Source organism: Neolamprologus brichardi, chromosome 14 (assembly GCF_056152115.1).
Source record: "Neolamprologus brichardi isolate AB-2024 chromosome 14, ASM5615211v1, whole genome shotgun sequence".
Lineage (NCBI taxonomy): Eukaryota > Metazoa > Chordata > Actinopteri > Cichliformes > Cichlidae > Neolamprologus > Neolamprologus brichardi.
The window spans coordinates 9,624,214-9,911,545 of record NC_142117.1 but is presented as its reverse complement, the minus strand read 5'-3'; the positions used below and the strand labels follow the sequence as shown (position 1 = coordinate 9,911,545).

The 287,332-nt window shown below is 40.9% G+C and overlaps 21 protein-coding genes and 1 long non-coding RNA gene across 22 annotated transcripts; 15 read left to right on the top strand and 7 right to left on the bottom strand.

The window, feature by feature from the left end:
- Positions 1 to 2,710: 2,710 nt before the first annotated feature.
- On the top strand, positions 2,711 to 5,393 carry dmac2 (distal membrane arm assembly component 2). The gene is made up of 6 exons (XM_006801138.3): positions 2,711 to 2,740; positions 3,113 to 3,303; positions 3,411 to 3,491; positions 4,139 to 4,278; positions 4,377 to 4,539; positions 4,641 to 5,393. The coding sequence occupies exons 1-6, from the start codon at positions 2,723 to 2,725 to the stop codon at positions 4,810 to 4,812; spliced, it is 765 nt and encodes a 254-aa protein (XP_006801201.2). The 5' UTR covers positions 2,711 to 2,722; the 3' UTR covers positions 4,813 to 5,393.
- Positions 5,394 to 7,802: 2,409 nt separating this feature from the next.
- Positions 7,803 to 14,785, top strand: sirt2 (sirtuin 2 (silent mating type information regulation 2, homolog) 2 (S. cerevisiae)). Its single transcript, XM_087850776.1, has 16 exons — positions 7,803 to 7,951; positions 8,107 to 8,153; positions 8,270 to 8,318; positions 8,657 to 8,767; positions 8,889 to 8,930; positions 9,062 to 9,168; positions 9,698 to 9,754; positions 9,866 to 9,934; positions 10,008 to 10,137; positions 10,228 to 10,287; positions 10,380 to 10,435; positions 10,555 to 10,631; positions 10,810 to 10,861; positions 10,939 to 11,006; positions 12,159 to 12,225; positions 13,798 to 14,785. The coding sequence occupies exons 1-16, from the start codon at positions 7,936 to 7,938 to the stop codon at positions 13,936 to 13,938; spliced, it is 1,149 nt and encodes a 382-aa protein (XP_087706902.1). The 5' UTR covers positions 7,803 to 7,935; the 3' UTR covers positions 13,939 to 14,785.
- Positions 14,786 to 20,480: 5,695 nt separating this feature from the next.
- On the top strand, positions 20,481 to 31,738 carry rinl (Ras and Rab interactor-like). Its single transcript, XM_087851483.1, has 11 exons — positions 20,481 to 20,903; positions 21,176 to 21,341; positions 25,290 to 25,401; positions 26,002 to 26,074; positions 26,221 to 26,309; positions 26,432 to 26,514; positions 26,806 to 27,025; positions 27,784 to 28,464; positions 28,615 to 28,932; positions 29,020 to 29,154; positions 30,256 to 31,738. Coding segments are annotated over exons 1-11 (2,331 nt in total). The 5' UTR covers positions 20,481 to 20,901; the 3' UTR covers positions 30,708 to 31,738.
- A 7,906-nt stretch (positions 31,739 to 39,644) lies between these two features.
- On the bottom strand, positions 39,645 to 51,202 carry meis3 (myeloid ecotropic viral integration site 3). Its single transcript, XM_006801198.3, has 13 exons — positions 50,803 to 51,202; positions 50,350 to 50,452; positions 46,946 to 47,085; positions 46,454 to 46,628; positions 46,306 to 46,356; positions 46,160 to 46,210; positions 45,783 to 45,932; positions 45,514 to 45,622; positions 44,352 to 44,497; positions 43,662 to 43,738; positions 42,109 to 42,167; positions 41,925 to 42,011; positions 39,645 to 40,976 (listed from the first exon to the last, which is right to left on the bottom strand). Exons 2-13 carry the CDS (start codon positions 50,359 to 50,361, stop codon positions 40,777 to 40,779), a joined length of 1,257 nt encoding a protein of 418 aa, XP_006801261.2. The 5' UTR covers positions 50,362 to 50,452; positions 50,803 to 51,202; the 3' UTR covers positions 39,645 to 40,776.
- A 7,683-nt stretch (positions 51,203 to 58,885) lies between these two features.
- On the bottom strand, positions 58,886 to 73,861 carry prss16 (serine protease 16). The gene is made up of 13 exons (XM_087851482.1): positions 73,801 to 73,861; positions 72,994 to 73,169; positions 71,215 to 71,314; positions 68,876 to 69,005; positions 68,370 to 68,493; positions 66,368 to 66,445; positions 64,406 to 64,453; positions 64,190 to 64,309; positions 61,770 to 61,934; positions 61,397 to 61,538; positions 60,576 to 60,755; positions 60,277 to 60,431; positions 58,886 to 59,406 (listed from the first exon to the last, which is right to left on the bottom strand). Exons 1-13 carry the CDS (start codon positions 73,859 to 73,861, stop codon positions 59,335 to 59,337), a joined length of 1,551 nt encoding a protein of 516 aa, XP_087707608.1. The 3' UTR covers positions 58,886 to 59,334.
- Positions 73,862 to 79,652: 5,791 nt separating this feature from the next.
- Positions 79,653 to 80,498, top strand: LOC102782857 (lysophosphatidic acid receptor 6-like). The gene has a single exon (XM_006801199.2). It carries the CDS (start codon positions 79,653 to 79,655, stop codon positions 80,496 to 80,498), a length of 846 nt encoding a protein of 281 aa, XP_006801262.2.
- Positions 80,499 to 81,352: 854 nt separating this feature from the next.
- On the top strand, positions 81,353 to 82,641 carry LOC148098804 (lysophosphatidic acid receptor 6-like). Its single transcript, XM_087851428.1, has 2 exons — positions 81,353 to 81,408; positions 82,040 to 82,641. Exon 2 carries the CDS (start codon positions 82,111 to 82,113, stop codon positions 82,639 to 82,641), a length of 531 nt encoding a protein of 176 aa, XP_087707554.1. The 5' UTR covers positions 81,353 to 81,408; positions 82,040 to 82,110.
- Positions 82,642 to 82,877: 236 nt separating this feature from the next.
- On the top strand, positions 82,878 to 85,762 carry LOC148098803 (lysophosphatidic acid receptor 6-like). The gene is made up of 2 exons (XM_087851427.1): positions 82,878 to 82,881; positions 84,918 to 85,762. The coding sequence occupies exons 1-2, from the start codon at positions 82,878 to 82,880 to the stop codon at positions 85,760 to 85,762; spliced, it is 849 nt and encodes a 282-aa protein (XP_087707553.1).
- A 1,615-nt stretch (positions 85,763 to 87,377) lies between these two features.
- Positions 87,378 to 88,230, top strand: LOC148098802 (lysophosphatidic acid receptor 6-like). The gene has a single exon (XM_087851480.1). It carries the CDS (start codon positions 87,378 to 87,380, stop codon positions 88,224 to 88,226), a length of 849 nt encoding a protein of 282 aa, XP_087707606.1. The 3' UTR covers positions 88,227 to 88,230.
- Positions 88,231 to 88,836: 606 nt separating this feature from the next.
- LOC102783149 (lysophosphatidic acid receptor 6-like) lies at positions 88,837 to 89,883 on the top strand. The gene has a single exon (XM_087851479.1). It carries the CDS (start codon positions 88,957 to 88,959, stop codon positions 89,881 to 89,883), a length of 927 nt encoding a protein of 308 aa, XP_087707605.1. The 5' UTR covers positions 88,837 to 88,956.
- Positions 89,884 to 95,916: 6,033 nt separating this feature from the next.
- Positions 95,917 to 96,569, top strand: LOC148098801 (uncharacterized). Its single transcript, XR_015720032.1, has 3 exons — positions 95,917 to 96,046; positions 96,132 to 96,249; positions 96,381 to 96,569. It is a non-coding gene; the product is annotated as an uncharacterized LOC148098801 (long non-coding RNA).
- Positions 96,570 to 109,559: 12,990 nt separating this feature from the next.
- LOC102791549 (lysophosphatidic acid receptor 6-like) lies at positions 109,560 to 116,531 on the top strand. The gene is made up of 2 exons (XM_006801140.3): positions 109,560 to 109,696; positions 115,536 to 116,531. The coding sequence occupies exon 2, from the start codon at positions 115,615 to 115,617 to the stop codon at positions 116,470 to 116,472; it is 858 nt and encodes a 285-aa protein (XP_006801203.2). The 5' UTR covers positions 109,560 to 109,696; positions 115,536 to 115,614; the 3' UTR covers positions 116,473 to 116,531.
- A 3,512-nt stretch (positions 116,532 to 120,043) lies between these two features.
- LOC148098800 (lysophosphatidic acid receptor 6-like) lies at positions 120,044 to 120,979 on the top strand. The gene has a single exon (XM_087851478.1). The coding sequence runs from the start codon at positions 120,050 to 120,052 to the stop codon at positions 120,890 to 120,892; it is 843 nt and encodes a 280-aa protein (XP_087707604.1). The 5' UTR covers positions 120,044 to 120,049; the 3' UTR covers positions 120,893 to 120,979.
- A 9,399-nt stretch (positions 120,980 to 130,378) lies between these two features.
- On the top strand, positions 130,379 to 132,839 carry LOC148098799 (lysophosphatidic acid receptor 6-like). Its single transcript, XM_087851477.1, has 2 exons — positions 130,379 to 130,516; positions 130,631 to 132,839. Exon 2 carries the CDS (start codon positions 130,935 to 130,937, stop codon positions 131,775 to 131,777), a length of 843 nt encoding a protein of 280 aa, XP_087707603.1. The 5' UTR covers positions 130,379 to 130,516; positions 130,631 to 130,934; the 3' UTR covers positions 131,778 to 132,839.
- Positions 132,840 to 136,605: 3,766 nt separating this feature from the next.
- LOC148098798 (lysophosphatidic acid receptor 6-like) lies at positions 136,606 to 137,557 on the top strand. Its single transcript, XM_087851476.1, has one exon. The coding sequence runs from the start codon at positions 136,715 to 136,717 to the stop codon at positions 137,555 to 137,557; it is 843 nt and encodes a 280-aa protein (XP_087707602.1). The 5' UTR covers positions 136,606 to 136,714.
- Positions 137,558 to 140,891: 3,334 nt separating this feature from the next.
- On the bottom strand, positions 140,892 to 146,404 carry itm2ca (integral membrane protein 2Ca). The gene is made up of 6 exons (XM_006801141.2): positions 146,131 to 146,404; positions 144,292 to 144,435; positions 143,888 to 144,076; positions 142,771 to 142,881; positions 142,124 to 142,274; positions 140,892 to 141,961 (listed from the first exon to the last, which is right to left on the bottom strand). The coding sequence occupies exons 1-6, from the start codon at positions 146,221 to 146,223 to the stop codon at positions 141,870 to 141,872; spliced, it is 780 nt and encodes a 259-aa protein (XP_006801204.1). The 5' UTR covers positions 146,224 to 146,404; the 3' UTR covers positions 140,892 to 141,869.
- A 1,735-nt stretch (positions 146,405 to 148,139) lies between these two features.
- On the bottom strand, positions 148,140 to 162,751 carry cab39 (calcium binding protein 39). Its single transcript, XM_087850774.1, has 9 exons — positions 162,565 to 162,751; positions 159,721 to 159,876; positions 159,407 to 159,571; positions 157,034 to 157,152; positions 154,465 to 154,633; positions 153,249 to 153,308; positions 152,750 to 152,815; positions 152,196 to 152,339; positions 148,140 to 150,359 (listed from the first exon to the last, which is right to left on the bottom strand). Exons 2-9 carry the CDS (start codon positions 159,832 to 159,834, stop codon positions 150,171 to 150,173), a joined length of 1,026 nt encoding a protein of 341 aa, XP_087706900.1. The 5' UTR covers positions 159,835 to 159,876; positions 162,565 to 162,751; the 3' UTR covers positions 148,140 to 150,170.
- Positions 162,752 to 165,974: 3,223 nt separating this feature from the next.
- Positions 165,975 to 167,632, top strand: her8.2 (hairy-related 8.2). Its single transcript, XM_006801142.3, has 4 exons — positions 165,975 to 166,135; positions 166,251 to 166,346; positions 166,426 to 166,504; positions 166,928 to 167,632. Exons 1-4 carry the CDS (start codon positions 166,073 to 166,075, stop codon positions 167,260 to 167,262), a joined length of 573 nt encoding a protein of 190 aa, XP_006801205.2. The 5' UTR covers positions 165,975 to 166,072; the 3' UTR covers positions 167,263 to 167,632.
- A 4,092-nt stretch (positions 167,633 to 171,724) lies between these two features.
- Positions 171,725 to 174,611, top strand: her13 (hairy-related 13). Its single transcript, XM_006801144.3, has 4 exons — positions 171,725 to 172,099; positions 172,370 to 172,456; positions 172,567 to 172,648; positions 173,236 to 174,611. Exons 1-4 carry the CDS (start codon positions 172,010 to 172,012, stop codon positions 173,688 to 173,690), a joined length of 714 nt encoding a protein of 237 aa, XP_006801207.2. The 5' UTR covers positions 171,725 to 172,009; the 3' UTR covers positions 173,691 to 174,611.
- Positions 174,612 to 177,932: 3,321 nt separating this feature from the next.
- On the bottom strand, positions 177,933 to 195,473 carry LOC102793001 (period circadian protein homolog 2-like). Its single transcript, XM_006801145.3, has 22 exons — positions 195,312 to 195,473; positions 190,950 to 191,500; positions 189,415 to 189,507; positions 189,053 to 189,207; positions 188,801 to 188,922; positions 188,223 to 188,424; positions 187,398 to 187,449; positions 186,656 to 186,798; positions 185,760 to 185,838; positions 185,552 to 185,658; positions 185,305 to 185,458; positions 185,102 to 185,210; positions 184,744 to 185,023; positions 184,453 to 184,591; positions 184,193 to 184,329; positions 183,906 to 184,112; positions 183,565 to 183,810; positions 182,188 to 183,257; positions 181,809 to 182,028; positions 181,490 to 181,721; positions 181,226 to 181,376; positions 177,933 to 180,874 (listed from the first exon to the last, which is right to left on the bottom strand). Exons 2-22 carry the CDS (start codon positions 191,390 to 191,392, stop codon positions 180,719 to 180,721), a joined length of 4,497 nt encoding a protein of 1,498 aa, XP_006801208.2. The 5' UTR covers positions 191,393 to 191,500; positions 195,312 to 195,473; the 3' UTR covers positions 177,933 to 180,718.
- Positions 195,474 to 203,147: 7,674 nt separating this feature from the next.
- pik3cb (phosphatidylinositol-4,5-bisphosphate 3-kinase, catalytic subunit beta) lies at positions 203,148 to 251,556 on the bottom strand. Its single transcript, XM_087850773.1, has 24 exons — positions 251,288 to 251,556; positions 240,144 to 240,220; positions 227,849 to 228,044; positions 225,817 to 226,045; positions 223,730 to 223,959; positions 221,072 to 221,251; positions 219,696 to 219,863; positions 217,194 to 217,283; positions 216,739 to 216,993; positions 216,561 to 216,657; positions 216,343 to 216,473; positions 215,956 to 216,003; positions 214,873 to 215,061; positions 213,658 to 213,779; positions 213,284 to 213,427; positions 213,006 to 213,105; positions 212,194 to 212,390; positions 211,994 to 212,103; positions 211,747 to 211,825; positions 209,901 to 210,068; positions 209,693 to 209,816; positions 209,425 to 209,570; positions 205,886 to 206,018; positions 203,148 to 205,339 (listed from the first exon to the last, which is right to left on the bottom strand). Exons 3-24 carry the CDS (start codon positions 228,005 to 228,007, stop codon positions 205,202 to 205,204), a joined length of 3,237 nt encoding a protein of 1,078 aa, XP_087706899.1. The 5' UTR covers positions 228,008 to 228,044; positions 240,144 to 240,220; positions 251,288 to 251,556; the 3' UTR covers positions 203,148 to 205,201.
- A 12,096-nt stretch (positions 251,557 to 263,652) lies between these two features.
- Positions 263,653 to 265,553, bottom strand: foxl2a (forkhead box L2a). Its single transcript, XM_006801147.3, has one exon. It carries the CDS (start codon positions 265,314 to 265,316, stop codon positions 264,405 to 264,407), a length of 912 nt encoding a protein of 303 aa, XP_006801210.1. The 5' UTR covers positions 265,317 to 265,553; the 3' UTR covers positions 263,653 to 264,404.
- Positions 265,554 to 287,332: the final 21,779 nt, after the last annotated feature.

The window sequence follows — 287,332 nt, the reverse complement described above, 5'->3', positions numbered from 1 at the left end:
TGACTAACCCAAGCTGGGAGAACTAGTGACCCCTGACACTCTGAGGTTTGCAGCATCAGTGGATTAGACGTGATTCTTCTCTGTACAAACACACAGCTCTTAAAAAGGTTGTGAAAGCGTTGCTTCAACATTTACCATAGCACTTCTGTACAGCTGAAATGGCAATGAGCTGAGATGTTTGTAAATGTCTTTGTTCTGGCATAATGGAAGCTTCGGGGGGCCTGTACTGAGAGCAAAGTGCAGCATTCCCAGGATACATTTTCCTTATCTGGCTTCATTTACACGTATTGTCAGAAATCAGGCTAAGCGGTCACGGCAAGCTGGTTATCAACTCCAAAAGTCAGGATTTCCCCATTCAGCTATGAGCATGTTTATAATGAAAAGGCAGTGCACATGTACACTGGCAGCTACTGCACCAGAATGGCATATTTTACAAACAAAGGTTAAGCTATAATAGAAAAATCCAAAAAGGTTAAACACATACTGTTGACTAAAAGCAACAATGCTGAAGCAACAAAGCAGCAGTCTGGGAATGTGTGTGAGGAAAACCTCATAGACCACATTATGTAGGATATTCCATAATATGGACTATAATTGCATGTACTGGGAGAGTACTACCAGCTAAGAAAAGCTTTCCATGTCAGCCTAGCTCTAACAAGCATTTTAAGAAAATGAAAAATAACTGAAAAATGATTTCTGACTACACAGGACGAATAACTTTATTGCTAAAACCTTAATCACAGGAGACTGCAATTAAAAGTTTTGGTTACCTGAAAATGAGCCAGTGATATCCTCTTTAGGTTCACTTCAAATCTAGTCAGATCCTATTCCATGAGAATCTAAATAAAATCCCTCAGACACCTGGGAGACAATCAGGGACTGAAGCGGTTTTTCCTTTGTCCCAACTGGCCTGGTACTATGAGGGATTTGTGTCCAAACAAGCAAATAAACTGTTGATTGACCTTGAAACGGATTTTTGTTTTTATGCTTTGCACCTCGGAGCCACCGAACCTACACGTCACAGCTGTTCTGACTCTGCCAGACAGAATCCCATTTGAAGGATGAATAACTGGTAACTGATTTTTACAATCAATTTAAAAATCGATGTTGGTATTCTCTTTGGATATCTAATTGTATAATTGAATTTGGACTATTTTTTGAGAGCCTTAGTCTGCAGTGATTTAAAGGTTGTGTTTAATGATACAGAAACACAATCAATTTGAATTGCAGCATCACATCAGCTGTGTTCTTGCATGAAAAGCAGAGTGAAGATGGAACAGGATTAACACTATCCCCGCTAATAATGCACATGTTATTCTTGAATATTTAGTGATTATTCACTGCACATATAAGCATCATACTCTTCTGCACTCTTTTGTGTTTGCCTGGTTATAAACGAAAGAGTGTAAAGTGTTTTGACGGCTCTTTCTGATGTCAGGATGGGGGGACAGTAACCTGCTTAATGTGCATATACAAATTCAATTATACGCTCCTGGTGTTTTAAAACGATTTTGAAGGAATCATTCTTAATAACAAGAAGATAAGACAGCAGTGCTTTAAAATTAGTTAGCACACTGGCAAAAACACTTCCAAATGTGACTTTTTAAGTTTCACACAGTTCCTCCCACAAATGTCTCTCTGTGCTTGTTAACCTGCCTATGTGTGCACTGTGCAGGAGGAGAGGCCGTGACTGTAATGCTAGCCCTTGCTGCACCTGGCACAGGGTGGACAATGACACTTTTGACCCCCTTTCATACCTACAGCAGTAAAATTAATAATAATAATAATAATAATAATAATAATAATAATAATAATAATAATAATAATAATACTTAATAATAATAATACTTAATAATGCTCCAATTACACTGAGTTGTTTTTTTTTTTTAACTGTAGATTAACATATCACCACAATGTAGTTTGCTCTCAGACTGCTAGTTTACTTCCCAGGATATTTAATAGTAGGAGGAGCTTTCAGGCCTCTCTTCTGTGGAACTTTATAAGGTTGAGCTTAAAATGTTCCTTTTTGATAAAGCAGATAGTTAGTTAGGGTTGGATCATGTGACCCTGAAGCCTAGGTTGCTGGGGATTTTCCATGATGCCCTGAGTGTTTCTTTTTCACTCACAACATGCTGAAACAGCAATCGTTTAATCATTAGTTATTATTAAGCTCTGGATCTCTTCCACTGCTTCTCTTTGTCCTGCTTCTCTCAACTCACCCCCAACCGGTCTCAGCAGATGGCCGCCCCTCCCTGAGCCTGGTTCTGTTGGTGGTTTCTTCCTGTTAAAAGAGAGTTTTTCCTTTCCACTGTTGCCAAGTGCTTGCTCATAGGGGGTCATCTAAACTGTTGGGGTTTTCTCTGTATTTTTGTGGGGCCTTGCAGTACAAAGGGCTTTAAGGCACTGTTGTTATTTAGCGCTATATAAATAAAACTGAAATTGTACTCTTTTCATAACAGTGTCATGTATATACATTTGGTAATCAAAGACACTGAATGCTTGTTAGACCATGTTTTTTTCTCACCGCCTCACGATTTGCCTAGTTGTAAGTCCGTCTGGACTTTACGAGGGAAGAACTCCGCTCAGGAGCTTCTAATCTGCACTAGACACGTGGATTGAGCGACACCTTGCGGTGGACACGAAAAACAACAACAAACTGACACCAGCAAGAAGCGGAAGCGTGCGGTTTGTCCTTTCCGACTTTCTGTAAAGCGGCGTTAACATGTCGGCCCCCTTGACAGTAAGTTACCCTTCAAATTTCGACTTAAACTGCATTAAGCTGACTAAATTACATGTTGTACGTAAGGCAGGCCCGGCAGGCAAAAGCGCATGGTGTTGTTAGGATTTTGCAAGGTAGCTGAACCATATAAATACGATAAGAGTAACGTTAGCTAATGTTAGAAAAGACCTGTGGTTGAATTTGTGTGAGACACGTTTTTACATAACCTAACTGTAACATTTATATGTAATTGTGGCAAAATCTCCGTGACTGAATGGAAGACAAAAACCACACTGTTAACAGACATGTGCTGTCATTGATTCTCTACTTAGGTTTAACCTGACAGTAGTCACTGTTCATATCCTCCATCCCATTTCCTGTCTCTGTGCACAGTATCTACACAGATGTTGCCAGCGGTCAGTTCTCCTCGTTGTTGCTAGGCGACAGTGGAGCACCAGCTCAGCATCTCCTCCTCCTCTGCACAGGAGACTCCTCTTGTTCCTCACCCAGCGTTTCTATGATGTAGAGATGCTCCTCAGGTGGAGGTCTCAGGCAAAAAGGAGCCAGCTTCAAAAGAAAAATGTGTAGGACTCATTTTGGGAGTTTGTAACATGATGATGCACCTGCTCCTGCTGCTCTCTGTTGTTTGGTGTAAATCACTGACTTTTTTGCTACTTTTACTTTCTTCCAGCTACTATAGCTACACAGAAAGTTTTTATGGGCCAGACATAGCATCAGCGTATTACATCTTGAGTCTGAAGGGAGGATTTAGGTAAGTGCCTTGTTCCCTTGTGCCTGCACTGTAGCTATAGAAGGATTGTTTACATATTTAATAACTGCCCACCAAACATTTTCAGGTTTAATAATGATCAGTTTTTTCTTGAAATCTAGTCGTACTTGAAAAATAGTTCCAGGATGAAATTTAAACCGTGTTGCAAACATTTCTTGCACAGAAACAGTTTATTGAAGGGAGAAAAAGAGAAAAGGTTCAGATATGCCAAATTACACAGCTGGCCTGAAAATCATTGGTAATGGCTCTTATGGAGTAATCAGTCCAAATTTGAAATTTGTGGTTCAAATTACTGAACACAAACATCTTCACTGTGAGATGGGGATCACAATGAGTGTCTACAGCCAACAGTAAAACATGGTGGAAGCTCTGTCATGGTTTGTGGCTGCATTCCCAGTGGTGTTGGGTCAAAGCTGATGGGCTGCATCAGATTTTGATCCAACATGCAATATCATGTTGAAAGTGTCTGATTGGCAACAGCTTCATTTTTCAGCATAAGAATTATCCCAAAATATATGTGTGTGTGTGTGTGTGTGTGTGTGTGTGTGTGTGTGTGTGTGTGTGTGTGTGTGTGTGAAGTGTTTGAGTTAAGCTCTTGTCTTTGTGCTGCTGTGATCCATGATTCTCAGGTATGTCGGCCAGTCTGAGTGGTTTCGTGCAAACCAGAGGGGCAAATTCAGCTGGGACTTCTTAAATCACAAAAACACGCCTATAGAAGAAGCAGACATGAGCTATACCATCATCAACTACACAGGACTGGAAAATCTGGGTACTGAGCTCAAACTTAACTTTTTCACTTGCTGATGATTAATTTCTTTAATATTCAGCAAGCAAGTCTAGTTTCTGATCTGATTTATGTCACCACAGAGAGGCAGCGATCTTTGCGGACTCTAAAATTAAAAGGCTGTCCTGAAGTGGACGACTGGTTCCTGGCCAGGCTCCATTTGTTCCAGGACTCTCTGGAGGAGCTTGACATCTCACATTGTCCACGCATCACCACAGGCGGCCTGGCTGCGCTCAGGAATCTCAAGTAAATGAGCCAAAATGCATCAAAATACTAGTTAATATCACCAATGACAGTTGTTATAATAAGTACTTCTTTGTTTCTTTTACTGTCTCTGCCTGCTGCAGGGGACTGAAGCATCTGAATGTCTCATCCCTACCTGGGATTTCAAATCCTGGCCTGGTCATCATCCTGCTGGAGGAAATGCTACCACAGTGCCAGATCACAGCTAATGGCTACGACCACAATCTGAGGAAGGTGGAAGAAGAAGAAGAGGAGCAAATGCAAAGACAGAGGTAGCATGTGGATTGGGATGGAAATCAGAGAGGAAACGGGCAATCTCTTCTGTCTGTTCATGTGCCATCTCACTTGATACAGCCTGTGAGACATCAGGGAAATGCAGCATGGAGAAGGGCAGCGGATACAACAGTGAGAAAAATTAGCAGAGCCAATATATCTGACTTATGCAGCAGTTCACCAATCCCAGAATACACATTTGTCCTTAGAAACAGGTGGTTGCCGGGGGTCACTGACTGGGATTTTGGAAATCATTTTTCTCAGTGTCTGCCATCAACCTCCAGCAACCGTTTGCAACTGGTCAGGGAATGCAATTTTTTCTCTCATAACTGGTTCCCAGATGGTTTCAGATCTGCTGTTCGGGCCAACTTTGTCACCATGGTTGTCACATTGACCTCAATATCAGATTTATAGTTTATGAAGTCCAATGTGATTAAACGATCACAAACCCAACAAACTGGGTTGCTTTAAACCAGAATCAGTTTATAGGTATGTACACATATGTGATGTAAATTTATATGCCACCTAAACCATTTCTGTCTCAATTGTTGCTGAATGTAAATGTAAGTGTAAATATAATAAAGACTGACAAAGAATAAAGAGTGTGACAATTATTGTTAGCTTTACTGCCAACTCTGAGTTGGCAGTTCGTCTTGTAATCGGAAGGTTGCCGGTTTGAGCACCGGCTCGGACAGTCTCGGTCGTTGTGTCCTTGGGCAAGACACTTCACCCGTTGCCTACTGGTGGTGCTCAGAGGGCCCGGTGGCGCCAGTGTCCGGCAGCCTCGCCTCTGTCAGTGCTCCCCAGGGCATCTGTGGCTACAATGCGCTTTACACCAGTAGTGTAAAGCGCTTTGGGGTCCTTAGGGACTAAGTAAAGCACTGTACAAATACAGGCCATTTGCCATTTACTCTTGTGACATGTTTTAAAGATAGCGCAAGCGTTGTAGTCACACATCACAGCGTGTCTGTGTATTTGTAATCTGCACTGCAGGAGCTTATGTGAGGAAACTAAAGCCCATAATCCAGTGTGAGCCTTGTTCTGCAGCAGTGTCAATGGACTGATGAAGACACCTATGAGAGAAGAGTGAATGTGGGTGAAGAAACTGCTGCTACTTTTGTATGTAAATATACCATCTCAAGTCATTTGGTAGCATTTATTTTGTTATGTTGGATAGTACTGGAAGCTATAGTACAAAATGTATAATAATTTCAAATGCTAAGTAACAGTTTACTGACTACATGCATTTTTGGTGATATTTAATATAATATCAAGTATTGGGATCAGCTGTAGTGATGGGCACAGCGAGGCTTTGTGAGAGACTGAAACGCTGGAAGGAGTTGTGCCAGAATTAAAATGAGGTTTTGAACCAATCTGACACCCGCAGCCTTCTACTGACACATACTGGCCACTTTTTCCTATTATCACATGTATTGAAAATGCTATTTTGTGAAGCAACACCAAAACAAATTAATTTATAAAATAAAACATATGGAGAAAAGGCTGCTGTGTTTATTGTAATATCCACACAGGTTGTGAGGATTTGAATGTCGTCCACTTTGTAGGTGAGCTCAGTGTAAACCAATGGATTTTGTGGAACATGATTCGTCTATGGTAGAATGAAGTGTGAATGAATGCAGCTAATTATTTCATGGGACATGAAAATAAATAAAAGAAAGTCAAAATGGTCCTCAATTAGTAATTTGTGGGTGGGAACATCCTTACCCTGAGGATCTGACGTTAAATTGTATGTTAGTAAATCAGATTCACTGATAAGGGATGTCTGTTCGTGTTTCCATGGGAGTGACCAGTCGAATAGTGACCATATATATATATATATATATATATATATATATATATATATATATATATATATATATATATATATATATATATATCAAACAAATTCTCCAGTGGAGATCACACTCACCGTGAATTAAGTAAAAAACCCAAAAAAAAAAAACCAAACAAAATCTGATATGAAAGAAAAAAGGAGCACGTGATCTGTCAGCCTGAGATCTGAGATGAGAAACTAGAAATTACACTGTAAATGATTACATCACCTAAGGAATGCGGGTAAATATCAAAGTAAATATCAAAATGTATTATTGTTATTATTTACCTGGAGGCAATTCTTGTATTCAAAAATATATCATAATTATATAATAATATAAATTAATTTTAAAGCTGTTTTAGGGTTAAAACCAAGAAGCAGCAGTTAAGAACTTTCCAAATATACCAATGCTGGTATTGGCATTGGATAAATGCTAGCATGACAGGATTGATGATACTTTGTTTCTGTCCTCGAAGTTCAGTATGTAGTCCACTGCATTTTTGGAAGTGAAGAAGAAGAAGAACATCAAAAATGCACTCTGAAAAATGTCTGAGCCTTTATGTTTGACTTTGGCATCTTATTTTTTTAATTATTAAAAAAACTAAACATTTTTATAGCTAATAGCACATTTAAACAACAGAAGTTGATCAATAGAACCTTAAAGACAGCCACATTTACATTAAAAGAAAAAAAAAGTTTCAAAATAAAAAGTTGAAAGGTGTGTTTTGTTGTGTTCATTAATTATTGTGGAAAGCAAAAATGACAGTGATTTATTGGTCATTAAAATGTGTTCAGAATTGCGAAATTGATTATGATTCATCTCACAAGTCATAACACACTGCTCCCGCTACATAAGCTGCCTTTATGGAGTAAAGGTCTCAGTATCGGTATTGGTATGGGCAATACTGACCGCGTCTTTACTTGGTGTTACATCAATACGTAACTTTGCAGCATTGTACAGCACTACCCACCTGTCGAAACTTGGGTGAAACACATCAAACTCTAAATTAGCATTGGCCACATGATGTGGGTGCTTTGGTTGGAACCACACCATCGAGCAGTGTTTCGGAGTATCTGGAGTCAAATAGTCTTATCGAAAGTCCCAAACTGAAGGTAGGAACAGACTTTTCTTGTGAAGCTGAACACAAGAGTAAGCACGGACCGCGTTTGTGACGGACAACAACAGAACAGCTAGCTGTGTGTTAGATACCTCTCATAACTTCTTAAAATTCGGCATTTAAATCGATTGTCATCAGAACCCTTGTAGTGTAAGATCCTCAGCAGACGGATAAATGTCTGATTCGTCAGGTAGGACGGATGTATGATAGTTAAATTTCGGTTAAACTTCGAGAATGTGTCGCTGTTTCTGCGTGCTATTGTAGCTAGCTTCAAAGCTAGGTGCATTAGTTTTACGTGAAACTGTGCGGTGAGTTTGACGTGCTGTTTTATTTTTACATTTGTAGAACTTCCTAAATCAGAAAAAGAGGAGGAGGTCACTCCCGAACCAGAGGTGAGTGTCTGAGTTTGTCAGTGTCTGAGAGAGGTGATAAAGCTGTCCAGCAATATTTCAGTGCAGTGTAGATAAATGTGATATACTTGTAAATTTTAGTATTGTTTCCTATGCAGGAACAATCCGACGACAGCAGTGAAGACGAGGCTGCAGGAGACGCAGACAGTACGTGAACACATAGACACGGGATTTATAACTTCTGTATTTTCATTTTCACTCTTACTTTACTGCTTACATCCAGTGATTGGACTGGTTCCCAGTTGTATATATTTCTGCTGTTAGTTTGACCATTGTGCCAACCCAGCAGTATAATGTACTTCTTAGTAGCTAAATCCCAAGATATACTTTACTACTTGTGACTAAACAGTGTCAGTGTCCTCTGCATTTTCCTGCTAATCCAGTGGCTGTGCTGAGACATGTTTTATCAGACTAGGAGCTGCCTCTTGACTTGGCTGAATGTATCGATTTCTGCCTTTATCTGATTTTCCCTGTCTTCCCATCAGTGGACTTCATGCGCAACCTCTTCTCCAGCGCGCTTGGCCTCAGTTCAGCTGAGAAAGTCCTGGATGAGCTGACTCTGGATGGAGTGGCACGATACATAAACAGCGGCAAATGTGAGTCTTTGCCCGCCTTCACTCTGCCCCCCACCGGAGTGGATCGATTTACCGCTTACGAGCCTGTTTCCACAATGCAGTTATTATTGATTGAGCTGCAAGCTTCTCTGCTTTCATGCAGGTAAAAACATCATCTGCATGGTTGGAGCAGGAATATCCACATGTGAGTATCTCTCTTTTATATCACAGAATAAGCACTTAAACTGCTTAAAGATCACCTCTTTTATTAATTATTATTATTATAATAATCATTATTATTCTTAATGAGTAACTGAACATCATTTCTCTCTACAGCTGCTGGAATCCCAGATTTTCGCTCTCCAGGAACTGGCCTGTATGCAAACCTGCAAAAATACAACTTGCCTTACCCAGAGGCTATTTTCCAGATAGATTACTTTAAGGTTTGTGAGAGATTGTTTTGGACATGCTTGAGGGGCGATAGTGGCTATAAAACTTTGCCCATTTATTACTCACTTAAACAACTTTGTATTTGCTAATATTGACACAAAAAACAACATATTAATTACTGTCAGCCTCGAATTCAACACATTAAACCATAACTCATATTTCAGTCAGAAAACTACAATTTTAACCTGTACTTTTTTAATGTTCATTTTCAGCTCAATTTGTTTTATTCTTGGACTCTCCTAGAGTAGGTTCCCATGATTCACAGTTCAAAATAAACCCCTCAGATCATCCCCTATTTGAAACATATCTCTTGTAGCTTTCTTTGCCCTCCCTTTAAACCATGTTTCTTGTTAATGGCTTGTTTAGTATGAACACGCACCATTGTAACAGGATAAAGTAAGTAAACACATAAAAGGTCAACTTCAAGGCTTTGGCTTTAACGCATCTAAATTTGTCTTGTAACTTTTTTGAAATTGTTATTTTAGAAAGAAAAATGATCTTTTTCTCCGTCTCGTATTTCAGAAACATCCAGAGCCATTCTTTGCCTTGGCAAGGGAGCTTTACCCGGGACAATTTAAGGTGCAACACGCACACTTGCGGATTATTTGTCACATGTGTTGTTATATAGAAAACTACAAACGGCCTCACACTGTGTTCATTCTCTCATGTTGGACCTTTGCGGGTGTTTAGCCAACAATCTGTCACTATTTCATGAAGATGTTGAAAGACAAGGGCATCCTGAGACGCTGCTACACACAGGTAGGAGGAACACTCGCTTTTCACAAATGAAGTCACTATTGCTACATTTACATTCCCGCCTGTGTTCATTCAGAATATCGACACGCTGGAGCGAGTAGCTGGGCTCGAAGGAGACGACCTAATCGAAGCTCACGGGACGTTCTACACGTCGCACTGTGTCAGCTTCTGCTGCCGCAAAGAGTACAGCCTGGAGTGGATGAAAGGTGTGGTGTTTTTGTTTTTTTGCTTTGGATTGTTGCTTTAGTCTGATTAAGAGACATTTGGAATCTTAACCTTCTTCTGCTGTCTTGTAGAGAAAATCTTTTCTGACGACATTCCCAAATGTGACAAGTGCAGCAGTTTGGTTAAACCAGGTCAGTAGATGTTCATTTGTTGAAATGTTAGTAATGTTGAGTTTCAACCATGACTTTTAGAAAGTCTCTCTCTTCTGCTTTTTCTTGCACAGATATTGTCTTCTTTGGAGAGAACCTACCTGCCCGATTCTTCACTTCAATGAAGATGGTGAGTGGACACCAGCGGCTTGTGAACATTCTGGCATATTTTGAGGAAATGTGATGCAGCTACTTAGTAACAGCAAACGTTGTTTTGGGTTTTTTTTTTTTTTTTGTTAAACCTTTCAGGATTTTCCTCGTTGCGACCTTCTCATCGTAATGGGGACATCCCTTCAGGTTCAACCATTTGCGAGTCTAGTCAGCAGGTACTGCAGCTCAACTTTCACATTCCTGTCTGAGCACAGAGACCACTACAGTAATCGTCTGGTAGTAGACCACAGACCTGCAGAAGAATTTGTTTGAGAGCGTTTGCACTCAACCACATTTTATAATTTCATGTAGATCTGGTGAAAACTTTATTTTGTGTGTTTCTTTTTCATTTAGGGTTTCAAAAAGTTGCCCCAGACTGCTCATTAACATGGAGAAATCAGGGCAGGTAAGCACTCACCACTTCCTTTTCTTTCTTTCTTGGATTCTTTGCGCAGGCTTGTGTTGATGTGCGTCTCTGTGCAGGTTAACCCCATGATGAGTTTGTTTGGTTTCGGAGAAGGGATGGACTTTGACTCAGACAAGGCTTACAGGTGATAATGAGACACAGCTACTCCTCTCCATAGCTTTACTCTGCATTTGCTGTTTACTACAAACGAATATAAACAAAAGATCTTAATGAGTGCAGTGTACTGTAGCTGTACCTTTACATTAAGCTGCAAAATATATGTGTCAAATACAGTTTAACAGATACTCAGGAAAAGTTTTTTTGTTTTATGATTTAGTTATTTTTATGTGAAATGTATGCTGTAAGTTCAGACTGATGCACAGAACACACATCACGCAGGCCACCATTTTACAACCAGAGGGCACCAAAGACTTATCTATCTGTCCCAAATGGAATTGGTAGATACTTTGAATATACTACATTTTTTTCATACTACTCACTACATTAATGATTGAACTAATTTATAACTACGTTGCTCAGTATCTGACTTGCTAAAAAGTTTCTATGAAACTGAAAAGTCATCGAAATCAGATTCCCTTTAAATCAGCGGTCCCCAACTTTTTTTGCGCCACAGACCGGTTTAATGTCAGACAATAATTTCACGGATCGGCCTCTACAGTTTTGCGGATAAATACACAAAATAAGATGACACGACCAAGACAAACTGTGATATTTTGTAAATATAATAATAAACGCGTATTCACTGTGTAATTGTGTAACTTTATTAGCAGCGTCCTCCTAAAATCCGCCAACAACATGAGATTAACAGCCTTCTCTCTGCCCCTTAATGCTTTCTGGTCGCTATGGTAACATGTTAATATTTCTTTCAAAATAAGACACACAACTACAACACGGGAAAAGACCTAGGGAAACCAGGTTAACAATAAAAACCCTAAAACCATAAATTTCACACCCGAGCCTCAAATCTTGCGGCCCGGTACCAAACGCCTCACAGGCTGGTACCGGCCCGGGGGTTGGGGACCGCTGCCTTAAATGACCAAGAAAGCTCTAGTGGAAGCAGTGAGTTTAATTTATTAGCATCTTGTGCCAAAAAAAACAAGAAGCAAATTAATTAAAATGATGGTTATTTTTAAACTGCTTTCTTCAGTAAGGTGTCCATTGCTGCCTTATTTGCAGCTCAGTTTATGGTGTAAAAGATAAGCGGCGCTGGTGTTGTCAGTGAAATAAAAAGTTGTTTTGCACTAACACGTTGCTATTTATTTGCCTCTCTCTCCAGAGATGTAGCTCACATTAGTACTTGTGATGATGGATGTTTGGCTCTAGCTGATCTTCTGGGATGGAAGGTAAGTTACATGTCCCCTTTCAAGGATGCTGTCCTATGTTATGTTTTTGCTATGTTTTTAGGCCTATCATGTGTAAGGTTAAAACAAGTAAACACTGCTCAGAAAGTGATGGGAACACTTGATCATCAAAATATAACATAAAGTCATTTTAACTTCAGGGTATCAGTCTGTCTGGTTGGGAAGCAGAAACCACTGTGAGTCCATTTCACCTGCTTTGGTGCAAATGAGAGTGACAACAGTTGTATTGTAGAGGTGACAACCACTAAAAAATATTTTTGCGTGTGGACCATTTCACCTTTTCTTTCCCCCCCTTCCTTTTCTTTTTTTGGCTGCTAACCTTTTTTAATCTAGTTCTGCATTTTGCTAGTGTCCTTGTCACGGCTGTTAGGACGACACAGTGCCTGCAGTCAGTGCAGATTGTACAGATAGTCCAGCTCATAGGCACAGCCATAAGTGCTGTCACACAGATGTTTGCTGTGCCTCGCAGCACAGGGCAGTAGAAGCCAGCCTAGCAGGAGGGTCAGTGTCTGCTTCTTTGTGGGAGGAGGAACAAGAGCGCGTACTCATACATATTTAACACAACTGTCAGAATCAGACTACATAAAGGTAGCACGAGGGCCTCATGTCCTTCAGTGGGACCTTTGCTGATAGTGCAGCACCATGCAGCTCGATTAACCTTTGCAAGAGAGGAAGTGGTGGGTCTGTCGCTCCAGACCTGCCAGTTGAGAACCTCTGGGATGTCTTATATTAGTGGTGACCCATTTTCCTTGCAGATGAGAGCAGGATCAGACGGATCACATGTGACAGGCATGAAAGAGTCTGGAGACGTTGTGGTGAATGATATGTGATATGACCAGCTTCGCAGAGGATCAATGATGTTCTGTGGAGGCATATCCATAGATGGTGTTAGCCAACAGTGCTTAGCACTGTTAGGTACTGAGATGAAAGTTTCATTATGCCAGCGAAGATCCTGTGTTCCTCCTGGTGTAGGACAGTAGCCGTGCTCATGTGGCCAGAGTGCATAGGCTGTTCCTAGATGATGCTGGCATTGATGGCATTAACTGGTCCTCACATGCCCCAAAACTGAATCCAACTGAGACATCCTATATCGGTGCATCTGAAGCAGCCAAACAGTAGCAGGAAGACCCTGTTGGATGTCATTCACCATCTCATGAGGCCTTTAGAATGTTGTGTACATGCATGTGGAGGCCATAAACATTACTGAGCTGATCGGATTTAAATTTTGAACTTTAGATTTTTTGTGTGATTATGCAGCCCACAACGTGTTGATTATTTTGGTTTTTTCCTAAACAAAATCGTCAATGTGTCTAAAGATTTTTAACTGCTCTTATTTATTTTGTTTGTTTTTGAGCAGCAAAAACATCCTAGTGTCAAGGTAGCCTATCGTAGATCGTTGTGAAGTTGTGGTTTTCCTGATGGAAGAGGTGTCGCAGTACAAAACAAAAAAAGCTTGAGCTGTTTGTCTTGTAGCTTTTCTTGTTGCCACCACTTTGGGCTCCATATCTCAGTGCCTCAGCTGCACTAAAGCTCTTGTTTGTTACGTCTCTCCAGGCAGAGCTGGAAGAGCTGGTGAAGAAGGAGCACGCCAAGATCGACAGTCAGGATGCAAAAGAGAAGGCCAGTGAAAACAAAGGAGCGACAGCCAAGGCGAGCTCTGCATCAGCGCCACCAGAACCCAAAGCTGAGGAGTAACCAATAAAAAGCTCCCTGATTAAATGAAGATACTGTGGTGATGTCACAGATTGAAGTCGACCCAAGAAGTGGCATCATGATACTACTCGGGGGGGTTACCTGGAAGCGAGGCTGTGGTGGACTTTCTGACATCTGTTTATATCAGTCATTTGCACTTTTTTTTCAGCTTTTCAGCTTTTTTATTTTTATTTTTTTAACTCAGTCTAAACTGTTTATCGCTTTCTCTGTGGATCGGCAGATTTTATGTTGCAACAGAACCTATTGTTCATTTATCTATATTGCAGCAGCACATAGCGTGCCCATGTGCGTTGTGGTTAATGTCTCTAAAACAGGCGCCATTGCACTTCACAGTGGCTCAGACGAATATGCAAACCAGCAATTGAACATGTGATATTTTGTTTAATCAAAAATGATCTTTTCTGTGAAGATAAGCGGGCTATTTTAGGTGCTGTGTTGTTTCCCTCAAGCCAAAACCTGCTGTGCTGATAACTTTCCTACTAACAAAATTAACTTCCTGATATGTGACCGCAGTTGGGCACATGGCTCTTCTAAAATGTCTCAATTTGTAATTTACCGTGTTTTTCATGTTCCTCTCATGTTTAATTACTTTTTAATGATGTTTAAAAAAAAAAAAAAAAAAAAGTAATGTAAAAAATGCAAAAGAAAGTCTAAACCCAAGTTAATTTTGGGGGCATGGGGGACATGAGAAGATCTGGTTTTATTGTAAACTTGTGTGATCATGAATTGATTTGTGGGTTTAAAAATGGATGCAATAACATTAACATCTGTACAATGTTACAGGAACCAGTGCAACCCCCTGCAATAAATTTTACCTTTTCAAAGCTGATCATTTTCACTTCTGTTAAGTCTTTCATAGAAGAGTTGGTTACACTGTGGTTATGTATGCTACATGGACAACACACCTACAGGAGCTGCTCAGAAACCACTGCCATGACGCTCCTGCTGACGTTAAAGCCATTGGGGTTCTGCAGATGTTGGGTGTTGGTGACTTTTACACACCATCACCTCAGCTCGGCAACACCGCTTTGTATACTTCATACCTGAGTTGCTGTGATTCCTAAATCGTTACTCTGGCACTCTTGAATTAAGTGAGATCTTTAGAACGACTCTTTCTGTCGCAAATGTTTGTGGCTTAACTTTGTACACCAGTACCAATAAGACTAGGGATGGGTACCGGGTTCTGACATAAACGGTAGTAACCAGACCGAAAAGCAGCGCACATTTCGGTGCTTTATTTCATGAGCTGTGATACACTTTAGATTCTAGCCAATCATTTTACCTTTCCGAGGATAGTAGGCGGGTCCAGGTGTTCTTTTAGAGCAGAGCTACAGATTAAAAATGCCCAAGGCAAAGCGGTCAAAAGTCTGGCTGTACTTCACAGCAAAATATGCAAACTCAGCAGCCTGCAACAAGCGCTTTAAGCTGATACTGTGATACTGTCAAAGGAGGTAACACCTCAAATCCGATGAAACACCTGGCGACGCATAGCGTTTTTTTTAAAAGCCGGGAAATGCGCCGTATTTGATAGCTTGCTGCGAGACCTCACACCGAGCACATCTACTGCGGGTGTGGTGCCTGTTATCAATCTGACCCGGAGTTAGCAACATCCCCCAAAAACCCGAAGAGGAGAGTCCTGGCCCCTAGCCCTGCCAGTGTAGCAGAAATGATGACGGATGATGATGCAGCAGCAGCAGCCGTTCTTCTCTGCGTGAGTAGCTTAATGTTCGTGTGTAATTTACATTGAGTAGGCTAACCACGTTATTACATTAATGCATGTAAGGTGAACTAGCAAACATCATCATAGCTACATGCGGCTGTCTTCTTGTTTGATGGCAGATACTCCCTTCACCCTGGCCAAAAAGGCTAAAATGACCAAAGAAAAAGTGGAAAACAGACATGTTTCAGACATGAAACATGAGAGGTTTTTAGACAAAATTTGTGTTTTTTCCATTGTTTAAGCACTGCTTCCAGCCAAGAGTGATGCCATAAATCCCCCATAGCTGCAGAAAAGGCTAACATTGTTATCTTTTTTACAAAAAAACAGCTGAACATGAGAGGTTTTTGGACCAATTTTGTTCTCCATTCGTTAAGCACCGGTTTGAGCACCGTTTAAGCACCGGCACCATTTCAAAAGTACCGGTTTGGCACCGGTATCGGATAAAACCTAAACGATACCCATCCCTAAATAAGACTAAAAACACCCGAATCTAAATATTAAGATTACAAATTCAATCGATGCTAATATTGTTTCTTTATTATGTGTTCTACTATAATAATGTATCACACCTCAGTGTAATGGATCTCCTAAACTTCATCCTGATGACAGCATCCTTCCAGGGCCTTGAGCTTTCTCTCTCCACTGCTGCCCTTGTCACACAGGAAAATACCGCTTTAGCCCTGCAGCCTCAGTCTATTCCAAACCCCATATGGTGTAGATTGTTTTTTTGGAGCATCTACCTGCATAAATCTGCATAAGAATGAATGCTGTTTTCCCCAAAAAGGCTGTTACTTTTCAACATTTTCCAACTTCTCCCAGGCTCTGCAGGCATTTCATTATAGCAAATGAATGAACTTAGATTAATTAGAAGGAAACAGATCTTACAGGAGAGCTCAGAAACACTATATTTACACCAAATACACCACACAGAGTAACCTAGGTAACGTGGTAAGATACAGTCTGCCTCATGTGCCTAATTTTGTCATGCTTCAAAATATAAAAAAATCTTGTTGAGAAACTTTAAAAAAGTGCACACATTATATAAACATATATATGGTCTTGCCCTGTTTCTGTCACTATTACAGTGATGGGTGTTTTCTAACAGTTTTTTCCTGGCTCTGTATGATGTCAGAGAGAGGAGCTTATTAGGGTCACATCAGGCACACAGCATTGGCTGTGAACATTGAAGGTCCACCTTCATATTGCTTAAGCCTCCTGTTTACACGAAGAAGTCAATGACAGGAAAGGTGGGTTTAAAGGAAGAGGAGGAGCCAAAGCAGATCATAGACCAGGGATGTCAAACTCATTTTACAGTATAGGCTACATTCAGTCTCGGTGTAAACAAGTGTAATGGTATATTTAATCCCTGGAATATCTTAATATATAATTGCCCAGACTGTCCTGTAATAATAAAACAAATTTCGATAGTAGTTAACTACATTGGTGTAGTGTGAATGGTCCTGGGGGACCTCTTCACTAAGAGGCAAAGATGTAAAACCTATGCAAAGTGTAAGTCTTATGTTTGAGCTTAGGGCGTAATATATGACACCCCTGCCATAGACAGTACACAAGGTGACTGTAGCTACCATGTTATGATCATAGATAATTCTACATTTTTAAATAATGTATGACAAAGACAACAAAACAAGCGACTGAGCCCATAAACTCACCAATAAAGTGTTCACAGAGGTCAAGTCAGAATGCTGTTTTACCACACACCTCTACAGGACTGAAAGTCTTTTTTGCAACCACAGCTGTTGCTATCGAGTGGCCTTCAGATGGGACGCAGGTTTAAGTCACTTCCACACCTTCATGTTTTTGAGCCGGAAGCTACCTCTATGCTTCATAATGCTGTATAAATGCACTTAACACATTTAACTCAAGCCTAAAAAATAGTCTCTTAATGCCCCCGCATTTTTGTCAAGTGTATGTTGTTGCCATGTACTGTCATACAGGTAAATCGCAAAGGCACGTAAATATGCAATATAATGAAAGTTAATTTATGAAGTCCTCATTTACTATATTGGTGCATATTAAAGTGAAAGAAATCATTCATACCAATTTGTCATTAAGTATATGAATTTGCCCAAAGCATGAACAGGTTAAATAATACTTAAACATTTGCATACGGTTGTAAGATTAATAAAGATTCATGGAAGCCTTCTTTAGAGTCTGAGAATAAAATACAGAACTGGAAATTATCATTATAGGTCCATTTTTAAGGTGGCCTCATGTCTGTGCACATTAAATTACCCCAATGTAGCGCCATAGTTTGTTATGATGTAAACTGAATGAAATTCTGCTACCGTGCTTTCAAGGCTTTACTTTGCACACTGGTATTTTCAGGTGAATACTAACACAAGCTAACGTGTGCAGTTTATTTTTAGCCTTGTAGAAGTGTTAACATGCAAGCATTCAGTAAGAACAAAATACTTTTGCATGACCCATTTCAGACCCGATGACAGCGGTAGATAAACATCAAGTCGCTTTTATTTATGATTGCATGCATTGATCTGAAAGTATCAGAATGTGCATAATCTCTGGTTCTGTAGTTTTTTTTCAAACTAAGCAACATCGACAATGGGGAGGAAGTTTTAACCTGGTTTTAAACTGATGGTTACAGTGTCATGGTGTTGGCAGGATATGATTTAAGCTGCAGGTGTGACAATGCTGCTTCTAAAACTAAAACTAGAAGTCTGCTTGCCACGGAAATGGTGACCAAACAGCAACACCTCAGTCTGTGGTTTCTTCGTAAGGCTGAGATGAGGTACCATGACAGAAAATAGCCTCAGACATGTTCAGCCCAGTCTTTACTTCCAATACTTCTATTTGTCTAAATAAAGTTGCAAGAAAAAGTGCAACTGATTTTGAATTACCAGTATTTATACACTGGTTATTTAAAATGCAATTAGCCGTAAGGTGCAAATATGGACAACGTGACTAAATTAACAAAACAAAAAAACCCAAGTGTTCCATTCAGACCTTGAATATGTTATATAATCACTCATGTAACAGGCTGGCAAAAGCGACTTGCACCTCCTTTAGCAGCAAAACCTCCATCGGATGTGTCTTGTAGATGCTTATGTGACCCACAAAGAGGTGAAGAGGAAATATTAACCACAAACGTATACTCAATCATCTAGATAAGGAAATCCCAAAAGGTTCTGTTGATCTGGACGTACCAAATGAACAAAATCAACATTTTGGAATTTACTTTTATTGATAATGGTTTATAAAATACTGTGGGGTTAGTGTGTGTGGCGAGTGAACTATTTTCAGTGTCTAAAGTAGGGCGCGCCAGACAAACTTTGAGAACCGCTGGGCTGAGGTCAGGTCTGTGCTGGAAATGCCAAAACGCTGTTTAGCGCTAGTTTTTTCTTTATCAGCCATCCTGTGGTTGGTCCACTTTTCATGCTTTGGGTTATTGTCACCAAACCTCTCCACAGCTTTATACTTTGTTCACATTCTTCTGAAGAATTCTTAATGCAATTAAAATTCATTGTTGCCTGGATGACTGCACGATTTCCATCAACCTGGGGCAGCCACAAACCATGATGCTCCCTCCACCGTGCTTCACAGCTAGAGTGAGGTTTTCATGTTGGTGTGCTGTGCTATCTTCCTCCGAACATAGCGTTCCTTATCACTCGTCTACCCACAGAACAGCGTCCCGTAGCTGCGGTGGAACATTCAGACACTTCGGTAATTTTTGTAGAGCATTTTATCCCTCACCTGATATTTGCAGGTGTATTGCTTTTACCATTGGATTGTTTTAGGGTAGCTTGTTGCGCTCTTGTTGTGATCACTGTGAAGAACTAGTGGAGAGGAGCTCTGCCAGAGAGGAGATACAGAGTTAACAGCAGTTCAGAAGAGGCATAGTATTGACAGAGAATTTGTAAAATGTAAATGTAGCTACAACACTTGTACTGTAGATGAATGGAGTCATGGAGGGCGTCTGTGGGTGGCAGGTGGCAAGCCAAAAGCTAGCAACAGGGAGAGGGTGGGCAGGCTGGTGATCAGGTGAGTCCTCCTTCTTCTTGACACGTTACAGAGAGTGGGTGATGAGCTGGAGGTTTCCACAGGCAGCTGACAAGTGTGTTTCCAAGGAGGCAAGATTTCCAAGAGAGCTGGGAGCAGGGAGAGAGACAGGATTATTACAGACAGATCATCATAAACAACAATAATAGTTACAAAAGTGACCTAAAGTTCACCATATTGGCAATGACGACCTGGCAAAGAATTGGTGCAGATATAATAATGATTAATAATCTTAAACAGGTAGGAAGGAGGAAACCAGGTAAAACTTCATCCAGGGGTGGATCCAGAGGGATCAGCCAGCCCAGGAACTCCAAGAAAATCAGGCTTTAAAGGATAACCAGCCGCACTCTGACAATAATTTCCTTCATTTGTGTACATTTTTCTTACTGTATATTTCTTATAATCTGGTCTTTAGAAAAAAAAACAAAAAACTTTTATATCACTAATCGATCTTTCAGACTTTTTCAATAATCTCACTGTGCATGCTTTTATTTATTTATCCATTTACTCATCCCACACTCAGCATTTCTCACCAGTTGTTGGAACTGAACGTCAATGACTTTGTCCATCCTCCGCTATGAGCGCGTTCTCACACATGAAAAGTAAAACCATCCGTGTGATCTTACTTTAATCAGACGATGTTTGTCTATAATTGTCACAGAGATGAAGACATGGTGAAGCATTCTCAGACCATTGTCTGTTCTTTGCTTTGATGGTTTTACAGTTCAGAATCGGATCAGAAGAAAGGTGCTGCAGAGAGAGTAAGAAAATAGGCACATAGCTCTTTAGAGAACATGCAGTGTTTTCTCTCTCTCCACGCTGTAGTCAGAGCTGGGTTAACCACAGGCAGACTTGGAGGGGGGGAGGGAAGGGTGAAGAAGGTGTCGTGAACATTCACATGAAAATTGAAACTACATTAAATGCCAGCGTGAGCAGGAGGCAGAAGCAGGCGAGCACGTACATCAAATACCTGAATTTGAGAAACTTAAGAAAATTTTGCCGCGAAACCTTTTGACGACGTGTTAGTGAGAAAGATGACAGCTTCCTATTTCAGCTATTCTGAACTCTTAAGCAACACTTTGCACTGCGCAGAAAGGAAGAGTTCAAGAGTAGGGAGATTGCAATATGTGTAGAAACGGCTAACAGTGTAAAGGAGGGAAAATACGTCAACTAACCAGCCAGCTCGACACATGTGAGTATCAGCTATTTCTATACCACTAATGTGCTTGTGTTTAATTCTCTGTCTAACATTGTCTTGAGTTTGATGTCTAGTTATTAAAAATTATTGTCCCAGAAGCCAAATCTTAGAGGAAACTTTCTTAGTTTTGTATACTTTTTTTGCTGAATTATGCACTGTTAACTACCCAGATTGTCTTTTTTACTTTGTCAGAATGGACCTTGTGTATTATCTACAGCTGATGTCCATAGATGTAGACAAAAATATGTCAATGTGTTTGTGTCCAGGGCTGTTCACAGTTCAGTTAATGGGACAACAGCCATCCCATGGAGGAGCAGCAGGAGGAAACTGTCACTGCTGGATCAGCTGAAAGGCTGCCAGGAGGCCTGGTGCCCCGGGGGAGCCTGGGACAGAGAGGGGGCTCACGCTGCTATCTGTGGGACACCTGCTGGGGTAGGAGCAGACATCACTGAATGACTCTCGCTGTTATTATGTGACATCAAGCGTCCAGTGTGTGTCAAATGAAGTCCAGATGATTGATCAAATCATTCAAGGATCTCCCTGTAAAGCTTCCCACTAACACTAAATAATGACTCTGTTTCCTAACAGGTCCTTGATCTTAGTCTTTGCCTGCTACTCAGTTTTTTTTCTTTCCCCCCGTCCTATTTGGCAGTGTGGCGATCAGAATCATTGTCCGACGGCCAAAAAATGCCCGACAGATTCACTTTCCCAATTGGACCATTACGGCATTTGCTATGACGGCCCACTTGATAGTCATATTTTATTAGAATTTGACCAGTTTAATCAACTGCTACTCAGTCGATTCAATTTTGACAACTCTTATGCAATAAAACAACTTTACATTTAATGACTTACTTTGCATTTACTTTTATACAATTTTTTTTAAAAAAAGAAATCTTAGTTCTTTATTTTTTTCTCAGTTTCCTGCCAGTGTCTCCCACTTCCCAGTGTGTCCTCTCTTCTGCTTCCTCTCCCAGTTTCGCTGCTTTCTGCGTTCCCAAGCTCGAAGTCGCGTGCATCATTTAAATTGTCTCTAGCAACCAAGCGTTTTTTGTGGGTCTAAATGTTGACATGCACACGTCACTTAAATGTAGTTCCTTCTTTTTTTTTCCTATTTGAGGTCTGATAACACAACGAACTGTTTTAAAATGCAGAAGTAGTGCTGAATAAAAGCGAGTTCATGTCAGGGAAATGACATTTCATGGTGGGTTTGGCTGCTGCACTCGCAGGGAATGTAAGTAACAAAGTAACAACGTATGTGCTTTATGTATTCATTGTTCTCGGTTATTATAAAGCGTGACATGGAGACAATTACACTGAAATGCAAAACTCTGACTGGCAGCAACAAGTCGTTGAACCGTGACAAATGTGTTATGGGGGAGGAGTGTGCTTTTTTTGTTTTGTATTTGGTGTTAAGAGACAAGTTTTCTGTGATAATGTGAAACGCAGAATGCTGTGGAGGTTGTAGTCGACTTTTGTTCAATCAGATGTTGGAAGGGAGGGTTGATTGACTCATTTCTTCTTGTTTTTATGAATGGCAAACAGTAAGATGGCTGTTATGAATCAGTGGAAGATATATTTTCCTAATTGCCGCTGTTTTTGCTGTCTTTCAGTGTGTTTCTGTGCTCAGAGTTTGGTGACTTCAAGTAAGCTTGTCAGTCTTTATTTTTGTACACACAGAGCCTGAAAACCACTTCCTCTGTACATGTTTGTAATGTGTGCTGGTCTAAAGAGCACCTTTGAATTTGGCTGTGGTGATGTAACGACTTGACAGAGCCGTTGCCTTGGATTACATGCGTTTTGCTTTACTCAAGTTAATTGTGTCTCAACTGGCCATTTTATTGTCTTTGCTTCCAAAAAAGGCGTCGTGATCGATGCGAGTCTCCGTGCAGACAAAGCAAAGCTGTGTGTATGAAAGGAGACATGAAGAAGTGAAAGGGCTTCTTGAGATATTCACACCAGAAACAGAAACACTTCACATTTTTTTCTAAAGTGGACAAATACCAGGAACAAGATTAGTCTTTTACCATCACTGACGAGGCTGGAGTCAGCAGTACAACGTTTTAGCCTCATTACTGACTGTAACTGATCCTGTTTCTTGTACATTTTTATGCCATCTAAGTTAAAATACACGAATCACGTTAGCCCGCTCGAGTTACAGCAGTGCCTGATTCAATGAGGCCTTTACAAAAGCTAGTCACAAGGCACGTTTAAAGACAGAATGAGTTTGATATGATCTGAGAGTAAGAACCTAAAAATAAATGCCCTAACTGCAAGACCCTATTCACAGTAATGCGAAAAAGAAAGTGCAGCCTCTTTCACTTCTAAGGTTTTGCATGTCAGCACATATAAAGATCATCTGCTCTTTAGAAGGTTTTCAAATTATTCAAATGCAACCTCACATGAACGACAACAAATGTCATACTGTCATTGTTTATCAGCTCTATAACATCAAGCAGAAAGTACATCCTATGATTCACTAGCTTGCAAACCCACCTTTAGCAGAAGTATTTCTTCAAACTGATGAAGTCACACAGAGATTGGGCAGTTTGACTGGGCCATTCCGATGCCTTCATTTTCTTCTTTTTCAGCCATTCTGTCGTAGATTCATTGCTGTGTTTGGGATCATTGTCCTGTTGCATGACCCACTCTGGGTCAAGCTTTAGTTGTCAGACAGATGGCCTCACATTTGACTCTAGAATACTTGCAGAGGAGTTCAGTAATGCAAAGTACCCAGTTCTCAAGCCCGAATCATCACCCTTCCTCCAGCGTGCCTGACAGCTGGTATGAGGTTTCTGTACTAAAAAGCTGTGTTTGGTTTTTGCCAAACGTGGCGATGTGCATTACAGCCAATCACCTTCACTTTGGTCTCATCTGTCCAGAGAACATTGTTCCAGAAGTCTTGTGGTTTGTTCACATCCAACTTTGCAAAATTAAGCTCTGGCTTCTCCTGGCAACTGTTCCATACAAGCCATTCAGTCCTTTTATAATCGTACTGTATCATTTAATGCTAACTGAGGTGTAGGTATTAAATGTAGCTCTTGGGTTTTCTGCAGTTTCTCTGAGCATTGCACGGTCTGACCTTCAGGTGAATTTAATAGGATGCCACACCGGAGAAGACGGGCAACTGTCATAAATGATCTCTACGTGTTAATAATCCCTATTACTGTATAATAACCCTGTACTTCTACAGTAATAAATTACCCTGAACTTACAGTCTATTTCTGCACGACATATTTCTTTGCTGCAGGTATCCCTGAGTGCCAGTTTAAGGAGTCAGCACATGGTTGAAAGCTGGGCAGGAAACTACACACATAAAACTCTTTTAGTTATCGTTATGATTATGGTTGTTCGGAAGATGGTGGCATTTTGTGTTAGCATTTGTGTTTATTTACTTTAGTCCACTCTTGTACTGCTTTATAGTTTTTCCGCCATGAGTTAAGACAGTTTAGTCGGCTCTGATGGCTAAAACAGAAGCTAGAAAAGAAACAACATCTTTGGGGTCGTGGTGTGTGCTGCTGTATCACACATGTGGTGTGAACTGTGAGTGAATAAAATGCACAGTAGAGAGCTCTCTCTTCTTGTCAGACTCAAGGGCTGCATGAAATATGAACGAGTCCTGCCACGGCCTGCGGGCCACTCTTTGAAACCCTCGGTTTTCAAGGTTTTCTTGTATAGGATTTGATTGGTTTTAATGAAGATGGATTTGCGCACTAACAGTGCTGTGGGGCTCAGTTTCAGGTTTTAGTTTTGATGCATGCGCAAAATAAAACATGAAGAATAGAATAGAACATGGTTAAAGAAAATCATGTGATGTGAGCGGTCTTAAGCCACACGGGCTCCTCACTCAGAGTTAACCGTCATCTACAGATTCATATCAGCATCTCTGAGTGGGCAAACAAACACTTATCAGCACTTAATGCATGAGCCCTTAGACATTTGCAGTGTGCATGACGCTCTGTCACGTCGAGATCAAATCAATTGACTCTTGTCACAGAAATTCTGACACATTTCTTTGTAAACCACACGCTAAAATAGTTTTTTTCTCTCTGTCTGTGTCCATCCATCACTCAGTTGTTCTCTTACTGCTGCCTGCTTACCATCTGGCCACGCCCTGTAGCCTGCCAGTGTGAACATTTAACCCTCTCGAGGCAGGCGTTGCCGATTTGCAACAGTTAAAAACTAACAACCTGATTACCCCACATACATATTTTATGATTTTCTTTTTTACTCAGAAGTACCACTGCAGGACCTGGTTGTGCATTAGCAACAAAAAGTTTAATTTGAGCCTGAGAGGATTAAAAGTAAACGTTCTCCTGCTTAACAGGTTTCTGTGACAGTTGAAATCTTTAAATGAGTCACACGTGTGTTTCCCTGCAGAGTTTCCTGGTTGTGCGGGACTCTGTGACGTCTCAGCCAAGCCTGCTGTGTGTGTCTGCCGGAGCGCAGAATGAGGAAGTCTTTGATTATAATATCAAATGCACAGGAGCAGGTAGGATCCCACCACATGCAAACATCTGTGTGTGTGTGTGTGTGTGTGTGTGTGTGTGTGTGTGTGTGTGTGTGTGCGCTCGGGCATGCATGCATGGGCTTGTGCTTGTGTGTGTGTGTCTGTGTGACCAAGCCACCAATTTCCCTGCGTCATTTTTAGTGGTTATTTTATGAGTCAGTACTTCTGGTAGTTGCACTTTCTCTTCTCAGGTTTGTGGACCTGCAGACATGGCAGTTATTGTAGATTGATGCAGATTAAAACATCAAACTCTGGTCCTATTTTATTTATTTACCAAACTTTTCCACTCACTGATCTACATGATGTATCTAAAAAAAAAAAATAAATCAAACACTAAAGGGTCATCTGACTCCTCTAGCCTGCAAACACCTTCGTCAGGCTTTATAAACCACACACTGCCAGGAAATAATCAAGCTGTAAAGCTACTGTGGAAATATGTGAAACCCTAACACTGGCTTATCTTAAGTTCCCTTTTAGTTTTTTACTGGTATAAACTTTGGTGAATTTCCAGGAAAGTATTTTTCACCAGAGCATTTCAGAATGAGACTAAAGCTGCCCACTCTTTCTGTTTCTCTCTGACAGTTTTCCAACTCTCTGAGTCTCATCTGTCTTTCTCTGACTTGACTCAGCTGGTGCTCTTCTACTCTCTGACCAGGTAAGAATCTCCTGTCTCAGCTACATAAAAAACTCCCCATGCGTGGTTATTGGTGGAACTGTGGACGTTGTGAAAGACTGTTCGAACCTGTGTTTAACCAAGTCGTGTCTGTTTATCTCTTGGATCTCTCTCCCTCTGTGTTTCAGGGATGTACTGGCTGTTTGTCTCCACATTCCTCGCTGGATCTACAGCGTAACAGACACAAACAAAGAGCGTCTTTCTCAGCTTGAACCTAGTGCGTCCGGGCCTTCCTGAGCTTTCGCCTTTCATAATCTTCAACAAAACAATACAAAACCGCAAATAAATACACTGTGTTGAGGAGCCTTGTCACTGATTTCACTGATTTCTCTGTTGCAGAAACTTGGCTTTCCACACCACCTGATCAACAGACTGATGAAATGTCCCAAAGGGAACCAAGCAGCATGATGTGCTCCATACAGGTATGTTGCTTATCTACGTGTATGTAGATTTTTGTGAGGGAGGGGGAGGGACTTAAGGGGAAATGGTGTCTTTACTTCCTTCAGTGGGTAAATCAATAGCCTGGTAATTGTCTCAGAAACAGAACATTCGTCATGCAACCAGAAGCACCACTCCAAAATAATGTTCATGTGCCCACAAGAACATTTAAATTAAGAATAATTTAACTTTCTAAAGTGGTTATATGTGTCTATTGTGTAACCAATGTTGCGTTCTATCCTGTTAACACTGTATGTATGTGTTTTTTTCACTAGCTGACGTCCACAAACGGGGCCCTGTGTATCATCAATCCCCTCTACCTCCATGAACACGGAGACGAGTGGCTGACCCACAGGCCAGCTGCCGCACAGCTGTCAAATTTCAGACGAGAGCGACGCCTCAGCACCACCCGGCAATGGGCAGGCGCAGGGTTACAAAGTAAACGAGCCATCTCTTTGGAGCAAGAAACCCCTGCTCCCAATACAGAGAGCTCAGGTCAGTGCACCAACTTCAGATGGCCATTTCACCCAATATAAAAAAAGCTTTCTCAGTTCTGAACATGTTAGACAGTGTAGTTTCATTTCCCCTCACAGTTTTGAAAAACAATGCTTCTATCTATCCAGATCAGGAGATGCGTTGAACTTAAAGTTTCTCTCCTTGCACTGTTTAAACCCCTAAAAACCTTTTCTTCCCCTCATAAAAAATAAGCCTACCAATAAACTTGTAACTGTGTTTTCCATACATTTTGTACACGGACAAAGACATGCAGTTCTGGTCAGTTCTGCTGAAGTGTGTGAGGGGCAAAAACACAGTTAGGAGTTTCTAAATCAGGAAGTCCTGGGCCACAGAGAGTATGCTGTTCCTGCGGGTCAGGGGGAGAAAAAAATCCACTGTGTCTGGTGCAAACAGGAAGTGGCTTTGTGCAAGCTTTTAAAACTAAATGAAAATATCACCACAAAAAGCATTCATGTGGGTTAGCACTTATTAAAATACTTTAATCATCGTCAGCTGTTCTGTCGTCTTGCTCCACACTTGCACAAATATTTGGCTTGACCACACTGTTACCTCTGACAAGTTAGCCCTGCGTAGCAAGTGGACAAAACTAATTCCTATGGTTGTTTTTGAGACTGTCAGAGGTACATCATATTTCAGAAATAGTTAAAATGCCAGTCCTGTCTCTCTGTTTACGTCACTTATGATATCAGTAAGTGGGATCAGTTAAATTCATTGCAAAAATCTGTGATGTTATTCAGGTTTAATCAGAGCCTGTTCCGCTGATTCAGCACCAACTGAGCAAACACCAGCAGGGGTGGTCCTCCGGCGGCCCAGTCGGGATTTAGTAATCGCCCAGCCTCAGAGAGTGAGCACGGGAAGCCTACCTTCATCCACTTCCTCCACCCCCAGAAATGGAACACCTGAGTTGCAGCGCCACAGCAGCCCCGTGCCTCAGTCTCCTCACAGGGTGTCCTGGATTGAGGATGGCGTCTGGCTGCCTCCACCCAGGCCTTCTTCCTCGCTCCAGCCTCCATCACTCGAGCTTGACTCGCTTTCAATCAGCAGCATAGAGGAAGAGATGGAGCCCCAGATGCTAAGCTCGTCACATCACCACGCTTCAGCACACCGTTTGGCTGATAAGGTCCTACATCGCCTCTCTGCCGTGGGCCAGGCGCTGGGTGGGCTGGTAAGCCAGAGAAAAAGACTGTCCAATCGTGTGCAAGAGCTGAGTGAGAAGAAAGGTGCTGCATTCGCAGAGGCTGTGAAGGGATTTGTGGAGATGACATCGAAGCGAGGGACTGATTCTAGCGGTGTCACAGGGTCGGAGTTCTTACAGGAAGTGAGATTATCACTCACATCACTGAGGGAGACACTGCTGGATTATGCAGACATCCAGATGTTACTGGAAAGCATAACTGACTTAAACGACTCAGAGATTGGTGAGTGGGCTGTGACATAACACAGAAATGATTTTAGGTTTTTGTTGTCAGCATAAATGACAGAATATATATTTTGCATTCTTAAAACCTTGTGGTTGAACGCTTAGTGCTCCAATAATTATCCCTCTGCTACCTTTTATCCTGGTGTAGACACCTTGGTGGAGCTCTCCATCCACAAAGTGGCTCTGAAGCCTGTCTCCAGCCACCTCTACTCCTGCATAGAAACCTCCCGAACCAATGATGGCACCTTCGAGCGTCTCCAGAGCAACCTGCGCTTGCTGGAAAAGAACGAGGTGACTGAACTAGGAGGTTCAGCAGGAGTCGGAGTTCCTGACTCCGTCACGCTAGATCGTATCCAGCAGAAATGGAATAATATGCACGATGTCTACTCCCCAAACAAGAAAGTGGAGATCATGCTCAAAGTCTGCAAGAGCATCTATCACAGCATGAGTGCCAATGCTAGCTCAGGTAGCCTGGCAGTGTTTCGTAAATACCACTCTTCTACTTTGAGTCACTTGGTTGTTATATCCACTTAAAGTCATGTTTTCCTCACAGCAGGTAAAGTGTATGGAGCAGATGATTTCCTGCCCTGCCTGACGTGGGTGCTGCTCCGTAGCAACCTGGTCACCTTGCAGGTAGACACAGATTACATGATGGAACTGCTGGATCCCACACAGCTACAAGGAGAGGGTAAGCCAGTTATAATTCAAGGACAATGTAGAGGAAGTGTGATGCTCCATTTCAGTAAATCATGTTTGAAACTAAATAGAAGTTTTTCTGACTTTACTCAGAAACTTAGTAAGTGACTTGCTAACACACTCTGACAGTAATGCCTATGTTTTGCCTGGTCAACAACTATCTGGAAATCATTAGTTGTGAGAGGAAAGTGCGTATTCCCCGACTGGTTGTGAGTGGATGCTGGAAGTTGCTAGGATGAATTGGTCGAAGGGACCTGAAATTTCCCTGGGATTGCTTTGGTGGCTAGCAGATTGCTGCAGTCACCAGTAGTTTACATGTGTGTTTACTCCTCGATAAATGTAAATAAACTGTGCAACGTAAGAAACTGGGCTAAAATGTGTGCAAATGTTTGCACACAAGTCAGCATTTTTCATGGAACTCTAACAATCTGCTAGTAAGCACCATAAACTTCCAGCGACTACTTGCAAGCTGGTCTTTGGCTTTGCACGTTTTTCCCTAATGATGGCTGCTCACTGGTCTCCAGGCCCACGTGACTAAGGGCTTATTCTTTTAAGTAAAGCCTATTTTATAGTCCTGCAAATGTGTTCATCTGCATACCGGTTTAAATTTTGATGGAGGAGTGGCTCTTGTGCAGTCCTCCAAGATCCTGACTGCACATGGCTGGATGTACATGAACTTAAAAAGTATGGCCTTTTAAAGTCTAAAGATGACACCATAGAGGGCCTTCTTCTTGCACTACTAATATGGCATTGCACACTTAAAATAATCCTTACGTTTTCTTAATTTTGTCCTTGGTGCAGCCCTTTAGTTTTTCAGCTGTCTGAAAAAAAACAGTTTTAGCTCCTGTTCCCCTTTGTTTAAGTGATCTTTCTTTTAATTGGCTGCCCCTCGCACACAGGAAACAGCAAGTGGGTGGTGTTTCTGTTCTCGCTCTTTAGTGTACTCCCAAGAGCTAAGCTTTGGGTTTAATCAGTCCCCCCTACACGTATGGAACTTTATGATGACACTTTGTAGTTGTAGTTTTGTAGTTTCCCCCCTGCTTATAGGTTGTCTCACTCAATGTCACCTTTTTCTATATCCCTATATCAACAGGTGGCTACTACCTTACAACTCTATATGCATCTCTCTACTACATCAGCAGTTTCCGCCCACGACTGGCTGCCCGTCAGCTCAGTGTGGAAGCCCAGCAGTCTCTCAATCAGTGGCATCGCAGACGCACACTGCACTGTAACCAGTCGCGTCGCAGCAAACACAGACGGACTATTCGGAGGCAGGTTTGTCGGGACGGGAGTAAAGATGAAAGCAAAAAGGAAAATGCATCTGTTAGTATGGAGGGGTCACAGGAACAGGAAGAACACAACACAGAGGCTCTGCAGACACTGAGCGAGGAGACAGGGAGGGAACAAGGAGCCAATGACCAATCACAGCCTACTAGTCCAACTTCAGACTCTCAACCTGTGACACAGGAAGAGGAAACAGCAAGCAAACAGGAAGATAGCCAGACTTCTGGTGAAGGAAAAGAGGAGGACCACAGAGCATTATAATGAGATGCACGTCGTCAGGAGAAGGTCAAAGACCCTCAAAATGTTCTTACTGGTCAAAGCTATTTTACACCTGTTGAAATTCTTGCAAAGAGGTAAATGAAGCTTTTAACATGTGTCACTAATACCATGGTGTCAGTTAAGGTGAACGTGTGCCTGACTCAGCCTGAGGATTGGGACTCCTCTTGGGTCTCATTATAAAGCTGGAGGGTCACAAGTTGAGAGGATGAATGAGATACTAAAGTGACATTTCTTAAATTCAAGCTGTTTTCTTCTAAAGTGTAACAAGGGGTGTCACACATGGATACCGCTCTCTTGTCACACTCCAAAAAGATTCAAAGCACTGGTCTAAATGACAACAAGTTTAATGTCACAAGTGAGCTGTAAAGACAACACTTGTTACTAGAGACTTGCTTAATGGGAGCTTATTTGGCCACCACGGTCAGTGTAAATGTGTGGCATAGATCAGTGTTCCCCCTCATACTCCGGGGGGTTAAATCTAGTAATTGATCACATTGATCAATTAACAGTATATATTAAACATAAGCGATGTATTTGATACAGTTGCTTTATCACATTTCCTAAACCCCCCTGACCAGGAAGTGGTTGCATTTTGTAAGATGTGCCCTGGGTTGGAATCCTTCATGCTGATTAATTTAAACTTGTATCATTCGACATTTCTAAATGTGGTCATATTAAAGCAGTAACTTGCCAAAAGAGTGAAGTCATTAAGGTCTAAAAAAGTCTGCTTAGGTTGTACAGTTTATTCTGCTCTTTTTAGCACCACCTACAACAGAGGGCTATTTTCAGGTAAATGCAGTCCCACTTTGTGTTGCTCATAGAGTATATTATTATTATTATTATTATTATTATTATTATTATTATTATTATTATTGCAGAAGCTTGCTCCAGGATGAAATGCTAAAATCTACTTGGACAGTGTTGCTAACTCTATTAATTTTGTTAATAGCGTTAAATGGTGTTAGCAGTAACATTTTGACAATGCCATGGGCATGTCTTTTCCTTTCGTCCTAAAGTGGCAATAAAATAAACTAATCAATAAGTAAAACTGAATCATTTGATCTTCTCAATTCTGTCTCAGGCTCTTTTCTAACAGCATTTTGCTGCAAAGGCATGTGCTATGTTGTTTCTGGTCTCCACAGTAATGCACAAACACTTTAAATCCACAGACTCCCCACAAAAAGCAATTACAGTAGCACCATTATCACTTATCTCTACACTACAGTAAAGTTCATCTGCAGTTTGGGTCACTAGAGGGCAGCATTCAACCTTCTCAGTTATGAACAGCTTTTAGCCCCTTGATTGGTGGGTGGCTTTGGAGCTTTCTTGAAGAGGAAGCTGAAACTAAACTAAGCTACATAAGTTAAAATCACTGTGCTACTATTACTAGTACTAGTGATAGTGTTCCTCTTTTGGCACAGTATAATATTTAGCAGAAGCAGAAGCTATAGCACCAAACAGGTAAGTAAGGAATAAATCATTGGTCATGAGACAAAGCTGAAAATGCAAACCAAATTTGCATATATGTAAGGGAGATGGCATGTCTGTAAAAGTTGCAGTTGAAGTGATAATGAAAAGATACTTGCAAGTCACATTTGAAGAGGTTCTTGAAAGGAGAGTTGAAAGGAGGTACGTTAGGCTAGTCATTGACATTAAATGTGTAAGTCAAGTTAAAGCACCTGTAAAAACAGAGTGACAGGTGGAGGTTCAGCACTGGGCACGGGGGGTTGGGGGTAAACTGTCAGCTAATGCTAACTTGGTTTGCAAGGGGCATCAATAGACAGGATTAATGCATTACACAGAAACCGCTCGTGAGTAAGAGGTATACACATAAGATACTAGAACCAAATTTACCAAATTTGCGTCATTGCTGTTAAAGCAGTGACACAAACTGAAGCCAATTCATTTGTTAAACTGTTGCACTGAAAAGTGCAAAGATTTTATTGACTTAAATAAGTTGAGGTGAACCCAGTCAGGAAGTGGCCACAGGCCTAATATCGCACAATTTTTAGTAAGTAAGTTAGAGCCTCTACAGTCTACTTCTAAAAAGCAGATTCTGAAACCCATACAGCTGAAAGCACGTTAAATCTGGTGTATTAAAGTTTGGCATTTCACATGGCAGTTTGTTCACTTTTGGAGCCACCCTCAAGTGGTCATTCAAAAATCTAGTTTTTGGTACATCAGCTATTTTTTAGTCTTCGGGGTTGTCAATTGGTTAAGACTTTAAGAAGTGGCTATTAATAAACTAAAAATTAAGGCTGAAGCATCTCACTTAAACTAGACTTAGTGGAAAAAATAGCACAGTTAAAAATTAAAATAAAAGGAGTCATAAATAGGCCTCGGCTCCTAGGAGTTTCCCATGATTTCTTCTTCGCTCATCTTCTTTTGCTTTCTATGTTTATACACCACTCTGTATTTAATCATTAGTTATTATTAAACTCTGGCTTTTTCTCCCATAGCTTACCTTTCATCCTGTCTTCCTCTGCTCTCTTCTTGTTCCCCTTACCACGAACTGGTTGCGGCTGATGGCTGCACCTCCCTGAGCCTGAGTCTCCCGCAAGTTTGTTCCTGTTAAAAGGAAGTTTTTCTTTCCCACTGTCGCTTGCTTATAGGGGGTCATGTGATGGTTGTGGTTTCTTTCAGTTATTCTAGGAACTTTACAATATAAAGTGCTTTGAATTGATGCTGTATAAATCAAACTTAATAAAAATGCTAAATCAAAAAAAAAGGTGGAAAGGACAGTTGAATTCTTGTAAGAACTGAAGTAGAATTTAAATTCATTATTGTAATTTAATCTACAGTCTGTAGTTATTGTTCTTGTACATTTTCCTATGATTCATAATACATTTATGCTATTACATTGCTATTTTTGTTGTTATAATATAATTAACAGCTTGTAAATCCAAATGTTACCACAATACTTAATAAATGCACATACATTGAGCGTGCACACATGTGAATAGTTATGCAGAGGGCCTCTCATGTAAATGTACACACACAGCTCCATGTACATGCACATATGGAACCGTCTCATCGCTGCATTCTAAATGACCGAGCCAATCAAATTTGCCTAATGAGACATCTGGCATTCTGCCTGCATGTGGATGGCAAGCCCAGAAACAGCTGGGCGTTCACACACACACACACACACACACACACACACACACACACACACACACACACACACACACACACACACACACACACACACAAGAAATGCTGCGATACACACTGAATCACATTTGTAGTGATTCTCTATATCACACACACGTGCATACATACACGTACACACATGGTGGGCAATATTTTAAGAAGTGGTGAAGATAGAGTTGTGGTCCAAACCATACATGGCCAGTACGTGTCATTCTCCCACACATAGTCCTTTCACATATGTGATATATTATGCATACATGAGTGTGTGTAACTCACTCACCACTGCCATAAATTAGATATATGGCAGTGGCAGAGGTGGTGGTGGTGGTGGTGGTGGTGTGTGTGTGTGTGTGTGTGAAATGAAGAGCGTAAGGCAGGGATGTGGGAGGGGGCACAGATGGCTGTGGCCTGAGGCGTTTGAGATACTGCAGCTAAACACGGAAACTGCAACACACACACACACACACACACACACACACTCACATGCTCACATATAAAGAAACAAGGATGGGAAAACAAAGTTTGATTTATTAATGTTCCCTCAAATATCTGCATTATATATTACTTAACACAACTACATAGTAACTCAGTTAATCAGTTAAATATTGTAGTTTTTCTTCACTATATTAACACGATAGTAGTACAGTAAGTTGATTTAATGTGATACATTACATAGACAGGGAGTGCAGACAGTAAATAAAAATCATTCACCGTCTTACCCCAGCTGGTCGCAGCAGATGGCCGCCCCTCCCTGAGTCTGGTTCTGCTGGAGGTTCTTTCTTGTCAAAAGGGGAGTTCTTCCTTCCCACTGTTGCCAAAGTGCTCGCTCATAGGGGGTCATATGATTGTTGGGATTTGCTCCGTCTACCTTGCAGTATAAAGCGCCTGGAGGTGACTGTTGCTGGGATTTGGTGCTGTATAAATAAAATTGAATTGAATTATTAATAAAGATATACTTCTTTCCCCCTCCTTTGCTTTTCAGAACTCCCACAGTGCACCTTGTAATGTGTCACTTTGAGCAAAGCGATCCCGTTGAACAGCAGAGCATCTTTACTGCCGTGCTCTTCCTTGTCCTCACATGTCACTTGTCCCTCTATGATGCGCGTGAGGGTCCTTTGTCTTTACTGCAGCCTCTGACTGACCATCACCGTACAACAGCTTTCCTCTGTCACAGCTCATTCACACGCCCACAATAAAACTTTCTCCTTTTCTCTTTTTAACCCTCGTGGAGATTTTACATTCCCTCCTTGTCATTCAGTCTCCCCCCCCCACCCCCTGCATTCCTCCATTCCTTTCTCTTTCTCTACCCCTCTCTCTCTGTCTCTCCCTCCCCCTCCCCATCTCTCCTACTTGTCTGAACTCTGACAGGTGTGTAATTGAATGATTAATGACCACCACAGTAACCCTCCTCCTCCTCTCTCTCTCTCTTTCTCTCTCCTGCTCAACCACATAGACTTTATATTAAAATGGAACTGTGCAATGTTTATGCACACACACACACACACACACACACACACACACACACACACACATTTATGCACACAGGTGTGCACATTTCCACACGTGTTCATTTTGCTTCAATAACCTGAATGGTAAAATTCAAGAAGATGAGTCTTGAAATGATGGAGATGTAAGGAGTGTAGTGATATGTATATGAAGGGCCAACACTGCACCAGTGCTGCAATAAAAATCGGAATAGCTTGATCTTATGTGAATTTAATAAATAAATAATAAATGTTTCCCACAAAGTGAGCTTTAATGCATTAAGAAAATAAAAGTAAAAATCTGATTTGTGACGCTGTATGGCTCAAATCCACTGTAATGCCAAACTACACACCTCTACGGGCTACAGCAGATTTTCTGTCAATAAGTCCCGTGCACTGACAGGTGTGATTATTTGTGGTTATTATTATTAATATTATTATCGGATGCTGAGGGGTAAAATTCATGATAATGTGTCTGGGTTTTTTTGTACAGATTATAAAAACATTTGAAAACCAATCAGCTGTTTCAAAGGTCAGAGGAGTGAATATCGATATTACAGACTTTTTCTTGTTTAAACACACATGTTTATACACTTAGGTTATATGGATTGAGAATGTAAAGGCCTCAGGCTTAAACTTCAGTGGTAAGGAGACATTTCTTTGCATTTCTTCATCTTTTCCCATGTTGATGCTGGAGGTTCTCAAATATTTAAAACCACGCCCTTCACTCTGTGATATTCTAAATGTCAGATACGGCACCATCAAGATGTTATTTTTCATAGACAAACCATATTCATTCATTCATTCATTCCCCTGGCTATCCACATCCCCTGGAGAGACTCTGTGCTTCACCAGGGAGAGACATTTTATATAAAATTATATAAAATGTCTCATTGAAAAACTTCCTGTTATCCCCTTTTGACTTTTGTGCCCTCCTTCTTTTGGTCTGACTAAACATTGACAGTGTGATGGACAGTGTGTTTGCTGTAGGCTTTAGTATCTACTTTGGTGCAGAGCTCAGTTTCAAAACCAGTATAAAAAATAATGGTACGTTTTCACAGATCATACTGACACAAAAGTTGCTGAACTATTTGCATGACAGTGTTGTGAAAAAAAGGGATTACCAGGCAAACAGGGCTGCATGGGGGGGTGGGAGGGATTAGAGAGTAAAAGTGAGGGGCCCGTCCTGACCAGCATGGCTGAGGAGCGAGTGCATGAAGGGACAAAGAGAAACGAAAAGTGGAGGAGTGCTGAGGTCAGGACCTGCGTGCTAAGGGAGAACGACCATTTCCTGTTGACCCCTGTCTGAACTCTGGCCTCTGACCTCCCCTGCAAGTCCCCATCCTCCTGCAGGCCAAATGGGGGTAGGGCGAGGATGGGGTATTACGTGTTTGTTGTGTCCTTTGGGTGCTGTGAGTGGATGTTAGGCCGCAAACGGTGTAATTATGTGTGGATGTTTGGGGCCTAAAGCAGAAGAGAGGTGAAGGTTATGAATAGGATTGGTGTCTACCAGGCTTTAAGGGGGGAAAGTGAGGCGAAAGGCTGCACGAGTTTTAAGTGTTTGTGCTTGTTGAGATATTTCTAAATATATGGCATAAACAGACAGGAAAGAAGAATGTGAGCTCTTGTCTGCGCTATAAAACATTTAAGAATTCCGACTCCTTTTTCCTCCCTGTGATAATCCAGCCTGCGTGACAGATCACTGCAGCTGCAGCCTCAGGCCTCCGTCAGATAAACAGATAGTCAGAGGACACCGACGTGACTTATGAGTGGAAAATAGAGAAAGATCGCACCATTTTTCAAAAAATGGTTCTTAGAAAAGTGAGCGGCTGCGATGTTTGTTATGAATGTTTGAATGTCTCAGGAGTTCCACATTTTCTAAGTGGAATGGATTGTTGTAAATCACACGAGCTGTTTTTATTTCTCGGTGCTGTTTTGCATTAGCTTTGCTGTCCCATTGCCATGTGTGTATATATCTACGAATAAGAGAAAAGGTTTATAGTTGAGGAAAATAGATGCATTTAAGGAACTCCAAACTTGTAAATGACTGTTTCTGCAAAACGAGCCGTGTGTTTACTCATAAGTGGCTGTTTTCATCAAAAAGCCTGCACTCTGAATGTATGGCTCTTTACAGCATACGATAGAAATGCAATGCAAAGCTGAGTTCATAATTTGACATTCGTCTGGGTTATCCTTTATGTACATCAGATGTATTATCACTCAGCTTTTGCACAAGCTTGTGTATGTGCCGAATAAAACCAGATGCACACATTTCTCCGTTTTTTATTCACATCACCTCAGTAGATGTGAAATGGAGCATTCATAAAGTATTAAAAGTTTGAGCTTCCAGCTTCAATTTAAGGAGTTTAAAAACACTATTTTATTTGCAGTTGAAGAATTTCATTTTAAGATCATTTGATTTAACCACTGTCTCATTTAAATCTAAAAAACACACGCAGTTTACGACACGTTTACGGTAGGTTTGAGTGCCAGATCATTTTTAAGGGGGTGACCAGGTTGAGAACACTCACAGACAATGAGATGAAAATCAGCTGACATCAGTATCATGTCATATCATCGATACCTTTCAATGTGTCCAGCTGGTAGCTCTTTAGGGTGCTTTCTGCTTCATTTACGGTACTGTGGTTGTGTCCATTTGCTTATGTATTTGCTTACAGAGAGGGATTCTCAACCAATGTAATGCAATGCTTTGCAATCCACTCCCCAATACCTGCTTCTCCTTTCATGCTGCATGACTTAATCAGTGTTAGGCCTGTTGTTATTGCTCAGCGATGTGTTGCTCTCCCCTTCTCAAGAGTGGAGAGATCCCAGAACAGATTCATGCCAGAATATGAATCACTGCAGATGGAAATAACCGTCTTCTTTTGACTACAGTGGCTTGACTGAACTGATGTCTTCTAATTTTTCTGGGAAACACATTGCTTCAGGACAAATATGAATTTTCTGATCATGATTCCTACAATTTGCTTATGCAGACATTACGACCATGTAGAAGTACACGATGAGCTTTTAGATAAAGGAACACTTGCAAAAGTTAATTTTAACCTGCTAATAAATACCATAAGCTTAGAAATATGGTATCTAACCAGATTCTTACTCTGGATGGCATTACCTTGGCCTCCAGTAACGCTGTGAGGAACCTTGGAGTCATTTTTGACCAGGATATGTCCTTCAACGCACATATTAAACAAATATGTAAGACTGCGTTCTTCCATTTGCGCAACATCTCTAAAATTAGAAATATCCTGTCTCAGAGTGACGCTGAAAAACTAGTTCATGCATTTATTACTTCCAGGCTGGACTACTGCAATTCATTATTATCAGGATGTCCAAAAAACTCACTGAAAAGCCTTCAGTTAATCCAAAATGCTGCAGCAAGAGTACTGACAGGGACTAGAAAGAGAGAGCAGATTTCTCCTGTTTTGGCTTCCCTTCATTGGCTTCCTGTTAAATCCAGAATTGAATTCAAAATCCTGCTCCTCACATACAAGGTCTTAAATAATCAGGCCCCATCTTATCTTAATGACCTTGTAGTACCATATTACCCTATTAGAGCACTTTGCTCCCGCTCTGCAGGCCTACTTGTTGTTCCTAGAGTATTTAAAAGTAGAATGGGAGGGAGAGCCTTCAGTTTTCAGGCCCCTCTTCTGTGGAACCAGCTTCCAGTTTGGATTCGGGAGACAGACACTATCTCTACTTTTAAGATTAGGCTTAAAACTTTCCTTTTTGCTAAAGCATATAGTTAGGGCTGGACCAGGTGACCCTGAATCCTCCCTTAGTTATGCTGCAATAGATGTAGGCTGCCGGGGGATTCCCATGATGCATTGAGTTTTTCCTTTCCAGTCACCTTTCTCACTCACTATGTATTAACAGACCTCTCTGTATTGAATCATATCTGTTATTAATCTCTGTCTCTCTTCCACAGCATGTCTTTTATCCTGTCTTCCTTCTCTCACCCCAACCGGTCGCAGCAGATGGCCGCCCCTCCCTGAGCCTGGTTCTGCCGGAGGTTTCTTCCTGTTAAAAGGGAGTTTTTCCTTCCCACTGTCGCCAAAGTGCTGCTCATAGGGGGTCATATGATTGTTGGGCTTTTCTCTGTATCTATGAAGCGCCTTGAGGCGACATTTGTTGTGATTTGGCGCTATATAAATAAAATTGAATTGAATTGAATTAATAAATGTCATGTGATAATATTACTGGTTTAAGACAAAAAAACCCTCAAGTTTTATAAAAAAGATTTTAATACTTTAACTGTATTCCCATCAACATCTTCATCATCATAATCATTCAGAAATACTTCAGCAGTCCAAGCAGAGTGGAGAGGGAGCCGAATGTTTAAAGAGTCCTTTGGCTGCAGCTCCCCTCACACACCGCTGTGACAGACAACACTGTAATAGAAATGCTTACAGAGGACTTTGTGTGTGCGTGCGTGTGTGTGCTGCAATGGCTTTCAATGTAGTGTTTACTGCAATGTGTTTGTATGTGCGTGTGTATAGGAAAGATCCTAAGGTAACGGACGCCTGCAGGCGTCTTAAGGAGGTCAGTGGTACGATAGCGAGGCAGACTGGAAGTCATTCATAGTGTTTAGCTTCATGCTGAGGAAGAGCACTAATATTTCAATAAAGTCACGTGAAGCTGCAGCCGCCCGGAGTGGCGTGCATAAATATAAAAATAGAATAAGAAAAAACTAACAAAAAAAAACAACAACACAAAAAACAAAAGAACAAAGCTTTAAATAAAGTTTATGTGTGAAGGGGAGTGTGTGTGTGTGTGTGTGTGTGTGTGTGTCTCAGTCTCTGACAGTCAAACATGTGTAGGAAGACAGGGAGGAGTGAAGAAGGCGTGCTCACAGGACCCGAGCCCCGTGCTGTGGCAAGAAGTCCGGGATGAGTATTCATCGGTGTGTCTGATCCAATCCCTGGGTCTTCCTGTGGTTCAGCAGGCATGATGGGAAGTGTAGTTTAAAGCATATGTCTCACCCACAGGACACAGTGGAGTCATTTAAAGAAGAGGAAGCACTTCTACTCTGAAAGAGGTATGGCTTAAACCTGTGGGTCCAGACTAACGCATGTGTGTAGGGGTCACATCCACTTGTGTGTGTGTGTGTGTTTGTGTGCATGTGTGTTAGGGTGGAACAGCTACATTGAGGTCAGTGTCTTTCAGTGGGGAATGTAAACTTTTGGAGAAATGTGTCTTTTTTTCTTTAAATAGTGTACCTTCATTACACATAATCAGCCACACGCACACACACACACACACACACGCATACATATCCCTCCAAACATATACACACATTCAAACGGCAATTACCCCCCTCTCTCTCTCTCTCTCACACACACACATACACACACACACACACATACACCACATATACACCCCAGCTCCCCCCACAACTAATGTGCGTGTATGTCCAGTCCTTGGGTGAGCAGCGGCTCTGCGGGGTGTGCATGAGGCGGCGGGTGGAGCAGCATGGCCGCGTGAGGGTGCGGGCCAGGATAAGAATGGAGGGACGGTCCTGGGTGGGGAGGATAGCCTGGTTGGGACAGGAGAGCGCCGGGGTAGTCACCCTGCAGGGAAGACATTCCCTGGAGACCTGGTGCGAGAAGAAAGTGGAATATTTACGAGGTTCCTCCAAGATGCAGAAGTACAGAAGACCCTTCCCTTCTGTCTTAAATCACATTATTAATGGATTATAGGTTTGCACTGGAAACTATGTGAACCTGACGCAGGTATTCAGTGCAGGTTCGCCTGTTTAGTTCCTCTTAAGCACCTGAATCCTTTGAAATTTGTAACAGCTTTTAATTAAAGCTACAAATAATTATTATAATTCATTGCAATATTCTATAAATCAGGAAACATCCCTGTCAGACTTGAAACAAACTTATGCAGGTTTTAAACACTGCCCTGCTCTACAGCATGTATTTCAGTCCCTTGAACACTGCTGCTGGCTTTTAAGAGGTTTTTTAACAACTTTATTTTAGGACACGGGGTTTGGTATTTCAGAGTGGTGTTTAGTGCTGGGCAAAGCTTTTTGTTAATATTGAAATCACAAACTTTTACTTCAACTAGAAATGAAAAAGAAACAGCCTTTAACATGACAAAGAACTGGTGGGTCGTTAATTAACTGTAGCCACGCAGATAGTTATACTTTATTTAATATTTATAAATATTTTACCTAATCCATGTTATTTATTTTCATTTATTTTAGTTTCATAATCAGTGTTGCTGGTAATTTTCTATAGATTCATACTAACTTCTACAGAAAACTGAAAAGACCAAAACTAACATTTCTTAATAATTTTAACTTCCCTCCTTAATTTAGTTTTAAGATATAATATATCATAATATAATAACATAATGATTTCCAGATTCAGCTTGGCGCTGCAGTTGTTGGGGGGTGTTTTCAGAGATGGATAACCCCACATTTGGTGTGCTAATGAGTATTTTCAGCAGCACAAACGGTGTGTGTCTGTCAAAATAAACTACAGTGTTTGTGCTCCTAGTGACGAATGGAGTTCAGCTATATTTAATTCTGCCGTACCTGCTGTTCGAAGCCCGAGGTGGGCCTGGCCGTCAAGCCCGTAGCCCCCGAGAGCCGCGCCCTCCGGGCTGTAGGGACCACCCTGACCTGTGAGACAACACACGCCTTCTTACACAAATACACAACAGACACACACTCATGAACACATTTAGGTTTACTGAATGACTAATGAATAAACACCGACCTGAGCGATTTGACTGATCAATCATTGGCTGGACTATTCTCCTCCTGGCATTGATGAACCTGTATGAAGCATTCACATAGATAGATAGTGAGAGAGAGAGAGAGAGAGAGAGAGAGAGAGAGAGAGAGAGAGAGAGAGAGAGAGAGAGAGAGAGAGAGAGAGACCCGTTAATGGAGAAAAAGGCTGACCGGGAGACTATTAACCTTTTCCGTTTTACAACCACTTAACCCTTTCAGAGGACAGAGTAAATCAGCGTTAGGGCAGAGGACGTATCGATCAGCCCTGTGATAATTGATTGATCTGCATTGATTGGATTTGTGTGTGTGTGTGTGTGTGTGTGTGTGTGTACCTGCGGCAGTGGAGGTTAAAATATGTACGCTATGAAAGAACAGAATCTATTCTCTTTAACACACGTTTCATGTTTGCATGTGTTTAAAAGTGGAGGAACAAAGCATGGAGAGAACTATTCATCAGCAATTAGGAAACGTGTTCATATGTGTGTGTGTGTGTGTGTGTGTGTGTGTGTGTGTGTGTGTGTGTGTGCTCAGAGAGTGAATAGGAAAGATGTGAGCACTAAATAATTTGATTATTTGATTATTGGTTTACTATTCTGCTTTATGAGCACAGAGCTTGTGAATTACATGGCACTGCAGCTTGGGAAAAATGCGTCCTGTTACACGGCACACGCCAGTAAAGTACATTAAAGGTCTATTTTCAAATCAATTTTTTCTTGTGCACTTTTTAACTGGATTAAAAAAAATATTTGGGACTTTGTAGAATAAAAACTTGCAAAAAAAGTTCACAAAGCAAAGTAACAGCAACATAATTTCAACACAACGTTAAAAACAGGGCATGCTGGCAGGGAGGATCTTAAATCTCCATCAATAGAGCACCAGAGAAACGAGTCCTGAAACCCAGAAGTGATATAGCAGTTCTGCACTTCTGGTTCCCTCGTTTGGATTCAGGTCTCTTTGGTTAGAAAGATGAAATAAGGTCTAGCTTTAAGCTTTAGTAATCTGGATGCATGCTCAATCATCCACACATTTGCATAATGACAAAAAATAGCACTACTGACTAACAATGAGCCAATTAACGTCATTACGCTGAACCCAAGTGATGATGGTTTTGTTTATACCATAATGCCTGCATTTTACTTTTTCCAATTGCACTTATGCTGCAAAGATCAGAAAAGAGATGTGCATTCACTGAGATTAATTCGCTGACATGCCATGAGCTTTTATTTTACACGATAATTAAAGAACAAGAATCTGCTTTGTGCAGAGAAAACAAAAGTGATGCTAACTTCTGGTTTAACCTACAGAAAAAGGAAAAAAAACCTTTCCCTGCCACACTTTAAAGGAACAATGAACGTCAGAGGGGCGGAGCCTAAAGGAGCGTAACTATTGGACAAACAAGTTTAAACCCTGGAACGCAGTTCTGTTCATATAGCACCAAATCACATGCACAATAACAATAAATCTTGGCATAAGAAACATAAAATGTAAAGGTTATGCTTCACATTTAAAAATGTAACTGATGTTGAGCACACTTACCAGTTGTTGACCTGTAAGATGGTCAGTCCTGTATCCTGTGACAACTGCTTCTTCTGCTCCTCAGATGGGTACGGATGCTGCGGGAGGACACACGAGGCTCAGGTTAGAGAAATCAAACAGTCCAGACTCTGCGCTGTGATCTTTTCTGCTTTTGTTGAGAATCATCTCGAGGCCTAAAAGCGACGTCTGTGAGCTCTCAGCTCGAACATCGATGACCTTCCGTCTGAGTGAACATCTGCGCTCACATTTTCACCCTCATCAGCCCCTCTCGCTTTCCATCTCAGTATCTCTCTCTAACTCACACACACGTTTTAATAATTGAAGTGAAGCAACATTTGACCTGCCTCATTTAGTAGCTAATTACCAATCCGAGCAGCTCACCAACAATTACTCACTCCATTTCTGTCGCTTCTACAATTATTCAACAGCAAGCATATTCACATAATCACTTAATCCCGGATTTTTCATTTAATTTAATTGACCTCCATTATACAGTGGCTTCACCCCTCTTTCTATTCCTGTCATAGACGTTTTGTTCCATGCTAAATCCTCTCTTTCACTAATTACAGCGCACAGACTTCCTTTGTTTGGTTACCAGTGTGGAAGGATGACTTAACTACAGTTTAAATTCAATATTTTCAAGGGTAATAATTCACTTTAATGTGGAAGGTAGATGAAAAGCCAACCCACCGACAGGTGCTGGAAGAGCCAAGCTCTCATGATGTTTGTGGCCACTTTAGGGAAGATCCCCCTCTTCTTGTTGTTCCTCCTGTCTCTGTCCGTCTCGTCCTCCTCACCTGTGCTGGGAGAGGCCACGCCTCCATCGAGACCATCGCCTGCAGGGAGACCATGGAATCATCATCATCCTAAATGACTGCCAGCATCTATCAGGTCCCAACTCACGCGAGCCCACTAAGCAAATGTGTTTGAGCCGAGACAGGCAAACTGCGTCAGCTTTAAAACCACACTCTGCTTTCACAAATCAAACTCACCATAACTATTATTTTACAGTTTAGTGTAACTGCTGTGCATGTCATTCATTTTACGGTTGAAAGATGGTTAATTTTCTACAGTTATTGCACTGAAACTATTTTTTCTATCCAGCTTAAAATATTTAATATTGTGAATGACAGAGAAACGCAGTAATTTGTCTTTAAGAAGCTGAAAGCGAAGAATGTTTCTCATTTTTGTTTAAAAACGCCTGAAGTGATTCATTGATTATCAATGCAGCTACCAGTAGTTATGATAATACTGGCTTGTTTTAACACAGTTATTTATATTACTATACACAGTGAATGTGTAACCTGCTTTCCCTGTGTCTGCTTCCTCACTGCAGTGTTTTCTGGTGCACACAGTAGCTCGGTTCATCATTAACTATTGATGTCATGTAAATAATACACATATGATCATGTCTCACGCACAAATTGTCCTTTGCTCTGCGCAGACTGATTCTTTTACTTTCCACTCTATCTGCCTGTCTTTTCTGTACTCTAACTCTTTAACCCTGTGGACACCTGCCAGGGAACACCCTTATTTCTCTTCTCTAAACTGAGAGGTTTCTGTCATGTTTCAGGCATGCTTCCAGCACGAAAGGACTGGCTGTGCATCAGAGGTTAGTGAGAATGACCTCTCCCTATACGGTTTATTAGGACTACCCTCAGAAAAACCTGAAGCCTGCTCTTATGGCCATCAAACTAAGTCTTTATAGATATATATTGAGAAACACATTGAGGGTACAGAGATTGGGGAAAGAGTTCAATTTAATTCCCTGATGCTTTTAGATATATCATAGCTGCGACTTCCTTTGGCTATTATAATTGTGCAGCTAAGATCTGTGCTAGTGTATGTGTACCTGCATCACTGCAGGTGTCTGCTGTGCTGTGTGAAGGTAGGCCACAGGTGCCTGGCGTTCCCAGAGGAGTAGTGGCACATTCATCTGGCTCTCGTAACCACGATGCATTCTGCAGGCACAGGAAAAGATGGAGGACAGAGGTGAGATGAGGAATTCCCAGTACAGGAGGAATAAAAGGGAATTGAGAAACACCAGGGGCACTACTCTGGATTCTCAGTGGACACAGATGGATGTGTGATAAGCATGCCGATCAACATCCAACGTCTCACCTGCTCCGACAGACTGGTACAGGACCCGGTGAAATCCTCCATGTCAGACTTGGACCCACCCTCTCGCTCATCCAGCACAAGGTCTGTGGGCATTTTGCCCTTCAGACAGGTGATGTAGCGATGGCAGAAATTATCACACAGGTCGTGCACCTTGGGAAAAAGATTTATTTATTTATTTTTACAGATTTTTACTTAATAATTAATACTAATGATACCTAATAATGAGCTTTAAGCTTTAAGCCTACCTACAGATTAAAGGACAGGTGCACATATTTCAAATTTAAAGAAATTATAGCTATAATAATAAGCCTTTTACAGACTTATTGCCTTTCTTGTTTAGTTTAATAAAAAGAAATATGATGCTAAACACCACCAACCTTCTCTAACTCCAGTAAATGAAAGCGAAGAACCTGTATGGCCTGGATCATCTGAGGAGGAAAGATGCACTTTAGTTCTGAAAACATATCCCACAATGCAATATGTGAAATCTGAGTTAAGTGTGAAGTTAGTTGGTGCATCATACCAAATTGTCCAGCTCGGGATTGGAAGAAAAAATGGGTTTCTCTGACCGAATCTGCAACAGAAAGTCGACCCAGTATTAAAAAAATCTGAAAACAAACAACATCAGCTGAGACCTGGTTCTCTGATTGGGCCTCACAGTCACCGCTCACCTGCTTTGCGAAGGCGGCGATGTCATCGTTGAAGGATTCGGAGGAGCAGACGTCGCTGTGATTGGTCATGCCAGGGAGGTGGGAGGTTGCTGACAGGGAGGTGGAGTCTCGAGGGGAGCAGGTGGCCAGCTCACACTTCTCAAACACTAAGGCCAGCAGTGGAAACAGTGGGTGACTGTACACACACACACACACACACACGCACACACACACACGCGCACACACACACACACACACACACACACACACACACACACACACACACACACACAGTTAACAAACTATACATAAACACAGTCACAGTTGACATTCATGTGTTAAGAGAAACTTTAAACCGCAGTATTTATGTTGCACACAGCTATAAACACTCCATGTGTATTTTCATATTCAGCACAAACATATACTTTATGTTAATCTGATGAGAGTGTGCAAGTACTTAAAATTTTTCTAGCCACTGGAAGGCTACTAAATCATTTTTTAACACATGCTTACCCGTAGATCTGGTCCTTGTGGTGTTTGAGGGAGTCGGGGATGGTGGGTCCGTACTGCGGGGGAGGAAGCCCCCGGACTTCGTCCCCATACCCCCCCACCGACATGCCCTCTGACCCTGAGTAGTGCACCAGCTCTTCATACTGAAACACAATTAGATGAAAAGACAGAAAACATGAGACACGTTGGACATCTGTGGCTGTCTGACATCAAATCACACTGGGATTTTATTATGTGGTCGGGCTGTCAGTGGAACGGTCTAATATACAGTTACAGTTACTAGACCTGATGTGGGTTTATATCTGCATGCTTCTGTTTGTGCTGTCATTTATATAAATGGAAAATGACCGCATATGGATATTGTAAGTTTGAGTATGTGTGTTAGTGCTATTACAACTAGTAATCCTAGCTAATCTGAAACTAACTGTCGAACCAGTGTCACTGCAGTTTGATGTAATTTATTTACACACATTCATGAGAAAAATGGCCTTGATCATCTGAGGAGGAAAGATGCACTTTAATTATGAAAAATTGCTTTTTTTTCACTTTGGCAGAAAGATGAGATACTTAAGGAAATTCTAGCAATGCCAGGATCCTAAAACACTCATGAAAGCCAAACAGAAGCAGCAGCAGCAGAGCTGCAAAGCAGTTATCCTCACTACTTGAAAAGTTTACTTTCTGTGAGCTAAGAAGAAGAGGAGGAGATAACAAAAGAAGGCGATGTCATCTTTGAAGAAAGACAGCAAGCATGTAGCTGCTAATACAGTATCCTGGTTGCATTACTCAGACAAGACAGTAGCTGTGCAGACATCTCTCATGATTTGCTGTGTGACAGCCTCACTGAGGCCCACTTGCAGAGGGAATCATACACAGACATATGTTGCAGACGCAATGACTCACACATGCACAGAGACAATCGTGCACTCAGCAGCCCTCAAAATACGTGTCATGAATACACATGTCTGACTCCCTGGTTCCCCCATCTCTCTCTGTCTCTGTGTGAGTTTTATTGAGTTATTGAAACTCAGTCTCTAAGGTGATGTTGCTCAGGTCAGAAGATCTTCTTCTGGGACTCCTGTTACACTCCCAAAGGGCCACTGGGATCAGACTGCACGGGACAAGTGACCCCAGCATGGACACCTTTAACTTCAGTGTTATTTTAACCCAGTCATTAATGTTATGATGCGCTTAGGCTGGTTTTTACTGCGCAGACTGTTTCCAAATAAAGGTTTCTGATTTACCACATTATTTTTATATTTATTTTACTCAGAAGTGTCCACTTCCAGATCATCAGTGATGTTTATTTGTAGAGTGCAAAAGCAGATAACCTGCAAGTGGTGAGACAGTGAAACCTGGTATAAAAGCAATTATTCTACCTCAATGTTAACCTCTGGGAATTACATAAAATAATGAAACAGAAATTAAATCATTCCTCTTTACACGCATGCACATGCCTTCCATGAAAACCCCTCTTTAGGACCCCTTTGGAGGTCCCCACTTTGGGAACCACTGTCCTAAACGCCTTATCAAATTGTTGCATTTCAGCCTCCCATATGGCCACCGGGATCACAGAAAGCACCTGCTCTGAGGCCCTGTCCCCGGACACCTTCTAGTTTTTATGGAGGCTGGCTATTAACACAATCACCGCTATCGGATTGCGCGTCTCTCTTTACGCACGGCCCCTATCGAGTTTCCGTGCGTCAAGGCGGATCAAAGCGAACAAGTCGAGATGACAAATTCCGCGAATGTTCCCTTTTTTTTTCAAAAAAGTCATGGAGCCGGTAAACAGGATTCAGATGGCAGAACAACATTTTCATTATATATATAAAAAAAAGTTATAGCTGGCCTAACAGGAGACTTTAAGCTGTCTGACTGTGGTCATATGCGCCACAGTAACGCAAAGTTTTCTAAAAGAGGAAACCTGGAGCAGATGCTGTGTTTCATAAATGTCAGACACTATGTGAAAGTAAAGCTGAGCAAAAGAAGCTAATGTTCTATCAGCGGAGAATAATTTAACTGTAAATATCAATTCTTTCAAACTGAAATTTAAAAACTGTGTTTTAAAACAAGAAACACGCAATTTAAATTATGGGTTTAAAAGTACAAGCCTGCTTTCATTTTACTGGAAAATAACCAAGTGTGGATATTTTTGATAATTTTGTGCTAAACTTCAGATTTTCCACGCTCTTCTAAAATCAATAAACCTTAAAAATCGCAAAGCGCCAGCAGCGGGCAATACCCTCCACAAGGAAAGAACATAGATTTAGCAACACTGTTTAAAAATTGTATTAATTATTAAATTTGCCTAAGATATGGAAATGATTATCTACAGCTTTCCAAAACGAAATCTACATATTTCTTCTGAGGGTAAAATACCCGTACCTGTTGCAGGTTATAGACTGGAGCGCCACAATATAGGCGTGTTTTCGCAGAGACACGTTAAAGCACTGATTTCCATTTGAAGTGATTGTTTAATTTTAATTTTTAACTTTTCTCTTTTAATCTGCGTTATTACTGCACGAACCAGAATAAAAACATTTAACGTTAAATGGAGCAGTGAAAAGCTTCTGTCTCTCAATATACAAATGAGCCATACAGCAAGTATCCATTCTATTTCTGCGATCTGAAAATCTTTCAGTTTCTTTATATGGGCTCTGTGTGCAAGCAGTTCCCGGTACACGTGGTTGTCCATGTTTGGCCCCTGCTGCTCTCGCTGTCTGCGCTGTTTTCACACGGCAGTGATTTTCTGTATACACACTGAATATCTACACTTGCTTTCCTCCATTCAGAGGTCTCTGTCCGCCTGCTGCCCGTCAGCCTATTTCTCCTCCACCACCACCACCACCAAGCCTCTGAATCACTGTAGCAAAAAAACTGACCTACTTACCGAGTTGCAGAGCTGCATCTCTTCTCCTCTGCCTCTTAATGACCTCCACTCTAAACCTATCTGACATTAGGCTATACGCAATAAAAAATGACATTCTTTTATGGTCCCCACACTGCAAGTTATGCATCGCATAAACTAAACTAAACCGATTTTTAACTCGTGAAATAGATTATGGTTGATTAAAAGTGGTGGGCCAAAAAGTTCTTTGAATCAATATCAAATTGATTATAAGTAAGCATTTAGCTGCTATATACAGAATATTTTATGAGGAGTTTTTATAGCATGAAATGATATTAATGTTCTCTAATTTCCCCTACTAAACATCCACTGCTCTCCTTTCACTGGGCCTTGATTTTTTCTTTTTTATATGTGCCCTGCAAGCAAAGAGGATTACCATGTGCTCCCTTTGTGACTGTTTTCTAATTACTTCTCTGTAGTGATAAAACGATGTTAGCCGAGACAGGCTCTTGTCTGCCTCACTCATTAAAAAAAAGAAAAAAGAAAAAAAGAGCAGCCCTACCCTCTTCTCCATGCGACCCGACAGCCAGTCCTACACCGGGGATGATGATGCGCTGCTCGGCTAGCGCAGCGTGCTTTGCTCCCTTCCTCTGCCTTCCGGAGTCCTGGAAATAAAAGTGCATTTGTTTTTATATTTATTGTGAATTAAGTTGTAATTGTAAGAACAGCCCATTGGATTCAACAACAGCGTGAGGTATTGGATATAAACACTTAGGACCTGCTCCTTGTGTGTGTGTGTGTGTGTGTGTTTACTCCGAGTCCATCGTGCTTTATATAACAACATAACGACGGGACTGGAGGTTTTATGGCCGGCTGATATTCTATGGAGGACCTAATGCTTTATAGTAAGATAATAGCTAATAAACGCTATAATAATCCCAGCAACCCATTAAACGCTATTGCCGGATGAGGAGGAGTAATGCGAGGCTCAAATAAATGGTGTAAAATGTCCCACCGAGAGGTAAACGCTCGCCGTATCCTGTCCTGCTCGGGCCGTGTCCGGTGTAGTCCACAATCCCCCGGTGTGAAAGGGAGCGGCGGCTTCCTGCAGCGCCTCGCCTCCGCCTGGTGCGCGTCTCGCTCCGGATCGCAGAGCGTCGGGATGCTCGGTGCTGTGGAAGACGGACTCACAGACAGCGTCCCTCCTTTCCCCCCAGTTTTTTTCTTCTTCTTCTTTCTTTCCTGGCTCCTCGCGTTTGGCTGTCCGCTCAGCATACGGCGACAGGCTGGAAAATGTCACGGCTGGGAATGAGCAATGGTGTTTTCAGCCTCCAGAGGGGAGAAGGAGGAGGAGGAGGAGGTGCAGAGAAGGAGGAGGTGGAGTGGTGGTGATGGTGATGGTGGCGGTGTGCGGGGAGGTTTCGGAGGGTCAAAACACGACGGGGTCTCTTGCCCCCCCCCCCCCCCACGCCCCCCCTCATCCCTCCTCCTCCTTCTCCCTTTCCTTCTTTTCCCCTCCTCCTTATCCTTATCACACACACAAACGCCAGAGAAGAAGAAGAAGACGCAGACCCCCTCGATCGCTTTTTTGTTTTTATCTCCGCGCTGATTTCACTCCTCCACCCCTCCATCCTCCCCCTGCAGCTGCGCGGTTATCATCTCGGGATAACTGGGGAGAAGAATAGCGATAGCTCACACTGTTTAAGAGAATCTATGAAAATCCAGACACTTTGAAGGTGTGTGATCACCTTCACACACACACAACAAAGACATTTCATTAAAAACGGTCTCCCTCTGAAATATGGGCACTTTGATCACATGTGCAACAATTAGGACTTGAATTAGAAAGAGAAAGCTGTAGAAAAATAACGCTGGTTTGCCTTCGGCGGAGTTCATCTCCACTAATTATAGGATTAAAGTTGGTCTCGGTGAAGCTGTCCCTCCTGTAGCCTCATAAATAAGTTGGGAGCGTGCTCATGACATTTACAGGCTCACAGTGTTTTGCTGTTTTTGTTGACGTCCATTCAAGGGCAGCCTTTTGACCCAAATCAAATGCACCCCTTTTGTCATCTTTCTTAATTGTTGTTGTTGATTGAAAGACGTCCGAAAATAAAACCATTACGCGTAACTTTCATTTTAACCAGAAAGAGAGAAACAGAGAGAGGGGGGAACCTTTCAGATGTTAGTGGCATAGCTAAACTCACCGTCTTGTGTTGTAAATGACATCTAAGTAACATGATAATTATCCAAAACGTTCTTTTCCCCCGGGCCCTGCTGTGAGGGGCCAACAGGCGGCTGCTTTTCAATCAGCAGCGGCTTGGCGGGGATCAGGAGGCCGGGGCAGGCGGCTCTGTGGGCGGCACGGTGTTTGGCCGTAGGGCCGCCTGCGAGGGCCCCGCGTCGTCCCTGCAGCCGGGGAGGGCTTTCAACTCCGCAGGGTGCTGCTTTCCTACGGGGGTGATCACAGAGCTCGAGCCCCCTCCTACACTGAGCCACGATGCCATGTCAATGGGCTGAAAAAGGCGATCCAAGGCTTGTTTTCTCTTTAACAGGTTAAATGAAAGGATTAACACAGAAGCGTGTAACATCTGATGGATTCATCTTCGCAGGGCTTTAGCTTTTCCTCGAACCCTTTCCACAACACAAATAGCCTACTGAATTAACATCAGTTAATTTTTTTTCAAGCGCTTAAGACTAGTGACCCGGATGGCTGACGACATACACGAACATCAAAAGTTATTGATTTCTTGATCAGATCTTGATCCGGATTTTTCTCAATCATTTGCCTGAATTGAACCATAAATCTTCGCACTCTATCCAACAGGCTGTTTATCTAAACACAGATAACAGCCATTTACATCACAAACACTTAAACGACCCATCACTTTTATCACAGCTGTAACACCTCCTTTCACTCACAGCATAACAACACGTTTTAGCACAACATATGTTATTAAGTTTGTGTTAACGGGTAACACGGCTGATCTGAATGTTCTCACGGAGGCACACAGAGATGCCCCAAAATAACTCACAGAGCAAACTGCAGGGTAGCATTTATATTCACCATCAGCTGGTGGCTTATCAACATTCATTAGTGGTTTATTAGCTCTTCATTAGTCATTATACAACACTTCCCTTGTTCTGCACAACCAGATTGTAAGTTAGTAAGACTTTTCTCCTTATAACGTTATTGCTTAATAAGTGAAAAACTAGTTATTGGAAGGAGGTCTCTTTAAATTTTCAGAAACAGACAGACTTAATTTAACACTACTAACTACAGAATATTAGATTAAATATTCTGACATCAATTAATAAATGGCACATTAAATGTTAGTTTAACCTCTCTCTAACAGGTATTTATTGTTTACAAACCGTGAAATAATAGTTGGTAGTACTTGGTGATTATTTAATAATTGAACATCATATAAATAGGTATTGTAAGTTCACAACTACTGCTTATCAAACTCTATAAATGATTCATAAAGACTGTGGAGTGAACATAATTTGTAAAGTAAACTTATATTAAAACTGCTTTTGTTAAAAAATGTGTAAGACAGCAGGTAGAGTGGAATCATAAGACTCCAAACATGACGTCTGTGGCTCATTGACCTCCTTCAATCATTGTTATTTTTTTTATTTCTGCTTTGCGTTTACGCTGCCATCTGTTTGGTTATGTTTAGACTTGATTAGGTTGAGAAAAAGATCGTGATTTAGGCTGAAATACAATGCAAGCAGCAGTATCTGACATCCTTTGACCAGTGAGGTCAGGCTCACTGCTCAGTAATGAAATAACGTTCAATCATCAACAAATACATAATATGGTATTTATAAATATTATATGTAGTGTAAGTGTAATTGAATGCTATCCTTACTGTCTATTATCAGCTATTCAATTAACTATCAGTTTAGACATAAACCCTAAATTGATGGCATTAACATAAATTACCCCCTTGCTACTCACAAGTATGCATTATTAATGATTACTTGTTTGCTTGTTAGCAGTAAAATTCATGTTTTCTACAGTGTAATGTCCCACTATTTATCAAGAGTTTTTAGCACTTGTATTTATAGTGTGTTATTGAGTTGATGAATATGTGTGTGTCCTGAAAAAGCCTTAGAAAGTGCATTGTAATTACTAACCATGAGCCAATATGCAGTTGATAATCATGTTGGAATAATTAATAATATTATTAATAATAAAAATAAATACTTATAGGTATTATAAAGTGGGTTTGTTAATATAAAGAGTTGAAAATGTGTGCGTTAAAACAACACATCGTGAAACAAGTTTACAACATTGAAACAGTAAATTAGCTCTTGTAGTTAGGATTCTATCTTTGCTATATTGTTGCTTTATCAGCTTGATAAAACAACAACAAAAGTTGCACCACCTCTACTATGTAGAATAGATTGTCCTGTGTCTCTCTCCTTACCGCAAACTGGTCGAAGCAGGTGGCCGCCCCTCCCTGAACCTGGTTCTGCTGGAGGTTTCTTCCTTTTAAAAGGGAGTTTTTCCTCCCCACTGTCACCAAGTTTGCATAAGGGATCATCTGATTGTCGGGGTTTTCTCTGTAACATTGTGGGGTCTTTCCCTTAAAATATAAAGCACCCTGAGGTGACTGTTGTGATTTGGTTCTATATAAATAAGATTTAATTGAATTTTTTTTTTACCTACTACATGTGCGATTCACTGGGTTGTTTACACAAAGTCTCTGTGGGTTTGTGCTTGATCATTTCTTAATGTAAAATAGATGACTTACTATTGCTACTTTGTTAGTTTTTCCATTCCTGACAATCATGACATGATTAAAGACTTTTCATAGATCTGATCAAAGCAATATTAATCTTTATGCAAAAGTTTTTCTATACATGCGTGTCAACAAAACAAAAGCCTTACTCGTAGGCCATAAACTAGAATTCCTTTTGCTGCCTTTAGAGGATCCCCACCTTGTTCTTCTTATAACATGCTGTTTGGATGAGTGTACTTTTTCAGCATAATTATTTAAAACCCAGTCTGAACATGAGGTCACATGCTATCACTTGTGCAGTAATTCAGTCCGTGTTTGGCAGACAGTGCGACTGCATGTGCGGTGGCTGATAAAAACGTAGTATTGGCTTCTTGTCTGACTCCCAGGTTAATTCAGCTTTACGTGTTGGCCTTGTGTTGTTGGGGACCTTGTGTAAAGAACGGGCTCGCTCTCTACACCAAAGAGCTGAAAATCAGTCAGGCAGGTTCACTGTGGGACCATTCGCCATGTCAGGGCTGCTGCAGTTATTTGTCATTCCCTGTCAAGGCTCAGGCGCTCTCTCTACTGCACAAGGCCTGTTGGGTGCACGTGCTTGCAGTAGACCCAGGAATGCATATACGTGTGTGTGTATGTAAATGTGTGTGCTCGCTTGCTTGTTTGCTTGCGTGCTGGAGGGTTACTGTCAAGGTGGTGCTCTTCTAATCTGGGCCTCACTGCAGGCGATGCCCAGGGCTAGAAAACAGGAAACAACAGGCAGAGTTGTGTGTGGAACTATTTGAATGTGAGAGCGCATGTGTCTTTATGTTCTTCTTGTGTGACACAGGAAAAATAGAAAGAGGGTTTGTCTGTAAACTCATCAAGTTCCAAGCAGAATTTCCTCCCATTTTCCTCTTCCTGTTCTCAGCTAAATGCAGCTGCTGCTGCAAAAACAAATGTGACATTGCCAGCTGTTGACACTTTTAAAATTCCAGTCCATCCTTTTCATCATCTGCAAGGTGAAAATCAGCCACCTCCAGCAACTGCTGCTGTTGCTGCTGCCCCATTTCGCAACAAAACTCTAGTTTTACTCGACTCGAGAAGGCCACCCAGCCTTGTTGACTTCAGTGACTCCACCATTAAGAAAATATGGCTGCCATGACCTCTGGCAACCACACTGAACCACCCAAAACATCAGACAACTGTAAGCCTTTGCCGCCTGCTTTGAGAATGAGGGGATGAGGAAAGGAACAAGAGAGAGGTAAAAGTGGGGTGCAGTTAGTGGGTGCAGAGTGCATTTTTATGAGGCCATGCCTATCTAGTTTCTTTTTTGTCTGGCTGTGTAGACATAAATTTTTACCCTCCCTCCCTCCTTGCCCGTGTTCCTCCATCTCTCTCCGGTTTTCTTCTGGCATGCTGGCCAAGCAAATCCGCCCTTATCGACCTGCTCCTGCAGCCTGTTTGCAAACTTTCCCCCCAGTTTCTCTCAGTCTCCTCAACCCGCATCATTCATCTTCCTTCACGTCCCCGCTGCCATCTTACCATATTTTCATTCCCTGGTTCCCTCTGCCTTCTGCTTTGCCATATTTTTTGTCTTTAAAGGCCAAAACCACCTTTATTCCCTTCAGTTATTTTCTTCTCTTCCATTCTTCCCCTCCTTCTCCTCCACCACCTCCACCCCCCACCCCTAGTCCCAACCCTACCCCCTTATAGATGGAGATTAACTGGGGAGAGCAGCGCCATCCGTCCTCGTGACTGTTTGTTGTTAAGGAGATGGATGGAAGCTCCCTCTGCCAGCCCCACGCAGCCGCAATTACACCAGCCGCCATGATGGATGGAGGGGAGGGAAAAGGGGGGTGGTGGAGAGGAGGGAGCCGCAGAGAGGGGGGCATCTATCACACCCCTTAATCTACCTGTCACTGCATGGCTTGCATGGGTAGAGGAGGGGCCGAAGGGAAGAAGAGAGTCGGCTTTACATCCACAGCTGGTCGAAGCTTCTTTTTTTTTTGTTAACACAAAATTTCTTTTCTTTTTTTTTTGCGGAACTTGGCCTGCAAGAAAGGGACATTAAATATCCCGATCAGTTTAATTGATTTCCCAGAGCCCACTCAATTCTGCTGAGCATACCACATGTGTGTGTTTGAAGTGTGTGTGCATGTTCGGCGGGCATCAACAGGTAATGAGATGCAGATTCTATTGCCCTTATGAAGAAACCCACACTTTGCATAAACCTCATAACATATACATATATATCCACACTAGAACTCAAGTGATAAACATGCAGAAAGGTGACCACAATACACACACACAGTACCAAACTAAGTTGTTTAGCATCCCCCCCAACACACACACTCACCCCTCCAACATTCTGAGCTCCTTCTCATACCTGTTGAAGACATCATGACCTATCACAGAGTAAATCTGCATACATCACCTGCAGCACTTCTTCATTTTCCCCCCCACAATGGTGCAGAAATGTTATGAAAAGTAATCTGAGGTCTCCTTCCCTCGACCCCTCCTCCTTCTCTCCCCATCTTCCTCCTCCACCTCCTCATCTGTCCAGAGAAGAGAGAGAGATGGGATGGAGGGATTAATACTCTTCCGCCCAAGCCAACCCTGAGAATGATAGATGGACAGATGCAGGAAGGGAGTGGAGGAGGAGAGAGATTAAAGGAGAGAAGTCTGAGGGTTCATAAATCCAAAAGGGTAGAGACCTGGTCCGCATCACACACTAATAAGATCTGCAAGAAATCTATGATGAGGAAGAGAGGTGGAGTGAAGAGGAGGGAGAGAGATGGGAGTGATGTAATAGCATTAGATGTAATCTAATCATGGCAATAAGATGTGAATGGATGAGTGTGAGCATGGTGATTATGCAGAAGAGGGATGGCAGTGCGTTGATGAAGCTTCGAGGCCTTGTTATTAAACAACAGATCAACAGACAGGCGTCACTGGGGAGCTTTCTGCTGCAAAGGCTCCATAAAAACGCTGTGTTTGTCGTACTTTTTGACAGATTTTATCACGCTGGCTGCCACCAGATGAAAACAAGAAGTGGTAACACAGTGGGTGCTGTATGGCTGCACAATGTCTCTGTCTGAAGTAAATGTAAATCAGGAAGAAAATGTGTGTTGATTGAAATGAATCATTCTGTGTGTCATGAAAGCTATGTGCTTCATCATGGTCGTGTAGGTGTGTGTGTGTGTGTGTGTGGCAGCCATCAGCATGTACAGAATCAACTGTAAGTGCATTAAGTGCAGTCGTGCAGCCTGATCTGACTTGGAACAGATAGAGTGCTCCTTCACCTCCCTTCTCTTCTCTGCGACCCCACTGCCACCAACCCCTCCCCCTCATCCCCAACTTCTCCAGCCTCCCCTCAGTCCACTGGGCCACATTTTTCATGGCCCAGCTGTCGTAGGGCTTTGATTGGTTGGCCCGGCGGACAGATAGCCGATAGGCTCTGATTAATAGTTGAGGCCCAAGAACTTCCTCATTGATCAACAGGACAGGCTGCAAGAGGGGGAGGAGGAGGAGATAGAAAAAGCATGCCCTGTCGCCCTGCAAGTGCTGGCTGATAATCCAGATAGTGGAATTTGTGGCAGTGTGCGTGCGTGTGTGTGTGTTTGTTTGTTTACTATAGTAAGTAGATTGTTAAAAACAGAATGAAACAGAAGCGCTGGGCTGAAAACTATATATTATATATATATATATATAAACACAGAAAACACAGACACATTTACCAACAGCAAACCTCTGGCGGTCCTTTATGGATACCACAGTGTGCCGTGTGGGTGTGTGGCTGAGAAGGAGGAGGGGGGACTGGAATGTAAAATAAATGCTTGATGTCTGATTCAATTACTTGTTTAGTCCATTTAAATGCACTTTCATTGTGCTATATGCCCAGCATTTGTTACAGTATCTAGGTATGCCTGTGTTTGTGTGTCTGTGTGTGTGCGCTTGTCCCCTCCTGCTGTTCTGTCCAGCCTCTAGCTGATTGATGATCTTCACTCCCACGGGGTCAGCAGGGTCACGACCTCCCACTTTTGACCCCCCTACTGAGATATTCTCTCTCTCTCTCTCTCTCTCTCTCTCTCTCTCTCTCTCTCTCACACACACACACACACACACACACTTACACACACACACACACAAACAAGGAAACAGATGGCCTTGGGACAATTTCCTCACCTTTCTGTCACAAACAGTCTCCATCTCATCAGATCCGCAGAAGTTCATTGATTTTAACAAATGTAAGCAAAAAGAAAGAAAAACATCAGAGCCAAATGCTTCAGATTCGCATGCTTACTGTATTCCATCAAAAACAACAGATAAGCCACTCAAGACTTTGATACGCAGCGCCTCAAGAAATGGGTTTCATCATGTAGCAATATCACACCCTAGTGACACTTAATGGTTATGACAACTGAGGAATACTTCAAAAACAAAACTCAGCTAAAAAACAAACAAACAAAAAAACGAAAAACATTTTATTTTACTAGCACCATTTAAAAATTAATCAGTGAGAAATGGCTGTTAAGAACACAAACCTCTAAAAACTCAATCAGCCTAAACATCGGAAATGTTCAGCACAAAGTCCAAAATAAAGACATAAGAGGAAAATCTCGAAAAGCACAACACATAAATACACAGATCGGCCTCTGTGCTGTGAGATTGTTATAGATGGACAGCAAAGGGGCAGAGAACAGGAGGGAGGAAATGGAAGATGATGAGCAGGAGAAGGAGGAGGCGGAGGACAGATTATTAACTATTTCTTATCAGCTTCAGACGAGGGTGATAAGGGCTGATCGGGTTATAACGTGATCTGATCAGGACGTTCCTTTCTCCAGCTTCTCCTGGGCAGCTGTCTTTAGCCAGTTAGCCACGTGTTTTTCAATCTCCTGAGAGGTGGAAAGATGAGAAAGAAAGGCAGACATACATTAAGGTTTATTATGTTTTTAATGCTACAACTGCTTGAGGATTGTTACCACACTATACCGCAAAGCAAAGGTGCTTCCTGTGTTAGTATGTGGTTTAAAAGGCTAGTTTTGATATGGGATGCCCGCAATGTGTGATTTGCAAGAGTGCAGTAAGCACTTGATTTGTGATTGTGCACCACCAAGCAGCACTTAAGTGGTTGTTTTGTGCACTATGATATATAAATCACAACTAACTTGAGATTTATAGATTATATATCTATATATATGCAGGACAAAATCCACAATACTGTGTAAAAATGCATTCCAGCATTTAACTGACACTTTCACAGTATAGTTTATTGTATCACGAGGCAATATTTTACAACTCTGACAGTTATTAAAGCTGGAATTACCTCATTTCTCTTTAAAAGAGACAAGGCACGCTCTGGAAATATATGGTGTAAATGCTGCAATGTAATTAACCAGCAATGTGCAGTTGCATGTATTTGACTAGAGAGTGCATCATCTTTGTTGTTAACTCATATCAAATGTTCTACTTCTGAGATTTGGAAGTTTAATTTAAGTTCAAAAATAGCTAAAACTTTAGGTAAAATGCACTAATTTGAATTTTACTTTAAAATGTGAGCATTGTGGATTTTGTCCTCTGTTTCTTAGGCTGAAATAATGTCAGGATAGGATCTGTTTACTCTTCAAGCGCACCTCTGTGCTGTTTTAAGACAGACATGGAAAGAGAGGAAAATATGCTTTAAAGGATTACAGCACTGACTGGTGTGTGAAGCTGCTCTGAAAAATGCTTTTCAGATTGAAAACTTCTCAGTGAGGCGTGGGTACCTGTCTGGCTTTCGTGAGCGAGCTGCGGTCTGTGACTCTTCTACTCGACATGTCAGCGCAGTGAGCAGTGTCCTTAATGAAAATTGTCTGGGCCTCCTCTCCTTCCTCAGTCCCGTCCTGCACCACCGACAGCGTCTTCCACGGGTCGATTCCTCCTGTGGCAGTGATAAAAAAAGTCTTCAACAGTCAAGAAAGTGCTGCTGGTTATCTAAATATGTAAGAAAAGGCGGTGTTCTCTGTCTCGCCTTGTATTTTCTCTGTAAATGTGCTGACTTTGTCTGTAGTAAACCCACTCTCACCATTAACATAAAGGATGCTGTGTGTGTGTGGGTTGTCTCCTCCGAAATAAGTGTTTGTGAAGGCGATGCGAGCAGGCAGGGAATGCTGGGAAATACCAAACAGCGTGGTACAGAGCTTAGTCTGATCCTGCAGGGTCAACATCCCAGAGAAAGGACAAGTGGCGTCCTCACAAGTCTGGTCTACAAACACGAAAAGAAAAAAATCACCGTATGATAAAGAAGTGTTAGTGTGTGTGTGTACATGTCTACATGACTTTGTGAGGACAGAAAATTGGCATGCCACTATACTCGTGGGGGACAACAGTCACTTATGGGGACAAGATGCCCATCTCCACAAGATTGAAGGCATTTTCCAGGTTCAAAATGCTGTTTTAGTGTCAGGATTACAATTAGGTTTAGGCTAAGGGTTAAATGGTAAATGGACTGGTTCTTATATAGCGCTTTTCTACTCATCTGAGTACTCAAAGCGCTTTACACAACTTGTGCATTCACCCATTCAGACCCATTCGCACAAGCACATCTTTCTAAGTGCTTTCTAAGTAACATTCACACACATTCATACTCCGATGGATGCATCGGAGAGCAATTTGGGGTTAGTATCTTGCCCAAGGATATTTGGCATGCAGACTAGGGGAAGCCAGGAATCGAACCACCAACCTTCCGATCAGTAGATGACCTGCTCTACCACCTGAGCTACAGCCACCCACATGTTAGGCATTCATTTTTTGATGGTTAGAGTACGCAGCTAGGGAAAGCATTATGTTAATTAGATGTCCTCGCTAATATATGAAAACAAGTGTCTGTGTGTGTTTGTTTTGTACAGAAGCCAAATTCAGTGCATGTCTGGTAGGTCCACTGTCTCTCTCCTCTTCTGCCGGCATGGACTGACGTGTCCATCAGATCCTTCATTGATTTCTCATAGGAGATGTCCAAACACGGCTCCTTACTGGTGAATCGGTAAATCTGTCAAGTGCAGAAACACATGCAAAGAGACAGAAAAGAAACAAAACTAGTAGACAGATGTTGTGGGAGTTGCATAAAGGTAAAGGCATAAGGGAATCACTAATGCTTGCACTGCTTGTTTTTAGCTCTGAGAGGGACAGCAGACATACAGGATAATGGCTCAGCTGTGACATCTGGTGGCCACATATCGACATGTAAAGGTGGAGAAGGAGCCCGCTCTGTTCTCCATACCTGTGAGAGTTTAACAAGGCGGTTGTAGGCTTCCATCTCATCCTGATATCCCTGGCTGCTGTTGGTCATTATGCCACAAAGCTCATTTATCGACATGAGTACCCCCTCTTCATTGTACTGCACTGCTCCCATGAAAATGTCGGCCAAGCTTTGCATCAGCTCAATCTAAAGTAAAGGAATATGTTATTGTCCACTTGCATAAAAACTGGAAAGAGATGGATACAAAGAAAGGAAAGAGATAAAGAGAAAGAAAACAGGATTAAATGAGGAAAAATATCGATTGCCAACTAGGAGACTACGTGGAAATAAGCTGAAAAGTACACTAATATTTGAAGCCCAGTGTTCAAATAAGAGAGCAAAATAGATTTAGTGAGCAAATTTAATGCTTAAACTAAACTAAACTAATGAACATACAGTAAATAACTTGTTAACTTTAGATGATAAATAGTAAAAAGTGAATGATATTAATGGAAAGTTAAAAGTACTGAATGGTAACAAGAGATTAGCATGAAAAGTTGAATCTGTGTACAGTGTTTGTTAACCAGCCTAAACACTTTGACAGCCCACACGCAGTCAATACAAGTAGGCGAATAATTAAGCCCACTTTATGTATACTACTACTTAAAAAACTCTTTCATTTGACCTGGACTGTGAAAGCAGGGCTAGGTCTAAAAAGAGAGCTTTCCCAGGGATCTGGAGAAGCCATGAACTGCTATGGCCGGCAGTTTAGTGGCCACATTATAATGAATGTGAAAAGTAAAGGCTTGCATCCTCTTTCAGTTCAGGTTTTACATATCAGGGTATTATCAGGACATTATTTGCTTCCTGAGAAAGCTTCTTTCTCTTTATCTGTGTGACAGATCAGATAACGTTTGGTTGAAAATGGGTTATGAAATATGAAAGTGATCCCAAGCACAGCAGCACATCTACAACAGAATAGTTGAAAAAGAAAATAATCAAAGTGCTGGAATGGACCGCTGGTCCAATTGAAATGCTACGGTGGGACCTTAAGAGGGCTGTGCATAAATAAATGCCTGCAAACTTCAAACAACTGAATCAACATTGCAAAGAAGAGTGGGCCACACTTCCACCAGAACAATGTGAGAGCTTGATAAAGACATACAGTAAACAGACACTTCAAGTTACTGCTGCTAAAAGTGGTTCTACAAGCTAATAAATCATGGCGTGTGCTCTACACACTGCTTCTGCTTTTTGGAGTTAGCTTTTGTTGTTGCTGTTGTTTTTCATTTCTGTTTTCTGGCCTCAGAAAGGATCATGCTAGTACATACAGAACACCTAATGGCTAACACGGCGGTCCACAAGAAGAACTGTTGACAATACACGGTTTAAGTTCCAGTTTTTGAACCTCATGTCATGACTCCCATTTTGAGCACCCTCTTCAGTAAAGTCTGGACTCAGTGACCCATAGCTCTTTATTAGTCAGGCAATGTCATGGTCCTGAGTCTGCCGACTCAGTGTTTTGTGTTTCTTTATGCTTTTGTTTATTCTGAGTATGTATTCTGTTATGATTTGTTAGGCTTCTGTTCTGTGCCTGCCCTGGTCCCACTGTCTGTTTGTGAATCTGTCTGTTTAGTTCAGTGTCGTGTCCGGTTCTCTGTGTCTGAGTTTCCTGTTTTATTCTGAAGGTCCCCGTCTCATGTGAGTGTGTTCAGGTTTCCCCTGTCCTGTCAGCTCCGATTTCTCTCAGGTGTGTTGCCCTCCTGTCTCTCATCCCCTGATTACCGGTGTGTGTATTTAAGCCCTGTGTGTTCTCCTGCCTGTTGCTGGTTCGTCTGTGTTCAGTTCCTCCGTCTGCGGCTCTCTGCCCCGCACTCTGTTTCTTATGCTCTCAGGTTTGTCATTTAGTTTTCCCAGTTTAGGTTTCTCCAGTCATTTGTCATTCCTCACTGCCTGTTCTGTCACTGCCACTTCTGTAAATAAACGTCACTCTCATCACCAGTCCACTGCCTGCATTTTGGATCCGTTTCCTCCTTCACCACACGGCTCGCCCCCACAGCCGTGACAGGCAAATGAATAATTTTGAATTAACCTCCATATTTGTTTAAATATATTTAGCAAGAGAGCAACACACTATACTGGACAAGCACCATATTATGTTTTGCAGTGAAGGTCTAGCAACTACAGCTTTGGCATTTTACCATCAAGTTGAACTTTGCAATAAAATGCAATAATATACCTGACAGTTGTCCTATGTTTATCACAGAAAGACTGTAGACAGGTTTAAAATAAAGCTGTGCTTTCTTTTTCACGTGATTGCAAAGGTTCAAACAGCTTATTACCAGCATACAGTGGGAAAAGAAAGTTATCACAAAAAAGTGTATATTTAATTTTTTTAAAAAGCAAAAAATGAACAGAACCGCATGAACAAGAGCTTGGTGTCCATCAAAGCATGTCATCACCTGATCATACGGATCCTTGGGGATTTGACAGCATCCAAAGTCAGAGGCTACCTGGTTGATATTTCCACTCATCAGTGCTTCTTTCACTGCAGCAAACGCTTCACGCACTTTAGACAGACACTGCAGGAAGTGGATGGTGTGAGGTTAACAGACAAAAGTAACAGACTAAAATCTAATCCCTGACACATGATGCACAGATGGTGGCAGACTTCTCACCTTCTCTGAGCCACCAACTGCCTCATTCAACAGGCTCAAGCCAACAACCTGAAATAGAGGAAAGGCAGATATGTGATTCAAAAGGAAATGAACTTCAGTAGACACCTTAGTCGTTTGGAGGGATGTAGGTACAACAGAGGAACCGAAGGTCAAGTCCTGGTTATGGAGGAACTTTTCAATTCAATTTTATTTATATAGCGCCAAATCACAACAAAAGTCGCCTCAAGGCGCTTCATAGATACAGAGAAAAACCCAACAATCATATGACCCCCTATGAGCAAGCACTTTGGCGACAGTGGGAAGGAAAAACTCCCTTTTAACAGGAAGAAACCTCCAGCAGAACCAGACTCAGGGAGGGGCGGGGCCATCTGCTGCGACCGGTTGGGGTGAGAGAAGGAAGACAGGATGAAAGACATGCTGTGGAGAGAGACAGAGATTAATAACAGATATGATTCAATACAGAGAGGTCTGTTAACACATAGTGAGTGAGAAAGGTGACTGGAAAGGAAAAACTCAATGCATCATGGGAATCCCCCGGCAGCCTACATCTATTGCAGCATAACTAAGGGAGGATTCAGGGTCACCTGGTCCAGCCCTAACTATATGCTTTAGCAAAAAGGAAAGTTTTAAGCCTAATCTTAAAAGTAGAGATAGTGTCTGTCTCCCGAATCCAAACTGGAAGCTGGTTCCACAGAAGAGGGGCCTGAAAACTGAAGGCTCTCCCTCCCATTCTACTTTTAAATACTCTAGGAACAACAAGTAGGCCTGCAGAGCGGGAGCGAAGTGCTCTAATAGGGTGATATGGTACTACAAGGTCATTAAGATAAGATGGGGCCTGATTATTTAAGACCTTGTATGTGAGGAGCAGGATTTTGAATTCAATTCTGGATTTAACAGGAAGCCAATGAAGGGAAGCCAAAACAGGAGAAATATGCTCTCTCTTTCTAGTCCCTGTCAGTACTCTTGCTGCAGCATTTTGGATTAACTGAAGGCTTTTCAGTGAGTTTTTTGGACATCCTGATAATAATGAATTGCAGTAGTCCAGCCTGGAAGTAATAAATGCATGAACTAGTTTTTCAGCGTCACTCTGAGACAGGATATTTCTAATTTTAGAGATGTTGCGCAAATGGAAGAACGCAGTCTTACATATTTGTTTAATATGTGCGTTGAAGGACATATCCTGGTCAAAAATGACTCCAAGGTTCCTCACAGTGTTACTGGAGGCCAAGGTAATGCCATCCAGAGTAAGAATCTGGTTAGATACCATATTTCTAAGCTTTTCAGCGCCGAGTACAATGACCTCAGTTTTATCTGAGTTAAGAAGCAGAAAGTTAGTGGCCATCCAAGTCTTTATGTCTTTAAGACATTCCTGCAGTTTAACTAATTGGTGTGTGTTATCTGGCTTCATGGACAGATAGAGCTGGGTGTCATCTGCATAGCAGTGAAAATGTATGCTATGTCTTCTAATGATGCTGCCTAGGGGAAGCATGTATAATGTAAACAGAATTGGCCCTAGCACTGAACCCTGTGGAACTCCATAATTAACCTCAGTGTGTGAAGAGGACTCTCCATTTACATGCACAAATTGGAGTCTATTAGATAGATATGATACAAACCACTGCAGTGCAATACCTGTAATACCTACAGCATGTTCTAATCGCTCTAATAGGATATTATGGTCAACAGTATCGAATGCTGCACTAAGGTCAAGAAGGACAAGCACAGAGATGAGTCCACTGTCAGAGGCCATAAGAAGATCATTTGTAACCTTCACTAAAGCTGTTTCTTTTGTGGTGTACTGACATCATCAGAAGGGAAAAACTGGACTTGATCACAGTTACTTCTTTGATGGTGAAAAACACATTCAGCCCATAAGAGTCAGCGATGAAAACACAAAGAAATCAATAATAATTAAATGAATGGTGATATTAAATCCTGTGACCATGGTTTGTGTCGTATTACGTTGTTATACTCAGAAAAGTCCAGCTTTGCCTTGACTGGAGCAGAGGAGGCCACAGCTCCATACACCAGATTGGGAAACTGCAGTACAGAGCGAGAGAAGACACACAAAAACAATTAATATATTTCTGTTGATTTTACATGATTTTTGTAAAACATAAAGATCAATGTTAACAACCCGATAATCTATACATGTCTTTATATCCAACGCTTAACATGTAACATTCCTCTCCACGTCACTGTCCAAAGACACACCGTTACACTACATGACTCCACTTAATATGGTGACTGAGCTTGATTTAGCTCCTTGCTTTTGCTATACAGGGACTAATGCAGCAGTCAAATCCATACTTGAAAGTGGCTTCATCCTCAGATGTTCTAAAAGTATTTCCTAAAATCTTCTTTACCAAACACCACTTAAACACTTCCTCTTTCTTTGGGAATGAATTCATGGAGAGCTGCATGCAGGCTATGAAGAGTGGAAGCAGCAATCGATGTACTTCTATATACAGCGCTGAATATATGCGCCTTCCTGATTTCAAATTCAAATTCAAATTTTATTTGTCACACACACACACAACCATACACATTATGACATGGGGTGAAATGCTTGTAGCTGTACAATGCCCGGCCATTAAATGACAGAAAAAAGTTTTGCAGTATTTACAATTTACAGGTTACTACAAAATTTACAAATTAACTTAGAAATTTACAGTAAAAAATGTGCAAATAGCAGAAAGAGGTTATAAAGATTATAAATTATAGGAAATGTGTGGTGGTGCGTGTGGTGATGTGTGTGAGAGTCCAGTCCTACACCTGGTAGGACTTTTCTTATTTCTTTTGCATATTTCTCACATTTGCAAGTGTCAGATCATCAAACAAATTCTAATATTAAACAAAGATAACCAGAGTAAATACAAAATTGCAGTTTTGAATATTTATTTATTGATTAAGTGCTTTTAAGAAGTAGGTTTTTTTGTGTGTATTAAAAGCTATCCAGACCTACATGATCCTCTTTTTAAAAAGTAATTGCCCACTAAAACTAATAACTGGTTGTGCCACCTTTGGCAGCAAGAACTGCAATCAAATGTTTTTGATAACTAATAATATGAGTCTTTCACATCACTTTGGAGGAACTGGAGGATTTTTGAGCATGAACGGCCTCTTTAAGGTCATGCCAAACATCTTGAGTCTGGACTTTGACTAGGCCACTCCAAACCCTGACAGCCAGACATTCTCCTTCAGGATTTTCTGGTAAAGTCCAGAATTCATGGTTTGGTGAGCTTTCCACCCCTTATTACCTGAAATCACTATTTTAAATACTGCATTTTGTATGTACTCTGCTTATATTTGGCTAATATTAAAATATGTTTGATTATCTAAAATATGCAATTCAACATGTGAAAGATATGTTAAAAAATCTGGAAGTGGGAAACACTTTTTCATAATGTAGTTGATTTTAGTCTTTTTATGGAATTTACTAACAAAACCATAGAGGTAGCATAGTAACGTCATGACCTCAGAAAGGGTACTGATTAACTCTTTGTCTAGAAAATCATTGCACAAGAGTAACCACAAATATTCACTTAAAGAATCATCTTCTTTTAGTTTGTGGACTTGCATTCGTATAGTAAGATGAGATTCAGTACTTTCTTATCTCCTCCTCAGGGTATAAACAGAAGAGCATCTATGAATTATTGCCTGTCTACAGTTCTTCGGAAACAAATGACTCACGCTGTGTCTTTCCCTAAACTAGATCTTTCCTGTCAGTATGAAATACAAATATGTTGCTCTGATCTGTTTTTGTAAACTGATATAGAACAAAAAATATCTCAGTTACAGTATCAGGAAGAAGAAGTGTTGTTCCAGAAGAACAGTCAATAAGCTCTAAAATCTTCCTCTGTCTTTTATAGGATTGATTTTTAAAGATTGTGAGGTGCTGTATTTTAAAGTTTGAAGCCTTATGCATCTTTGAATGCTTCCATATGTAAACCATGTCCTGTACCTTTCCTCTGAACCAGGCTGATAGAGCTCCAGAGTATGAGCCTCCGAAGCTGATCCATGTGTTTCTGTGCGTCAGATTGAAGTTTTGGCTGATGTACTGGTGGAATGCAGCCAGGTCAGCAAGTCTGAATGAAAAGAAACAAATTACAAAAAATAAAGTGCACATGCATCTAAACAGGTCTGCACAAAAGTCACGAAGACAAATGCAATCAGATAGATGAAACGACAGAGAGACACTTGGAATCAAATGTACAAAATTACATTAGATTTGCCTGACTTACAAATAAAATTACTGATAGTCTATGTCCTAATGAATCCTAAGATAGACAGGTGTGCATTCATATGCAGGAAAAATGCGATGGGAAAGATACACATTTGCATGATGAACACCCACACACACACACACACACACACACACACACACACACACACACACACACACACACACACACACACACACACACACACACACACACACACACACACAGGTAGAGAGTCAGCACTAACGCTTGCTGGCTGCTTAGGTCTGCCAGGTTCTCTGTTTTGAGGCCATCAGGGTTAATGCTGTCACCATAGAAACGATGCTCCAGAGCCAGAAGTAGAGCACCGTGCTCTTCAGCCATGTCACTATGGTGACCTGGGAAAACATGTTCAAAGCAGATAAGATTCATTGTGAAGCAAGCCCTAAATTTTTTTTAGAGATGCAGGTACGGTACACGAGAGGCTTAAAAGTGAGTGTAACTTTAAAAAGTTACAAAGTGTGATGTGTCCAGCTACACTGTTAAAGTCCTGCTACGGTCTGAGTAAAAATATGGAAACTATTCAGTGGTAACTAATGACTATTTGCACTATTGATCAATTTTATACAATCCAGATGATGCAGTTTAATAAATAAAAGTTTATAATATTCAATCACATAGAACCACGATGTACTGTAGATACAAAACTATGGTAAATATACACTAACTGGACACAAAATGTAGAAATCTAATAAAAGACATACAGAGAATTATGAAATTCTAATTAACTGAAATAGCTGCAGCTCTGTGCTTTTTTACGAACTTTGACCTTTACTGTGAAAGATTTAAGGTCTGTAATTAATTTGATTTCAGGTGGAAGTGTGCTTATAGATAACAGGCTTTTACGGAGAATGCTGATCTTCTCCATATTGCTGTGATATTTTACACTTCCTGTTCACTATTCTCCTAACGATTCTTCTTCTCTTTGGTCATTTCTTGAAAGAGGCTCTGGGGCTAGACTGTTTGACATTTGAAGACTAATTTCAGAAAACACAAATGAATGAACTCTCGATATATATATATATATATATATATATATATATAATATAAAATATGACAGTGGTGCCATCAGAAAGGCTTTTCATCTATAATCTTCTTGATATATGAATGGTGACAGTGATGATTGAGCCTGTACTGCCATAAAATGTGAAAAACAAGAAAATATCAAAATGATAGTGTTGAATTAGCTGTGAAAATAAGTATAATTTCTTGTCAACCATCATTTTGGCATTGTGCTTAGAAAAATCCTAAATTATCTAAACTATTATCAAAATAATGAACTAATGATTTATAAAAACCAACATCTACATGTAGCTAATAGCTATAGCCATTCAAATACAGCCTCCTCCCTGACCTTGCTGGACCTATTAATCACTTTCCTTATTTTCTGTCATAAATGCACTGTGACTGCTGTCTGTGCTCATATTAAACATGGCCGGTGTTTATAAAAATTAGGTCAGTGTATAAGTTGTAGTAATTGCTGTGAGGATAAAGCTCACAGGCTTCTGACTGATCTAAATCCTCAGTATTAGACATTTTTTCTGTGATTGGATCTGTATGATGTCATAGAGAAGGGATAACTGTAATAAAAAGTATGCATTTTATTTATATACACCTGTCAAGACACTCAATGATAAAAGCAATTAAATAACAAAATCACAGTATGGACAAACTGACAAACTGACTGAATTAAACATCAGTGCTTCATAAAATTAAAATTAAACAGAAAAAGCAAGTTTAAAAAAAGTCTGTTTTAAGGCTTGCTTTAAAGATAGGGTGAGAATCAGTGTCGCAAATGTGGAGAGAGTTACAAAGACAAGGGGCCAATTGGCTGAAAGCCCATGGTGGTGAGGCGAGCAGATCAGGAAGATGTTAGAGAACGTGAGGGAGTGGCAATGTGCAGAGTATTAGTGACATGGGATATCATTAATATGACGATCTCTGCCACACACTTTCTGGCTATATTAATAACAGAAACTCTGCTTACCAGCTTTTCAAGTATTCTGTTTATGTGGGGAAGCCAATCAGAAGAAAGGTTGCTTATAGGAAAAATGGCCGAAAAGGGGAAGGGAGGAGGAGTTCAAAGAGCTTGCAAAGTGACTCTATTGATATATAATAGGTCTTCTTTAAAGTTTTGTCCTTGTTAAACAACAATCTACGTAATATTAATGATTAGCGATCTACTGTATATTACAAAAATGTTCCACAGTATATTTTTAGCAGTAAAGTATGATAACAGGTGAATTTAGTATAAAAGCACTGTTCCTGTGTGTTTTAAAATTGTAACCCAGTACCAACATCTCCTTTTTCCTATGTCTCCTATAGACGCTTCTCTGGGGGATTACGGGTACTTACAAAACAAGTTTTAGGGTACAAAAAAGACAAAACACAGATATACTCGCAGATGAGCATCACTTTACCTCCAAAGTCTGATTCTTAATTCATTATGTTGCCAGTTCTTTGAGTGTTTTGAACACTGATTTCATATGCGTGTCTGATCTGTGAAAGGCACAAACAGGTGACGATATGTGCTGTATTTTACACTACCTGTCAGAACATCATACTCAACGAGGGGCCCTTCTCCCCCAATGTAGAGAAACACCGGGCCATCAGGATGCTGCCAGTATGCCTCATTCACAAAGAACCTCTGGAGGACATTGAGAAAAGTACAAGAAGAAAGACATGCTTTATTTATGCTCTCCCAAACCGGCAGCAGTGCACATTCAAGGACTTGCTCTGAGTAATCCTTTACTTGATGCTGGAGTGGGCACATTTGCACATTGGCAGCCTCAAATGGCTGCAAGAGCTAAATGAGGCCGAACATTTCAGTTCAAGCTGTCAGGAAACGCCACCCTGTCGCTCCCTGCTGAATCAGGAGTGATGAAAAAGGTTCATCTAGTCTACATTTCTCTGAATGGACCGCTCACTCTCTGCTTCTTAAGAACCACAGCAACTCAGTTTAGCTCTTGTCTCCACAACAAAGTGAAAGCAGCAGGATTCAGTGGGACGGGACACTTGCTCTGCTGCACGCAGCCTATTTTGCGATTTGAGCTGACGGGGCATCTGTTTTATCAGCGTCACTGCAATCCAAGCAGTCTTCAGAAATATCACACGATGGCATCTTCTCCAGTGCTTTAAATAAATTATGGCCTCACATGGTTCACAGGATCTGACTGATGGAAGAGTTCTCTTATCGTTAACATAGATTTTCAAAGACCTCTCAAACATCAAGCCTTTAATTATCAGCACCATGCACTCACACTGGAGAGGTCTGTGCCCAGAAGTGAAATGTAAATTTAGAGTCATATTTAAAAAGTAGAAAATGGATATCGTCCATATTTAGCCAAGCCAACATTTGATTCTCTTTGATGCAATGCCTACAGATAAGATAAGACGATATACTGAAATAACATCAAAAACTAACATTTTGTAATATTCTTCATTATCTTTTTTTAAAAAATCCCTAATAACATAACCACACCATTTCAAATCCAAAATATTAAAAAAGGGGACGAGATGCTCCTAAGGGAGTGCCAGGCAGACTCTATCTTTGATCAAACCTCTGGCATGCTGTATTATTTTGTCTCTTTAAATGTCATGCCACAGTTGGAAGAAGCTCTTTGAGGCCTTCAAAGACAAGCTCGAGCTTATTAGTCTAACAGAGAATAAAAAAAGATTTCTAAATTTCAAACAAAGCAAACAAAACTTGAAGTTGGTCTGGACTTGGACTGGCTGCTTCAGCAAATTCAGCCTGAGAAAAGACAACCTGAAATAGAAATTCTCAAGAACCACAAAATATTATCAGAGAACCTGTAAATAACTCTTGCAAATGGTGATACCTAAAGATGCAAATTTTACACATACAAAGCAGGCGTCTGAAGGGAAATGTGTTTGCTGCATACTAAAAATAGCATCTTGGGAGAAGAACCAAGTATGAAGCACTGTGGTAGAAATGTTCTTCTGCATCAAGTCAATGAGTGCTTGAAAATAATAAGATAGTTTATCTGAAGGTTTGAGATGAACCTTTTGTAATGATAAAGACTTTAAACACGCTGCCAAATTCAGTGAAAAACTCAGATGTAAATCCAAGTGGGAATCAAAGATGTCAAAAAAGTCATTACAAAACACCTGTAAGAAGTTATTTTTGCTAGAGCAATAGCAAAATTTCCTTTTCCCACATATGATTATTTAATATATTTTTCAGTTACATAAAAGTTTTGTTGTTTTTTTAAAAAAAATCTTTTTCTTTTAGCTGCCTTTAAGTGAATAACCTTTACGTGCAGGCAGGGGTGTGAAGCATTAAAGCATTGCTCAGTGTTCCTCTACCTGAGGGAAGGTGTTGCTATTTTGTTGGTTGAAATGGTCCAGGGGCTGGACAATCCAACCCTCCTTCACGTGGTGGAGAGGCTGATGAAGACTGACTGTGAGCTTCAGGAGAAGCTGCTTGTTTTTCTGAAGCTGGTTGTCACGTGCACGCCTCTTGATCATCCTCAGAATCTGTCCTGTTAGCAAAAAACAACAAACAAAAAAAACATAGGACAGAAAAAAAACTGTGAAACTGCTTAAATGAATGAATCTAAACTTGAATAGTTTGTAATCTAAATCATAAGCTAAACATAATTTATGCAAAATAATGGAGAACTTGGCACCGTCTTAGCTCTGTTGGCCAGATTAGTGATATGAACAGGTGAACCATATTTTGTTATATCTAAACAACTGATTGATCCTCATGTGACTGAAGATGATGAATGAATCTAAATTTGTCTGTCATGGACTGCCCAGCGTGGGACCATCTTGACAGAGAACAGAACAAAAGGCAGAAACATCCAAAAAAAGAGAGCTTTGAATGACATTCAAGAAGTCTGGAGAAATATTCCTGAAGACTACTTAAAGAAATTACAATAACGTTTGACCAAGAGGGTTCAAGCTGTGTTGAAGAATAAATTCAGAATTGGAAAAAACCCTGTTTTTGCCTTATATACTATATTGTATACATTTTAAACATTTTAATAAGCAGTTATTTCTTAATTCCCTAGGAAATTATGAAGCAATAAGGAATTGGTCAAGGCCTGTGCACAGTACTTTAAATTAAGATCTAAAGTATCACATTTAGTGGAATTTTCATTAACTCACCAGAATAAACAAAGTTTAAAAGTAGCAGAGGAAGGAGACAGCGCAATGTTAAGAAATTCATCTTAAATTCTATATCCACTCTGTAACACACAAGACGTCACTCTGTGGGTCCCATATATAGTCCCTGAAGGGCTCCTGTGTGTGTGACTGTGTGTGTGTGTGCGTGCACTAATAAAAACTGCTCAGCAGAAATGAGCATCAGCCTCGTCCTGTAATTAGACCTCTCTGCTTTGTAACAGCTTTTTTTTGAATGGTTGAGTTACAAAGGGCAGTTTTCAACTTTTTGCAGCTTCCTGAGTAGTGAGAGATACTATCCTATCTCCACACAGAGGCTCAGTTCATATCTATCTATCTCAAATATTATGGAATGACACCGTTACATTCAGGATGTGTACAACGTTGATATATCTGCCAATGCAAACTACTCACCAAGCGGTAGTGACACTCTTACCTGTGCGTAAGAGTCTCACTACCTAAAGAGTTTCTCCTTTCCTGCAATATACCTAAAGTATAATTCAAATTACTTACAGTATAATTATTTCTTCTTCGCACTAAAAACTTGTATCTATCAGTAAATATTTGTAGGTAAATACAAATTATACTTTAATTTTAGAACAAATACTATATTATATTATAGTTCTACCAGAATTTCAAATTAAGTCTAATAGATTTTGTATTACAATCTTTTCTGTTACAGTTTTTCTCAGTTGCTTTGGTGCATTTCTCACAACAGAATTAAACTTTGCACAATAGTTAGTTCAACCTCCACAACATGTAGTCGTTTTGGCACAACCTTGTGGCAAATGCCTTTGGACATGAAGCAGTTGAGTAAGTACAAATATCTAAAGAATGGTCACTTTTGACTTGCTATTCATCACTATCTCCTTGCTTTTATCATGAATGTCACAATTATTTATACTTGTACTGGCTGAATAGTCATTTTCCTTACAACTAATAGTCTTCATTTCATTGCTTGTGTCAGTGCACTCAAAATTGTTGAACATCTTGTCAAACAATTTGTACACCCATTTTGAAAACCCTATTTTTAAGGAGTTTCCTCGAAAATCTCCATAAATTACTTTTCTCAGGTGAACCTTATCTCACACTAATGAAAATTGGTGTGTGTTACTTACTTGCACTTGTACTCTTACTTGCAACCAATGAAAAGCCTCTTCTACCCAGTCACAGGTGAATCGCGTTACAGTATCCCCTACTCTACAAGTATATATATAATGTAAACCAACAGACAGGATTGGCATGAGGTGCATACTGAATCTACAAAACTGCAGAACATGGAACGTCAGCCTTGTGGAAGAGGGGTGAGGATCGGTGGAGGACGAGGACAAAACCGGGTAAGAAGAGGCCAACCACATAGACACGTTCCTGACGAAATCAGGGCAACACTTGTGGATCATGTGATAAACCATGGCCTCACAATGGCCGAGGTCGAAGGGTGCAGCCAAATGATGGGAGAACTACTGTAAGTTCTATTATTCACACATTTCATCGGGAAAACAGGTGAGCATACTGTAATGTAGTTATTCAGCACAAACTAATTTGCTCTGCACTTTCATAGTCATACAGGAGACTTGCATTGGGACATGACCTTATAGATCTTTACATATAGACGTACTGTAACTGAAGCGCAGACTTGGCCCAGGTGTGGCATAGTGTGCTGTGGTACAATACAGTAATGCTGTAAAGAAAGGAGTTTTGAATGATAGTCCTGTAACAGTTACTGTAAGCATGTTTGTGCTTATTTATGTTTGTGTTTTTTCATCTGCATCTCAAAAAGGACTGCCAGACAACCTAGAAGAGGTGGAAGAGGTCCACTTTTGACTCCGCAGCAAGAGGAAAGAATTTGTGCAATGGTGGCTGCAAACAACGCTTTGAGACTGAGAGAAATACAAAGAACTGTCGTAGAAGATGACACCATCTTCGAAATATTCAGTCAATATCAATTTCCACCATAGACGGAGTCCTCAGACGGAATGAAATGTCCATGAAGCAATTGTACAAAGTACCATTTGAACGGAACAGTGATCGAGTGAAGGAGCTCCGTCACCAGTATGTACAGGTAAAACATGTTTGCATATGTACCTCTGTTTACTGTAAAAGTTTAGGCCATGTACTGCACTTACATTTATGCATGTTACTGTAATCCTATTTACAATTCAAACTGTACAATCTGTTGTGCCAAATGCACCATTAGAGACTTTTTTATTCTCATCCTTTGTATAGCGTATCCTGGAATTGGAGGCCAGGGAGCCCCTGCACACGTTTGTATATCTTGACGAAGCGGGATTCAATCTCGCAAAAGGCAGACGGCGTGGACGAAATCACATTGGAGAAAGAGCCACCACTGATGTCCCAGGCCAACGAGGAGGAAATATTACAATGTGTGCAGCAATCTCAGAAAATGGCGTTCACACCCATATTCCTCGTATTGGTGCATACAATACACAACACCTGTTGGCTTTTCTGGACGCTCTTTGTAGGGACCTAATCCCACAAAATGGGATGATCCTGGTGACAATCAGACAATGTATGTAGTGGTTTGGGATAATGTTAGCTTCCATCACTCTGCTGTAGTCAGGCAGTGGTTTGCAGCACACGACAGGATGCTTATGGAGTTTCTTCCTCCTTACACTCCATTCCTAAATCCAATTGAGGAGTTTTTCTCTTCCTGGAGGTGGAAGGTATATGACAGGCATCCACATACCCAAATGACCCTGCTAGTAGCTATGGATGCAGCTTGTGATGACATCACAGCAGAGTCCTGCAGAGGGTGGATTTGACACTCCAGAAGATACTTTCCCCGATGCATCGATAGAGCTGACATTTGCTGTGATGTTGATGCAAATATGTGGGCAGACAGATGTCTAGATATCAATGATTGATATGCAGCAGTGTCTGTTTTTCAGTTGTTGTTTTTTTTGTTTCATAGCTACTGCAGTAAGGTTTACTGTCTAAGTGAGTTTATGTTTGCTGTAAAATGTTTGATTTACTGTACTGCAGAGCTGTCTCACTGACTTTTCAATTGCAGACAGCAGCAGCAGTGACAGCAATTGCAATGTTCAAGTCAGCCAGTGTGGCAGCAGACGTGATAAAATTATGAGCACAGAGCTGAATGCTAGTCATGTTAGCCAACTCTACTTTGGTTGCATGAACTTTAGCAGAGAGGTTCTGGTTCAAATATTATCTTCAGTATCACTTGCAGACATCTCTGTCTTGCAATTTGCTCTAAGTGAGCGCTGATGAAACCCACGTACATGGCAAGCAGTGGCATGTTTCACAGGTTCATAATGTCAGGCTGGTTTTATCACCGTGGTAGTTGTTGCTCTGGTTAAGGTTATCTTCCATTCAGATCAATGCAGAGGACACATTTGCATGGCTTGTTTTACATTATCAGCGTTCCAGAAGAGAGTAGAACACAATAGAGAGGCACATTTAAGGCTATAAAGTATATAAAAAGCCCCAGCTGCAAGTTTAGAAACAAGTTTACTGCATTAAAAGTGGACAATAAGCCAATATGTTTACAACTTATTTTTGCTGTGCCCAAGAGATGCTTAGGGATCTCAGAGCAAATATCACTGGGAAGCTGGTTTGGTAACTCCTTTACGAACAGGGACTCCGGTCAGAGAGTAGGGCACGGAGAGTTCAGTCTCACATAGATTTTAATAATGTGTACTGTAGTTTAATACCAGATCAGTTGCATGGTAAATAGTTTACAGTGCTTTCCAAAAGAATGAAGAAAAAATAAATATTATATTGGTGGTCAACAGAGCCTGTTTATTACTGAAAAACACAAGTGCGACACTGAAACCTGCTATGATTAGCAGAACAACAGTAAATCAAATTGAATGCCTATATTAAATTAATATGACACCCTTAAAACAAGAATACATAAAGGATGTAAGCAATATTAACAACAAATATAATATTTTCTCCTCATAATCTAAACTAGCAGACCTATTAATAAAAAATCTTGTACTTTCAGATCTTCCATCTTCATCCGCTTTATCCGGGGCCGGGTCGTGGGGGCAGCAGCCTAAGCAAAGAGGCCCAGACCTCCCTCTCCCCAGCCACCTCCTCCAGCTCGTCCGGGGGAACACCAAGGCGTTCCCAGGCCAGCCGAGAGATATAATCTCTCCAGTGTGTCCTGGGTCTGCCCCGGGGCCTCCTCCCGGTGGGACATGCCTGGAACACCTCACCCAGGAGGCGCCCAGGGGGCATCCTTGTCAGATGCCCAAACCACCTCAACTGGCTCCTTTCGATGTGGAGCAGCAGCAGCTCTACTTTCTACTACTTCTACTTTCAGATCTTGTATTATCAAATATTTGGAAATTTACTTTTAGCTAGCATGAAAACACAAGATTGGAATTTGCTATTCCTCATCATCCATAGAAAATATGCATAATAGCATCAGTCCTTGAAGTAAAACTGTACTATCATAAGAACACAAAACATCATTGAGTATTACGAACAAACAGGAAATTTTACTAGCCAATACAGAGCACTAAAATTACAATAATAACATTGAAAAGTTAAATACAGACTCTCTGACGAGTTGATATTGTATGTGGTCACTTTTGGATGGTAAACCCTCATATTTGCAGGGTCCTCTAGCAAATACATTATTTGCACATTAAACAGATTTGTGCCACTGATCCAAAAAACACTAATTTTATTTAAAAAAATATGAAAGTTGTATAAATGTTAGTTGACCACTAAATAACAGCTATAAGTATAACTCACAATGTGTAAATATTACACAGTTCATTCTGTGGTCACTCTTTTAAAGAACATGGGAGTCACATGTCACAACATGTCTATATTTTGCATAGATTCGGGATGTACCACAAACGAATTATTTATAATATTATTTTATTACAACCATGTCATAACTGTGTGAGTGGTTTTGTAAACTACATCAGATCTTATAAAAGCTGATGTGTAATAAGATAAAACTGCCTGATTAATTTGCGGCACAACTCTTGAAGTACCTCAGCAAACTTCCTGTTGTAGCTTTTACTTTCTACCCTCCATAGTCTTATCTTATTTCACCTACACAAACTGCACTAGAGAAAACTGTGAATGTTGTGCTTGGGTGCAATTTTTCATTAAACACACTCCTCATAGTAGCCATCCCTCAAGACTTCGATTTGAAGCAATGCATTATCAGGGATTGTAACATCGTGTCCATTTATTGAATTAGTTGCAACTGTACATATCTATTCATATAATATTGCATTGTGGATAAAGAGCATCTAGCAGCAGTTTAGTTTAAATGAAAAGCTTTTCTTGTTAAACAGTTCCCCTCAGTTATTGTTTCTTATTTGTAATCCATAGAATTTTAGGTTTCTTGATAAGGAAGTTTAATGTTGATAAGTGAACGTGTGTTTGGTTTTTCAAGCTTGGTTTATATCTGAATGTAATGACAGTTTTTCTCTGAACACTGATTAACGATTTCTGTTAGAGGAAGTGGGGTGGAAGGAATCACACAACTAGCAATGTTTACAGTTAGCCCTAGACAGGAGATGTAACATATATATTTAATTCATAATAACCATTAATGTGAGCTAGAGCTTAACTATCTGAGATAGTTAAGATATATTTATTTGAGGTATAACAACATTTGGATTTAATTATAGCATACACCACACAGAAAAACTCAATTTACGTCATCAACCACAACTCTTGAGATGAGTCTACAAATTTCCTGTGCCACTTCATAATTTACCCTTAAAGACTTTCCTCAACGCACCTCACACAGATAAACGGCACTGAGAGGAACTTTGAATGCTCAGCTATAATACTTCATAAAGAACAGAAAAATCTCTTCTGTGATCATGAACACGTCAGTCACTACAGAGGACAGGGTTTACGCTGGGGTCTTTGGCTGCATTATGGTGATAGGTCTGCCTCTCAACGTAGTCGCACTGTGGATTCTTCTTCGTCGTCACAGCCTCCAATCGCCCAACGCTGTCTTCATGGTCAACCTGGCAGTATCAGACCTGCTGGTCATCATCTCTTTGCCCATGAGGATCTACTTTCACGCCACCCGCAGCTGGCCTCTGAGCAATATGGCGTGCCAATTCATCACAATGTTCTTTCGCAACAACCTCCGCTCCAGCGCCTTCTTCATTACTTTCATCAGCGTGGACAGACTTCTGGCTGTGGTTTATCCTCTGAGGTCACGCCATCTTCGAACTTCATCCAATGCCTGGAAAGGAGCAGCAGTAGTCTGGCTAATTGTTCTCTTAATGAATGTCCCAATGTTTATGGGCTTAAAACATTTTAAAAACAGAAACAATACCGGTTGTTTTGGAACTGGTTCTATGAGTGCAACACGATCAGACGTTATTTATCTGTATACGGTGTTATTCGTCACAATGCTAGCAGTCAACATTATTTGCACCGTTATGGTGTCTTGGACTTTATGCAACCATCCCAGTGACACTGCAAAGATCAACAACAAGGTGAATGTAATGCTGATTTTTGCCATGAATTTGGTTTTATTCACGATCTGTTTCTTGCCTGTGCAAATAGGTTTAGCCACAAAAAGTTTTGCTCATTTAAACCCACTTGTATGTCTTGCTGCTGTGAACTGCTGTTTGGATCCTCTGCTGTATTACTTTTCTTTTGACTCCTTTTGGAAGAAAAAGGAAGATGCAATGAAGGGAGGAGAAATGTAGATGCTAGACATGATATTTTTGAGGTGAAATTTTCTTTTTGACATGAATTTTTTCTCTTTTTTTTGGTGAACTAACTTGTTATTGCACAAAATGCTCATTTAGTTCAAGCATATTTTCTGAATTCCTAAATTCTGAAACTGAGCTAATTGTACTATTGTGTGTCTTTTGACTTGCTTCTCTCTGCTTCCTTGTCTTTCCACTCACCCCAAAATGATTTGTGGCAGATGGCTGCCCTCCCTGACCCTGGGTTTGTAAGAGGTTTCTTCCTGTTAAAAAGGGACTTTTTTTCTACCCACTGTTACTACACGTTTGTTCAGAGGGGGTTCAGTCATGGAATTTTTTGGGTTTCATTCTAATATTGTGGGTTCCTTATTTTATAATATAAAGCACCTTTGGGTGACTGTTGTTGTGAATTGGTGCTATATAAATAAAATCGAACAACTTTTTCACCAGTAACTCAACAATAATTGTCAGTTAAATGTACTTGTGAAGCTTAGGCAGTGGGATACATAGAGAAAAGACTTGTTAGCCTCACAGTTTCATAAAACTATTCTTTAAATTTAAAGCTTGAGGACTGTAGCTGATTTATTGTACATTTTGTACACTTGACGACTGAGGAAACAATCTGTCTTTATCTGCTGGAGAGTTTCCATACCGCAGAACAAGATACTGTCAAGCACGTAAAACAAACCACAATTTAACTGAAACTTTTTAACTCTTCACACACTGTTCATCACAATGCTCTTTAACAACATCCTCTCAGTGGCAACTTCATCCCCGTAATCAGCTTGGAACATCTGATGGCTGTGGTTTTTCCTTTGACGCTATGCCATCTTAGCCCCTAATCCTGTACCTGAAAAGCATCTGCGCTCGTCTGGCTCATTTTGCTGGTGGAGAAACTACAGACAATGTGAGTTTTTGAAAGCGTTTGAACAATCTTGAATTTCTCAAGGCTCTAAGAGTCATAAAAAGGTTAATCTGCATCATCAAAGCTTTAAATAGCAAAAGAATCTAGGCTGTTTTATGAGAATTCATTCACTTTTTGCTAATTATTTCTAACATTTTATGAAATAAGCTTATTTGTGAAAAACAGGAAGTCTCAAGTTTACATGTCTCTATGCAAAATCCAAATCGAGAGCTCATAACACAACTACTGGGAACAAAAGGAAATAGCTGGCTCCGTAACTGTGGAAACACTTTTGTGCGTTGGTGTAGACCTGCAGCCTGTTCGGTTTGTCTTTTTCAAAAACTAGTTTATGGCTGTAAAATAGTAAAAAGAAAATGGTAAAAACTGGTTTTAATGCTACCTGTTTTTCATTGGGAGTTGGGAAAAATACAGCTTTTACAGTTAACCTAGGCCACGGATGTTAATAGTATTGGTTTTAAATGTTGTCAGATTGTATAAAAAAGTGTGTTTATCATTTGTTTCATTTAAAAATGTTATAACTATTAACGTCAGTGGCCACGATCAAATTGCACCACCAGATTTCCTGTTGCAATATTTCACACTCCCTAGTCTAATCTACCCTCACTTCACACAGATAATCATCAGAGAGTGGAAGGTTTGCTGCTCAGCTGCAATTCAGTTAATAAAGGAGGCAGAAACTTCATCATGAACGCATCAAATGTCACTACAGAGGACAGGGTTTACGCTGGGGTCTTTGGCTGCATTATGGTGATAGGTCTGCCTCTCAACGTAGTCGCACTGTGGATTCTTCTTCGCCACCACAGCCTCCAATCGCCCAACGCTGTCTTCATGGTCAACCTGGCAGTATCAGACCTGCTGGTCATCATCTCTTTGCCCATGAGGATCTACTTTCACGCCACCCGCAGCTGGCCTCTGAGCAATATGGCGTGCCAATTCATCACAATGCTTTTTCGCAACAACCTCCGCTCCAGCGCCTTCTTCATTACTTTCATCAGCGTGGACAGACTTCTGGCTGTGGTTTATCCTCTGAGGTCACGCCATCTTCGAACTTCATCCAATGCCTGGAAAGGAGCAGCAGTAGTCTGGCTATTTATGCTGGTATTGAATGTTCCAGAGACTTTGGACTTTCCAAAAAGTGCCAACGACAGTTGGTGTTTTGATTTCAGTCTTGAAAGGGACAAACAGGAAATTTTACTAGCCAATACAGAGCACTAAAATTACAATAATAACATTGAAAAGTTAAATACAGACTCTCTGACGAGTTGATATTGTATGTGGTCACTTTTGGATGGTAAACCCTCATATTTGCAGGGTCCTCTAGCAAATACATTATTTGCACATTAAACAGATTTGTGCCACTGATCCAAAAAACACTAATTTTATTTAAAAAAATATGAAAGTTGTATAAATGTTAGTTGACCACTAAATAACAGCTATAAGTATAACTCACAATGTGTAAATATTACACAGTTCATTCTGTGGTCACTCTTTGGACTTTTAAAAAACATGGGAGTCACATGTCACAACATGTCTATATTTTGCATAGATTCGGGATGTACCACAAACGAATTATTTATAATATTATTTTATTACAACCATGTCATAACTGTGTGAGTGGTTTTGTAAACTACGTCAGATCTTATAAAAGCTGATGTGTAATAAGATAAAACTGCCTGATTAATTTGCGGCACAACTCTTGAAGTACCTCAGCAAACTTCCTGTTGTAGCTTTTACTTTCTACCCTCCATAGTCTTATCTTATTTCACCTACACAAACTGCACTAGAGGAAACTGTGAATGTTGTGCTTGGGTGCAATTTTTCATTAAACACACTCCTCATAGTAGCCATCCCTCAAGACTTCGATTTGAAGCAATGCATTATCAGGGATTGTAACATCGTGTCCATTTATTGAATTAGTTGCAACTGTACATATCTATTCATATAATATTGCATTGTGGATAAAGAGCATCTAGCAGCAGTTTAGTTTAAATGAAAAGCTTTTCTTGTTAAACAGTTCCCCTCAGTTATATTTTTGTTTCTTATTTGTAATCCATAGAATTTTAGGTTTCTTGCTAAGGAAGTTTAATGTTGATAAGTGAACGTGTGTTTGGTTTTTCAAGCTTGGTTTATATCTGAATGTAATGACAGTTTTTCTCTGAACACTGATTAACGATTTCTGTTAGAGGAAGTGGGGTGGAAGGAATCACACAACTAGCAATGTTTACAGTTAGCCCTAGACAGGAGATGTAACATATATATTTAATTCATAATAACCATTAATGTGAGCTAGATCTTAACTATCTGAGATAGTTAAGATCTAACTATCTGAGATAGTTAAGATATATTTATTTGAGGTATAACAACATTTGGATTTAATTATAGCATACACCACACAGAAAAACTCAATTTACGTCATCAACCACAACTCTTGAGATGAGTCTACAAATTTCCTGTGCCACTTCATAATTTACCTTTAAAGACTTTCCTCAACGCACCTCACACAGATAAACGGCACTGAGAGGAACTTTGAATGCTCAGCTATAATACTTCATAAAGAACAGAAAAATCTCTTCTGTGATCATGAACACGTCAGTCATCGCCTGAGCCAAGGTGTGGAACTGGGTGTGGGTCCCAATCAGCCAGAGTTTCGGGTGAGTTCATTGTGAAATCTGGCCCCACCTTATCATGCGAATTCCTGAGGTCAGATGGCCCAGGGTGTGAGTGGGCCTTAAGGCGTCTGGGAAGGGATCTCAAAACTGGATTATAGATGGCAGAGAGTTGGTGTTGTAAACCACCGCCTCTGTTCAAAGATGGTCGCTCACAGTGGACATAGATGGCTTCTTTCACTCCTCTTTCAAACCATCTGTCCTCTCTGTCCAAAATGTGAACATTGGCATCCTCGAAAGAGTGTCCTTTATCCTTAAGATGCAGATGGACAGCTGAATCTTGTCCTGTGGAGGTGGCTCTTCTGTGTTGTGCCATGCGCTTGTGAAGTGGCTGTTTGGTCTCTCCAATGTAGAGGTCTGGGCATTCCTCGCTGCACTGTACGGCATACACCACATTGTTAAGTCTGTGTTTTGGCGTTTTGTCTTTCGGGTGAACCAGTTTTTGTCTGAGTGTGTTGCTGGGTCTGAAGTACACCGGGATGTCATGCTTGGAGAAAACCCTCCTGAGTTTCTCTGATACACCGGCTACATAGGGGATGACAATGTTGTTGCGCCTGTCCTTCTTATCCTCCCTCGCTGGTGTCTGATCTTCTTTTCTGTGCCTCTTTGCTGACTTTAAAAACGCCCATTTAGGTCCTTTTGTCCCTCTGTGGGGGGACACTCCCACTAGGGTTATACCTGGGACTCTCCACCATTTGACCTTAGAACTGAAGAAGCCTCTCGGATGAGAGGTGAAACGTCTTCAAGTAACTTAAAGAAGTCCAGACGCTTTTCTTTGCAAGCTCCTTTGACTACGATGACCTGGATGACTGAGAACCTTCACAGACAACACATCAGTCACTACAGAGGACAGGGTTTACGCTGGGGTCTTTGGCTGCATTATGGTGATAGGTCTGCCTCTCAACGTAGTCGCACTGTGGATTCTTCTTCGTCGTCACAGCCTCCAATCGCCCAACGCTGTCTTCATGGTCAACCTGGCAGTATCAGACCTGCTGGTCATCATCTCTTTGCCCATGAGGATCTACTTTCACGCCACCCGCAGCTGGCCTCTGAGCAATATGGCGTGCCAATTCATCACAATGCTCTTTCGCAACAACCTCCGCTCCAGCGCCTTCTTCATTACTTTCATCAGCGTGGACAGACTGCTGGCTGTGGTTTATCCTCTGAGGTCACGCCATCTTCGAACTTCATCCAATGCCTGGAAAGGAGCAGCAGTAGTCTGGCTAATTGTTCTCTTAATGAATGTCCCAAGGTTTATGGACTTAAAACATTTTAAAAACAGAAACAATACCGGTTGTTTTGGAACTGGTTCTATGAGTGCAACACGATCAGAAGTTATTTATCTGTATATGGTGTTAATCGTCACAATGCTAGCAGTCAACATTATTTGCACTGTTATGGTGTCTTGGACTTTATGCAACCGTCCCAGTGACACTGCAAAGATCAACAACAAGGTGAATGTAATGCTGATTTTTGCCATGAATTTGGTTTTATTCACGATCTGTTTCTTGCCTGTGCAAATAGGTTTAGCCACAAAAAGTTTTGCTCATTTAAACCCACTTGTATGTCTTGCTGCTGTGAACTGCTGTTTGGATCCTCTGCTGTATTACTTTTCTTTTGACTCCTTTTGGAAGAAAAAGGAAGATGCAATGAAGGGAGGAGAAATGTAGATGCTGGACATGATATTTTTGAGGTGAAATTTTCTTTTTGACATGAATTTTTTCTCTTTTTTTTGGTGAACTAACTTGTTATTGCACAAAATGCTCATTTAGTTCAAGCATATTTTCTGAATTCCTAAATTCTGAAACTGAGCTAATTGTACTATTGTGTGTCTTTTGACTTGCTTCTCTCTGCTTCCTTGTCTTTCCACTCACCCCAAAATGATTTGTGGCAGATGGCTGCCCTCCCTGACCCTGGGTTTGTAAGAGGTTTCTTCCTGTTAAAAAGGGACTTTTTTTCTACCCACTGTTACCACACGTTTGTTCAGAGGGGGTTCAGTCATGGAATTTTTTGGGTTTCATTCTAATATTGTGGGTTCCTTATTTTATAATATAAAGCACCTTTGGGTGACTGTTGTTGTGAATTGGTGCTATATAAATAAAATCGAACAACTTTTTCACCAGTAACTCAACAATAATTGTCAGTTAAATGTACTTGTGAAGCTTAGGCAGTGGGATACATAGAGAAAAGACTTGTTAGCCTCACAGTTTCATAAAACTATTCTTTAAATTTAAAGCTTGAGGACTGTAGCTGATTTATTGTACATTTTGTACGCTTGACGACTGAGGAAACAATCTGTCTTTATCTGCTGGAGAGTTTCCATACCGCAGAACAAGATACTGTCAAGCACGTAAAACAAACCACAATTTAACTGAAACTTTTTAACTCTTCACACACTGTTCATCACAATGCTCTTTAACAACATCCTCTCAGTGGCAACTTAATCCCGTAATCAGCTTGGAACATCTGATGGCTGTGGTTTTTCCTTTGACGCTATGCCATCTTAGCCCCTAATCCTGTACCTGAAAAGCATCTGCGCTCGTCTGGCTCATTTTGCTGGTGGAGAAACTACAGACAATGTGAGTTTTTGAAAGCGTTTGAACAATCTTGAATTTCTCAAGGCTCTAAGAGTCATAAAAAGGTTAATCTGCATCATCAAAGCTTTAAATAGCAAAAGAATCTAGGCTGTTTTATGAGAATTCATTCACTTTTTGCTAATTATTTCTAACATTTTATGAAATAAGCTTATTTGTGAAAAACAGGAAGTCTCAAGTTTACATGTCTCTATGCAAAATCCAAATCGAGAGCTCATAACACAACTACTGGGAAAAAAAGGAAATAGCTGGCTCCGTAACTGTGGAAACACTTTTGTGCGTTGGTGTAGACCTGCAGCCTGTTCGGTTTGTCTTTTTCAAAAACTAGTTTATGGCTGTAAAATAGTAAAAAGAAAATGGTAAAAACTGTTTTTAATGCTACCTGTTTTTCATTGGGAGTTGGGAAAAATACAGCTTTTACAGTTAACCTAGGCCACGGATGTTAATAGTATTGGTTCTAAATGTTGTCAGATTGTATAAAAAAGTGTGTTTATTATTTGTTTCATTTAAAAATGTTATAACTATTAACGTCAGTGGCCACGATTGAATTGCACCACCAGATTTCCTGTTGCAATATTTCACACTCCCTAGTCTAATCTACCCTCACTTCACACAGATAATCATCAGAGAGTGGAAGGTTTGCTGCTCAGCTGCTTCAGCTTCAGTTAATAAAGGAGGCAGAAACTTCATCATGAACGCATCAAATGTCACTACAGAGGACAGGGTTTACGCTGGGGTCTTTGGCTGCATTATGGTGATAGGTCTGCCTCTCAACGTAGTCGCACTGTGGATTCTTCTTTGCCACCACAGCCTCCAATCGCCCAACGCTGTCTTCATGGTCAACCTGGCAGTATCAGACCTGCTGGTCATCATCTCTTTGCCCATGAGGATCTACTTTCACGCCACCCGCAGCTGGCCTCTGAGCAATATGGCGTGCCAATTCATCACAATGCTTTTTCGCAACAACCTCCGCTCCAGCGCCTTCTTCATTACTTTCATCAGCGTGGACAGACTTCTGGCTGTGGTTTATCCTCTGAGGTCACGCCATCTTCGAACTTCATCCAATGCCTGGAAAGGAGCAGCAGTGGTCTGGCTATTTATGCTGGTATTGAATGTTCCAGAGACTTTGGACTTTCCAAAAAGTGCCAACGACAGTTGGTGTTTTGATTTCAGTCTTGAAAGGGGACCAGGTTTAACTAAAGGTATAGCATTTGTATATCTTGTGTTAATAGTCATAATGCTAGCAGTCAACATTGTTTGCACCGTTATGGTGTCTTGGGTACTGCGTAGACATCTCAGTGACTCTGCAAAGATCAAAAACAAGATGAACGTAATGCTGATATTTGTCATGAACGTGGTTTTGTTTACTATCTGTTTCCTACCTTTGTCAGTAGGTGTAGTTACAGTTAAACCTACTGAATTAAAGCCATTGATATGTCTCAGTGCTGTGAACTGTTGTCTAGATCCATTCTTATATTACTTTTCCTTTGATGGCTTCTGGAAGAAAAAAGAAGATGCGGATCCGACAAGAGAGCAGTGACCTTAGGACATGCTATTTCAACTTATAATTCAAGTCATATTATGGTTTTCCAATTTTCCAAAAAAAGTGATTGTATATATATATATATATATATATATATATATATATATATATATATATATATATATACCATAAATATAAAGCATCTTGCAGCAGTGAACAAAAATTGATAAGACCTACTTGTTAAACAGTTTATTATTGCGTTTATTACAAGTTCTACTATGAAATTTGATCCCTGGCTTTTTATTCCTTAATAACCATTCGTGTCAATTATTTCTAAACTTTGTTAGATCTTATAAAACTATGTTTGTTTTTTTGTATAAGAAGATATTAATTAAAAAAAATTCTAAACCATGTGAAAAACAAATTGTTTTATTCTTTTACGTAAGTGATACGACTGTTAGATTGTATCATTACATTTCCTGTTGCAATACTTGACTTTTTAACCTCTCCAGTCATCTCACTTGACACAGCTAAAAACCACAAAGATACATGTGTGAGTGTTGTGCTCAGCTGCAGTTTTATGCTGGGGCAATGTGATTATTTTAGACCTGCTGTTGGTCATTATCATCTCTTACTTTCATCTTGCCATAATTTATATCCTAATGAGAAGAGTTGTTAATCACAGCTGGTGTGTCATGTGTTGCATTTGAAAACAGCAAACTTCATTTACGTCAGCAACCACAACCAGAGTTTCCTGTTCCATACTAGCTCCCCTCACGTAGCACAGATGAACAGCACAGAAGGACATGTTCGCTGCTTGGCTGCAATACTTCATAAAGGACCAAAAAGAACGTCTTTTCTCATCATGAACACATCAAACAGCACCACAGAAGGTGAACAGGTTTACGCTGGGGTCTTTGGCTGCGTAATGGTGATAGGTCTGCCTCTCAATGCAGTAGCACTGTGGATTCTTCTTCGCCGCCACAGCCTCAAATCACCAAACGCTGTCTTCATGGTCAACCTGGCATTCTCAGACCTGCTACTCATCATCTCTTTGCCCATGAGGATCTACTTTCATGCCACAGGCACCTTGCATCTGGGCAATATGGCGTGCCTCATCATTACGATGCTTTTTCGTGACAACATCCGTTCCAGCGCTATGTTTATCACCTTCATCAGCGTGGACAGATTGCTGGCTGTGGTTTATCCTCTGAGGTCACGCCATTTAAGAACCTCGTCCAATGCCTGGAAAGGAGCAGCATTCGTCTGGAGTTTTATGCTGGTGGTGAATATCCCAGAGAGTTTGGACTTTCTAGAACATTTGCAGAACCACACTCAACGTACCTGTTTTAAATCTTATGACTCTTACAAGCTTTTATTGAGTAAAACTCGATTAGCAGTTATTTACCTTCAGATTGTGTTACTGGTCACAATGCTAACAGTCAACATTGTTTGCACCGTTATGGTGTCTTGGACTCTGCACAGACATCTCAGTGACTCTGCAAAGGTCAGCAACAAGATGAAAGTTATGCTGATCTTTGTCATGAACTTGGTTTTGTTTGCCATGTTCTTACCTGTGCCTATAGGAATGGCTGCACATGGCCAAGAAATCATGCCGCTGGTGTGTCTTACTGTTTCTAACTGCTGTCTGGATCCTCTGCTGTATTACTTTTCTTTTGACTCCTTCTGGAAGAAAAATGAGAACTGTAGATAAAAGACCTGCTATTGGTTTCACCAATAAACCAACATTAACATGTTTGTGAAGCTTTGCGTGTGAGACAGATGGTGAAAAGGCTAGTTGAAGTAGTGGTTTCGTGTTTTATTTAGACCTATGCTGCAGCATGACAGCGTCAACCACCAAAAGAATGGTTGCTGTACTAGAAACTGAAGCTTAAAAAAGACAGCTGCAAAGCTTTTTTTAGTTTACACATTCAAGAGGTTACTTGTTAAGAACTTCTTACGCAATGTCCTTTGTTAATTTTTTCACATTTAGTTTGACTATTTGGATCTATTCATGTGCAAAGTTTAGTGCGCTTCTGTTATTTTTCTCCTAAAGCCTTCTCCTGAATGATTTTTCTAAAAAAAAAAACAAAAACAAAAACAAAAACAAAAGTAACTGCTTGTCTTTCTCAAATAGTTGAAAAAGACAGTGTGAGAAAAGGGTTTTGATTGAGAGCCTATTTTACATTTTGCTCATTGTTCAGTTGAGGAAGCAGACTGTTTTCATCTGCTGGAGAGCTAAAGAAAAAAAACCTCATGGTTTGTCCTCCGGAAGTCACTGCTAGAGTACAAGATCCAGTAGAGCACAGGTTATAAACCACCTTTTAACAGAAATGTTTCAACTTTTCATTGCAAGGCTTGTTCAATACAACATCGTCTCCTATGCTGCCTTTAGCAGCTTGCAACATCTGCTCGCTGTGGTTTATTCTCTGAGGTCAACTTCAAACCTATTTCTGTGTCTGAAATGGAGCTGCACACGCCTGGCTGATCTTGCTGGTGGGGAAAATCACAGAGGGCGTGAGGTTTCGAAAGCAGTTAAGCAATTTTGAACTTTCTCAGGGCTCTAAGCATCATAAACAGATTATTGCTGCAACATCAAAGTGTCATAATTTGGCTGTGGAGTGGGCATGGAGTGGACCCACGTGCAGGACATATTGCTGATGCTAACCTAAACTGATACTAACTCAGGGAAGTAAGAAATCGGGAACTTAGAAACTAAGGAACTACGAGGAAAATGGGGAACACACAAGGCAAATGACGCACAGCATTAAGGGACAACATGACAAAGAATTGAGGAGAATTTAGAGTGTAAATACACACGAGGTCACAAAGCAGAGTGGATTCACTTGGGGAACACAGCTTGGCAGAATCTAACTAGTGTGACAAGGGGAAGTAAAACTAAACATGACACACATGAGACGGGGGACTGTCAAAACAGAACAGGAAACATAGTACTGAGACAGAGACAAAGACACAGACGAAAAGATAAACAGACACAGAGACACGACTTACTGGGGAGATAAGACTAACTTGACATAACTAAACAGTGAGACCAGAAAACAACAGAGAGAGATTATAGACAAAGAGACATAGGACACAACTGGGGAACAGACAGAGATCACAAACTAACAAAATTATAATAAACAAAAGCTAGAAAAGGCACAAAAACACTAAAGTTTGTGCCTGAGGCAAAAAAAAACAACCCTAACCCAAAACTAGACTAAAGACCTAAATATAGATCATTTCTTAAAAGCAAAACAAATCATTAACTCAAAAAAAACCCCCTCAAAACCGTGGATCCAGGACCTAAGGACCCTGACACAAAGTTTCAAACGCAAAAAAACAAACAATCCAGGCTGTTTTATTCAGTATTCATGCACTAATTAGTGCATTCACTAATAATTTAAAACATTTTAGGAAATAAGCTTACTTGAGACAAACATGATGTCTCAAGTTGAGACTTGAGGCGACTTTTGTTGTGATTTGGCGCTATATAAATAAAATTGAATTGAATTGAATTGAATCAAGTTCAACTTTTTATGGCAAATACAAATACAGAAGCATAAATATGGTACAAAAACTAGAATAGGAGAGACACCCATTTAGTATTAAATGTAAAAAAAAATATACAAACATTTTTCATATGCAATATGAACTTGACTGTTAATCAGCTTATATCACCATAAATAACCATAGTAAAATTTCCATAATTGATAACCTATTGCAATAAGCCAGCCACAGACTGACCCACACAGGTGTGCACACGGGCATACGCTGTTCATAGACACAAACTACACCTATCTTGGCTGCTACCTCAAAGCACATTGTGGTCCTGCGTGCTGCACAACAACATTCAATATTTAGTATTTACTGTTATTCCCATATGGAAAAGAAATAGAAAAAACTTATAAAAGACTTGCATAAGATGTGGCCTACTTTATATAGTGAATCATATAAGGCTTATATGATTTACTCATGAAAATGGCCACTTTCTCATTACTTTCATATATAGTTTTAGTAAGTATCCAAAACATACAAGTTTCATTTATATAATTGTTCAAGGGATCTTATATCTGTTTTCACTCTTGTATGCTTTTCATACAAGTTTCATGCAAGACAGATACAAACTTTATAAGATTTATATATATATTTTCCATATGGGTTTACACTTAGCTAGATTAATGCGATGGTGTTGCGTTTATTATATTGCTCTCTTTTTTGCTTGTTTCCTCTTTTTCTCCTTTTTTCCTCTCTTAACAGGTGATCCAGGAGATTTTTGTCTTTTTAAGTGCCCTTTCTCACTGTCCCTCTTCCCCTCTGTTTTTCTCTCCCCCCCCAAACAAACAAACAAACAAACAAAAAAACAAATGCTGAGTCTACAAGAGTTTCTCTGAACTGGTGTTCAGAAGTTAGTCTTCTACACAGTGCAAGATGTGACCTTTGTTGATGGGGTGTAAGAGGCTACTGGGATCCCTGGAGGCAGCCTGTTCATTAGTGATGTGTCGGACGCGAATGGAGCTGGTTCTTTGAAGTGAACGACGACAGCCGTGTTTTGTTTTTTTTTCTCTCACTCTCTCTCTCGCACTTTTTTTCCGCTTCACTTCGCAAGCAAGCCTTGTGTTTTGCTCTGGGAAGAGGGGGGAGGGGCGGTAGTTACACTCAGTAGCACAGGAACAGAGCGGGAGGGAGAGACAGAGAAAGAGAGCCAGGAACAACAACGTCACATTAGAAAGGTATGGTAATCATCCACAACTATTTTCAGTTGCAGATGATAAAGGATTCAGGAAGTTTATTCATGCAGGCCCATATGACAGAGAATATGCATCTTCTTTTTGTTTTCATATTTTAATTTATATTTAATTGTGTTGTGGTTTGCAGTGTTTTGTGTTGTTTCACTTTAAATTTGTTTAAAAGGAAAAAGCTGAAAATTTAAATAGTTAAAAGTTGAAATGTGAATAGTTGGTTTTTGTATTATATGATTTATTTATTACATTTTATGTGGAGTGAATAAATAAAAGTATATTTACGGTGGCCCCTAGAGACAAAGCACGTACAAACTCCAAAACACGTACAAAAGACAACAGAAGTGTGCCAGGATGCTAGGCGCAGTGTTGAGCTTTTGTTACCTAGTGGCTACACAAGCCAGGAAGTACCAACGGCCAGATTTGGTGTGTGGTAGTAACAGGTAAACATTTTTTTTTTTAATTATTTGAATATATATGAGTGCTTGTGTATAAATACACAACAATACACATATGCTTTCAATTGTGTAATTTAAGTGATCTAGTAGCTCTGCTTTGGAAGTTCAGTTCATGCTAGAAATGTGTTTTGGAGTTTGTACGTGTTTTGTCTCTAGGGGCCACCGCATATATTTATATATAAACATATATAAATAAAACTACTTTTTTTTACATTAGTAATTCCTTTTGTGCATAATTTTATATTATTGTTAATAATAAATTAATTAAAGCAACGAAACAACCTGAAGAGCCGGTTCGGAGCCGAAAGAGCCGGCTCTTTTTAGTGAGCCGAGCCGAAAGAGCCGGATCTCTAACAAGAGCCAGAAATCCCATCACTACTGTTCATGGTGAGGAAATCTTTTTTGCCTGAGGTTCTTTGTTAGCAGGCCATCAATGGCATCCTTCATAGGCTGCATCCACTGAGAATGCTCAAAAACATGTATTAGACATCCTGCCTGTAAACACACACGAGGGACAGGGGGATAGCTTGGGACTGCAGTTCTGACAGGCAGCATTTCCAGAGTGTCTGCATGTGACATAACACTAACTCCTTCGTCTGACCTATCACTGTCACTGCTTTAACTCTGTGTTAAGCAGGAGATCAAGAACTGTGGGAAGCTTTAATTCAGACTGCTTCCAGCAGTACACCCTAGTCGTGCCCTGCAACTAAGAAAGATCTGTGGAAACACGAGTGCTTCTGGTCCATTTTGCCTGGAAATGGAAGCCCTCCTGCTATCAAACATGTCAATACGCTGAGATTTGTTTTAAACCAGTCATTTTTACAGGCAATCCAAATACCAGTAAGTAGTCCACACTAAAAAATGCTGGGTTAAAAATGACCCAATTTGTAACCCAACGCTGGATCAAATATGGACCGAGCCAACGCTGGGTTGTTTCAACTTAACAGGGTTGGGTTACTGGTTTGACCCAGCACATTGGGTTAGGATAACTATCCAAAAATTGGATTAAATTGACCAATGTTTAAAGTTGAGGTTACCAAAAATTGAGTCGAAACTCAATATAATAATAATATAACCCATCACAAGGGTTATATTACCATTAACGTTTGGGTTAAGATTCCTACTTAGTATAAAATTCAGCATATTCAAAGATTCAAAACAATTTTCTCAAAAAATCTTTTTATTGCCATATGATACATAGAACATAGACAGCAAAATTCATCAAAAAAATATAATTGAAAGTAAAAAGCAAGTAACAAAAAAGTAATTAATTCATTATATTATATCCATTACTTCAAATCAGTCTTTGGTTACAGCACATACACATGTTAACACACATAAAGACATGCTTTGTGAAGTCGGCTCTGTTTTTAGAACAAATTACATTTAAAAACTCTTAAATTGATAAATCGATGCTTTTTTTCAGCCCCCAATATTTAGGTTTTGTAATTGTTGTTGTGTGTATCCATTGAAGTGTAGATACTTACATATCCGGTGCTACGGCAGTCCTTTAAACATGGACACTGATCTACTATTGATGATGCCAAAATTGCCTTTATTCCTGAAGTTGGGCTGCAAGCAAAAACAGTTGCATTTCATAAAATTGGATAAACAAAGACTTTACTTTTCTGTAGATTTCTTGTAAAATAAACAAATACCAAGAGCAGAAGCTTTGGGGGAAAAAAAAAAAAAAGAAATCCAACATTTAGACTGATCCTCTTTGTTTTCATCACACAGCACACACACTTTAGGAACTGCCACTGGAATCATTTTACTTGGGCCAGCACAGGGCAGTGTCCCTGACGTTCTGGCCAAGAAGCCTAAATGTAGCCACAGTGAAAATGCCACACAAACCACCACCACCACCACCAACAACAACAACAACAACAACAACAACAAAACCTATAACTGATTTAGTTTATGTACAAGAAATACTCACTTTTCTCCATAGTGCTCTATGAAGTGTAAAATAAGTATCCAGATCCTCCATCTTTCATGAATGGATATGTGCTGGTGTTCCTTAAGACTGGCAACTAAAGATATCCCCTCAGGTGCACCTTATGGATGTTCTAAAATTAAATAATTAAGGTTAAAAGATTTTTAATGTTAATTTTAGAATAATTTAATATACTTGTGATGGCTGCAGTTACAGCCACACAGTGGTAATATCTACTGCACATCAGTGTTACAATAGAGGCTTACACACTACCCTTACATTTTCCTTTCTTTAAATATAGGATTTAATTTACAGGGTAATAAAGAATTAATTTTGGTTTAGAATTAATTTACATATGCAATCACATAATACTGTACTCTAAAATAAGTGCACACATTGTAGTTTATGCTGTTATGTAGTGATGTGACGTTCTGTATCGAGGCTTCAAAGCTTGTGTCGAGTAATTGAGGGGGCGTTTCCGCGATGCGCGTATCGAGGCTTGCTTCATTTATGGGAGGAGCTGAAAATGATGACGTCCGAAGCCTCGCTGCCCGGCTGCCCGGTTCAAAATGTACGTGTTTGATGGAGAGTTGCGGTTAGTGAGAGTTTGGAGACAGTTTGGAGAGAGTTTGGAGGTTTATGAGAGTGAGGAGAGAAAGTCAGGAGAGAATGGAGCCAGCTAAGAAGAGGAGGATGTCCTCCCCTGTGTGGGAACATTTTGATTTTATTCCTCCCAACAAGGTATGTAAATTTCTACAGAAGATGTATTTTCATAATACTGATGGTGCAATACAATTTATGTTAAGCGGCTTTACTTTTGTACAAGGTGAAGTGTTTGCTATGTGCCAGGGAGCTGGGATATAACAACAACACCTCATCCATGCTTAGGCACTACAGAGCTTTGCATGAGAATAAGGGGAACACCGATTGTGGAGCAAGACCAGGTGAGCCATCAAATGCCATGATAATATAGCATGCAGTAATGTTACTAAATTATATAACAATATTATACAACTGTAATAAGTTACGTGTGTGATATTTATATTTGTGCTTTGTTTTTGTTGTCTTTCCTCAGGAGAACAATCTCAAATAGATGAAGACCTGGTTAGCATGGTGATTGAGGACTCCCAGCCATTTAGCATTGTGGAGGACAAAGGATTTAAAAGATTTGTTAAATCATTAAATCCTAGCTATGTTCTCCCCACTAAAAAGGTCATAAAAGCAGTGAAAATTTAGTTTTTACAGAATAAAATGTGGGCAGGACTGAGGCTCAAAGCCTCAGTGTGTAGATGTCCATACCTCAACGTTACAAAAGCACAACCACTGTCCACACCCCAACCACACCTCACGGTAAATGATCATTTCCATTTTAAGCATTTCCAAATAATCATTTTCCATACTGCCAGTATAAATATACACAGTATACTGCCATCACTACAATATACATGGTTTACACGCTCCTTTTGTTGTTGACATTTACAGGCTGTGTGCAAAAGGCCACACTCTTCAAATTCATGCCAACTAATATTTTTACGTCCAGTAGGTGTCCTACTAGAGCAAATGAAGCTTCAAGACGCTTTGCACTGGGGTGAACCAATTGGATGAAAGCTTCAGTGCTTCATGAAGCTTCATTTGCCCATCACTACTGTTATGTATGTCTGATTTAATCTTTCCTTGTTTTTGAGATACCTTAGTGGCAGCTGCCCCAGTCCCTTGGTTGATGAGCTAAAAGGTGGAAAAAAGGGCGGAGCAAGCCTATGTGGACACCTGCAAATTGGGTCATTCGTCTGTTGTTCCCGCTGGGGGTTCTGGAGAACCGCACCAGGCTTTGTGTGTCTCTGCTGGAGGGACCCAGGGATCTCCAGACCTGCTCCGTCACGGTCGCTGGCTTCGCGGTTGGCCTCCTGAACTGTTTTTTGGACTTTTGTGTTGTCGACCTCCGGGCCGGACCCCTGAACTGCCTGGTTCTGGACTCTTGGGCCATCAACCTCCCGGCTGGCCCCCTGAACTGCCCAGGTTTGGACTGTTGTGCCGTCAGCCTCCGGGCCGGTCCCCTGAACTTTTTTGGGACTGTTTTCCTGGCCGCCTGCGCCTGTCGTGAGCCTGTTTTTGTTTGTTTTTTTTTGTTTTCTAGGCTCCTCTGCTCTTGCCCTCCGGGGCTTCCATACTCTTAGGGTACCTGGCTCGTTGACCCAGTGGTTTCAGGTTTGTACCTTGTAACGTTGGACCCGATAAACAAATGCTGGAGCGAATATGATGACAGCAGAACTTTTTATTTGACACTGTGGTTTTTGTATTGTTCACTGGGACACAGACACTCCCGCTCTCTCTGCTGTCACGTCCGCTCCCCCTCCGACTGTCACTGCCAACATATAAAGAGACACAATCACTGTCAGATCCCAGCACACCTGTTCACCCCGCCCCTGCGCCGCCCCGGGAGCTCACTGCGTCACCCCTCCTCTGCAGCTGGCCAGAGACCACACCCACGCCACATACCTTTTTATTGGTATTCTTATCTTAGTTTATTTTTGTGAAGGTTTTGGTTTCTGTTTTGCATTTCTATTTTTTCCATAGTTCTTCTTGGTGTGTGATTATGTGGTTCTCAAGTTTTGGTTTCCTCACTCCCTCTATTCTGTGTCCAGTCAGTGTCCGTTTCTGCTCTGGTCCCAAGTCTCTGTTCCATCTGTTGCTGTGCCTGCCTGTGAGTCTGCGTCTCTGTGTTATGTTTCCTGTTTTACTTTGAAGGTCCGTGTCTTATGTTAATGTATCTGATTTTGCTTCCCCTATTTCGTTAAGCCTGATTTGCCCCAGCTGTGTTTCCCTCCTGTTACCCATTCCCTGATTGCTCCATCTGTGTATTTAAGCCCTGTGTTTCTCTGTGTCCCTGTTGTGATCTCCCTTATCTACCCTCATCTTGCTGTGTGTTCTGTCTCCCTGCCAGCCAGCCAGCCAGCCAGTTCAGGTTATTGTTATTTTCTGTTTAGTATTTGTATTCTCAGTTTTTCTAGTTCTCTGTTTGCCATCTAGCAATTAATCTGAGTTTGAGTTCACATTTTGCCTGCACTTTGGGTGCTTCATATCACCACTCCTGCCTGCACACAGCCTTCACATGACAGATTAGCCGAGTTTCCCTTTTGTCTCGTTTAGGTAGGTTAGTTTGTTTGAGTTAGTAGTATTGCTTGTTGCCAGCTTTTCTGGCAACAAAGAGTTCTGTTACTTTAACCTCTTTTATGGGCCCACGATTTTGAATTCTCTGTATAATTTAACCAAGTTTGTTTTATTTGACGCATAAATGATTAGATTCTGACGAATATCTAACCATGCAGTTTAAGGCACGGTTTACAAATTTAAGTACAACAATGACAACATTTAACAATTTCAACCTAACACCCTGCCAGGCATAGCTGGACTGGCCATCGGGCATCTGCCCAGTGGGCCAATGGTGGTTTTTTTTTTGTTTTTTTTTAATAGGCCAATGGATTTTTTTTGTTTTGTGTACTGTTGTTGTTGCTGTTTTTGTGACGGTATAAAGAATGAAAGGTGGTGAATTGGCCAGATGCTGGCAGATGTGTAAAAATAGCCACAGAGGCCAGCAGGTGGATGAGGGAAAGGGGAGGCAGGAGAAGGAGAGACCCAAGGCAGCCGCTGGTCCAAGTGTCAGGTGAACTGAACTTCAGGTATGAAGTTCTGAATTGCAGTCTATCTGGGTCCGATATAAACCAAGTTTAGGTGGAGTTTATTTTCATTTTTACAGTCAGCTACAATAACTCATACTGCGTACTAGCTAGCATGATGGAGTTTCTATACAGCTGGGTGGGTGCTATGATGTTACTGATAGTGAACTTTATTCTATTCATAAGGTTAATTAGTAGTAGAGTTGCCAACCGTCCCCTAAAAAATGTAATCGTCCCGTATTCAGAGAAAATTGCGTTTCGTATTGAGCTGAAAAGCAATGCAGTTTGTCCCGGACTTCAGCTACAATGGGGAAAAAAGACACAAAACTGAAGTTATTCTGGGTCTTTACGCTGTCAGCTGCCTCTTCTTCTCTCATTCTCCCCCCTCCCTCTCCTGTTGCTACTTCAATCATGATACTGATCAATAATCAGCTGATCGGCTTTTCTGTTGCAAGTCCCGTCTCTCTTGTTTGTTTATCGCCCAGTTTGTGCCAGAATAAACCAGCAGATGCTAAAAAAACAGCAGCACGTTTAAGCTTGATCAGCTGTTGTTATAATTTATTTAATATTACTTTCTAGTATCAACTGATGTTTGCTGGAGCCACAGCCGTAAAAGCTGCTGGTCATGATATCGGTTTGGATATCTGGTGAGAGGGAAACATGAAGATGAAACCAGGAGATGTCCTTACTGAATCATCAGAGCTGAACAGGTGATGGAGAAACAGATTTTAACTCTGTGGGGGCACAAAGAAATACTTTTCTTTCTTATTCTCATTTAAAATGTCTATCTTTTATTAAATAATTACCCGAATCTTACAACCAAAGCTTTCGTCTGATGTAAATTGTATAGAAATCCATTATTGTATATAGTAAAGTCTTCTCTGTCTTAATTTCAGGTTTCTACCATGTGTTGTAGATAGTTCAGGGGGTTAACTCGACCAAGCAGTCTTTTGCTTTCGGCTAAGTACTGTTTAGAATAACATAATAGGGAGGATAGTGTAGGTTTAAGTTGATTAGATTGATACATATATATGGCCTATATTTGTATAGCGCTTTTACTAGTCCTGCCTAAGGACCCCAAAGCGCTTTACACAAACAGTCATCCACCCATTCACACACACATTCACACACTGGTGGAGGCAGCTACAGTGTTAGCCACAGCTGCCCTGGGGCAGACTGACAGAACAAGACAGAACAAGACTATATACCAACAAGACTGTACATTGTGGGAATGTAGGGATAGGGAGAGCTCTAATCCCAACAACATCACTGTCACAGCAGTTTTTGTTTTCATTCAAAGGCTTTATGGCTTTTCCTATAATACCTGGTGGGCCGGTCTCTAGTCAAAATGCCCGGGCTGATTTTTTTGTCAAGATTTTGACAAGATCGTTCCAAGCATGTATGAGCAGGAAAAGTTTAAAGTTATGGCTGAACTGTCCCAGGCAACTTCTGTTGCCCTAACTACAAATGGGTGGACCTCCAAGACAACGGAAAGCCACGTGACCGTGACCGCTCATTATATCACAGTGGAGTGGTAGATGCAAAGCCCTGTACTGCCCTATAGATTACATTAGATTAGATGAAACTATTTATCCCTCGGGTGGGTTCCTCCGGGAAATTCAGTTTCCAGTAGCACAGCACCGACAGAAGTTGCAGAATGTGAGCAGAAATATACCATATATACACATATATAAATACAGAGTATACAAAAGGGATAAATAGAATAAATAGGAATAAGAATACAAGGGAACGGCACATTTCAAGTATTGTGAGTCTATTACACCGTTGGATATTAACAAAAACTATTGCACAGTGAAAAGGCACTACAGCTTACTTGTTCCCCCCTCCTTTATCCCCGTTTCCCCTCCCTCTCCCCTCCAGCGAGGAGTTAAACAGTTTAATGGCGTGTGGGACAAAGGAGTTTTTAAGTCTGCTGGTCCCTGACTTTGGGAGAAGCAACCTCTCACTGAACAGACTCCTCTGGTTGTTTATGGCCGTGTGCAGAGGATGCAGAGGATGCCCAGCATGGTCCATAATGTCCATGTTGCACCTTAATTTGTTTTTATATAAGTGCGTGGAATGAGTCTTCAGTTGAATGTTTTTAATAGGCAAAAAATACTTAAATAAGAGTTGAATTTTTGTCTTTTTTTTCTATTTTTGCTGATCCGAAAATTGATCTGATCCGTGACTCAAAACCGTGATCCGATCCGAACCGTGAGATTTTTGATCCGTTGCACCACTAGTAGCAAGCCAGCTAAGCACAGGGATGCGCGTGCCCTTTGCGCAGTCTAGTGGGTCAGAGGAGGTCGGAGTATTGGCGCAATCTATCTTTAAAAAATCTAAATTGGACAAAGGATCATTTCCTTTAAATTTTAAAATAAAAAGATGTTGTTATGGACATAGGGGTCATTTAGGTTAAATTAAATAATTGAATTAAGTTAAATAGTTTGTCAAACAGAGTAACCTCAGCCTCATTTCAAATAATAACTTTAAAAGATGATATCAAGCATTTTTAAGTAGAAATAACTTTCTTCATCACAAGCTAGCTGGTGTTATCTGTTAAAAGACCTTTAATGAGTAAGTAAAGATCTAGAATAAACCAATAAATTGCATTATCAACCCTGGGATTTTCAAACAAAAACAACAAATTCACTTTTTACTTACCATGTTTTAGTTCATAGTAGTGGAGAAGTCCAGTGATATCTGATCAGGTCAAAGTCTAGTTGAAAAAGGCAGTTTGTGAAGAATGATGTGGCTTCTTCTGAGGCTCATCTTCAACCCTAACAATTGGGTAAAATTTTGACACAATATTTTATCAAAGCTGCCCAACCTACATGGGCGTAACTTTGTGCTGAAAATTTGGGGGGTCAAGATCTCCATCTAAATAAATAAATACATCTGGGTAAATTCCCAGATGATTAAACATGCAACTATTTTGCTGGTAATAACTGAAATGAGTAAAGAAAATCAAAAGAGTTACATATATTAATATGACCTAATGCAGTGCTCTAAAAAAGCCCCTTTGCCCTTTCCTGATGTTTCTTTTTTCCAAATTCATCTCTATTACATGTTTCAGCTCATCAAACTCATTTTAATATTAGACAAAGATAACTCAAGTAAATATAAAATACAGTTTTTAAATTTTGATCTCATTTAATAAGGGGGAAAAACACTATCCAAACCTACCTGATCTTGTGTAGAAAGGTAATCCCAACTTCTTAAATCAGTTAATTAATTTAATTGTTAAGTAAGCCAAAAGTCCAAATCTGGTAAACCACACTGAGAGCATTTTTCCACAAATGGAGAATTTGGAACAATGATGGACCTTCCCTGGAAAAACCAGCCAAATTAATTAATCCAAGAGCATGAGTGTGTCAAGAATTTGCTCTGGCCATTTTCATTTGAAATATCTGTGGAAGTGGAAAGTTAGTGTAATAATTCAGATATTCTGAATCTGATGTTCTTGTTAGTTTGTAAATTTCTGATTGTTGACATCTCTGTGTATAATACAGAACTGTAAACATAGAACATGTAGTAGCAGTTTTTTTGAAATGATAAGCTTTGCTTGTTAAACAGTTTTGTTTTTCTTATTAAAATCGGTAGGAGAGTCAAATGCTTATTGTTTTTATTTCATTTTTTAGTTATAGAAGTTTTGTTTTGACTAGTGTTGCGAAATCAGTTTCACCCCTGTTCTTTTATTCGTCGAGGCATCCAGAGACTGCACCGGAACTCAGTAGTTATTTCACAAAACCTTTATTCATCTTTATTTAAGCATGCACTTCTAGAAGGGAAGACGAGGCCGATGTCCCTCTGCAAAATCTTCACCCCTTTGTTAGTTACAGCCAGCTTTATAGAGGCGTCCCCATCATAAAACCCCCCCACAGTGTGCTGCAAACTCTGTGTCTGTGTCTATGTGCACGAGCACGTGAATGCCTATGTGAGCGCACGTGAGTGACTGTATGTGCGTGTGGATGTGTGTGCGTGACAGTTAAAACACTGTGGGTGTAGGTGACTCCCTAGAGGTCATAAAAACCCATCTACCTTCCAGACCACAGTTATCCAGTTACAAATGTTGAGACCTTTCACAGTTCAACTGGGGGAGGGTCTCCTACAATCTACTCCTAAGTTCATGACACAGTCAGGCCTTTATTACATTGAGGACAGTGTCAGTGTCTCTACAATAATTCTGCATTCTATGTTAACACATTTCTAAACTCTAAATCAGCTAAACATTCCTACACTAGAAACTTAGCAATGGCATTTTCATGAAAGCAAACCCGGTTTATTGAGAGACAAGACGAGACAAGTTTTCACTTGATTTATTTACAATAAAGCATCTAGCCAAATTATTAAAATAACTTAACAGATGTTCAGACACCAAAACAAAGAAACAACAACAAAGAAAGAGAAAGCGAGAGAGTTCTGTTTCACTCTCATAAAGGCTCAGTTATTGTACAAACAGGTTTTTCCAGACGTGCAGCGACCTGCCCTTTTTTTTAAGAGTATGCAGAAAAAAGCTATTCTGGGCTGTGATAAAAACACTGTTCTGAATTAAAATGTCAGTATGAAAATGTTTTTCCTTATGAAAAGCAGATAGTCTGAGGGGAGGTTTGTTCCACTGGCTGTGGCCCATGCCACACTGTGCTCATGAAGGACAGTATATTGCCAAAAGTATTTGCTCTGCCTTCACACTCATATGAACTTGAGTGACACCTCATGCTGAATCCAAAGGGTTTAACATGATGCCGCTTCACCCATCCAGTTATAAGAGCTTAAAATCTTCTGGGACCCTTTCTACAAGGTCTAGGAATTTTTGAACAGAACCAGAGTTATCTTTATTATGCCAAGTTTGTGCACACAAGTAAAGAGTTTGACTCTGGTTTACTTTGCTCTCTTCATGCCAAAATAATCCATGTATGCCCTGCCTCCTGTTATGTTCTGGCTTGTCTCAGGAGAATCTATACACAGCCTGCACCTGGGGTCTTGCGTAGTATGGTAAACCCCAGCCTCTATTGATCTTGTGCTAAAAGCTTGTCCTTGTCTGCCATGATTAGTGCCTCTGTTCTGTCTTTTAGTCTTGCTTTGCCCAGCCATGGGTATGATGTTTGGATATCAGCCACTTCCTCTATCTGCCAGTGGTACATACTGTGCAGGGACCTGTCCTTACATAATGGTTCTTCTCTTTGTTCCTCTTTTATCATGGGTTTCTGTCTGAGGTATTCACCAAGCACATGGTCATTTGTGGCCATCTTAATGATGAACTCATGGATAGGGCAGGGCAATATGGCCAAAAATATTCTTTATATATATATATTGGAAAATTTGCAATAACGATATAACTGATGATATAGTTGATGCGAGACAAAATACTTTACAACTCCACAACTTTATTAGTGCAAAAAACCCCATCAATGTATTTTCACTTAAACAAGCAGCTGGGGTTTTTTTTTTTTTTGGAGATTATGTATCTGAATTTCAGGAGCGGGACCACGCCTCCAAACACGCTCCTTCCGGTTGCCACCTATATAGGTTCCCCCCAGTTCTGCAACTGTTCATTCTCGTTTACGTGCCCTACCCTCCGTCCCTCCTTGTTCTCAATTCTTTAACTTCTTCACTTCTATTTAGTACATGGGGATCTGCCAGGCCCGGGAGCCGTCGCCAGTCCCCTTCAAGGCCTTCCCCAAACCGCAGCTCAATTCATATCCAAGCATTCACCTTTACCTACTAAAACGCTGTCACTCCTAAAATGAGGACATGGGCCCAGCTAGTGAAATGTGCATTAAAGCTATATAAAAATTTAACAGTACAAAAGCAAATTCCTTGCTGACAGTTTAACCAAAAGGCATTTCCAGTGGAAATTGGCCGACATATCCTCAGCATAACCATGTATAATATCCACAAAATGTAAAAAGAGGTTATACGCACACAATACTGTAATATTATGTTGAATCACAGTACGTATCACTCCGCGAGGCTCCTGCCTACGATAGCCGTAATGACAATCCATCAAGCAGTCCGCCTTCATAGCTTACTAAACTTGTACTAAAACATTTTTTGACAAATTTTTGAGCGCTGTGTACCACATAAAATCAATTCGAGGTCAGTAAACACAACCAGAATTGATACATAAGGCACACGGGATTATAAGGGGCACTGTCGATTTTCAGAAAATCAAAGAATTGATTTTAAGTGTGCCGTATTTTCCAAAAAACACAGTAATACTGACGGCGCGCTTGCTCTACCAAAAATTGTGCGTTGGTGTGTATCTGACAGACAAAAGCCAAACCAGTTCCACACCACTGAGGTTGCAGCATTTTTACAAACCAACTCTGGTTCATCTGTTTCATTCAACGATCCGTTTTCGCCCTTCTCATTCTCTGTCACCTTTAAAACAAAGGAACTGCGCATGCGCGTTTTACCCATATTCTATCACAACATTTCATTTTCATTATACCAGTATTACCGTGACCGGTATGATGTGGCCCAGCCCTACTCATGGATGTTTGTTTTCTCATCCTGGACAGCGGTTCTGACACTCACCAGTCTTTGGCCTTCTTTATTTCACTTTCAGCATACAGTCCGGCTTTGTGATGTCCTTCATGTGGCTCAACTCCAGTCTTTCAAAAGACTTCATGACCACAAACATCATGGCAGCAGTCCTGTAGTTATTTAATTATGTAATGGTGGACTTCTTTGGGACAGAAATGATATTGGAGCATTTGAATCAGCAGAGGAACTTCAGAGACAACTTCAGAGACATTCAAGCACAAGGGGGACACACCATCAGGTCCTGGAAACATCCTGGTCTTCTGCCTCTGGACAAGCAGACACACATCCTCTTCACAGCTCTTTAAGCACTTTTCCATTAGTACCCACTCAGATCGACTTGCCACAGATTGCTGCGAATTGACTCGGATCAACAGGTTTTCCATTACAATCAAGTACCACCTAATGTGTGTGGTCATTGTCATAGCAACACTGCAGAACATCCCGTGACATGATTAGTATATGACATGAACGTTACAACAAAGGTGGACGTTGAGAAAAGAATATACCTGCTGCTCGGTCTGTGGCTTTCAGTCACAACAGACCACAGCGGTGTTTTTGTGTCCATTTCCCTCGTTGCCAGGTTTCAAAAATGGTCTTTCAATTTTTTGTGAAAGAGACACTCTGGTGAGCCATCAAATAACACCACTGTCCAGCCAATCAGTGGCATGCAGTCTGACAATATGCTATCACATTTTAGTACCTGTTAAGTCTATTGGTGTCACAGTCCTGGGTCTGCGACCCAGTGTTTTGTGTTTTTTGGTTTTGTTCTGGGAATTGTGGTTTTCTGTCTTGTATTTCCTGTTTTACTTTAGAGCAGGGGTAGGGAACTCCAGGCCTCGAGAGTTTCTAGTTTCTAGTTTCATGTTTAGCTGACCCCAGTTTGGGGTTTTGGTAATTCTTACAGCTGCAATAAAGGCTCATTCTCAGTTTGAAATGCTCTCTCCTGCATCATTGTCTCGCAAACCATGACGATTAGACTATTTTTTCTGGACAATTTGGATTGTACTGGGCTGTCAACAATTTGAAAGAGATTTAAAGAGTTATAGCTTTAAAATCATCAGATATCAATTGTAGAAAATAGCAGTTTAAGCCCCACAAATATTTTATTATGCATAAAACATCTTTATTTAAAGATCTTTATTTATTTAATTGTTTAATTTTATTTAATTTAACGTTCACATTCATTTCCATCACACCACAATTTTTTTTAGATCAATGTTATTAGCATTGTTATCCTCAATTGCTTATAAATATTCATTTTCATGATTTAAAAGATTGCATTTTTCAGTGGTTAAGCAGAATTCAATAAAAGGGCAAGATGTTACAATCCTTGATAATGCATTGCTTCAAGTGGAGAAAGCCCGGAAACTTTACCTGTGAGATACATCGTTGTTTGCCTCCACTTCACAGGGTGTTTCGGTCTTTTATCACAAGCTATTCTGCCATTTTTTTAGTTTCTTTTTACTTTCCTTGGTTAGGTTTAGGGATTCAAAATCTGATCTTGGTTATATTAAAATCATCAGTAGTGGACCTTGAATTTATTGGGTGTTTCAGCCATTATCACTAGATACCCTCATCAAAGAACGCCCTGTCAGGGTTGATCAGGCCCCGGAGTGTGTCACTGATTAATGTTAAATTGTTTTTTCTCTTCTACTTTCTTCTTTTTAATTTTCTACAATTTGATTTCTTCTATCAATTCACTGCAAAACGAAAAGTAATACTTAACTCTTGAATATTTAAAGAGCCTTACTTCTTGTGTCTCTCGGTTAGCTGACTGCCTTAGGACAGCCCTATTTAGCCATAGCCAGTGACTGGTCCTCTCAGCAGTGTTAGCTAATTCTCTTATAGCCTGCTGTTGCGCCCGTCCTCTGACTCCAGACTCTCTAAGCAGTTTTGCTGTTGTACTGGCAACAAAGCCCATGCACCCCACTTCCACCAGGTGCACCTTGATCTTCCAGCCTCTGTCCTCTGCCTCAGCTGCCAAATTGGCATACCGCAAACACTTCCTCAAGTGCATCCTCCCACGGTACCGTCAGCTCAATGACATACGCAAGTTTTTGGGAGTTAGACCACAGGTCGCAGAGCTGACTGCCTTAGGTGCCCAAGTGATGTCAGTTCACTTGCATCTGCCAATCCCCGGCAACCTTCAGGAGGCTCAGGTCCAGGGTTGAAGGGCTAGTCCTCGGCTTGTATACCTCCCAGACAAATGTTGATGGATACTAACGCTCCTCTTGGTTCATGAAAGGTTGGGCAATCGTGGCTCAAGATTTGACAGTTCGTCTTGTAAGGGTTGCCGGTTCGAGCCCCGGCTCCAACAGTCTTGGTTGTTGTGTCCTTGGGCAAGACACTTCACCCCTTGCCTACTGGTGGTGGTCAGAGGGCCAGGTGGCGCCAGTGTTCAGCAGCCTCACCTCTGTCAGTGCGCCCCAGGGCAGCTGTGGCTACAGTGTAGCTTACCATCACCAGTGTGTGAATGACTGAATGTAGTGTAAAGTGCTTTGGGGTCCTTAGGGACTAAGAAAAGTGCTACACAAACACAGGCCATTTGATGGATTTCCTCTTGCACTCAGCTTTCTCAGCTAGACACCTGAGGACCTGGTTGTGTCTCCATGTGTATCTGCCTTGAGTAAGGCTTGTCCTACAACCAACCAAGATGTGCTTGAGTGTTGCTGGGGGCAAGATGGGCCCTTTCCAAACCACAGCTGCAGATGTATCGGGGAAGGCAGCACATCATATGTGGCTGGAATGATGAAACTTAGTCTATGAGCCTCCATTCCACAGATTTCACTCCATGGGAGTTTCCTCTTTTCAGCACTCTCCCAATTCATCCAGCAACCCTGCTTGGCCAGCGCTACAGCTATGGCATGTCTGGCTGTTTCCTCCAATCGGCGCACCGCCTCCACCACAATTTTTCGACGCTTGGCTATAGATGCCTGTTGCCAGAGAGGTGTTAATGCACCAAGACCAAATCCTCCTCTCCCTGTTGGATGTGACCCACCACGTGACATTGGTAAAGAGCAGATTTGGCCTCTGTGGCTGGGGTCCACTTCCTCCCTGTTGCTAGGGTGGGAGCAGCGCCACAACAATAGCTTTCAACTGTCTCACTAAGGTTTTTTTAATCTGTTTCTTACATGGCTCAATTGTGAGTTTTCCAATTCAATAAATCAACTGTTATATTACTGCACAATATTGTGTTTTTCTTCATAAAGTTATTTGTTTTTCTTAAGCTTAAAATTACATCTAACACAATGAAACCGACATTTTATGTCAGGAATTAACTCTGGAATTAACGAGCAGAAAATAAAAATGAAATTAGAATAAAACAACACTTCTCAAAGTTTGACATAATTAAGTTCAAAATGAAATAAACAAAGTCTTGCCTCTAACCATTTAAAGCAAGTTTAAATGAAATATAATTTGTCTCTGGGCACCATCATTAGAATAGAATAGAATAGAATTCAACTTTATTGTCATTGCACATGTCACAGGTACAGGGCAACGAAATGCAGTTAAAGAGAAGATGGGGCATCACATTTAAGTATCCATTCTACTCTTGCAGTTCACCAACAGTGTTTTTAATTTTTATCCTCGCTACCACACTATAAGAATTAGTTGATTAGTTTACTTGTAGAACTATGTGAAATTAAAAAAACAAACAAAAACCAAACAGCAAAGCAGAAGTCGTCACGGTATTTTTTGTATTGTTTCTTCCACTCAGAACGTGTTATGCTTGCTGAGATCAAGCAAGCAAATCTAAGTGCGTTAAAGTCCTGACCATATTTTCGGTTTTGCCGTTTTGAATGGCACTGCAAGTATACAAATTCGCCCGGTTCTGTAAAGAAAAGAAGAAAAGCAGTACAAATCTGGGCATGTCTGATGTCAGATACAAAGAAAAATTATTAAAGAGTCCAGTGGGAGCAAAAGGAGCGCAATTTTCCTTATTATGCGGAGTTTGGCGGAAACGTCTCACAATTTAAATTCCAGCGGCGGTCTTACGCATGGAAATGCAACCTGTCAAACTGGAAAACTTTTTGGTGTTTATGTTGTCTAAAGGAATGTCCTAAAAGCCACGCCCCAAACACAACTGTTTCCCTGTAAGTCTAACACACCGACAGATGTGGGCGCTCCGTCGTTGGAAAGCGACAGCAGAAGAGTTGCGGACCCGCAGGTACGTAGTTGGTCCACTTTTACGTATGGGAGATCGGGAAAAAGGAAGGCTTCCTGAATAAAGATACGCAGAGTAGATTACAGAGTATATTTGAAGAGCTTATCTGAGCACAGTCCAAGCTGCAGTCAGGCACAGAAACTTTAGTTTAAACCCCTCTTGTAGCTTGTAATCCGTCTTCTCAAACTCCAGACGCTTCTGACTGGGCACAATTATGAAAAGCGAAAATTGGCGTTTTGGCGTTTAAAATGACGTTGTTTCATTAAGGCTACATTTAGACGATTTGAGTAAGTTTCCAAAACTAATAATAATAATAATAATAATAATAATAATAATAATAAAGAAGAAGAAAAATAACTATAGCTATTAGGTTAAAACGCAAACTGTCAGCACGCTGAGTACATACCTCAGGAGCAGATTATGTTCAGACTTGCGGTTTAAAATCGACCAGAAGCGCCAGTTTTACTGATTTATTTATTTACTATGTGTGGTAATAGCATGTTTTAAGCGCAGCACAGTAGCACATCCAGCGATAAAGTAATTAACTGGAATTAAAATATTTATTTTACCGGTCTGTAGGAGAAGTCCCAAGACTAACGGCAGCAGTAATCTCTTGTCTTGTTTCTATGAAGGGAAATACGTTGGGAGCTTGCAGAATCAAAAAAACAAAGAAAGAAATGCGAACTTTTATTTTGAAACTTTTACTTTTAAACATATTTTACATGCTTGTGTGTTTGTTTGTTTGTTTTTAATTTGCAGTTACTGAAAAAAAATATTCATAAATGTCTAGGTTGATACTTTCACAAATATACTGAGAGCTGCAAACTTGTGATTTGAATATTAATCATTTTTATTTCCCTTTTTACTACTTACAACCACCTCCCAAATCACAAATTCACACATTGACTTTTGACTTTGGCAACACTTCTTGCAAGGAAAGTTTTGCAAAACTCAAACTAATAGCAGCATTCATTAAGTTCTTTTAAATGTGTCTCAGAAATAGGCGATAAACAAAAAAAGCGTCACGTTTCATTAAAAGACCCATCAGACATCTGATGTCTGTGAAGGTTCTCAGTCCTCCAGGTCATTGTAGTCAAAGGAGCTTGCAAAGAAAAGCGTCTGGACTTCTTTAAGTTGCTTGAAGACGTTTCACCTCTCATCCGAGAAGCTTCTTCAGTTCTAAGGTCAAATGGTGGAGAGTCCCAGATTTAAACCTAGTGGGAGTCTCTCCCCCAAAGAGGGACAAAAGGACCCCCTGATGATCCTCTAATCGCCTGAGCCAAGGTGTGAAACTGGGTGTGGGTCCCAATCAGCCAGGGTTTCGGTGAGCTCTTTGTGAAACCTGGCCCCACCTTATCACTTGTCCCTCTTTGGGGGGGGGGGGGGGGGGGGGGGGGGGATACTGGGTGGTTCCCTATTTTTTTTACTGGGAGTTTGCAACCCTATTAGTTAGGTTGCTTAATATTTCTGCTAAGTACTCTTTAAAATACCAGAATAGGAAGGATTGAGTAGGTTTAAGTTTATTTGATTGATCAGTTTTGCTGAACTATGAAATATTTTGGGTGCAGTGTATTTTTTACATACAGGTATAACAGAATAGCTTTAGTGTTGTTGTTTATTTAAACTTGAGTATGAACTTATACAAAAAGCAGCAAGATATTAACAAAAACAGTTTTATTGATTAAAAAACACACTATATCGGATTCATATCGGTATCGGCAGATATCCAAATTTATAATATCGGTATCGGACATAAAAAAGTGGTATCGTGCCATCTCTAGTCACATGAGCATTAGCTGTTATTTTCTAGCTATTATTATAATGTTTTTACAGTCCGTTGGTTGCTCAGCCTCAGATACCTAACATACATAAGATTAAAAATTTCTCCTTCATTTCTGTCAAAAAATGCACTGTTAAGCAACTCAAGCAATTCAATTAAATTTTCAATTCAATTTTATACATAGCGCCGAATCAAAACAACAGTTGCCTCAAACACTTTATATTGTAAGGTAGACCCCTTCTATACGTTCTGTACGTTATCTGAAATGTTCAGCATTGGTGATATCATGCTGATATTGCTCACTAGCAGATGAGACTCCAAATATTAGCCTTTTGTATCGATAAACTGCGTTGTGCACTGCAAATGTAGTGATCTCTCTTGACTCCAGGGTAAGTTCTAGCTGATGGTAAACGGTAAATCAAAACAACAGTCACCTCAAGGCACTTTATATTGTAAGGTAGACCCTACGATAATACGTACAGAGAAAAAAATCCAACAATCATATGACCCCCTTTGATCAGCACTTTGGCGACAGTGGGAAGGAAAAACTTCCACTTCCACTCCCTTTTAACAGGAAGAAACCTCCGACAGAACCAGGCTCAGGGAGGGGTGGCCATCTGCTGCGACCAGTTGGGGTGAGAGAAGCAAGACAGGATGAAAGACATGCTGTGGAAGAGAGACAGAGATTAATAACAAGTGTGATTCAGAGGAGAAGTCTATTAACACATGTGGAGTGAGAAAGGTGACTGAAAAGGAAATATTCAATGCACCATGGGAATCCCCCAGCAGGCTAAACCTATTGCAGCATAACTAAGGGAGGATTCAGGGTCACCTGGTCCAGCCCTAACTATATGCTTTACCAAAAAAGGAAAGTTTTAAGCCTAATCTTAAAAGTAGAGATAGTGTCTGTCTCCCGAATCCAAACTGGAAGCTGGTTCCACAGAAGAGGGGCCTGAAAACTGAAGGCTCTCCCTCCCATTCTACTTTTAAATACTCTAGGAACAACAAGTAAGCCTGCAGAGTGGGAGCAAAGTGCTCTAATAGGGTGATATGGTACTACAAGGTCATTAAGATAAGATGGGGCCTGATTATTTAAGACCTTGTATGTGAGGAGCAGGATTTTGAATTCAATTCTGGATTTAACAGGAAGCCAATGAAGGGAAGCCAATACAGGAGAAATATGCTCTCTCTATCTAGTCCCTGTCAGTACTCTAACTGCAGCATTTTAGACTAATTGAAGGCTTTTCAGGGAGTCAGGACATCCTGATAATAATGAATTACAGTAGTCTGACTTAGAAGTAATAAATGCATGAACTAGTTTCACAGCGTCACTCTGAGACACTTAAAGTTCATGTTTTAAAAACATGTTTAGTGTTTTCTGTCAGTACAGAACATAATGTCATGTGGTTGGTTTTGGGCTATTAGACTTATATTAGTTATGTTAGCTAACTAGTGACAGAATAGATACCTCAGAGGAAAATAACAAAACTAAAACCAAAAATCAGCACGTCTGCAGGGAAAGTAGGTCAGGGTGTGGAAGGGGAAAATGTTTAATGCAATAGGTGCAGAAGTCAAAGCACACAAATTTGTCATTTTGTGACTTGAGGAGGCGCAGTAGAGCACTCATATTCACTGATTTTAGAACTTGTAGTCAGAGTTGTGGTTCTAAGTAGTAGTAGTTAAAAAATAAATAAATATGAGTATAATTTAAATAACAAGTTTGCTGCTCTCAGTATATTTGTGAAAATATCAATGAGAATATCAATATTTTGAGTTAAGTTTTAACTTAAAAAGTGAAAGTTTCAAAATATAAGTTCACATGTTTTCTACACATTCTCAATTCTCTGCAAGCTCTCACGCCAACATATTTAACTCTCAATTTGCAATGATGTTGCATTTTACTGATACATTTCTTATGTTCTTTTCACGTTTTTAATCGTGATTTTATCATCATCATCTGACAACATCTCGGTTTGGCATAGGCGTCACTCAAAGGGATCGTTTTGCATAGAAGAAGATTGATATGATCTACAAGTTGATAACAACCCTTGTTATACCTGTTATCTACAATTAAGGTTTTAAATGTTGTCAAGCTAGTTAATGCAAAGAAGGCCAAACCAAACCAAAACCAAAGGCAGGGCTGACGATACTCTGGAAACACAAAGTATGTTTCTGTCAGGTAAAAATGTATTTGTTATGTGCACCTCAATACCAGATGCAACCTATAATTTCCTTTGGGATTAATAAAGTATTTCTGATTCTGAATTCATTATTTCCATAAGGTTCGTTACACTTGCACTGCAACTTTAGTTACTCAACTCCAAGCGCTTTAATTTTATCTGCTGAAACAAATAGTTCTTATACTTACGAGCCTGCTGGAATTAATTACACCAGCCTGGTTCCTTAATAAAAATTTGACATGTTCCATCAGTCAGTCCTTTTTTTAAAAAAAAAATCAGATCTATCAATTTTAAGTTACTCCAGGGATAAAAACAAGCTTCCAGCTGACACCTAAATCAGCAGCAGGTGTTAAAACAGCTGACAGAGTGAACAAGATGAATGCAGGTGAACTCAACTCTATTGCGGTGGAGTCGTGAGGAAAACTGTAGCTTGTGCTTAGCTTTATGTCACAGAAACACATAGGTACAAGTCCAGTTAAAGGCCTGTTTTTATTTCAAAATTCAAAAATATTTCAAATTCATTGCAAATGCTTTCAATCAGTATAATTTACTTTGTTATCTGAAGACAATGTTGACATGTATATGCATTTGTATGATCTAGAGAGCAACATTTTTTTGTCAGTGAGGTCTTTTGTCAAGTATGACATACTAGCAGGTAGAAGCACCTACTTGTTTAAAATAAGAAATCTGCACATTTGTTATCTGAAGCAGCTAGAGTGGAGTGTGTGATATAACAAAAAAACTTAACCAGTGTAAAATGAAAACGAGCTAAACTGGAACACGGGTTATTTTCAGGAACAATAGAATCTCTCAGTTAACAAACACACAGATATGCACAGATGTAGAGAGACCTGCTGCCCTCTTGGAGATTTCAATAAAACTGCAAGAATCCTTTAGGATTATTAAGAACCTATTTTTAGTTTTTTCTCTTCTTTGTGGTCCACGGGGCCTTAAGTGAAATATTTATTTTCACTTTTATACTGTGATTTCTGATTCATTCTCAAAAAGAACTCCCTGTCTTTTCTCCCACTCTAACTGTAGAGTTACAGTGGTTAATCTATACTAACTAAAGTTAATTGTTTACACGTAAGGCGTTTACACAACTGGCACGTAATTAATTGTTAATTTTCGTGTCCCTTTTTCGCGTTCAGTGTGTAATAGCCTTTAGCCTTGAGTGGCTAGCTGTAAACAGCGACTCTGGGCTAACAGTAAACACAAGATGCGGGGTTTACGCTTAGCTTAACTGTGTTATAATGCAGTGTCACTTCTGTCAGTTACCACAAATGTTGAGTGAAGTCACAAAGTTTCCTGTGCCCTCGCAGACTAACCTCACCTCATTTACTTAGCCTGGCAGGGCGAAGGACACTGTCTCAGCTGAACTCTGGACACACACACATACACTGATATGCACACACTGATTCCCCCTCCCTTTCCAAATGCCTTCGATGCTTGTGCCCTACCGGGGAAGATGGCAGTCGACTGGACCAGCGCAGGCATGCTGCAGGACCGGATGCGCTGTCTACACCGGCTCTCTCTTACCCTTTACCCGCCCCTGTTGCTTGTCTTGTGTTTCTATGGTGTATTGATAGTCATGTGCTTTTTGTGCTGAGGTGTTTTTTTTGTTATCAAACTGTTCTCCCACTAGGAGCTCAGTCTGAGTGGAGATTTTTTTCTCCTCCTCTTACCTCATATTATGTATTTTCATTGTTTTTTTTGCTATCAGCCTACCTTTCTGACACGTCTCCCCAATGTGATGTTTGTGTAAAGTTGGTCAGAAGGTTTCTTTGTATGTGCACGTGCGCCATTAGCGTGCTGCCTGCTGTAACCCTAATTTCCTTCGGGATTAATAAAGTATTCTGATTCTGATTCTGATTCCACACAGATAACCAGCACAGAGAGGAACCTTTGCTGCTTGGCTACAATATTTTTGTAAAGGACGCCGAAGGATTTCTTTTCTCATCATGAACACATCAAACATCACTAACGTGACAACAGAAGACCGGGTTTATGCTGGGATCTTTAGCTTAATTATGGTGATAGGTCTGCCTCTCAATGCGATCTCACTGTGGATTCTTCTTCGCCGCCACAGCCTCAAATCACCCAACGCTGTTTTCATGGTTAACCTGGCACTCTCAGACCTGCTGCTGGTCTTCACTTTGCCCATGAGGATCCACTTTCACGCCACAGGGGAATGGACTCTGCCCAATGGGGTGTGCCTCATCATCACAATGTTCTTTCGCACCAACATCCGCTCCAGCTCCTCCTTCATCACCTTCATAAGCGTGGACCGACTGCTGGCTGTGGTTTATCCTCTGAGGTCTCGCAATCTTCGGACGTCGTGCAATGCCTGGAAGGCTTCTGTACTCGTCTGGGTGATTTTGCTGTTGATGAATATCCTAGAGAGTGTGGACTTTCTAAAGCAGTTGAATAACCACACTCACCCTACTTGCTTTGAGTCTTACGAATCTGAAAAATGTCCTTTGGAAGGAATCCGATTAAGAGTTATTCAGTTTATGATTGTAATATTGGTCACAATGCTGTTAGTCAACATTGTGTGCACCACTATGGTGTTTAGGACTCTACACAGACATCTCAGTGGTGACTCTCCAAAAATCAACAACAAGATGAATGTAATGCTGATTTTTGCCATAAACTTGATTTTATATGCTATATTCTTACCTGTGCCTATAACTATGGCTATGGATTGTGCCCATGTCAAGCCATTGATATGTCTTACTGTTTTAAACTGCTGTCTGGATCCTCTGTTGTATTACTTCTCTTTTGATGCTTTCTGGAAGAAAAAAGAAGATGTTGTGTAAATGTAAATAAATGGGGATACCGCAATCTGTGTCACACACTGCTCAGGCCTTTTACTTCAGCTGTGTGTGTGTTATTTTATAAATAAATGTAATATATTTTGTTTTTAAAATCAAGCTGTAAACTTGTTTTTTTTAAGCTCACTGCCAGTTGTTTATTGAGAGATGCACCTGCCACCACAAACATATGGTTTTATAGAATATGAGGCCAAAAATTAAACACCATATGAAGCAGTTCAAATGAGGTCAACCCTAAACATCAGCAGCAGCAGTAATACTGATCAATATAACAGCATTCATATGATCAATATGGGGAACAGCTTTTCTGTAGTAAAAGTACTGCTGATGACTTATGTAGAAATTAGTGTAAAACACTTTTATGTCTAGTCAGGTATTTTCATATTGAATTTTTAAAAAAATCCCCAACTACTTGCCATCGTAAGCTTAATGTAAATATCGACATTGTCATGATCCTGAGTCCGTGACTCAGTGATTTTGTGTTTGGTGTATTTATTGTTATTATTTTCATTATTATTTGTGGGCTGTTTTGGGATGGTTTGTGTTTTAGATACTGGGTTTCTGGGTTTGTGCTCCCTCTGTTGGTCCCTGGTGTTAGTGTTCCCCTGTCTCGTCAGGTTAATCAGGTCCAGCTGTGTATTTATAGTGTGTGTTTGCCTCTGTTCCTCGTCGCGTCGTCTGTGTTCATCCTCTGTGTCACCCTGCGTACTCTGCATTTCTCTGTGAATCCCCTGCGTGCTCTCCCTGCTGTCCTCCCTTCATGTTCAGGTTTGCTACTCTTTGGTTTAGTTTCTCCCAGTTTAGTTCATCCTTAGTTCTGTTTTGCCATCCCCACTTTATGTTCGGTATTCTTAATAAATGACCCTCACATCTGAATAAGTGCTGCATTTGAGTCCTCCTTCCACACATCACACAGCTGCTGCCCCAATTGTGACAGACATGGTAGCTACAGAAGTTTTTACAACTCTTCATTGTGTGTGTGTGTTCACATGTGTATATGTGGCCCTATAGTAGCTCCACTTGAGAAGCAAAACAAAAAAGTTAAGTGCTGTAGTGTTGGAGGGTTGGCAGCAGAGTTTCATAATTTCATTGCGTCTGTAATGTCATGGAAAGCAAACTTCACCAACCACAAAAGCTGAGTTTCCTCTTACATTTTAGACTAGCTGCTGCGTCACACACCAACCTTGCCTCACTTCACACAGATAAACAGAAAAAAGAAGAACTTTTTGCTGTAATACTTCATAAAGGATAGAGAAATATCTTATTTTCCATCATGCACACACCAAACATCACCACAGAAGACCGGATATATGGCTTCATTATGGTGATAGGTCTCGCCTCTCAAAGTGGCTCAAATTCACATTCAAAATTCAAATTTTATTTGTCACATACACAGTCATACACAGTACGATATGCAGTGAAATGCTTAGACAACTGCTCGTGACCTAAAGAAAAAAAAAAGGCTATGAATAAGATAGGAAATAAATATGAAAATTAAAAAGGGTAAATTTAACTAGTGAGGAATAAAATATAAAAATGTTAAAAGTTAAAAATGAGATAACTGTACAACACAAATTAGAATGAAGGGTAAATTTAACTGGGAAAGAATAAGATAAAATATATAAATTAAAGTTGAAAATAAAATAACTGTACAACAAAATACGCAATGCACAGTATAGAAATACAAGAATGTATGAAGAAATATAAATATATATATATATACACAATAACAGCAGCTGTACAAGTATTAACTGGAAATGAAGAATATAAATGAAGAATATCACCGTGGATTCGTCTTCGCTGTCACGTCTCAAATCACCCAATGTCGTCTTCATGGTCAACCTGGTCATCTCAGCCTGCTGCTCATCCTCACTTTGCACATGAGGGTCCCCTTTCACGCCACAGGCACTGTGTGTGTGTGGTCAAATGAATGACAGCAGCCTCATGGCCCTCTGCTCACTTCTATGGCTGCAAATAATGTGTCAGCATCATGTTTTGGGCATTGTCAGGAAAGATCTGTGTGAGCAGAGCAACTGGTGGAAAGTTAACGTTAGGTATTCATGTATTCTGACAGTCTTGTTAGTCTGTAAAACAATAATTGTACAGATCTACATAATACTGCTTTGTAAATATAGACCATATAGTATCCGCTTAGTACAAATAAGAGTCTCTTGTAGTGATATCAGGGGAATTTTCAACCACACATTGGGCACAAAGTGGTAAATGGGTGATTGCTGGCAGATAAAGAGCCCGCTTCTGGCAGTCGTCCAATACTGTGCTATGTGTTTCCCATGTGGCTGACTGATATCTTATTTGGAAAGTTAAATGGGCAACATTTAGTTACTGTAATAGCTTGTTTTTTTTCTGTATTGACACATTATCATTTGCTAATTCACTGATAAACTATAGCTTTTACTCTACGCATAAAAATAAGACATGGTTAACTGGTAGAGCCCTATGAAGTATGTTTACTATATCATACCAACCATGTATTTATTTAATTTAAAGCAAAGCGGTAACACTTTGTTCACAGGCAGAACATTCCATTTATAGTAGTGTTTTTTCTGTGTTTTAACAGTTGTGGTTAGACAGGTTTTTAGTCCTGTCCTCTTTTTCTCTGGTTTTGCACTTAAAAAAGTTTTGCATGAATTCTGATAAAACTTTGTAGGTGTGTAGAGTGGGATCATATTAACGCTTCATTAAAATTTGGCTTACATCCACCAAGGTCTTCAAGGTCAACTTTAATGATTTAGTGGGTGAAAAAAGCCTTATAACTTAAACTACGGTTCTTACAAGTATGGTGTGTATGGTCAGCAAATAGAAAGCATTGCATAAAGATTTAAAATATCATGTCACATCTGATCCCTGACGTCTCCTTCAAGGTCCAGAGACTGATCTGAAGTGATAGCAATGCTACTGTAAACTGTAGTATAATATTATAGAATCAGCTCAAGTCATTCATGTCCTGTTATACACGTTATAGGAGAGGCTATAGGAGAGGCTAAAATGGCTTTTTTTATGTTAAAGGTTGCCGTCCCCTACATTAGACATAGCCATATTGCATTAACAATTTGTTTAAAAATCCTACAATGTCACATCCAAAAAGTTGGGACACTGTCCCAAATGTCAATAAGACATGTAAAATATTTACAGTGAGAAAGTTGGAATCTGATTGGAGCAATATATCTTAGGAGACAGAGGAAACAAAAGCTAGAAAACAGAAATAGTGAGAGCAATATTTTGCAGCTTATTGGGTTAATAGGCAACAGATCAGTAACATGAGTTGGTGTTAAAGCAGCATCTTAGAGAGGCAATAGTTTCTGTGTAGTAAAGAGAGCCGCATGATGAAAGTGGCTCTGCGATCCAAGATCACCATACCGTCAAAGCACAAATGTAGAGGCAGAGCTTATGAGACGAGATGAGTTTGAGTTTCCTGTAGTGTGACTAGTTACAGTCACAAATTAGTCAACCCTCACTCACAAAGAAAAAGCACACAAAGAGGAACCTTTGCCGCTCTGCTTCCGTTCTTTAAAAAGGACATTCAGACATTTCTTTTCTCATCATGAACACATCAAACAGCACCACAGAAAAGGTTTATGCTGGGATCTTTGGCTGCATTATGGTGACAGGTCTGCCACTCAACGCAGTCTCACTGTGGATTCTTCTTCGCCGCCACAGCCTCAAATCACCCAACGCTGTCTTCATGGTGAACCTGGCACTCTCAGACCTGCTAGCCATCATCTCTTTGACCATGAGGATCTACTATCATGCAACAGGCACCCCGCTGGGAATTATCACATGCCTCTTCAGCGTAATATTCTTTCGCAAAAACCTCCGCTCCAGCGCCTCCTTCATCACCTTCATAAGCGTGGACCGACTGCTGGCTGTGGTTTATCCTCTGAGGTCTCGCCATCTTCGGACCTCGTCCAATGCCTGGAAAGGAGCAGCGCTCGTCTGGGGGTTTTTCCTGGTGGTAAATATCCCAGAGGGCATAGGATTTATTAAACACTTACAGAACCACACAGAACACATTTGTTGTCAATCTCATTATTATAAAAGTGTAACACGATCAGCAATTATTTACCTTCAGATTGTGTTACTGGTCACAATGCTAGCAGTCAACATTGTGTGCACCGTTATGGTTTCCTGGACTCTACACAAACATCTCAGTGACTCTGCAAAGGTCAGAAACAAGGTGAACGTAATGCTGATTTTTGCCATCAACTTGGTTATATTCTGCACATGTTTTCTGCCCATGCCACTACACGCAGTTACAAAAAGCAATACCAGTATAACTCCACTGGCATGTCTGACTGTTTTGAACTGCTGTCTGGATCCACTGATGTATTATTTTTCTTTTGACTCCTTCTGGAAGAAAAAAGAGGAAGTGGGAAGAGAACTATAGATTAGTGACCTGCTAGAGTTGTTATCAGATGTCGCATGATACATGCCTGTTTTTTGTTTTTGTTTTTTACAAAGTAGCCCGTTTGTGCACAAGATTCTTAAGTACTTCAACCACATGCACAGTTTTCAGCAGTTAACCATCAATATTCATTTCTTCAGTAACATTTGTGTAAACGCCAGAAAGTAAGAGAACAAAAGCCTTGGCTTGGCTTAGTGGTTTCATGTTTTATTTTTACTGCAACATGAAAACCTCAACCACAGGAAGACCAGTGGCTCATCTGCTTTACTAGAAACTGTGAAAAAAGGCAGTTTCAACACTTTGAGTTTATGCAACTAAGATGTTATTTTTGTCAAGTTCAGTTAATATCCCGATCAGTATCATGTAATTCATTTGTCAGAATTAACAATCTGACATGAGAAGATGTATTCAGACGCACTGAAGTGTTTTTCTTAAAGCCTTCTCCTGAAGTATTTCTCATGCAGTTGAGAAAAACAGTGAAGAAAAATCACATAATTCATTAAATCTACTTTATATTTGTTCAATTCACAACTGAGGAAGCAGCTTGTCTAAATCAGTTAGAGACTTTTTTTTAAAAAAAAAAGCTCCCGGAAGTCACCGCTTGTTGAACTAAATACTGTCAGGAAATGAAACAAACCACCTTTTAACAAACAGATAAGAAAAACAGAAGAAAAATTGTGTTTTTTAGTCTTTTTAGTCAGACTAGCTGCTTTGTTTTTGTGATAAGTTGTCTCCTTGTTGTACATTTTTCAGTTGCATGAAAGAGAGGTCAGTAATGTGGTATAAAAAGAGCATCTTAGAAAGGAAGAGTTTCATCAATCTATAAAAACTGCATCTCCAAATTGTGAAAAAAAATCAGAATAACATCCCTCAATGTAAAATTGTAAAGGCTTGAATATCTCATAATCTACAATACATAACATCATCAAAGCCCAAAATCAATATTGGAGTCCTGTGATTTTCAGGCCTTAATACAGCACTGCATTACAAAAAAGTATGCCTGTGTCATGGAAATCACCACATGGGAACACTTGCAGAAATTGCTGTATGTGAATCATAATCATAATTTACTGTTCCAACAACAAATCTAAGTTAAAGAAAACAAAGCCCTATGTAAACATGGTCCAGGAACACCACCATCTTGTCTGGGCAAAATGCATTTAAAATGCACAAATTGAAAAACGTTTCTATGGTCAGATCAATTCTCTGGACTAAAGAAGAGATGGGCCTTCAAAAGGTTACACTTCTGATAGTATGGGTGTGCATTACTGACCATGGAATTGGCAACTTGCACATCTGGAAAGGCACCATCAATGCTGAAAGTTATATACAGATTTTAGAGCAACATATGCTCCCATGTTGATGACATTTTTTCAGGGAATTTGTTACATAAGACAGCGATAAACGACATACTGGCTCTATTACAGCAGTGTGGCTTCATAGTAGAAGAGTCTTTTTTTATATCACTTGCTGCCATCAAATTTAAAATGGGCTAATATTTGTCTTTAAAAGGTACATTTTCTCAGTTTAAACACTTGGTATGTTTTCTATGTTTTTTTGTGAATTGTTTATGAGTTTATGAGCTTTTCATTTGGGGCTGTTTTTCATCTGCCTGAAACACTTTCTTCCACAAAAAGCCTCTCTAACCTTACGGCTGCTTTAGTCCAATGTACAATAATGTTTAATTCTGCTTGATATTAGGGTTGCTAAGGTTTCAGTTGAAACTTCTGTCAATACAAGTGATTGCTCAAAATGAATTTTAGTTGCAGCCCTGTGATGGACTAGCGACCTGTCCAAGGTATACCCCGCCTGTCACCCTATAGTAGCTAGAATAGGCTCCAGCACCCCTTCAACCCTGAATTGGATAAATAGAGCTGAATGGATGGAGATTTTAGTTGCCACTATATCAGCCCACCTTATGGCACAATATTTAGAGAGGGAGCTGCTGCTGCTTTGCTCTGTATGGCTCTTTCTAAAGTTAAGCCCATGTGTTTCATTGTGGTAATTTGTGCTGTCTAATTGTGATAGATATAGTGTCACATATAAAACTCTCCCACTGCCTGTTACAACTGTTGACAGCTAAATCAATCTTAGCATGTTAGTTATGCTGTGCTCGCCTTTCTTTTGAAAGAAATTTGTGAAGAATGAATTTCCCTTACTTGCTGCCTTTTCTCCCCCTTGTTTTGTTTTGATTCTTTGATTTTGCTTTGATTTGTTTTATCCATGTGCAGTGAAATTGATTTCATTTAGTTAGGTTAAATCTCCAGTAGATACGTTTCTATTGATATAGTTAAACAAATGTTAGCTTGTGTATGTCGCAGTAATGTTGGGCTAATATATGTCAAAGTGTATAAAGATTTTAAATAAAACAAATATTTGTTTATACAGATGCTTTTTTGTTTTGTTTGTTTTCTTTTGTGTAACAGCAAAATGTACATTACTTAACTGTCCTGTAGCTGATGTGGTGTTTCCTGGAGGAAAAGATTGTAAAAGGATGAAGAATTCTTTTTCTACAGTTAAAGCTGAAGATTCATGACAACTTCCAGAAATACCAGTAAAGTTCACCAATGTTTGACTGGTGTTTGCTATAGATTCTGCATTATGCAGTTTTCTGTGATGTCAGAGTTTATAAAAATGGTGGCATGGAACAATTTAGATTTATATTTTAATTTTGTGCTGAATACATTTGCTGTTTAACTTGGTTAACATGTGACCATGCACAGTGGTCAGTAGAAGAAGGTTTAACTCAGCTGACATAGCTGCAGATGAAGATGCAGATACATGGTACTGCACTGTGAGCACGGGGCCAACTAAAGGATGTTGGAAACTTGTGCCACCTTCACAAAGCCTTTTTCTGACAGTTTGATAACTAACATGCACAGGAATAGCCTGCTGGAGGTCATTCTGTGGGAGTCTGGCAGTGCTCGTCCTGCTCCTCCTAGTAGAAATGAGCAGACACTGATCTTGCCCTTTAGGGTGAGGCCTTTCTATGGCCCTGTCCAACTCTCTTTGTGTAACCTCCCATCTCCTGGTATCTCCTCCATATACTCAAGACTGAGCTCGGAGACACAGCAAACCTTCTTGCATGGATGTGCCATCCTGGAGGAGCTGGACTACCTGTGCAACCAGAATTGGCTGTAAGCATCTGGGCTACCAGCAGTGACAAGGACAGTAGCTAAAAACCAAACAAAAGAAAAATCAGTCAAGAGGGATAAGTAGAGAAATGGTCTGTGGGCACTGTGGCTCTCCAGTGCACCTGTTGCCACTTTTTTTTTTATCATTACCATATGTGATGATAGCGCACAAGCGCCACATATTTAAATGTTTTCCAGAAAAAGACTCCAAACGAGGCACATTCACTGTGTCCAGTCTAATCATTTATCATCACGCTGCCACATTTAAGAAATTGTTTCCTGTTCTTCTGTTTAGTTTTAGCACAGGTTATCTACTGTAATAACATGTCTTTCTCTGTTTATTCAAACGGATCATGTCTGTTCAAAACTTACAAACGTATTAAAGGTAACCAGTGTTGGGTAAGTTACTTTAAAATAGTAACTTAGTTACATTACTAGTTACTTCTATCAAAAGTAACTCAGTTACTTCAAGTTACTCGTTACTTTCAAAGTAACTAGTTACTAGGGAAAGTAACTTTGGTTTTACTCAGAATTCTCCTGTTAATGTGTTGCTTCCATAACTTTGCCAGTCTTCTAGCTTGCTTACTTGCCACAAGTGCACTGTGCCACCTACCAATAGAAAGGAAACGATAATGTGCATATTTCCACGAGAGAAATCCCACGCCTGGACCGTCATTGACTGCTGCCATGATTCTAGCCTACGTCACAGCGTCATGTGCGCCTTTTACATCCAACACAAAAACTGCAGTCGTGGTGCTTTGATTGTACTCAGAACTCGGAAATTCTGCCTTCTGAATAGGAAGATGTAGGCAACACCAGACTGCAGATGAGCTGCATACAGGGCTGGACGGGGACAAAAAATCGGCCCGGGCATTTTGACTAGAGACTGGCCCACCATTATAGGAAAAATCATAAAGCCTTTGAATGAAAACAAACGATGTTGTGACAGTGATGCTCACTGTTTTGATGGTATATATGTATCAATCTGTCAATCGTTTGTTGTAAGATTCAGATAATTATTTTTTAAAAGCTAGACATTTTAAATGAGAATAAGAAAGAAAAGTATTTCTTTGTGCCCACCTCTCCCTGTTAATGCCCTACATGGCCCCCCTGGCAAAACTTTGCTAGATCCGCACCTGCACAGTTACCAGCTGTCAGCTACTTAGAAAAGGATCCTGGGGTTATCTGTCTCTCAGAAACAGTTCATAACTTCCCTTCAACTCATTTATGTCACCAAAAAGGTAAACCTGTTTCTCCATCACCTGTTCAGCTCTGATGATTCAGTAAGGACATCTCCTGGTTTCATCTTCATGTTTCCCTCTCACCAGATAACCAAACCGATATCATGACCAGCAGCTTTTTTGCAGCTGTGGCTCCAGCAAACATCAGCTGATACTAGAAATTAATATTAAATAAATTCTAACAACAGCTGCTCAAGCTTAAACGTGCTGCTGTTGTTTAACGCGACTGGTTTCCTCTTTCTGGCACAAAGTGGGCGATAAACAAACAAGAGAGCCGATCAGCTGATCATTGATCAGTTTTCATGATTGAAGTAGAAACGGGAGAGGGAGGGGGGGGAATGAAAGAAGAGGCAGCTGTGCAGCAAACACAGAATAACTCCAGCTTTGTGTCTTTTTCATTGTAGCTGAAGTCCGGGACAAACTGTTCCTTTTCACCTCAATAAGAAACGCGTAATATTTTCTCTGAATACCAGACGGGACGGTTGGCAACTCTAATAACTTATGAACAAAATAAAGTTCAACATCATTAACTTCATAGCACCCACCCAGCTGTATAGAAACTCCGTCATGCTAGCTAGTACGCAGTACGGAAAAAGTCAGAATAACGAAAATAAACTCCACCTAAACTTGGTTTATATCTGACCCAGATAGACTGCAGGTCATAACTTCTTACCTGAAGTTCAGTTCACACTTGGACCGGCGGCCGCCTCGGGTCTCTTTTCCTTCTGCGTCCCCTTTCCCTCATCCACCTGCTGGCCTCCACCACTTGCTAATGTTACAGAATCTGTGGAAGCTCCGCGATAGCCACCACACGAAGTAACGAGTAACGAGCCTATCTAAATCCCAGTAACGACTAACGCGTTCCTGATTTTGGCATAATAACTAGTTACCGTGCTCGTTACCACAATAATAACGTAGTTACTGTAACGCGTTACTTAATAACGCCTTAGTCCCAACACTGAAGGTAACTGAAAACAAACCATCTTGCATCCATCATTGTAAATTCACATGAGCCTAGGCCCTGTAATGTTTCATACTTTTTATTTATTTCATGTAAAATTACGCTTTTTTTTTTCTAGACAGGCCATATCCTGCCTGCAGTGGAGTCACAGTGGTTACAATGGCCTAGATTAAAGACTCAAAAATAAAACTGTCATTTCCTCTATTTCTAAACCATCATGATCTGAGGCTGCAGATTGTGTGAGACCAATCAGTGAGGACCAGAATGAAGACGACACAGGAGAAATTGGTAAAAGAAAACAAGACGTTTATTTTGTATTTTGGCTGACACAAAAAACAAGACAAACCTAAATGCAACAGGGAACCTGAACTGGGAAAATATTTTATAGAAGCAGGGGTGACTTTAGCCCATTTTGGGGGGTGCTTGAATCAAAGCACCCCCAAAGATTTCTTACTTTTTTTGAAAATATTTGCTGTTTGTGTGACACACTACTAAAAATATAAAAAGGATACAGTACTTAATTGAGATGGAACATCTTAACAACAAAAGTATAGATAACCCCTCCGCCCTCCAAAAATGGTTTGTTCCAGCTCCCCTCTCTCCTGCTCTGGCTCTAGCGCTCTTGCTGCCAGAGAGACAGCGGCTGAGACGCAGCGGAGCGGAGGTGGAAGTGCCTGGCTTAAAACAGGACATATTAGCTGCATTTAACTTTCAGTTACTCTTTATATAGTTAGGTAGCAGTCAGACCATGTTTCTTTTTAGCTGAAAAACATTACACCAGGTAACCTGCTGTGTTGAAAACTCGTTTTCCGACTATGTTTGCTACCCTACAATCCGTCCTGCTCTGTAGTAAAATCAGCGATATTTGACCGCCCTGTTGATCTCATTGAAATGTATACAGCCTATTTAAAATCTAAAACTTAACATTGTCCGTAGCCTGCTGTTGTTACCACTGTCCTGTTTGAAATCTAATGAGAGAAACTGGTTATTTTGTTATATGTGCTTGTGCCGATATTGAACCCAAGGTGTTAACTAGCTAACTGACTGGATGCCCATTAACCTTATAACTCCTGTTGTGTGTGTGTGTACAGAGAGACAGCCAGGTTCATAATGGATATGAGGAAGTTTTTTCAAAAGAAGGAGCCACATTCAGGTAAAAGTGTAAGATCAAATGATCCATCAATAAAGGATAATGTTGGATCACTGTTTCAATATTTATATCCTTTATTAGATGTACATGTGGTTTGGTTATTTGCCTTTTGGTTGAAAGTACACCGAGAGATGACCTTTTTATTAGTTATCTTAATAGTATTTCTTAATCTAATTGAATACAATCTATTTGTGTATGAATGTCAGTCCAAAGAGGGAGAGAGGAAAGAGGGGAAAGTACAAGGTCGGGAAGAACCAGGTAAGAAAACAGACAGGGAATACTTGTTGCGGCTTCTCCAACCTATGGCCGCGGCAGGCTAAACATGAGGACACCGATGACGCGCAACAATGAACACATAAAATACACTTCTGTACCATTTGCTCCTTTTATTCCACATGCAACTGTCCAATATGCAAATCAGTGCCTGGGATTAACTATTAGACAAATGCACAGACTGCACAAACAAATAACTGCAACTCACCAGTAACTGCACTAACTACTATGCCAAATTACAACATTGGCCTATGGCATCAATTAGTGCACAAATACACAAAAACCATCAAGTTCCAGTTAAAATACATCAAAATAATTCAAGCTGCGGTCAACAGAAAGTTTTGCCTCATGCTCACCCTACCTTTCTGCTCATCAACATCAGGTGCCGTGAACAGGTGAGTGCAACCACATTTATCATCTACCACACCCATGAGACACGCCCCACACCCGTGCACCAGTACAGTGAGCCAATTTAAACCAACCCACTTAGTCAAAAAGGAACAACTCATATGGCTCCTACAATACTAACAGGCAAAACAGAAACTGTTAAACTGGCAAAGAAAAAAAAAAACAACAACTAATTTTACTCATACAATCTGGAAGTTGTGTTCTCCCTATATTAAAGCTGCTATACAGAATCTGCAAAACAAACTGGGTTGTCAGCCCTGGCACTGCATTACCATATTGAGTTTCAGTCAGAGGAAGTCACGGTTGCCAAAGACATTTTGAAGCTCAAGAGTGAGGCTGGTGCCATTCCAGATATGTTAACATTGTACAATCTTCTGGATAATCGGATCTTCCCCAGACTGAAAACTGTTATTCAGGTTGCCCTAACAAACCCAGTTAGCAGCTGTAGCTGTGAGAGGTCTTTTAGTGTCTTGAGTCAGCTCCATACCTGGCTGAGAAGGACCATGGGTCAAAGCAGACTCCAGCACCTGGCTGTGATGTCAGTTGAGAAAGAGATGCTTGAGAGACTTGACCACCAAAATGTTATGGGTTTGCCAACCTCAAGGTGAGGCGACATAGGTTAAAAGAAAAGAAAAAATCTGCAGAGCCATAGGAGTATCTACAGTAAAGATGTTTTCATACATTGTATACATTTTACCATAGGCCAAGGTGTCTCAGTTTTCTAATTTTTTAATAATATTTTGTACATTTCAAGGACTCTTCTATTTTTGGAGTGTATTTTTTTATGTATCCGTATTATATTATACATACACTTTAAAAGTGAATCTCTGTCCAGAAAATGCATTCAGTTTACTTTTTAATTTCAATTCAATTCAATTTTATTTATATAGCGCCAAATCACAACAAAAGTCGCCTCAAGGTGCTTCATAGATACAGAGAAAAACCCAACAATCATATGACCCCCTATGAGCAAGCACTTTGGCGACAGTGGGAAGGAAAAACTCCCTTTTAACAGGAAGAAACCTCCGGCAGAACCAGGCTCAGGGAGGGGCGGCCATCTGCTGCGACCGGTTGGGGTGAGAGAAGGAAGACAGGATAAAAGACATGCTGTGGAAGAGAGACAGAGGTTAATAACAGATATGATTCAACACAGAGAGGTCTGTTAATACATAGAGAGAGAGAAGGGTGACTGGAAAGGAAAAACTCAATGCATCATGGGAATCCCCCGGCAGCCTACATCTATTGCAGCATAACTAAGGGAGGATTCAGGGTCACCTGGTCCAGCCCTAACTATATGCTTTAGCAAAAAGGAAAGTTTTAAGCCTAATCTTAAAAGTAGAGATAGTGTCTGTCTCCCGAATCCAAACTGGAAGCTGGTTCCACAGAAGAGGGGCCTGAAAACTGAAGGCTCTCCCTCCCATTCTACTTTTAAATACTCTAGGAACAACAAGTAGGCCTGCAGAGTGGGAGCAAAGTGCTCTAATAGGGTGATATGGTACTACAAGGTCATTAAGATAAGATGGGGCCTGATTATTTAAGACCTTTTACTCACTATGAGCATCGTTTTCATCATCGGTTTTTGTTTTTTGTTTTAATTCCAATCCATTCTTCTTTAGCAGCATTTAAATAACCTTTATCAGATTTGATGGTTTTGTTACAGACTTGTCAAAAAAGTGTTTTGCTTTTCTTTCACAACTGTGGGGATTAAATTGTGTTAAAATGTACAAAACAGTGATGTCATGTTTTGTGACGAGGACCCAGGCACAGAGAGACTTGATGAATTTAAGAATCTTATGATTTAATAAAGAAATTTGCAGACTTGCACAGAGAGGGTAAAATTATGATGACTGATAATGGAGATGAAGACAACAGACGATGAGGACAGGGAGGAACAGGGGTTTAAATGCACCAAGGAGACAGTCAGAGGGAACTTGGGACAACTGGAGACATTTAGGGATGCAGGGACTGACAGAGACAGGGAAGAAGTCTTATCGTGATGAGTAAAGTTTACCTTGCCTGAATAGGCAGCTCTCTGGGTGCTCAGCACCCCCAAAGCTCTGATCCTAGAATCGCCCCTGTATAGAAGTAAAGTTTATATTACAAAAAAACCCTCCCCCATATAAATAAACTCAGAGACATTAAAAGAACTAAACTCAAGACTAAATGTAACGGTCTTTTGCATTTGATGTTTGTTAAGCTGTATGTCTGGATTTTGTTCTTTGCGCCCTCTGGTGGTGAATTGCGTAGGGTACAGCTTGGCCTCCTCCCAGTCTCCTTTTTTGCTAGCGCACATGGTGTCTGCATGCTGCAGCTCACAGTTAGCTCCACACATGGAGAAAATATCGTTCAAAGAGTAGAAATAATTGAGAAAAAAGATGGAGGATAAGGCGATAAGGCCATAAAGGACTATTTAGCACCTCCTGGATGTCAGCTCATGAGGTTTGTGTGTTTTAAATGTTTTGTTTTCTGTAATTAAGGACTTTTGATTGATTGGCACTAAGTACAAGAGCGCATTTTAATGTGATGTTTTGTTTATTGTTTGTCTGTGAGCAGTTCTCACGGGTTGCCAAGAACAGAATAAACCCTGTTCTATAACTACATCGTACGTACGTCAGTCCTTGAGGATGCTACACTAAACCACTGAAAAGGAAAGAATCAAGAATCTAAAAATACACTCAATGCACAAATATAGAGGCAGAGCTTATGAGGTGAGATGAGCTTGAGTTTCCTGTAGTGTGACTAGTTACAGTCACAAACTAGTCACGCCTCTCTCACAAAGAAAAAGAACACAAAGAGGAACCTTTGCTGCTCGGCTTCAGTTCTTTAAAAAGGACATTCAGACATTTCTTTTCTCATCATGAACACATCAAACAGCACCACAGAAAAGGTTTATGCTGGGATCTTTGGCTGCATTATGGTGATAGGTCTGCCACTCAACGCAGTCTCACTGTGGATTCTTCTTCGCCGCCACAGCCTCAAATCACCCAACGCTGTCTTCATGGTGAACCTTGCACTCTCAGACCTGCTCGCCATCATCTCTTTGCCCATGAGGATCTACTATCATGCAACAGGCACCCCGCTGGGAATTATCACATGCCTCTTCAGCGTAATAATCTTTCGCAAAAACCTCCGCTCCAGCGCCTCCTTCATCACCTTCATAAGCGTGGACCGACTGCTGGCTGTGGTTTATCCTCTGAGGTCTCGCCATCTTCGGACCTCATCCAATGCCTGGAAAGGAGCAGCGCTCGTCTGGGGGTTTTTGCTGGTGGTAAATATCCCAGAGGGCATAGGATTTTTTAAACACTTACAGAACCACACAGAACACATTTGTTTTCAATCTCATTATTATAAAAGTGTAACACGATCAGCAATTATTTACCTTCAGATTGTGTTACTGGTCACAATGCTAGCAGTCAACATTGTGTGCACCGTTATGGTTTCCTGGGCTCTACACAAACATCTCAGTGACTCTGCAAAGGTCAGAAACAAGGTGAACGTAATGCTGATTTTTGCCATCAACTTGGTTATATTCTGCACATGTTTTCTGCCCATGCCACTACACGCAGTTACAAAAAGCAATACCAGTATAACTCCACTGGCATGTCTGACTGTTTTGAACTGCTGTCTGGATCCACTGATGTATTATTTTTCTTTTGACTCCTTCTGGAAGAAAAAAGAGGACGTGAGAAGGGAACTATAGATTAGTGGCCTGCTAGAGTTGTTATCAGATGTCCCATGACACATGCCTGTTTTTTTGTTTTTGTTTTTGTTTTTTTACAAAGTAGCCCCTTTGTGCACAAGATTCTTAAGTAGTTCAACCACATGCACAGTTTTCAGCAGTTAACCATCAATATTCATTTATTCAGTAACATTTGTGTAAACGCCAGAAAGTAAAAGAACAAAAGCCTTGGCTTGGCTTAGTGGTTTCATGTTTTATTTTTACTGCAACATGAAAACCTCAACCACAGGAAGACCAGTGGCTCATCTGCTTTACTAGAAACTGTGAAAAAAGTCACCTGCAACACTTTGAGTTTATGCAACTAAGATCTTCTTTTTGTCAAGTTTAGTTAATATCCTGATCAGTATCATGTAATTCGTTTGTCAGAATTAACAATCTGACATGAGAAGATGTATTCAGACGCACTGAAGTTTTTTTCTTAAAGCCTTCTCCTGAAGTATTTCTCATGCAGTTGAGAGAAACTGAAGAAAAATCACATAATTCATTAAATCTACTTTATATTTGTTCACTTCACAACTGAGGAAGCAGCTTGTCTAAATCAGTTAGAGACTTTTTTTAAAAAAAAAAAAAAGCTCCCGGAAGTCACCACTTGTTGAACTAAATACTGTCAGGAAATGAAACAAACCACCTTTTAACAAACAGATAAGAAAAATAGAAAAAAAATGTGTTTTTTAGTCTTTTTAGTCAGACTAGCTGCTTTGTTTTTGTGATAAGTTGTCTCCTTGTTGTACATTTTTCAGTTGCATGAAAGAGAGGTCAGTAATGTGGTATAAAAAGAGCATCTTAGAAAGGAAGAGTTTCATCAATCTATAAAAACTGCATCTCCAAAATGTGAAAAAAAAATCTGAGTAATATTCCTCAATGTGAAATTGTAAAGGCTTGAATATCTCATAATCTGCAATACATAACATCATCAAAGCCCAAAATCAATATTGGAGTCCAGTTTCATCCATGTGCAGTGAAATTGATTTCATTTAGTTCGGTTAAATCTCCAGTAGATCCGTTTCTATTGGTATAGTTAAACAAATGTTAGCTTGTGTATGTCACAGTAATGTTGGGCTAATATATGTCAAAGTGTATAAAGATTTTAAATAAAACAAATATTTGTTGTTTATACAGATGCTTTTTTGTTGTTTGTTTTCTTTTGTGTAACAGCAAAATGTACATTACTTAACTGTCCTGTAGCTGATGTGGTGTTTCCTGGAGGAAAAGATTGTAAAAGGATTTTTCTACAGTTAAGGTTGAAAATTCATAACAACTTCCAGAAATACCAGTAAAGTTCACCAATGTTTGACTGGTGTTTGCTATAGATTCGGCATTATGCAGTTTTCTGTGATGTCAGAGTTTTAAAAAATGGTGGCATGGAACAATTTAGATTTATATTTTAATTTTGTGCTGAATACATTTGCTGTTTAACTTGGTTAACATGTGACCATGCACACAGTGGCCAGTAGAAGAAGGTTTAACTCAGCTGACATAGCTGCAGATGAAGATGAAGATACATGGTACTGCACTGTGAGCACGGGGCCAACTAAAGTATGTTGGAAACTTGTGCCACCTTCACAAAGCCTTTTCCTGACAGTTTGATAACTAACATGCACAGGAATAGCCTGCTGGAGGTCATTCTGTGGGAGTCTGGCAGTGCTCGTCCTGCTCCACCTAGTAGAAATGAGCAGACACTGATCTTGCCCTTTAGGGTGAGGCCTTTCTATGGCCCTGTCCAACTCTCTTTGTGCAACCTCCCATCTCCTGGTATCTCCTCCATATACTCAAGACTGAGCTCGGAGACACAGCAAACCCTCTTGCATGGATGTGCCATCCTGGAGAAGCTGGACTACCTGTGCAACCAGAATTGGCTGTAAGCATCTGGGCTACCAGCAGTGACAAGGACAGTAGCTAAAAACCAAACAAAAGGAAAATCAGTCAAGAGGGATAAGTAGAGAAATGGTCTGTGGGCACTGTGGCTCTCCAGTGCACCTGTTGCCACTTTTTTTTATCATCACCATATGTGATGATAGCGCACAAGCGCCACATATTTAAATGTTTTCCAGAAAAAGACTCTAAACGAGGCACATTCACTGTGTCCGGTCTAATCATTTATCATCACGCTGCCACATTTAAGAAATTGTTTCCTGTTCTTCTGTTTAGTTTTAGCACAGGTTATCTACTGTAATAACATGTCTTTACCTGTTTATTCAAACGGATCATGTCTGTTCAAAACTTACAAACGTATTAAAGGTAACTGAAAACAAACCATCTTGCATCCATCATTGTAAATTCACATGAGCCTAGGCCTTGTAATGTTTCATACTTTTTATTTATTTCATGTAAAATTACGCTTTGTTTTTTTTTTTTCTTTGTTTTTCCCCCCCCTTTTTTTTAGACAGGTCAAATCTTAGTTTTACAGGTCCTTCTAAAATAATTAGCATATTGTGATCAAGTGCATTATTTTCTGTAATGTACTGATAAACATTAGACTTTCATATATTTTAGATTCATTACACACGATTGAAGTAGTTCAAGCCTTTTATTGTTTTAATATTGATGATTTTGGCATACAGCTCATGAAAACCCAAAATACCTATCTCAAAAAATGTGCATATTCCATCCGACCAATAAAAGAAAAGTGTTGTTAATACAAAAAAAAGTCAACCTTCAAATAATTATGTTCAGTTATGCACTCAATACTTGGTCGGGAATCCTTTTGCAGAAATGACTGTTTCAATGCGGCGTGGCATGGAGGCAATCAGCCTGTGGCACTGCTGAGGTGTTATGGAGGCCCAGGATGCTTCGATAGCGGCCTTAAGCTCATCCAGAGTGTTGGGTCTTGCTTCTCTCAACTTTCTGTTCACAATATCCCACAGATTCTCTATGGGGTTCAGGTCAGGAGAGTTGGCAGGCCAATTGAGCAGAGTAATACCATGGTCAGTAAACCATTACCAGTGGTTTTGGCACTGTGAGCAGGTGCCAGGTCGTGCTGAAAAATGAAATCTTCATCTCCATAAAGCTTTTCAGCAGATGGAAGCATGAAGTGCTCCAAAATCTCGTGATAGCTAGCTGCATTGACCCTGCCCTTGATAAAACGCAGTGGACCAACACCAGCAGCTGACATGGCACCCCAGACCATCACTGACTGTGGGTACTTGACACTGGACTTCAGGCATTTTGGCATTTCCCTCTCCCCAGTCTTCCTCCAGACTCTGGCACCTTGATTTCCGAATGACATGCAAAAGTTGCTTTCATCCGAAAAAAGTACTTTGGACCACTGAGCAACAGTCCAGTGCTGCTTCTCTGAAGCCCAGGTCAGGCGCTTCTGCCGCTGTTTCTGGTTCAAAAGTGGCTTGACCTGGGGAATGCGGCACCTGTAGCCCATTTCCTGCAGACGCCTGTACACGGTGGCTCTGGATGTTTCTACTCCAGACTCAGTCCACTGCTTCCGCAGGTCCCCCAAGGTCTGGAATCGGTCCTTCTCCACAATCTTCCTCAGGGTCCGGTCACCTCTTCTCGTTGTGCAGCGTTTTCTGCCGCACTTTTTCCTTCCCACAGACACTGAGGTGCCTTGATACAGCACTCTGGGAACAGCCTATTCGTTCAGAAATTTCTTTCTGTGTCTTACCCTCTTGCTTGAGGGTGTCAATGATGGCCTTCTGGACAGCAGTCAGGTCGGCAGTCTTACCCATGATTGCGGTTTTGAGTAATGAACCAGGCTGGGAGTTTTTAAAAGCCTCAGGAATCTTTTGCAGGTGTTTAGAGTTAATTCATTGATTCAGATGATTAGGTTAATAGCTCGTTTAGAGAACCTTTTCATGATATGCTAATTTTTTGAGATAGGAATTTTGGGTTTTCATGAGCTGTATGCCAAAATCATCAATATTAAAACAATAAAAGGCTTGAACTACTTCAGTTGTGTGTAATGAATCTAAAATATATGAAAGTCTAATGTTTATTAGTGCATTACAGGAAATAATGAACTTTATCACAATATGCTAATTTTTTGAGAAGGACCTGTATGTGTACAGCTGAACATTGACGAAAAATGTCTTATTTTAGTATAAGATGGGGAAAATCCCTAAATTTCACAATACTTAAAATAACAAAACTCTAAAAATTTAATTGACTATTATTTTTTATTTGTTTTATTTTCAATGTTCTTCAAAGTTTAAAAAAAAAAAAAAGTGAGGGAAGGAAATAAGGCAAGCTGACTGCAGATTAGTGAACTTCAGTTTGGAAGCCGTTCATGTGTGAACTTCATCATGGTCCTGCCTGCAGTGGAGTCACAGTGGTTACAATGGCCTAGATTAAAGACTCAAAAATAAAACTGTCATTTCCTCTATGTCTAAGCCATCATGATCTGAGGCTGCAGATTATGTGAGACCAATCAGTGAGGACCAGAATGAAGACGACACAGGAGAAATTGGTAAAAGAAAACAAGACGTTTATTTTGTATTTTGGCTGACACAAAAAACAAGACAAACCTAAATGCAACAGGGAACCTGAACTGGGAAAATACTTTATAGAAGTAAAGTTGATATTACAAAAAAAACCATCCCCCAAATAAATGAACTCAGAGACATTAAAAGAACTAAACGCAAGACTAAACCATACTGCAAAGGAAAGAATCAAGAATCTAAAAATAAACTCATTACAGTCAGAGCGTATTAAAAATGTGTATTAGAGGAATCATAATCAGAGATCCTATCTTCGAAGCACAAATGTAGAGGAAGCGCTTATGAAATCAGACTAGATGAGATGAGATGAGTTTGAGTTTCCTGTAGTGTGACTAGTTACAGTCACAAACTAGTCACGCCTCACTCACAAAGAAAAAGAACACAAAGAGGAACCTTTGCCGCTCGGCTTCAGTTCTTTAAAAAGGACATTCAGACATTTCTTTTCTCATCATGAACACATCAAACAGCACCACAGAAGAGGTTTATGCTGGGATCTTTGGCTGCATTATGGTGATAGGTCTGCCACTCAACGCAGTCTCACTGTGGATTCTTCTTCGCCGCCACAGCCTCAAATCACCCAACGCTGTCTTCATGGTGAATCTGGCACTCTCAGACCTGCTCGCCATCATCTCTTTGCCCATGAGGATCTACTATCATGCAACAGGCACCCCGCTGGGAATTATCACATGCCTCTTCAGCGTAATAATCTTTCGCAATAACCTCCGCTCCAGCGCCTCCTTCATCACCTTCATATGCGTGGACCGACTGCTGGCTGTGGTTTATCCTCTGAGGTCTCGCCATCTTCGGACCTCGTCCAATGCCTGGAAAGGAGCAGCGCTCGTCTGGGGGTTTTTGCTGGTGGTAAATATCCCAGAGGCCAAAGGATTTTTAGAACACTTACAGAACCACACAGAACACATTTGTTTTGAACTTCATGAATATAGAAGTGTAACACGATCAGCAATTATTTACCTTCAGATTGTGTTACTGGTCACAATGCTAGCAGTCAACATTGTGTGCACCGTTATGGTTTCCTGGGCTCTACACAAACATCTCAGTGACTCTGCAAAGGTCAGAAACAAGGTGAACGTAATGCTGATTTTTGCCATCAACTTGGTTATATTCTGCACATGTTTTCTGCCCATGCCACTACACATACTTACAAAAAGCAAAACCAGTATAACTCCACTGGCATGTCTGATTGTTTTGAGCTGCTGTCTGGATCCACTGATGTATTATTTTTCTTTTGACTCCTTCTGGAAGAAAAAAGAGGACGTGGGAAGAGAACTATAGATTAGTGACCTGCTAGAGTTGTTATCAGATGTCCCATGATACATGCCTGTTTTTTTGTGTGTGTGTGTGTGTGTGTGGTTTTTTTTACAAAGTAGCCCGTTTGTGCACAAGATTCTTAAGTAGTTCAACCACATGCACAGTTTTCAGCAGTTAACCAACAATACTCATTTCTTCAGTAATATTTGTGTCAAGCCCAGAAAGTGAAAGAGTGAAAGAGGCTTGGCTTAGTGGTTTCATGTTCTATTTTCACTGCAACATGAAAGCCTCAACCACAGATCGGTGGCTGACTTACTAGAAACTGTGAAAAAAGTCACGTGCAACACTTTTTTGTGTTTGCAAAACTGCATCCTTACTTATCTTCAGTTTACATTCAGTCAATATCCTGATCAGTATCATGTAATAAGTTTGTCAGATTTAACACTCTGACATGAGAAGATGTCCCCTCCCCCCAGAAAAAACAGAGTCTTCAGGAAGTCACCATGTGTGGAACTACATACTGTCAGGGACATGAAACAAACAACCTTTTCTCATACCATCGTTGTTTTGGCTGGGTGTGTGTATGCATGTAAAGTACCACATGAATGAATAATGTTGAGGATAGATTAAGAATAATTAAGCATTCAACAGAAAAGCTGGTTTAAAATTGACTAATCACAATATTTTGTAAATATTTTTTTTAATTTTTTTTAACATTACATACAGCACTGTTTAAGCCCATCTCTTCTGTATATTTTAAGTCCTTTCATAAGACTCAGGCCTTTGTTTTATTTGCGAGTGCCTCACTAGTGGAGCCAACGGCTCAAGGCCTAATTAAGTCCCACCAGATGGAAGGGTGTTGGTGTAAGCCTACAACAGACTGTAAGACGACTGATTATCTCATCTGCAGATTTAAAATTATCCAAAGGTTATCACTGAAAATGCTATTAGACACTGAAGATTGGTTAAATTTCCCAGACTGGCCATCACATTTTACTGTTGTTAATGTTCACTATGTTCACTATTGTACAAGTTGATTGTGTCAAATTCAATATAGTCATCATTTGCCAAGACCTAGTGATCATAATTGACTACAACTGGTAGTTTCTACTTGCCAGGATATAAGGACCAAGTTATCTGGATGTGTCACCACTTTGCCAAGTCTTGGAAGAAGGCCCAAACCGTTACATGCTGCTGAGATGAAATTGGTTTCGATGTTGAGGAACAACCCAGAAACCACAAAAGTTCAACTGTGGCATGAACAGGAAAGTGCTGTAATACTAGGGCCGATGTCCAGTGAGTTTTACTTCATGGTGAACTGAGAAGGTTTCAGAAAAAAGCCCCTGCTACAAAATCAACACTTTCAAGCTGAAATTTACACCTGTCCACACAAACAGGACAAATGACTTCTGGAGTTTTACCATCCAAAGAAAAAATGATTGAGCTATTTGGCCACAATGGCAAGAGTTATGCTTGTTTAGGTATGTTTAAACCTGAGGCTTTCAAACCTAAGAAAACTGTATCAGACATCAAGCATGGTGGTGGGAGCAGTTTTGTTGTGCATGGAGTAATGAAGGACAAATACCAATAGTGTCATTGTCCTGTGTCTTTGACCCAGTTTGTGAGTTTATGATGGTTTTGTGAATCTTTCTTTTGGATTTAACAGACTTTTTCATCTTCTTGTCCTGTATTAGTTAGTCTGTAGTTTTGTATTTCCTAGTGCATCTGTGTTTAATATTTCTATTTTTTATTTTTTTGTTTTTGCCTGCTCTCATGTCTGTTCTGTCTTCAGCATCTCCTGCTGCTGTCTGTTCTGTGTTTTGTCTCTCCAGTCTGTCGTGTGTTTCCATGTTTATCCCCGTCCTAATGTCAAGCTTTTGTGTCCTTGTCTCAGTATCTCGTCTCTTGTTTTTTGTTGTGTGTTTTCAAGTCTGCCGGTTCTGAGTTTCCAAGTTTAGCTTTTTACCTGATTTCTTGTATTTTTTTATACCATTTTTGAAACTTTTAAGTCACAGCATTAAAGTTGCTTTTTTTTTCATATCCTCGACTCAGAGTCCTGCATGTGGGTCCTAGTCTGCCTGCCACACAGCCGTGAATGACATTCAAATTCTTCAGCTTCACCTCAAATCAACACCTAGCTGTTTGAAACTTGGACACAGTTGGGTGTTCCAGTTGGACAATGATCTCAAAGACACATTAAAACTGGTTAATCGATAAAGCAGTCTATCATTAAGGTTCTGGAATTACCAGCACTATAGAACATTTGTGGACTATGCTTAAAATGAACTCTATCAATCTGCTAGAATTACAATAGAAGCTTTTTCATGGCTACCAAAAGCATCTTGCCAAAGCGCAAGATGCTTGCTAAGGACATTAATAGAGCCTGTATGAGCGTTTACGTATAGCTTTGACCCTGTGTGGATTGGAGAAATTCCCCCCAAAAAGTCAAATGTCTGCAGTCAGTTCTTGAGGCTTTTTTAAAGTCATTAAAGACAGAATTCATTAAAGGTTATCTGATGACATGATGGCATCAGATAACAATGTACAAGCTCTACTTCCAATATAAACAGAAAAGAGAATCCTGAGACCAAAAGCAGTGGTTGAATCACAGTGGCTATATCCATGTTTTATCCCGTCTGTGTAATACAGTCATCATTTCTTCTAATATTACCCTACATTAAGTTCAAATCACTGACAAAGACTGGAAGATGTAAAAAGCAACTATAAGGCGCATATGTCAAATACAAATAGCAGTTAAGTGCGATTTCATTATGCAAAACAAATATCCAACACATCAAAGTCACCTCTTCTACTTTAAGAGATTTCTTTAAAAAAAAAAAAAAAAAAAAAAAAAAAATCTAGGGAGATTTTATGTTTTTGATTAATGGTGACTGGAAATGTAGTTGCTGGCAGAGCTGCAGGTTCACACGAGGATTTTACTATGGAAATGTTTAAATCGGTACAGAATACAAAATAGAAACCGTAAAATGAAAAATACTGGCAGCAGCCAGCGTCAACCCTCAGCCTCCTACTGGATGCTCCCATTGTATCGAATTCAAAATCCTTTGTCAGCTGTTTCTCCAGTTATTGCATTCACAGAATTTTCAAAAAACTTGATCTCTGACTTCCAACTTCGAAGTCTAGGTCACTGAGATTAAAACTTGTCGAAGATACACCTATGCTGAAACTCCTGCATCGCTTCTTTCTTGAGTCATCGTATTCACAAATTTGGGGGTCCACATTGCTTGCCCACCCACCCGTATGGTGACAACAAAACCCCATTAGCCTTTTTACATTGATAAGATACTGACTGAAGCCTAGTAACGTTTGAAATAAAGTAACATATGCCTCAACTCAGTCATTTTTTACTACTTTATTCACAGACAGATTTCATTGGCAGACAAAATATACAGATCACAGTTGGTTTTGTTCATCTAACATATAATACGCTCCCTTTCACTTGTTTTGACTTTAGTCCAGTCTCTGACTCTGGACTAAGGCTTTAAATGTGGTTTTACAAAACATTCTAAGAGTGCTGTTTCTCTTATACATAAACACATGCAAGGGAAAACAAAGGTTAGTCTAAAACGATTCAGAAAAGTAGTGGGGACGAGGGGAAAAAAAAAAAAAAGAAGAAGAAGAAAAGGTGTGACAAATTAGAGGTCAAAAAGAAATATGGGTCCATGTGTTTCAGGGGCGGAATATTATTCCCAAAGAAGAAAAATAGTACGTGTAATGCCCGATGCAGCTTGGTCTAAAGTCTACTGTGTGATAGTGCTTTTTAACAGGATGAAGGCAGAAGCGAGGAAGCAACAGGCTAGCAAAAGGCTAAAGATGCAAGCAAGCTACTAGTCATCAACAGTTACATTACACTGAACATGAGAAAATATAAATAAATGAATCCATGTTTGCTCAGGAAGGCAATACCTCATGCTTTGTGTAGATAACTAAGGAAAACAACGTAACCTCAAGGGGAGCACAACAAAACAACATGGGGAGAAAGTTGTCTCCTCCGGCAACGGTAACCATCATACAAATCCCCAAAGAGGAAGAGGAGATGTCTTGAAATCATTATTATTGGCTTAAGGCCTTTGCTACATGGAAAATCCTGTGACATAACCAGCAGCTTAGTATTGCATCACACTTTAGGGTAAATATTACCTAATTTGAAACAGAATAAAAAGGGGAGGTACTGAAATAAAATTAAAAACAAAACAAAAACAAGTAAAGTGCAACTCAGACATGATCAGATCCACAGGAGGGTGCTACAGTGGCTGGAGACATGACTGGTGATGTGCCTTTGTGTGGGCGGGAATCTCACAGACGACAGTCACGTTTACGCTTCATCGCAGATAACCGTCTCCACCACAAATGTATTCTCAAAGTGGCGGATGTGGTGGCAGTCCTTCGTGTCACGCTTGTTGATGCCTATGAGGGAAAATGGGGCGAGACACAGAGAGGCGATCAGCCGAGTCGCTGAACTTCAGATACCATCACAGCTTAAACAATAAACCTCTTAATCCCCCAAAAGAAAACAAAAACACAGGCATGTATCAGCTCTTTTTAACGGCCCCATTAACCCCAACGTACGCCTGCGGGTGACGCGGCGGTTCAGGCGGTACGTGTCCTTCCCGTTGCACAGGCGATAGATGAAAGGTCCCAGCTGACGCATGTTGTGCACTTTGCCGGTCACTACCATCTCTTCATGGATGATGTAGGTCTGAGGCAAGTATGTACCCTTCTGCAAGAGACACAGTAACAAGCTCGGTGGGAACACAAAGGGGCTGATGATGCTGCAATACTAATTCTTGAGGGGACTGACATCTGTGGAAATTTTCCAGAGTGACTTTTAATGCTGGCAAATTGTAGCAGAGGAATATTTCCAGTTGAACAACACCAAACTGGTGCTAATACACCAAAATGGTGTATTAACTCAAATTAATTTTAACTTTGCCAAAAGTATCAATTCCTTCAAACAGCAAAGTAGGTTAAAAAAAAAATTGTTTAAATTAAAAAGCTTGGGAAGCTGTGACAGACTTACTAAGCCATGCTAGTTGTTAGTGTGTCCACATAAGCAGTGTATCAATACATCACAGAGTACATCAACAATATTACAAATAAAGGAAGAAAAAAAGTGGGGTGGTTTTCTTCTTATTAATTTCTTACACTGCTAAATATGTTAGCTTCCAGCATTTGGTAACAGCCGGAGATGTCGCCCAAGATTGCGGCTGTGTTACCTTGACATTGATAAGCAGCTCCCAGAGGTTGCGCGGAGGCATCACAATGGTGGTGTTGAGCTCGATAACGTAGCACTTGTCCAGAGCAATGTCATGGTATGCAGTCAGTCCCTGGAAACAACAACAAAGCAATCTAATTATGGCCAGTTCTCCATTACTGTAGAGTCTTTACCGTACAATGTAAAGCACCTTTAGCCGACTAGAATTTCATTTGGTGCTTTACAAATAAAATTAAACTCTCATTCTCATTTAAAAACAAAAGCAGGTCAGTATTTCACTGACTGAACTTTGATATTTAAAGTAAGTCAGTAATGTTAGCTTTGTGTATTTTGCAACTTTTGTGGTTGAAAGATAAAGCCAACGTGGAATCGGTGATGACCGCAGTTCCTCAAATGGCCACTTGTTTACAAAACACAGTTTTGTAATTCGCCTGTTAAAAATTGTAAAAAGCCTTAAATATGAATGATTATCAGGCTCACTGTATAAGTGCATGGGGCTGAAATTCCAGCATTTATTTACTTATTTTCTCAGCACCAAGTAGCAGGTGTCTGTGTCTGCAGTGCAATAAGCCCATGTAGTCTATGGATGCACTTTGCTAACAAAGCTAGTTAGCATTAGACGACAGCTTTGCACTTTTTTGCCAAATGAGCAATGAGTATACAGTATAGTTAGAGTCCACTTTCTGCTAGCTGTATGCTTCTTTCCTATGCTCTGCACTCACTCCTGTGATGCAGCCGAATGAGCAATGAAATCTGCCTCATGTTCATATTTTTCCATTCTTGTCACCTGACAAAGACAACGAATATGAAGTCTTGTTTTTAAAGCAGCCTATGAGCTGTGTGGAAAAACTCTAGCTGTTCTATACTCCTGGACTGCAGATTTTCATGAACTCAGACAAACTCCATGTTCACATTTACTAGAAGAAAAAAAAAAAAGATGTTATCATACTGAAAAAAATGTTACAACCCACATTTCGGCTCAGATCTGCATCTATATGTGTTGTATTTGAGACTGAAACTTGAAATACACATTCTGGAGACATGTGAGTGTGGCGTTAATGTGTCTTTAAGGGGTAGAATATCAGAACTATATGTAACATGTGTATATTTGTCCTCACTCTGTGGAAATCATGGATTATATCAGCAGGGTCACTTCCTCCAAAGTGAGGCACGGGCACAGTGATCTTCTCGTAGTTGTCGGCCAGGTAGATGCCGACATTCTCCTCCAACTCCTGACGGCCACGCAGCGGAGCGTACACAGAGTCTTCATACAGCACCCTGCAGTGGAACAAGTTCTCCTCTGGGATCTACACACATGCACACAGATCAGCTTTTAATGCAACACAGCAGCCAAGAAACACGACTGCAGCAACATTATCCGTCTCAGATGGCAGTGATTACAATTATTTATTGTTTTTAAAAAGAAGGACATTATCCCCCCCATTTTTTTTAGTGTAGTGTTTCATTGCAAGGCCAACAAGGGCACACATATGGCACACTGTAGAGCATAATCGGGTCTTACATGAGGTATGAAGTAGTAGCGGTAGACAAAGATGGAGGCTAAAACCAGACCAGCCATGAAGACCACCAGACCAAACGTCAGGCAGCACAGGCCATTGAGAGGAGACTTCTTGGGCCGGAGGGGTAGGACCAGCTCCTCCTCATCCTGGAGGACACCACAAATGCACACATTAAAACTTCGAGAAGTGCACAGAGCAGCATTTCTAGCCGATTCATTCAATCGTGTGACGGGTGGCTGAAAAGAAATCTGAATTTAACTAACTGCAGGAATTAGCAGCACGAAGCTCGGCCAGGAGGAAAGGCTGACAGAGACGGCGGGTAATGAAAACTTGACTTAGATAGTGAGTAATCTTCCCAGACGCCTCCAGTCTCGCAGCCCATCTGCTGATGCCACGCGCCCAGCCAGTGTTTGGAGGGTGGCACTACACACTGTTAGTCATTATTGTTGTAAAAGGAAGCGCACACACACAGCGAGCGGCTACTATCTGAGAACTGGCTCAGCGAATTACTGTAGATGTGCTGCAGAGTAACTACAGCAGGAGAAATTATCTTGTGAAAAGCAGACTGTAAGGAAACAAAGGGCTGCTATTCTTAGCTGGAGCTATGAAGGGGAAAAAATAACAACTGTGTGCATGTGAAAAAAGACTCTTTGAGGATACCTCAAAGAAAAATGATGGCAACTGTGTTTGCGTGTGTTTCTATTATTATTATTTTTTAAAAGGGAGATGACTTCAAAATGCTTGAAAGCTTTCACCAACCACCCCCCTCACCCCAACAACATTGCGTGGTATGGCCCGAGTGCCTAATTTCAGGACACTGCTTTTGCTATTTGAGCTGAATTTGATTCTTCAAGCCTTTGTTCTTTGGAGGGAGCATTTGGAGGGTTCACGAGGACAAGGAGACAGCAGTGTATGTGTGAAGGCAGACTTTTGCAAGTTCTTTGTGTTCCTCCGTCCCACTGAGATGGGATCGTGGCAGCAGCTGAGTGCGTGTCACACCATGAGGCCTTGTCTGTCTGTCTGTCTCCTGTTCAGTACATTTGCAGGAGCGCAAGTCACTCAGGGGCCGCAGCTCTGCACTCCTGCGATATTCACTTCCTATGCAATGCCAGACGCCTCCTCTGTATTCTGTCGGTGTTTGTCGTCTCTGCTGCTCAGCCATGTATTTTTTAATAAGAGCGATGCAGGGGGATTCCGCAGCACAGCAAACTTCAGGACTCTGCAGCTCTGCCTCCCTTTAGAGCTGTGACAAATAATCCTGCATGCGCTGCAAGCCTCGGCAACCCATCTGCCATTTTGTCATCCCAAAGCTCTGCATTTCTTGCATTCAACCCCCCCCCCCCTTTTTTTTTTTTTTTACCCCCCCTACCCTTTTTTGAAAGCATGGGGGTTTTGTTTTCGTTGAATACATCAGCACTGCAGGGGAAATCGACAGATAAACCAAGTACAAAGCCTTTAAATTGGTACATTGTGGCTTTTTTGGGGGGGGGGGGGGTAATCCCCCCGAAGCAGCCCTGATTAAAGAGCAAGCATTTTTGCACATTGGAATAACTTGCATCAAACGTGCACAAAGCGCGCTGGCGCACAGGAAAGCATCACAGCAATGACATGCTTTTGTTCCCAACCAAATGTCGATAGATGCTGTCAAAAAAAGGGAAAAATAATCCCCCTGCTGCTGCTCATGACCGAGCAGGTGCAGGCTGCCCTGCGGACCAAGCAGGCAGGTGAGCCTGCTAGACACACAGCAGGCATCGCGTTACATAAAGACCATCTCCACACAAGAGTCGATATCATGCTCGATTATAATGGGTTAAATGTGAACAGGCGACTCTTTTGCTCACCATCGGATGAGGAATGAGGATCTCGGTCTTGTCGCCATCGCTCTCTTTTTCCACTTTCTGTCCCGAGACAGCCTGGAAACTGATCTTCACCATGGCTCCGGGGTAGTGGGGCGGTCACTGCTCGCCTGTCTATCCGCTGCAGGTGACTTCACTCTCGGGCTGTGTTGACGATAGCTGGCCACCTTTCTCAGACAGATCCCTTACTCTCGCTAACGGGCCGCCCTCTTCTCTGCTGTCACCACCGGGGTGCCTCTCTGTTTTTGTCTCTACCCACCGGAAGTGTGCTTTTTTTAATCGCCCTTTAAAGGACCAATCTGTCGCTTTACTGAGGAACAGCTTTATTAACGACACAAAACAGTTTCCACATAAAACTAAGGCTGTAGCTATAATGATATTTTATAATAATATATGCTGATATATTCAAACTTACCTACCCCTCAGCTTAAATGGTGCTCAATGTAAATTTCTGCTTAAAATTATTAAAATCTTTTAAAATTAACTAAACCTATCAACAGAATACGAAGAAACGGCTAAAGTCTGTGTGCAAAATATCCATCTATCCATAATTAATCTAACCCCACATGTCTTTAGACTGCGGGAGCAAGCCAGAGTACCCAGCGATAACCCACGCAGACACGGGGAGAACATGCAAACTCCACATAGAAAGGCCAGATGGTGGATTCAAAACCACGACCTTCTTTCTGTGAGGCAGAGTGGTAACCGTGCTACGTGTAAAATGTCTATGTATGCACTTTAAAGAAGTATGGAGTGGCCGCTGTACTACCACTTTGTACCACAAGATGATGTAGTGAGTAATTATTAGCCTTTTCTCACACTTCTGACCCTGATCTGGTTGTCTTCATCAGTGACTGTATGAAACGGTCATCGGTCTGCATTCACTCACAGCTTAATGTGTTCATTTCTCAGCGTCTCAAACTTTTTCTCAGACTGGCTCTGATTTCATGCACATACAAGATCTTGAAGAGCACTTTATGGTTTGACACTTAACTTTTGATACTTAAGTAGTGATAGGTCAGTTTTCCAACAACAGCATTTCTGCACTGGAATATTGCTACATGGTGTGGTATAGGTCCTGCCTTAATATAGCGAGAAACTAGGGTTCTGTTTCTTCAGGAATAGTTCTCCAGGCTCCTTGAAGGACATTCAAAGCGCTTCTTTGCATGTTTCGGCCTTTTGGTCTGTTCTCTGTTAAGATGACCCCACACTGCTTTCGTAATGTTGAGGTCCGGGTTCTAGGGACACCAATCCATGACTTGTAGAAAAACACACAGTGGAACACTATCTAGATATGGGTTTTCTGCACTGAGATGCTTTCTAGATGATCTTTCACAGTGGATCAAAATCTGACAGTTGTGTGTTCGTAATTCCATCAATTTTGGTAAAATCACAAACCATGACAGACCCTCCACTGTGTTTTACAGACGACACTACATTCACTGTTCTACCTCTCGCATGAAGTCCTCCATAAACATGGATTCAGACACCGTTTATCTGTTGTAGCGTTAAGGCCTGAAACTTCTTTCATCCTCCACTTTTCTAGCTTCCTTATTTAAGGACACCCTTCACACCATGCTGGGATATTATACGTTTTGAGCTAACAGCTCCTTAGGAATCACCTTGGCGTTTCAGAAATACTATTTTGTGTCCGTCACCATTTTATCTTTGGCAGTTTCCATAGGTTCAACTAAAGAATGGTAACAAAGTTCCTAAAGATTCAATTACAAATTTTGCTTTTTGTAAGTTGTCTGTTCTGCGTAGACTGAGCGATTCCCTTCTTTACGTTAGAATGATTCATCGGTCAGTGTTAATGGTCAGGTACAAGGACTGGACTGAAAATGAGTGGAAAAATTAGAAAAGGCTATTTACAAAAGCTATGTTTTTAAAATGACATGTCAAGACACTTGACTTTGTAATGCTTTAACCAAGTACCCACATGAACCTTAGAATCACACAGTACACATACAATCAACAGCCGAGACTTTGGTAGTCAGAAGAAAAGCAACAACAGGCTTTGTTTTATTCCAAATATTTTTTTTGTTTTGTTTTTATTCCTTTATTTCGATTGTAGGGCCCAAGCCTTTGACACTTCTGAAAGCACCCACACGCTCGTTGCTGAAACTGGAGTCAAAGCCAGCGTACAGCCATGTAGCCAAGAGTTCAACTGGACATTTCAATGTTGTTAAATAGCTGGAAAAACCAATTCCAGTACAACATCTTTAGTACAGCATCATGCACAGCCAGTGGAGCAACATGCTTGTTCAATGCTCATGGAGGAACTATGGGCTTCTGGTTTCTGTCTAAATTGCCTGAATGTGTTTACCATAACACGTTGCCCGAGTTCAGTGTAAATGCAGAAAAATCTGTGGTTTCATCAGTTTTGCTCAGCACCATGAGGACAATCCAAGATGCCCAAAGTACTCTGCTACCCACAATGCTTTACGCTCACAATTGTACTGGAATTATATCAACCCTTTGAAGAGACAGGCTCAAACACAAGGAAAAAAAAGGGTGTAGGGGGTGGGGTAAGAATGTGGAAAGATGTGCTGAGTTTCCAGAGTCCTAATGAGGTCACCCCAGAAGTACACTCACTGTGGGGCTGCACAGCACTCCGGGGCCTCATGCCAAACAGTGAGAAAGGGGTTGAATGAGAAAGAAAAAAAAAAAAACAAGTTAATGAAGAAACTGGGGAAATCTTCATCACCCTAACTCCAGTTAAGTGATGCTGATCATCCAGTACTTCACAAAGTGCACAAACACACAGGCTTTAATGTTTCAGTAAATGCTCTGCGCCTACATCACCTCCCCCAATACATATTCAGCAGTCTCAGTCTGAAATACTCAAAAATGTAGATGGAGAATAAAAAGAAGATTAAGAGATCCAGAGCTAATACAATGACATTCCTCTGCTGGACAAATTGTTAATATCCTATAAGGTTAGCTAAATGTGAGCTGGCCCTTCAAAGTATGTACAAAGAAACCCACCAGCAATCAGCAGTAAAATGAAATGCAAAAACAATGTCACTTAACTTGTGTTGTTTTTTATGGTTTAGAAAGCAATTTGATTACAATTAACCGAAAACATTGTTTAAGGTAATATATATAATATATATTCATATGTCAAGGTTAAACAAAAATCTACAAAGCAAAAGAAAAGAAACAAAAAGGCATATGTACATGTTCATCCTGTCCCAGAAAACAATAAAAATGCCCATGTCTTGGGCTTCACCAGAATTATACCTTTCCTCCCTCCCTGCTTTGTGCCTGTGCTTCGTGTGCCCTGTGGTGACGAAGCACACGGGAGGTAAACGGTGTGATGGCGTCTGAGAGTTTGCCCCTGTAAAACGAGCCGCTGTTGCTTTGTTGGATGAAGGCATACATGTTGCTGTGATGCGCACAAATTTCAGTTTGTGGCACTGAACGTGGGTGCCGGGCTCGGCAGGCCATCACAGAGCCGACGCCGGGCACAGCAATGGATCTGTCACATTTCGAGGCATGCAACGACCACACACACACACACACACCAATGTTCAACTCGCTCGTACCGTTTCCAAGATGTTAGGTGACATTCTTGCAGCATGTGTGTATGCATGTTTTTTTTTTTAAAATACGCATGTTTGTGTAAACGGGTCCATTTTTGTTGCAGGAAGTCTGCCTTACTTTAAATGCACGGATATTTTCTGCCGCTATGTTTGATGGGTTGTGTCAATATAATATACCGTAAATGTCTCGATGTGCAAGAAAGCAGCAGCAACTATTATTTTCTCTTTTGAAGGAAAAAGACTGAAAGGAACAAAAAGAAAAAAAGTTCTGGGGTGCAGAGGAGCTGGCAACTTCCTGACGAGTTGATACGAGTAGATTTGTTCTTCTTCTTCTTTTCTTTTTTTTAAATTTGTTTCTTAAATTTTGTTCAGAAACCAGAACAGCAGCTGCAGATGGGGTCCATTAAGCAAATGTCGCCTGGTTGCTGTCCAGACATGGTCCTGGTGGCTCCCCCCCTAAACTTCTGCACGCTCTTTGCCTCAGGCCTCCTGGGGTGCAGGCCTCTTAAGATCCCTGATCTGTTTGACCAGGTAAGTCTTTTCATCGTTGAACTGTTCGTCTTCTGTTCTGTCGTTTTGGAACTTGCTCAGAAACTCGATGAGTTTGGTCTGGTTCTTCAGCAGGATGTCGAGGATGGGCTGTGTCTTGTTCGGGTTGGCCACAAACACCTGTGGAGAGAGACAGAAAGAGGGAATTTTTCATGATTTTGTTTTCTACAGAATCTGTATCTGTGGTGCTCGCAGGACCACATGTGCTCACAAGAGGCTCACCAACACCACCAAATAACTCACTAAATAGTAACAATATATATTGCACTATTGATTATATTAGTAACCAAGTACTCTATCAGTTATTCCATCGATTAATGAAAAATCTGATAAGAAATACTTTTGTCTTATTAATGAGCAATAATAAATATTTCAAAGAGAAAAGAAGATCTTTCAGAATAAAAAGGTCAGATTTGCCAAAAAACAAACAAACAAAAACAACAACTAATCCCTTTGACTGTATGTAGAGGTCATATTAAAAATTTATTCTTTAAAGAAAACATTTTTTTAAATGCAAAAACATAAATATCTCAAGTAGAGTCATATGTCAAAGTTGAATAAAATTAGATACATATACAACGAGGTAGAACAGGTGTGTGTTCATGTTCATGTGTTTTCATTGTAAGCCTTTAACCTCCTAAGACCCGAACTCTTCCACGGCATGCATTTTTAATTTCCCTTTGATATCTGGGCATATTGGGACCTGATGAATGTAAAAACAAAGAATTACCAGATTTTTTTTTTTTTAACTGATTTTTGTTTCTAAGACAAAAACAGAGCCACATATGAGGATATTCGTTTAAAATTTCGATAGAACAGTAGCAGTACAATGTCCTCGTAAGTGGATATCAGGCCATTGTTGAGCAAAATTTATTATTTTGGTCTAAATAACCCAAAATGTGATGTCCACATATGTGGACGGCAGGTCCTAGGAGGTTAAAGGAGAATGTGGTGGCTGCAAGAAACGCGAGCATGCCAGCATTTTGAAGTTTGCTCTGTGCTTTGATGCCAAATTTTTGTACTGCTGCTATGAAAACATTAATGATAATAATAACATTAATATCAACAACCCTATCCTGGACAGGGTGAACTAAGTAAAGTAAGTAAAATTTATTTATATAACGCTTTTCACAGATAAAAATCACAAAGTGCTTTACAACACAGGAAATGGAAATATAAAAACAACATAACAGTAAATAACACAGCAAATAAAACTATGTAAAACAATAAAACTATAAAAACAGCATAAGAAGAAGCCAGCCACCCGGGAGGGGCTTAGAGTAGAGCCACTGCTCCTTCACATCGAAAGGAGCCTTTTGAGGTGGTTTGGGCATCTGTGCAAGGTTTTCCGGGCATGTCCCACCGGGAGGAGGCCCCGGGACAGACCCAGGACAAACTGTAGAGATCATATCTCTAGCCTGGCCTGGGAATGCCTTGGTGTTCCAACGGACAAGCTGGAGGAGGTGGCTGGGGAGAGGGAGGTCAGGGCTTTTCTGCTTGGGCTGCTGCCCCACAATCGATGTATGTATGGATGATAATAATACCAATGTGTCCAACCTAACAACCCTCAGGTCAGTGGCTCAGAGTTTTACTGGCCCATATACATTTTTATTTATTGTTTTCTTTTTTCCAAACCCCACTGTCTTGAACTGCAGGCAGTGACAGTAGTCTGTGCTCTGCATTGCAGGCTCAGTGAATTCAGCGTATTTGCACATGAATCAGTTCTCTACCTGCTGCTTCTTCCACTAAGCAAAAGAAAGCAGAACAGAACTAGAAATGATCCACATGAAAAGTAGAAGAAATTAGAAGAAAGTCTGCCTGATGTCTTGAAAAATTTACACAACACTATTAAATCAGGAAGTGCATTAAGCACCTTAATATTTTCTTTACCACCCCCCCCCCCCCAAGCCTTGCCTCTTCTGTAGAAAGGACTAACATACAGTGCTTTGATTCTACCTTAAAAACGTGGAAAGCCTCGAACTGGATGTTGCGGCTCTTGTCCCGTAGCAGGTTCATCATGAGTTTGAGATTCTCTGGCTTGCTGATGTATTTTGTCATAATGGTGAAGTTGTGCCGGTCGAGGAGCAACTCCCCCAACAACTAGAGTGAGAAAAGAAATAAAAATGTATTCCATCAGTGTATTTCGTCTACTATATTTAAATAAGTAGTCATGCTTTACTCATTTGTATATAATCATTAGTGATCATTAATAAGGCAATAAAAATGTGTTTGAGAATCACCAGTGGTCAAACATCTGGATTACAGATTTAGTCATCAAGTGCTCAGTCTTCAGACTGAAATCAAATTAAACACTCCAAACATGAGGCCAGTGAAGGAGCCATTAAAGCTCTTTAAATAACCACGTAAGTTTGTGGTCTAACCACTAGATGGCAGTCATGTTAAGAGTGATTCAGAGAAACCCAACACTAGAAACCATTTTTAAATAGCTCTCTGAATAGAGTTGCACCACTATTTGAAACCTCTTTACTGGCACAATCCTGGGCTCTTACCTTGAGGGACTGCCTTTTAGTCACGTAGTTTTCTGAGTGGAGCAGCTTCTCATATTCACTAAAGAACTAGAGCAGCAGAGAAAGAGGCAGTGAGGCAGACAAAATACAAGTGGTCAGCGAGAGAGGCAGTCATCTAAATGCTTCAAGCGGTGTTTTCACAATTACATCTGTATCTTGTATCAAAACACTGTGACAGGAAAATGAGAGCTTTTCCTCTCACGGACTGACAGCTATGTTGTGCTCCCAGCCTGCAAATTATCTCCCAAATGGCTGGTTTGATGTCGTTAGAAAAAGAGATTGCCAGCATCTTAAACCGCCTGACTGACAGAGACAGACCTAATTCACACGTAACTGGTCAAAAGAAACTGTTTTTGTTTTTTAATCTAAAGCTTATAGTTGTCTCAAACACTATCCTTGAGGCTATATGGTTTATTTAAGAGTAAATTTTTTACACATTTTCCAATCTAATTTAGATATTTTTAGTTAAATGTGAACTTACTCTGTCATAATGTTGTTCCAGAAACTCTGCGCTGAGTAGCTTGTGTCTTGTAAGGAGGTCCTGGAAACAGACAAAGCCAACTATCAGCGACACATTCAGACCTGACAGCTATGACTAGGTCCCATCTGTCTCCTATTTGTACAGCACAGATACAAACCACAACCCAAAGAAATCCATTCACGTTTTGTCACTAAATGAACCACTCTGAAGCTAAAAATTAGCGAGAAAAGACAGGTCAGCTCACTGAAACTGTTCCAAGACAGCAGACAAATGCTTTATTACAATGGTTTATCAAAGTTATCTCTTACTGGATGGAATGAACACGTTTACTGTCAAGACTAACATGCCAGTACCTGTATTCAATAAGTATAAGTGTGAAAGTCTTTTTGAATAGCACAAGATTTAAAATGGTCAAAGAACTCCACAGTAACTACACAGCTTGTTTGGTTTCTATCAAAGCTAACAAAGGGCCGTGCACTTAAAACACTTGACTACTTGGATTTATCAGAGGTTTTTTTTTCCTTTTCATTTTTTAGATGTGTCTAGAAGAAAACCCCTCTCACTCACAGAAGTAATCATCCCGCTTCAGTTCACATCGCTGTCTTGTACTTAGTGACTTTGTTGCCCAATTGAGCCATTTTCGGATACCCTTTAGTGGAGAATCCCCCCCCCAAAAAAATAAAAATAAAATAAAATAAATAAATCTCTCAGCATGACAGAACAGCTGTGTGTCATGCCAGGGGAATAAAGTAATAAACTTTCTGTTGCTTCTTACACTCTCTTTGAGTGATTATTTTACATGTACTACAACTTGGCCCTCGATTTCCATGCTCAAAGCTGGCACTGGCCTGTCGTCCCCATCCTGAAAAAATACCATCTTAAACATGAGCTGCTCCAATGGGACACTGAAGTAGCAAACTACAAGTAAGGGCTTACATAATAATATAAACAGCTATTTAAACTGTCATAAAAGCATGACCAGGTTTTCCCTTTTGGATCTAAGAGGCAGATCATGAGAGCTGAAGTGTTGAGATCTGGTTTTTAATTCAAGGCATTGCTTTCATCATTTCTGTTAAAACAGCAGCAGCCGACGCACGTTTGGTGACTGTGCTTTGTCAAGTCTGTTTTCTTTAAGCTGTGTAGCCAGTTACAGCTATGAGGAACCACAGATGTTTTAGAGCATTACTTCAATAGATTAACAACTTTGCTGACTTACTTTGAAAGTGGCAAATGCGTCTGAGGCGATGTCGAATGTGGACATCTCCACGTATCTGAAGAAGTCGTAGAATTGTTCTGACCACAGTGTGATTTTGGCCAGTGGCTCATGTCTGATGCACTCCCTCAGCATGATACCGCAGTTCAGTGCAATCTCTGGAGACTCATACCTGCATATAACATCAACATATGGAAAATTATTTCTCATTTTATATTTCACATGCACGCAAACGCAAGCGGCAGAAGGATGGATGGTTTCCTGAAAAACTGAAAACAAGAACACAGTGAGCTGCAAAATGTTTGGCATAATAATGGTGTACAGAACTAGAGCAGGGCGATAGGACTACAAATATTTATCATGATATGCATTGAAAATTTGCGATAACGATAGAACTAACGATATAATTGACACTAGACAAAATACTTTACAACTCCACAACTTTATTAGTGCAAAAAAAAACAAACAAACATCAATGTATTTTCACTTAAACAAGCAGCTGTTTTTTATGTGCATTAAAGTTATATAAAAAGTTAACAGTGTAAATGCAAATTCCTTGCTGACAGTTTAACCAAAAGGCATTTCCAGTGGAAATTGGCCGACATATCCTCAGCATAACCATGTATAATATCCACAAAACTTAAAAAGAGGTTATACACACAATATGGTAATATTATGTTGAAGCACAGTACGTATCACTCCGCGAGGCTCCTGCCTACGATAGCCGAAATGCTCCGACAATCCATCAAGCGGTGCGGGTTCGTAGCTTAGCAAAGTCGTACTAAATCATTTGACAGATTTTCGAGCGCCGTGTACCACGTAAAATCGTTTCGAGGTCAGTAAACACAACCAGAATTCATACATAAGGCACACGAGATTATAAGGGGCCCTGTCGACTTTCAGAAAAATCAAAGGATTGATTTTAAGTGTACCATATTTTCCAAAAAAACGGTAATAACAACGGCCCGCTAGCATGCTCTACCAAAAATAGTGCTTTGTTGTGTATCTGACGGACGAAAGCTAAACCAGTTCCACACCACTGAAGTTGCAGCATTTTTACAAATCAATTCGGGTTCATCCGTTTCATTCAAAAATCCGCTTTCGCCCTTCTCATTCTCCGTCGCCGCCATGATTTTTCCGCCATGTTCATATGAAAACAAAGGCACTGCGCATGCGCGTTTTACCCATATTCTATGGCGATATTTCATTTTCTTATCGTTGCCCAACATTATACCGGTATTACCGTGAATGGTATGATATGGCCCAGCCCTATACAGTACTACAAAGTACATATTATTAAGTAATTAATAAAGGTAATAATTATTTAGTAAATATGGCATTTCTGCAAAAATGTTCCTGCACACCGGGTGCACAGCTTTTTTGATGTTTCAATTCTATTTTATGGCACTTAAAACAACCATTTTATATCAACAAACATGGGGGTAACGTCATCTAAAGATGTGCAATTGCTTTATTTAAATGAAACCATCTTATATTCATGTCAGCAATTTCACATAAAACAGACTTCCAGTGTTTAAACTGAGTGTAATCTGTAGCAGCTAGCCAAAGATCCTTCAGTTTTCAGGAAAGACAAAGCAGGGATAGTGACTGAGCCGGGTGAAAGCTTATGATGTTTACACTACTGATAATGAGGATCAATTCCACTGTGCGACACACAACAAGGGAAATCCTCATTAGTCCTATCACAATGGGAGTATGCGCACAAGATGTATGTTCTTTCAGAGCACCACTTTACTGCAGACATTTAAATAGTTTCCCTTGGGATTAACTGAACAAACAAAGAACAGAAAGCTTCAGTCAAGTCAAGCTGTGCAGTACAGTAGTGCATCTATTCACCGTGCCCCTGACACAAAACGACTGATCCTCGTGTCGTGTGCTTGGTTTTCACAAAACAGGTTTAAGAAGAGATTTTTAAATCCTTTGGAGTCACTAGGATTTCTGCACAGGTGACTCCAAATATTCTCATATCTTCATCCAAGTCAGAAAGACAGAAACAATCTGACTAAACTGACAACACAAAACCAGTTGTGCTTCTCATGTGTTGTATAACCTCTCCACTTACCTTTTCAAACCTTCACTGAACTATTGAATCTGAGAAGCGCAGACTTCCAATTCTATCTAACGGAAACACCTGACATTATGAGCACAGTGATTCACAAACTTATTCCAGCCTGGACTTGCATGTAGCTTGTTGTACTCTAAAAAACAAGAAAAGTGTAACTGTTTATGTTACTAGTAGCTGCTCCATTACTGCAAAATTAGACAAGGTGAAGGGCAGACCAGGGGATATCTGTAAGCGTGGATGAGGTGCACAGAAACGAGCCACCTTCCATAAGGTGTAGCACTCTAGGATGCCTTATACTGGTGTTTTTATAATCTGTAGTGAACTGGACTGCTTGTTCTATTTTTACTTTTCTCATTTCCCTTTATGCTAGGAAGAAGTTACTTGGTTCCTTGGTCTTTTCAATACCAAGTACTGTTAACAACAACAATTATAATGAAATAATCATTGGGGGGGGGGGGCAGTATGACTCCGTGTATATGCTCTTACCCTTTAAGCAGCATGAAGAGAATATTCTGCTGGGTGCAAAGATACTCCACCGTGGGTGTCCGAGTACCAATCTGACGCCTCAGGATGTTGTTGAAAATCTGAGCCACATCTTTTTTACCCTGACGGTGACAGAAAAATACCACATGAAGGCTTAGACAGAACAGAAATGCACACAATAGAGAATTTATACATGAAGTCATTTTACAGCAAGCTGTCTGGGTGGAAAGCCAAGAGGCGGTTGTAAATGTAAGGTGTGGTGCTTTATTACATAACAGCTAATGAACGGCTAGGAATCTGCTGCATTTTTAATTTTCTGCAGTGTGGCAATAAAACCTTGATGAAAGATCCGTTCTCTTGAGGTTTAAACATATTGACAGGAAACAGCACTAAACAGAGAAGCCAAAAAGAGAGACACTGTCGTATACTGGCAAAACTGAACATATAATAAAAGTGTGTAAAGTTATCAGAAATATCAAATTACTGTCACACTTTGATATTGGACTCTTGTGCTTTGCAACTGTTCACCAGGCTTTTCTTTTGAGCAAGGAGGCAGTATGAGCGAGGGTAAAAGAGGAAGAAGGATCACACAGCACAGTGAGTCACACTGCGATGGGGTGAGTCAGGGAAGCCTGCAGCAGTTACCACACGCACCATGACATATTGCAGCGAGACATGAGTTTGCTCACATATCAAAACAGGCAGGTTTGTCATTAATAGCAAGCTGTCAATCCACGTGCACTTTTTCGAAACATCCTGCTTTTTCCTTCTCATACATAGTTCAGTTCCTGCACCATTGTTTTAAAAACAAAATGCTTTTAAAAACCTTTAAAGACAAAACAACAGTACTACAGTACGTTTTAAAAAAAACACAGTCAAAAGTGAGTACATTTCTGCAGATTTTGCACTGCTGGTCAAACAGAACAAGAGCTTTAAAAACATCACTTTGAAATGTGGTTTGAACCATTTAATGGTGCAGGGCCCTACCAGTCTGTTCCATATCCAGGAATTTTATATTTTTAGCTTTTATTTTTAAGCAATCAATTAGATATTTACAAGATGCATACTTAAATAATTTTTTTACCCAAGTTCAGGAACCTAATTTAATTTGCAGACCCGAATATTGCTATTAAGTCATTTTATCCATGCATCCAAATTTTATATTTAGTTATATCATTTGCTATATTGCATTTGCTACTGTGAATTACTGGGGGAAAAACAAAAACAAATCATCAGTGAGCGTAAAGTTACTGCAGGTCCACTGCCAACACACAATGATGACCAACAGAACACTGACATGTTAAACATCATTTATGATCTTGCACATGTGTCTGTCTGCGTACACTTTTGTGTTTGGATGGGAGGGGAGGGGTTTTCACCCATGGCAGATGCACTCCTGTGCAGTCCTCCTAAATCCTGACTGCGTGTTGCTGGAAGCAGATGACACATGCTTCTGCCAAATGCCAATTGGTTGACAAGTAGACTGGAATAGGCAAGGGAGCAAAAGCGGAGTTAACCGGGAACTGCAGAACCGCAAAAAGAAATTCAAAGATAAAAAAAAAAAAAGGAATAGCATGAAAAGCACAGACAGTGCTGAAGTGACACTTTTCATAGTTCTTAACACTCTGTTTCACTTCAGCTCTTTGTTTATTGGAACTTCACTCTTCTCCACAGCTGGCAGACGGACAAAAGCATAAGCAAGAGTGGTCCACACAACGACTGTACAACAGAGCTCTCTGCAGGCAGATTGGACATCCTCAGAGTGCAAGCAGACCACAAACGCAAGAATAATTTTTTATTTTCATTTACTGTTTCCGTTTTGTGAATCAAAGTAAGGCACATATGACGACATAAAGTGATTCTACAGCTAATATTAATGTGAAGTGATTTTAAACAAATTAAAAACAACACCTGAAACAATTAGTGGATCAACAAAGTTCCTAAAATAAATAGCAAGAATGGGACAAACATTATGACTTAACCCTGTTTTGCTTTCAGATCATCAATATCCATCCCCTTATACTGACTAATTAATGTAGGCTTAATTCCTTGCTGTTAGTGAACAGGGTAAACGTTAGTGCTCTCTAGTTGGTTTTATTGTGCGTTCCCTTTATGTTTGCAGTGAGAAATAAAATGTATCCACACCTTTTCAAACTTTCTCACCACAATCTGAATTCTCTACATCATGTGTTCTAAGTGCTAGACCTTACATATCACTGTAAAGCTGCTAATGGCTTCTAACTGCAGATATTTTATTAGGTTAGTGCCCCTGTAAGACGCATTCTTCCAATGCTTGCATACCTTGGATAAATTGAGACCACTGTTCAATATCTACCACTACTTCCTGTTCTTTCAACTTCACATCAAAAGTCTCACCTCAAAGTCGATGAGCTGCAGGTCTGCTATCAGGGTGCTGAGCAATCCACTGTTGTAGAGTTCCTGGGCGAGCTGGGCCACTGCTTCTGTCTGGGGCTCTTTTTCATTAGTCCCATACAAGATCTCCTTCATGGCCACAAGACTCTTTGACACCTCCTCTGTAGCCTGAATACACAAATTAATCCAGGGCACAACATCAACATATCCGATTATTTCAAAGTTCAAACAAATTCCTTCAAACTCGTGTCACTAAGTACAGTGAAATCTCTTAGGTGACGGACATTGCACCTGACAGATGAAGAGATTCACCCTACCTTCTCTGCCTTTTTGTCCGAGATGTCGTGCTTCTCGAGCACCGTCATGCTGTCCTTAAGATTCTTGACGATGTCCGCCGGCGACTTGTGGGACTTGCCAAAGGGGAAAGGCATGGCGGAGAGTTACCACGAGTGACCAGGCAGCCGACTGTCCACCTGAGGAAAGAAATGTAAAACAAATCCACCTTTCAGATAAGATCAAGTACAATCACAGAAATGGTATAACGAGCAGACACAAAACCCTGAACAGGAGAAGTTTGAAAGGTTAAATACCGCAGAAACAGGAAATGTATTGACTGCTGCTGCACTTACAGGTGTGCATGGTAGCAGTAAATGTATCCCTCTACTTGTTACTGTATTCAAGACAAGAAGAGATTTTTTTCTTCATCTTATGAATTAGCGTTTTTGGCAAATGTTCATTGGATAATTCATTGGTTCATTGGAAATGCTGCTCATGTCATCACTCTGGATTGAGCCTTTGATGAAGTTGTATTGTATGCAACTTTGAGCTGAGAAGTAGAAGTCGGGTGGGGGCAGGGAAGTGGTGCACTCCATATATCCTGTAACAAACACTAATCTACGTCGTAAGTCCCAAAGAAGCTCTCAATATTAATAAAAGTCAAGCTCATGTTAGTTATAGAAATAAATTTTTGGAAATATTATGTTTTTTTAATGATTTACACATATCTAGATCTGACCTTTAAAGCTTCATTTAGTAGCTGTAAAAGCTTGTGAAGTTTTTTGGTCATTATTAGTAAATGATTAACTGTGAAATGAGCTTACTATGACACAGGCCCACATAAATGAAGACACCACCTCAGACCTTTGTATGCCCGACTCCTTCACTTCAATAGCATACCTAAACAGACGACACATTGCCAAATATACTTTATCAGTTCAAATTTAGGTTTGTAAACACACCCTTTGAGTCACAAATCTATAAAACTAAATCCTCAAACGATACCAAAAAAACAAACACTAAAGACCCTAGCAAGGCCACGGGTGATGCAATCGACTGATGTCACCATCTCATATCTCACTGCTGCTCCTGTTTAACTGTGTGACTTAACAAGGACCCCTTTCTAAGAAATTCTCCGACCCACCCAACAACTCTAAGTTCACAGGGCAGGGCAAAAGTCAAAGTTTCATGAACAGTCACGAAGAGGCAACACCAGGCCAGTAAACTGTAATCCCATTCTCATGATCAGGTTAGCTGGAGGAAAAATAGAAAGCGTGCTGCCCTTTTAGGACATATTTCCACTTGATGTTTGGTGAATTTAGTGACCTAAAGGTACAAATCTGGCACTGCCACCAACCTGTTTTCCAGCCAGGATCCTCTAAACTGTGCACACAAACCCTGGAGCTGTCACACACTTCCTCTTATATCTTGGCAGGGAGTCCACATTTAGAAAGCAATGCTGGAGCCAGGAATATAAAACCGAGCAGCAACCAAAGTGGGCTGCTCATGCTGCTGCTGTCGCCCACCATTCATATATGATGTGTCATGTGTGACAGAGCTGAAACAGGAGAGCCTTATGTTCCCAAGCGGATGGTTTTTGCTTGCTCACAGCTTCGTTAACGTACACAGGCTTCAGCTTCGCCAGGTGGCCACATGCGTCTTTCGCGCAGGCTAATGCTCGTTAATGTAGGCAGCAGAAGCGCCTCTCTGCTCCTGACCTGATACAGTACCAGTGACGCAAATAGGAGGGAAATACATATGGTGCGTTCAAAATCGGTAGATCACATCCAACCTACAATAACTCCGGTACTAATCAGGAGTCCAAGTAAAATTGTGCCAACCCGACGTCTGTACAACCTGTCCTAACACAGACAAAAAAAGAGAGAAAGAAAGAAAATCCAAACCCGCTCGACCTCTCTTTGGGTAAATTAGCCTAGAAATACTTGTCGTGGCAAGTGACAGTGAATCCTATCCTATAAGTACCTACCAGAACTCAAACAATACGGTGCCATAGAACAGCTCAACGTTAACCTCACCATCTCTCTCAGTCCAGACAGCAGCGGGTGCCCTGCTACCATCTGAAGGTAAGCTAGCAACCGCTACTCGCTGCTAGCGAGTGCTAGTCCCCTGATTTATTTACACATTTTCCAAGCGATATATTAAAAAATATATTATACACACCAACACATCTATTTAATGAAAGTACTACCACTCGTACAACTTAAAAGCTAATTGCAAACCTACGGCCCAATAAGCTGTGCAACATAAACCTGACAGTGAGCACCGCCCATCTCTGTTATCCATGCCTGGTTTGTGATGGTGTGAAGTCTGCCAACTTTGCGGAATGTTAACAAAATGGATACTGAATAACATGGAGTCTAGCAAACAAAAGAGCGTTTACCGCAAAGCTGGAACAATATGCCACTTAGGTTTCTTTCTTTTCTGCAGGACAGCGAACTTTATTTGTTTGCAAGGTAGCGTGGCCTATAGTTTTTCAATCACAGTCCACCAAACAACCGTGCTACTGTTGGCTGGCTTGTGGAAGTGTGTATATGACTGTGTGTGTGCTGTCGACACACGGGAGGCCTCGGCAGGCCCACTGCTTACAAGCATTTTCCAGCTGCTAAACCTTCATTTAAAGCTGCTAGGAGTTGTGGCAATATATTACCAACTCACCAGCTATCATAAGGCAAAAGTGGCTACGTTAATTAGCTAACTCGGCCTAACGTTAGCCAGGCCTGACTGAGGCTGCTCGCGTTAGTGCTTTGAAAACCATGCCTGGCTTTAGCAACTATCAGCAGCAGGCTAGGTTCAGCTAAACCGTTTCCACTTGCTCAGAAAGCTATGCCTGCAAACCACATAGGATAATATTCACAACACAATACCTTGCAAACGGCGTTTTCACTCGTTTCTCCCGGTTTGTCAAGACAGTAAAAGGCAATCCAGGTGCTCCTCCGAACAAAAACCGCTTTGTTTTCCTTGCTCGTGTCGCCTCCCCTTGTTTGTACTGTTGTTAATTGTGCAGCCCCTGTTTCCTCCTAGTGCTTTCTCTGAGCCCGACTGGTAACGTTAGCAGAGAGCGGCTGTCACTGCAGTGTCGTCTAGCGCCTCCGGTGGTCGCCTCGTGCAACAACAGTGGGGGTTACACTGCAGGGACATGCGAGATCACCGCATGAGGGCGCGCTTACTCCATAGACAGATCATGGGACCTATAAAATGAATTAGGTAGAACCCCAAGCGACAATCTGCTGCAAATAAATGTACGTATGAGGTGTCTTAAAAGCTTAAAAGCACTTCCTTTAGCAACAACAACATTTCACTTGCACTGAACCATATGATCCCACTTCTACAGTTTCCCTGCAACGGTCCAGGATGCAATATGAATACGAACATAGGTCACAATCTGTACATGCACTAAACTTCAATAGAAATATGTCTTCTTGCCTATAAATATCTTCATGTCCTCTGATCGGTAATAAAACGTTCAAGATATTTTACTTTATTACAAACTTTAGGATTATTGACTTAAAATCAAGAAATTTGAAATATTTGTCTTCCTTTTTTAACTATTTCAGTGTACAGAGAGCATATGTGGAACGAAACCTTAGCACCCCATTTAAGGTTAGAAACCAAGGCATTTTAGGATGCAGTTAGCCTAAATCTGGAGTACACTGTATCAAATGTCACCTGAAGGAAATATTGTACTTACAGGTTATGATTTGAACTCAAAGCATTATTATTTCATCCAGTTTTGACAAATGAAATGATCTACATTAACACATTTGAAATAAGTCTACATTTTGAAATAAAACTGAACTTTGTTTGAAATGGGCTTTTTTAAAGTTGTGTGGTATGCTCTCTCGATTAGCACAAACTCTTCCTTAACTCTAAACAAAACAAATATTGGATGCATTGCATCCTTCCAAATTTCTAAATTATTTAGTTGTACTTTAAGTTGTTTTCTAAGTGATGATGCATAGTATTGCCAACAGCCAGAGTATTTTAAGGCCTCTTGTATAGGAAAAATGTTTTGTTAATGTACAATACACAAAACCATTAATTCCTTAGATACTAAGTTAAGAATGTGCAGGCAGTGGCTTGAGAAACAGACAGCTGTGATTCACTTTAATAACCAAAGCCTCAGGTGAGAGCTAACAGAAGCAGGAAGAGGCTTTAATTTTACAGCTGTCTGTTTAGCTGCATGAAGTGGGGTTTAGCAGCTGTTAGCTCCAATCTCTGTTTTTCATCTAAAGGTGTAGTAAGGGTTCACCTAGAGCTGAAAGTTACATGTTGGGGGCTGAGACCGAAGGAGAAGGCTGGTTTCTAAACAAGAGAAGCCTCAGGTGGAGGATATTGGTGGAATATGGCTGACTATCAAAAAGTAATTGCAGCAAATATCGCCCCCTCATAAAGCATCATCTGCTTTTGCTGGCAAACTTCTAACGAAAAATGAAAGCTTGTTTCATTATTTCATCAAATGTTCATCATCATCAGATTTGATCTTAACCCGTAAACAGTTAACTGAGTAAAGTCAATTGCAACTACATCACCCAGATGTTTTGAGATACCCACTCACCAAAGCGAACACTGATGGGATCGGCAGTCCTGCATGTCAAGCCCTTGCATACAGGTAACATACCTGGTGTATTTGTGCAGTCTGTTATACTGTAACAATTCAGATCCTCTGTGTTATTGATTCCATTAGAATTCAGAATTCAGTAGTACTGACATTACACTTGCTGACCATGCTGGTGCAGGGTCAGACTTCAGAACTGCTTTAAATCTGCAGAGTTTCCAATCCACCACAACCCAGAGCTGCACTAGTGGATTGAGATCTCAGAGATTCAGAGATTCACTTTCACATATTTTTTTAAACAACTGGTTATTGGAATTATTGTTGCCTCGGTACTACTCAAAGCTATCTGGCCATTTTCCTCTGACCTCTGGCACCAAAAAAGAATTTTCGCTGAAGAGAGAACTGCAACTCACTGAAAGTTTTCTTTTTTCAGAAAACTGTTTTCCTTTTTTCTCTGCAAACCGTAGAGATGGATGTACGAGAAAATCCCAGTAGATCAGCAGTTTCTAAGATACTCTGACTTGTCTTTCTCGGTAGCTCATGAGCTGTTTCGGGGCTTATTTTGCCTTTGTTTTTGCCACTGTCTGCCACTGAACACTGGAAAAAGATGGATCAGTAAAATCAAAACTCTATTACAAACACTTTTGTTATAGTAGTGCGACAACAGCCCCACAGTGGCTTCACAAAACTCACTCCCTTTAAAAAATACAGACGCCTACTTAACGCTTCTCTGAGGTTATGATGTATTTGGATTGGTTGCCATGTGTTACACCTGGCCCCGTCACCGGCTATCTACTGGTCACTTGCCAAAGGCCGAGCCTCCTCCTCGTCCTCCTCTGGTCGAGCCCTGTGTGAAGGTTATTACTCACTTCATGCTGATTAAGTTTGGGTGAATAGCGCTCTTTGTCCGACCTCGATTCCCACGACCCGGCATTCGCCTGGCAGTCGCGTGGCTCTGAAACAAGGGCTCCCACTTTAGGGGACCCAAAAGGTAGGAGGACGGGGAGGGAGCGAGAGAGGGTTGAAGGGGGAGGGGGTATCTGGTCAATCTGACATCTGCTCGTAAACAGTTAACAGCAGATGTCTCACATTTAAAAAACACCGAATGTGATAAAAGCAGGCTAAATACACAGCGTGTCCCCCCCCCCCCCCCACCCACCCACCCACCCTCCTCTTCTGCGCTTCCACAAAGGTACAGCCTCTCCCAGTGCAACCAGCTTCTGTTAAAGTAATTCAGACGTTTTAAAGGATATGATTATGAACTATAACAGGTGACAGAAATATATTCTCAGGTGATTTGTCAGCCTTTTTGTTTCGTCCCGTGAGCTCTGAGGAAATAGGTTTGGTCTTTTTTTTGCAGGTGTAATGTTGCCTTTGAATAGAATAGACGTGGGGGTCCCGGGAGTAAAGCACGGTAATTGCACACTCTTGTTCATGCCTGGGAGAAGAGGAAACTGCAGTTTTTTGGTGTTGTTGTCGGGTGAAGAGGGGGGGGGAAGGGGGGTGTAGCGCAATGGTTTCAGGCTGGACATCTGTCGCTTGTGAGCTTTTTTTTTTTTTTCTAGGCCGGGTCTCTCAGTTATTCAATGGAGCCAGTGACCTGTCAGTCTTGACTGATGGGACCCCGTGTGTGGGAAAATCCCGCAGCCAAAGAGTTGGCGCATTCACATGCTAATTGCGCCCTATAAATAAGAGGGTCGCGCCGCGCCGAGGACCCTAGAGACGAACTGAGATTCAGAGGAGAAGGGACAAAAAAGCGCGCACACAAACACACACATATACACATACACACACCATCACACACCACAGGTTAAAACATGACTGCTTCATCCATGGCGCACAACCTGGGGAAACATCCTAGCGCAAAGGAGGAAAGAAAGGTACTGGACATACTGAAGACGGGTTTCTTTTTGACCAGTTTTTTAAACGAATCCAGCATGGTGCCTCTCCATCTTGTTTTTGTTGCTCTTACCTGATTTGGTTACTTTTTTACAGCTCAGAAAGCCGCTCATTGAGAGAAAGCGGCGGGAGAGGATAAACAACTGTTTGGATCAGCTCAAAGAAACTGTGATCGGAGCGTTCAGGCTGGACGTGAGTATTGTCCTCACGTGTCTCCTCTGAGCAAACAGCGAGGGCTCAATAATAACTGAGGTTTCTCCTCTCTCGACAGCAATCCAAACTAGAGAAAGCGGATATTTTGGAGATGACGGTGAAACATCTGCAGAACATCCAGAACAACAAAGTTAACGGTAAGGAGCCGGGCACTTGATTGATTACGATATTACGAGCTTTGTTACTGCTGTTATTCATCGTAATAAAATATTTTTATATCTCCGTTTTTTTTTTAATTTGGTTAGGCGTAATAAACCGATAACGCGTGAGAATGAAAATCCACTGACCTATTTGGCATTAGGCAGCAGGGGGCAGCATCAGCACATATCATGGCATATGTTGGAGGTCTGACAACGTTTTCACTGGGTGGTGGTTAGAGCAGTGTGGTATGTGGAGCTGCTGGATGGGCGAACGTGGAAAAATTAGAAAATGATGGTTGTCTGAGGTGCTGAGCCATGGATGGAAATGTCATTGTAGCCAACGGGTTATGCTGGTTGTGCTGTTTCCTGTTACCACCAGGGTTCGCTGTGACACATGTATCTTTTTCTCTCTTCATTCAGACCCCACGTTAGGCCTCGAGGCCCAGCAGAGATACAGCACGGGCTACATCCAGTGCATGCACGAGGTTCACAACATGCTCCTGACCTGTGATTGGATGGACAAAACTCTGGGCTCCCGTCTGCTCAACCACCTCCTCAAGTCTCTGCCTAGGTCCACCGATGAGCGCCCCCTCACCCTGCCCACACCCAGACTCGATGCTGCTCTTCCAGCCACCCAAGCCGTCCCAGGGTCCCCCCTCAGAGTAGAGCAGTTCCAGAGAGAGGCTGGACCTCAGGAAAGGCCAGCACTCCACAGTTCCCACCTGGGGACGCTTGAGATGTGGAGGCCCTGGTGAACTGCTGGATTGATGATCTTGGTTGTCCATTCCGTTAGACCATCCTCTGTTATGTATCTTATAGATATGCTGCTCAGAAGACAAACATGTGGGGCGGTTTTTGTTCCAGTGATTATTATTGTAGGTGTGCTATAATGATTCTATACAGACCTTTTCTCAGTACTTCCCTTCAGAAGTTGACCTCTTGTAGCCTGCATTATAGAAGGCTCTTATTAATCTTTCGTCTATTTATTGTATTAACAGCTTTATTTATTGTTATTATAAGGCATGACTTTGCTTCTTAGACCACCTGCTTGGCCTTTGCATAGATTCCTCCTTTGCTGTACTATTAACCTAAACATTATTAATAATAAAACTTATTTTGCACTCACTCAGATTGTATGATCTTTGTGAACAGCCATGTTTGTATGCAGGTGCTCTTTTCTGTTGGATCTTGACAGGAGTACTTTAAGGTCTAAGAGGCCTACAAGTGTTTATTGTAATATGATGTTACAGTAATATGGATTAAGATTTTTAGGGATTATACAGCATTTGACTGTGACAGGTTCCAGCCCTGTTGTGGCCCTGGATGCGATAAACTAGGAAAATGGATTCATGGATGGACTATTGTCATGTAATGGACACGAAACAAGTCAAATAAGTGCTAAACTCAACTGCCTAATGGAAACGTGTCAAAGTAAGAAAGAAAACACTTAAGTACTACATAGACTCATATCCTTATGCTCAGTTGTAGTTTAGCTGATTAAGCAGAAGAGAGAAGCAGCTAATATTTGGACTTTTCATAAAGGGGTGAGAACAGATGTCAAAAATAACATAGAAGATGAGTCTGGACTTTCATCTCCACTGTCCCAGTAAGCTAATATGTCTAACATGAACACCCTGGGACCAACAAATCTACAAACCGGATATCATAAAATCTGGCATGCTGCATAAAATGTAAATAAAAATAGAATGCAGTGATCTGCCCCCTAATCTTATTCACAATAGAGCTTAGAAAATATATCAAATGCTTAAACAGAGACATTTTATCGACAAATATTAACTTGTTTTGAACTTTATGACAGTCATACATCTTAAAAAAAAGGGTAAAGTAAAAAAGAAAAGTAAATGGCACTAACACTAAAGAGCTGGAAAAACATGTGAAATCATTAGGTTAGCGGGTCAGTAACATGACTGGGTAGAAAATTAGCATCTTTGAGAGGCAGAGTTTCACCAATCTGTAAAAACTGCCTCTGCATATCGGGGGGAAATTTCAGAGTTCTTAATATAAAATTGCAAACATTTCAAATATGTAATGATCTACATGTACATCATGTCATGAAGAGAATGTGTAGAAATGTGCGCGTTAGACAAGGCCCAAAATCAATACTGGATCTTCAGGCCCTCATAAAGCATAGCATTAAATCACGGAAACAAGTGCAAGGGCCTAAGAAAACTTCCAGGAATTACTGTCTATGAGTACAATTCACAGTGCCATCCACAAATTCAGGTTAAAGCTCTATGGTGCAAAAGAGAAGCCATTCCTGATCATGATCAGAAAACTCTGCCATCTTCTCTAAGCCGAGGTTTATCTAAAATCCATCGAGGTAAAGTAGAAAACTGTTCTGTGATCAAACAAATAAAAATCTCAAATTCTTGTGTCATCTGGACTAAAGAGGAGACGGACCATCCAGCTTGTTATCAGTTTTCAATTCAAAATCTCTGATGGTATGGAAGTGCATTAGGGGGATGACAAACTTGCACATCTCAAAAGGCACCATCAATGCTAAATGTTATAAACAGATTTTAGAGCAACACATGGTCTCATCCAAATACCCTCTTTTTCCTGGTAGGCGTTTTCATTTTTCAGCAAGAGAACGCTTAACCGCAACTGCACTTATTACAACAGCAAGTCCAGGTGATGAGCAGACATTTGAAGCATGATAAAAGGGAAAAAATGATGACAAATAAGACCCTGGACTGCAGTTAGAATCTTCTATCAGACAAGAATGAGATATTCATCTCCCAAAAGCCCCACAGCTGCCTTTCCTCAGTTCCCAGATGCTTACAGACTGTTTTTTAAAAGAAGAGGGATGCTACACAGTAGTAAACATGATTCCGTCCCAACATTTCTACATAATGTTGCATCAATTTTTTTTTCTCTTAAAATTGTACATTTTCTCAGTTTAAATATTGGATATGATTTTTAGATTCTTTTGTGAATCAAATGTGAGTTTATGAGATTCGCAAATCATTGCATGCTGTTTTTATTTACATTTTACACAGCATGCCAATAGACAACATGAGCTAACATGAGCTAAAACAACTTTGTGAGTAATATATATTAGAGTTGAGCTTCTTTTGCTCAACCCTAATATATATATTTGCACTGACTATAACTACAGTCAGTGCACCCAAATCATAACACAACCGTTTCCTGTCTCACCTCTAATTGTGCAAAGCAGATTCCAGTATGCAACTCAAATTCTGCTGAGGTATCCCCCCCACCCCCTCATATAAGACATTTCTAATAGGTCATGGCAATAAAAGAAGTGTGAAAAGAGTCATTTTTAATGTTTCTCTATTAGAACTGCTTCCAATGAAACCTCTTTGCAGAAGGTCTGTGGATTATTCTGAGATAGAGGAAGCTGCTCGACATATTTGTTCCATTTGACTTTATCCAGATACACCTGAACTCTGTATGTTTGTGGAAAACAACTCAGTCATAACGATTGTTTCTTTAGGATTTGATGATTTGGGAGGATATGACATATAGATAAGTACCCACCAACACTTATCACTTATGTGCAGGTTTGCCTGGCTAGCACGATTTGTAATTATGAATGATGCCAGCATTGTATAGTGTGTACGTGAGATGAGAGGACAAGCTTATTTATGCTTCACGCTATGTCGCCAAGCTTGATTAGCTTCGTTCCGAGTTCGTTACATTACAATAAGAGAAGCAGATAAATCCAGTGAGGATCTAAACGAGTTGTGTGTGTATGTGTGTGTGTGTGTGTGTGGGGGGGGGGGGGGGGGGGGGCGTACATAGCCATCTGGAAGCAAAACAAACGTGTCAGAAATGGCTCATACATTCACGTTTTAATAAAGATGCAATTCATTATAAGCTTCTGAGAAGTGCAAACGTGCGAGTGTCCCATTCCCCAGCTATTATAGTCCCTGTGATTGGCCGCCACATGGAGCCAGGCGGCTGGTCTGAAGAGAGAGGGAGAGAGGGAGACAGAAAGGGGGACGCCTGGTCCCTCGGCGAGGCTCGCCAACAAAAGCGAGCCGAGACAGCTGCTCTCTCCACAGTCCACACCATTAAAGCTCTCTGGAACAAGAGATCTGGGGGTGGCGAGGTGCCAAAAAAAAAAAAAAAACCTTCACTTCAAAGGTCTGAAGGGCTTCATTCATTCGGGGCACGGGGCTTCAGTGGCGCGTCTTAGCGGAAATGCTGATGCGCAATTATGGAAACAGCGCGTAAAACACGAACTTAACACGCAGCCCTGCATTTACCTGGAAGCTTTCACAGATGCACGCTGACCCAGCCACTCTGCTCTGCTGTGAGGGTGATCTGAATAAAAATGACGTAAACAAAACATGTAATAACCAGGCCAGAGGGTTCTCTCAATGCGCCATATGCACGCTCACCAGCATAGCACCCCAACGAATTCCAGGCGAATTAAATCATCAAAATTGGTATTATGAGAACAGCTTTTGACTCATTCACAGTTGTGCAAATGTGTATATTGCAGTGTGTTTGAACACACATAAAAAAGATTTAAAAAAAAAAGTCGTCCACGTTGCACAGCAGCCAATGTGAGAATGCAGTTGCGCACAAATCAGAAGTCACAACAACAACGGGGAGAACAAACGAGGCGCAGGCCAACACCTGTCGCTTTCTTTGGAGAAGGACCCTTAATTCCCCGAACTGATTTAGTTTTGGCCGAGGGGCCGCCAGCAGCAGCAGCTGCCAACTGAAGGCATCGCGTTACATCCGCCAAACAGACGGGTAAATCTGCTGAGGCTCGGACACAAAAGCCAGCATAGAGGAAAAGAGGTCGGGCAAAAAAGAGACGGGGGCAGGGTTTAAATGCCTCGATGTGGTGTAGAATAGCGTCGTGCTCCAGTCATTTTGGTTGGGCTGGTTTGAATAAGTAACTGACTGGTTTATATTTGATAGCCTGAAGAATTTCATTTTTGTCTTGAGTTAAACGTATATTTGAGGCTTCTTCTAACATATGAACAGTCAAACAAAAACGAAAATAAAAACAAACAGCACTATTCTAACACTGTACTCTGTGTCTCTGTGCTGATTCGTTTTGTGCAGATGAATTATAAGTGCGAGCAGTTCACTGAAACTAACTGAAAGGGGGACAAAAAACGAGCGTTCGCTCCCCTAACCCAACAAATTGTCTGATTAAAGCCAGTCCAGCTCCTCTGGGCGCAGACCTGGGCTGACCGCAGACAAAGGGGAAAGCGCTCATTGGCTCCGACCGTGTGCGCTCTGTTGTTCCCCAGCGAGAGCAGCACAGCCCCTATTCACATGTTAATAAGCCCCTATAAATACTAACAACAGCCACTCAGCGCCAGCAGCACGTCTGACTAGGATTACACAATAAACAGAGGGCGCCTCGCCTCGCCTACGAGTTTGTCGATTTTTTTTCTGCCTCTAACCGGTTCCGTTTGCCAGCTGCCCCTCGAGGACCACTCAGGAGGTACGAGCAGCGGTGGGAGAAGCCACAGTAACGGCGATCCAACCAACATGTCCCCCTCGGCTCGGCCAAACGGCCTCGGACTTGATGTGAAAGATGAAGATGAGTCCTACTGCGGGATACAGAAAGCGGATAGAAAGGTGGGGGACCGGTGGAGGCACTGTCCGGAGACACTTGGCAGTGACGCACTTGTCACGCCGCTTTAATGCTGCGTGTGCACAGTTATGAGACAGGGATGGTTAGTTTGAGAGGAAACCCTCAATGATTCAAAGTTAGTTACATGCTTTAGTGAGAGAAGAATGACGCTGGGTTGCCTTTGCGCACTAACCGCGGACAGGTGGACGCTTATGACTTTGAATGGTGCTTCTTTCCTCATGTCACTGAAGTGTTTTCTTTCTGTGCTCCCGCAGACGAGGAAACCTCTGGTGGAGAAGAAGAGGCGAGCTCGCATCAACGAGAGTTTGCAGGAGCTGCGGACTTTGCTGGCAGACACAGACGTGAGTACGGAGCGCACACAGCTCCTGCACTGGAGTTTCACTTTTGCTCTGCGCCACAATGAAGATGTAAACTGTGGTCTTGGTGGTGCTCATCTGGTTTCTTTCCTCAGTTTCATTCCAAGATGGAGAACGCAGAGGTGCTGGAGCTGACCGTGAAAAAGGTGGAGGACATACTGAAGAACCGGAAACAAGGTGTGCCCAAATTTATCCAGCCCGTGTAACTATAAAAGAGTAAAGATCTGTTTTGTGGAGCGCTCAGAGTGCCAAATAATAAAACGCTTGAGTATTGCATTATTGATAGAATTACTCTCATTATTATGACAAGACAGGCGTACATCTTAACCCTGCTCTAATAAAAGAGCATGTGAAGAGTCAGGAAATGCTTGATTTAAAAATATAGACCGTGATGAGCAAACAAGAGCTCAGTGGGGTCTTTTAAATCAAAATTTCCGTGTGTTTTATACCATTAACTCTCATCTAAATATCTTATACAGTATTTTACAAGAAAAAGCACTTTTTCCACAGAATGGTCACCATCGGAGGTTTGTATCAACATGCTTATATGTAGAGCTAGAGCAATTTGCAATTATCTTATAAGAGGAAGTGATATTTTATCACATAAAAGGCTGGAAAGTAACATTTTTAGCTGTTAAGTAATTGTAGTGTAGTGAAGGAGAAACATTTAGCTGTCACGTGTCTGCAGTCAATAACGTAGGAGTTCTTCAGTCTTGTATTATCAATGCTTTGGATGCTGAGCAGTCGTGTCTCTCCTCTCACAGAGGCAGAGACACTAAACCGAGAAGCCAACGAGCGGTTTGCAGCTGGTTACATCCAGTGCATGCACGAGGTCCACATGTTTGTGTCCAGCTGTCCTGGGATAGATGCGACGGTGGCGGCTGAGCTCCTCAACCATCTCCTGGAGTGCATGCCCCTGAATGAGGACCATCTCCAGGACATGCTGACGGATCTAATCACGGACACTTCTGAGGGCAACAGCAGAGGCAGCGAGGCGCTCTGCGCTTCTCTCGCTTCTCCTGGTGAACGGAGTTTCTCCTGCGGGTCATCTTCTGCCCTCTCCCCAGCCCCTTCCTCCATGTCCAGTGAAGACTTGTGCTCTGACCTGGATGAGACTGACAGTGATCACAACCAGAGCTCTACAGAGGGCATGGAGAACAGGGAGCCTCCCAGTATGCCCACCATGACCTACCCCTGGTCTATGTGGAGACCTTGGTAGAGTAGTGGTGGGAGTTTGGATGGAATACAGTTGGGATGTGTTGAAAAGGGGATTATGGGCTTTCATTTTTATGGTGTGACACAGCGCGTCCCACTGAAAGAGAAAATTCCACCCTACAATACAAGAGGATTTTGTGGCTGTACCAGTTTTGGCCTCCCGTAAGACCGGTTAAGAAGGCTGACTACATGCATGGATTCTTTTCTTAGGCCTCCTGAACTCATGGCACTGATGTCCAATAATTAAAGTCTGTTCTATAAGAGACCAATTTAGGCACCAACAAAAGCCTCAGCTGATCACTCTGCAGTGATTCTGAATACCGGCGTGCAGATGGATTTTCTTCACAGTCACTACTGAATACAAGTTTACAGAGATTTCCCCCAATTCTGGGAAATGTTTAAAATCAGAAAATGTAAGAGAACATTTCATCAGAAGTCATTCCTGGAGTACTTTGGACATTTATATATATATAAAATTAAAATTGGATTCTCCTTTATGCCATCAGAGGGATCTACTACACTCTGCTACCCTTTCAGCTGGAGGCTCAGAAAAATAGATCTCCTGTTCTTTTCAGTAGTAACACCCTGGCTTTGAGTCCTCTTGTGACTTATCTTTACACCTGGAGAAACAAAAAGCAATCCCTCTCAACACCCAACAAAGCACAGAAAAGGCAACAGTGCAGGACTCTCCCTCTTGTTTGGTCTATACTTCAGTGTAAATAGGATTTGTACAAGGAGAAAAGCTCTTTCTAGAAACTGAGAAGTCGGGCGATGCCCCAATTAATATAAATATTTCTATTGCATTTCAGAGGTTCCTTTAGTTTATCGGACCAGTAGTTCCTTTAAGGATGACCATTTTATGTTGTAAAGGTGTTTAGAAATGTCTTGCGAATAAAATGTCTGAATTTTTCTAAATAAAATAACGTAACTGAAAACTTCTTTGTCTGACATGACTCCAGCTTTGGAATAGAAACTGGGTCAACGTGTTTGTGTCTGAAAATACTGATAAAGCAAACCGTTTCTGAAAGCAACAGCAACCCAAACACTTGAATAAGTAGCCCAGTGCATTCAAAAGGAAAAGTATGTCCTCCACTTAAACTTTCGTTGATTCATACAGTGCGTGCATGCGCGCGCGCGTAAAGCAGTCGCACCTCTCCGAAAGTGTCTTCGCTCTCACCTCTGTCACAATGACCGCGTTAACAAATGCGTGTTAGATCCTGTCTGGACCAGTCACCCAGACGCACCGTTGGAGGTCCTCACAAAGGGGCAACTCCCCTCATCCCTCCTATAATCGCAGTAAGAGCCGGGTGTTGTGCCAGATAGTGATTTCCGGTATTTGCCCCCCCCAAAAAAAAGATTTCCCCAATTTAAACAGCTATAAATGACTTACTGGTGCATAATCTGTCAAACATATCTGTCATCACACCAACAACAAGTCATTCTGAGCCACAATCAGCTGAAATCCATTTTTGGCAAAGTGATGTTTATATATCCTTTATTTATGCTGCTAAAAAGTCTCGTTGACATTAAAACGCCTTTTTTTTAAACGAGTGATCTGGCCAAAAGGGCAGCAGAAATTGCAACAAATATAACACAAGACTTCTATAAAGATATTTTCGACTGGAATGATTATAGTATAGGTATACTTACGCAGAGCCATAAAGATACTTGCACCTGTTTCTACTCGTAAAAGTAAATAACATGTCATATTTCACAACCATTAGGTTACAGCTAATAACCTTGGTGGGGGAAGCGCACGTTGAGCACGTTGTTCACTGTCTGATGATCCTGGATTACTGGAGGAGGAGGCAGACTAATTATCAACCCCCGGTGGAGTAGGTGGAGGGGGCTTGGAGGCTCTGGGTGTGAGCGTCGGAGGAAACATATGCGAAGAGGAGCTGATCAAAGCTTTGAGCCACTGTTTGACAGCGGAGCGTCAAAGTATGTGGAGGTTTGGGGGGGGGGTACTAAAATGGTCCAAGTGCATGCTCAGATTCTTCACCAGGGCTCAGTCAGCACACACACACACACACACACACACACACACACACACACACACACACACACGCACACACACGCACACGCACACAAATCTGTGTGAGGACATCTTTTGACATAGTGCACTCCTTTCCCCAGTCGTTGCAAATGCCATATTCTAACCCTAAAACCTCCTAACTCTGAAAGAGGAGGTGTGGAACAGGAAAATGATCTAACAATGTTATGATCTAAAGGTTATAGAGTGAAATGAAACAAATGAATCCCACTAGAATCAAACTCAGACAACTGCACTTGTGCTAGTTTCACTCCCCTTTGTCTGGTATTTCTGTTCCTCTCAGTATTATTTTGTATGAACTAACAGATTCAACGAAAACATGATGAGGGAGGTCAAATTATTTTTAAAATAAGGAAAATGTGGAGCAGGTTGTTTCATCAGCTAGCTAGCACAAAAATGGCTTTAAGATAGTCAATATACAGAAAATGTTTCTGTGCTTGTGACTTATGTTTAATAGCTCAAAGCCTGGGATGTTATGATAAATCCAGTGCCTGTCTAATGTAGGACTGTTAGCCAGTCATATCTGGTTTCAGACAGTTAAGTCCATAAATGTATGCTTCTTACCCAAACACACCTTTAAGATGTTATCAAAGGTACTTAGACACATTCAATTACACCCACACACCCATTCTGTCTACCACAAGACTCCACAGAAATCCCCGAAGCTTTCATTTAACCAAAACGTACCTGATGCAAACTCACAGCATCATAGGAAATGTACATTTTTAGTCAGATATTTCCAGTAATGAGACTTTGTCCTTGGGCAAGATACTAACAACATGTTTCTCTCCAATGCATCCATCAGAGTATGAATGTGTGTGAATATTGGAAGCACTTGTACAGGAAAAAAAAAGAAAGAAAAAGTGCTTGCATGAACAGGTGTGAGTGGGTGTAAGAGGAAAGTTGCATAAAGCACTTTTGAGTGCTGAATTACAGTAGGGAAAAAAAGAACCAGTCCATGTACCATTCAGATATTACACATTGTGAATGTGTGGTCGGATTTTATGCTGACAGAGTTAACCCCTGCACACTGCCTCAATCTGCTAACGGAAAATGACAGCTGACAGGCCGACCAAATACATCAGATGTGGGTTTGCAACTACGCTTATGAATTCTGAGGTTAAAGGTCAGTGCAGTGCAACAGTTGGTGTGAGAGAGGTTCAACAGCAGAAGAGAGCATATGGTGCTGAAACAGATCCCCAGGGGACCCTGAAAAACACCCTCAGGACTCTCAACTGTTTTTGACTGTTTGAGAGAACAATCGCCTCTTATGAGCCGGCCGGGGGGGGGGGGGGGGGGATGCCTCTGTGTCCCATGTAAGACACAAATTTATCACATTAAGTATTTGCTTTTTAAAATAAATGTCAAAATGTACTTGGAGCCCTTATGCTGCTACGATCAAACCTAATTATTCAGATTTCCAGCTCCAATAGAGGATTGTTACAGACCCCCCTCCCTTCCCCCCCAAATTCACCTGCTTGTCTGAAATGATGCATTTCAGCTTCTCTCCATTTAAGCCAGTTTCCTTGGCTGCCCTTTGCAAGTTAAAGGTTTGAACAGCAAGTGGTTGGAGCTCTGAAGCTGAGATGAACGTATTAGGGTATCCACTCTCCCTGACATCATACAGAACCAGGAGAAAAAAACCCCTTTGTGTTAAGAGCAGTCTAAACTCTTAAGTCTGCGCTTTTGATTTACAGGTGTTACACTGACCTCATTACTGAACATTTTGGACATGCCTAATATGAGCATCCACCACCGTAACAGCATGTTTATGACAGGAAATGAGGAAACACATAGGTCCCCTTCAAATTAATGACCTTTTACAGGCTCAAGATATTTTTGAATAATCGTAGTGTGTCATGATGAAAACAGTGCACATATATATTTATCCATTTATCCTGTTTCAGCTGTCAGCGTGGCAACACAATGCAAAGAAAAAAGTTTTAACTTCCCTCTACTCAAAAAAAAAAACCAAAAAAAAATTTTGCACTGTTGAATAATTGAATTTGATGCACGTTTGTTTCAAGTGTTTGTGGAAACATTAAAAAGGAGTCAAGCAATATTTTTTTCTAGAATTTAAATGTGATTTGTGTGAATGCCAAACACAAAAAGCCATTTAGCTGGACTCCATATGCCCTCTTTAGTGTTTAGCTTCATGTATAATAAAAGAAGACAGAAATCAGAGTGGTTCTATTTTTGCAGCTTTATTAGACAATCCCACTTTCCAAAAATGTTCGAACACTGCATAAAACAAAATAAAAACAAAAGCTACACATTTAAACTCTCTCTCTAGATATATAGATATATATATAAGAGTACAAAGACAACATATTTAATGTTAAAACGGACAGATTTCATAGTTCAGAAAAGAAAATGCAGCATTTTGAATTTGTCTCTAGGATTTGCAGGTCCATGCTTTAAGTTTTCATTTTAAAAGTTATGCCACATCCCAACGTTTTTGGAAATGGGGATGTTCAACATTGTCAAACGAGACATCTCACCTCAAAATTTAAAAAAAAAAAAAAAAGCACAGAAATGTGCCAGATTCTTATACCACAGACTCACAGTGGTAATGAGATAGGTTTATATAACCATACACAACATCACGTGCCGATACTGTGTGTACGCATTTACAGGTCAAGGAACGTCCAACCGATCACCAGTGTTTAAAATCCGTCTCTCTCTTTATGGAGACTTATGAAACAAAGTCAGTTTTAAACATGACTTGAGACATATCCGGTCTTTTATACACAGGTGAGCGTTGCAGGCTCCTTGGAGATATTTTGCACAGAAAAAGAAATTAATGACAGAAAAAGTTGCAGTTACTAAAGGTGGTGAGAGGCGCCGGTACTCTCCTCAGGAGGAGTCCATAAACCTTTGCCAGTCCGAGGCAAAGAGTCTCCGTACGAGCCCTCAGTCACTGGAATCACTCAAAGTATCTCATCACTCTGTCCATTGCTCTTTGCCCACAGGTGCACACATTCCACATACGTTCTGCTTACAGTAACATGAACCTGGGATTTATAAGAGGTAGGGTTCGTCCCCAATGACACTCAAAAAAAAGCTATTCCCCAAAGTCTAACAAACAAAATAAAGACACAAATAAGAGAAATAGAAAAACAGAATATTTAAAAAAAAAAAAAAAAAAGGACTGCCAAGTTAACCAAAAACCATGAAAAAAAAACTAAGTTGGTGAGATGCTCTTGGTCCAGGTACACTTGCAAGCCCTGCCCAACAGTTTCTCTGCCTTAGCACCAGAGTGGTCTCTACTTCTTGTACGGTTTGTGTCAATTAAGCAGAGGCAGGGTGGACCCGTTTACTTAATACTTCAGGAGCTGATGTTTCTCGGGCCAAAGTGTAAAAAACCCCACTTTCACCCCCCAAAAAAAGAGGAAAAAAATAGCAGGGAAATATCATCCCTCGTATTTGCTACACATGTAATACTGCTTTCCCACCTTCATGCAGACGTCAGTGCCGATGCTGAGCAATGACGTCAGCGTCGCGCATCTGCTCTGGCCAATAGGCTTCACAGTACTCCAGGATCTGTATTGCTGCACTTGCAGAGACTCATGATTTAGTCCTTTCAACATGCATGACAAGCATTTTTTTTTTTTTTTTTAAAAAGTAGGCATTGGGTTCTAATTTTTGATGCAAAAATAGATCCAGAAAAGAAGGAAAAAGGACTGCATTAAAAACAAAAATCCCTAAAAATGTAGTTATTTGTTCTAAAAGAGAAATTATGTAGTGGAGCTGCACCACACTGACAGAAAAGATATTACTCATCTTTCTAGCAAATGTATGGCTGCAAGTTTCTCTTTAAAAAGAAACAAAAAAATGAAGAAACTGAGCTTGATTTGGAGTTTGATGTTTCTACAAGTCCTCGCTCTTAGTGCATCGCTCCTCTGTAATTTTCTTCGTTTTACAAAAATATTTTGGCAGCTTCTTGATCTTTGATGATGCCTACTTTTTGTCATAGCACCTGAGCTGCTCTGTAAGGTCTGCAGAGGCCTGCGACACTTACAGACTGTGCTGTGAAAAAAGGAGAGGCTAGCTCTGCTGCTTAAGCGACTTTAAAATTCCTGTAGCGTTTCCAAGCTTTTAGAAATGCAGTACATTACTATTTCAGATGAACAGATTTGGCTTAAAAATATTCTGGGCAGATCGTTTGCTAGATAATAAATAACACCCATAAACGGATAGCTTTTATCATTAGGTATAAGATTGTCAGAGTTGAGGAAAGTTCCGGCCAGCCTCCGCATGTCGCTCTGCTGGCTGATGTCTGGTGCTAACACTGCTGCGTACTCAGGTCCAGGACGAGCAGTGACATAAAAACTCATTCAAAATACAAAAAGTGCCAATCTCCACCCACTGACCTTCATCATCCAATGAGAATCCCCACTATTCTACTATTCCTAACAAGAAAATGACGTGGATCCTGGGCTGTGAAGTTTTTTGGGGTTTTTTGTCGTTTTTCCGTTTTTGTTTATTTTTGTTATTAAATGGGATCATGTGGTGAGTCAGGAATAAACAAACAAAATAGGGCAGGAGAAACTTCTAACAGCAAAGCCTGGCTGCTTCTGACAGCTTGACACTTAGAATAATAAAAAAAACATTTCATAATCTTACATATTTAGAAGTAGTATCTCTCAGTCTACTTTAGATTTATAATGTGCTCTGCCTTTAAAAGAGAAATAAATAAAAAAATAGAGACAGGCCTTTTCAAAGAATGTGTGTGTTAGAGATGGAAAAAGTGACTTGCTGCACAGCACTACTGCCCCCTGTTGGGGTGCATTAGGAACTGCACCACAGTAGCAGTCCTACACCCACACACACAAGCAGTGTACACCCTCCTAACCATCACACTCACAACACAGAGTTCTGCTTGTAGTGTGCATGTATGTGTTCTTCAGGATGGTCAGGCACACAGCTGTTTGTCACATCCATAGTGTCTATTTATGCACATGCCCTCTGCTGGCTGTTTAGGAGCCTGATTCCATTTGAGGCTGAGGCTCCGCGGACTGGCTCTGGGTGTTCTGACTGTCTCTGCTCAGCTCCTCGCCCAGCTCGCTCATGTCTACGTCAGGCAGATCCTCCTCGATGGGTGCCGCTGCCACATCCTCGCAGTACACGCACTCCTGAACACAAACACATGCCATCGTTACCTTACAACATTTATAGATATACATTTAGCTCATTTGAATCCATTTTACGGTTATATTTTTAATTGTTTTGCTTCATTACATTTGTTTTGTCTCATTATTGGCTTGTCAGTTATCTGTGATGACTTTGAGCAGCACTAACCTGCATGAAAACTGCCATCTTCCCTATAAAGTTCATTTGCAGATGTAGTGTACAACTATTGTGTTTTTTGCAGAACACAAGTCACGTTATGTGTCAGGTATACTTTTTCAAATTATTTGCAATGGGAGTGCTGTGTTTTTTAAACTATGCTAAAAGCATGTTGACAAACTGTGTCTGCCCCCCACCTTAACGTTGATGGCAGCAGGCAGGCCTCCCCTCCTCATCCAGGGGTGTTCCTCCACTAGCTCTCGTCGCTGGTCTGATGTGAAGTGAGGCTGGCTCTTCTGCATCTGCCTCAGCCTCTCCTTGTCTTCCCTCAAAACCCTCTGAATATCTCTGATGGTCAGAAAACAAATACATTTGTGTAAACGATATTTAATGGAGTTAAAAGGTTAATACTTCATACAAGTGGTGAAGCTTATAATATTTAATTCCACTTAGTGACTCACCTGGATGGCATTTGATATGTCATCATGACCTTGTCGTCAACGTTGGCCATCAGCAGCCAGAGGGGCTCCTGTAGGACATACTTGATGAAATGCTCTCCCTCCCCTCGAGATGAGACTTTGTCCTGCGGCTTGCCGCCTTCAGACCCGCCCTCTCCCCTCATCTTGTTTTTAGACTTGGGGTCGTGCTCAATAGAGTCGACACTGCCAAAGTATTTGCTGGTGTTGCTGCTCCCTGTGGGGGAGACAAAGACAGAGTCACAAAAAACCCCCCAAAAAACTTCAATTTTGTGGAAACTCTTGTCAGACCTCAACTACTGACCTGTTCTGCTGCCAGAACCGCCGCTAGCTGAGGTACCACAGCCAATGCAGCCTGAGCCTAATCCCGAGCCCAGTCCAGAGCCTGACCCTGAGCCCATGGATCCAGACGTGGCTGATCCGGTACCAGAGTGAGAGTCTTCCTGCTCCTGCAGCAAGATGTCCAGCAGGTCGCAGGATGATGAGTTCCCGTCACTGTGAGCCCCGTCTCCTGGAGACTCCACCTAAGACACAAGGTGGTGCACACATCAGAGATAATTCCACACTCACTCTGCACCGGCACGCTGTGACACAGTTTGTGTTTAAGTGCTGGCACCTGTACAAGTTGGTAACTTTGTTTCGATTCACTGTGTTAGTATTTGTAAATGTCCTGTGGCTCCTACCTGCTGTTGGCTATCAGGCTTGGAGGCACCTCCGTTCTTATCCCCTGTTGTTCCCACTCCTACAGACGCTGTTGCCGCACTGCCGCCCTGTCCTCCAGCAGAGGCTACTGTAGTGTCCTGACGCTCCACCGAGCGCTGCCCCTCCTCCATGCTCAGCAGATTGAGCTGCAGGGGCGAGCTGCAGCGGGACTCAAACAGCGGTGGTGATGTGGTGGGCTCTCTCGCCCCAGAAGCAGGGGTGGAAGATCGTGACGCCGCACCCTCTCGAGGCTCCGCTGCAGGGGTTTTGGGAGGCTCGCTGGAGAGACTGTAGGGGAAAGGTTGAGGTGGAAAGGGGGCTTGAGCCACAAACTGGGCCTGCATTGGGAAAGACGGCTGGGCGGTGAACGGCTGCTGAGTAGCAAATGCGGACTGAGCAGCCTGGAAAGGCTGCTGGGTAGTATAAGGGGTCTGGGCAGCTTGGAATGGCTGCTGTGGGGTAAAGGCAGTCTGCACAGGAAATGGCTGTTGGCTGGTGAAGGGGGGTTGCGTCTGTATGGCGTAGGCTGGCTGAGGGGGCTGAAAGGGCTGCTGGGTAGCGAATGCAGGCTGCGGCTGGGCCTGCTCAGGGAAAAATGGTGGTCTCGGAGCAGCTCCTATTTGTCCTATTTGGGGGAAGATGTAATTGGGTAGCACCAGAGCTACCACAGGTGTAACAATGGGTGCAGGAAACGGAGTGGCAGTAGGCGGGGCTTGGGTGCTCTGCCCTTCTCCAAATCCTGTAGAGAGAGAGGGGTCCGGTCGGGGAGCCTGAGCTGGAGCAGCAGGTGTTGGTGGGTAGAGCGGATATGCAGGGACCATGGTGGGGTAGGACACATTAAAAGCTGACTGCGATGCTTCTGATGGGGACCAAGAGGTCTGGTTGAGGCCCTGGAGAGGGGGGCGTGGTTTACGGTTTGACACAGCGCTGTCTGATGAATCGGGATGCTTCATCCGTGGCTTCTTGGACTTCCTGTTGCGGTTACCCTTCTTGGCAGTAGTTTCTGGCCTAACAGTGCCTTGTTTAGCAGTGCCTCGTGGTCCAGGTGATTCTGAAATGAGGATATAGACGCAGAGGTCAGAATGTCATTTTTGTTGAGTTGGAGAATAAAAAAAAATGCATGTAGATGTGCACTAACTGGAGACCAGGAATATACTCCCCACATGAACTGGGAATTTGGTAAAATCATAAGATTAAAAAACATAAGATTAAAAAAAAGATAAAGTCAATCTAAAAGTGAGCCTTATTTCCTCTTTGTAGGACTTTTATTGTGTTTGGTAGCCTCAGTTGTTAAGCTTCTAGCTAAACTATATCTTCTCCCAACAAAGCAGAAAAGCTAAATTTGAAGCTTACAATACCTTCAACATTGGGTGGACCACTGTGCTTGTACAGGTATGTGGAACAGTCCCTCTGGAAGCTCCTGGAATTACGGAGCTCTCTGCATCGGTTGAGGAAGGCCTGCTCCTCTTTCTGGGTATGTGCTGCCAGCACCTGCTTGGTCAGGCCCAGCCTCTTGTAGGCCTCCTTTCCTTGGCTGGGTGGAGATACCATACTGACAGGCAGCGCAGGGGGTGCTGGGCTCTCTGCAACATCCTCGATTATCTCTGCACAAAGCAGTGCCATAAACATCAGTCAAATAAACTCATTAAAACACGGCTAATGACAATCCTTCTATGTTTCTGCGGACACAGAAACTCACCAGACTCTGGCTGAGGCTTCTTGTCCCCCACATGTACGATGGTGCTGCTATAGCTGCACTGAGAAGTGATGGACACCACACTCTCCGCCTTACTGGGCAGAGTGAGGGGTGCCAGGGGGCCTCCCACCACAGCAGCTGCCCCAGATGGAGGCTTCTTTAGTGCTTTCATGTTTGACAGGCCTGACTGAGAATCCAACATCAAGGGATCTAAATGAGAAAGATTCTGTTAGTGCTGAGCCAGTACCTTAGACTGAGTTTGTGTGCACAGATGCATGATTACTACATACCTGCATTTGTATCCTGAGGCACTTGCATGCCATCCTCTGAGCCCTTCTTGTCATCATCTGAGTTGGAGGAGGTGGTGTTTGAGGAGAACTGGTATTTTCTTTTCACTGTGATGGGTATATTACAACTCTCCAGATACCTAAGAAACAAGAAGGAGTTTTAAATGAGAGAGCTTTGATATTGTGCAAACAGAGCATGATCTCTCTGCCTTTGCACAGGGATTATTGTGCAAATGACTTCATCCACCAAATCTATGCCTGACCTGATGACACTATCCAGGCAGCTAATCTGCTGGTAGGAGCACACAGTCTGGTCTTTGTAGGTGAAGTCATCTGCAGTACTGTTTCTGGCCTGCAGAGGGGGCGCTGAGTCTTTTGGACGCACAGTTGAATATCTTTGAGCTGCCAATGCAAAGAGAAGAGGAGATAATATGAGAAACACACACGAGGAGACAGGCAGGAGAACCAAAAGACACTCTGCATGTGTTTCTGATTTACTTAAATTAATAATCACTTTGTTTATTTTGAACTTAATAGTTGCCAACTGGACTCACTCTCATGGGTCTTCTTCTGCTCATGTTTGGGGAGAGAAGGTGACGGCGTGGGAGATGGGGAATGCAGACCGATCTGAGGGTCCTGATTCCTGAGCATGTGGACACCTTTACAGACCTCCTGGAAAGTCCTGGTGGGCTTGGTCTTGCTTGTGTCCTCTGCTGTGTTCCCTGCTGTATTGTTCCCATTGCTTTCACTGGATGAGCTGATGCTCACCACCTGCTCATGGGATCCATTGCTGCCATGGCTACCATAACCACTGGAGCCCATGTTGTGGACCGGCTGCAGAGAGAGTGGCTGTTAGAGGAGCTGTCAAATGCCTCTTGTGTGTGTGCAAAAGTGAACCGTGTGTGTGCATACTTGAAGCAGCAGCCGGTGAATCTGTTCACTGATTTCCTGGATGTCTGAATCTATGATCTTCCCTCCATGGAAAGCCGGTGGTGCGAAAACATCTTCGTTCACAGGACCCCTGAAACATGCAGGCATAGAGCTGTCACCTAATGTCCTCATAAATACAGATGTCCAAAAAACAACAAAAAAACCACCACAGTGGGAATACTTACATGCGCACTTTGTGCCTGCCAATGACGAAGGAGACCTTGCGGCTCCAGGGATTGACAAAGCTGGACCAGCTGGTGTCGATTGTGATGTACTCTCCGTTTCTTGCACAGAAACGTATTGAAGAATGATCGAACGGCTGACCAGCGTACTGCAGAACTGTTGGTAACAGTAAAGGTAAAGTGTGAGCGGAAGAGCTCAGAGTATAAGAACGCAGTGAGACAGTCCAGGTATGCATGCAAATGTTCATACTTTTGCGATGTATAGCCAGCATCAAGGGTCGGTCGCTCGGGTGTAGGTTGAGCAGCACGGGGGTCCCTATCAGGTCCTGAGGGAGGTACCCCAATAAAGGCACAGCCCTATGGGGAAAACAGTAATTACTTTAGTAGAAAACAGGCCAGCAGGATGACTTCACACAAGGCACCACTGTAAGGATTATACAAGGATTCAGTCCACTCACCTCTCATCCACATCCTGGAACACACAGTTAGGGGTGTGTGTTGTGGTGAAGATACGCTTGTCAGGAGGTATTCTGGGAGCTAGGTGTGAGAAGGGAAGGGAAAAAAATGTCAGTAAACAAAATGATTGTACAGTAATCCCCTGAAACATAAAAAGGATGATAGCATCTCTTGGTTCACATTAAAAGGATTAAACTCACACGAGCTGGTTTTGAACTTTCAAAACACGAGCAAGGGGATTGATCGGAAATAAACTGATCAATTGGATACAAAAAAACAAAAAACAAAACTATGAAACAATGAATCTAATATTGAATTGTAAGCACTTTCTGAAGGCTGCTTTTGTTATTAAAGGAGACCTGGACCCTTGTCCAACTAATTAGTTTAATTAAAACCTCATTTAAAAATGTGACACATAAAAAAAAAGTTAATCAGATTAAAATGGCCTTGCAGAAACAAACTAACGCTATTTCCTTGTTTTCCAGGTGATCAGTTTTTATAGTGGCAACAGTATTGGATGGATGATAACTTGTTTATAGAGATTATCATAAGGCTCACCATCTGTTCAAGTACACACATGGATAAAAACAATAACTAATAAAAAATCCCATAAGCATCTTTCTCTGGTACATTTCATCTCTGATTAACTGCACCTTAGTTATACATTTTGCTGCATAGTCTAACTAGTATAAGTATAACTAGTATAACTAGTATAGCAGTTTTAGACACTATGGTGTCTAAAACTGTTCCATCTATGGTTCAACTTCTGAACGTGTGAAACAAATGACTTTATTTTCCATCTGATACATGTCAGAAGTAACTGGTAAACAAGATAAAACTGCATTCATTATTGGGTGATATGCTTGAGTGCTTTATTAAAACAGTGCACAGTTCTCACCTTCATATCCAGAGTGCACCCTCTCAGCCAGCAGGAGGCAGCAGAACTGCTCCTCAGCCAGCTCAGCGTCCTGGACCTTCATCAGGTACGGAGTCATCCGGAAAGGATAGTATTGGAGGTCTCCTTTGCGGTCCTTGCCACCACTAGAATGCAAACACGCAATGTCAAGACCCTTTCATAATAATGAATGATGATTTTATTTTGGCTTTCAAAATAAATTTTTTTAAAAAAAGATAGAAAAACGAGCTAAAAGCATTAAGAGATCCTTTTACCAGTTTATCTACTGATCATGTAGTGAAATTACTGTAATTATTTAGCTACTGTGGTTTTAGTCCTAAGCTCATTTCTTTCATAAAAACATTTGTGTTAGGAAATGTTAGAAAAATTAACTCAAACTTACAATGCTCAACCCAACCCTCTTCTGTCACACCAACAATCCTCTTTCTACATCCATGAACCTTTCTTTTGATCCTCCTGTTATCCATGTTCAGGCATATTCCTCCTCTATACCTGTCCAAACCAGCTCAACCTATATTATATAAATATACAACTTTAAAGTTTAAATGAGCAATAGCAGGTACCCCATCTGACCACTAGATGGAGATGAAGTTCAAAAGCTCAAAGCTGCCGACTTCCTCCCTCCTCTCACTTTTCCCCTCTCCTACCCACCATCCCGCCTCTGACTCAGAGCTTGCTTGGACAGGAAACTGGATCAAATCAGCTGCCGACTGCTGCCACTCACCTGATGCGGCAAAAGAAGGATTTCTCCTGCATGCACTCCGTGGGAGATGACTCTGAATAAAAAGAAGAGGGGAAAAAGGTGGGATGAATAATTGAATTAGCATGAGTACTTCCCACTCAGCCATCTGTCAGTCATTAATATTCAAAATACTCTTCAGCAGACCTGAGAAGTTTGCCTCTCATGTATCAGAGATACGAATGCAAGAGATGCAATTATACCATAAAAGTTTATTTTTAAAAAAGTCATTTTTGAGACAATTTACAAAAAAATTATAGACGCTTATGAGTGGAAATGCTGGAATTCACTGGACTGATACCAGCTTCCAGTTGTTAAAGTGGGAGTGCAATCAACTATAGAACATAAGTACCTTTGGAGAAAATGTTTGAAAGATAATGCACAAATTTTTAATCTGTGAAATGAGCTTTTAGTGGAATTTGTATGACCACTGGACTGAAAATTAACATTACAGCCCAATAATTCACCAATTCTGTGATAAGAAGAATCTAAATGCAATACAACCTGAAGGTGTACACATCATCAGTTAGCACAGACCTGACTGCCAAACATGCCACATTTGTTAGTGTCATACATTTATTAATGTGTGATAGAGAATGCTAATGAAATATGTGCTATGCATGTATGAACATGAGTATGTGGAGGAAATACGTCCATGTGCAGGTGGTGCATGTGCTTCATGTGGGTTTACCGCGTCACCCTATTTTGGAAATTTTACCATCCGTGTCTACAGTGCCCCTTACCATACTGTACGACCAATTATGTCAAGGAGACAAAAATTGATCTCATTTATATATTCGTCATCCTTACCTGCTCCTGTGCACATGCTCCATGAGGGCAGGCGGTATGGTGTGGTGAAGCTGTAGAACACGCTGACATCCTGAGGAGTCAAGAACTCCACAAACTTGGCGTTGTCAAACACTTCCCGCTTGCAATTCAAGATGGATGCTGCCTGGTCAGAGATGTAAACAATCTTCCCCGTGATGAGAGACACTGCTACAGCAAATATATCCTAAAGGCAAAAACAAAAAGATATTAATCATTTAGGATTACCAAATTAGGTACTTGTAGCCCTCTCTGAAGATTTAAAAAGTTACTTCACCAGCTAATATGACTCATGATACAAACTTCTGAATAATGTTGAAAAACACTGACGATACTCAACAGTAAATCATAAAATGTCTCAAAGAAAGAAAATAACTAACAGTTGTTTTCTATAGTAACAGCTAATAGCTAGCCAACTTAGCTATACAGCATGTATCTGATATTGGTAGTTTGCTCGTCTCCATAACTTTGTTATCATTAATAACGTTGGTTTTCACCATTCAGGCATAAGACTGGTTTAGCTGTTTATCCTTTAAGATGAGGTAAAGAGCGGTGGTACTTACGGTGTTTTTAAGGGTGTATTCTGAGGTGATGCTGTTGATTTCCTCAATGGTGTAAGATGTTACATCAAACCCTGGTGGCTGACTGTCGTTAATCATCAGCATCTGGTAGTACTCCTCATTGGCTGTAACCAAGACAATATGGATAAGTGAACACATGAGATAAAAGTTTATTTTCAGTATGTAAGTAAGTAAAACATCAGTCATACAACATGAACACACAGATGAAAACAATGCACACAAGGCAAGTCTTACCTTTCACCTGTTTGATACAGCGCAGTGCATACTTCAGAGTGTTGACAGTGCTCGACTTGCCCTTGCTCCTTTTTTCTGACGGCAAGTGCATCTTCAGCTCCTTGAGCGTCTTGAAGAGCTCCTTCTGTGTCTTAGCTTTGGCTGACTGTTCGCTGCTGCAGGACCCAAATGAGACAGAGACACGTGTGTCAAAATGACAGGATCTCACCATTGATGTCACACTCGGCTTTCCAGCAAAGGAAGCAGAACAGGAGGGGAACGTACTGACAAGGGGTTCTAGACCTTTCTGTTCTCATTTCCAATTGTTGTTGCATTAAATACCAGTAGATCTGGGCTGGGCTTTTTTTCAGAAGTGTACTAACCTGCAGCCACTGGTTGATGGGTTGTCCTGCTCGGAGCTCACCAGACTGAAAGCATTGGAGCTGCTTGGCGGGGAGGGGCTATGAGAGTTTGAGCTGTAATCACAAGGACAATATCATGTTATGAACAAAGGTGTGCAGGAAAACCAGAAAATGCATAATAAAAATGGAGAGCAAACATTTTAAATGATTCAGGAATTTGATGCTATAGGCTGTTCTTAGAATTGCACCGTCATATGAGCTGCTCTTTTTTTTTTAAATATTGGAAGGACAAATAAAGAAAGTGAACAAGTGTTAAGTGTAATTAACCAATTATATCCATGTGTGCTTTTCAAGTCACATGAAAATTTATATTTAAAAAGAAAATTTCAAGTTCTTAATTCATTTAGTTACCTCAGAGCCAAATCCTAAACCTTGAAAAGAAGACTACTATGATAATGTATAGTGGAAAAAAAGAAAGAAAAGAAAAAGGAGCATTCAAGAAACGCACAGTGCAATGGAAAATTCTGTGGGCAGTTAAACAACCAGGTCAAGCCACCCACAAAAAGCTTTTTTTGAACAAGTTATAAACTGACTTTTGACATAGACTTTTTACAAACATGCATTGTGGTCACTTTTATTTCTCTTGGATGTTTGCCTCAAATTTAAATCGTGACACAAAGGTTCACAAAGTTTGTTCTTAAACGTGATAAAGTCCTAACTGATGCGGTTCTGTGGACACTGTACAGTCGATGCACAGACAGTATAAGAGATGGATGCAGCTACTGTGATGTCATCCACTGGTTTCTGATGTACCATTTAGTCTCTTAAGTCTCGAGATTAGCACTTTCACCTTTGCAATCTTATTTTCCCTTTTTAAATTTTAGATGACATGAAATTAGTCACTAAAGCAATAAACTTATTAAGAAGGACATTAAGTTAGAAAGACATTTTCTCATATACTTCTAGGGAATAGGGCTTTTAAGCCAAGTGTGCCATTTTCTTCAAACAAGATTATTAAACAAGGATTACATCTCAGAATCCCATATGGTTAATCAAAAAAAAGATGAGGCCACCAGAAAACTATAAGTGGCAACCGAATTGAAATCAAATTTAATGACATGTAATTATCAGGTCCAATAATATGAGTGTGAGCTGAGTATTTCACACACTAATGAGTATGGGAAATAGTGAAATGTCAATAAACTAGAAAGAGTCTCAATAATATTCACTTTTCCTTCAGTTTCTCTTCTAAAAAAAACCAAAAAAACCCAAAACAAAACATTTTGATATGAACCTATACCGACACTTATTGTCATTTTTGATTAGTCATAATTAGAAATAAACACCAATTCCCAACTTGCTTTCCTCCAGCTTAAGCAGTCTACTGGACTATAGCAATGACTCAGCCCAGCAAAACTCAAACAGCCCTTCAATGACTTTAATGAACCTTACTTCCGTGACCTAGTTGGTCCGCTCCCCCACCGTGGTGGGAAAAAGAAAAAGAAAACAAAAAAAACTTCATTTACCACGATTCAGTGGTTTCAATGAGTTCTCACCTCTTGTTGCTCCCCGAGGACTCCATGAGAGCGGAATCCTTGCCATTGCCGTTTGAGCTGCCCACCGACTCGTTGCCGTGGGACTCATTGCCATGTGACTCGTTGCCATGGGATTCTGTCCCGCTCCCGCTCGAGCCACTGCCACCCATCTCCACATCCTCGTGCAAAGGTGGGCGCGGTCTCTTCCTGTCATCATGGGGGGACCCCGGGTGCTCATGGCTGCTGTCGCTCCCCTCAGAGGCCAATCCTAACTCTGGTTCGAGTTCGACCCCATCTTGCCCGCCACAACCCTCACTGTAGCTGGCCATGTGGTGAAGCTGGCTAATGGAGCTGCAGGGAGTGCCCTGCGCTTCCTCCACGTGCAAGCCTGCCCTTTCCCGGTTCCGTTCACGCCCGTCCAGGGTTGAGTACAGGTAGTGCTTTGGATCGCTATCCTCAGACATGGGACAGGTTAGTGATGGAGGATTAAGTTACCTTCCACATGGCAATGCCACAAAGTTGATGGCACTGTAGCATAAATGGGGTTGTTGTCTCAGGAGTGGAAATGCAGTCTGAAATAAACAAACAAGACAAAAAACAAAACAAAAACAGGTGAAATTACTCATACCAACACTTTACAGCACAGTACACTTCTAATGATAGAAGATCAATAGCAGAAGGAACACAACTCTAATATTAGAAGCAATCAATGTGGCTTAAATCAACCCATCTATCAAAGTACAGTAGCCATGATCAGATCTTTGATCTGATCAACCTGTGTGGCCTCACATCTCCACATTTTCAAAAGTCAACCATAAATAAAAAGGGCACCGCAGCACAGATAAAATGATCTTGCTGTTACACAAACACTAACACACAGTCACACCAAAGGAGCTGCCATACATCTTTCAAAAGGTTTGCACAGTAAATAGGCCAGTCGTTTGCCCTTTCTAGGTAGACATCAGTCCCAGACCAGCTTAATCTGGTTCAGTTTTTCAAATAAAAAGTGAGTCTCCAGAGATGAAACACAGGTCTGCTGACACAGTACAAACAAAAACCTCCACCGCCTGCACATAATCAGGACCAACTTGGATGTGAGAAGCAAAAACAAAACAAAAGCATGAAAATTGGGTTTTATTGTTTAAGTAGTTTCCTGTATTGATGGCTGCATCACAAATTACACGATGAAGCGGTAGGAGGAAAACCTGACAAGCAGTCTTTAAGAGAAACAGTCGTATCATTAATGTTACAGATACAGCTCCCACACATACACATTAACTGTCCATATTAAAAAATCAAAGATAGCCTTATGTAACACAGTACAGATGCAGTCCTTTTAGCAATTACCTTTAAAAAAAAAAAACCAACACATTATATTTCGTAATTATTTAAGTGAATATATATGGCCTGTGTTCTCATTCAAGTCAGTGTTAGAACTGACCTGGTCATTGTGTGGCCCCTAGACCACATTAGGCCCTTTAATTGTCCCTAAGTAGCCCTCATGAGTTTAATGGGAAATTAGGACTTCCCAATGCTTCCCATTTTAGCCACCAATAGCACTTTATACTATATAATATTGAACAGAACTAAGTTCAGCTTATTGGTGTGACCCTCCAAAACAGTGGCCCCTTGAGAAAACTAATTCTCCACTTCTGTGTTAGAAGTTCAGCCAGGCTGTAAATAGAGACCTTTTTTCACTTGCTTCTGGAAAGCCGCAATTAAATAAGAGCCTTTAGAAGATCTTGGGGAGTAAAAGCTGGTCTCCAAAAGACAAATACAAGATACAGTTTTATCAGTTTTTATCCTCCTACAATTACCTCAGCAGTAGTTGGAGCTATTCGTGTCTTTCAAAGCTGAACAGGAAATACCGGCAACAGGTTCTGAGGCCAAATCCAAACTATTTTACTGTTTTGCTGCTCTCCAGTGTCAGGTTGCAGCTATTTATGTAAGCGCGCACATTCAGCAGCCTGTCTATTCTTCTCTCTTTACATAAGCACTTTTACATAACTTCTCAAAGTTTTAAGAGTAGGCTCTCCATATTTTTTTAAAACTAGAATATATATATATAAAAACACAACCCAGCAGACTTTCCAAACCACCCACTCCACTTAGAAAATGACCCACTCTTGTTTAAAAGGAAGCAGCAGCCAGGCGCTGTGAAGAGATGTTTTATTGGCTGCTGGAAACAACCAATCGGCAGAGAGCAAGGAGTTACAACTGGTTAGAATAATGTCACCCAAACAAAAGAGAGACCACAGCTTGTAATCATTGCAACAAAGTATTTATTCCTATTATTATTATTTACATTCTCTTTAAGGAAATAAGACCAGCATTTCCTAGAATTGTGTGCTCTAGTTACTTTCTATACATGTCAGCACATATCTCATAAAATCACACGGGTAAATTTTGTTTACAGTATATGAGCTAAAGTTAGTTTTATTGCTTAGATTATTTCATATAGGGAGCCTGAAGAGCTAATAATAAATGCACAAAAAGAGAAAAAACATTAGGTTAACAGACAAAAAACTTTAAGTAGTTGAAGTATGTTTATGTAAATCATTCCCCACATGTGCTTATGTGGGAGCGGTCCACTATGGATAAACTGAAGCTTTACTAAACTGTAAATCACACACAAACACGACCATATGTTAAGCACTGATCCCTGAAACTCGTGCAAACTGTCATAACACCGGCTTGCCTGTGGACATAACACAGAACAAACGATACATGAAACTGCTGAAAAAAATCTGACTACTAACTATCCTGTACTTTAACGTGTACTTCAATGAAAGACCATGCAGTGCAGACGGTGGCTTACCAGTGACCCCCCTTCCTCCATCAACATAACAAGAAACACCAGCATCCAACAACATCCAAGCGCAAAATTACAACTCCAACCACCAGAGAGTCTTCCCAAACTCTCTGCAACACTGCCGAACACGTCACTGAGCAGAATAATGACATAATGAAACTGAACTCCCTCTGCTTCCAGCTCAGCCCTCAACTAGAGGGCTTATACAGCCAGCACACTAGCACAGATCTCAGGCATTATACAACCCTGCTCCAGTCACATGGATTTGGCCATAGCGCAGCACAAAGCTATGGTAGCCTTGTTTCATAAAACCACATGGTTTGTCTTGTAAGCAGCTCTTCCTGAAGTGCACTTTTAACTGACATGCCAAAATGAAATCACATGAAGACCAATAAAGGCATACTGTTACATTTTTGAGAAAAATAAAGTCATCTGACAATCCACACAAAGTTAAAACATGGCTTAACAAATATTAGTGGAAGACAACATCAATATAGATGTAGAAAGATGCTGCACATACGGTGGCAAAACCTATATTTTTTACTTAACCCCCTCCTGTTATGGCCCATCTCAATATGCAATAGAAATAGCATCAGACGGAGTGAGTTACATCACAGTGTATGCCACCAACTTAAGATGTTACTTATTAATGATGACTGCTGACTTTATCGATGACATACAAGTTGTAAAAATTGTTAAAAGAAGACACGGATCTTCTTTTAACAGTAGCTGCATGTTGCCATGGTATAATCACTGTTTTGGCCTTGTGGGAAACTGCTTTGTAATATGAAAGCCACACGTTTGGGGTGAAAAATAAAAGACAGCTCAAGTGCCATTTTTAGGCTTCAAATAAATGCTTTTGAATAACATGCGCGGTATCTACTTTTTTTTTTTTTAATCTGGCAAAAGTAGTAGTTTTAGGTAGAAATCATCTTAACCTGATTATTCTTCTTCACCAGGTTTGTCAATCCAAACGTTTAACAAACACTTTTGAAAATCTTATATAAAGAAATTAAACCACTTCCTCATAATTGTGCCAACAATTCAAAGCCATTTTGTAAAAGTGTTTCGAGTGCGAGCAGCTAAAAAGTTAAACCTGACGAAGAGCCTTTTTATACGTATAATATTACACTTCCGTGCATATGAAATTCCTCATATAGATACTCTCGTATTAGATAACGTTTATATTAAAGGAAAAAGCTTTAAAAATGACCCCCCTTCCCCCATCTAACTCCCATTGACCTGCTATTCAAAATCCACACACACGTTGACCTGCAATCCAGTGCACGGTACACTGACACAGTTATGTAAAAGTAACCGAATCGTTAAAAAGCAGCCACAAATCCACGGCGAAATACCCGCAGAGGACATATTTCATAAAAGCTAACATTTATCTAGCTGTCTGACTGAACAGAAAAAATATAACCGGCATTTTTTGGTTTTAAAAGTACAATAAGTAGAGCAACTCGGGGTTCACGCATGCGCAGACTGCATTTTTGTTATGCAACTTATTTTTTCGCTCGTCAATCTTTTTTGCTAAAACGAAAGGGCGCAAATGAAAGCTGACCAACCTGTGCAGTAGTTGGAAAAATCCTCTCTCCGGTGGTCTCCAGCGAGATGTAAAATCAAAAGCGACACGTAAAAACTATCCAGTTATACCGTTCAGTATTCCTCAATGGGAGCAGAGCGTCAGACGGCTTGACACAGTAGTGAATGGATCCTCCCCGGTTCTCTCCAGCACAGGCCTATCAGCGAATCGCCGAGCCCGGCTCGCGACCTCAATTTAGACTCCTCCCTGTGCTTTTTCCGATTGGCTGGAAGCAAGGGGTTTCCATGGAGAACGTGACGGAAATGCGATATCGGCAGCTCATTGGCCTAAAGCGCTGTCCGTCGTTTTATATAAACAAGGGTTTGACTGCACGTGGAATCTCATGTTGTGTGAGAGTGGGGCAGTTACGAGTGCGTGAGTAGCAGAATCCACAACAACCTATCAAATGTTAAAATTACATAAATGAAAAAAATGCAAGGAGGAAACGAACAGAAACTGATGATGACAGAGAGAAAAAAGTGTCACAGAAAATGACAGTCAGTCTAAAAGTTAGAAACTCATTTCGGGAAGGCAAGTGCGAGTTATTGCGTGATTGCTGTTGGAAGGCTTGAAATGTTTCATCTGTGTGACCTTTTCAACAGAAGCGCAAGCATCGATAATGCAGTGAAAGTGTTTATCGAAGCAAAGTGACAGGTCTGTGGAGGGGCAGCTTGACACATTTTTACTTGCGTCACATCTATTTCTACCCTTCAGTTGTGGCGAGTTTTTTATTTTCATTCAGAGACCACAGATAAACCATGCCCACATACATTTGTTAGTTAACGTACAGATGTGTATCATATGCCATGCAAACAAACCAAACCAAACTACATTTTAAAAACAGCCTTTACGTCTTGATTGCGTCATTATGCTTTGAAATAAAAGGTTTGCAGTCGTTTATTACTCCTAACATTTTTTTTAATGGGCTGCTATGTGCCAAGCTTATTCATCACTGTTTTTCTGGGACTGGACAGCACCTGCTGGATATTTTTTCCCACAAGCTGGCGTGATAGCCACAACACAATATTTTCTCTTTTCTAGCCAAGATCCTCCACAGAGCAGTTTAACTGCGTAAGCAGGACTCTAAGCTTTGTAACTGCTTGTCAAGTGGCAGCCACCCACCCTGGCTCAGGTAGCAACACAGCATCCAAAAGCCTGCACTCCTTAAAACATGTGAGAACGAACACCCTCCTTCTCAGTCTACACTTTGTAAAGCCACTTTTATGATATCACCCAGAGCCCAGCAACAGGCTCTCCTGCTGGCATGTTTGCTTTGTGTTTTTCTCAGGACATCTTTGGTTATAAGTGTAGGTGGATCTGACTCTCTGTATAATTAGACTGATTTATGAATCACCCCTCCTTTAACTCCTTCCTAAACTACGCGCATTTGCTGGCAGTGGGAGCAGGCTTGGAGATCCTGGAGGTGGGTGGAAGTCCATAAACAAGAGTGAATCATGCTGTGTATAGCTTCATCTGCTTTGACTGTTGTTCATGATTATCTAACCAGAAATCCTCTTCATTAATTGCCCCACATGTGAAACTACACAGTTCATATTAGCCATTTGTCTGCTTTAAATTTTTTTAAGATGTATATATTTGGATTCTTAAAGATATGGCTAATGAATAAGAAAATGAAGTGAGGCGTAAAAAGTGTAGAACGTAACTGTTTTGCCCTGGAATATCTGTTTGGATGCAAACATAATTTGTATACAGTGTTATCAGGGTGTAAAGGATGACACAGCAACCTCTGGATGCTGGAAAATGAAACCACGGAAAAATTTCTAAAAACTGCAGTACCCCTAACCGCCACATGGGCTGGCTCCAAAAGCAAATCACTAGTCATATAATTTCACGTGAAAATGTCCAGTTTTACAGAATTTAAAAGCATTCAGCATTAGTTTACAGCTAGGCCATTGTACCTGACACAAGCTATGAAGTCACAGAGGTCTGAATTTTGGACCCTTTTCGAAACAAGACAGGAAAGGCAGGAAAAAAAATGGCATAAATCAGTGGGTGACACTTTCTATGGCTTTTACTTTACTTAAAGTTTATGGTATTCCTACAAAATAATGGCTTGGACTAGAGTCACTCTTACTGGGTTTAGGGGGCTAAGCTGATGCATACATCATAAGCAATTGTTTTGGAAGGTGTGACTCAAAGGCACAGTGGGGTCAGAACCAGTAACTTTTCCCCCTTGTGCTATTTTAATGCCAAATGAAGGAATAATTCTGTATATCTTTATATGTACAGTTACTTTTAAAAACTAGGGAGGATGAAGTCCTTTCAAAATTTCTAGTTCTTATTGTATTGCGACTCTAGCCCATAAGTCTCTTCAGAAGTGTTGCCATTTGTACTGATAGGTGCTACATCTGTTCAGTTCTGGACTTAAGTAGTTCAGTGTCCTGAACATGACCTCTTCACTGTGTCTGTGTACTTTTTGGAGCATTTCTAATGGAAGTATATGATAAACTGTGTGGTGCAACCTGTCTAAAAGGTTTGTGCTTTAAATTCCAGTAAGAAAATCTACTGTTTTATTAGTCTGATACTTGGCACCAATTAGTCTGTGTATTGAACTTATATAGTTTATTAATGCAGCTTGCTAACATGGCTAGCCAGCCTTAGCTGATAACATAGCAAGCCAGCATCCCATATAAATAGGGTCACATTTGTCTCCAAAAAAACCTACCATGGTGGCAGGACAAAATGCTAATGTTGAGCCTTCTAAATGCCCACAAACAGTCACATCGAAGTAGCTACATCTATCTGTAATATACAGTCTGTGGTTTAGTGTGAAGTCATCAGTGATGTAATACTAATTATATTAATATGCAGCTGCTATTACAGATTTGTTCCTAACTTTTTCACATTTTAATAGTTGAAATTTTGAGCTTCATTTTATTTGCATTATATATAAAAACACCCAGCACGCCCCTGCGGGCGGGTTTATCCTTCAAGCTCGGGTCCTCTACCAGAGGCCTGGGAGCTTGAGGGTCCTGCGCAGTATTCTAGCTGTTCCCAGGACTGCGCTCTTCTGGACCGAGATCTCCGATGTTATTCCCAGGATCTGCTAGAGCCACTCGCCTAGCTCGGGAGTCACTGCACCTAGTGCTCCGATTACCACGGGGACCACCGTTACCTTCACCCTCCACATCTTCTCGAGCTCTTCTCTGAGCCCTTGGTATTTCTCCAGCTTCTCGTGTTCCTTCTTCCTGATATTGCTGTCATTGGGAACCGCTACATCGATCACTACGGCTGTCTTCTTCTGTTTGTCTACCACCACTATGTCCGGTTGGTTAGCCACCACCATTTGGTCCGTCTGTATCTGAAAGTCCCACAGGATCTTAGCTCGGTCATTCTCCACCACCCTTGGGGGCATCTCTCATTTTGACCTCGGGACTTCCAGGTTATACTCGGCACAGATGTTCCTGTACACTATGTCAGCCACTTGGTTATGGCGTTCCATGTATGCCCTGCCTGCTAGCATCTTGCACCCTGCTGTTATGTGCTGGATTGTCTCTGGGGCATCTTTACACAGCCTGCACCTGGGGTCTTGCCTGGTGTGATAGACCCCAGCCTCTATGGATCTTGTGCTCAGCGCTTGTTCTTGTGCTGCCATGATTAGTGCCTCTGTGCTGTCTTTCAGTTCAGCTTTGTCCAGCCACTGGTAGGATTTCTGGATATCAGCCACCTCCTCTATCTGCCGGTGGTACATACCGTTCAGGGGCCTGTCCTTCCATGATGGTTCCTCGTCTCCCTCCTCTTTCTTGGGTTTCTGCTGCCTGAGGTATTCATTGAGCACTCGGTCAGTTGGGGCCATCTTCCCAATGTGTTCTTGGATGTTCGTTGTCTCATCCTGGACTGTGGTGCTGACACTCACCAGTCCCCGGCCCCCTTCCTTCCGCTTAGCATACAGCCTCAGGGTGCTGGACTTGGGGTGAAACCCTCCATGCATGGTAAGGAGCTTTCTTGTCTTTATGTCAGTGGCTTCTATCTCCTCCTTTGGCCAGCCTATTACCCCTGCTGGGTACCTGATCACAGGCAGGGCGTAGGTGTTGATGGCCCGGATCTTGTTCTCCTCCAAGACTCCTCAGGACTTGCCTGACCCTCTGCAGGTACTTGGTGGTTGCAGCTTTTCTAGCGGCCTCTTCATGGTTCCCATTCGCCTGCGGGATCCCCAGGTACTTGTAACTGTCCTCTATGTCTGCAATGTTGCCTTCTGGTAGTTCAATCCCCTCAGTTCTGACTACCTTCCCTCTCTTTGTTACCATCCGACTACACTTCTCCAGTCCGAACGACATTCCAATGTCATTGCTGTATAGCCTGGTAGTGTGGATCAGTGAATCGATGTCTCGTTCACTCTTGGCATACAGCTTGATGTCATCCATGTACAGGAGGTGGCTGACAATTGCTCCGTTCCGTAGTCGGTATCCGTAGCCAGTCTTGTTAATGATCTCACTGAGGGGGTTTATGCCTATGCAGAACAGCAGTGGGGACAGAGCATCTCCTTGGTAGATCCCGCACTTGATGGTGACTTGTGCTATATGCTTGGAGTTGGCCTCTAGTGTTGTACACCACATCCCCATTGAGTTCCTGATGAAGGCTCTTAGGGTCCCGTTGATCTTGTACAATTCTAGGCATTCCAGTATCCAGCTGTGGGGCATTGAGTCATAGGCCTTCTTGTAATCAATCCAGGCAGTGCACAGGTGTAATATATATGTATATATATATGTATATATATATATACAGTGGGGCAAAAAAGTATTTAGTCAGCCACCGATTGTGCAAGTTCCCCCACTTAAAATGATGACAGAGGTCAGTAATTTGCACCAGAGGTACACTTCAACTGTGAGAGACAGAATGTGAAAAAAAAATCCATGAATTCACATGGTAGGATTTGTAAAGAATTTATTCGTAAATCAGGGTGGAAAATAAGTATTTGGTCACCTCAAACAAGGAAAATCCCTGGCTCTCACAGACCTGTAACGTCTTCTGTAAGAAGCTTTTCTGTCCCCCACTCGTTACCTGTATGAATGGCACCTGTTTGACCTCATCATCTGTATAAAAGACACCTGCCCCAGCCTCAACCAGTCAGACTCCAAACTCCGCCATGGCCAAGACCAAAGAGCTTTCGAAGGACACCAGGAAAAGAATTGTAGACCTGCACCAGACTGGGAAGAGTGAATCTACAATAGGCAAGCAGCTTGGTGTGAAAAAATCAACTGTGGGAGCAATCATCAGAAAATGGAAGACATACAAGACCACTGATAATCTCCCTCGATCTGGGGCTCCACGCAAGATCTCATCCCGTGGGGTCAAAATGATAATGAGAACGGTGAGCAAAGATCCCAGAACCACACGGGGGGTCCTGGTGAATGACCTGCAGAGAGCTGGGACCAAAGTAACAAAGGTCACCATCAGTAACACACTACAACGGCAGGGAATCAAATCCCGCAGTGCCAGACGTGTTCCGCTGCTGAAGCCAGTGCATGTCCAGGCCCGTCTGAAGTTTGCCAGAGAGCACATGGATGATACAGCAGAGGATTGGGAGAATGTCATGTGGTCAGATGAAACCAAAGTAGAACTTTTTGGTATAAACTCAACTCGTCGTGTTTGGAGGAAGAAGAATACTGAGTTGCATCCCAAGAACACCATACCTACTGTGAAGCATGGGGGTGGAAACATCATGCTATGGGGCTGTTTTTCTGCCAAGGGGACAGGACGACTGATCCGTGTTAAGGACAGAATGAATGGGGCCAAGTATCGTGAGATTTTGAGCCAAAACCTCCTTCCATCAGTGAGAACTTTGAAGATGAAATGAGGCTGGGTCTTCCAACATGACAATGATCCAAAACACACCGCCCGGGCAACAAAGGAGTGGCTCCGTAAGAAGCATTTGAAAGTCCTGGAGTGGCCTAGCCAGTCTCCAGACCTCAACCCCATAGAAAATCTGTGGCGGGAGTTGAAAGTCCGTGTTGCTTGGCGACAGCCCCAAAACATCACTGCTCTTGAGAAGATCTGCATGGAGGAATGGGCCAAAATACCAGCTACTGTGTGTGCAAACCTGGTAAAGACCTATAGTAAACGTTTGACCTCTGTTATTGCCAACAAAGGTTATGTTACAAAGTATTGAGTTGTATTTTTGTTATTGACCAAATACTTATTTTCCACCCTGATTTACAAATAAATTCTTTACAAATCCTACCATGTGAATTCATGGATTTTTTTTTCACATTCTGTCTCTCACAGTTGAAGTGTACCTCTGGTGCAAATTACTGACCTCTGTCATCATTTTAAGTGGGGGAACTTGCACAATCGGTGGCTGACTAAATACTTTTTTGCCCCACTGTACATACATACATACATACATACATATACACATATATACACACACACACAACCAGTCAAAAGTTTGGACACACCTTCTTTATTTTCATGACTGTTTGCACACTCCTTGCATTGGATGAGCTTCATTATGTAGTCACCTGAAGTTGTTTTCCAACTATTTTGAATAAATCCCCAGTGTCAAATTTGTTGGAAAAAAAAAAAAATTGTTTTCACCCAGTATACACAATATCTGACACTGTGCCTACACTCCCTACGACCAAAGCTTCTACAGGTTACTGTATTATGTAACTGCACTGAAGAACAACACACGTACAGCAGATGAGTCACACAGAGCACTGATTGTAGCCCGAGTGAAAGCGAATCAATAATTGATGATCTCTGGAGGTAGTGACTTTGTTAGCATTGTCCACAGAGAAAAATAAAAATCAGTCCCTGAGTCATCCAAACAGCAATAAAGGGCATTTTTGTACCGCTCAGACACAAAAGGAGCTTCATGATGAGCAGGGTGGCATTTATAAAAATCCCCTATGGTCCTCTAACTGTAGAGATAGGAGGTGAAAAACAGCGCTACTGACATGTGCAAGTTTGATGACTGAATTTTATTTAGCTGCTTTTGTTTTTCAACTCTACACTTACCAGCTAATTTCACTGGTGGAAATATTATTTTTTTAACTACGTGCAAATTTATGCATGCAGCCAGATTATTAAAGCCACCTATACCTAAATTCAGCTCGCTCCCACCCTGCCAGAAAAGCTCTGACTTTTCAAGGTATGTGCTAAAGACCTCTGAGTTCATCTGTTGGGTGAGTCACCAAGAAGTTAATGGCATATAAGTTGAAAGGTGCAGTGAGACGGTTCTGCAGATTAGCAGTTCAATCTAATTGAGAACTGGGGAATTTGGAAACTAAAGCAGCATTAACAGTCATGTTCCTATAGCCGTTTTTGAACGTTTTATTCAGTGCAGTAAGGGCCATTTTCCTACTAAAACATGTTTCTGCAGTGGACACGTACCAGCATGGGAACATGGGATTATTTATAATACACAAACTGGTCTTTAAAAAAAAAAAAGTTGCCTGCAGTTTTTGCTAGAGGCCATCACATTTTTGTAAAATTTCAGAGGGTTTGAAACCTTCTGCCCTTTTGATATTTTTCATTTAAATTAAAATAGAGGAGAATATTAAATAGTAAGGGGGCTTACCATTTATGTACATACAACTCTCAGAAATGAGGGAAACTTCTCTTATAACTAGACTCGCTCATTTCTGGATGTATACAAACTGGTTTGACTTTCATATTTTTTAGCAAAAATAGCTGTCGAAAATAGGCCTGTGTATATTTCTGGTCTAGAATCAAAAAGTTCTCTTGCCTCTTAGAAGAGGGAAAAAAAAAATATCCATAGACCTATGTAGGCGCAGAAGTCACTCAGCCCACATCAAGCAGCAGAATAGAAAAAGACCACAGACAGAAATGCAGCACAGTGGAAAATAAATTTAATAAAACTCCTATGAAAACAGAAACCAGCAAAACATTAAAAGCCTGTACATTTGACAATATCCAGTGTCTGAGACTTCTGAAGGCAGGTAGTGCAAAATGCAGCTGCATCACACATAAACCAGCAGGCAAAACCATTACAGGCTTGGGCCCGGGACCAATGTTTCATATGATTAGATATGGTTCATATACTGGGATATTGCACCAAAAAAAAAAAAAAAAAAAAAAGAAAAAAGAAAAATTCCAAACAGACGCAGATGCTGGTAGAGCACCATATGTTGAAACAAGTAAATAGCTTTACATTGCAGTGTAATGTCCCTACTGATAAATCCCACCCACACAGGTCCAGACTTCAGACTCCGCCCACATCTGCTTGTATGAGGACAAAAAGCCCTTTCAGCACTCCTTCCAATTAACCTGTGGGCACCTGAACAGGCCACCGTCATGTCTGCTCACTTTAATGGAAAAGTTGAGCTATCAGTCTCACCAGAAGCATTTTTGTATCATTTTTAACACTTCAGGTCACATGACATGACTGGGCCCGTCTTTTAAGCATCCTTGTGAGTTGCTCCGTCAGTAGAGAATGCCCTTAAATGATGATTTTCATCTTTGCCGGTCCAGAAGACACATCTTCCTCACTGGAGCCTGTGTGGGAGGGGTGGGGGCAGCTCACTCAGCAGTACCATGCAGCTTGTCTCACTGACAAGGAAGTCAGTAATGTTACTCATCCCATGTCTGAAAGGGGCTAAATACACTTAAATAGAGCGGCACATATCTGCACATTCGATGGAAACAGACCGTTAAAAATACAGTAGAAAAAAGAAAAAAGAAAAGAAACTGCTAAACATTTTTTCTGTTTTGGTCCTACCATGTTAAAAGCATCAGTTATTTCTCAGTGTACTTGGTGGCTGTAATGCGTTGAATTCTTTAAAAAGGAGGACAGTCTGGGGTAGTGGTAACTGGCAGGCAATAACACTTTGGCCAACAATGCTTTTGATTTGACAAAGAGACGACGCACATTGTCAATTCAGAATAAAATAAACTAGAATGAACTGTTTAGTTTATTAAAAGACTATTTAAAATTTCTTATATATGCCTCTCTATAAACATTCCAGTGTTCAACGGTCCAAGTGAAGTGAGATTCAGACAGTGGACCAGTAGGCTCAGAGCATCTCTCGCATCAGTCCTTCTCTTTCATCATTTCCCTCACAAGTTGACTTTGTGGACTTGTACTCTTGCACATCCACATCCTGGGATACATTCTTAAATGGCAGAGGAAAAAGAAATGTCCGAAACGATACAATCTTCCTGAATGTTCTTTTAGGCACACTGAGACGGGAAGCGAGTGTTAAGATGCACTTCCTGTGGCGCACACCGTTTTAAGACACAGAGTCAGATGTTTTTTTTTTTTTCTTGTCTATTTCATTCTGTCCTTTCTACACCCATCTCTTAGCTCTACTTAAACAAGTTCAGGGGTGTGGGCACAACATGCACTCCATCAGGGTCTGTTCAGGCAGAGTTTCAAGTCCATCTGACATAACTCAGCCACTCCTAAATTTTATCTTGTTAGCCAGTAGTTCAGCCTGTTCTGTGTGGAGTTTTGTCTGAGAAGGTTTAGCGTGAGCACAGTGGGTGCTTCAGTTCCCTTCCTTTGGCTGCGTGCTCCATGGGCTTTCGTGCCTGTGCAAAATCTGCAATGACATTACCCACCGTGATTCCACTGAAATGTCACTTGACCGTGAATGAAGATGGCTCACGGGGCACCGTGCCAGTGTGATGCAAGGTGAGGAGGGATACAGCAAGTAAGGATGCAGAGTAGCTTAACTGAAGAACGAGGGGGCAGATTTTATTCTGTATAGTACAGGAGGGGGGCGACTCTGCTCAAGTTTTGGATATTCTGCTAGATTCCCTTCTTTAAATTAGGGTCTCTGTCACCCTGTCTCCTTGGCACATCCTGCCCCTTCCCTCACACTCTCACGTTCCCTCACTGCGTCCTCTTGGCACCTCTCCCCTAGCCTTTGAAAGGTTACAGCTGCCCTAAGACCGGTTGTCTTTGGCCACATTGTGGGCCATCCAGTTCACTTTAGTTGTCCAGCTCTCTCTCAGGGCTTCATCAAACTTCTGGCGGAACTGCTTGAGGGCCTCCTCATCAGTTTTACCCAGAGCCAGGGAGTCCTGAAAAGGGAGCGGAAAGTAAGACAGGATAAGTCATGGGGGCAGGAGGATGAAGATGTAGTCTCCTTGCATACATGCGGACACTCAGTTATTTAAAATGTTATAGATACATGTATCTGTAGAGTACCAATTTGGAGAATATTAATATTTTTATAAAAAGATTCTACGCTGAAATCTGGAAGACAAATCACCCCCATATGAATTAACTTCATGAAGACATAATGGTCGAAAAATAGCAAGGTTTAGGAACAATGACTGAATTACTGACACTGAAGAAATATGTTAGTATCAAGATTCTTACGAAGGTCCTGAAGCTATAAGCAGCTCTTTTTTTAAGATGATTTATGGAAATTAAAATTAAAGGTAGGGGTCTAAAAAGAAAACGGGATGATATGGATGCAAAGCTAAGCCAAAATATTTGGTTAATCTTTATAAAATACTGTTATGTTTGTGCATTCCACCACTACAACACTATCTATACATGCACACTGTAACAGAACTACAGTTTTTGTGCTCTCCTTGCATCTCCACTTGTGACTGTCGTACCTTTAAGTACTGGATGTCTTTAACTGAAGTGAGCTCAGGTAGTCCAGCAGTCAGCATGAGGGCAAACAGTGTAATGAAGAGGTTGCCATTCTTCCTCAAGATTAGATAGGCCTCCTCACAGTACTGTCGGAAACTACCGGAGCACACAGAGACAAACACATGTTAGTCATTTTGGAACATGGTTTCAATTTTTTGCTTTCTAATGAAGTCTATTGTATTTTCTTAAAAACAAATAAAAAACAAAAACCATAAATCAGTCAGATTTTATCTGCACCAATGTGAAAGCAAAAGCTAAAAGAGAACATGCGAAAAGTACCATCCATTGAAACTCAATGGAGTTGTTAAGAGAGGTGGAAAAAGGCTTGAGAAAAACTTCTCTGCTGTGGCTCTAAATCGCTCCCTTTTAAAATTGTGAGATGGGGCTTTAGGGGATGATTCACTCGTCAATCAAACCCCATCTTTCTTGAACTTTATTATAAAGGTTTTTTTTCCCCCATTCCTAAAACCAATACAATGTTCTAAAATACATTTCAGTTTTCTAACAAAACCTTATGCACAGAATTTCTTAGTGCAGCACAGACTGCTGGCCACTGAACCCATTACAAAAATAACTGTTGTGCCCATTTGATTCAAGTTTTGTTTTTCCAGGAAACCGTAAATACAGACTATAACTGAGCAAAAAAACCCAAAACAAAAAGAACAAAAACTCAGTTTGTATGCATGTTTTTATTGCAGTTCACTTCATAACTGTATTTGAGTTATTTGATGTATAAAACAATGCTAAATTGACTTGTTTTTATACTGAGCTTTTCTACTCAACCTGAGCACTCAAAGTGCTTCACACAACTTGCCTCATTCACACCAGCACTTTTTTCTATGCTTTTTTCAATACAAGAGCTTTCTATCCAACATTCACATGCATTCATGCTCTACCTCCTGAGCTACAACCACCCATGCTAACAAAGTACACAAGTCAGTGATTGTGATTCAGGGTTTTTGTTTACACTGTTTGTTGCTAGCAACACAAATGTGTCTGAGTTAAAGGATGGACCAACACGCTCTTCGTAACGTGACACACTTCCTTTTCACCATGCAGTAACTCGCTGCACTCATGACTTTGTCTCTGCTTGTAAGAAGCATTTTGAATCCACCTTTTTCCTTGCGGACTTCTGAAGGACACAATCACAGTTGCTCTTCTAGCTTTAGTAAGAGCTTGCTGCATATTTTTTTAAGCACGCAAAGACCACAAAAAGACACCTCTGATAAATACTTCTTGTGATCCAGAGGGAAATGATGATCTGCTTGCCAACTGTCACATTTTGTGCACAATGTGCCAGATATTAAACCACAACTGACGCAGCAATGCTCCGCTACTCCACTTTTCTTTTTACAGTATGCTTTGCTGAGTGATAAAGGTTATTTTCAAGCTCATGCTCATGTCATGCAGGATGTGCATCTCTGCGCTGCTCTTCACCAGCGCACTGCTGTGCAGATTAGTTGTTGGATAACTTCAAATGTCGCTTCAGCATACTGGGTCTTATGCATGCAGATATGTAGTAATTGTAATTAAACATTTAATGCCTTGGGCTGGTCTTTAAGTTCTTCAGTAGTAATGAAGACATCATTTATATGATTGGTTCATTTATTGCTCAATTATAGTAACTTCAGCTGCAGAAACATTTGATGTTTCACAGGACTTGCTTCTAGGAATCTACCTTCTTGTGAGACAGTTACAAATGCAGATATGCATATAGGCCACAATAACAGATTACTGTACCACACGGGTATTTCCACTTCACAAAATGAATCATCTACTTGTTCCACAACAGATCAGAACTTTGTAAACAACAGAGAGCAATTGCCTCGTAATGCCTTTGCACACCTCCGCCAACGTGCACCTCATTTTGCAAACACAATACATGCACCATTCCACGTGACCGACATGTCTGAGCTTAGGTATCATTATCGCTGAGCAATAACTTAATGTAGTATCAAACCCATATTTTTCTTGACTTGGCAGCAGCAGCTCTGCACAGGTTTTTCTTTTTTTAAACTTTTTTCTTTCCTTTAGCAAAAGAAAAAGAACCAGCAACAACCGTTACCAGAACAGCTTTTAGATTACTAGAGAACATAATGCCTTACATGGATGTTTTCTATTATATTTGGATTGTCCAAATTTCATATAAAGGAAGAATAAAAGTAGAAAGCTGTATCCTTCACTGAGCACATTTTTGCTCAGTGACACATGGTGGTCACCAAGTCTCTACTGCCAACTGCTGGAGGGAGAAGGTACTGCACTGACACTGCTGAAGAAGCTGTGATGTCATTCCTATGTGGCTGTAACCATTTTTTTTTTTTTTTTTTTTTTTAAGTTTGCAGAATATCACTTCAGAGTTACTTATTTAGAAATACAAATGGAAATTGAGCATTTTCTGTCATGAAATGTATGTAGCTTTTTCATAGCATGATGAAGTCAGTTGCAATTTTCAGGATGGTAAATCAAGAAGAAAAAAAAAAAAATCAACCAAGAAACAACAACTTAACATTTTAGTCTACTATCAACTTACCAATCATACACTGGTGAGTTGCTAAAACCTTTTACTCAGCTCCATTATAGTAAGGGCATGTTTCTAGGTCTCTCTAAAATGCTGACTCTTGAATCCTCACCAAGAACAGGAAAGCATATCAGATCACTCCGGTTCTCTGATCTCTACACAGACTTCTGTCAAAGAACTGATTTCAAAGCACTGAATAGCTTTGAGAGAAAATGCATTTCTGATCTGCTCGTATGAATAAAGTTTGTGTACGTCCCCAAAGTTAAAACAAAACTGGAGAACCAGTGTTCAGATACATGAAGTGTAAAAGCTGAACTCCTGTAGTTCTTTTGAAACTATGTTTTATCAAGTATTGAGCTATCTACTTCCACCCACTAGACGTCAATTTAGGAGGTTTCTGGGTATGAGTGGAAACTATGTTTCTGTAGAAAATTCTCAGTAATAGTTTAAGTTTGACCAGATTGTGTAGCCAGTCTGCGCCATTTAAATGAAATGAAGAATGCTGTCTTAAATGCATGCTGCCAAAGTCCTTCTGTTGCTGCACCCCCTGTTCTGGCTGCCCCCTGATGGTCCACACTATACTGCAACATTTACTCTCTTCAGTTGTAAAGCTTTTTATTTTTGTCTTGTATTAAAATAGTTACATTTTCCTGTATGAGTGCTAATAATAATAATAATAATAATACATTTCACCATGACGTAGTTTACAAAAGGCACTTCTGGTAGCCGTCTTGTTAAAGTGTGCCACACAAACTTAGCATCAGACAGGAAAACCAGAATTAGGGCTTTAAACTGTACTTGCTGGTTTATTATTAGTCCAAACAGAGTAAGCTATCAAATCTAAATGAATATCAAATTAATCTTAATGATACAAAAACTTGACTAAATTGCAATAAATGGTTGAAGTTACAGTTTGAATCACTTACAGTGGTTCGTGTGAACAGAGGTGCTGGGGCTGGAGGTAAACAGCAAAGTGAAACAAACCTGCCAAACTTTTCTGTGTTTCCAGTCTTGCCCTGTTGTATGACGTGGATGAAGTCGTGTGTGAGGATAAACGGAACACGCTCCCTTTTGATGCCAAACTTGGACTTGAAGTTGCCCAGGATGTGACCGAAGTCTATGTGAAAGAGCTAAAAAAAGAAAAAAAACAAAACAAAACAAAACAAAAAAAACCACAAGGCCAATCAGTGAAGCCTGTGGAATCAGGAAAAACCAGGTGGAGAATGGAAAAAGAAAACTCAGATTGTCTAACCTGTCCATTGCTGCGGACCATGATGTTGTCACTGTGCCGATCTCCAATACCCAGGACATAAGTGGCTACACAGTAGCCTGCACATGACAGAGTGAACTCCTCAATGGCCCGGTCAAGAGCATCACTGTAAATGCACAACCACAAACAACACTTTTAAGATCGTTTCTGAGGCTGCAGTCTTTTATCTGATCACCGGGCTCCAGCTTACCCAGAGTTCCTCTCTTTGAGCCAGTTAAGCAAAGCATCCTTGTTGAATGCCGCAGCTGCTGCTACATTGCTGCTGGTCAGCTGGATGTTGGCGATTGTTTCTGCAGATGAGACGACCTCAATCAGCCCGGTGCGGTCGCCTGTTGCCAAGCAACCATAGGGTACAATTCTGTATAGACGGAGGAGAGCGTAACAATATCAGAACATTTCTTCTTATTAATTTTGATTTATACATGGATAGACACTTAGACACTTGAAATATCTGATGTAGTGACTTTTGTCCTTTAACATACAAATGAAGTAATTCTCAGATCTTGCTCAGTAATACATGTGTGACAGGTTTCTGGGTAAGTAGATAAATGTAACCGTGAGGTTTTTTTTTCCCCCAACTCTCTTTTTGCACTCCCAGTGTGGAACAATACTTTGTTATGCGGTTGGTCATGTTATCACCAATGTTTTCACTTTAACTTCCTTCAGTTCCACAGCAGCAGGTCCTTGTTTTGTGACGTGGACCTCCTTACAATGACCTCTTCACTGTTCTATTAAACACAGCGCCCGCCTAGTCTTTTAAACCCAATACTCTACATTTAGAGTAGGCTTAGGTTAGAGATTTTATTAGCAGTTTGACAGACTTTAATGGAGACCAAATGCCTTAAATGCGTTTCTTTCTCAGTCTAACTCGTAAATTAAAAAGCAAAGTAAAATATACTAGAGACAACTGACAAGGAAGATTGCATGTGATAAAATATCTCAGTATTTTTATTATATCGTCCCTGTTTTTATTCCCAGTGTCCCACTGCTTTTGAACTGTGAACCCGTGTCCCTGTAATCTGAAGCACTGGCCACAGGCTCAACTGTCAAAACACCCCCTCCACTGTTTAGCTCCAGATGTGTAGGTCTATGTGTTCTGTCACCATGTAACCATGTTTTGTTTTAAATAGATTTTCCCTGAGAAAGTTACTCTTTAGTGCCCCCTTCTGGCATGACCTGGTGTAACATGCACAAATCTGTCTGTTCTATGATGTCATCAGAAAGTGCATGCTATTGTTTGGGGAAAGACTTCTCCTGTTCTCCTGTTCTCTGCTGTAGTGGCAATTGTCTCCCTTAAGATGGTCTTTAAGGGCATTGTCGGTATGTAATTCTGTTCCATCCTTACTAATGAACAAATCTACTTGTAGAAATGTGATTGCAGTGTTTACTTAATAGAAACGTTTGTAAAGAGAGGATTCGCTAACGCTTTTGGCTAGACAAGTCATTTGTACCGTTTTTGTGTATTTGTCCTCACCTATGATTTCTAAGAGCATTTTATGTTATTTCTCAGTTTTACCCTACTTCAACTGGCCTAAGTAAAGGGAGTGAAGTCAAACCCTCTTGTCATTTTGAAGAGGAGTTTAGTCTGAATGTCGACTCTAGCAAGGCGTTAGAGGCAGAGGACATTACACTATGTATAGAGAGGGTTTTTGCAAAGTGTGAAGTGTGGATTTGATTAAAAGGTTTTTGCCTTTCAGAATTGCACAGAAAATTGAATTTCTGGGGTTGATGCAGCTTTTAGAGAGCAACCCTGTGTAACATATGTACACAGCATGTTCAAGTAATCCTAAAGAAAAATGATGGGGTCATTTTTTAAATATTATTATCTATTAGCAATGGAATATATGGATCAGGGTGTAGTACATGCGTGCCTGTACACAACTCTGTATACATGTTTAGAAAATGAGGCCAGAGGTCTAACTAGCATGGGGAGATAACGCTCTTGAGAGATCCTCCCTCCCCACAGAGCACAGGAAGAAGAAAAACAATCTTGGCAAAAATCTGTCAGTCTAACACGCACACACACAAAAACTCACCTGAGGTCCAGATTTGCCTCCTTCCAGAGAAGGTCCATTAACCTCAAAATCTGGAGGGTCAACATGTCTTGTCTTAGGTCTAGGAGTAAAAGTCAAGATGAATACTGGGAAAGTGCCTCAGTTTGGGAAAAAAAAGGGCAATATTAAGCTAGAAGGACGACTTTTCTCCTTCCATTCCTTTGCCACTTCCTGCTTCTTTTAATCTCCACCTTTCCAAACCCCCCCTCCCCCCTTCTCTGATCCCTACCGTCTCCATTCTTAAAGATGATTCCCAGGGTGTCTCCACTCAGCAGCTTGTTGTTGTAAACAATCCAGAGGGGCTTCATCTTTGAGTCCATATACCGACACTTCTCCACACTGTAGAGAGAAAAAAGGCCCATCAGCTTCCTGTAAGAGCAAAGATTCTCACACTCCGGTATAAATACATAAAAACTTGTGTAATCTTACTTGATGTCAGACAGCAGGACACTGGGGTTTAGAGGGGAGTGAAGGTCTGAAAGAGTCTCCGAGTATCCACTCTGTCTTAAACATGTCATCATGGCCTCCTTGGTCAACATTGCTTCCTTGGTTTTACTACGAGTGTTCTTGATGGTCCCTAATTTAATCAGCTCATTGACTGACTTTAGCTTACTCAGGGCTTCCACCTGGAGTATCAAGAGAACAACAATGTAACAGAACCAAACATACAGGTTTGATTTAACCCAGTGAACAAAGTTCTCCTGTTACTAAGAACTGATATCATTCTCCTGAAATAGACAACGTCAGCATTGTGTCACCACTGTGTATATGCTACCAAACAGGAAATTTGGCCAGATAAATGATAAGGAAGTCACAGGATGATTTGAGAAGAGACTGTCAAAACCAACAGTGTAGGGGCCAAAGGTCAGCAGGCAGGATGGGTGACAATGCTGACACAGGAGAGGCTAAAAATACCATAGAGCTACCCCAGCTGAACTTAATAATAGATCAGCACTAATCTGTCAGGTGTGTGCAGATTTTTCAAAGTAAAATTGCAGTTTCTAGCAATAAAACATTTCAGCATATTTGAGGAACAGAAAAGTGTTGATGATTTATTAATTCATTAAATCTTAATAATGACATATGTACATCATGTCCTGACTGCCTGAAATAACAGTTGTAATACTTTTTAAGTTTTAAGATTTGCAAATGAAACGTGGGAGTCTAAAACAAAGCCGTCATCACTTTTACCATTTTTTTAATAGTGTGAGAGAACAGGTGTGTGGGTGCGTTCAGCTTGCCTGTTTCTTTAGAACCTCAATATGAGGGATGTTGCTTCTACAATAGGCTTCTAGGATTAGCGCAAACTGGACTGAAACAGCTGGCATGTGGATCTCTGACCTGTAGAGGGCAGCACAGAGGAGGAATGGACAAACGAGAAACATCTAGAGATTTCAAACATTCCCTCTTTCTCCCTTAATTTGAATATGTAACTGTTCAAAGCCTGCATGTTTATTTCCACAACACTCAATTGCCTCCACACACACACACACACGCGCGCACACACAACCACACCCACCGTAGATGCCAGAAGAGGAAGTGTCCAATCTGGCGGTTTCTTTGAGCACGCTCTAACAGGAAATGAGTGAGGGCGCAATCATAATAGGGCTCGTAACGCAACACCTGCACCAACTGTAGCAGGTACTGTGACAGTTCCTCATCACTGATGAGGGGAAAGAAGAAACAGGAAGACAGAAACTTAGAAAGACCATTATCTAAACAGTATTGTAATCCAGTGTATGATTAACAGCATTTAAAGCAGACCAAGTGTGTTTGTGGTCAGTTGATGTATATGAAACAAAGAAAAAAAAGCATACTCTATTGGAGCGTATAATAAATGTAATATATGACAGTGAAGTCTACTGCATTTCATAAAAGTGTACAAGGATTTACCTCATGTCCTTTAGACAGCACACAGCATACTCTCTGACATACTGGTCAGGATAGTTGAAGTCCAGCAGCTCCAGAGCATCTCTAGGACTCAGTTTGGGCCAAATCTGGAGCAGTGCCTGGAGCTGAGAGAGACAACCAACTTTAGAAACAGATATGCTGACATTTAATCAGTTAGATATGATGTGTGACCAAAAAGGACAACAGATCCTAAAGCATCAAAATCATTCTCCTGTTTAGAGCCATCTTCTCATGCACCTTCTCTTATCTTTAGATCACTCCTGTTATATACACTGTAGAACTTCTGAAGTGCAAAACTCGTTATCCATTTCAGGGAAGTTGACTAAGTTCGAGGAAGCCAAATCTGGCAAGTGGCCTAGGTGGTGAGCAAGACTGGCCAAAAAACTCCCATGTTTCCTTAGCACACACTACAGTTGTGATCATTTCGTCTGAATATTAGAGCCGACAGCCTCACCCCGGAGGACTAATTTACGCTACACATAGAGCCTGATACATTTTACATCAGGTAATGCTTTTAGTTTTTAAATGGACCTGTGAATCAAATGCTTATGAGTGACCCATGGGGTCACACATAATAAAGATGCTAATAAATTCTATAGTAACAACAGTTAGGACAGTTGCAACAGTTGCAATTTCTTTCCTGTAAATACGGTTGAGTGTGAGTGACTTTATTATGATGCAGTTAATCATTTCAACAGTGATGATCTCGCCCCCAAGTAGAGACTCTATCACAGGCTTTTTGCTTCATCTGTGCCGTGACAGACGGCTCTCTGCTTCTCACAACAGTGCTGGCAGCTGTGGGTTTATTATAAAGTGAGATTTTAGTTTCAAGGACAGTTTAAATTCAGTGCAACGTAGATGAAGGTGTGACCAAGTTTCATAGGACCCTCTTAACATTGCACATCATATCCGTGCTGTGCATTTTTGACACCAACCCATAACATTTGTAGAGCTCCAAGTACTATACATTGAGAGATACTATCACACATTTTATGTCAAAAGTAGTAAAAATATGAGACTGACATTTGTGTCATATTTCAATATATGAAATATGACCTTTTCTGAATTGTATGGGATTGCACTGAATCAAACAGTTTGCTTTTTAAAGAGTCAATTTTTTAAAACCTTGAAACAAGTGCTGACTTAATATCATTATATCCTCAGTAACACCCCATAACAATGGATATGCTTCCTAACCTGAGCCATGTCCTCATGTTTGCTCCACTTGACAGAGAGTAGCAGCTTGGGCAGCGACTGGGGGAAAGTCTCACGACAATCTTGTCGTAGTGTCCAGATCAGATCCTTTTCATTTTCACAGAGCTGAGAGACCGGGTCACGCTCCATGATCTCCTTCAGCTCCATGTAGAATTTCTTAACACCACGACCCTGAGAGCAAAACGGTTCAGAAAAGAGAGAAAAGGTCAGCTGGGTTTGGGATTTTGAGATACAAAAGGAGCAGAAAGGTGGACGTAAGGAACTCAGAGCGTGTAGATGAGCAACTGCATTTACTGTAAATAACCACATGAGGGCAGGAGAGCATTAAAGTAGTAACATTCTCACCATCTTTGCAATGTGCATGAGTGTGCCAAGAACTAGCATTCATTTGTTTGTTAAAAACTTGTAAAGTGTCTGATTCAACAAAGAGAGGCGGGATTTTAGTAGCTACAAAACGTAACCCGAGTCCTGACATTCACGTTCTTTACAGGTAAATAACAGCTGAGCTGTATAGCGCTTTATACTAATATGTAACATGACACGCTGTAACAATGAAATTAAAACTTTTAGTCAGCAATAATCTAGTTTCTCTCACGCACAGACTGCATATTTAAAAAAATAAAAAGGAAGAAAAAGCCCGTGTTCAGGCATGCCCTCTAAGTAACAGCGGATTACGTAACTGGCTGTAACACACCCATGAGTGGGTTTTCAGTTGAGGGGCGGTAAGAGGAAAACGTACATGTAATCTGATTAGCGTGTGTAGTTTTGTACTTTTGAAGAGGATTTGAATATTTTTGCAGCTACACCCTGCCAAAGTAATAACAATGGGTTTCCAAGGAAACTAGCAAACGGGTGCATGTTGAGGTTATATTTGTATTGTGTGACTCTAAGAGTGTGTGAGGAGAGAGATGGGCATGCTGCATCGTTTCTCACATTTCGTGTAAGCCATCATGTAGCAATCACTACTGTGCTTTCAGCTTCGCTGCACTTTTATGTATTCTGAATGAATTCAATCATCTAAACACATTCACACACAGTCAACTCCTTTTTTGTATATGAACTCACAATGGACACACAGTCAGCGCTGACCATCTCTGCAGCTTTTTCCAGTATCTGCAAAAAAATTCAAATGAAAAAAAAAAAAAATGCATGAGTGAACGCACACTGATGCATTAGAGTGCATTAAGCAGGCCGAGCACGTCCTGATCCTCTCATGCTAACAGCTACCACTTCATCATAATCACTAGGTACCATTCTGAAGAGCACTAAGCCACTCTGCTGACAATTTCAGCTGAACTCATGCTATCAAAAAAGCCCATACTCAGTTCCCATTCGCAGATGAATAGTGTTTATCCATACATCACAAATCTAAGCTAATTGGTATGTTTTAAAAGGGCAAATGGGTTTCATCTTATTAATTTGACTGAATATGACGATTGACTGCTGTGTGACCTTGTCAAAAGGAGGGAAGACGATGGGGTGTGAAGAGTACTCTGGGAAGTGGATGTGCAGTGCTGTAGCGTTCTCAGTGTATGGGTTGGTCTGAATGGTTCCTATGGGGTTCAGCATCTCTTCAAGTTCATCTGGGCAGGAGAGACACATGCATAGCTGATATGAATTTGCCCTTTATTAATTATTAAATTATACTGTGACTTTGTGTGTGTCTATACCAGGAAATGATGACCAGCAGTGCAGGATGATGTCTCCAGTCTTCAGCTGCCCTTTATAGTCAAACACCATGGTGTTGACCCAAGCTATGGGGTAGTGCTGGATCATACAATTAAATGCTAGTCAATATAAGATAGTTTGGAAAAAAGGCAGGTGTCTGATAAAGTGCGTCCCACTCACCACTTTCCCCGCCTTGCGGATGGTCTGATACTTGTTGATGTGTGGATTTTTGGTGGACTTTTGCTTCTTAACCTTGTCCATCACGGCATAGATAGCAAAACAAAGGCGGGTCATGCGGGGCAGGTCACAAACGGAGATTTCAAACTCCACTGTGTTGTCTTTCCACGTGTGCTCTGAGCGCCCGCTACTCTCGTTGCTAACTGCCGGCTTGCAGAGAAGCTCTGTACCGTGAAAGAGCCCCGCCCTAACCTGGACCTGTGTACGGCAGGAAGGGTTGAATTTTACAATTGCAAGCCAATCTGCCAATGGCCATAGATGCAAACTTAGACAAAATATCTTTGCTAGTTTGTATGAAACTGGAAAGACAGATGGCAGAGGTGTGTTGGCAGGGTTTGTGCAGTGACAAACTAATAGGTACACACATGACTTTTTAATAGATGCAAACAAGAGTTTACCTTGGCAGTTTCCTCTGCGTTCACCTTGCTGCCTTTCACAAGAACTATCCTAAAAGGCTTAGGCACGTCCCACACACACGTCTGTACTTGCTGCAGAGGAAGAGTGAGAGAGAGGAGGAAAAAAAAAACAAAAAAAAAAAAACTGAGGGACTGGCATAATGTACTGTGAAGATATACACACTCAAATGCTTAAAAACTAAATAAAAAACAAAACAAAAACAGCAACAGTTCCAGACACAGGCACAAACAACAGGAAAGGTCAGGCAGGTCAGTCTGATGTCAAGCCAAGTGGATTTGTGAGGGTCAGCAAGTCAGCAGAACAAACAGGGTCACATGACACCTACAAACTATGAACAACGCAGCACACTTCTTGCCCGTCTCTTTGCTCCTATGTGATTAGACTGATGTAATGTCAACGTGATCCCTTATCAGAAAAGATGGAAGTACGTTTGTTTGATTCTACTGTTGCAGGCAGAAACAGCTCCATGTCAAGTAAAGCATAATCATAAAAAAAAAAACCAAACAAACAAAAAACACTCCGTACTTCTGTTTTCTTTTCTAATTATCAGTCAGCTTTCCAACAGCAGAGCATCCAATAACCACTTCCTTGCAAGAAAATAAAATCTCACTTCCTGTCTCAAATAGCCGCAATTCTACAGCAACCTTATTAAAGTCTGCCCAGTGTCCGTTTCTGTCTGCTTCCTCTATTGCACCATTCTTTCCTATGGTACTTTAAAGAACACTGACAAGACCGATATAATAAAGAAAAAGCACAGAAAATATGCAAAAGTCCACAAAACAAAAGAAAGACACTTTAAAATGCAAGCTTTTTTTTTAAGACTAATTAGAACAACAACAAGAGGAAGTGATAGGAGATGTAATCATCATAGACCATGAACACATTTATTTACACGTGCCATGCACTCACTCAAAATGATTTATATCTTAACTCAGTGGACAAAGAACTTTTTGGATCTATATCTGTCTGCATTTAATACGGTGGAAAGAGTTACATCCATGAGTTTCCATTACCTGTGATGAACAGTGAGATTTAGCCACTTATACGACAAAGTTTGGAGATGCGTGGTTGCATCATACGCTGTGCTTCAGATCCAGTTTCATACTCTGTGCTCTACTATTAGCCCTTAAACAGAGCAGCATTTAGTACATTTTTAATGGCAGGTAACCCCCCCCCCCCCCCCCCCTCCCCCAAAAGAAAAAAAACCATAATCTTCACAATACTGTTAGTACACATCGTCATTGAGAACCACAACAACTACTGAAAAATCATAATGCTTCTTAACTGTAGTTAAAACCCTGCCAGGTAAAAGCTGCACCATCAGTAAATAGAAAACCTTGATTACACTTTCCATATCAGCCCAGGTCCAAGTGACATACATTTAATCACAATCAAGGCTTCACAGATAACAAGCAAGGTGTTACAGCTGTTTAGTGTGAGGGTGATAACTGAGGTAGGAATTCTCTTCTTGTGATGTTGAGAGAAAGAAAAAAGTGCAAAGTTTGTTTTGATTAACAGACATTTCCAATGTTGAGCAAGAGGCGTTAGAAAAAGGAAAAAATATACCAACTTTAGAGCTGAGGCAATTAAAACTAATTCAAGTGAAATTAAATTAGAGGTACAAGATATCACAGGGAATTGTGTTCTTGGAATAAATGTCACTTCATGATAGGACACAAATCATGACACAAAATGATTGTGATAGTTTCAGTGCAGGGAGTGTATGCTACATGCAGTCAAGGTGAGTAATGGAAAGGCGGTGAAATGACTGGCTGTTAGTACTGCAGAGGAACAGAGATCTTAAATCAAGCAGGTACAAAATATAAGGAAAGGTTATGAAGCCGTAGCTGTTCCTGCAGCGTTACATAATAAATTTAACGTTTCAATCCTTTTTCAGATGACTCATGGTTGAAATATTTAATCAACTTTTGAAACCACACATCACCGGGGCTTCAACAGTATCAGGCAATTAAAACCCCTAGGAGACTAGCTAATGAAGGCCAATGAAATTCAACCTGACATTTAAAATGTGGATGCACACATTGAGCTGTGATGTCACTGTGCACCTGCAAGCAGTGCCAAGACGCTGGCAATGATTTCCTGACAACGTGGCAAATGCTGGTAGTGCAGTATGGGCTGACACACTGAGACACCTGCCAAAAGTACTTGTTCACTTACGAAACCTCCACACCTGTGCAGGTGAATCAACTAAAGTGTGCAACTTTTCTTATATTGGTGCGAGAGCAGCAAATGCTGGTGGATATCGAGTCACTGTAATCTAGTGCACATAAGAACATTTTCTTACATTTTCAACCCCCTCTGTTTAGGCCTGATCACGTCAAACAAATCACCAGCAAATCAGATGATGTACAGCTGTTAGCAAAGCACAGTGTCTTCGAAAACAACATCAGCCGATTAGCAGACACACTCATAAAAATAAAAATTATATTGTTCACAGAGTCATGCATAATATTTGGACTAACCGTGGGAGCCCTTCTCTTGGGAGGTAGTGGTAAAGGTGGGTTGGAGGACTTGCGGCTAACCACAGCTCCAATGGCTGAGATTTCCTTGTCGAACATGGTCTTTACGGTGCTGGTGTGGACCAGGGTGAGGTGGGGAGCCTCCTTGGCCTGCAGGCATGAGCGAATGTACTGCACACAAGACAGGACAGGAGATTTTAGGAGGTTGTAGCCATGTCATGTTAAAGCAGTCTCTGGAGCAGAAAAAGTGCTAAAGTCACTTAAGCTAATGAGCTAGAGAGAGAATACTTGAGAAGTGAAATTTAATCTCTGTACAACTTGTCAGCAGACTTCAATGTAACACGGAAGACTGCGCACAAACATTTTCAGGTATTTCATTATTATCTTGATTATATTTTTAATGTTTAAAAAGCACATCATGCAGCCTGCCCACATGGATCCAAACAAGATTCAGATGCATAAAAATGTGACTACATCTTTACACACACGCGTTTACACTGCTGGACTAATAAAAACAGACCTAAGAAATCTATAAAACTAAATATTTCATGATTTCTACCTGGCAGTGTTTCCCAAAGGAATTTCAGACATAAATTAAAAACATTAAATAAATAAAAATATCACAGACCAAGCAACCACTTCATTATACTTAACAGAAAAACAAGAACTTATGAGACAAAAGCTTTCACATAGCATAACATGTAGATACACATGTATATATTTTTTCTCAGCTTATAACAGCTACCTGCAAGCTAACACTTTGGCAGTTTTGAGTCATCCATCATACTGCTCAATATCACTTAAACTTTATCATGCTTAGTTGTTTCATATTCAGAATGAACTAACAAGAAACGTAAGCTTGCAATTGATTACTCTGAAAAAATAATGTGCAAAACCCCCCACAAAACACAACGTATAATTCTTAAGGGGAATAAAGAGTAACTAGCAAGCATACATTTCAGCAAATAGCTGTAATCGTGCTCCAAATTGTCTCCGAAACAGTTGAAATGAGTTGTACATAAACACACACTTTATTTTGCTTTTTTTAAGAAATAGAACCCACACAAAAACCTCTACTGAAAATATTTCTTAGAAAGCAGTTTGATGCTGATGGTTCGAGTATAACCTCATACTAGTTGAACTTGTAAGCATCTTTCTTTGCGATCAGAAAACAGGCTTTGGTGTGTTGCTGTCACCTTTTTGACCTTCAGTTGCGGTGCTCTCCCTATTGGTATTACTATACAGCAGCAACAACATTTTAAGAACACTGTATCTGCTATATCTGTGCATGAACCTGAAAGTGAGACATGCAAGTTGATGCTGAAGTTCATCAGCCACTCACAGACACTTAAACACAGCTTTGATGTGCAGCCACTGACCTTGTATTGAATCAGTGGATGGTCTCCACCAAGGAATTCCAGACATTGGCTGACCCTCAGTATATACTGACCCCTCCATACCGCGTCCTCAGATCCGTGGGTGGTCAGCCACTTTTTCAAAGCCTGCTCCATCAGCTCATTGGGGGTGCAAGACAATGACACCTTCAGACTGGCAGAGTCCTGCAAGAGGGGAAAATAGACAGTCGAGTGTTTATTACTGGTCAAAATGTATATGGGACCATCTGAGAATAAAATAGCTGTTTTTTTTTTGTTTTTTTTAAATCATAGTTTGTGTGTATATTCATATACACATATCTAGATGACAAAATGCCAGAAGGGTAAGACACGGAAATGAGCTGCAAATGGCTTTTATAGTTAAATGTTTTACTGCTATTTGATCACTAGACTCCACATTTGTTACCCTCTATGATTTAAATACAGATATTTCATATTTGTATATATAAACCTAGAAGCTGCATTTGCTTGTGCATCTTAAACAGGAAGAGCACAGTAAAACACTGAGAAACAATAATATAAGATCTATAAGACCATAATAAAAGTCTCAATTTTCATGTGTACAAGTAACTGATACACAGAGTGAGTTCATATACACGTAATCACTTGGTACACTGATGGCTGAATTCATTCAGGATTTCCACTGATATGTGTTCAAATACGTGTTAGCCTCCATCGCCTTATCACAGGGAATCTACCAGGTTTTCTGTGTGACCGCAAGGCTCACTGCGTCATGCCATTTATAGCACAGCACTGACCCGATACTAGAGATGGAATTGCTTTTAATTTCCTGGCGATTTAATAAAAACGTCCTTCATTAGTAATTAAAAAAAGCGACCTTAGCTGCATTATAGAGGATCTACACACAGCAGAGATATTAAAAGTTTTTCCGATTACACGCTGGTAACTATAAAAGCCATATTTTAAACGCTAAAATGAGACTTGATTTAGATACTGACGTACTAATCTATGTGAACAAGGAGCAGGAAGTCGGTCAATGATTTAGACAGTCCACACCAGACCCTGGTTATTTCTGAACAATAAACGACACCACCGCACTTCCTGTCTATAATGTAGCTTATTGTGTCTGATCTCTCAAAATAAGACTTCCTGCCAATGCTCACCTGAGTGCGGTGGCACAGATGGTCAGTCTTTGTATTATGTGCATGTGTGTGCCTGTGATGTTGATCAAAGCTGATATACAGGAGTCTGGAGGGATGTGACCATCTGTTTTATTATTAAATAATATTATTTCTATTACAGAGGCAAAGAGAAAGGCCGAGACAGATGGAGGGACATAGTCAAGTGAGTTCAGAGAAAAGAAGGGAGCTCATTTTAATCAGCATTTTGGTCCCTTGAGCTGCCATGCTAATGTGTGCGTGTGCGCGCATCTGAGAGAATGGCATAATTTCACTGATGGTTTTGACCCACTTAGTGTCGTCACATGTCTTGCTAGTTGGGCTCAATCACGTGACTTGTGAAGCTGCCAACTGTGAGAGCAGGGGAAAAAAAAAAAAGAAAGAGAGGCTGAGCTACAGTACATGTGCCTGCGCTGGTGGAGTCACATGGTTACTTTTGCTTCTAAAACAAGGTGGTTTTGTCTTCTGTAGTGGAGCAGTAAGTCACACGGTTATTCTCAATTCATTATGTATGCAGAGATGTTGAACAGACAAAACTTTACACGTATATTCCTTTAAGTGTATCTTTGTCTACTCTTGCCAATTGCAGTAGAAAAATGATAGAATAGATATATAAATTAGCCACAATTCACTGAGGATCCTTCTCAGCATCGTGCAATATAAGCACAAAATGAAGCAACACGAGGATACATTATATGAACTTGTTTTAAAAATAGAAATTAAGAATTAATGTCAGAGCTGTCAAAACCCTCAGGAAAGGTCTAAGATCATCCAAAATAAGTTCTCCTTTTGACTTATTCCTACACCGCTAGTGCAGAGCCTGTTGAGAGGAAGTATAACAGGTTTTATTGATGCTGTAAATGATTAAAGCTGATGTTTTGAAAAGAGGACAGCCGTAAGAGGTTCAGCGATTGTGGTAGAAAGACCAGACTGGATGAGGCGTTCTAAAGAAAGCTGCAACCTGTGAACTACATGATTGAGTTTTTCATCACAAACCTTGCATTTATGAAATTACAGGACTATAATAAAGAAAACACTTTTTTACAGAATGATTTTGAAGTGAGGGTAAAAACATCTATTATCCTGTTTAGGCCCATTTTGAAACAGAATGGCTATAAAGCTGTGCAGGACTCATTTATTCCAACCCATGTTTATGCATCTGAATGAAATGAAAAAGTAGCCTTCTTTGATAATAAAAAAAACAAAGACTAAACTAGTAAAGACTAGTTTTCTGTTCTACTTTACAGGCATGTTTTAAATGCTTTTTATACCCAAATTTTCTATGTAACATTCACACTCCAAAGGACTAACTTGAGGTTCAGTATCTTGCCTAAAGATACTTTGGCATCCATACTGGAGCAGCCAGGGCTCGAACTACCAACCTTCTGATTAGCAGACCTGCTCTACCTCCTGCATCTATAGTTCAGTGTATCCTTTTTATTTATCCTACATAAACTGCCACTGATTAAGCTACCCTGCACTCTTCTGCATTACAGACCCTCACCTGGGACTGGTCAAAGTGGATAATGACTTTCAGGTCCACTGGTGCATCGTTGACTCCGGCTGTGATCGCGGTCACCGCCGCGGGCTCCAGCTGTGGGGAGTAGCAGGCTTGCACCCACTCCGAGAATGCCATCATTTGTATTTGTTGCATCCTCTCTTCACTGATCCGAAACATCTTACACCGAAAATCCTTCACCTCCTGGTCATTTAAGGCATCAAGTTCATGGAGACCTAGAGAACACGAGTAAAGGACACCGTTACAACATTGGAAAAGAAAGCTGTGCCACCACTTTAAGAAAGAGGGGAACTGGGATATCAGTAACTTGTCTACAAATCTAAATTGATGATTCTTAATGTTACAAGAAATCAGCGTAAAAAAAAAAAAAAACTGACTTAAACCAATTCATCAACAACTTTGCAGCCCTTCAGTTCATCTACTGAAACAAGCTGTTCCAGCTGTTCCCTATAAGCCCGTTTATTTCTTTCTTCTGACTCACAAACAGAAGGTTTGAACAGCACATTGTGGGAGGCCATCTGCTTGAGAGGAACACAGTAAAGATATTCCCTCTCTTTTACATCATACAAAGCATAACAGGTTCAATTTAAAGACTGATAATGGTCAAGTTGAGTTTTTATTAAAAATGGCAATGTGGATTCTTAGTATGGAACAAAATTAATTATCATTTTTAACCAAAGTCAGTACAAAACTTCTGAAATAAGAGAAATGAGTAGAAAGATGGTGAACACACTTGAACACAGAGGCTTTAAAATGAATAGAAAATGCACAACCACCTGTGGGATGTTCAGTGCCAGACACCAGCAGTAATGAATGTGCCTAAAATGATGACTGTCTCCATGTTGGATTACAGCAGAGCCCCTTAATATTCACACACAGAGGTATAAGTTGCTGTTGGGCTGATCACAGTCCACCCTCTGCTTTTATCACTGGATTATTATTTTTTTTTTTTTAAAGGGTACTTTTCATTCACTCTTGAGTAATGAAAACATGTTGACATTTAAAGCAATTTAACATTCATATGACCCTCAGCATTCAAGAAGGCTCTGAAGCACATTAGCTGTGTAGACCAAGTTTGTGTGGCTGCATTACTGGAGGGGAAAAACATGGTTGACACGTGTATGTGTGCATGTGTGTGTTGACCTTCTAGACAAGCCTGTGGGGTTCCCTTTGAAACACCGCTTTACTCTTTCAAAAGCCTTTAAGAGATCAGGTCAGACCAAAGTGGAGTCAGGGGGGAAGAATATCAATATCACCTGAGTCTTGATCAATTACACTCAGAGCCTCTTCTCTTCTTCTTTGAAGAACAAAGGACTTCCAATCCTTAATCTCTTGGTTGGAAGAAGGCTGAATGCGTCTGTCTGTTTAATAATCCAACAGGGCTACACTACTTCCCTTTCATTACTGATTAACCTCTGTTATTCTCTTCACTAGTCACGGTATCATTATGCCTTTAAAATCTCTGAAAAGACTTTCCACTATACTTTACCTGCAGCCCGCTGTAATGCGTTTACGCCTGCTTCCAGGAATCACTCCCAAAACTCAACACTACTTTGCCTTCTTTCATGTATGATAAACAAACTGAGTGTTGATCATGAAGCAAGGTGAAAGACTTAACACCGCTTTTCCTCCAAATAGTTAATCACCTCAGAGGACTGGGCTGTTATACAGTAGTGACAGAGCCCCTGTGTTCTTTTAAAAGGCCCAATCTTCAGAGAAAATGCAAAGTGACATGTGATGGAAGGCATGTCAGGAACACGTCCAGTCAAACATCACGCTTCTCTATCAGTTAGTGATAGAAGCCATCTGCACAGGAGCCTTGGGTCTGAATGCATGGGAGAGCGTGCTGAGTGGGAGAGCTGCTTAGCATACTGGAGGAGGTGCTAACGGCTTGTTGTGCGGTAGGAAAGATTTACATTCCCATTTACCAGCTCTTAAGTGCTTTTCTTTATTGGAAATGTCAAACACGGAGAATAAAGGAATCTATCCGGAGCGGAGGAACGCATGTGAGAGATCTGTGATAATGTACTGCTTCAAACCGAGGTAGAGTCTTAAACGCGATGCTGCATTACCCTTGCCGATGAGCACGCCGATCTTGGAGTCCAATAGGCGCTCTGCTCGACCACAGTTGCGTATCACCAGCTTGAGAACGGGCAGGAAGGGGCGAACGTCGCACAACCGACGTGTTTCGTCCTCCAGCTCTTCGTGTACGGCTGCCTGGTTGACACACTCGAACATGTGGCTCTCCATTTCGCCGAGTGCAGGAAACAGTGGGAAGCTCTGAGCCTGCTTCCATAAGAGCTAGAAGGGAGAAGAACAAATATGTTCCACTAAGGTATTTTTACCCCACAAAAATCACACTGTGAGTTTTATTGTAGCCATTAGCCCATATTAAATAAATCTTACATAAAATGAGCAACTGTAATAAACAACATATTTTATTTGACAGTTTCATAAAACAAGGCTGAGAGCATTTTCAAGAATAAGGAATAGACGTGACTCATATCTTTACAAAACAGTTTCTGGGTGAGGCAATCAGAGTACGACTCCCCTGCCTGCCAGCCCCTGGTGGTACACTTCATGCCCCTTTGCCCCCCACAGCATGATCACAGGATGGGTGTCAAAGAGCGAGTCTTTTTGTGAGGAAAAAGAGATGCACTCTGGCAAAACAGAACAAGCCTCCTCTCTCCTCTACACAAACACTCAAAACATTTCCCACAGTTACTTTCTCTGAACTGCTTTTGTGAGCAAGTGATCTCAACATGTGACAAACGGAAAATAAAGAGTTTCAAATGATAACTGTCATTTCCCAGAATCGCTGTAAAACATTTTGGGGGGCTCGGCTGTAGTCTGAAACATGAATGGAGGCTTGTGAATGAAAGAAACAGTCATTCACAAGCCCGCTGCTGGTATGATCACTAATAAAGAGTTTTGTACAGAGAGTCTGAAAGCCTGCAAATATTTTACCCTTTAGCTAAACTAACAGCCTATGGCCTTTCACACATACGGCCTCTGTTTGATTCACAGGCTTACGTACTTTTTAAATGCAAACACGTCCGTGTATGGGTTTATACCAGTGTGCAAGGACGCAGACCTCAGTGGAAAAAAATTATTTCAAAGACCCATGAATTTCAGAGAAATCAGGACTTGCGGTCAATGAATAGCAGACACTCTGTACACACAGCAACAACCCACCTCCTCGGGCTTTAAATGGTGCCCTTTTGGGGGAAATAATGACTTTGTGTTTCAGTGCAGCACATGTTTGTTTTACACCAGAATTATAAAAAGAAAAATTCTGCGCAATCCAATAAACAGCCCTGTACTGAGAGCAATAAATGCTACCTTTGCAGAAGCTGGTACAGCTTAGGGCTGAGCATCTGTGTTCTCATACAGTCAGTCATTACAGAAGGAATCTGATTGTGCTGTGAATGAGGGCCACACGCACACAAACACCTACGCTGACAACACATGCCTCAAAGTTATTTTCTTAGAGTTTTGAACCTCATCACGTCTGTGACTTCTGACCTCCACTCACATATGGCCTCAACACCTATAAGCTGACATCACGAGCCATTTGCAAACAGAAAAACACTCTGCCAGCCACAACAATCACCTCTGTCAAAACAGGCATTGGATAATGTCTGACTGACCAGCTGTCTGAATGTTGGGCTGCAGCCTCTGTTTTCCCTTAATGTGACAGCACGCCTACAGGCATGCAGGAACAACTACACAATAAGCAAACGAAGTCCTCAAAGTAGGTTCCCAGTTGATTTTTATATGAACTGATTAAGTATTTAGAATAGAATAATCCTTTAATTTTCCCACAAGGGGAAATTTGGTTGTATCCGCAGCAAAAAACAAAAAACAAAACATATATACAAACAGAAAAGAAACACAATTTTTACATATTTACATCATGGACAATAGTTACCAAAGCAGAGTACAGTACAGTTAAAATTAGAGTACAGATAGTATGCAAACAGAGCAGGATACTGAAAGATGTTTAAATAGTTGATGTGTAATATTAACACTGGTCAAAACAAAAACTTTAAATAACCTTGTTGCCTAGGAAACCTGTGCAGTCACCAACCCAGTGACACTCACCAGTTTGATGTGCTGAATTGTAGCCTCGCGTGGAACGTCCATCTGGATATAAATACCAGTGGGAAGCAAAAAGTCCACAGTGATCTGGTCCGGAGCGTGTCCGGCCAGAGGTGAGTGTGCCGCCCATATGTCCAGGAGGTCTGTCATGGCGGGAGGCATGGCAAGAGGCAGTTAACACCACCTCAACCATAAGGACCTGGAGAGGCAAACAAATTGTACACTTAAGTTCATTGTTGCTATTCTACTGTAAAAAGCAAACAAAAACAACTAACAGATGCCAAATAATGAGTAATTCCTCACCTAACCTAGAATAAGCTCGACTAACTTAAGAGACAAGCTGACAGCATTTTCTAACTGATGTAAGAGATTTGAATATGGTCAAAAGGAGATGTTTAAGGCTTTTCAAGAATAAAAGATGTACACGCATTAAACTTGTACTGCATTTCAACAACCCAGCAAACAGCTGTCACAAGCTTGAACTGGCATTTGTACAAAAAACCAAAAACCCAAAACTGCTTCTTAGACTCCAAACACAATCCAGCCTCACCAAACAACAACACCAACTTTTTAATCAGAGTTCCAGTTACACACACACACACACAAACACGCCCCACTATTGTGCTGTTTTTACGCTCATACATTCATTAGCGAGAAGTTGACAGGCGCAGATGATTCAGTGTCACTGTGTCCCTGTGACGGAAGCGCTGCGCCGAGTCCAGTGGGAGGCCGCTGCTTTAATTTGGAAGAGGGCCAGAGCGCAGAAGAATGCCCACTAAGCAAACAGAACAAAAGTTCAGCCTGCCTTCCCCTCATCTGACAATCTGGTGCCTCCGGAACAAACCACACATACAATGAAAACACTCGCAACGGGGTTCTGCGTGCATAGGAATGCACACAAATATGAATCATGTATACAGACATTTACTGAATATGTCCGGAGACTCAGAGGCTGGTGCCAAAGTGAAAGTGAGCATGGTGAGGCTATTTTTGTAACAGTTCATTACTGGCAGATGCAAAAAGTCTCCAAGCCATGTAATCGGCACATACTATGTATATAGTCAATTCAAAGACAGGCGGACGAACTCATGCACCCTCCCCGTTTACCTCGTAAAGTTCCATACAGATGGCATAAGTGAGTTTCCATCTTCTAGTGTTAAAAAAACAAAACAGAAAAAAAAAAAAAAAAAAAAAAAAAAAATCCACAATCTGGTTTCCATTTGGGCCTTTGCCTCAACCACAGCTGCACATCGCACCACTTCCACCTGCATTCTCAATACGTTGTCCTCGAGTGGCCCGGGACATTAACTCTTCCTCCAGGCCACCTCCATTCCAGCTCGATCAGCCCATTAAAAACAACAGCTCTGATTGCCTCTAATGGCCTTTCTCCTCTATGTTAAGTGCTCATGCAAGCCATATATGAGTGTGGTGCAATATCTGCGGTGCATTTGGAGCCACGATCCCAGCCATTTAACATGATCAACCATGCAAATGGCATCAGCGTCGTGCGCGTTTCTGTATGCTCTGGAACTATAGACTATTGCCTTGTCGTGTTCTCACACGACAAACAGAAAACCACAAGTAGCCACTGAGACTAACAGTCACAGGTCAGACAATGGCAAACTTGTTATGCCACAAAGGTGCGCAGTTACAAACACGAGTAACTTGACACCATGTCTGTCTGAAACACTGACAGCACAGCACCATGTTATCAGGGATGGATGTACGAGTGCATGTGCAAGCTCATCTACGCATGTAACACCCCTCTCTCTAATTATATGCTTCAAAAATGACACTTTCACAGCAGACAGCTTGAATACAGTCTCATCCTGCTGTGATGCAGACACACTCAGCCGCTTTCGCTCTCACATACCACACACACACACACACACACACACACACAGGTGAGCAGGGTTATTGAGGATGTGGTGGCAGTCAGCCAGAGGTCTGCTGCCAGGTCAGGTTTCAGCGGGAGGATCAGAGAAAAACAAGAGGCTTTGCAAGCTCAGTTAAAGAAAGAGCGTTTCATGTGGCAACAAACAGAGAAGCCTGAAGGGGCACATCCAGTTGGCCTAAAGTTGGCCAAGTAAACAATGCATCACAATGTTAGCCTCCATTCCCAAACTCCACAGGCAAACTCTGATGACTCCTGATGGTTGGAGGTGCAGAAATATGATCCTACTTGGACGTCCTTCGTTTTCTGTGCAATATGAGGACGATTATTAGGCGACACTTTCAAAAAACAAAGCACAAATGGATATTTCTTGTCTAACATTTCTTTATTTCGGAATTAACCTCTCACAAATGTAACAAAACAAAAAAGAAAACAAAAGAAATTGCCTGGGAAGAACACAGCTACAGTCTATTCACATCCCAGAATCCTTTAGTCTTTTGATCAGACAGCTGCCAATGCACTGGGAACAGGGTTTGTGGGTAAATCAAAGGAGACCAGTAAAAGAAGAGAAGTAATTCCTTTGTTATGATTTTTTTTTAAAATTTAATTAACAAAAAGGTAATGGAGAACCCTGACTAACAACTTTTGATATTTAGCAGACACCACAACCAAACCAAGCAATCACCGAGTTCACACCACAGAAGAAACAAAGTGAACCTTTGCTTCCTCTGAACTAGTCTGAATGTTGTGATGGTTTTCATGCCCAGATGCATTTAACAGTAACACTGGTATTACTCAGCACTCCCTTTCTAAAGCTCTCTCTGTTTAACAGTAAGAAGCCTGTGAGGCTCTCTACAATGGAGTGAGTGTGTCTGTGCATCTCTGTGTACAAGTAATTACAAAAAAGAAAAGGGGAGCAGGGCTTAAATAAATGGTGTATGCGTAAAAGGTCACGCCTGGTGATTAAGGGTCCTGTGACACATTTTCCTTCACACTGTGCTAAAAATAAAGATTCACAAAGAGGATCTAGGACCTCTTCACCTCTCCACTCCAAACCACTATGCTCCCGTAAATGACTATACAGACAAATATATGCAAGACAGACGCTGCCTGAGTCAGCGTTTCCACTTCTGGGCATGCAGTGTGTACGCATGTCCATGTGCGTACATTTGTCTGGATGTGGGCATGACTGTGCACAAGATTAAAAACAAGCTTCTTTATAAAACTAAAAACAAAAAACCCCAACATGGTTAAAAACTATTAAACATCACTTTAGGCTTGCCAATTTTCTATAGATTTCATATATTTTATAAACTAAAGGGCACATTGATACATTGAAAAAGTGATTTGGTGCTATTTAAATGAGAGTCTATATATAGTTATAGTAAGCAAATAGCTTCAGCACTGATGCCAGCAGTGTACTTCTTGGTATACCTTTGCTACTTTGCATATTAGCACCTGCACCACATTTCTTGTTTCAGTTTCAGCCACAAACCACAATGGCACAGAATGAAACTCTCAGCTTGAGAAGCTGTAGAATATAACAAAGATTATTCCGTCCACACAAACCATAGACAAAACATTCATATCACAGAAAGCAAAAAAAACCCCTGAAATTTGAATCAGCAGTGGGAGATAAAGACATTTCTTTTTAATAAATGGGTTATGTTTACTTAAAAGGCCAAAAAAAACAACAGGAAATGACTACCTCAGGTATTACAGACTGGTATGCTACCACAGAGCCAGGCATGAATCAACTGTTTTTCATAACTTTAACGCTTGCTTTGAATCAGCTACACAGTCTAGTCTGTGTGTAGGTTGACTGAAAAGCTGTTAAGATCTGTAGTAGGAGTTTATCTGGTGGCTGTGTGGATAAGTGGTCAGCTGAGGTGTGTAGCTGTGATTCACCCATGAAGCAGTAGTAGTAGAAGTAGTACTACTGCTTACCGTCATTAGGAGTGGACATAGGTGGTGGCTGTAGACGGTAAACACACATTCAGGCATAACGGTCACTTCAACTGTGACACACTGTGACTGTGTCGGTGATTAGACATGTTTGTGTGCACAACTTTTCAGAAATATTTCCACAGAAGTGACTGCCGAGCAATGCAGCGGTGTAATATTTTTAGGTATCGTGCCAAGTATGAGATTTACTTATAAACACTTCATCTTTAAAGCATTCGATTTCTAACAAAATCAACTTCCTTTCTTTTGTAACGAACTCCTTCTTGTTCATTGTCCACATGACTCATCTGATGATATAAAACCAAATCATCTTCACAACATAGGAAACGAGCAGGGACCAGAAATGAAACCAACTCACCAGCAAAACAATATTCTCAGTCACAAGACGACATCCATACTGTATCCGGGAGAAAACATGAATGAAGTGAGCGTATCTTTAGGGTTGACATGAACCAACCACATCCGGTCAGCCAAGAGTGCGCCATGTGTCACTGGCTCCTGTGACACAATGGTATACCACCTGCTTCTTAAAGAGGAAATAATGACACCAGACAGGAAGTGAGTGACAAAAAAAAAAAAAAAAAAAAAAACAAACCAGGGAAAAAAAGTCCCAACTAGTCATTCATAAAAGCTGATGGACGCTGAATCACAAACTGGACAGGTTTTTTGTTGTTTGAAAGTCACTACAGAGCCAGTTTTTAAAGAGGCATTTGCTGTGTAGTAGACTACCCAATATACAATACCTAGTATATGCAATGTACTATACAATATGCACAATAATGCTTGCTTGTGCATAGAAAATCTGTCAAACACATGACAAGAGTGTCCACTCTGTCCACTTGCGGCTCCATAGAAAGTAAATTAAGCAAATCCTTCCACATAGAGCTGGGCGATAGAACGATAACGATATGTATTGCGAAATAACTTTTTCTCGATAGAAAAGTTAAACTATTGCGATAGACCTCATCTCTCTTGTCCTTTAAAAAAAGAAAAAAAAAAGAAGAACAGCCAATCCAAATTAACTAGCGCAGAGCCGAACCAATCACAGCCGCAGCGTCACGTCACGTGACTTGTTACGTACAGCACAATTGCCAAGCCGCACATGTGTATTTGTTTGGGAAGCAGCCAGCCGCCGTGCCGCCCGGGTAATGGAGGAAACGAGTGTGCCGACTAGAGAAAAATCAACGGAGAGCGTGACCGAAGGTTACCGAAGAGAAAACAGATGATGGTTCCAATGCCGGAGAGATTGTCGAACGGAAGAGCCATAGAAGTTCCGTAGTGTGACGGTATTCTGACTATTTCAAGTCTGACAAAAAAACAAAAACGAACAAACAAAAAAAACCAAAACAAAAAAAACAGTAGCACGCACTGTAAATTGTGCCGAAAGCAAGTCTGGAAATACAATAAAGCGGTGCATGCTCAATCTCTGACTGAAAGCGCTAATTCGTCATTTGTCAGACTAACGTAACTGTTAAAACTGTTTGAAAAGCTAAGCTATACAACAAGGAGAGATTGAGAATTTCCTTTTAGTTCTCAGTTTATTTGATATTGACAAAAGTTAGTCAATTTTGTCTGTTCTTCTGTAAAACAAACTAAGATTTATTTTTAGAATTAAATGTTGAACATGGTATCACTTGCAATGCCTTATTCAAGGCTATATGAATAAATATTAGAGACAAACAGTAGAGAAGCCAGAAAATGAGCATCACATCGCAATCACACCATCATCTTGTATAACACGTAATTACATCTTCACTGAGCCACTTTATGCCAAACTTTCTGATGCATTACAATAAAGACAATTACTAGTAAACCTGGAATCAATGTGACAGATGCTGCATCACCATTCATCCACCTTGACACTAATCATATCCAAGCCATTATGACACTGTTACATCACAGACAAGACAAGAAACAACATGCAAAGCTCCATCTTCTTTAATATCCACGTCTGAGAAATCTCTTGTGACAACTGTGCACAACCACATCAAACTACATCTATCTGTGACATCATGACGTGCCACTCCGCCAGATAAATTGTGACCGTGCGAGACTGCGTTCAGATGGTATCAAGTTTGAATGACAGCAAAAGGTCTAATATGCTCTCCTTGCATTCTATTTGTGTATCAGGAAGACCGGGTCATTAGCTGAGTGGAGGAGAAATGAAGCATGACAGACAGAGCAATGGAAACATCCTTTTCCTGTGCACCGCAGATTGCTTTTAGATCAATGCATAATTCTTCTCATATTCCTCTCCCAAAGGGAATGAGTAAGACCCCAGGGAATTTAACTCCATGTTCAGAATATAGCAGAAAGAACGGAATGAAGATTTGCCTTCTGATGTATGACTTAACCAAGCTCAAAAAAATGCTCAAGCCTTAAGGGCTTTGAAGGGATTTCCAAGGTTTACAAACAATATTGAAATCACTGTTTAAGTAACTGCATGGTAGGCTCTAGGTCCTGAGGTAGCAAAGCAGGCACAAAGCATGATGCTCCCTCCACCATGTTTCACAGTTATAAGGTTTTGGTGTGCAGTGATGAATTTCTTTTAGAGTGCATTTTTGTATCCCATGTGTCCACCACACAGTGCGCTCATAGAAACATGCTTGAATACTTTTTCTGAGACTTTTGTGGTACCCTTACATCTTTCCATTAAGACTTTTAGATTAGATTTTGCAGAATGACCATTCCTTAGGAGAAGGTCATCTCTGAGTTCATGAACACTCAGGTCTTTATAAGTGTTTTTAATCCTTGCTTTGGTTGGTGCATCATTATTAACGAGACCTGTGAAAGTCACAGTTTTGCTTGCTCTAACCAATGAGACTTTATCAGTAACCCGATTTTGAGTGGAAGTATGGGTTGTACAGATGATCTAGCCAAAACCCTTCCAATCTCATCCCCTTCATCAACTGGTACCTTTTAAAAGAGGACACATTTTATCCCAACTAGAACAAATATGTTCAATGAAAGTACAGCTGGTTCTCTTAGGTTAGGTTTGTCACGTTCAGCATGTCTGAGTGTAATATTTGAACATTTGAATATTCATGTATGCAAGATGTAACTATGTTATAACTCGCATACATGTAAAGATGCAACAAGCCTATGGGGTAACTATGCCAGGGGGAGAGTGGTTGTCTCATTATCACATGGTCTGTGGTACACACCCTAGTTTCTTGAGTCCACATAGCAAAATGTCCACCCCCATTCCACCAGTTGGTTTTCAGCAGTATACAAATTGGTAGGTGCCCAACTGCCAGAGAACAATGAAAATACTTGTAATTATTAACATAATCATGCTTCAGTGGTGCAAGCCATCATATTGGGACAGTGGTGAATCACTGAGCATGTTTTCCACGAGAAGATAAAGTAGCAGAAGCAACAAAGTGTGGAGGGAGCAATGAAAAAAGGAACAAATACGCGGTGCAGATCCAACAGTTAGTCTTGTAACGCTTTGATCCTTGCAAAATACCAACTGTGTTAAGTAATATTAAGCATGAAGCAATAATTACTACAAATGAAACCAGCATAGTGAAGATTTTGAAACTCTGAATAGGTGTTCACCTTTTTAGCTTCCATCACAGTCGGTGTCTGTGAGGAGGCAGGTGACAGAATAGCGGGTGAGCTCGTCTGATGCGCAAGTGTGATGTTCCACAGAGCCTGATTCACTTCTCAGACACGAGACAAATAAGGACGGACACAAGTTACGTACAGATATAAATACAAGCAGCGCCAGCACAGATCTCTGTGACTATACTGTCAGACTTCAGGGCTGAGAGCAAAAAAGAGGGAATGTTAAAGACTATTCAGGAGGGTCTGAGAAGCAGTCAGTTCTGAGATGGCTGGAAAAGAGGAGAAAAGATGATGAATTAAAAAGGGAAACAGGTGCAGTAGAAAATAAATGGGAATGTTAAGTTCATGAGTTCACTAAAAGACTCAAAAAAAAAGGGGGGGGGGGGGGGGGGGGGGAAGACAAAAACAAAAAACAGACTAATCCGTGATAGACAATGAGATAAAAAGATAGAAAGAGATAAAAGGCAGAGATAAAATGCAAAATGTGACACAATGTGTGACTGTAGTGGGTGGACCAAACTGGGCCTGAAGTCCACAATAAGCCTCTGTTTTTGCCAAGTGTGTGCGCGCATGTTTGTATGTGTACGTGTGTGCCACCAAGGCCAGTCCCGTGCCCTGCACAAACACTGCCCTTGTGTTGCCCTTGCCCTGCCAGCTTGGCCTCGCAGACCAACAAACACATACTGAGCAGTAAAAAACACAGGCTGGGGGGGGGGGGGGGGGGGGGGGGGGGGCATCGTCGTCACACAGCGCTAGCCATATTTTGCTGTGTGGGATGTGCAGCCTCAGGCGGCTTTCTCACACCTTCAGTAGCTTTCACACACGCACACCGGGGTCATCAGCATATGTAAATAAATTGCTTTGTAAGAGATACGTTAAATACAACACCAGATTTCCAGCTTTCATACGAGACATGCAAACAACATACCCAAACATAGCTGGTGCTAACCATACCTTTGTTGAAAAGCTAAAGATCTATGCAAACTCTGAACACGACCACATACGACTATTCAAAGCAAGCTCTGATACTAACGCAAAGGCAAAAGGAAGCCCCGGAGGGGAAATAAACCCCTATATACAGAGTTAGCCTTGCCCATCTAATTCTGTGAAAGAGGAAATGAAAAAAATTAATCGCAAGCATATCTAGACCAACTACTACACCTCTTGTCCCCTTCTCTTACAGAAAACTTGACACAGACAAAGCATACTCATGGAAAATGTTTAGGTTCTCTTCCTTAAATACACACAATGTCATTAAAACAGGAATCAAGTATCTTTTGAATACTTTATAGCAAGCTACTTCCTTATTTCCTTTCTTTAAACCAATTTGCATAACAGAAGCCTGAAAGTCTGACTTTCTTTGGAATCACCATCCATTAAATCATAGACGACATACACGCCGACTGGAGGTGGCCCGGCTAATTCTTCCCATTTTGTGGTTAGCTGTTCTACAAGCTGCTCTGTGAGGGTGACATAAGGATTAGCCTTTGTTCGATTTGACACAACAGCTTCTGTTTTTGAAAAGAACAGAGAAAGCTTTCCTCGGAAACTCTGACAAAGAGGAAACAATGAACAGCTATGATATGAGGGAGTGAGCATGTTGGGCACCTTATTTATATCACTTGGGATCAATTTATTCCTACTGATTACAACACTTACCTTCCTTGAAAGCACATCTTCTCACAGTTGCCACTGTAAATGAAATTCACATGGTCATGTCTCCACTTCATCCAATAAGGGCTTGGATTTAGTTTTAGATGTGTAGCCGTATACCCGAGATTTATTTATAAATCGTTATGCTGCTATGCATCTTCTGGACTAGCTGTAGAAAATATAAGACAAGTGCTGCCTCACACAGAATGAAACGCTCCAAACTTAAGCATTAAGGTGTCGATGCTGTAATTGCCGCCTGTGTTAATAAATGTGGCAAATAAACAGACAAACCTACAAAAACTAACCTCCCACTGCTTTTACAGCACCTGCATGTGGCTTTCTCTTATCTTACCCAGGATTCTTGTTTTGCGTCTCCCTCCACCCACAGACAGCTCCACCACAGCCCCCTGGGAAGGCCATTTGCTTCAGCTCTATTTATGACAGGCCAAATGTACAATCGTCGGGTCACTTTGTCTCACAGAATTCAATGAAACAACAAATTTATCGACAAAACAGCACAGCTTACTGCGGTTCAGGTGACTGTCAGAAGAACAACTGACTGCAACAAGATCCTTTCACAGGGAAAAGCCTGAAAATAGACTTGAAGAAAACCCCAGCCTGTCACATAGCCTCCACAGGACTGCAGCAACCGATTATTTTGTGAAAACAGTGGAAAGAAATGGACAAATATAACACTAAGCTGCTGTGAAATGTAGCAGGGATGGCACACACAAACAGAGCTGAGTTTTCAGCACTCGTCTCCCAGCCATTTATCTCCCTCATAAACAAAGAGCCACACACTGGCAATGAATGAAACGCACACAAGCCTGGAAATGGAAGACATTTCTTGGCTCCAGCTATCATTTCACTGTAGAGGTGACTGGGTTGCTGGGAACACTTAGATCCGGTAAATGACACGCTGATGCCCGCCTCTTCAGTTTATGCATCCATCTGTTTGTCTGGGCGGCTCGACTCTACACTCGCTCATCTGCATCCTTTTTGGCGTCTATTAATACAGAACTAAAGCTAATGCTAACCACACACACACACACACACGCATTGCGGTGACAGAAAACATCATGTAGCATGCGAGGGCACTGTGTCTTTCCACCCATCTATAATTAGATAAATACAGAAGTTCTCGTCCTATTGTCCAGATAAAAATCACACACACAAGTCTAATTATATGCAACCTCTGTAATACCACGGGGAGAAAGGTCAATGCCATAACGATAATGCCAAGCAAACACACTCCTAAGAATAAGCTTAAGGGCTGGGCTTCCTAGGATTGTGTGTTATAGGGTTATAGCCACACTGATGTTAATATATGAAGCAAGAATGAGAACACTTGAGGTCATTTCTGTGAAAAACGAAAAGGTCAGCACAGACTGACCCTCAACTGACTTCTGATGAAACATGGAAACCCTCTAATACAGTCGTGTTAGTGGAAAGATATGGAGAAGGAACACAGCATGAGTAATTGGATTGAGCTATTTTTCCACATTTGAGTGGGAGTGAAGGATGAGGGGGAGAGGAGAAACTGAGTGCAGGTAGGAGGCGACCGTACCAATTACTGGTGATTACTGGCCACAGACACCAACAGTATGAAATGTGGTTATTAAGCAGACAGATGTCAAAACTGCACCTGTAAAACCCTAGTTATGCAGTGCTGTGATTGAGAGGACAAGGAAGTTAACCCAGTGTTTACTCTGTCAGCATTTGCAGCTAGCAAACATCATTGCACACCTGCAGATTTAGGCTGTGTTTGTACCTGGGCTATGTTCATATCCATACATGTGTATGTAGAACATGTGTGCTGCGAAAGGGGACACAAGCAGGCTTCATGAAGTGAATTACTAATTAAAACTGTTTTTGAATTGCTCTTCTGCAAATGTTTTATTTACCACATACTTAGAGCAAACAAATCCTTGCGAAAAAGTCAGATGCTTCTCCGGGGAGTCCAACCCTGTGGATGAACCCCACCACCACTTGAACTACAGCTGGGAGCTGTGTTCAAGTGCAGCCTGGTATAGAGGCACGTGAGCCAGTTATTCTCCTGCTTAGAGTGGCCTGCCAGTTCACAGTGGATCTCCAGAGCAGAAGGATGTTTGACCCTGGAATAAGATTGTACCTGAAGAAGCAGCTGCACAATTTCCAGGGCCACTATAACAGCCAGGGAACCAGGCAGTAGGGGGCAGACAAGATGGGAAGAGCCAAAATAAGACCAAGAGGACTTGAGAGGTTCACTAGTAAACTGATAGAATTGTTTTGACAGAAATTAGATTAAAAATGCAGAAACTATCTGCCACAGCTACTTATCAGGTCGTTAGCAAACGTAGGCAACCTGCCTGTGTGTGAGAAACACTGCATTTTATTCCCATTTGTCACCTGGACTAGCAAGCACCATCACAAATCTGCTAAATCTCAGTGGAGAACTTTTGAGAAGGCTCACTTTAAGACTAATTTCTGAGCACTTATTTTAGACTTTTTGAAAGAAATTTGTCAAACTGCTTCATCTCAGTCTACTTGTTAAAGGAAATGAAGGCATGAGCGAGGACAGAAACAAAACAGTCAGGGCTGGACTGATAAAATTAAACCACTAATGCTGAGTGCACTGCATGTCAGCAACTGTTAATTTTATATGCTGTTCATCAAATCATCACGTGTGTTCTTAAAATAAAGACTTACAGATCAGCTCACAGAGCCACCACTTCCTGCTCTGAGGACAATATTACATAAACAGTCTCAAGCCTGGCTGAAGGTTGTACAGCAAGGAAATGACTGCCAAGGCCAGCGGCACCTTAAATGATTTTACAACATTAACTAAAGTCAAGTGAGAGGCAAAGGAGGGGGGGGGGGGGGGGGGGGTAACACCACGCCTAGCTGTAGCGACATGAAAATAAACAACGCACGACATCGATTTTGTTGTACTGTCCAGACAAGATCCACAGTAATAAAGCCCAGAAAGGAGGATATAAAGGATCATAAACCAAAAGCAGTGAGTGTACCAAGATGGTGTAACTGATCTCTAACAGGGAAGTAAGGTATGCTGGCTGGCTTCCACACATTCCCCGCCTGTCAGGACGAGGCCTACTCGCCCAGATTCCAGCTAAGACAGAGTGCTATTCCTCCTCTTCCACATGCACACAGCAGCATCACAGGTAAAATAGGTCAAGAAATTACAAGATACAGCATGTTTACATGCACATGTATTACCAGTTTCCTGAAGTCACTTATTTCCTGTGGCTCAGCTCCTGGCTGGGGGGATCTGGATAGCTTCTGGGACACTGCATCTGATAAAGCAAAAGAACAAAGTGTCAGTGTGAGGGGAAAGCACGGAATGTTGTTACTCATTTCTGTCGTTGTTTTTGTGGACAGAGAAAGTAAAAATAAAAACAAAATGTTTAGGTGATGGTAGATAAACAGGAAATATAAAAAAGGGATTTAATACAGAAAAACGGAAACAGAACGAGACGGGTTCTGTAGGTGAGAAATTATACCATAAACAAGTCTGTCAACATGGTGTTACCTCCATGGCCCAGCTGACCTGCAACTTAATATAAAACAGAAAAGGCTGAGCACTGAAACCAAAACGTCCTTACTGACCCTCTTAACTGTCCTTTTCTTACAATCTTTTCCTCTGCCGCCTCCATCTATGACAGGAATGTCAAACTCATTTAACACCCTGGTCCACATACAGCCTACTTTGAGCTGAAGTGCCAGACAGGTGAAACTCTCCATCAGTCAGTGTGAGGAAGTTATTTCACAGAGTAAATGTGTAGTTTAAGAAAAAGAAGGTTAGTTTCAACAGTGTGTGTCAGTTTCTGTACCTGACAAAGAAAGAAAGTGAAAAAAAGTCTGTAAGCACGACTCTTTGGGCTTAAATTATAATAGATAAAAGTTCTGGCATATCATTCCCATATTATTATTATTTAATTTTACTGCCAATCCACTGCACAAACTGATTTTCTATATCAGTAAAACACATTTGTCATTTAACGGTTTCTGTAAATAGCCATGAGGAGGAATTTATAACTGGGAAAAGCTGTAAAACCTATGAAAACATTTGTGGGCTGGGTTGGAGTCTTTTCTGGGCTGATTCTGGTCCCTAGTCCTTATGTTTGACACCCCTGTTCTATGACGACTGAACACACCTCATGCTCCCAGGTCGTGGAGGAGACAAGGCACACTGCCTGTCAAGAACAGTCATCCAGCAAGCATCTTTAACTTCTGGTGCAACAAGCACATGTGTCATCTTTTGAACACTATGACTGAAAAACAGCAGTGGATGACTCACCTCATTCTAAATATGTTTTATCTGTTTAAACAGGGGAAATTATTGTGAGTGGAAGGATAAGGTTTGATGCTTAAACAAAAATATAGGTCAATATGATAAGATACATTTTATTTATCCCAAAAGATGGTAAATTAACAGAGTCAGTAAGCATAAGCCTTCAAGACGTAATCCTGAGTGTTACAAAATAAAAAATTAATTCAGTAAAATAAATAAAAAGCAGACTTATTCATTCTTTCCCACTTTTTAATGGCAAAATATAGAAAACTCTGTGGTACCTCAAAACCTTCAAACAAGACTTGCTGACCTGACCTCTGTTTGTACTGTATATAACACCCAAAGCAGTGATATGCATGGGTCTCTGTATCTGTACACCGTCTACAGTTCAAAGAGCTGTAACTATGGAAGCCAAGATGTGAACCAGGCAATATGGCAAACAAATATACAGCATCTAAAAAAAACCCACATTGATGACACACAGTGCACACAATGATTGAAGCTGGTAAACTTCCGTTTTTTCCCCCCTGTGGTTAAGACGCTCTCCTGTTTACTAGGAAAAGAACTGCAGTGAGCGTGTGTGAGACTCTGACATTTCAAGAAAGAATGAGTACACTTATGAAAGTGCAGAGAATAAATTCATAGAAAGAGGTAAGACTTGGCTTTTCACCACAAAATGTTGTGTGTGTACTCGCCGCACACAGATACAGGAGAAAGGCACGTGGGGTGACCAGTTCCAGGAAGTGTGCTGTTTAACAGTGATAAAATCTCAGGCCAGAGATGGTCAATGTTTAACTCCTTGACTGGATTTGACTCAAAGTATCACATGATACACAGCAAGCGTGTGTTTGAGATTTTAGGAGAAAGCTCCAAACCAGCACAGAGGGTTCACTATGGAGTGATTCAGGGATGACGTTTATGCTGAAGGGCAAACCCCAAACTTAGCCTTTTCATTGTTCTGCGCAAAACAACTTCACTGTAATGCCAGTGGCTGCCAGTTTGTTTTTGGGACAGAGTCGAAAATAACATGTTTAATCGCAGACTCCAGAGATATCACTCAGCACAGATCTCTGGTTGAATGTCACAGATGATGCTTAAGTTTGGACTCATTAACTCACCAGCACTCGTGTGATTTTCCAGGAACTAAAAAATTCAGACAACTAATGTTATGCGTTTAATCTGTAACACGCATTTTCTTCTCTCAAATGACAAAAAGGACAAATGACTCAAATGACTAAAAAGCTTATATCATTTTGACATTCTGCCATCCTCTTCCACACGTTAACAAGACCACTTTAAAACAACTGCAGTGAGAACGCTAAGATTACAACTACACCTGACAAATAACTACTAACTAAATAACCAAGCAACTATTCTGACAAACAGATTTTGCCCCTTAAACATCCACTTTAACTGAGTAAAAGAGACCACACTAGCCTCGTCAAATCACTGATATTTGAGCATCAAATCTAACATTAATGGTGTTTGTTTTCCCCTCTGGTGTTGAAGGCAACAAAGGTGCTGTAAGCCCTGCACACAGTGCAGAGCCTGATGGAGGAAGAGTGCTGAAAGCTGTAAAGGGATTTATAACAAGACAAAAACAAGGGTATGACTGAAATGGAATGCAGAACAATGATCGTTTTATTCTGTTTAACGCTGGAAGAGAAAACTAAAAATATGATTAAATTACAAGCACAGAAGTAAGACGCCCATCATCAAATTCTTGCTATTGCAGCATTGCACATGAAGCAATGGAGCGTAAACAGAACCATGTCTGAAAATGATGAGAAGAGAAAGCAGAACACCCAAGATTAATAAAATTAAGTCAATAATAATAAAAATTCCAGACTGGCAATTGTGATTGAAATGGCCTCTTTACTAGAAGCTACGAGTTTCCAGCTACATTATCAGGAAACCAACTAGTCATGTAAGCAGACTTCATTTGTTTAAGCAAATAAGTACCTGAGCGTCAAGTTATTTTTGTAAGATAACTGCACGGGGAAAACAATTCCCAGTAGTGAGTGACGTTAACCTCAAGTGTAATGTGTACGTCTTGCGCAAAAGGGATTAGGCTATGGTACACACAGATTCCTAATGCAGGATTTTCACATCTTCGGAGACTCCCTGCAGAATGATAAGAGTGACAGAAACACCACAGTGGGTTGAGTTTCTTTCTCCTCGTACAACCACACACCCTTCCTCTCCTCCACCCATCCTCTGGTCCGGGAATGCGAGGAATGCGGAGTCTTAAAACGGCCGGGGGGCTTCATCACCAGCAGAGTTTCTCACCGTCCTCGGTAAGGAGCATCTTATCTGCCCAGATGTACTCTGACCACATTGATTACACTGTGAAGTTATTTGAGAGCCAGGATAGCTGCCATCCTGTTGCTATTCTCCTTAGTATCCTCCTTGCAACCTCCAGCCCACAGAGACCAGTGAGAGCTCAGATTTTAATCAGGTGTTTTACTTTATTATGCAACCCTCAAGGCACCCTCCTACCCAACAAATGTCCTAGAGGGCACTTCCTGTCTGACTACACGACTGTGTTTTTATTGTGCCTTGCATTGACTTAACCCCAGAGCCAACACATAAACATAGTGCATGATGTATGATGTCAGCGGACTGCTAAAAACTAATGTTCGCTGTTAACGACAACTATAAACTGTTGCTTTGAGATACGGGCCGAAATGGTGCCAGGTAAAGAGCAACAGCTAAAACATGCAGAAGGAATGCGCTAGTATGCACATTTTTAGCACTCCCCAAACCAAGTGTGGTCTGAAGGGGCCTTACATTTGACCATGCGTCATCACTGCCTCACCGTAAACAACAGACCACTGTCTGTCGCCTTCTAAAAACAATACACACCCACTCATTAGCACAGAAGGATGTTTATAACCCTCAATCACCAACAAATATGGGAGACTCACACACAGGCTGATTTTTTACAGTCAAAGTTGTTGTTTTTTTGTTGTTGTTTTATTAAAGTGTTTGATAAAATCCCATTCAGTCGATGTCTTAGCCTTTACCCACACCTTCCCCCTTTTTAGCTGCTTGCTTCAATCTCTATTTATAGTGGCTGTTTGTGAGGCTGCCCTCAGGTGGGTGGTGTGAAAGCCTATCTGTGCATTGACTCTCAAAAAAGCTCTCTCGGACACTGTAAATCAGTTACCTTCTGTCAAAGCTGACAGAGAAAAGGTCCCTTCCCTGCAGCTCACACGCTGGCACAAGCCAAAACAAAACAGATACTCTGTGACCTCTGACTGAGATCACTTAGTTCACTGGAGAAAAAGGACAACAGAAGCAAGAAACAGACCTCAAGAGATAGACGACCAAAAGTCTTGACATAGTCTGGAATTTAAGGATGCAGGGACAACATGAAGACAACAGGAAGTTGGAAGACATCCCTTTGCAATAAAAGGCAGTTAAGACCGATGTGATTGTTTTACAGATTAGCATACACATATTAAAGAGCCGATAAACAGCAACTTATTCAAGCTGCCGTTCTAATCATTACAACTCTTACCAGTTTTCAGCATTTGCATGGATGTGTGGGTGAGGGAACATTGGTAACATGTGAACGCGCCATATGCAGATATGTGTGCACACACCGAGCCTTGCGAAAAACAAATGCCATCATCTGTGCACGTGTCATCAGCTTTGGCAGACATGAACCAGCACTGTGAGAAAGTGTTGCTATAGAGACGTCAGGTTAAGGTTTTGACCTCAGAGGTTACAGAATGGAGGCTGTCAATGTGAAATCAATCTGAATACTAGTAAAAATAAATAAATAATGATTTTATTTGTGCTTATTGGGCAGAAGGTTTATTTTTTAATTAAGCTTAAGCTGATCCCAGGCCTGTCCTGGGCAATATAACAATTTAAATACTGGGTAAACAACCACTAGAAACTTGTCAGTGTCTTCCAGTTAGTGAAATGTTAGAACGTCACTGAAATCTAGAAAGCTAACAAAAACAAGACAAAACACACAGACGGACAATCTAAACCTCTTCTATGAAACATACTGCAATAACAATCCTCAGTCTGATATCACAAATTCAATTTGTCATCAATGTCTCAGCTATTTATATGTAGTGTAGTAATGTCATAACCGATAATATAATTTTCTGCATAGATGCTCCCCTTACTGGATGTGCTACGTGGGCAGACAGTAAGAAAATACGCAGAGTTAATTCCCGTTTGAATGATCCACCACTACAGTGTTCACCTGAAAACAAAATTAACTGAATCATAGCTTAGACATTGCCATGTTTTCATATGAACAGTGTGTAGTTAGGAATGCGCTCCAGAGCTTATCTCAGATTAGCTTTTCACATCCACTCAACATCAAACGTTTTCTTTACAGTGATGTCGGACGAGTGAGCACTTCATGGAAAACTCTTGTTATAAAAACTAAAAACATGTTACATCAAAAATGATTATTTTACACCCAGCTTTAACCTTTTGGGACTGTCTTTATATACATAACTTGCCTAAATGCAATCAGGTGACAGGTTTATGCTCCTCCATGCATGCACGCAGGACTGGATAAGCAATGGTGCATAACACACTTCTCATATTTGATGACCTGTAATGCAGATCAACTGAATTCTACTCTTTGTCTTGCCATCCAATTGGCTTACGGACCGCTTTTCAACACCTGACTAACAACTTTAAATGCAAGAAAACAGATTTAAACTCCTGCTTTCTCAAAGCTTTTTACATCTGTGGCTTTCCGACAAGTGAGCATCTAAATTAGATTCTAAACATAAAACTTCAAGTCAAAGACTTCCTTTGCTCAGCTGACATGATGTAAACATGTTGGCTTAGAACACGATTTATTGATGATTCAAAGGATTATGTCAAACCTAAGCTGATTTATGGCACTTAACCATTAGATTTAACAAGGGTAAATATGTCTCCATCCACCCCAACTATGACCCTGAATTGGATAAGTGGAAGAAACTGGATGGATGTGTCTAACCACATATGTCAGTGACCACATCTGGCTTGGGTACAGACAGATTTCTCTCTCATATTTCAATCTGCTCATTTCTTTCCCCTCTAACCCTCTCCTGCTGTCTTCCTTGCATTCCTTGGCAGGTCCTGGCCTGCTGTGCAGCAGAGTGGAGAATTCCAACAGGCCACTCTCACCTCACAGTCAGTCACATTTCTAGCTGTGGCAGTTTCTTTTCTATGTACAGCTGGGACCAGCTAGCGGAATTGAACATTTTCATTGACCATAATGGCTTAAATAGGGCTTATCTAATGCAAGTGTGATCGTGAAAGCTAGCAGACAAACTGGCGTGCCACACCAAACACACCTACTCACACACAAATGAAAGAAGACTACTTTTACTGGCTATCTTACACGCTGCTCTTTGAGAGGATGTTATGCAAGCCATTACTTTAAAAGTATAGCAGCAGGAAGTGTCAAAGAGATTGTGGTGGGTGTGCGTGAGTGAGTGAGTGAGAGAGAGAGAGATATAATGGGGGATGACAAAAAGAAAATTTACAAAATAAACAACCCAAAAACTGCAAACCTGTGCTCCATTTGAAGAAACCACCAATAGAACACAATTCTGGTTTCAAAAGCAGGACACATGCACACACACTTCTTATGGGCATACTGTGCTATCAAACAACATATTCTCTTTAACATGTTCCATTTAAAGAGCATCCTCCTTGCTCAACAGCTAAAATGGGGTATTTAGACAGTTGAAGAAAGGAAAGTCTGAATATTTTCTATTGTTTTTGGAATCACAATATTTACAGTCTAGTACAAATTGGCAAACTAAAAGGTAAAAAACAAAAATACCAAAAAAAAGGCAAGGTATCTTAAAGTGGTGATAGTCCCTCATTTTGTTTTGTTGATAATGAAGCGCAGCATCTGCAAAGTCAAAAATGATGTCATATGTTGTAGAGGTGTTCAATAATAAAGTTCACAAATGGGTTATCCTTTCATCCTCAAACCAGTCAGTGAACCCTTGTACTCTGTTGAATGGGGCTTCGTGACCCTGGTCGTCAGTTTTGCTTAAGGCTAACAATGATTACTCATAACTGTGCATTCATTTGGGCCATACTTGTCACCTTCCAGAGAGGGACCATACTGGGAACAAACAAACACAAAAAAGTATGATGCATTTCAAATTGAACTATGACTTGGGAGATTTCTCACACTGCTCACACAGTGGATGTGAACATCGTGATAGCTGAAAGTCAGCATGTTCACCTCAGAGTCCTTGTTTTGCTTGAAATCCAAGTTGGTGGAGTAAAGCCAAAGCAATGAAAAACACCACTGTCTAAATACTAAGACTGCACTGTGTCCTCAGTTCCACCATGCTGCTATATGCCAATAAAACCTTGATGTTATGGTGTGTCCAAGTGCCACTGATCACTATGAAGAAGCTATGACAAAAACATAGCTTCTTCATAGGGGAAATTTCCCCTTGTGGGACTAATAAAGGTATATCAAATCAAATCAAACCCATTCTGCTTTTATGTAAAGTAACTGACTATATTAGTCACATTCTTCCCTTAAACTGGACCTTAGCTACACCACACCATTTGACACTGGGACCTCTAATACACTCTTCCTTCCATTTGTACTCCACCTGGCTTTGTCTCCACTTTAGCTGTACACATTAGTATTCATCATTTATTAACCAGCTAGCTAAATCCTCACAGAAAACAGCCTCTGTGTACAATAGTGTTCATTCTTGTAAGTAAAATGATGTGTGACACAGGCGCCACCACAGTTGTAAAAACTTTTTCTTTTTGTGAAAACACTTGCTTAGAATTCTGCCTTCATTTGTGCCCCCGTTTCTCAGGGGCCTGCTTTGGGACCAAATCTGGCTTGGAATAAATAGCTGCATTGTTGGCTCATGTCTTTGGAGTGACGTCAGTTAGCCTTATCAGTGTTCTCCAACTTTACCTCAGAGAGAACCTGACAGCAGACCTTGCTCAACACACAGTAGGCAGGAGCATTGCCCATTTTAAATAATATCAAAATGCATGAACTGGGTATCAATATTTCCCAAAGTGCCACAGAAGCAGCAGATACTGCCCAGCTCCCATGGGAAATTATTTTTCCCCTTTTATAAAATGTTGTGTAGGTCCAAGATTTACTGCCTGCAAAGATTTAGATCTTCAGCTGCGAGCTATACACTGCAGGTGTAACTGTGTGCGTACATAAAATAGGACTCAGTAAGGCAGCATTTGCAATGCTTTTGCTTGCTATGAATATTGTGTTTACATTTTTGGGGGACTCAAACATGGACACTGCTACTTAAATTTCTAGATAATCTGAAAAACCAAGTCCTTTGCTTACAATGGCCAAAAGAACAAAGTGACTGGTGGCCGTGGCTGCATGCCTGCTAGCAAAGTTTGTATTTGTATCATCATGTTTGTATCATCTGTTGTGCTGCCTGCAATAAATCACCACTGAGCTGCTGATTAACTAGATGCACATAAATTAAACTCACAATAAAAATTTAAGACTGAGCTAAAGGGTATGTAATGCCTTTACTAACACTAAGGTGCACACACACACAAACACAGATCTCAGGTTAGTTGGAAAGAAGGCTATTGGTTTACTAGAAATGCCAAAACCTGAATGAAAATAGGTCTAAGGAAGTAGCCCAACCGTTGAGTCATTCATTACATGATCAGTAGGTTTGGCTGCAATTTCCTGCACCCTTTGGAAACACCACGATTTCTGCACTGATTTCTTAAAAAAAAGAAAACTTTGGTTTTTTGGTTTTTTTTTTTTTTTTTTTTTTTTTTTTTTTTTTTAAGTAGTTGGCTCTTGGGGAAATCAGTACAGGGTGGAAAAAGTAAGGCACATCTTTAATTCAGTAACTCACAGAATTTCCTTTAACAGCAATAACTCCCATCTGACAACATCATGTCGGATGGGAGTTAATATTTCTGGAACGTCTTTGTTGAACAGCATTTTCTAGTCACAACACACCATGTCAGTTGTGTTAAGGTCAGGTCTGCCTTGGCCATCCCAAAGCATGCATTTTCTCCTATAGGTTATGTACTTTTGTGCTTTGGGTGATTGTCTTGTCGTACTACCCTGTCTCTACAAAGCTTTAGGTACTGTACTTCTGTACAGTTGTACTGCTGCCCAAACTATAATGCAGCCTCTACCATGCTTTACAGTTGGGATAATGTTACAATGTAGATATACAAGACTTAAAAAAAACAAACAAAACAACTCCAAATGTAACATTGTGCATTCTATTCAAAAGGTCACTGAAAGTCAGTCCACAGAAAGACATTAAAGAAAATTGGGATGGTCTTTTGTAAGCTTGAGGAGAGCTAGAGTATTTGTTGGAGAGCAGCAGTCGTGGTGTTTCTTTTCCCTGTAATAATATAGACAATGAGCAAAGATCTCAGTGCTGTTGCTTGCTTGCTGTTTCCCTTGAATTGTCTTTCACCTCTAAAGGGACTCCATATTGTGATCTCAGACACTCACAGCTACAGAAGGTAGCAGTAGTCTTGAATTTGTTCAAAAGTGTTAATCGTATTGCGGACTGACAAGCACAAAGGTCTTTAAAAATACTTTTGTATATCACGCATCTCTATTAAGATTCCTCTAAGGTCCCATGAAGGTGATCAAAGTCTGGTTCACTCCAAACAAACTTTAAGATCAGACCCATATTTTGTAAGGCTCTATTTACAGGGACTGACACTTCTAATCTTCTGTCTTTAACACAAACACTTGACTCTAAGTAGCAACACTCCAGGGGATTACTTATGTTTCCCAGTGTGTACTATAAGTGATAGAGAACACAGCCGTTTTTGTTTGTTAATTTAGTCTGATTGCGATTGTCGCCAATTGTGACTTTTATCAAGACTGTTTACATTTTATTATAGATGAATCCAGTGGGTTTGTGCATCTTTCAGGTAGATATCATGCACGGTCTCATACAACCTCTAAGGCACATCTGACTAGTTGGAACAGACATTATGTTGGGTGGACAGTCAAACAAGACTTAAAATAAAAAAAACAAAACAAAACACAAAAACCCCACAGGTGTCAGATTACCATTTAGACCAGGGGTGGGGCCTCAAGGGTCGGTGTCCTGCAGGTTTTAGATATCACCCTGGGTCAACACACCTGAATCAAATGATTAGTTCATTACCAGGCCTGTGGAGAACTTCAACACTTGTTGAGGAGGTAATTTAGCCATTTAAATCAGCTGTGTTGGATCAAGGACACATCTAAAACCTGCAGGGACACCGGCCCTGAAAGCCCGGAGTTACCCACCCCTGATTTAGACTGACGTAGCAGCTTTACCCCCACTCAAGTTTACCAAATTACTGAGGGTTTTTTGTTGTTGTTGTAAGATTCTTAATGAAATAAAAACAAAAAAGTCATCATGCTTATTGCAGAAAAGCTGACTGTGCGAATTGCTCCCTTAAGTTTCACATCCTCTCTGTTGTCGGTCCATTTCTCAACAGTGAAATACACACAGCTGACAGTTGCACAGAGACTACAGATCCGTTAAAGGTGCGGGCAGGTTTCCGACTTTAAAACTAACAACACGATGAGCGAGCGTCAAAGTCCCCTTCAGCTGAGGAGTAATCACTCCGGAATGCTTCGTTCCTTTCTCGTATGGAGAGAGCTCATGATAAAGGGAATGTGTTACTTGTTTTGCTTAGATAATGAAATCCACTACCCCTCAAACAACATCTAAACGTTTAACACGCCGACAAGGTTTTCTGTGAACATCAGAATAACATTTCAACTTAAAACTATGGTTGTTTTTCCGCCGCCCACCACACCGGGTAGGCTGATTAGTTAGCTTTAAGAGGGGGTTAAAATCGATAACCTCTTCATCGGGGTTAATTAAAATATGACAGACTAGACTGCTACGATTAGCTGAAGTTGTGACCGTTCTCCACAGCAGGGCTGGGATTTTAATGCCTAATATAAACAGCAATAAATGCAACATTAGACGAATCGATGAACTGAGTTTGGCGTGATGACGTCCTCACTCCCCGAGCGAAAAGCCCACAGCTAAAAATAAGTGATTTTTTTATATATATAAGTGGGACTTACCTTTATTAATTTTCTCCTGGGATGTCGTTAAAAACGCAGAGGACACGCCAGAAGGGCTGAAAGTTAAAAGTGCTGCTTTATCTTCACGACGGAGTGGGCCAGGCTACTTTCACGCACAGCGAGTCCGCGTATCTGACAACACCGCTCGACAGCCTCTCCACGAATAGCACGGATCCCGCAGGTGGACAGGAGAGCTGTGTGCTTCCTGTTTGTTTCAGAAGGTGAACAGCCACCACCAACACCACCTTCGTTGCTGCATTTCCCTCCGCCACCGGCTCTATTAAGCCCGATCAGTAAAACAAGAACAGGACATCCGGTAAATGTTCAAGAATAAAAATTCATTTTCATGAATTCGCGGTGAAATACAAATTTAAGCAATACAAATAAGACAGGACGGTGTCTATATGGAAGGTAAATGTCTCCGATAACTTTCTGTTTGTTTGTTTGTTTTAGTTGTTATAAGCTATTATTTGGAGTGGGAATTGCAGTTTAGTTTAAAATATGATAAAGAGACAGAAAAGGAACTCATATGTTGACACCCAACGCCTCCCTGAGAGCATTCAGTGCAGCAGCACCCACTGATACGTAAATTAACACAGTGTGCGTCTGATCTAAAGGCAACACAAAACTGTTCTTATCTTAATTTACTTGAAACACACGGTCTTGCATTTAAATACAAATTCTTGCAACATAAACATTATGTATGTTGATGTTGTAGACTGCATCTTTTCAGAAACATCCTGTTGTATGCAATAAATGAGCGTTGCTTATAACGAGGACCACCACGTGTAACCTGACGACTGCCTGTTGCCCTCCCTATGGGGCCTATGAAATCCAAATCATGTTTGAATGTGCGCTTTACAGTAAATTTATCCCGATGATGCAGATTAGGCCTACAGGGTCACTGCAGCAGCTGGTCAGTCTCAACTATTTCACATGTAAAACAAAACACAAATAGTCAGTAGGTCATCAGATGCGTTTTGTGGGTTCGCTCTTTTAGAAACTGTTGCTTGTACAGTATTTTCTTTGTTTGTGGCAAAACATGGATACAAAATTCTGCATTCAGTGCTGTTTTTTTGTTTTTTTAATATAATTTAAAAAACAAGCACATGTGGCGACACGGCTAGGCTTTTATTTTGAAGGCGACAACTTGGCGATTTGCTCTGGGGCTTGTGTGATGCAGCTCTCCGGATGAGCTGTGAAGGATACCGGGCTTTTCACCAACAGCCGCTCACAGCATGTACAAAACGCCGAAGTAATGTCACAACATTTCTTAACATCCTTGTTGAGAAATAGCTTGCCAGAGTGAGTGCAGCCTATTAGGCAAGCTCCGCATTCAAATTGCGCATACCACAACGGATTATGGACAGGATCCATGCGACTCTTTAGTCGCCATTTATTTTTATGTAGCCCCCAAATCATTCACCTAGGCCATGAAGCGTCATTAAACAGTGTCCCTTTTCATCGCTATAATCTTCACAAAACCTGCACAACTCTACAGTGCCAGTGAAATATTGAACTTTGCTGCCATCTGGCGAACAAATCTATCATTATCTATGGTTAATGCGTCAACCAATAAACCAAACTGTGGACCAGATTGTAACTAAACGTTAAATAAAGAGCTTGTTTTACCCGAGACAGCTTGTGACCTTACTAACGCTGATAGACCACTGTAAGTTATAGCTAACTTAGAAATCACACATAAGCTATGCGTGATTTAAGTTATGCATTTAACAAAAGTTCAACCTGAATTATTATATATTCTCATAATTCTCGTAAACCCAAATAAAAACAAACAAACAAAATAATACATACATATATACATAGATACATTTTCAAAGATATCATGTGAGGCATATTTTTGAATTCCTAAAGAGCAAGAAAGAAAGAAAGAAAGAAAAATGAGTGCCATTGATCCAGATGTCTGTCAATATAAAGGTTTGTTATTTTGAGAAACACAAATGAAAAAGATCTTTTAAAAAAAATCTCTTTTCTTATAAATATGAAGGCACAGCTGCTCTGTATTGTAGGTCCAGGTGTAGATGACAAACCTGCTGCCGAAGAAGTTGACTGCTGAGTATCTCACACTTAAGTCGTTTTGGAGATTACCTTTCATATTTTGCCATATTTTAAAAGAACAAATTTACAAAAATAATTATCTCTTCCAAATAATCATTCCAAATGTCTCTGTTTTGGTCAGGTCACCCAGCAAGCTTGTGATTGTATGATTATAGAAAATGCATTTGTTCAATATGTAGATTTTAAGTATTGTTGTTGTTTGTTTGTTTTAAACATCAGCACTACTAAAGGTGCATTGTGAAGATTTTTGTGCCTCACCTAAACCCATTTTAAACCCGCTTTTTGGTCGTGTGCATCCTGTCAATTATTTTATACTGGATATGTTGTGAGTTTCAAATGTTAGTCAAAGGATAATTCTGAAAACCAATAAGAGGAACTGGGTGGAGGCAAAGGCAGTGATTAAATGGTTGAAGCTAAAGAAGGAAGTGCAGAGTTTAGGGAGGAGTAGACCAGAAGAGTATAGCTGAAGTGTTGAAGGAAACTGCCAAGAAGGTGTTTGTGTGTCCTCTGGACAGAGGAAGAAAGACAAGGAGGCAGGAAAGTATTCAAAGGAAGAGGTTAGCAAGAAAAAGTGGGTTAGTTTGGGAGATAAAGAGGGCATGAGGTTAGGTGTACAGCAAGATGGCAAGAATTTTAATGATAGCATGTGAGCCTGGATAGTAAGGAAGGAGAAAGGGACTTGTATCAAAAGACTAAGCAGAGAGATCGAGCTGGAAAGGATGTGCAGCAGATTAGAGTCATATAGGGTGGAGATGGAAATGTAGTAACACTACTACAGCATTTTTGATAAACTGATGAATGAAGAAAATGAGAGAAACAATGTATGGATGGAGAAAAGTTATTAAATGAGGAAGTGCTGAGAGTTGAAACACAGTTGGTCCTGATGACATACCTGTGGAGGAGTGGAGATGTCTGGGAGAGAGGGCAGTGGACTTTCTAACCAGATTGTTTAGAACAATCTTGGTGAGTGAGAGGATGCCTGAAGAATGGAGATGAAGTGTACTGTTATTGATTTTCGAAGAACAAGGTTTATGTGCTGAGCTGTAATAACTACAGACGGATAAAGCTGATGGGCCATACCACGAAGATATGGGAAAGAGTTGTTGAAGCTAAGTCAGCAGAGGTGACTTCAAATAGTATGGCTTCAAAGCGCTACAGATGTGATGTCTGCTTTGAGATAGAGTATAGAAGAGATCAGGAGTTGCACTTGTGTCTTTTGGATTGAGAGAAGGCACATGATAGGGTGCCAAGAGAGGAACTCTGGTAGTGCAGGAGGGCATGTATGAAGATAGTGGTGAGTTACGTCAGGAATCTGCTCTGAGCTGCTTCTCGTTTGCAGTGGTGATGGAGGGTTGAATAGATGAGTTAAGGTGGGTTTCTCCGTGATGTTTCCAGACGACATTGTGGACGTAGCGTTTTCCAGATGAAATGAATCAACTTTTTGCGTGCTCAAACATCCTTACCTGGATGTTTGAGCACGCATCAACACAACCATATAAGGTCATTTTCTGTTTTGGTTACTGATAGCACTATTATTACATTTATATCTTCTATTACTTTATAAAACTTAGAGAATTTTTTATGTTTTTCTCGATTTACACTTTACACTTTATCTCTTCGGTTAATCTGAAAGGATGCAGTGAGTTATTTTTTATACTGATAGTGGAGGACATTTTCTCCTCAACTCTCCAACTATCACAGGGATTCATAAAACAAATGAAATCAATTTAGCATAAAAAAACATCCTTGCTAAAGGGCTGAATTTTGCTGTCACACCGAGACAAATCCCGCTAGTGGAACTGATCACAGCCACAGAAACAGCAATTCGAAACAACAATATTGCAGAAGTGGAAGCAGAGCAACTAGGGACGAAAGTTTCGGCCTGTCTCAGCAATGCAAAGCCCCCAGCATCCAACATCACCATGGATGAGAGGAAGACACTCACATCACTTAGTAATGACAACAACATTCTGGCAGACAAGGGTAGGTGCACAGTTTTGCTAAACCAGAAAGACTATCATTAGAAAATTTTGTCACTGCTCAGTGATGAAAATACTTATGAGCTCCTGAAACGAGACCCAGGAAGTGGCTACAGGAAGAGGTTGATAGACTGTCTGAAGCATTTAGAACAAGACAAGGCTATTGACCGGACCTCATACCATTACCAAAGATACATAAACAGGGTGCACCTTTAAGACCGATTGTCTGTATGATCAACTCGGTCACCTATAACATCTCCAAGTTTCTGGCTTCAATCCGCAACCCGTTGGTGGGCAGCTCTGAACACCACATTCAGAACACCCTGGATTTTGTTGAGAAGGTGAGAGACGTCATTATGGAGGCAGATGAAACCATGGTCTCGTACGACGTTACATCTCTCTTCACTTGCATCCCAGTCACAGAAGCGTTGGAGGTAGTGCATAAGAGATTACAGGATGACCCCAACCTCAGCAACAGGACCACTCTCAGCATCGACCAAGTGTGTTTGCTTTTGGAACAGTGTCTTCATTCCACTTACTTCACATACAAGGCTCAGTTCTACAGGCAGAAACATGGGTGTGCTATGGGCTCCACAGTTTCACCCATCGTGGCCAATTTGTACATGAAAGAAGTGGAAAACAGGGCTTTGCCATCCTACCCTGGAACACCAGGTTCAGATATGTGAATGACACCTGGGTGAAAATCAAATCTCAGGACGTATCACATTTCACGGATCACATTAACTCGGTGGACCGACACATCAAATTCACCAGGGAGGATGTGAAAAGTGGCAGGTTAGCCTTCTTAGACTGTGAGATTTCTATCAGTAATGGGGGACATCTAAAAGCTGACGTGTACCGTAAACCTACACATACGGATCAGTATCTAAGGTTTGACTCTCGTCATCCACTGGAGCATAAACTGGGTGTCATCAGGACGCTACAACACAGAGCGAACACCATCCCCACTGACACAGTGGCCAGGGAAGCAGAAAAACATCACATCAAGAAGGCCCTGAGTAAATGTGGTTATCCCAGCTGGACTTTTGTCAAAGCTGGGAAGGTGCCAAAATAAAGCTCCAGCCGATCCAGGAGAGAAGGACAACCGCTGCCCAAGTGAAAACCTGTAGTGATCCCTTATGTGTCAGGAGTATCGGAGCAGTTGAGACACATTTTTTCTAAACACAGGGTCTCTGTGGCTTTTAAACCCCAAAACAGGCTGCGCCAAAAATCGGTCCACCCCAAGGATTGGGTCCCCCGACACAAACAGAGTAACATAGTGTATGCTGTTAAGTGCCAGGAGGATTGCCAGGATTTATACATCGGGGAAACCAAACAACCTCTGGCGAAGCGGATGGCACAACACAGAAGAGCCACCTCGTCAGGCCAGGACTCTGCAGTCTATTCACACCTACAGGCCAGTGGACACTCTTTCAATGATGAGGATGTACACATCCTGGACAGGGAGAAACGCTGGTTTGAGCGTGGAGTCATGGAGGCCATTGACGTGAAAAAGGAAAGACCATCTCTGAATTGAGGAGGGGGCCTAAGGGTACATCTTTCGCCATCTTACAATGCTGTGATTGTAGCCATTCCCCAACTCTCTGTGAATGGTACTCATTGCCATTGATCAGTGGGCTTTGGTCAGTGACTGTTGATCAATGGTCATGAGAATTTGCATAATTAAGATTAAGGAACTGACCTCACAGCCCATTGTCCCTTCAGTGGGCTGGTTTCAGTCATTATGCAAATGTACTGTTTATAAGATTGAGAAAACCTGCAGTCAGCTGAGACTGAAGAAGTCACTTGGATGAGTGACGAAACTTTTTTTTCCACAAAAACGCTACGTCCAGATGAACAGAATCAACTTTTGGACATAATCCCTTAACTGATTTCAAAAATCAATGTAAAATGTAAAAAACCAACAAACTTGACACACACACACACACACACAGAGAGAGAGAGAGAGAGAGAGAGCGAGAGCGAGAGAGAGAGCGTCTGCTATGGTGCGTTTCTTTGTAATGGCGTTATTGAGCCACAAGGGAGCAGCAAAGAGCCACACAGCAAACTTGACCTGAACCATGACAGTTCCCAAGAAGAGCCAAAACGAAAGAAAAAAAAAAAAACTCGTGAGGGTTTATCAAATTCAGTGAAAGCTGACGATATCCATTGTCACCACATGATGATCGGACCTGTTATGAATCAAAAGCATTTCTTCCTGTTTGTGTAATCTTAAACATCTCTCTGTACCTTTATGTTTGATGGGCCTCATTAGAGATGTAGAGGTTAGTTATGTGCCATGCGTATGACCTCTGGTGGGCAGGGGTAAAAGGCTCTCCCTCAGAGTTCCCCTCATAATGTTCTCATTGTCTGAAATTTGCTAAACATAAGCTGGGCTCAAAGACAGCATCTTAGGCAGTGAAGCTTTGGGTCCAGCATGCTTCCATTACGTCTCCTCTTATTTGATTAAATGTACTCTAACTCAGTCCAAACCCACACTGTGCGTAATCTCATCGCGGATGATAAGCATGTAATAAAACACACATTTAAGTTGAAAGGGCGCCTTATGCGAATGTGTACAATTATGGATTTCCAAGTATGATCATTCGTTTAATTGTGAAGCCTTGCCAAGAGGTATGTAATTGCTTGAAAGAAATATGGCTGAAATTGGATTGTTTTGAGATGTGACCTGGGATTGTTTGGCATCCACATAGAGGCGGGGCCAACTTCCTGTTTTGTATACGTATATTTAAACCAAATATTCACAAATCTCATTATTTAGAGGAAATTCGGAGAATATTAGAATGTGACAATGCAAAACACAGTTGTTGAAGAGCATTACAATAACTGACTGAATCCATTTAAACGTAGGATGTGTAGTTAATCTCATGCAATTTGTATCCTAACAGGCTTCCTGAGAGTATAAATTTGAGAGCGTCCAGAAGATGTTTTGCTTTAAATAAGCTCAGTGTTTGGCATTCATATCCGCGTGGGGTTTCTATTACTGATAGTGGGCTGATGTATAACTGGATTTCAGTGATTATGTGTCTCACACCATCCCCAGAGGTCGGCCTAAGTCTGACCATGAAGTTGGACTGATTTATTATACAGCCTACAGTATTAAAAGAACAGGTGCTGGCCCTTAATGATCCCAGTGGGAATTTGCTTTCGTCTTTGATTAATTGGAATGTTAACAGGAGAAGAGTTATCCTAATAGCTTCTTGTTGCCAACCCTGCGGAAGTTTTTAGAGGGGCGAGAAAGGAAAGCGCTTTAAAAATAGACTCCATCAGAGCACGCTGGGAAAAGACCTGCCATTTAAATCCCGACAAAGCAATTTGCAGCTCATAATCAAGGGAACGGAAACCGTTTTTTATCGCATTTCCCTTTACAGTATAAGCTGGTCAGTTCCGCCACATCCACAGCAGAAGTTAGCGTGAGCCAAACGCTGGTAAATCTCGACCTTGTGTGCACGTTTGTTTGTTTGCTTTAACAGGTCTGCTGGAGCATAACCTCCACTCGTTGCTGAGAGGTGATATTCCGTCACGAAAACACGGTTATTTGATAAGAGCGCGTGATTATCACGTTGGACAGAGATTATCATACATGAAATGACAAATTAAACAGGTATATTTTTAGAGCCTCCAAAGTGAGATGAGATAATATTTAGCCCGGTGACTGCTTATTTTCAGTCGCTCTTTGTAAGCATCTCACCACCTCTCCTCTCAAAGGCTGTCAGACTCAAAGGATGGCGTGTGTGTGACATCTGAGTGGCCCCGTGGTGGCTGGAGGGTACTCAGAGGTCAGTGCGTGATGATTTTGCTCTGCAGATGGATGACTGTCTTTTCCTTGAATAGATGACACTCCTGTGTATTTATAGATATGGTATTTCTAGACATTTTGTGGACCTTTGTTGCCCAAAGGTCCAGTTAACAAACGCGCGGTTCCTATTTATAAACTGTGGCGGTGTATCAACACACACCATTGCAATATTTTTGGCTTAATAAAAGAATTATTATATGTCATCCATTGTTTCGTCGAGTTGTCATTAAGATAGGGATCAGCAGTCACTGAAAACATCACGTAGATCACCGTGACAAGCTGGAGATTCACCAGAGGACGCGCTCAGAAAATAAACAACTCCAAATTCAGTAATGGCGTGGACATAGCACAGTACGTGGCAGAAAGGCTGAAACTTTGAGTTTTTCTACTCTGACAGGAGAAGACGAAAAAACGCATGCTGATTGGAACAATTGCCGGATTTTCTGCGAATCAAATCTCTGCATATTTTCCTGTTTGGAGCAGATGTATACCAAACAGTGGTGACCCCCACTCTCCTTTTCAATGGGTTCGGGGTGATGTGCGCCGCGTCTAAGTGGAAACTGTTGCTCTTCAATCTCAAACATTGACCAGAATGCCAGGAATTCAATTGTGTGCAGGCATTGGGAAACCTGCAACCTGCGTGTGACTCGACCTGCCGGGTCGCATCGCCGATGCCCCGTGGAGCATGCAGGCTGTCATACGCGGAACGACTCCAGGTACGCTCCAGTGTGTGTGTGTGTGTGTGTGTGTGTGTGTGTGTGTGTGTGTGTGTGTGTGTGTGTGCCGGAGAAGAAGCGAGGGTCAAATGCGTTGCCTCCACAATGAGTTGACCTCATTCGTCTTGTTGATTATAATCTGTCATCTCCGAGAGCACAACAAAGGATACAATCATGGTTATTCAGAACGCGCTCTGCGGAAAAGACGCGTGAAAACAAACCGCACATTGCGCTAAACCTTTTCACCTTGTGGAGAAATAATTATGATTGACAGAAATATTCAGAAATGCGCTCGACTCACATTTAATAATAATTAGCCAGTGTTATTTTAATTCTGACTGCACGGTTGCTGTTGTTATTCCCGCTTAGTGACTAAAGCGTCACTTTCCAATTAAGATGATACGCGGGAGATGAGTCCATAAGGCTGCGCTCGCCATAGTTAAATCGTTCTTCTTCTTCAGGTCTCAGCAGCTCTAATGTCATTGTGAACTCTATTATTGCTCCCAACAGCCACATCTAGATATATATGGGCTGCTAAACGTGCTCTTAGTGTAAAGGCCTGAAGGAAGCTGCTCTTATATGTCTAAAAAAATTCCACCAATTCATTCATGATGAATTCGATATATTATAAACAGCGTAAAAGAAGACTATATTAAAGCAGGCCTGTGTCGCCTGGGCTGAACCTCGGCTGGCCTTATCTGTCTCAGCCCCCCGAGACATCCTGTATGCAGGCCCATTGTTCCCTGCCGCCCCGCTGAACTGACAACCTTTCTGCGCAACTGCACACCTGCCGCGCCCGAGTCCGCACACGTCTTTGTATATTCGCGCCTTTTATAGACGAGCTTTTTGGTCCTCAAGTTTAATTAGAAAGGTGTGTGTGTGTGTGTGTGTGTGTGTGTGTGTGTGTGTGTGTGTGTGTGTGTGTGTGTGTGTGTGTGAGTGAGAAAGAGAGACACAGAGACAGCAATGTATGTTTACATATGGAAGCCTTTGGTGCAGAAAGGCTTTCGCCAATATAAAGTGTAAAAAGCAATTGTCATATAAAATAGACCTATAATAATAATAATAATAATAATAATAATAATAATAATAATAATAATAATAATAATAATAATAAACGTTGTTAATAAACTAAAAGTTCAACTTTAAAAAAAACAACAACTAACAAACAAACGCACAAATAAATCAATAAATATATGACAAAAGCTGGTGTGCTGATTGATGGATTCCAACTTTAAATCAGGAGGAGAAAGAAATAAAATAAACTCCACCTCTGGTTGGACAGTTTATGTAAAGGGTTGCACTGGTCGAAACATTATTTCTTGTTAAACCCCTGTATTTATTATTTCTGGAAGCTTGTTTAGAATACAGTTGCCTTTCAAAAGCGCCCTTATCTCCTTATTGTTTACAAAACATTAATGTGAGGAAGCTGAGAACGTACACAGCTACATTTCAGGCTTGCCTCGACGCTCCCTCTGCACACAGGAGGATGGAGAAGTGTCAGTGTTAGTCTGAGTGAGACCCGGCTGATGGCATTTTCATTCTGTGTTTCTGTTCCCGCAGTTTTTATACGAGCTTTGGGCAACAATGTTAAGAGGTTGTCTGAGCTCACTGATCCCCGACAGCTGCCTGCTGCTGAGCAAGAAGAAGAAGACACGCTGTTTACAGTTGGGCCGAGTGTCAAGTCAATTTATCTGTGATTATGACTTTGTGCAGAGTCTGTCTGTTATGATGAAGTGAAGTGCTGTTTTCTCGCTGGATTCTTTATGCGCTTGAATAATAAATGAAAAACAGTCATCATGCGACATGCGCTGACTTTTGTGTCTGAGGATTATAAGTGAATGATGCGCTTTATCAGCAGCCAATAGCCATGGGCGAGAATTCATTGTTTATGCAGTCCTCAAAAAAAAAAAAGAAGAAAAAAAAAGAGAAAAAGCTATCGTTTGAATTTTGTTTACATACATGCAAAAAGTCTATGCGACGTTTTCTGTCAATAAATTACTTAAATTATCCATGACCCATATGCATTTTGTACATATGCAATAAAATAATTGCCTACGGTTAGCTTACTTTAGCAAAACCTCATGTAATGTGCGTGTCCGTGGCGCCATATGTGTGGCTTTCGTTTGGACACCGATGGTCTCTTTAGTAGACAAAAAAAAAGAAAAACGATTTTTGCGTCCTATTTTGGCGCACCTGGACGATGACCCTGTTTGACCGTCCCTGTGACGAGTAAAAGTTGGAGCGAGGTGAATGCTTGGATGCGCCTCCTGTGGTGCCTTGAAGTCATGTGTTGGGAGTTTGTCATCTTTAAACGATAGTCCAATAATTAATTTAGGAAATAATATTTCTAAATGACCTGACGATTCCTTAGTAATTCACTGTGCGTGAAAGCTATGACCTATTCGAAAGAGACACTTTATTTGCAGTGATCGATCACTCAGATGTAAACGCAGACAGCAGATAATGTCGATGCTTTGTGATATTAGCAGGGAAGAGGTTGAGATCAAGTTTTACCAAGAGGCTATTTCAATTTTTTTCATGGATGTTCCTCTGGGCTTCATGGAATTTTATTTTCTTTAGTTCTGCAATCTCTCAGTAAAACAAAAAGAAGGGAAGAAGGAGGAGCTGTCTGAATATGCCCCACTTTCACCCTTCAGAGAAGACTGTCAGCAGATGTCAATATTTTGTAAACTACATTTGGGATGAATGACTTTATAATTATAATTCACCAGATATATAAAATATATAAAATCAGTTAAGGTATATATATATATATATATATATATATATATATATATATATATATATATATATATATATATATATATATACCTTAACTGATTTTATTTGTTTATTACCAATACTTATAGCTAAAAAAAATACTAAAAAACGCAAACAAGCAATACACTAATGCCGTAAATCAATTCCACCATATTATCGAATTTATTATTATTATTATTATTATTATTGTTGTTGTTGTTGTTGTTGTTGTTGTTATTACTATTATTATTAGCGGTAGAAGGCATTAGTAGTGTTGCTGCACTTAGAGAAAGACTATTTAGATGTATATGTATATTTAGATATTTATGATCATATATTACGAGCTGAAATTTTCCAGTTTATGTGTGTATTTTGTTTCTTTGTCTGTTTGAAATTAACTAGTAAAAAAAGAGGACTGTTACCTGCAGCAACGCCGCTGCAGATGGGAAAAATATAAAATATTAAACATACGGCATTAATTGTCCCTTAGCGGGCATAAATACTAATGAATAAGTCTAAATGTGTTTTTATTGTATTGCACACAACGCAGACACTGATCCTTAGTTGAAAGAGAAAGCTTTTACCTGGTCACACTAATATAATAAATCGATAGATTTTTTAAATGTGCATAATTTGAGCCAAACAGTTCAATAGAATACATATTTAATTTTTTAAAGTGATACTGAGTGCGCCTATCAGCCATTTTTATGTAAGCCTATCCTCAGCCGACCACGCGCCGCTGTTAATAGCGTTATTTTCTTTCTTGAACAAGCTGTGAAAAAACTCCTGCATCATAACCAATGTGGCACTTTCATGTCGTGTTAGGTTCACAGATTTGTTTATTGCTGATTGCTCGCCTACTGCCAGCAGTGGTTGCTATAATAGCCTAAAGCATACAACAGATTACTTCATGACCACTTAATTATTTAAGAAATACAACTTTATTAAGAAATTGACAAACCTAAAAAAAAAGGGAAAGTGCTAATTAAAATGAAACATGGCCCCAACATTAATGAAACATAACTAATCACATTTATATATATATATATATATAAAAACGATATTTAGAAAGAACAAAATCTGACACTGGCTGGCGTCATTTTGGAATTTACATCATGTAATCAAAAAGTATGAAAAGCCCTGAATTGTTTTTTTTCTTTTGGTAGTTTGCTGGATCTCTACCCACACCTTTTAAACCTAACAAAGTATCCAACTATAGCAGGAGGTGAAGTATCACCGTGCAGGCCTTTCTCGGTGCAGCTTACTAAGAAAGCCAAAATTAGCTCTGATTTAATCACACATTAAAACTCTGACTTCATTAGGACGTCTTTCGGCAGTCAGCCGAAGGAAAGCTGAGACAAATTACGCACACCAAAAATACAGCTGGACCGATGTCAGCGATGTCTATCCATTCAAAATAATCAGTTTTTCATTTCACAATTTTGATTTTACAATACCGAGTTATGGCCATCAGTCCAAGTGTAATACAGGCGCACGAAATGGCTCCCAGAGGTTGTGCTACCTGATGAATGAGCAGCCGATGACTCCTTTACCTCCTGTTTCCATTTCATAAAACTTTCCCAGCATCACCTCGTGCATATAGCTCCCCGTCGGCATTTAGATGTCAGCTTGCAACCGAAGAGATCTGAGTCAGAGTGGTCTCTTCAAAATACTGTCGGCTCTGTTTTGAAATCACAGGAATTACCTCTCTGTCTCTCTCTCCCAGAGTCTTCATTTTTCCACGGACCAGTTGGTAAACTTTAAATATCAATCCTCGTGTGTAACGCCGAGTGTTTGGTCTCGTGTTCCCAGTATGAGCAGTGCATCATGGAGAGCTCCGCGGGCTGGCGGGAGCACGCGAACTGAAGGCCGGCTCCGTTACTGGAGGAGACCGGAGGTGGTGCCGCGGTGGCAGGGCTCAGCTGCTGGGTATGATGGGGATGGTGATGGTGACTCATGCCGTTGTAAGAGTTCACCATGCTGGGGAGCGCCATGCTCTGCACCCGGGAGTAAGGGTTATATGATGAGGGGGCTGACAGCCCCTTGACGTTCACCGGACTCACGTTGCCGCTGGCCATCTGACAGGACGTGTAGGGCATCGGAGTGGGCGGCTGGCCCAACGACCAGGAGTTGTTCATAAAGCTAGACTGCAGGTACTTGGGTGGAGAAAGGTAGCCATAGCTGTCCCCTCCGAACAAGGCCTTCCCCGGCTGGAAGTGCGTTGGTGGGGGTCTGAAAGGCCGCTTCATCCTGCGGCGTCGCCTGTAGTTCCCCTTCTCGAACATGTCCTCACAGGCTGGGTCGAGGGTCCAGTAATTCCCCTTTCTCTCGCCGCCGCCCTCCCGCGGCACCTTTATGAAGCATTCGTTAAGACTCAGGTTGTGTCTGATGCTGTTCTGCCAACCTTTCTTGTTCTTCTCGTAGAAGGGGAATTTGGTGATTATATACTGGTATATGCCGGACAGCGTGAGGCGCTTCTCGGAGCTCTCCCGGATAGCCATGGCAATGAGAGCGACATAGGAGTACGGCGGTTTCTGGGACGGATCCGGCTTCTCAGAGACTTTGTCCTGAACCGGCTCCTCTTTTGGGCGCTCTTTCTCCTTGGTCGTGTTGGTGTCGTGGATCATTAGGGCCATTGCGTCATCCTCTGGGTTTTGGTAAGTGGCCATCATTGCGCACACACCAAAACAAACAAGTCCAGTCTAAACTTTGAAAAGAACACCTTTCTGACGCTTCTGTCTCGATCGGTGAAATGCTGCGCTGCAGAATCTCAGAATGCACCAGTGAGTCGAAAACTGTCCTCCAAATTGCGCACGGAGAAATCTTAATTGTAACTTTGCGGATCAGTACGCGACATGCACCAGACCTTCCTCTCTTCAGCTGAGATTTTTCTAAGCTGTTTTCTGTTGGACGCGCAACCCAAGTTTTGGACTGTGAGTCAGTAAGGCCAGCCCTTTTCCCTTTTTTTCAGGGCCGCTGACAGGCTGCTTTCGCTCTAGCGCTCTACACCGAGCGACGTAGTGCTTTGTGATTTGTGCGTATTTTAGTTCCGCCTTCCGTGGTTCCAGTCAATGAAAAAAAGAGCTCTTCTTCACTTGTTGAAAACTGTATTAATCAGAAAGGGTTCAAAATACTAGTAATAATATGCGCGATAAACACATATTTACAGTAAAATGTAGGCATAAAACACTGTAGGAAACCCGAAGCTGTTAGTGCGTAATGAAAATAAAAATACAGGTATTCGTTGAAAGAATGCAATTATGCTTATAGCTAGTGAATTCGTTGCTCAAAATATTATATTAACATGACTGACTCTGCTGTTTGAGTCAGAAAGGAAGCAAGCTTTTCAGAAAAAAGGGTGGAAAATATTAATAATAACAATAACAAAAACAGATAAAGAAATGTCCCGAAGTATGTCTTTGCGCAAAACAACCCCAAAATTAAATATTTGGAACAAACGTATTCCAATTTTCAAAGTAATTCTGTTTAATATATTTATATTTTTCCACGTTTGAATGTGAAATATAAAATTTCAATTTTTCTAGTAAATTCAATATATAGTCCAACATATACAATCTAGTCCACACATTCTCACCAGAGTCATGCATATTTGTAAACGGCTGTAGTCCACATAATTTTTACAAAATCCGGATAGCTAGTGGTGCTTAATTAGCTCACCGCGGAGAGGGAAGTGCGTGGTGAAGTATACATTTCTCTGGCCACCCATGAGGGTCCCCTCGGCTTTCTCTGGGAGTGTATTTCCGTGCTTTGGGAGTCTTTGCAGGTGGAGCAGCATTGCCATGTGTGTCATCACCCTGCACCCAGTCTGCAGCCAGTCTGCAGCAGCTGAACCGCGCTGAGAGCCAACCATCTCTCAACATGCAATTACCGCCGACTCACACTTTCGAGCGTTACGACGCGTTGTTATTTCTTGTTCCAATGTCTTTTTCACGTGTTTACGACGGACAGCACTTCCCGATAATCTCTGCACCGCCATTACAGGTTTACTTTGCAAGTATATGGCTTGGTTAAAACATGACATCATCATGTTAATTAATACAAATATTATTTAAGAGAATACACTAAGAATTCCTATTTACCTGTCCGTAAAACTGTAAAACCATTAAAAAAGATACTTATGCAAAGAAACGACCTTAAGGATAAAAATCAACCCTGTCTCAGAGAAATCACTTTTGAATTTGAAATATCAAAGGCTAAATGCTTATAAATGGACGTTAAGTTACACTTTAAAAAATTATAGGTTTATTCCCATTGCACTTGAAGGTGTTGCCTGTGCTCATTTATACAGGGCATCTATATGTGGAGTGGTTTGCGTTTGTGCAAATAAAGTAGAAATCACAAAAATAAACCTTTTGTCCCGGCCGTTAAATGTTTAGGTTCACCTCGCGATTCCATGACTTGTTTAGTCTTCCTTTATTGTTCCACATTGTTCTTCTGTTTTCTGCTTCTGCACTCACAAAAAAAACAAAACAAAAAAATAGACGGGGAGGGGGGGATCGTTTATATATATATATATATATATATATATATATATATATATATATATATATATATATATTGGAAATGTAGAAGCATTACAAAATATAGCCCATTGTTATCCCTTCTAACCCTTTCAAACGTCCCCGGTGGCCAATGTGCAGCACCCGTAAAACCCTGTATCTCACCGCTTTTAGGCTAAAATGCTAAATAGCAAAACTTAATCAGCAATTTCTTTCAAAACGGGTGTGCTTATTTAAATATAGCCTTTTGATAAGGTGATTCCCGAGTCTGTAATCTTTGTAATCTATGACGTCTTGAAAATAATAATAAAGGTCACCTGCTGTCTCAAAATAATTAGCCTGCTTTATTTGTGTCACCTAAACGACCCCACGTAACCCCGTTAGGTTCCGGTTCAGGTAGTCTAGCTCTAAATGTTTTTTTCTTCTTCTCTCTCTGTGTTGTAAGAGGACTTACTTGACACTTGTCTCTCCAGGTTCAAGCCGCTGGTCTTAGGGCAATTTTATTATTATGCTCCGTCTCTCTCCATTAGTCTACCTGTAACCTAATAGAGGAATGGTTTGTTGCGCGACACGCACGCGCTTCACGTCACATAACAAAGCTGTAAACAGCATGTCGACAATCCGTAAACAAAATAAGGACCCTGAAACCTGAACTGGTTGTAGTAGTTACAGGCTTCAGGACAGCCCTGAGGAATGTTAATGTGAGAGCACAGCCTGTTTTTAAGGTAACTTTGACATACAATAAAAACAAATAGACTATAAATAACCTCCCTGTAGACTGTCGACTACTAATATAATATAATTAATAAAAAATAATAAAAGGGTGTATACCTGAAGAGTAACAATAATTTTTTTTTAAATGTCTTCCACTTATTGGAAGTTTTCTTCTCTGCACCTTAGCAATTATCAAAAACTGTGCTTTGAAAAAACCCACGAATAAAAATCCACCTCACAAACGTTTTTTTTTTTGTTGTTGTTTCGGATTATTTCTGCCTGTTCTTAATAATACCAAATATGAGTACTATCCCTGCACATTTTCTGGATCCGATGGGCGAGATAGCGGCGTGCACTCCTGAGACTCAAAAGGCTGTCACAGAGAGACAAAAGTAGTCCGTGTCTTCTTCCTAGATAAATACACATCCTCCAAAAGTCTTCTCAAGTTATCGCTTGATCCCAGACACCTCGTGGAAAAACTTCCCAATAAAAAAGCCTCCACCTCCCCGGCCCACCACCCACACATAGTCCGATAGACTTCCAATACTTCTAAAAAATATTTCATTTATATTCATGTAAATGCACCTAAAGTTAGGAGAATGTTTAGTATGTGTATTACAAGCCCGCGATATAGATTTTAGTCCATAGCAATTTAGTCCATCTTCGTGAAGACTACAGACATGATCCAAAGCACAATAATTGTAAAGCAATCAGTGTTTAAATGTTTTACTCTTTTAAGTTACTTTTACTTTAGTTTACTTTTTATGATAGACTCGCAGCCACAACTTATTTTCCACATATGTACAATACTTAGGCCATAGTTTTCCTATAGTGTGAGCGTGAGGCAGGCCTCCAGTGAGCTGAGGAGCCATCATTGTAACAGGCCTCAATCTAATTTGAAAGAGTGGAATTCCTGTTCTCTCGCACTTCCTGCGCTCGCAGGTCTGGGACTAGGATGTTTATAATTGCGCATGCGGGTGGAATGTGGCGAACGGAACCACCAGGTCAGGTCGGGACCGGAGAGCAACCGACCGGACTGGAGGCGACCAGCCGGCTTCTGACAACAGGCAGGAGCAAAAGCAGTGCGTTTCCACAAAATTATTATTATTATTATTATTATTATTATTATTATTATTATTATTATTATTATTATTATTAGTAGTAGTAGTAGTAGTAGTAGGATAAAAGTAATTTCTTCTTATTTATTAATTTAATCTTAACTGTGATAGCGTCATCATCATCAATAACAATAATAATTATATAATATTTGTTGTTGTTGATAATGTTATTATCACAGTTATGATTAAATGAATACATTATTATTATTATTATGATCTTATTTTTATTTTGAATTATTTTGAACCATGACTCTTATTGTTAAAAATGGTCTATTCTTATTTATTAAGCCTTTTTAAAATGTCCCACTTTTTTTTTTTGTACTATCCCTCTCTCCAATATAGTCTTAAACCATCCTACATTCCCTTTTCCCCCCAAGGGAGCTTCTGCTTTTTAAAAATAATAGCGCAGTGGCAGATTAAGCTGTGCTCTGTGCCCTTTGTGTGCATATGTATTTTGATATGGGTGAATGAAAAAAACACAGCATTCAAGCACTAGCAAATGAAAGCATGTTATTCTGTTTCATAAAGTTGAGAATTTAAGGTGAAAATCACCAAAATAAAGCTCATGAAGGTTTTTTTAAATCTTGCTTAACACTGTCAGGGACTCTTTATATCTATGGGAAGAAAAAACAAGTGAAATACACATGATAATATTTGACTTAATGTGTTATTTGCAGTTATTCTAATTAAAATGTGGTTAATAATCTTATCTGAGGTCAGAGGTTCTTGTCTTTCATAAGCAGCGGTGCATCTGTCCTGGACAGCTGTTGGGAGAGATAGCTCTCACTGCTTGTCCTAGTTTGATCTTACTGGGCTGGTTTCTGGTTCATTTGCATCTGGCTCGCCTGCATTATTAAACATCAACAACACGCCGCCGCTCTTGAATGGAATCCTTATGAGGTGCAGGAAAGAGAGGGGAGGGGTGGGGGTGGGTTGAGGGACAGAGGGAAGAGATGAAGAGGAAGGAGAAGGATGTACCCTCAGCCCTCATGTGGCGTCCCCAACATGGCTCTTGTTCCTCTCAGAAAGAAGAGCGTGAGATAGAGCAAATAAACACTGACCACCAGAATCTCCCCCTGCATCTCCTTTTGCATCCCTGCCCGCATGGGTTAATGTTTGAGTGAGGAATGCAGAGAGGCTGCGTGCAGATATATGCATGCACCATACTCTTATTTTTGAGGTGTCAGATGTGTACTCACGAGTTTGCACAAAATGGAAACGACTTACTGTGAGTGTCACTCCGCAGAAGGTTTGAGAGACACTTCCCCTCTTTGTACAATCCATCCCCTCACTTTGAAACATTCAGACAATTATACGAGAGCATCCCGCATCCCCACTCATGACCGTACATTGCCCTTCATCAGACTCAGTCAGCAGTTCTTTTCTAAACATAAGTCTGTGGGAAACTGCATGGTCTTCCACTTTACTAAGTCCTGTGTAATGGACATTCACCAAAAAGGGAAGAAGCAGTGCGTTTGGTTTTGCAGAAGAAGTTACTCTAAAAAAAGTTTTGCAACGACACAATAAAAAGAAAGGAGGAATAACATTTGTAAAACTACTTAATTTGCATACTTTGTGTTATTGCATACTTCTGAATGTACCATGATTAAAAATGACGTGAAAACAGTGCATATATGTGGGCTGGGCTGGATTAGACCAGGAACATAAAATGTGCTTCCACTCACCCGCCTCAGGTGAGAGGGTCAGTGGGGAGCCATGGCAAACCTTTGCACTCGGGCCCCTTAAAGCCGTGTATGTGGGTATACTGATAAATGGAACGACTCAGTAATGCAAAAGAGCATGAAGATTGATGCATGATAAAAAGGCGGAGGAGAAGGAGACTACTAGACAACTCCAATGATGAGTTAAAGCGTAGAGGAAAATGTGGAGAGAGGTAAAAGTAGAGTCCAGGGCAGAGGAGAGCCTCATTGTGTTCTCGCTATCCTTCAATGAGAGGTGAAGTGCTGCAGCCTCCTGCCAGCAAGATTCTCTTTGAGGTTTTCCTGGTCTGTTGCCACACCTTAAATGACCAAACTCACATCAAGCCAATATTGCCATCCTCACAATACAGCATTCCTGTTAATACTCACCGGCTGAACCTCTTCACCCTCCCCGAAACAATCCAGCTAGTCACAGCCAGACTCCCACTTCATTCCCAAGTAACCTCAAACCCATTTCCACATCTTCATCCCAGCCGAGGGGATTAGATTTCATTCCAAATCAAAACAAGTCACTTCGTTAGAGGTAATTACACAGGTAGCCTACCTCGCTGGGCAAACAAACATGGCTGCCAGCTGACACCCCGAAGACAGATCAAAGCCTGGGGGTGACAAGGAACGGGAGGAGAACGCTCAAACGGCGGCTTGTTAACCACTCTAGTTTTTTTTTTCTTTTCTTCCTTGTGCACGAAGAGCTGTGTGAGCAATGTTTTGAGACTTCTTCACCCACTTCCTTCATACAGACTGGGGTAGGGGGTTGGAGGGTTCTGCAGCTGAAAGATGGCGAAGAATCAGAGGTGAACAGAATGACCTTTACAGTAGAGCTGCGTGTGAGAACAGTGCGAGTTAATGGTGCAGAACGGCAGAGCTATACTTCATGTGCTGTGCTGGTGGCACCCCGCTTTTGGTGGTCTCTGTGTAAGCTTGGTGAAGAAGGACAGAGGACACGGCAGGTGTGCAGCCTTCTAATCTGACACTTCTGGAAGGAGAAGTCTGTCGTAATTCCCACTTTTATGCCTCTTTCTGCTTAATGCTTGCTTTTTGTAATCCTATAGGCCTTTTTTTCTTAAATCTTGGGAATTGTTTTGAGGAACACAGTGTCACATTTTGTTTGCAAAAAAACCTTAGCACCTTTTTTAGGAATGCTAAAAAAAATATTGCATACAATTTTCTGCAAAAAGCACAAGCCCTGCATAAATAGCCCATACTCTCTCTTTCTCTTTCTTTCCCACCTCACAGCCTCTCTTTGAACCGCAGTGTTGTTAGGGCAACCAGGCAAGGTTGTTCTTCCTTTCCTCAACATGCCAGTCTACCCGTGTACAATGGAGAAGAGACTATGTGGGCTGGAGTGAATAAGGTAAGCGATGTTATCTAATCTCCAAATGGAAAGACAGCAGTGGGAAGCCAGGCAGCCTCGTCTGAACACCAGCTGTCCACTATGGTCTATTTACCTGCTTTCTCTCTCTCTCTCATTACCTTTTTGTATTCTCTAGTTTCTTCTCTATCGCAGCATCTCTTGATTATTCATAAATGGAGTGATATAGCATGCTTTGCTAATTATTGGCAATTTTACTATTAGTCTAACAGGCACTGCTGGGTCAGATGCCACCCATGCATTTACAGAGGTTTTGGGGGGAGTGGGGACACAAGCGTTGAGTTATGGTCTGAAATGAAAGCAAAAATCACAAAAGAATACAAAAAGAAACGCTTCATTTTGGCTTCCACTCTTATTTTCTTTCTGCATATTTTACACTGAATAGATGCTAGGAGATGATTCTCGAGGCCACCACTGCCGACTTCAAACATGTCCAGTAAACAAAGTCTGATGATGGGATCTTGAAACCACACACACCACTAAAACACACTTCGCTTGGCCAACGGCGTGTCACTCTCTGCATATGGCACGCCGCACAAACCTCTCCGATTCCAGCTCCTCAGCCTCCGTCCTGACCAAAATAACAAACAGGAAAATCACGCAATGGGACACACACACGGAGAGGCGAAATCTCACAGATTTGAAAAACACTGTGCACTCACTCACTGACACACATGCATAAGCAGCAGATACTGTGGCTGTGGCAACCTCAAGGATGGTTAAGGGGTCGGCTACTTGGGAGCGGAGAATGAGATGAGAGTTTAAGTTTAGTCTTTCCAAATGGAGCACAGAAGAATCCTTTCTGGCTCCCATTACAACCCATTATTCATGTAACTTTACATAGAGCGGAAAATGTATAGCAGGAATATCCACTTTGCAACAACAGGCGTGTGAGTATAATTATGATAATTAAGAATCTTCAATAAATACAACACAAAATTTACTGGCATTAGATCAGATCTGCTACAGTGTATGGTAACTACTGATATGAAGTTATCTAAGGTAGATACTTTGCTACTATTCACTAATGAACTTGCAGTCAGTATCTCACTAAAATTAATAAACAAAGCGTTATCAAAATAATTACATTAAGTCTATGGAAAACAGGCGGCCATCAGAATATCCCCTTGTGCAAGGTGACATCCATCACTGTTTAATTCAGAGTGGTGGAGGAAAGGAGGAGTACTAGCGAAAAGGAGAACATGTCCCAGAGAGAGCAGAGCAGGGCCAGGGCAGAACAGGGGGGATAAAAGGAGAGGGCGAGAGCGCTTCCTTTGGTGAGTTTTCCCCCCGAGGGCAGAGGAGGAGGAGAGGGGCTGCTCCCCTGACAGATCTGAAGATGTCCTGTTTTGCTTTTCCTCTGCTCTCCCTCTTCCTGCAGGAAGCAACATCATGCTGGGCACCAAAGCCTCTGCGATCTGCGGTTGTTCGTGTCTACTGATGTGTGCCGTGTACAGATTTGATGATGCAAGAATGGAAAGGCATACAGATGTGCAAAGTTTAATGTGATGAACGCAAAACCCGAAACTTGACTGCAAGTGAACGGGCTGGATTCAAGGCTTTGGGAGAATGTACTTTCATTTTTTTATTACAACTGCAACTCTCTGAAGACTCCGTGGCTACTAATAAAACACGAGGACCACAGAGAAAAGCTGCCATGTCGCATATTTTTAAATAAGAATGAACGAATCCCAAAAAAGCTTTAAATTATATACATTTAAAAACAGAGGAAACAAGACTGTTCAAGGCTAATACTTTTGAGTTTATTTGATCAAGTGAAGTGAAGTGGGAAATCTGAAACAAGTCTCAGTGTAGGCAATGAAACAAAGTTTATATTATAAGTGCTTAGTGTGTTTAAAATTTTAAGTCTTGAGAAAAGTTGAATTACTATTACTGAAAAATGTTCAAGTGACAGCTAAAATGAAAAGCCGAACACAAACTAAAATCTTAGTGTTAGATAAGCAAGTGTCAGCAGGATTATCATCATTTAAAATGAGTGATGTGACTTTTCAGGGCCGAAATCAACTGAGCTGTCAAACTGAGGAGTGAGAATTACAAAGCAGCTAAAATGTAAGGTGATATGCAACCACAAAATGCAGAAAAGCACAAGCAAAAAGAAAAGAATTTCACACCGTTAGCAGAATTCAACCCATAACGTCTTTCATTAAAACAGCAATAATAACGCGCGGTTTTCCAGTTTGCATGTACGTGTGCCACACATGTTCGCACAGATGTCCCAATCATTCATAAAACCTGAAGATATAAAATAACACATACTGAGGCCCACAGTGACTTTTGTTCACATGTCTGTCCGCACTGTTGTAATTCACACTGACATCATCACCCACACACACCCAGTGTCGACTCTATGCTCAGGGGGTCTCTCAGGACCCACATGTGATCTTTGCGTCTCTATGCGTAGCCAGGGCGAGTCGTTCTCTTTCTCCCCTTCATACGTAAAAGCCCCGTTTCTCCTTCTGCCCTGCTCGCCTCTCACCATTCATTCGCACTGGCTGCCTCCGTGCATGTGTTTTCCTCTCATTCTTAGTGTGAGACTTTATCTGGGGATCAGATAAGGCTTCGGTACTGGTCTTAAACCTTCAGCAGATCTGTCCAAACACATGAGCTCATGTCAGAGCGCCGCTGCTGCCTGTTAACTCCATGAGCTAATATAGGGTCCATGTGTTCGCTGGTCATGCTGAGTGGAGGTGTGGTGTGGCTTTTTCTGTCTCCATCCCTGACTTCAATTTCCTATCATTTTCACATCCTATGATTTTCCTATTTCCCATCCCACCGCTTATTTTTTTTCCTTTTTCGTTCTTTTCTATGTTGTGCTCTGCTTGTGTCTCCGGATCAGCTACAAGGCCGAAACAGCTTGAATCTGATCATGTTAACACTATCAGATGTGGAGATCTCAAACACGGGGCGTCGTCAAGACAACAAAGCTGAAGCCACACAGGCAGAGCCGGGCTCAACCAGCATGACAGTCTCTTTTGGTAATGTGTATGTGTGTGTGTCTGGTAAGGGGAAGGGTGAGCAAAAGGGTGTGAACGTGCGTGTGCGTATAGAGAACAATGGCCTGGGTATGTGTGTGGCTGTTTGGTGACTGGCTTGTGTCAGTGTGTGTATATTACATCCCTGCGGGGGAGGGGAGGGGGTGCATTAGGAGGGGGACTAAGGTTACCCCCTGACAGAGGCAGCGAGGGGTCATCCCGCGGCGGGACACTTCTCAGGGGCGACCCCGCCGCCCCTTGTGGCCCCCCGAGCAGACGGGACTTCTGAGGAGAGGAGAGGAAGGACCAGAGGAGAGACCCCCAGAGAACAGGACCCCCGGTCTGCCTCCCAGACCCCGGACCCCAGACCCGTCAGGGCCCGACCCAGGCCCAATGTGTTCCCAATCAGGAGAAACACAAACAATACTTTTATTAAAGAAAGGAGACCGCCGAGGCCAGCCACACACACACACACACACACACACACACACACACACACACACACACACACACACACACACACACACACACACATTTCTTCCCACTAGATAGAAATGAAAGGCAAACCTATGTTACGTTAACAAAAAGCTTTAACTGCGCTAAATCAGCATTTCTAAATAGCCGCTCCCCACACTCGCCATCAACCCCTGACGCCAAATCCTTGCCTTTCCTTTCCTCCTCAGCCAGCTCTCGCCTCATCTCCTCTTGGTCTCTATCCGGGAAAACAAACGGAGGGATTAGGGATTTGTGGAGAGGTAATGGAAGCCAGGTGGAGGAGTGTGACTGAAGGGGTCTCCTGCCAGATTAGGGGGTGAGTGGGTTGGCGGGGGGTGCACGAGTGCCCCAATCCCTCACACTCCTTCCTAAAGACAGCTAATGTTTCTTTTGAAGACATAATCCCGTTTGGCCATCAAATAGCACTTGGCAATTATGAGTCTTTGCGGGGCATGTATGGTATTACCAGGTCGGGCTACCAGTGTGTGCAGGGAAGGAGGGAATTTAATTTGAATTCGGGATGGAGATTCAGAAGATACATCTGATCTGACATGTTAATAAACCATCTTAAATTATCAAAATAAAGCATTTGACTGTAAATTTTCAAAGTCTGACAAGACCACTATTCACTTTCTTGTCTTCTTCTGTGATGCTTTATTACTGAAAATTGCAAGTGAACTTTCTCCAAAGGTGAAGGTAACATTTTTAAAATATAAATTTTACTTTGCAGAGCATCTTGTTTACTGAAAGTTGTGTTTATTTGTGTTGATATCAGTTCCCAGATCGCCTGTGGCTTGTTGAGCTTGTGGGCATTCTTCTTCATAAAGAAAAGGACGAGAAAGAGTGATGTACTGCAGCAACTTTCTTGTGCTACCATCAACTAGACTTCAAAAAGAGCTAGTACGATGTTTTTCAAACATTTAATACTTGTTTTTTTCCCTCAATCTCGCTGCAGCGATCTCACCAACACCCTCACTTTATTAAATTTGCGCTGCTGTGAGTGGCCCCTCCTATTCCTTGGTGCATTATGGGACAGTGGAGCACATCAGCATTCCTCTCTCTCTCTCTGTTTTTCAGCTTGCATTAGGAGTATTTGAGCGCTTTTCACCTACAAGTGACATGCTCAGATCAGAATGGATACTGTACACAGTGCAGGTCAGGTCACATGTGCAGCCTACAAACGTTGCCCTCTTGTGGACTGCTGCAGAGAACAAACAGCATTAGTGACTGTCTAATGGAGTGACTGATCCCAGCCTGATAACGACCTGTTTTGTTTGTTTTGTCGATGTGTTATTCCAAACAGCTCCCGCCTGGTCATAGAGACCGGTGTGAACACAGAGAGCTTATGAAACAGAGGGGAGAAGGGGTCCTTCTGTTTGAAATCAGTGTTCATTTTTAAGTTCAGATGACTAAATAATGACAAAAATAAAAGATTATGTTGGACGTGGAGGATGAGTCAGTCTTTAGGGAGATGTTTGGCTCTGAAGATCTGAGGAAGGCACTTCAGACCCCCCTTTTGTTAAATCTCAAGTAAGCCGGATAGGAAGGAACAATTAACCCCTATGAAGAAAGAGGTGAATTAGAAGTCAGACTTTTCACACCTTTTCTGCTCTGTCCACACACATCTACACGCACACACACACATACACACACACACAAAACTCTGGCATTCTCTATGTGACCTGAAGCGTGACATCCAGTAGACGATGGAGAAATGTGTGTATGAGCTCCTCACTTTGCAGAGGCGGGGAAGCGAGGGACTCATCATGCAACACCGTCTTATCGGCGTCGTTTTCTTCATCAGAGAGGGGACTCCCTCCTATCAGGCGATCGGGTTGTAGCTTTCTTTGCCTTGGCTAGTTTTGTACGTTCTGACAATTCTTGTGTACCTTTATGTGATTCAGAGTCTGTCTAGACAAATAGCACAAAAAGGAAAAAAGAACGCTTAAAAGTTTCCTTGTGATCAGCAGCTGGAGTAGGGAGGAAAAAATCATATGGGCATTACGAGCCTAACTAGTTTGAGCTAAACTTAGGAAAGGCCCACATCAGCACTGCCTTGTTAAGGTTGAAAAGTTCAGTGAGCTGATTGCACAGAGCTCAGATCTGAGTTGAGCTAAATGAAAGACTAAGACATTCAATTGTAGAAAGAGTTCATCAGTGATTGAGAGGGAAGGAAAACACTTCTCCTCTCCTTTGTAAGTCCTCCCGTCTTCTTCCTCTCTGCGTGCTGCTGCCGAGGGGCGCGGATCGTACAGTCGGCGAACGTCGGTGTGGTATACATCAAAGGCCAGCACACGCACACGAAGGAACACGCCTGAAATAAAAGGCCTGCACAAAAAACAAACAGCGCCCTTTGTTCTGAGAGCAGAGGCCTGTTTCGCCTGTGATTAGAGAAAAGAGGGAGGGAAGAGGAGGCCGCGGGTGTGTGGACGACGTAGTGAGTGGCCGTAGGGGCTTCATCAGATTCTTTGAGAGGGATCTGAAAGAGTGAAAGAAGCGGAGGGTGTCAGTCAGCAGGGCCCCAGTAGTCAGGAAATGACACTGTGGCGGGGTTGTGACGGTGGCACGACATAGCTAATCACTAATTGCTGATTAGCCCTTCCGTGCATAGTTGTAGAGCGGGCGCTTGAGTAAGAAGGTCTTTAGAAATACAAGTGAGCAGGATTTTCTGTCTGTCTACTCATGAAAATATTTTTCTTTCACTTTTGTTAATGATTGTCTGTCTGCTTTGGTGGTTTGTTTGTGTTTGTTTCAATTGGAAAGCAGTTCTTAGCTTCTGTGTTTGTAGCTACCATCTACATGCTAACCACAATGGAACTTGGCAACGCTTTATAATTATTGTTAATAAGTGTGTGAACTGAAGGTGGCATGTACATTTATGAAATGACACAACACTGTAAATTGTTAACATTTATAAACATTACTTTGATGGCTATCGCACAGTGGAAACTGATACTTAGAATACAGAAGTCAGCAGCGTGGGAAATCAACAAGATTGAAACTTGAAAAACTGGTCTCTCACCGTTTAGATTCGTCTCCACCCGTAGTTTAAACTTTTGCCTTTTTGGTCAGGTTTAGGCCCCAGCATTACTTGCTTTGGACAAGAAAAAAATGTGGTTCGGATTAAAATGTAAAATGTGAGTCGAGAGAGAGTCTCATTATTTCGGCTAAAAACAGGACAGATGTGAATGAGGCTCACTGAACAGTAATGAAACAACAATAAAATATATTTTATCTTAAAAACACTACAATTTGATAATGATAATAAAAATACAAATAAATAAAACAGATTATATAAAATGTAATTGTTACAAATATTTTTGCACTGCACAAATTAATGGAATAAGTAAACAGAGTGTATACCATTATATATAAACAAGAAACATAATTTTAATCCTGTTGTTTGTCTGCTGCAAATCTATGCTTTACTTCTTTACTTATTCATTATTGATGTTTAGTATAAAGTCAGTTTTACCTTTAATATTATTTTAATATTTTACTGGTTTCTAAATTTTTAATAACAAATAAAGTCTGCAGCTGTCCTTGGGGGAAAAACTGCAATGGTGAACTTTGAAACAAGTAATGGAATCATGCACATCTATCTATATTTTATATGTATAATATACATATTAAATATGCAAATATAAATATGACACACACACATATATATATAATATAAAAGTATACTTCCTTTTCAAGGGTGGAGGGTGGTGTGGGGAATCAAACAACATGCTGAGACCTTATTCTTGCAAACAAATCTCTGGATCTGTGTTTCCATGAGTGGTTCCAAGAGCAAGATGGTCAATTGTATTGCATTGCTGACCTTTAAGGTTTTAATTGCAGGTACACGTTTCAACAGAATGCTCTGACAGTGACTGAATTTATCTGTCTTTTACATTATTGGACTTTTAATGTTAATTTTTGAAGTTGCAATTTTGGGCCACGTCGGCTGAACAGATTAACAGTGCAAATAGTTTTTCACTTCCCTTACCCGGCAATACACTTTATCTTTAAAACCAACATAACAAATCTGAAACATTTGAAATTTCTTCGTCTTTGATCTCTGAACTGCACAGGCGTACGTTTCCTATAGTGCGATGCCATTACCTCCTTTGTTTCATATCTGTAGTCGGATATCAAGAACAGGCCTCATCCTATGTAGTCCCATTTGAGCAGATCGATCTAAAAAACAGAGTTGTATCTCTCCCTGGTCAGGGAGATTATATCCGACTGCTTTAAATCAGACACAGGTGGATGAACTTCCTCCTTCCTATGTCTGCCTCCCAGCTAACCTCTCCTTTACCCTTCTTTTCTTTTTCTCTTCATCTGTCTCTTTTTTTCTTCTCCACTTGATACACCCCTCTTTCTGTATTGCAGTTCAGGGTATCATAAAAATGAAAACATAACCGAAAGAAAAGTAAAAGGTTATAGCTACACATAAATATCTGTGCATCAACAAATTTCAAGTGTTAGCAATCCAGTCCTAGAGGGAGAAGATACATACTCATGTAAACATGGACACTGATTACTACGGACAAGGAGGTGCACATTCACGGCAACTCTGATACCTTATCTCAGAAATTCTATGGAAAAAGATTGGCCTTTAGGGGAGTAGCCTACCATTTGGTGTTTGAGTGCACAAAAGCCTCAGTGACACAGAACATCTGCTGCAGTCCTGTTCAGCTAGCTTCACAACTTCTTGTGAGGTTTATTTTTGCACAGACGGTCACAATTTTACAACTAGCACATGTAAGTAGCAGTCCCACCATTCAGTTACTGGAGGATAGCTAACACACGCTCGTTTAACTTTTCAAAAAAATTATAATTTGAGGGAAAAATCTAAATCTGCTTTTCCTAAAGTCCGTATGATTGTAAAACCCAGAGATGGGGACACTGCTTCATGCATGTGTCACATGTTTATGCATTTTTGACTTTTCACATGTCAGTATACTTACTGACATGACACACTAGGTGATCAGAGTTACAATGTAAAAGGGGACATTAAAAGCAAAAGGTGTGTTATGATAACACACAATTTTCAAAAAGATTTCTGGCAATTTTTGTGTTTTTTATGTCTTTTTATGATACCAGACAGGCCTGCTCCTGCTCAGGAAAGCTTACTGAGGTACATTAAAAGGTTTTTATGAATAGTTACCACTTATCCCTGGTGGTTGTCCTTATCTCACAATATCAGTCTTTTATCCCATTTAGCCCTTGCTCTAATTCATTGTTATGTATGGGACAATTATTTTTAAATGCACAAATATTTTCCCAAGATGTTGCTCATGAGATAAAACTAAACATTCTCCAGTGAAGGCCATTTTCGGCCTTGTCGGCGTCTCCAAGGGACGAGTGGCGCAGCAGTGGTGTGACTGAGATTGGTGCAGACGTCAGGTCAAAGAGGAACCGAATGTTCCCCAAATGCCCCTCAAGGGTAAAGCCTTGGTCTGCTTCTTCTGTCTGTTCTAATTCAACTTAAATCATTATTTTATAGTCCAAATATCATTAATGATCATGGCTAAGTTCACTGACTCTTTTCTACAGCACAGCCATTTATAACATGTACTGTACTTTTACCAGAACCCACTGAGCCCAGAGAACAAGAGGGTTTGTTGCTATTTTACAAATGTATTAAGTTGATGAAATGATTGCCAGGTAAATCTGTGCATTTAAAAAAAAGCACAGTAGGGATAATATACCCCTGCTTGTTGTGACAGTTGTAACACTAATATTATGACAGCACTATGGCGTGGTTTAAAAGGAGTAATAGGATAGAGAAGATAAATCTGCCGTTCCAATCAATTTGCAATGTGTCGGCCTTCATGTACGGATGAGTAGAGACGACATTTAAAAAAAGAATATCCACAGAAATTTATTAGTGCATGACAAATGCTTTGGGAATGTATTTCCAAACGCTGGAAACTGGCCTGGTATTATAGAGATGAAATGCTAAACTTCTGACATGTATGGGAAAGAGTTAATTGTACTCTTCCCCTTTAAAAGATTGTTTACAAAGATGACAGCTGGAAGTGGAACTTTTGAATGTCTGTGCCAGGATTTAGGTAGAAGTAACAATAAAAATGAACAGTTAAAACTAGATTGCTATGCTGAATAATAATACATAAATAGCAAAGAAGGGGTGGAAAAACAAGCAACAATGATAGCGGGCATATCAGGGGTGAAGGAAGGCAATGTGATAAAAATAAGAGCATGTTTAGAAAACAGACAAACAGAATGTAATGCAAGCATATTCCACACTTAGATTTCACAGACTGAATTAAGTAAAACTACAGGCGAGTTCTCTTTTGCTTAGGTTTGTTTGCCACTTGTGATTTTAGTGTTATTTCAAGAGCTTAAAGGGTTCCCAGAATGTTTTCGCACCAGGGCTAGATTAAGCTGCTATTGGACCCTGGGGCAAAAATGAGACGTGGGTCCTAATTAAGTCCTTAAAATAAACATTTCACCAAACCCTTTTGCTTCAAGAAATCTACTAATATTACAAAACTGTGCTCTGCTCTGCCTGTCCTGTTGGTTAGTTTGGTTACTGATATGTTCGCCATGTCAACAAAACATTTCACATGTAATCAGTGATGAAGCAGTATCTATAATAGATATTTTGATTAGTGGAAATTCATTTTCAAATATGTAACTGTGCATGGAACTGTAGATATCTTATTTATAATTGTTATCAATATGAGTAAAATTTCAAACCTTTACAATGGGGGGGGGGGGGGGGGGGGGGGGAAGAGGGGAAGAGACCTGGTCAGGTTACCAGTCTTTTGTAGGACTAGGAGAGACAATTCACCCTGATGGCTAAATTGGAATTAGCCAATCCCCTGCATGTCTTTGGGTTGTGGCAGGAAGCTGGAGGACCATGCAAGCACAGGGAAACCTCCAGAAAGGCCTCAGTCGGCTAGTAGACTTGAACTCAGGAGCTTCTCATTGTGAAGCAGCAGGGCTAACCACCAAACACTGTGCTACCCAACACTGATAAACTGTTATTTATGAAATTGACAATGCAGATATCTGCACTGAGTATTGTATTTAGTGGGGTTTTTTTGACTAGTGAGCGCTGATTTGTTGAAAATTAGATTGACATATAATCAAAAATAAATCATTGATATTTTGACTTGAATTATAACCAAATTATAACAGGACAGTCTATATCTATAAATTATATTTATAAATATCTATTACTACCACTGATAATCTCCCTAGTAGTAAATGAATCGCTGATGTGAAGAATTAATATTTTGACAAGAGAATCAATTATAGCTATGTTGCTATGATGTAGCTATGTAACTATTAACATTGTAATGCTTTGGACTGGAAACTTGTTGCTATAATAGCTACCAATTAAATATTGAAAGGTTTTGTCAGGTGTAATTTTGGTCAACTGGACTTTTAAAAGTTTTTGTTTCAGAGAAAAAAAATGACTTAGGTCAATGTATCATAATTAATCTGTTTCACTACATTAAAAAAAAGTTACATGAATGGCTCCATTGTGGAATCATCACCGTCTATCACACGTCTGTCACATCCTGACCTCACTCTATCTGTTCCTCTGGATGTGTTGACACTCACCATGTTCCTGATATCTGGGAACAACCAATCCCGTAACCCCCTCCTCACCCCCAACGCCCCGAAGCCGAGGCCACGGGCCTCATGGGAACCGCATATCTCAACCTGGTGCACACATCAGATTGTTGACACGAACAGATACCCTGGCAATGAAAATATTTTGCTTCTTCGAACACTGACATTGGCCTACATGGACCTACATCTCTACCCCCATTGGGATAGACGGCTCCCGTGTAGCGAGAATGTGTGGGTGGGTGCAAATTCTTGTGGGTGTCCGCATTTGCTGACAGGTGCATTAAAATTTCAACTCGGGGATTATTGCTATCACAGCCAGTGGCGTGTTTGTTTATGGCAATAAGGTAAAGTGGATGTCAGTTGAGTGTGTAAAATAGGGGCATAAGTTTAAAGGTGGAGGTTGCTATCTGTTGTCATGAAGAAGACAAGGCACTTTAACAATAGTCACTTACAGGAGGTCATGCAATTATTTAATCCTTCATAATTAAGACCTTTTCCCCAATGTTTTTTCTGCAATTTACTCAATTTTCATCAGTGTTTCAGTACATGCAACACTGATCAAGAACAGAGTTTTATTTGTGACCCTTGTCTTTCAGAAACAGAACATTCTAGAAAACATCCTTTAAGTATCTCTTCATCACACAATAGTTTGTGTTAAAATATTAACAGTTTGGGTGGTGGAGCAATTAGAGTCATAGAAACACCGTTACTGCTAACAGAGCAACTTTCAATTCACTTGTATTGACGCGTATGCAAGAAATTAGCATTTAGCATAACACACTAGCTAGCTTACTGTGTACAGCTTGCTAGAATCTCATACTTTTTTTCTGCTGTTCAAATATTTAAATAGCTGCCTTTAGCAGGTAAAATTAGAATCCTTAAGAGGTGTTGACAACATTCTCTACTCTCAACCTAAAACCTAAAGTCACTTCCTTTTTGTCCTCCTCTCCATCCAACATGTGCCCCCCAGAGAAGTTGCAATAAAAACAAGTCAGCCATCCAGGACCCCAATGGACCCCGGTGGTTAAAAGCGTATGTGGAACTTCTCGATTATTTTTACCTGACACAGGAAAGAGTCCACTCATAATAAACGCAGGGCCGAGGTGGTGACAGATCTCGTTAACCTTATTATGAATGAAAGGGGGAAATGGGTACAGGGGTGCGGAAGGGTGAACGTGTGCCTAGATGTATCCCTGAGCTTCACCCTGACCTTTAGCATAACCCACAGAGGAACACACACATGGAGAATGTTCCAGCAAGGGTACACGTGTAATCTTTTGCTTTGACTTTTGAAGTTGCTTTAATCACATGTGTGGTAATATATTTAAATAAACCTGAAAATGCATAATTGACCACATAGTGTTAGCACTGAAGTCTGGTAGCCAACAAGTATCAGTTCAGCCCAATGCACTGCAGCTACATCAGCAGTAACCTTAAGCTACGTCCACACTAGATAGATTTGAAATTTTTCAGTCGTTTTCACAAAGTTGTGCGTCCACATTGAAACGGCTAACCGAGTTTTTTTAAATGGACTAACAATGAGGTGGAGTTGTTGCTGCGAGTAACACAAAAGTACAAAGTTGCAAAAGTGATTGAGAATTAATTTGAAGAGAAACTATCTGAAGCATGTACAGACTGATATTAATCTTTAATAGGGCTGTCAAAATTGAGAGAAAACAAAACAACTGCTGTATAATGCCCTCCGCTATCTTTGTTTAATTGGTCACATGACTGCATCACATGACTAAAATGTGTCATCGTTTTCAAAAGTCTCAGTTTTCGCTGTCCACACTGTGACGGGACACAGTGACGGGTCTTCAAATGTATTTGTTTTTGAGAGCATTTTCAAAACTCTTTGTTTTCCTTTGGGGAAAACGCCGTCTCAGTGTGGACGGGAGTCCAAAACGGAGAAAAAACGATGCGTTTTCAAACAAAAATGCATTAGTGTGGACTCACTGAGAGAGGTGTGATGATCACAACTGATTCTTGCAAAAGGACAAAGAGCATATGGAGACATTTGACAAAAGACTGAGGCTACGTCCACACGTACACGAGTACTTTTGAAAACTGAGATTTTCCGTTTTCGTTTTAAAAAATAATCCGTCCACACATAAAGGCAGAAATGAAGGAAAACGCTGCTAGGAACATGCCAAAGCAACAGGTGGCGATATATTCCTAACCGTGCAGAAATGTTGGCCAATCAGAAGTCTAGAAGCCTCGGTGGGAAATAGTAAACGAGGTTGGGGCATAGAAGCAGAACCGAGTGGTATGTGTGGAGGGACAGTAACTGTGTGTGTATGTGTAAGCATTTAAACACTGCAGAGAGTACAATAAACAGTAACAGTATTGTAGAAATTCTCAGTTTTTCTCGTCCACACATAAATGCAAAAACGGAGTTTTCAAAAATATCCACCCTGGCCGTAGTTTTTAAAAATCTCAGTTTTCAGTGATCAAAAACGCCGTTTACGTGTGGACGAAAGGTGCAAACGCATAGAAAAATCTGCGTTTTCAAAAATACCCAGGTACGTGTGGACGTAGCCTGAGTCTATTGTCTATTTATGTAACATTTTCAGCACTTCAGCAGTCATGAACTCATAAAAGTGATTTATGAGTAATTAAAATAATTAAGGTTAAAAATACTTTTAACCTATAAAGGCAGCTTATGTAGAGAAGGGCAGTGTGTCATGACTTATGGGATAAATCATCATCAGTTCGCAAATTCTGAACAAATACTTATGACACTGTGATTTTTACTTTCCACAATAATTAGTTTTAAAAAAAAGTTATTACTTAATAATAGTTAATTGCAATAGTTACCACAAGAAAACACACCTTTCAGCTTTTCATGTATTTTTTTAAACTGAGCTTTTTGGAGACCTATATCTAAAGCACAACCTCGGTCAACCTCTGTTCTGTGGTAAAGACGGCAATTAACAGATGTGACTGTCACACAAAAAGGTTCAGACATTTTTCATAGTTCATGTTTGAATTATATTGTTTTTATTTCCCCCCAAAATTCAAAACAATTCAGTGGGCTACATACTGAACTCAAAAGATAGAAACAAAGTATCAGTCCTATCACACTAGTATCAATTTGATACCAATACCAGTGTTTAGGATTTTGATCAATCCGCCCACCTCGACTGATTGGTTCTAGCTTCATCTGTTGTTGGTGTCTTAGTTAGATCTTAAAATGGTTTGCACCAGGAGTGCACAACCCATTTTATATCATGGGATGCATACAAACCAATGGTTCTCAACTAAGTTAGAAAGACTAGTAAAACTGCTGCATTATTACGTAAATATTAAGTAAAAAAGTAAAAAGTAAGTAATATTAAGTAAAAACAAAACAAAACATGAGCCCTACAATAGACTGATGACCTGACCAGGGTGCACTCAGCCCCCACATTATGACAGCTGGGATAGGCTACAGGCCAAAAGTGATCCTGAATTTAATAATTGGGGAAAAATACTTCCAGGATTTTCCTTATCTTTCTATAAAAAGTATCATTTGTTGTGGTAATTCTGACCTTTGGCATGGATGAAATGAAAAGTTTGGGCAGCCACAGAAATTTTTAATGACTTGGAACACTATATTTGGTGGCGCAAAATAAAGTAAAAAAACAAAAAACACCATCAAATAGTATTTGGACTTTCCATTTGGCAGATGAGCTCAGGCCATGTGTTTAATGTTCCTCATCAATAAGTGTTAAAGATTAGAACCTCAGGAATAGCATAACAAGTTTTTCCTGATTTATTTTTCCTAACTGTCCCCTAATCACCTAATACTCCAACTAGAAAGAGTTCTTAGTGTTTTTGGGAAAGTTCTTGTTATTTTCTGCACGTGCCTGCTCAAGTTTAAGGAATTACCACACTGCCAGTAACTTAAAAGGAGTGACCACCAGACTAAACAGGGTTAAAGGCCTTTTAAGCACTGGTTAACAAAATTTAGCTTGCTTTAAGCACAACAGACGTTGGCTGACTAATACATGTCATGCCCTCAGGCCTGCCCAAAGCTGTATATACTCACAACTTCTCATTTGGTTGTTTCTTATGTATGCTATTCCTGGCTGTCTATATTCACTTACAATCCCCTCTTTTTTGTGGCCAAAAATATGAACAGAGCTTTCAAATAATGTAAGTTTAGTGTGTTGAAATT

Bases quoted from the DNA above. Each gene is read 5' to 3' on its own strand.
- dmac2 (XM_006801138.3), top strand. The intron at 3,304-3,410 runs GTAGGACTCATT...ACTTTCTTCCAG, and splicing joins CAGCTTCAAAAGAAAAATGT to CTACTATAGCTACACAGAAA. The intron at 3,492-4,138 runs GTAAGTGCCTTG...CATGATTCTCAG, and splicing joins AGTCTGAAGGGAGGATTTAG to GTATGTCGGCCAGTCTGAGT.
- sirt2 (XM_087850776.1), top strand. The intron at 8,768-8,888 runs GTGAGTCTTTGC...GCTTTCATGCAG, and splicing joins ATACATAAACAGCGGCAAAT to GTAAAAACATCATCTGCATG. The intron at 9,755-9,865 runs GTGCAACACGCA...GCGGGTGTTTAG, and splicing joins TTTACCCGGGACAATTTAAG to CCAACAATCTGTCACTATTT.
- rinl (XM_087851483.1), top strand. The intron at 21,342-25,289 runs GTAGGAGCAGAC...GTTTCCCTGCAG, and splicing joins TCTGTGGGACACCTGCTGGG to AGTTTCCTGGTTGTGCGGGA. The intron at 28,933-29,019 runs GTAGCCTGGCAG...TTTTCCTCACAG, and splicing joins GAGTGCCAATGCTAGCTCAG to CAGGTAAAGTGTATGGAGCA.
- meis3 (XM_006801198.3), bottom strand. The intron at 45,623-45,782 runs GTGAGACGTTGG...CTGTGCCTGCAG, and splicing joins GTACCAGTCTGTCGGAGCAG to AATGCATCGTGGTTACGAGA. The intron at 44,498-45,513 runs GTACACATACAC...GTCTCCCTGCAG, and splicing joins AGACACCTGCAGTGATGCAG to GCGATGGTCTCGATGGAGGC.
- prss16 (XM_087851482.1), bottom strand. From the start codon at position 73,861: ATGAATTTCTTAACATTGCGCTGTCTCCTTCCTCTGCTACTTTTAAAC. The intron at 73,170-73,800 runs GTGAGTTAATGA...TTTTGCTAACAG, and splicing joins TTTAAACTTTGTTTATTCTG to GACAGATTCTGAGGATGATC. The intron at 66,446-68,369 runs GTACAGGACATG...TCTGTACTGCAG, and splicing joins CAGCCTGGTTCAGAGGAAAG to TTTCCCAATCTGGTGTATGG.
- LOC102782857 (XM_006801199.2), top strand. From the start codon at position 79,653: ATGAACACGTCAGTCACTACAGAGGACAGGGTTTACGCTGGGGTCTTT.
- LOC148098804 (XM_087851428.1), top strand. From the start codon at position 82,111: ATGAACGCATCAAATGTCACTACAGAGGACAGGGTTTACGCTGGGGTC.
- LOC148098802 (XM_087851480.1), top strand. From the start codon at position 87,378: ATGAACGCATCAAATGTCACTACAGAGGACAGGGTTTACGCTGGGGTC.
- LOC102783149 (XM_087851479.1), top strand. From the start codon at position 88,957: ATGAACAGCACAGAAGGACATGTTCGCTGCTTGGCTGCAATACTTCAT.
- LOC102791549 (XM_006801140.3), top strand. From the start codon at position 115,615: ATGAACACATCAAACATCACTAACGTGACAACAGAAGACCGGGTTTAT.
- LOC148098800 (XM_087851478.1), top strand. From the start codon at position 120,050: ATGAACACATCAAACAGCACCACAGAAAAGGTTTATGCTGGGATCTTT.
- LOC148098799 (XM_087851477.1), top strand. From the start codon at position 130,935: ATGAACACATCAAACAGCACCACAGAAAAGGTTTATGCTGGGATCTTT.
- LOC148098798 (XM_087851476.1), top strand. From the start codon at position 136,715: ATGAACACATCAAACAGCACCACAGAAGAGGTTTATGCTGGGATCTTT.
- itm2ca (XM_006801141.2), bottom strand. From the start codon at position 146,223: ATGGTGAAGATCAGTTTCCAGGCTGTCTCGGGACAGAAAGTGGAAAAA. The intron at 144,436-146,130 runs GTGAGCAAAAGA...GGTGTCCTCCAG, and splicing joins TCCTCATTCCTCATCCGATG to GATGAGGAGGAGCTGGTCCT. The intron at 142,275-142,770 runs GTAACACAGCCG...TGTCTCTTGCAG, and splicing joins AGCTGCTTATCAATGTCAAG to AAGGGTACATACTTGCCTCA.
- cab39 (XM_087850774.1), bottom strand. From the start codon at position 159,834: ATGCCTTTCCCCTTTGGCAAGTCCCACAAGTCGCCGGCGGACATCGTC. The intron at 154,634-157,033 runs GTAAGAGCATAT...TGTTATATGCAG, and splicing joins CTCTTCATGCTGCTTAAAGG to GTATGAGTCTCCAGAGATTG. The intron at 153,309-154,464 runs GTAAGTCAGCAA...GTCTGTTTCCAG, and splicing joins ACGCATTTGCCACTTTCAAA to GACCTCCTTACAAGACACAA.
- her8.2 (XM_006801142.3), top strand. From the start codon at position 166,073: ATGACTGCTTCATCCATGGCGCACAACCTGGGGAAACATCCTAGCGCA. The intron at 166,136-166,250 runs GTACTGGACATA...ACTTTTTTACAG, and splicing joins GCGCAAAGGAGGAAAGAAAG to CTCAGAAAGCCGCTCATTGA. The intron at 166,347-166,425 runs GTGAGTATTGTC...CTCTCTCGACAG, and splicing joins TCGGAGCGTTCAGGCTGGAC to CAATCCAAACTAGAGAAAGC.
- her13 (XM_006801144.3), top strand. From the start codon at position 172,010: ATGTCCCCCTCGGCTCGGCCAAACGGCCTCGGACTTGATGTGAAAGAT. The intron at 172,457-172,566 runs GTGAGTACGGAG...TTCTTTCCTCAG, and splicing joins CTTTGCTGGCAGACACAGAC to TTTCATTCCAAGATGGAGAA. The intron at 172,649-173,235 runs GTGTGCCCAAAT...CTCCTCTCACAG, and splicing joins ACTGAAGAACCGGAAACAAG to AGGCAGAGACACTAAACCGA.
- LOC102793001 (XM_006801145.3), bottom strand. From the start codon at position 191,392: ATGTCTGAGGATAGCGATCCAAAGCACTACCTGTACTCAACCCTGGAC. The intron at 185,459-185,551 runs GTATGAACATTT...TGTTACCAACAG, and splicing joins GCTGGCTATACATCGCAAAA to TTCTGCAGTACGCTGGTCAG. The intron at 184,113-184,192 runs GTATGTAGTAAT...TTTCTCATTTAG, and splicing joins GCCTCAGGATACAAATGCAG to ATCCCTTGATGTTGGATTCT.
- pik3cb (XM_087850773.1), bottom strand. From the start codon at position 228,007: ATGCCTCCCGCCATGACAGACCTCCTGGACATATGGGCGGCACACTCA. The intron at 221,252-223,729 runs GTGAGGGTCTGT...CCCCTCTTGCAG, and splicing joins TCCACTTTGACCAGTCCCAG to GACTCTGCCAGTCTGAAGGT. The intron at 216,994-217,193 runs GTAAACTCTTGT...TGCCGTACACAG, and splicing joins ACGCAGAGGAAACTGCCAAG to GTCCAGGTTAGGGCGGGGCT.
- foxl2a (XM_006801147.3), bottom strand. From the start codon at position 265,316: ATGATGGCCACTTACCAAAACCCAGAGGATGACGCAATGGCCCTAATG.